General features: G+C 40.6%; 2 protein-coding genes across 6 annotated transcripts; one reads left to right on the top strand and one right to left on the bottom strand.

Annotated features, from left to right (window-relative positions):
• Positions 1-22,118: 22,118 nt before the first annotated feature.
• Positions 22,119-166,852, bottom strand: mid2 (midline 2). Of its 4 annotated transcripts, XM_069170433.1 has the most exons (12): positions 166,395-166,852; positions 130,279-130,361; positions 92,979-93,871; positions 70,100-70,165; positions 67,946-68,041; positions 56,361-56,468; positions 49,493-49,641; positions 48,089-48,216; positions 47,445-47,588; positions 40,554-40,715; positions 27,017-27,224; positions 22,119-26,660 (listed from the first exon to the last, which is right to left on the bottom strand). In XM_069170433.1, the coding sequence occupies exons 3-12, from the start codon at positions 93,813-93,815 to the stop codon at positions 26,237-26,239; spliced, it is 2,322 nt and encodes a 773-aa protein (XP_069026534.1). In that variant the 5' UTR covers positions 93,816-93,871; positions 130,279-130,361; positions 166,395-166,852; the 3' UTR covers positions 22,119-26,236. The 4 variants fall into 4 exon arrangements, with proteins under 4 accessions (XP_069026534.1, XP_069026537.1, XP_069026538.1 ...); XM_069170436.1 differs by lacking the exon at positions 130,279-130,361; XM_069170437.1 differs by lacking the exon at positions 70,100-70,165.
• A 21,517-nt stretch (positions 166,853-188,369) lies between these two features.
• On the top strand, positions 188,370-225,215 carry tsc22d3 (TSC22 domain family, member 3). Of its 2 annotated transcripts, none has more exons than XM_069170736.1 (3): positions 188,370-189,200; positions 221,896-221,947; positions 223,267-225,215. In XM_069170736.1, exons 1-3 carry the CDS (start codon positions 188,860-188,862, stop codon positions 223,525-223,527), a joined length of 654 nt encoding a protein of 217 aa, XP_069026837.1. In that variant the 5' UTR covers positions 188,370-188,859; the 3' UTR covers positions 223,528-225,215. The 2 variants fall into 2 exon arrangements, with proteins under 2 accessions (XP_069026837.1, XP_069026838.1); XM_069170737.1 differs by lacking the exon at positions 188,370-189,200 and adding an exon at positions 219,950-221,256.
• The last annotated feature ends 63,143 nt before the right edge of the window (positions 225,216-288,358 follow it).

A 288,358-nucleotide genomic window follows, 5' to 3' on the forward strand; every position in this document is an offset into this window, starting at 1 on the left:
ATGCTGATCTGGCAATGTGAGTTCAGTCCACTAAAAAATAGGCACACTGAGAATTTTCTTGTCTGAATATCAATATGCTCAGAACTGAGAGTATTCTTTCAAAGGTGGACTATCTTCATAGCCTCTGTGAGATTTCCACAACCCGACAGCTACATTAAGCAAAAGTAAAGTGAAACAAACAACATGACCTTTGAAAACCGCCATCTGAGCAAAGTTTCTGCCTATGACGCAGAGGAAACATAACTCAATTAGCTTAATGTGGAAGCGTGCGATTTAAAGACAGATAAGTCACAGATAAGGATGAAGACCTACAGTGTAAAATGAAATGTGGCATAAATTGCCACTAGAGAAAAAGATCTGGATTTTTTTTGCCTCCATAAGGCAGCGTTTGTAGTTTTTTTCTCTCGCCATACATGAACCTTGCAGGGTGTTTGCAGTTTGGTAATGACAGCAGTGCCAGCTGGAAGTAAGTTAGATGGAGGTCAGGTGTAGGTCAGTGATGAAATTATGATATACAGTACAGGATTGCGAACAAGAAAAACACCCACCCACTTATTGCTTTTGGTCAAATATACCTTGAAAGAAGAACATTTTGTGCTTTACATATATAATCTATAGGATATATTGTCCTCATTGCCTCGGTTAATGTTGGAATATAACCACACTTTTGGTGACCTACCTCTCCTCCCAGCTCTGTCATCTACAAGTTACACACACACACACACACACATATATATATATATGTATATATATATATATATATATATAACTAAACGGTTTTGCCAGGTATGTTTTGGAAGAAATTGGAAGTCTGTCTGATGCTACAACAAAACTAAATGGTCTTTTCATTCTCATAATCTTTGCTTCATGAAGCACAACATAATAATATCGACACAGTACGGATGATGACAGTGTTGTTTTGGTAGATCGAGGCGTACAAATCTTGTGTGACTCATTTTTCGGCACTCTCCACCTTTAAGCCTCGGAAATACTTTGCATCAGTGATTATTTTTTATTCATCTCAGCATTGCCCGGCTCTTCCCTCATATATTCCAGACTCCCACCAACGTTTGTAGCCATCATCTTATTTGTACCCTTTTTTCGTGAGACACTTTTCCATATGCCATAATATGTCCTGAACTGCATTAATCATCAGTGTTGGCTCATTGCTGATGCTGTGTGCATCTCCTGGCCTGTGGCAGATTCCACGGTCCGACAGCAGTAAACGGGCTCTTTTCCACTCACACATGCTGGTCACAAGCAAGAAAGAGCAAAGACAGACCTGAGGCATTGATACACATTGTGTCCACTCACAAACAAGTATCAACACAGGCTATTACACGGTTTGCGGAGAAATTATTTTAGAAATTATAAATTATACAAATAACACCAGCAAGCGTTTAGAAGAACGAGATATATTTGTAGCTTCTTAAAAGGCGTGATAACTGCTTGACTGCATGACAAAGAATCCTTATTAAAATGAAGGCAAATCATTTGTTGTGAGTCAAACAAAAGTCACACATATCTTGAATCTTTAGCCACACTGACCTCTATAGAGCATTTCAATGAATCATTATCTGAGGCTGTTGGAGCAAAGTAAACCGTTGCGCTCCAGGTTAATGTTGCGTGCTGTCTGGGTTTCCCAAATTCATTTATCAGATGTATCATTTTTTAATTTTGCTTATACCGGTGGATCAAGGCCAGAGATTTGGAAGATGTTGATGTAGTTGGTCTCAAACACTCCCATAAGTCAAAAGAGGGAGCCTTCCTTATTCTGCAGAATCACTATATTTTGGTAATTTTTCAAATTGTATGAATCAAATCCATGAATCAACATTTTGGAACTATATTCTTTTCAGAATAAATGCTGTTCATCATATCGTAATTCTTAAAACAGGTGATTCAAGGCCCCCTGTTTCCATATTAGTGTTCCACTCTGTGGGAATCAGGAAAAACTATATAAAAGCACCAGACAGGAAATGAATCAAACAATCTATAAAATAATAAATTCCACCTAGTAATGGTGAATACAGTACTACAAACTTGCTTCAAAATTTGTACTTCTGACCCTTTCTGCTGTCAGACAACAGTAACATTTACATGTATTTTGTAGATGCACCCAAATGGCTTTCTATTCTATAATGTTTGCATTTCTCTGTTTTTTTTCTATTCAAATAATTTGACACCAAGTTATTTTTAATTCACCGTTATACACTACGTGCCACTCAGATGATAAATAGTTTCTATCCCATACTTATTCTGAGGCAGGCAAGATTGTCTAAAGTCTGATCACAGAGTTACATCTTTCTGTGAGAGAAAGCAGGTCTCCATCTTGTGGTTTGTCAGCTCAGAGTTCCTGGCTAACTTCAGATTTTTTGTTGGACATACATTCAGCAATGTCTGTTTTTAAGTCCAAGTTAAATCTTCTGTTTTTCTTTAGTTCTTGATATTCTGCAAAAGTCAAAACAAAACAATCTGCCAATAGATGTAGAAATTTGTGCTTAAAATTTAAGTTCTATGGAAGAAAAAGCATTTTGTGAGACAAGAAATGGCACGATTTTTGATATATTGAGGAAAAGGAAGGTCGAGGCAATGGGAGTTGTTTTTTTCTTGAAGACATGATGGATTTTGACAGAATACAGTAAAGAGAGCTTTCCTGACTGGAGGTAAAAGTCATTCCACCTTGCACTGAGTCGCCCCAAGGAACAAGGAGCTAAACCCAAAGTAGCAGTTAGTTGAGTGCATTGCATGACCTACACATATAAGACCTCGACCATGAGGCGTTAGATTGGAAATCCTTTTACAACCCTAAATGTCTGCAGTTGCATTTTCAATGTGATTCGTGCAGGCCTGAACAGCCTTAGGAGCACGAGGAGGGAAGATATGTGTTGCTGCATCTAAATTAAATGTATAGATTTAGTTCTGCAGAGCACTTAAGTTACACATGTATTAGCTGATTAGTATCTGCTGTTCAGTAACATCCAATCACATTCATTAAGGTGTACTGATGGACATTACAACCTGTTAATCATCATTGTTAAGAGCCTGAATATACTCCCTCGTGGACACATGAATGGACATATAACAGTTCTGTTTTTCTACTACTTTGTGGAGTCTGTATTCCCAAACTGACGATTCACCTTCACAGATTTGTTGCTCATTTGATGGCCTCTGCATGCTTCCAGGCAATGTTGTGCTGCTATCAGTTCAATATTATGCTGCTGGGTCTCAGTATGTTCCTTTTAAGTATGTGTATTAATTTACAGTCTTAATATTAATTTGCAATCAGTGTGTATTCATTTGCATGGATATTATCAATTATAGCTCGTCTTGTCGCTGATGTCCAAAGTGGTAATTGGAATAATTCTTTTCACACCGAAATATCTTATCCAGTTTACAAAATACTTTACTCAAACTTCAGGTTCATGGTTGTTGACATTCTATTGGAATCCTGAACTTCTGTTTACCTTCTACTAATTTGGTTAACTTTATAGTAACCAAGATGTCCATTTTGTTCTCTTTAGCAACAGTGGTGATAAGCAGTAATTGCAGCTGTGTTTTTGGACTTCACTTCCCAGAGATCCAAACAGTGTTGCCTGTGTGACATTATTAATTTGGCAGCTGGCACCTACGGGCCTATTGCGTCAGCTCTGTCGACCCTCACTGGTTGGGAACCATGGTGTCGGGAAACCCTTTACTAACTTTGCACTACTTGTTATTTTTCTTGGGGAATGTCGCTGCACACACCCAGCTGGTTCAATTTATAATGCTGCTATTTGAATTAAAATCTTCTACATTATTTTGTTTATGTTTTGCATAAAAACTTAGATTCACAGACAGCTCCCTTAAACTGCAGAGCCTTTTTCTGTCAAATCTGTTTAACAATTTGCTATATGCTAATTTATTGACGCAAGTGTCTCTAATTAAACCTACAATAACTTAAAATAGGGTGTTTTCCTCAGGCATAAACATCTTGTTAGGTTAGATTTTGGGATCATTACGTGCACAGGTACACACATGTGCAAATGAGTACACATAAGAACAAACCTGACCTATCTTAGTATAGCCCTGGGAGTAAGTGCTCAGCAAAACTATTTTCTCTGCAGTGCTTACAGCACATATTACTCGCATGAATGGTATAGAGCTATTTCTTCCTGGCTGGTGAGGAATGACATCACGTTAATGTTGCATTAATATGAATTATTATCCTCAAAGAACATTTATTTAGACTAGTTAAAATGTTAAAATGTGTTGCAACACTGCTTTCTATTTCATTTTTGAAAAATTGAAAGACAACATAGTTTCAGTGCTTGTCTGATCTCAGGATTAGTAAGAATATTCAGACGTGAGTGTGATATCTGTTAAGTTACAGAAAAGAAGTCAAATTATTTTCATTTATTGTTTTCAAGGAAAAAACTGAACCGAACAGAAGCTGATTGAGCAGCTGTGACTCAGGTGGTAGAGTGGGTCATCCGCTAATCAGGTTTTGGCGTTTCAGTCCTTGCGTCCACACGTCTAAGTGTCCTGTGTGTAAATGAGTGGTAACTTGTAGAGCATTTTGCTTGTTAAAGTAGAGAAGTGTTCTGGATGCATAATTTTCTCCTGCAAAGTCAGTTGCAATTATTTCCTCTCCCTTCAGCTTTCATATATGCATGATGTTTGCATATCCCTTCATGAAATTTGCGTCCTTGGGGACTTGCCTCTAGCCTGACCTCCCTTGAAATAGCCTCTGCACCCTGTGGGAACTGATGGATGTGCATGCCATCCAGAAAGTCTTTTCCTCAGCTGCGTGGAAAAATTGACGGTTTGTATTATGTATTGTGTAAATGAGGATATCGAAGGCGGCTTTTCTGAGGAAACGGCCCCTGTGTGATATTACTGTCTCTTTTTCCTAAGGAATACGTATGTAAAAATCATGGCACAGAAAATTGTACTCATGCACACATGAATGAAGGAAAGGATGTGAACATGAGGACAGAGAGGCGTTCTGACAAGCTTAGTCATTCACTCACTCATTATCCACTGACTCACTTACAGACAATTTGCTATTGAGTAAAAGGAGCAAAACTGATGTTGTTTAAAGTTAAATTTACTTATGTTACAAGTAATATTCAAAAGGAGAGAAAACCTCCTCGAAATGAGAAGATTGAGATGACATTTTAGTCCATGTTCTTTGTAATCTCGTGATTACTTAAAATCATCGGTATGTCTAAACAAAATAGAAAAAAAAGGTTTACTAAATACAAAAGAGCGATGTTGTAGTTTCTGCACTGGACCTCTCAGTTGTAGTGATGCAATCTAGCCCCAATTTTCCTCATACAATGAATGCCTCAACATTATTTTGAGCCAGCTAAAGTCTGCAATTGACACACTACGAAAGTTGTTATATCCTATAATAATTGGATCCTATAAGATCTGGCAATGTCAGCGTCTGTGATGGATAAAGGAGTATTACCTAAACGTATGGCTGTTTACAGCTATACTAAGAAAGGCATTGTTTTATCAACCTTTGGTTAGTTGTTTCTTTTGCTGTTCTCTTGTCTCCCCAGATCTAACTGGATACATTTATCTGTAGGGCTATCATCAAAAAAATACAATACCAAATCCATTACATTTCTGTTTTTGCCCTTCTGATGACTTTTCTCCAGCTTTTTTTTTTTTATTTACTTTTCATTCATCATGCAGAAAGGGTGATAAGTGTGGTAGAGTTACAGACTTAATCGTGCTATACTTTGATTAAGTATTGGATGTACTGCAGTTTGTACTTTAGTTTTCACAGGGTATCTGCAGTGTGCATATTTAAAGTGGATACTTGCATGTGTCCAGTTTAAAAGGAAATGAGTCTTACAATTACAATTTGTGTAGCACCTCCCCTGCCAGCTGCTGTGAGCAATCAGACTAAACCATCCACAGAATTATCAATCAACCATCTGTAGTTGGAACAAAAGATTATATAGGACCTCCAGTGCTGAGCAAAGAAAAGGTCTGACAGGACACGCAAACAGTACAGCAAACCAATGGCGTGCAGCTGGGCTTCACCGCCCGGAGTTGGCAAGACAAATCCAAATGCTGTGCTCAGCCCTGGTGAGAGAGAATCAGATAGAGCTTTATGTAAACCATTCAGGAAGGAAGACCTCACTTTACAGAGTTTTGACTAAATAATGAGGTGGCACTGTGAGTTTTTGTTATGGAGCTTCGTGGTAGTTCAGACAGGCAAGCTAAGTTATCACGAGCCCTTTCTGTTCAGTCGTTCTCAACTTCAGTCTGTCCCACCAAATTAGCACACTTCATAACTGAGGCAGTGTTTATTTATGCTGCCTGCTCTCCACCTACTGAAGAGCTGCGACTCATCTCCTCCACCCTACCAGCCTCCTCCTGCATGAGCACAAATTGTTTCTAGTTTGTTAATATTGTGTTGCATTTGTTAAATGTAGTAAATCTCAGCCTCCGCTGCTGGGGGTTTGTGACCTGGACTGCCCATGATTAGCCTAAAAACGGAAGACATTTTTCCTGTTCCACATTTTGAGACCTTAAACTCTGTGTGTGCACTCAAGGACAAGAATGAAAAACACTCAATGGTTTTCAAGTTTAATTTGCTTCCAATTTAAGAAAAAAAAAAATACTGGTTCACTTGCTGAGTCAAGGCTTGCACTCTTTTTTTTTTTTATACTGTCTGATGTTGAACATGTAGAGTTGCAACAAACATTAGACCCTTAAAATATCATTCATACATCACAGTGGTTTAATCAAGTTAGCTACAATACCATTGACTGCCATTCCTCAATACAACTTAAAAAAAAAACTTCTTTATCTAACCTCTGTTTACACCCTGTGCTTACGTAAGTATCAATTCAACTCTATACCAAATGGGAACCCACCGTGACGACCGCCATTAGTTTGTGATCTGATGTTTAGAAGTCTTGTATCTGGCATTTTGGCGGTTGCTATCTTGTTTTTTTGGACCTAGAAGTGACTGCATTTGGATGAGCTGGGAAAGAGTGAAGGGTGGTGCTGACTGAGTACCTAAGGACACTACACCTGACCACCAACACCTGACTGTATCCTGACTGCACCTCAAACATGTCAATCAAACCAGACATGCCCCCAAACATACCTCTCTTTTAGGCTTAATAACTAATTAACTATGGAATTATTTTCAGATGGACCACCAGCACACTTATCAGAATGAGTGAATTTAGCGAATGGCACCATAATGACTTGTGGAAAAAAATTGCAGACTTAGCATTTCATAAGGTAAGTTGATGCTTTTTAAATGGGAGACTATTGGAGCCAGGTTTTGTTTTGTTTTGGAGGCAGCCCCTAGTGGCCTATATTGGTATTGCACTTTATGGCTTTTCAGTATTGGCTTAACCTTTCAGATGCAGAGACTATGTCCATTTTTATACACAGTGTGGTCTGTACTGATGTCTATTCATTAAATAACAGAGGGACTCTAGATTTACTCAGTGCCAGTCCAAATCTTTGTCCCTTTTGTGTTACAGAAGACATGTACTGTAGAGGACTAACAGCTGCCCGGTTCAGCCAGACCATGAGCGATATGTGTCTCACATGGCGACATTTACATTTTGGCTGGTGGTGAAATGTCAGCTTACCGAGGAAAGAGGCCAGCTCTCCACCCTGTGGACGTGTTTATAAGTGGAAAGGACAGCAGATTTAGAGCTGGTTCAAAGCCAACGTTAACCATATGTGACCTGCTGACCCTTTGTCCACATCTAGTGAGCATAACGCTGAGATATTATGTCATCGTAGTGGTACTGTGTGTGAAGCTGGTGGGTTGACTGTACAGTAGATCTCCACCAGCTACTATACACCGATGAGATTTCTGTTCAGCTATGTTTAACTCGGTCAACAGTCAGCAATGCAGCAGGCAGGAAACATCTCCAACACCAGGTTCATTATGATCAGAACGGGAGGTTTTGCTATTTATAGAACATCAAAGGTAGATGGGAGATATTGATGTGAAGTTGTGTGGGGTGCTGCAGCCTGAGGATAACAATATTCTCTCCCATGGATACTGCTGTTCATGTCTTGGAAGAGGTTGAGAGGATAAAAAAAAAAGAGCGAGGGCATCCTCTTCACGCTCGAAGAAGGATGGTTGTTTTATATAAATGTTAGTCAATTCACATGATCTCTGATTCACATCCTGCTATATGGGACCGACACCGGCAGGCTGGATGTTGCGTATGTACGAATGTTTCCGAGCCTCAGAGTAAATCCAAACACTGTATGGAGAGAAGCAGCTGGTCAGAGATTTTTGAAGCATGTATACATAGATGAGCAAATATTGAATTTTCTTGTTACATCGCATAAACAGAAAACTGTACAAGTTATTCCTCTCTGTGACAAATTTACCATATTATTTGTTATTAAATAAGCAAATACCTTATTTCATGATCAAACAAAGGTTTTTATTGAGTTGATTTTATCTTTATATCCGTTTCTCCTTTTGAATGTTCGCACAGAAATGTAGACCAGTCATGCAGAACATACATTTAGGATATTAGCAATTTTTTCAGAATACTCTTTCCAATATACAGTATACCATCGAACATTTAATCTTAATGCATCAAAGATAATGGTTGAATTTTAATTTGTGAGTTGAAATAGATATAGTCCATTATATTCAAATATTTTTATTACCAAGTATTTGAAATCTGAACTGTATGAGCTCATTTTCAACCGTGCATGAAGAATAGTACTGTGATAACAGAAAAAGCAGACTTTAATATAGAGTTTGTTGCCAGTGAGCTATTAAAAATAATTCTAAAACCTGCTTTAACTTATTTTTTCCACATCATGCAACATTAGCATCACTAGAAGTCAGTTTTTTGTCCAGGAAAATGTCTGGACTTCTAACTGCTGAAAGATCCACTGTTTAGTAGCTTGTCGCTAACTTTGTCTGTCTGCCATGAGGTGCTGGCTCTTTAAAGAGAGTTAATTCTCTGCTAACAGCTGCCTGCATCTGGAAACTACACAGATGAGAGCAGTGAGAGTAAAACAAAGCAGGAAAATTGTGTGTCATGAAATCAAAACAATGATTTGAAAGTGGATTTGCAGATTCAGATCAAACTTGTTTAATTGTTTTGTTACTACGAGCAACACCTTTGACGCTACACATCGTCACTAACTCCAATATTAATGCATAAATATTGATTAGTGGTTTTTATTATTATTATTACTATTACTATTTTTATTGTAAGAATTATACAGTTGGAGGCCATAACATCAGATTTATGTTAAGGACAAATTTTTCCCTTAGTTCATTTCTTGATTCAGTCACCTGCTGTTACCGTGACGACACGGCCCCCTGGCTGTGCCATGTGTGCCTTTCCCTGCAACTTCTGTCAGCTCCTCCTGGGGGGTGGTCAGCATCAATTGCTCCAAGCAGAGAGACTAAACTCTTGAGAGTCATCCTTCCTTACTCAGCTTCAGCTGTCAGATATTGATGTAATAGGCTACTTATAATAGATAAATGCTGTGTAAAAGATAATGGAAATATTATTTGTCGAGGTGATCAGAATTGAATGAAATACTGATGAAAATGTAATAATTATATAGTAGTAAAGTAACAAAACAATCATATTTAATTGGGTAAATGTGACTGTGGTTTTTCAAGGAATTACAAAGTATACACATCATTTTGAGAGTTGACTGTTGCAACAATATCCTAGAGGAGTCAAAATGCTTCAATAGCATACGATAATTAAATGAGTTTCGTTTGGCTAAAATATACTATTTTAAATGAAATGTAAAAGAGTCATTACAGAATGTATGACTGTGCAGCTGATTTCCCTTTTTTTTGTAAAGTCAGCTGTATTTGTCTCCAGGGGATCTATACAGTACCATCCAAAAGTATGTCAACAGTAGAATGAGATTTGATATGATTTCCCCTCCAGGCATTTACATTTAAAATCAAAACACAACAATGTTACCTAAGTCATGGCCTCAACCTTTGTCTCTTAGCTTTTATTGTACGCTAATTATATGCACAGACATTTTGTTTTCTTAGACAAAGAGCCATTGTAACATAAAATGTTTTCAGAGAAAAGATTGGAGGAATTTTTTTTTGTAAATTACCGGACCATATTTGTCTGCACACTTCTGAATTCACCCTGCTGCTGCTGTCATCTGTTACACCATCAACTCCAGGGGCACTCAGAGAGCGCGGACCTCCGCTAAGGTCAATAGTCCACTCTTTTATGATATGCAAATCTTCAACTGCAATCACTATATATGTCTAGATATTTTGGCAAAAACTATTTGAATGATGTCAAAATATGTTGTTGCATTTTGCCGTAGACACCAATGATACAGCTGACCTGTACCAGACACTTTTCTGTTTTTTATTTTAGCATTTGATGCGATGATGCAACACAAGTGACACACCTGATAATTTGAAACGAGGGGACAGAAGATCAGAATGACATGTGGCTGAAGTCTACAAGCTCAAACCTCTCAATTTGCAATTTGATCCAGTTCACATTTGGTGCGGAGTTTTTTTTCCGTCAATATCTCTGGTGGAGTTCATTGCAGATATTTCACATTTCCATGTGAGCAAGAGTGTAGTGAGTTACATAATAAGTGTGTATTCATGTTTCTATACCCACACATTAGTTTGAGAAAAGAAAAAGAGTTGTTTATTAGTACTATTATCGATTTGATACTACAATTGTGGTAATGTTACAATTGTAACGTGTCCGGTTCTCCCATATGAAACTACTGTCCCTGAGTGCTCTATAACGAGTACTTATTTTATTAGGTTTGAGCAAGTAATTCTGTATGCCAGAGGATTTTTGTGATGCTTTTGACTCAGAATTTTCTGAATTTTGTACCATTTCGTGTTTTGTCACTATTGAACTTTATTACCATCAACCGTATTGTAAAATGACATATGCCCGGTAAAAACGGGAACTAAGGAAGAACGATAGTCACATACTATATACTCGAGTTAAAATTTTTTTTTTTTTTAACAACCATTGAAATATTCCAAAATGATGTCCCATCCTTATTACAAACTGTTAAATCATAAGGAACTGTTGTTAAAAATATGGTGGTGTCACTCTGTGCTCATAGTGTTTTAATATTGCTCTGCCCTCACAGCAGACCCCCAATTAGTGCTCTCACCCAGACAGGGAAGACACGTGGCCCAAGGACAGTTATTTTTATCATAAGCTGTATCCAATTAAATCAACATGTCAACCCGAAAGCATCTGCAGATAATGGGCTTCCATTAGCATGAGAAATGGCTTGATAAATATCAAAGATGAGGAAAGACAAGAGAGGAGATGGTTTGATATTAATGATAAGACAGAGCATCATTTAGATGGGGATGTCTGTTTCGGTGCATGGATCAGAAATGCACGGATCAAAGAGTTATTATGGTTCACTTAATAAAATTATCAAGCTTCTTTTACTTTTGATTATGACCTCTCCCGTGAGGAAAGAGTTGTGTCAGGGGTTTAGATAATCAATCATAATGCAATCACCTTATGCTGTTTTTATGAGCTTATAGGCCTCACTGGTCCAAAAAGGGGGCCTTCTTTTTAGTGCCTATAGCTTTACTGCTATAAAAGATGCTTCAACAAAGCTCACTTCTCAGCACTAAACCTCTGACGTCAGTTCACATTTACTCTATATACCACGGTGGCTCAATGGGAATTTATTCTACAGAAAGAGCTTGTTCTCAACTGTCTGTGAAGTTCTGACATTTTCATTTGGTGCTCTGTGTACGCTGCTCCAACAGAGGTTATTCCAGTTTCTGTCACTATCCCTCTGCAATAACATACAGGAGTGTATGCACAGATAATACTGACTTCACCCGTGTCTTTATCTCCAACCATCAATTTTACAATGTACTGTGAACTTCAATCCCGGCCTCCTCAAAAAGAAAGTCCTGAGTGTATTTTCTTGATTCATTAACTTGTGAAAGTGGCTGTAGGGGATGATGAAGAGCTCCTCTGACACTCTCTCCCCTCCAGCTAAACCAAAACCTCTTCTGGGTTGTTTCATCCAAATAGAAGCACTCAATCTTCAGGACAGCTTGGTCAAAACACCGCAGTCTGACTGGGTCACCAATAGGTATTTCAGACAAGCTTTTATGGTAACAGGGCTGACAAAATGATGGGTAATTGATACTTGAATCATTTTATCCTATCCAGACCTTTCATATTAACCAGTAAAGCCCATTAAAATATCAATGAGGTGCATGACATCTCTAGAAATGTAATATTTTGATATCCAGAAGCAAATGCACCAGATAAAGAGGAGATGAAGAGAAATGTGGATGTGTAAATTTATCAAGTGTTTGTGAAGCCCCCTTAGTTACCTGTTCTCCTTCTCATTCTCATACAGCGTTTGGCATTTAAAACCTTAGAGATGGAGGATTTACCATTGTGATTTTTAAACAATGCGTCCTTGATTACAGATGGTTTTAGATGAAAGTAGGCCCTTAATTTATACTCTGATTATTACCAGTCCAAAACAAATAGAGTCTTGCCACAGGATAGTCTCTAATTGTATCCTTTGATTTAAGTTGTGCACTGAAACATACTGAGCTGTAAACAACAGAGACCCTTCCCAAATGTGAGCAGAGTGCAACGTCATGTCAGTAAATGACCAATTGCCGATGTTTATTTATTACATTTTTGACATATTCTTCGCTCTGGCTTCAATTCCTCAATATTTGCGAGTATTGCTTGCTGTTTGTATTGCTTTATCTAGCTGCCATTGTTGGAACTACATTTAGAAACACTTGACTTCAAGGTCATCGCACTGAGCCTCCCTCACTGCTCGCTGATTGATCCACCTTTCAGAGTGGCAAAGCGACCTTTCATATGAACACAGTTTCCAGACTTGACTGAAGCTGTGACAAATTGGCGAGACAAGCCAGGCGACCTCATTTATCCTGCAACCATTGACTTTGTCAATTTTTATTTAGGATTGTATTGGCTAATAGTGAATTTAGCTCATATTAGTTCCATGAGCTGGTTGAAAATTTTGTCTTGTTGACTTTTTAATGTTTTCAGTTGACTTGTTGAACCTTATAAAAAGGTCTCAAAAAGATTTACTTGATGATGTTACACACTATGATTAAGAGATTAAGGCTGAAGCTACAATTTTGTTCCAGGAAAAAAATTGACATTTAGAAACAAATGTGTATTAAGTAGGCCTAGTATGACAAGGAAAAACGTTGTTGGTCTGTAAACCAGTTTGACAGCTTAGCTTAAAACAGGGGTGTTGCCCAAATATTAAAAAACACAACAAAACAAAACATTAGATAATGGTCAAGAGAGAGAATGAAGTTGCACACTCCCATCCTGAACACAGAGATTTTCTCCTCTGACTGTGAATTCGTCAGCTTGTCAGCGATGGTAACGATATAAAGGAAACTAACAGCCTGTCATCCTCATAGGGAAAGATGGAAAGTTAAAGATTCCTGCTGAGATCTCTCTAAAGCATGTGGACATATCACTCTCTTTCAGCAGGACCATCAAGCCTCCATGGCTCTCTGAAATGCCACTGGGTCTGGTGATTGATTCTACCCTCCGAGATTAATCTAGATATTGACTGTGTGTGGTGGGAGAGTTAGAGTTTGTCTGGGTGTTTGAGTCTGAGAGAGAGAGAGAGGCTGTGTCGGATAGAGACAGAGCCAGTGGGCTCAGTGATCTACAGCCTGTTTAGATTCTCATTTCCCAGAGTTCATAGCTCTCTTCCATCAACCCCCAGGCGGGGAGCCAAGCTTTTGTTCTCTCCTCCACATAGGTCTAATTCCTCCTCACTTAGGAAAGGTAAAGGCAGCCTCCGTCTGTCTCAACAGGTCCAAAGGCTACTCATTTTTATCACTCCGCTCTGATCTACATTCGTATCTTGGATTTATTATGATGTTCCTTTTTTTTTTTCTTCTAGTTTTTATGCGTCATGTACTCAGTGGAAAAAGAAAAATGAGCCTCAGTCTCTGAAGAATGTCCTTAAGCAAAGGTTAAGTAGTTGGAAATGAAGCCAAGGAAACAAAACAACTTTATTACAAGACACGTGCAACCACCCACATACAAGCAGGCATAAATACACACAGAAAACACATCCGGCATTGGGCACATTTGCACTCCGACACACACTGTTAGAGTCTCCCATTCAAAAGTAGATCAACCTCTAATTAAGCCAGATTCAAATGGAGTGTCTGCCCTTCTCTGAAGCAGATGGTAATGAAATTAAGCTTTTTTTTTTATGCCACTCCACTCTGGGCAGGTACTGAAGGTGCAGCTGGAGCAGGTGTGCAGTGGTGAAACAGTGCCAGGGGCTTGATGCAGATTTGTAGTTCACCATATCCAGCTGTGCATTTGTAGCGCTGACAGACCTGAACTACAATGACACGTCGCTGACACACACACAGGTGGCCGTTCACATCTGATGACAAATCTAGCTGAGTTTTGGCAAGGGGGTAGTGAACAGTAATGGCATATTTTAATATTGGAAAGAAAATGCCTGCTTGATTGAAAGACAAACCCTACAAAAAGTAACCCCATGTGCTTTGAGTCTAACTTCTTTAACATCACACAGGGAGTTGTGTTTCAAAAAGCTGAGGAAATATGCTAATAGAAACCCAGTGACTGTGGGTGTGCATTGCCTTGTTAATTATTGTTTGCACAATTTATTAGGTTATAGATGAGTTTAGAGGGAATGCTATTAAGCTTAATATTGTGGAAATGGGAGAGTGATTCAGGTGCAGGGCAGTAGTGTGTGTGCATTTCCTGATTCATGCACATCTGTACTGTTTATAGAGCTGTCAAATTTACTGCCTTGAATGAGCACTCATGATTTTATACCAACTCTGCCCAAAAAACTGCAGCAGCAACAAAAACAACAGCAGCAACATTAATATTATACAGTTCAGTGAGATTTACAATGAAATCAAGTCAGAAAGCAGGCGGCATGAAGCCCTGTTCAGACTTCAGCACGTCTGAAGTATACATTTTTTGCATCCTCAAGACATACAGTGCATCCGGAAAGTATTCACAGCGCTTCCCTTTTTCCACATTTTGTTATGTTACAGCCTTATTCCAAAATGGATTAAATTCATTTTTTCCCCTCAAAATTCTGCACGCAATATCCCATAATGACAAAGTGAAAATAGTTTGTTTAAAATTTTTGCAAATCTATTAAAAATAAAGAACAATATAACACGTACACAAGTATTCACAGCCTTTGCTCAATACTTTGTTGAAGCACCTTTGGCAGAAATTACAGCCTCAAGTCCTTTTGAGTATGATGCTATAAGCTTGGCACACCTATTCTTGGGCAGTTTCTCCCATTCTTCTTTGCAGGACCTCTCAAGCTCCATCAGGTTGGATGGGGAGCGTCGGTGCACAGCCATTTTCAGATCTCTCCAGAGATGTTCAATCGGGTTCAAGTCTGGGCTCTGGCTGGGCCACTCAAAGACATTCACAGAGTTGTCCCGAAGCCACTCCTTTGTTATCTTGGCTGTGTGCTTCGGGTCATTGTCCTGTTGGAAGATGAACCTTCGCCCCAGTCTGAGGTCCAGGGCGCTCTGGAGCAGGTTTTCATCAAGGATGTCTCTGTACATTGCTGCATTCATCTTTCCCTCCAGCCTGACTAGTCTCCCAGTTCCTGCCGCTGAAAAAAATCCCCCAGCATGATGCTGCCACCACCATGCTTCACCGTAGAGATGGTATTGGCCAGGTGATGAGCGGTGCCTGGTTTCCTCCAGACATGACGCTTGGCATTCAGGCCAAAGAGTTCAATCTTTGTTTCATCAGACCAGAGAATTTAGTTTCTCATGGTCTGAGAGTCCTTCAGATGCCTTTTGGTAAACTCCAGGTGGGCTGTCATGTGCCTTTTACTGAGGAGTGGCCTCCGTCTGGCCACTCTACCATACAGGCCTGCTTGGTGGAGTGCTGCAGAGATGGTTGTCCTTCTGGAAGGTTCTCCTCTCTTCACAGAGCAACGTTGGAGCTCTGTCAGAGTGACCATCAGGTTCTTGGTCACCTCCCTGACTAAGGCCCTTCTCCCCCGATTGCTCAGTTTGGCCGGGCGGCCAACTCTAGGAAGAGTCCTGGTGGTTCCAAACTTCTTCCATTTACAGATGATGGAGGCCACTGTGCTCATTGGGACCTTTAATGCTGCAGAAATTTTTCTGTACCCTTCCCCAGATCTGTGCCTCGATACAATCCTGTCTCAGAGGTCTACAGACAATTCTTTGGACTTCATGGCTTGGTTTGTGCTCTGACATGCACTGTCAACTGTGGGACCTTATATAGATGGTGTGTCTTTCCAAATCATGTCCAATCAACTGAATTTACCAGGTGGACTCCAATCAAGTTGTAGAAACATCTCAAGGATGATCAGTGGAAACAGGATGCACCTGAGCTCAATTTTGAGTGTAATGGCAAAGGCTGTGAATATTTATGTACATGTGATTTTTTCGTTTTTGATTTTTAATAGATTTGCAAAAATTTCAAAAAAATGTATTTCACGTTGTCATTATGGGGTATTGTGTGTAGAATTTTGAGGGAAAAAAATGAATTTAATCCATTTTGGAATCGGGCTGTAACAACAAAATGTGGAAAAAGTGAAGCGCTGTGAATACTTTCCGGATGCACAGTTACTCTTTTGGCTTGTGTACTGTCGTACCAGCATCTTGATTAAGAGTTAATATCAATTTCATCTGAGACAAGACCTGGATAAAGCGATAGGTCTACCAAGAGCAGAGAAATGAGCCTCAAACACTAAAGTCATACGTTTGTATTGACAGCAGTTCACTCCATTGTATCGATTTGTAGATTAGTGTGGAGGAGCTTATGCTGTCAGAATAGTCACATAAAATTGGATGCTGTGACAGCAAATACAGTAGTTTCCTACATTTTTGACCTTTGTCTAACAAAATGCCATAATGGTTTGTATTGATTCAAAATTTTAAAAAGGTTTTGCTGAAAGTCACAACAGAATTGTGAGTTGTAGATTAACTACTGTCTTTTATGGAGAGTAGATGGGAGTATGTGCATTACAATAATCTATTGCCAGCTGGATATAAAGTATATATTAGACTTTAAATGTTCTCTGGAGAAATAAATAACATGATCTTGCTGTTTTTTTTTTTTTAAAGTTGCTAGAAAGCAGTTTGGCCACATCTCTAATGTGCTGAGCAAATTTTACAATACACACAGAGTTGTAGTGCTGGCAGCTCTAATCCTGTATGCACTGTGCATATGTTTATTAATTTATATAATTTTGTATGTTTGTTTTTTTAGCACCCATTCTTCATTTTTGAAACTATAGTTGTGACGACAGCAGATCCTGTCTTATGTTTTGGCTTCGTCCACTCACTTATGATGCAAATAGTGATCTTTACGGTGCTGTTGTGTCGGTAATATATGTGAAGAATAATGTGAATCAATCTCTCTCACTCACTGGCTTATTATTAGCCTTGTGAAGGCTCCTGCCCTTGCATTTCCCCCAGCATGCCCTCTTCCTTCACAACTTTTGTGAAAACAGCAATCAAATTAAATAGGTGTAATTTATTGGTAGAAATTATATTTACTTTTAATAAAAGGTGCAGCTTTGGAACATTACAATAAAGAAAAATTAAGATAGTCTACATAAAATAGGCTGTGACTGAAAACCATAAGTGCACAAGGTGGGAAAGTGGTATATATACACCTATCGCTCACATCTCAAGTGATATCAGCTGTAGCTTCAAGCTCCAGTTCATCTACTTTATCACAAGTAATGTCAAACATACATGTTAATGGATTGACTTGTGAATTAGAAGTGTTCTGAAAGCATGCTTGAGCATCTGACAGTTTTGGCTACAGTTTCATCAATGTTGTGAAGGCTATAGTTAATGATCTCCAGAGTGAACCAATATGGAGTACACCACCTGGAGGTTGGTTCTTGCTCATACTATGAAATGCACCACTGACCCAGTATTTAGTGATTTAAAATTTCCAACCACTTTTCAATGATGGACAAATTAAAGATCCTTTCATAGTAACTAATAATAATAATACTGAAATAAATATTTGAATTGATAAAATATGCATAAGGCAAAACTCAGGGCACAAGTAGTGAAATGATCCCCACCATGCACACTTTTCAGTCTTTGTAATTAGAGAGTTGTTGAACGCCACATTAGAGACTTCGGTGACAAATGACTTAATGAGCTACATAGGGAGTCCTAATTATTCCACAATTAGAAATGTAATTACGGGTTGCTCCAACGGCTTTGCATGCTTGTGTAAGAGAGCACAGGCAGAGAGAGCATCAAATTGAACTGCCAGCTAATCAGTCACATGGAAAAGTAGACTGTGGTCCAATCACAGGCCCACGACTTAAACCTGTGGACTGAACTGGATGGAGTTAAGTCACTGAGGCTTGTAATCCATCAATGCAAAAAAACTGATTTAACAAAGCACAAAACATTAACCCAATGTAATTAAGTCCCTAAACAGGTCCTAAGACTATGTGTGTGTGTATATATTGTATAATCATTTGTGAGTGGGGTTGGAGGGTCATAATTCATAGACTAGGTTGAAACTGGATTTTCTCACCCGTGTTTAGCTATCAGTTATTCAATTTCTAAGCAAACTTAAAGTTGGCACGACCCGATCAGCATTCCTCTGCTTAATATTAATGCTGTGTAGTTTTCATGCAGCTCAGGGATGTCTGGAGAAAGTCGAGAACAAGAGGTAATGATGCATATACCATAGGCTGTTATTATACTTCAAACCATTATTAATATGTCAGAACAATGATTTTAAAAACTTTGAGCCAATCAAATCACTGATAATGAAGTGTTTTATTTTCTTTGTTTACTTAGTTGTGTTGAGATTTAACTCTTAATATATTACTTATTAATTTATTTGCCTATTACTTTTCATATGTGATTTCTTTTCGACCCGTAGACAGTTTTGACAATTCCCCAGGATTATAGCCCATCTTCACAGCAGTGTAGGCTCAGGTGCACAGCAGTGACTTTTAAGCTGGTATGGTTTCAGTACCTTGTATTAGGATATTACAGGGCAGAGATCAAGCGTGAAATTGCCCCCTCCTCCTTCCCCTCCAGGTATTTGTAATGACTGGTCATCAAATGCTAACAAAAGCAAACTTCCTTCCCTCAATATTTAGAATCAAAGCATTTCTTAAACATGCTAGTTGCTCACCCAACTCTTCCTGATTCATGTTCATGTCCACCAGCGACAGAGAACAGAACAGCTGTGTGCAACAGTTTTTGACCATTTTGTTTTGTCTTTATGCCGTGCACACCTCATCACTCACAGATGTACACTGCTCAAAAAAATAAAGGGAACACTGAAACAACACATCCTAGATCTCAATGAATGAAATATTCCAGTTGAAAATCTTTATTCATTACATAGTGGAATGTGTTGAGAACAAAATAACATAAGAATGATCAATGGAAATAAAAATCATTATCCCATGGAGGTCTGGATTCAGAATCATACTCAAAATAAAAGTGGAAAAATCAGATCACAGGCTATTCCAACTTCTGTGGAAGTTCCTCAAGACAAGTCAAAATGAGGCTCAATAGTGTGTGTGGCCTCCACGTGCCTGTATGCACTCCCTACAACGCCTGGGCATGCTCCTGATGAGATGATAGATGTTCTCCTGAGGGATATCCTCCCAGACCTGGATCAAAGCATCAGTTAACTCCTGGACAGTCTGTGGTGCAACGTGGCGTCGATGGATGGAACGAGACATGATGTCCCAGATGTGCTGGATTGGATTCAGGTCTGGGGAACGGGCAGGCCGGTCCATAGCATCAATGCCTTCATCATGCAGGAACTGCTGATACACTCCAGCCACATGAGGCCTAGCATTGTCATGCATCAGAAGCGACCCAGGGCCCACTGCACCAGCATTTGGTCTTACAATGAGTCTGAGGATCTCATCCCGGTATCTAATGGCAGTCAGGGTACCTCTGGCTAGCACATGGAGGGCTGTGCGGCCCTCCAAAGAAATGCCTCCCTAGACCGTCGCTGACCCACCGCCAAACCGGTCACGCTGGAGGATGTTGCAGGAAGCAGAACGTTCTCCACGGCGTCTCCAGACTCCATCATGTCTGTCACATGTGCTCAGTGTGAATCTGCTCTCATCCGTGAAGAGCGCAGGGCGCCGATGGAGAAGCTGCCAATCTTGGTGTTCTCTAGCAAATGCCGATCGCCCTGCACGGTGTTGGGCTGTAAGCACAGGCCCCACTTGTGGACGTCGGGCCCTCATGCCACCCTCATGGAGTCTGTTTCTGACAGCTTGAGCAGAAACATGCACATTAGTGGCCTGCTGGAGGTCATTTTGTAGGGCTCTGGCAGCGCTCCTCCTGTTCCTCCTTAGATAGCGGTCCTGCTGCTGGGTTGTTGTCCTCCTACGGCCCCCTCCACGTCTCCTGGTGTTCTGGCCCGTCTCCTGGTATCTCCTCCGTGCTCTTGACACTGTGCTGACAGACACAGCAAACCTTCTTGCCACAGCGTGCATTGATGTGCCATCCTGGATGAGCTGCACTACCTGAGCAACTTCTGTGGGTTGTAGACACCGCCTCATGCTACCTCTAGTGGTGAGGACACTGGCAAAAATGCAAAAGTGACCAAAAATCAGCCAGAAAGGATGAGGACAGAGAAATGGTCTGTGGTCACCACCTGCAGAACCTTTCCTTTATAGGGGTTGTCTTGCTAATTGCCTCATTTCCACCTGTTGTCTGTTCCATTTGCACAACAGCAGGTGAAATTGATTCACAATCAGTGTTGCTTCCTAACTGGACAGGTTGATTTCCCAGAAGTGTGATTGACTTGGAGTTACATTGTGTTGTTTAAATGTTTCCTTTATTTTTTTGAGCAGTGTATTTAACAGGTAAAACACAGTCTGTTTAAATGGCAGGATCGCTAATTCACACTATAAAATATATATGTAAAATATAAACAGCAATGTTAATGCACCTGATGAACTTATCCGGTCAGGTGTTTGTCAATGTGAGAGGCGGGTTGATAATCCGAGCTGCACTCAGTCACTTGTCTTTTGAATACTAAGTCTGCAGTTGATTTGTGACTAAACTGTGTTGTTGTCAATTGACCAGGTTAGCATTGTGTTGGGGTGGTGATTCTGTTCAGCAGAGCGCACTCTTAGGAGCTTGGTCCTTATCAGTCTGTGTCCTGCTTGTTTTGTTTTTTCCAAAAATTCAGCAAGTAGCTGCTAGTTAAAGAGTTAATACTGGAAATACAGAGAAACAGGCGTCTTAGTGTGGTCACATTGTATTTTTGACAGTCGCACTTTACCTGTTTGGTCAACCCAATATCTGACCGAAGAGGGTCACAGGGCCAAAATCAATGCATTTTATGTATCGAAATCTATACTCACCATTTTTATGATCGGATATGGGGATCAGTTTAAACTTCCATCGGTTTAAATTACAGTTTTTCCCCTGACATTGTTGCCACAGTCCTGCTGCCGCAATAGAAAAGGAACTGCAAAATAAGTGAGCATATTGCTCATGGTTTCAGGGTCAGTGTGCGTGTGTGCCATGCTTGCAGGCAGTGTTGGTACCCATACATTACAGTACTATGTTGTAATAAGAAAGTTGTGCCAGTGATGACAGATGAGGGCTAAGAGGGTACAGCCCTCCTAACCCCACCCAGAGCTCCGAATGACCTGCCAGCCTAGCAACCTTACTCTGCCCTTGTATGTTCCCAGGCTCAGCCCATTGTAAGCTCTGGGTTGCAGTTTATATTGGCATCCAAAATACACAGTAAAGTGTGGAAGCCCCGTCCGAAGCACTGTTTCTCCATGACATGCCTCTTAAAAGGAGATTTAGTACAGATCTTTATACTTTCATGTGCCAGTTTACAAGTGAAAGCAATAGTTCAACACTTTGAGAAATAAATGTGTTGCTTTCTTGCTGATAATTAAATGAGAAAATTGGCATCACTCATGTCTGCATGATAAGTAAGAATCTGTAGGAGCTGTTTTGACCCCTCTGTTGGATTCATTTTTCTAAAACCATTGTGGGTGAAGTTAATACGTGTCATCTGCAAGTAGGAATCAACACAACTGAAGAAGCACCTTGACTCCAACACTTTTGGGATCAGACTTTTAATTGGACTTAAATTCACATAAATAACATTGGTTCATATATATTTTGTATATTATACAACTTTATATAATATATATTTCCCCCTATGATTTACATTCCTCTCTGGCTAAAATTATCTCCGTTATATCTATGGAAACAGAAACCATCGCATAAAGGCAAAACTGCTCTTTTTGTGCTGTTTACCAAGGTCCAAATGCCAAAAGGAGAGGAGAGCGCGTTTCTCTTGAGTTGTAAAAAAAACAAAACAATTTCTCAAGTTACACAAACAGAAAAGCAGAAAGGAGGATCTATTGCATTGTCTCTAGGGTATTACACTGCACTACAAGGAGTGGGTAGCTATTGAAAATCATTCACCGTATATATTTTACTGTATTGACTTGTGACACAAAAAAAAGAGCACTGCAAACGATCTGATATGCATGGCAATGAAAATTTCGTGAGAGTTCTTGACATGTTTTTTTTTTTTTTTACTGTTACAAAAAAAATAACAGACAGCAAGAGAATATGTTTGACTCGATAAGAAACCCCATCATGAAGATAAGGAAAGAGTTATGAACCTGCAGCAAGGTCACGTAATCATGCAGTGACCCAGCCAAGCACACTTGCACAGATGAGTTGAGCTTGTCGGTCCAGATCACAAATCAACACATGGCCACTCTGAGCCTGTGACTGACATTTTTCACCAGTGAATATCTGGAAGTTGGGTAACATTCAGTAAATCCGCAATGGACATATTAAAAACACCTTCCTCACAGAGTGAAGCTCCCACCTTTGATCAGTGGATCACCTCTGTCAAGCAATGCCTTAATCGAATAATAATGATTGATGCATCATACAGTTACCCTAAATAAACACAGCAGGTTAAAAGGTGCACTGACATTGTCTGCCATGTCAGATTCACCCTGCCTTCTCACAGCTGACAGCTTTACACTGCTGGATGTTTGCTTCGTCTCATCAATAAGTAACTATAAGGTTACTTAGAAGGTTACTGGCAAATGATTTGAATCCATGTGTGTTTGCAGGGTGTACCTGCTTTTTTTTTAAGTAACGGAAATTACAGCCTGTCAGAATAGAAATGTTACATGACAGTCAATGTTAAGTCCTGGTGATGAGTAAAGGGAGTGAAGATGGCCATGAGGTGTAAGATTTTTCATGTCAAATCTACCTTTTTTCCCCCCAAACTTAACCTCCAGTGTCACTATATCACAATCTCTCTCTTCTTTTTCTGCATCACAACTTCTGCATAAACTATAATACATTTGATTGTCTGGAACAGCGCCGCTACCTGAATATCAAATTGTCACCCACACACTAGGCCTTCAAATCCAAACAATGAGCAAACAATGGCATCAGCTGCAGCTGGTGTTTGAATAGTGATGGAGGACAAAAAGAGTTGGTGGTCAAGCAAATGTTTCGGTGAGTCCACACCGGATGGAAAAACAAGATTCGGTGAAGTTGAAGGAGTTACTTAAATTACCCAGTGAGCCGTGGGATCCTACGATGTATCATGCATTTATCACGACAAAGCCAACCTAAACGGAACATGACGCGTGTTGGCGTGTGGGTGTGTATGTGCGTGTGTGCGCGCGCGCTAACAAATCACAGAGGAAAGCACAATCATGCCATGACATTGCGACAGACAGCAAATTTAAAGTGTTAACCCCCTTCTTCCCTGAAAAGTCAACAACAGAGTGAACTCTTTTTTTTAAAAACAGCTATTAGTCTATCATCATAGCGTGATAAAAATCCCATAAACATCATCATAATCATATCCCTTTTCTAAACAAGATAATTTCAGTAGATGCTAATGAAAAGCATAATGGGAAGGAAAAGTTGCAGATTATGTTCAAAAAAATATTTTTAACTTTACAGCAGGGTCTTCTTTTTTTATTTTTTTTTTATTGCAAAGTGCTTTGAGTGATCAGATAAGATGTAACAGTGTTTTATTGCAATACATTTTATTATGAATAATAAGATAAGACTCATTAATTACCGACCATAAATTATTTTGGAAATATGAGTAAGAAAACAAGAGAGTTAACACAACCAGCAGGAGTGCTAGTTGTCATTTACCCTCCCCATTACAACCCTGCCACTCAGCTCCATATATTTTAATACTCAAAAGGGGAAATAGTGTTAATTAAAAAGTGCATCATGAACATGTTGCGATTAATAATAAAAGTAAAACATCTTTTTTTTTTTTTTTTGCCATAAATAACACTTTTTTCTTTTCTCGAGTATTCAATAAACCTCTTATTATACAAGTCGAGTAATCACATGATGCAAATGTACCCCCTGTGATCTTGTTAACACAGCATTACCTTGTTAAGGCAATGTTAACACTTCCTGAAATCTGGAAGCTGTGATCCACCAATGCAGACAGTACTGATGGGTCAGATCTAGGAGGAAGATCAGGAAAAGGATCAACCACTTACAGTTCAGGATGCAACACATGAACAGTGACAACACAGTATTTGTAATGTGCCCTGCTGTGTCCACACCCAGCATCTATCTGAATTTGAAAGATAGTCGAGTGAACACAATTAAGTCGGCATAAAGAATATAGATCTGAATTCAAATAATTATGCGCTTTTTAATTTTCTTGCGTGAGTCATGGGAGAAAATGGAGACCACTTTCATGTGTACTAGTGCTGAGATGTTTGAGTCTCATGTTGACTCAGTAAACTCAGATCTGGACCTCTGAATGTATTAAATATTTTGTGGTTTTATTTGTGCAGGCTACATCAGGATGGTATGCAGGTATTAAGTGGAGGTAAAGCAACATGCAAGACGTTATTATTTTTGCCTTAATAACATAAAATTAATAATTATTTGTACTTACACTTCCTGTGGTATTTGTGATGGTGTTGTTTGTGTATTGTTTACATTAAATTTACAAAAATTCACCAAGCTACTCTTCCTTGAGTGGAAAATATACATCAGTCAGTCAACATCACTCTGCTTAAAGCACTATTTGAGATTTACAACCTTTAAATGCCTCCATACCTGTCAGTTAGTTTTGTAAAAAAAAGAAAAAAAAGCAGACAATGTGAAAGCGTTTGCCATGTTGTACTTGCAAGTACAAACATATGGCTATTTCCTGGAGACTGTGTGTACTGGTGCAGACCTGTATCAAACTCTTGATGTACCAGGAGAAAAGATTTGTTTGCTCATTTTTGGCCAGCACGAGCTGACCCTGGCTCTTGCAGCATATCAAAGACTTACTTTTCACTTTCCTTTGATTAATCCATGACAAAAGTGAAATGTAAATGTGATACTTTCTGTTCTTACAGGAGGTGATGTTCCTGAACTACATGATCGGAGCCTTCAGTCCATTTGCTGCTAAGTTAACCCAACTGCTGGCTTTCACATTTCACATGAAGCGCAGAGACAGTTTTGATCTTCTAATTTAACTCTTACCAAATAAATCTATATTCTTATACGATCATTCTGATTAATTCGAAAATGTGTCAAATCGTATTTGGGTATTGTTATTTTTCATGAACTTGACATATCACTCAACCAGAAATGTGGACTTTAAAATGAAGTTTATATGTCTGTAGTCACTGGAATCCAGGCTTTTTTTTTTTTTTTTTTTTTTTTAATACCTTTGCATTTTGCTGTTTATTTTTTCTTTGTAATATCTCCCACAGATTAGACATTAACCAATAAACCACTGTTCATATGTTGTATCTTCAAACCTTAAATGGCTGATGTGTAGATTCTCACCTTGGTCTTCTGCCTCGTATCAAATCAAAAGCACAATAAATGAAAAAGGAAGACCTTAATTGGTCCTGAAAACCAGGAGTCCAACTCTGCCCAATGACAGACCAAAGCTCTCTGAGTGACTCTAGGGCATCAGATGAACTTTACGTATACTGATGTTTGCAGTCTAGAGACCGTGTCCCCATTCACCGATGGATTTGCAAAACATTGTATGACTACAAACTAACAGGACATTTTCCCAGACTGGTATGCATATTTTTAACACTTTCTAAATCCATAAGAAAATAACTAATTCACTTGTGAGGATTAGAGCAGGATTCAGTCATACTGTCAACGTCTTTGAGCTCCCAATCAAGCTTTCAGTCACTGGACCAGTCAGTGGCAGGTCTTCATCCCGGTCAAGTATGGCGATTCTTGTCGGCACAGGCCCATTTGCTGCTGCTGCTGCTCTTGAAGATCCGAGGCCACGCCATCGACAAAATCGGGGACGGGTAGCCCTGAGAGTATCATGACTGACTTGTTCCAGATCATGAAAGTGGGTACAACAGGCAAGAGGAAGGAGACTTCAAAGGTGTGGATGTGCTGGGAATTCATGGCGTCATAAAAGGACAGTGAATTGTTGTCGTAGTCCAGCAGGACACCCAGCCGCCTCAGCTGTAGGCTTGCCTCCACCAGCATCTCCTTACCATCATGGCGCACCATAAAGTTGTTGTTGCAACGCGAGAACACCCATGAGGATGAGTTCTTGCCGCTCCATTCGTTTTTTGGGGCTGATTTGTAAGCCACGCCAATGGCATACCTGCAGGGAAGGAACAGTTTGGAACACATTAGTGATCTGAAACTAGTGTCCTCCTTAATGACTTACACAGTCAAGCTACCTCATGTTGAGGACACACAAGATAGGCATAGGCCCCTTGGGTCTTTCCTGCGTGAAGAGGTCTACTTCACAGCTAATTAGTGAAAAGAATATAATTAGGAAAAGAGTATACACTGTGTGTGGTGTGTGTCTGTTATGTGTGTGTGTGTGTTCGGGTGGGGAGGAGAGGAGGGGTTGCATAACAGCCTAGATTTAAACTCCCAAAAGAAAGATATTTCAGTTTACCAAGCCTCCTTGCAAGCTTATATAATGCACTCGTGTGCATGTGTGTTTCTTACCATGTGGATGCTCCCAGTAGCACCTCCCAGTAGTGGCACCCGCTGTCGATAAAGACATTGCCGGCCGCTCCATAGGAGCCTGTGCCGCTGAAACGCTCCGGGGTGTGGCTCTTCTTCAGTGAGCTCTCGTCCTTCTCCATGGTCAGACAGTCGTTGGACAGACGCAACTTCTTGTGGGCTGTCTTTGGGTCCAACTTGAAGGGTTGACCTGGAAAAGAGGCATAATTGTGTGGTTTAAAGCAGTGATTCCCAAACTGTGGTTTGTTTTCCGCGGGTGGTCCTGGCATTGTAGGAGCTCCACCTTGTGGTAAACAAGAGCTTTGCTGAAAAACCTAATAACTGCACTCAGACTGGCACAAAACCCCAAAATTGTCATTTAAGTCCATTTTATTACCTAAAACTGCATATACATATCAAGTTACAATTATGTAAAATTGAGCTGTTAATAATAGCTGTGCTGAGCTACGTAGGGTGAAGTCACGTCATGTCCGACAAAGTAGATTGCTGACATTAGCTAGACGCACTCGCATTGGTTGATTCTAGCAAGTGGAATTAGTGGAAGTTAAAAATGGGTACAAGTTCCAGAAACACGCTATTCCAACGTGCCTCTTGAGCTAGTTTTTGCGAATTTTTTGTGAGTGCTCTTCAAAATAAATGTTTTGTTGGATTTTGCTCCCTGTTATTGTTATTTAGCCTTTCTGAGGCTGTGTGCAAGTTTTTTTTTTTCTGAAAAATACGGTTGGTATCTGCAGTGGGAAGTGGTACTCGGGAAATTTAGTTTGGTACATAATGTGGTGGTACATGGTCTGAAAAGTTTGGAAACCTCCCCTGTAAAGGATCTGTTAATGTATTTTCATAATGATAACATTGTTTTCATCCTAAAATGAACAACTCAGAGTTTACCAAGTGTCTACCTGAGGCACAAAAACAACAAAATGATACATGCAATTAAAACATAAAAGTAAAGCTAATAGAATATCTTGCTTGTCCTTTATATAATAAGTGTAGATTACATAGTTTCTGTTTTTCTTCTGTTTTTTTAATATCGATGTCTGAATGTAATGTACATTTTTGTTTTAAATTCTGTTTACAGCTGTTGAAATTATGTCCAGTTTGTGCGTTAACTGAACTTGCCTCGTGTAGATTATCTTCCTGAACAAAAAAAAAATTGTTGGGTACAGAGTTTCAGGGCTTATAGGACATGTATCCTTCATTTTAGGGCAGGTCTTTTGGGGCAAGAGCACAATTGGTTAACACAAGACTGACAATTTACATCCTTACAAAGTTTATCTCTCAAACATTTTTGTTGCAATTTCCTGCTAACACTTCAGGCAGTTACTGAGTTCAAGTTAAATTCTTTTGAGCTCATGTTGCTGGACGACTGATCTGAGCCCTGTTTTGGTCTCCACCAGCTCTTGGAAGATGTCTTGCTATTTCACCTGTTAAATGCTCCGCAGTGTTCATCAGCTCGCTGCTAACTGTGTCTGTCTGTCATTTTGGGTTCATGGTCTCTCAGGATTGTCAAGTGAGAAACGACAGGAAGACACCACAAGATCAAAAGGGGGAAGAGTTGAGGATAAGAATATAAATTAGAGGAAGATTTTAATGTGGAGCAGCAGCAAAAGAAGAAAATAAATAGAAAGTAGGGTGAGAAGTGCTCGCAGAGAACTCACGGAGAGAGACAGAAAAGGAGAATGTTTGAAATACAAGGGCGAAAGTCTAAACTTCAAAGCCTCTCACAGCCTTTGGTGAAAACATTTCTTAACAGTGGAGGAAGCCACCCGGCATTTTTCTCTGTGCCTCCAATCACACAGACTTGGAAATTAGCTGAAGGAAATAGCCTTCACTTCCACCGCAGTAGGTAGTGGTTGGGGCTATTCTATGGAAATGCGACTATCCGGCTGCAACAATTCAGTTTGCAATGACACCAGTAATTTGGGTGTAATGGGTGGAAAATTGAGAGGGTAGAACTAGGTGAGTGGCAGAGAGAGAGCAGCTAAGGAATGAGGAGGAGAGAAGTTGAGGGGGATAATATGAGACTGAAGATTCACCAGAGGATCCCCTCTACCTGTCAATGTCCGTGTGTGTGTGTGTGTGTGTGTCCGTGTGTGTGTGTGTGTGTGTGTGTGTGTGTGTGTGTGTGTGTGTGTGTGTGCGTGTGTGTATGTATATGTGTAGGCAGGCTTCACAGAAGTCAGCCACATTCCTTCCAGACCTGACATTTAACTCTGACACCTCTCTTCTCATCGCTCAGCCTCGCTGAGCCTCCCATGGCTTAATGAGCGACACAATGACGACCCTGACTCCTCCTCCCCTCGCTCTATCTGCCCTTCCCTTCATCTCTCTTCCCCCATTCTTTCATTCTCATCCTCTCTATCCTCTCTCCACTCTCACACACTCCTCTCCAATAATCTGCGTGGTGAGTGTGTGTTACCGCGTGTGGATATGAGACGCCGGGGCCAGTGTGCTGCTGGCAGCCAATTACATTAATGCGCTCTCTTCTTTGAACTGCTTATCGCTGCCAGCGCAGCCATTTCCAAACACTGGGGCTCTGTCATGCCTTTCCAGGGGATGACTCTTGAGAGCCCGGGCAGGGCCTGAGGTTGGGGAAGGGGAGACCCACGTGACGGTAGAGGACAAGCAGACACACAGTCGGAGCATCAACTACGGCCTACACAAAAGCAGGCATACAGTACAGTAAACTGCTGAGCGGAAATGTTTTGAACCAATGCCAACAGGATTCTTGTAAACGGAGAAAGTTTAAATTGTGAATTATGTGAGAATAGATATGTATGTACGTAAGTCAGGCAGGACGCTGCAAATGAAATTGGCAGGTGAACCACTTCAATGTGGATTGTCATCGTGTTGGCACACGTCAAATGGTTCAAAATTTTCACACAGCCACAGTTGGACCACAATGTGCAACCGCTCCAGATTGTTTTGTGATGTTGTAAACCTTATTTTTCAGTTTATTTTCTTTGTAAACTAGAATTTTTTTACTTCCTGTTTTAAGGAAATTTCAAACCAACCAGAAAAAGCCTGTCATGGTTGAAAAGTAGCTTTGTACATTGCCACTATATATATGGATATATATAGCCCTTAAATCCCGGTATCCTTGTACTCTACAGCCACGTTTTCATTTTATGAGATCATTCTGCAGTGCTTTTGATACATCTGTACTTTCACTTGATTCTGAATGTAGGACTCTTTTACTTGTAATGAAGTACAGTGTTCTACTTTGTTGTATTTCTACTTTTATTTCAGCAAATGATCCGAGTTCTTCGTCCACCACTAGAGCCCCTTCATGTTGTAGAGTTGGCATGAAATGAACAGACCTAAACTCACAGCGAGTGTACTGGTATTAGCTAGCAGCACTCCGACATCATGCCAAATTCGATTTCTCTTGGAGTACTACACTGCCGGCCCAAAGGCGTAAAGAGGGCATGCGTGGAGTTATATTTTAGAAAGAAGTCAGATTCAATAGAAGAAAGTGGATATTTACATCTAAGACTTCAGAACCCTTTTTATGGAAGCCGTCTCCAGAAACGACATCCACTTTTGATATATTCTTGACCAGAAAACTGTTGATGCTAATTGCTACTAAAGACCATCATCTTGTTAAACACACACATTCTGATTGCTGATTTTATAACACCAGCAATACAGACAGTATGGGATACTGCTACTATATATCCCACAGATGGGAGTTTTTGCAGTGTCTGTGATTAGTCTGCCTCCACTCTGCAGTAATACAGTAATAATGAGAGATATTTCTAACTGTCTGCAGAGATGATAACCGCTCTCTGCCTCAGAGCTGTGCATTGTTATGGACTTGGAAGGCTTTAATGGAAACTTGTAAAACACAGAAAAGAAATAGCATCCAGGGGGAAAAAACGAGAGAAATAAAAGGGGCGGCTGTTGGGGGGAGCATTTATAAAAAAAAAAGAAGTAATTTCAGTCCAACTTCATTCTGTTGGGACCTCGTTGGAATAATTGCAGTGCGACAGTGTGTGGGTAATTGACTTTATTTCAATTCAGTCAATTTCACTCGCACTTCTTTCTTTTTCCTGGCTCACATTTATGCTGAGGGATAGATTGAACGAGAAGGGGAAAAAAAAGATCCATTTTACTGCATAACTAAACAATTAGTGCAGTAGAAACAGCAGCATCAGGGACATGGGTGCTCTCTTGACACACCAGCAGTCCAACACAACTTCAAATCTTTTCACAGGTTCCTACCTCCCTGCTGAACTTGCAGATCAATTCATGTCATTAAAATGCAAGGCAGCGTGCCACTTGGCTTCTAATTGTATGTTTCATACAGTATATGTAATCCAACAGTGCTGACTACTTTCATCTATCTTAAATAAAGATGTACACTGGCAAGATTAAAAATGCATCAGTCGTGTTAACACGGCTTGGGACAGCGAACAGCACGGTGGTACTTAGCATGACTTGCTGGCAATGCGAGTTCACGTTTATCACATCTTGTCTTCTCACCTCTTACCGGGCAATTTTTGGCTTTTTCTACTGAGCTTCTATAAAAACTGAAAAAGTCGTTGTACAGTGAAAAGCAAAGACAAACAGTAGTCCTTGATCTCCCCCAGCTTCACCCCTTAATTAACTAAGCAGAGTCTTCAGAGACCAGTGCTAGAAAAATAATTTTCAGAGAGGCTGCTCAGAATTTCACTATGATTAAGAAGTCATTTTTGGAAAGGAAGTTTCTGTGATGGTTCGTTAGAGTAAAAGCTTGTGAAAGAATTCATTTTTTCAAGAGGAGTCAATGTGAGGGCTCTTGGACGTGTGTGTCAAATTTGATCATTCATTAAAACCCAGCTAGTGTCTCAGTGATACTGGTCTTCTCTTCTGTTGTGTCAAGGCACATAAATGAAAACAAATACAGAGTGTATCACGGGACTTCAAAGCATTGTTGACCGATATCGAGCCGCCCTTCGTAAGGTGCTGAGCTTTCAGGGCTCGCATTGAGTCTGTTGTCTGTCTTCGGAAAAAATATCCCACCAACTGTCACTTTAACACGCCCTAAATCTCACAAACTCCACCTGCTGGCATTGTCACCTGCTGAGTGAATGGAGGATGGTGCTTTGAGCAAGCAAATGTAAAACAAAACTCTTTGTTGTCGGTCTCAAAAAGGCAAATGAGAACACATGGAAGTATGCTGTAATTACTGCCTATTAACAAGGGCTGGTCAATATATCGGTGTTATATAGATATAGTGAGATGAAAGTAGATTTTCCTCTTAGATTTTGGATATTGCAATATTGTGATGTGGCACGAGTATTGTCTTTTCCTAGTTTTAAAGACTACATCCCAACAAAGTAATTTAATTCTCTGAAATTAACAGACTGTTCTAGCTGCTCCACTTTTTGGTTTTACCCACTTGCGCAATGTATCCACATTACAGATTTCTTTCTTTTTATCAAATTGTAATCATGTAAATATTTTATGGAAGCACCAATAGTAATTCCTATGTGACAATATTGATATTAAGGTATGAATTGAAGAGAAAAATCCCAAAATATTCAGATATTTTAAAGGTGTCTTTATTTGAATAACTACAAAAGGTGCCTCTACCCATTTCTCAGGTTGATATTTTTAAAAGCAGGGTCTTCCCTGATGCGGAAACATTTCAGACCTACTTTGCATCTCCTGCTTCTCTGTTTTAGACACAATGGAGAGCAAGTGCACTGACATGCAGGAAAGGTCACTGCTGGAATCGAACCAGGGACAAAGTATATACAGGGTGTGCCCCATAAAGCACTATTTTATGTGGACACCCCCTCCTCTTCATTACTGTCCCGTCGCTCACCTCTCTCTCTTCTTCTGCTCTTAACACTCTCTCAGCCATCTCCTCTCCTCTTGTCTCCTCTCCACCTTCAACTGTTTACTTTAGGGACTGTGTGGTAGCTTGAGGCCTGTCATCAGCGATGCATTCTGAGTAAATATTATTGCACGTCCTTTAACAGGAAGAGGGACTTGTACGCCTTTGGCACCTTGACGTGATATTTTCAGCCTGAATTTTAGCTGCTTACCTAACAGTGGCTAGGATCTGAGAAATACACACATACTGTACATACACACACACTATCTCTCTGGGGTGTTTTGTGACCCCCTGCTGTGTACACACAATATGGATGCCCAGAATAGTTCACAAACGGAATAAAGTCAACAGTCCGGTGTTAGACCGTCAGCAAAGTAGCTGCCGAAAGGAAGGCCAGCATGCATTCAGATTAGCTTTTGTTTGTCCTCAAACAATATGCTTACTCAAAATAGAGTCTAGTCTTTATTGAAAACAATAGAGCTGGTAAATGAAGTCATATTTAAGCCTGGATTTATGTTGTTGGTACTCCTCCTTCATACTATGCTGCAGCTTTGTACTACAAAATGACAAAAGAGGATGTTGATGGTTGGAGGTTTTACAGTGTGGAACAGTTGCAAATGTGGAACCAGGGTGTAGGAATGTGTAAGCTGCTGGTCACTGTGGAGGTACAACATCACATCTCAGTCGAGCAGCTTATCACCTGTCAACATGTAAAGGAAATATGGGAAACTACAAGCATTGAAGCAGAGTTTGCCCTTTTCAAACATAACCTCGGTGGATATGAGTGCACATGAAAATGGAATAAGTAAAAGAATATTTTACCTCAGCAGCCTTCAGAGAAACTTACAAAAAGTCTTAAAAAAAAGAAAAAGAAAAGGCTGTTCTTAACCTTGGTACATGTGCTGAATTTGTAGCTGAGGAAATCACATCTTGTAGTTGATGTCCGCTGGCACCGGCAATCAAATCAGACACTGAACACTAGAGCCTGCTTTTTCTGACTGGACCTGACGGTCAGTGGCCTGCAGTGTGGAATAATACCAAGCTTATCGAAGAGACTGCACAGATGAGAAAGACATTGTGATAATCCTGTAAGATCGAGCTACATAACCTGTAAATGCCACTCACTCTAAAATTGAATCTGTTTCTCTATCCTTAAAGTACGAAACTGCTTCCTACTTTAACTCCAACTTCGTCTCTTCCTGATATGAATTCATTATAGAGACAGACAGCCAATTAAAAAGCACAAACAGGGAACAGTCTAATAAAAGCTGTCTAGACTAATGCGGGTTCTTGTTCTTGCCAGCCACCACTCTAATAAGTTGTGACCAAACTCAGATGCAGGCTTAATTCAATTTCATGCTTATGAATGTCTAAAAATATGGTGCCTTAAAGAGAAATGTAATGATCATTATGTTGTCAGCCAGAAGATAGGCTTTTGCTTTTTTTTCCATGTCAAAATGACTGGATGCTTTTATCTGAATTAATAAAATAGGGCTCATTATTTGTTTTCATACAAAAAAAGTCTGAATATAGCTGTAATATATTAAAAGTAAATATTAAAAAAGAAAAAAGTCTGAGGTCTGTGAGAGAAAAATCTGTGTAAATGTGAGCCTTAGGAACTGAATATAAAAGCTTTTTTTCAATAATTGTTTGCTTGTTTAAGGCCACTTCTTGCCCACTGAAGAATCAGAAGCGGCAACTGGACTGGCACAATGTAATTTTACCCCTCTGTGTGCATTGCTGAGGCCCAGGCTGTGTTAATGGGTAAAAAGCTGTGGTCTGAGGGCACTCACGTCTGCACACACTCATCCCTGCAAAGAGCTATTCGGTGTCTTTTATTCGCTCAACACTCTCCCCGTCTCACTCTCAATCTGTCACTTTTCATCTACTTTCATACTACCTCTCTCTGTCCCTTTGTAGGTTACTCACTTCATGTAGAAACCTGGTCACAGTTCACTCCCAGGTAAATGCATAAGTGTGGTCATAGCAGTAAAAGGTCACACACATGCACACTCGCTTCTTCGCCGCCTCCTTCGTCATACCTAATTCATATGTTTTTCAGGAAGCTGTGAGTTACTTCACATGTTAACTGTGAGCATCTAGCAGCACAGTGATACTTCTATATACTACAGCATTAATGCCACCGGTCACTTTCAGTCACCACATGAGTGGTTTCATTGGAGTGACCTAAAAAGTCAGTGAAAGCTCTGAGACGTGATTTTAAATGTTGTCTCAATCAAGCCAACTGAACTGCACAAAACAGGATGTGAAGCCATTAATAGAGTACTACACAAATTCAGCACAGCCACTTACAATGCACTGTTTTTAACAAAAAGGATAACAATCTCTGCAGCAGAAGCAGAGAGGTTGTCTTTTTAAAAAAATTTTTATTCCAGGCTTTCCTCCTCTATGCCAAAACCCATAATGCAACTTGGATGTTTCAGTGTGTTCTGCTTATAGCAGCTAATGTAGCCTCGAGCCGCTAGCCTCAAGCAGAGATGAGGAGCAGGCAACAGAGGTCTGGTAAGATAACTGCAGAGCTCCAGAGTTTTATCTTACATCCGTCGCAAAGTAGTACCAAGTGCAAGTAAGTGTCTTTGGTACTTTCTGACTGACAACAGTTGTGCTGTTCAGCATCTACATTGTTCAATTGTATGCGGGCATTTAAGTGCTGATGGATGGGTTTGTTAGTTTGAAAATGAGGTGTAGTCAGGTGCATTGATGGTGTATTGCTATCTTGAGGCAGTGGAAAGTAACAGCACAATTCACCAACAGAATCCTGCTCTATACATTTAATGGTGTGGTATATTTCATTGAGAAGCTGAGTACCACCCATTTCAACCATGCGTCTTACTTTGTGCTTAGATTAAACTAACAAAAGTGGATTTGAGCACGCCCTAAATGCACTTCCACCATGTGTTTCAGATTGTGCACTTTCTTGAAATATATCCCTGTCTTCTGCTCTAAATGATGCCCACTCAACTGACACCACTTGAGGCAAATGGGGCCATAGAAGGCTTTATACAGTTTTTGGCACATATACAATAGTACTGCCCAAGACCTGTAAACAAACTCTGATGTGTAAAATTGGTGGAGTACTCTTTTAATGTTCCTGGGGACTATGTTATACCACACCTTCATCTGATACCGTGTTCTTTTATGATAGCTTAGATATTGCATATTGTTTGGACACTGTTTGACAAGGAGAACAGTAATATGGCCGTCTCTGCTGGGACCCAAAAAAAATGCAGCATCTTGAGAAGAAACACATTCACTCTGGGATGAATTGACAGATGGCATAAAGATTGAAAAAAAAAAAGAAAAGAGCACCAGACGAGGAGATCATATGTCATAGCCAGGGGTAACAGAAGACAGCGTGCCAAGAGAACGGTTAGAGGGGGACGCAGAGGAGGAACATGGACAGTTTGAGGCCACGGCAAAAACATTGCATAAGAAGAGAGACTTTAAAGATGCCTCTTGAAGTCCAGGAGAAAACAGCAAGCTTGTGTCAGTCAGTCCATTTGAACACGAGCAGTTCCCACAAGCCATCTTTCAGTCTCGATGATACTTCATGTAATGTAATACTTAAGGCACCTGAATGAACATTTCCTGAGCAGTGCATTTCATTCAATTGAATATTGTGTCCTCTCAGGTCAAACTATATCAGTTTATTTACTTGCTATTCTGTTAGTCAATTAGTTTTATCAGTAGATGGGACACTGTGTATGATATCTATAGAAGTTCTAGTACAGTAATTTACATTACACAGGTGGAAAATGATCAGCAATGCAACTGCCATGCTTCACTTTTATGGCGGCATACTAACGCAGTTTGCTGCAGTAGCATATATCTTCCACATGTATAGTGCAGCAGCATTCCAAGTATAGTTAGGAGTTACTCTATTGAAAAGACAGACTTGTGATGCATAGCTTTCCACCATCTAATAGTGCTCCATGTCACAATGTTCTTTGCTTTGCAACTCCCTCCCTAAAATATGATGAGCTTAGGCTGAAAGTCCCGAGAGCCTCTCATCCTAAAAAAAAATGAGGCGGCTAAACCTTCCAATCTAGCCACAGATGGGAAGCGAGACTTGAAGTGCAAGAGAAGAACTTGTAGTTCTTAACTCAAAAGCTTCCGACTAGAGCCGGCACAGCGGCGGAGTGTAAAGGAGAAACCTAATGAGCCTGTCAAAGTGAGATATTTGTGATCAGTTTTGTTGTTGTGACCCATTTTAATGCAAAAACATTACTCGCCTTCACTAGAACAGATGAGTGAGGCACTTTAATCTGAAAACCAATTCATCTGACAAAGAGATGGAGAAGAGAGTGGGAGAGAAGAGATAAGAGGAAGAATGAGGGACCAAGACTTGTAAAGAGACTGACACAAATTCACAAGGTGCATGTGCCATAATGAAAACCACAAAACCTCAGTCATGGAAAAATATATTGAATTTTTTTATTTTTTTTTTATTGTTGTTTTTGTTATTGTGATGGCTTGTCTAAACTATAAGAGTGAAGAAAAAAATGCTGGTTGCCAATCACAGGCTCAAAATCTCCCAGTGTTGGCTGTGGGTGGACAGGCTTTTCCCCCTGACAACACAACACTGGCTGCCAGAGAAGACATTTCTTTAATGTCCACTGTGCATTTTTTTTCTTTGTGTAACCAGTTTGTGTATCATCAACATTGCATTTTACTTCCGTCCTGTATTCACTACAGGTTTTTTCTATATGCTTAGGCAAGACAAATCTATTTAAGAAAACTAAAAATAAGAAAATAGAAGCATCTTTGAATAAACGGACATGTGGCAAGGCTTTCAAAAAGGAGTTTGACTACGTTTAACCGGCTGTGTAATTCCATGTGTATATATCACTACTTTTTTTGTATTCTTCATTGTATTTGAAGTGATAATGGGATTAATATTATCAACTGTCTATAAAGACTCTTTGGCAGCATGTTTTTTGATTATGTCATGCTAATAATGCTTTAAACTGTGCTTAACAGAGAGAAGAATGCAACAGATACAGCATGAGCAATAAACCCAACAGAAGTGGGGCCTGGTGATAGTTGAGGGATAACAGGTTCACTGAAGTTGATGGGTTGGTAATGCTTCCCAGAGGCCCCTTATGACTAATAACAATAAAATATACAAAATCGATGATATGAAGAGAAAATGGGGACAAAATGTAAACTATGCCTTTCTGTCCTTTTAGCATTAAAGTTATTTGAAGAGAGACCATCCCCTTCAATAAAAGTACTTTTTAACACAACATACTAGTGAATACTACATCTCGCCATTCACTCAATGCAAAAGTATAGTGTGTAAATCAAAATTAGAAATACCCTAGGAATTACATGGACTTAATCTCACACGAGAACAGGAGTTGTGTTTGCAGTAACATCACTTAAGAAGAGTTACACTAATTTCCAACTCTACCAGACTGATCATTTAAATTTTTTATCAACTTTGCAAAACAAGCATGACTTAATATGCAAGCAAATTTTGATCCATACGCTGCTAAGCATGTCAAGAGCTGTGCAGGCTTCTCCTTTGAATCTACAATAACTGACAATTAGTCTTTTTTTAAGGGGAAAATCAGAAGAAGGTTGTGAACACAATATTGTATCACATTTTAAGCTGATGTAGCAAACCTATTGCCAAACAGTTGGGTATTTACACATCTGTCAATTATAGAACAACATTCTGATTTATTTTGAGTTATGTTTCTGACTACCTGGTGAATGTACATGACGTATTAACTCAGTTGTAGCCCTGCTTCTGTTCTCTATCAACTCCTGTGAAAGTAATTTGATCTTTAGCTGCTAAATGCTCCACTATGTTCACAAGTTCTTATTTTGGAAAGGAGCTGTAGATCTGAGTGGTGATTGTCTCGAGGTTTGTCAGTGTCAGCAATTACTTTCACATCGTCACATTGTTTTCACATTGTTGTGTGATACGCTGCTGTTTTTCTTCTCTTATCTCGCACACTGAAAAAGGCACTGGTAACCCTAATTCTATTTTTCAGTCATCTAGTTCTGAATGTGTTCAGTGAAGGGTCGATTCCAATATAGGGTCAATTGTTATATTCGTTATACTGTTTAGTAGTCAATGTCCAGCAAACACGCTGTGTTTGAGAGTTTAGTTTCTTTTTATGCATGCTTGTTCTCAGTCTTGAAGCCGGAGCTGACAGATTTGTTTTTAATTTTATTTTTAAAGGAAACATATGTTAAACTATTGTCACACATTTGGGCACCCTGTTGGTCGAACGCTGAGTGTATCCAGATTACAGTTAATCCTAAATGCCACAGCCAGACTCCTGACTGAAGCAAGGAGGAGTTGGCATATCAACTCCAGTTTAGCTTCACTGCACCACTGCTGCAGTTTAAGACTTATTTAAAATTTTTATTAAGCACCCTTGGGGCACATCCTAAATTAGCTATATCGCTGAGGTTTTAACTCATTATGTATCACAGCAGAGCCAGAGGAATATTTCCACCAAGTAGACAGTGGGTGATATGAGTTTGTAGGTACGGCCATAATGTCTCTTCTTTACTCTTAAAACAGTACAAGCCTCTTCTCTTACTTGAACTGTTGCTGTTCATTTGTTGTAACTTTCAAGAGCATGTTTTCTTTTGAGTTCGTCCATTTTATGCTTTTTATTTGCTTACATTTTGTTGATCATTCCCTCATTTAGTGTCTTTATTTATTCTGATTTAGTTTGTGCTGTTACGCATATCAAAGGAAAAACAGAGTTCAAGGCTAAGACAAGATTCTGCAGCAGAGAACCAACTTGTGGGAGAAAAGAAAACAAAAGGAGACAGAGACCGGTAGAGAAGATGACAATTACACATAATCTTCTCAAAGTGAGAGGGAAAAAAACTGCATTCACCAAGTTAGAAAAACAACTATTGCGTACATGTCAGGAAGAAAAGAGCCAAGTTATAGGAGAAGGAAGATAGCAAATAGGCACCTCCAGTAGTGTGTACAGATTCACTGATAAAAAAAAACAACAAAAACAGTAAGGGAGAAAAGGGGTCCAACAGTCTGCACTAAAAGACAAGTGACAGAGGTGCTGTGCTGATGTGTGGAGTGGTTTAATCCCTGTAACATCTGCAGTCACACAAGACAGGTGTGTAGGAGAAGAGTCAAGCTCTCTTATCCACTGTTTACTGTACTCGATTAGCATATGTTAGATTAACCATGTGAGCCAAAGCACAGATAACCCGACAAAGGTCTCAAACTTTGCAGCTAGCAGCAGGATGATATGGGACAATGTCTGGAAACAGAACATAAATGCAAAAATAAGTCATTCTCTTAAAGTAAGGAAAGTAAATTTGATATGAGGCCTTATGCACACTCTATTATTGTTATAATTCAGTGTAGCTCTCATGAAACATGTAATGAAATGTTTTTGAGAGTTAATGACAGAAATATGTCAAGTACTGCAGGCGCTCTTGCAGGTTTCACATCTTCTGAACCGATAATGTTACAAACAGGCTACAAACCAAAAGGAATGTTTTTCTACTAATCAAAAATCTAAATGAGCTCTCGATCAGCAGCTTTTCTGCCACTCGGTTGGAAAATAAAAGACTACCAGACAAGAAAACTTTCAATTGTATTAAATATCAAAATCAAAATTAACAAAGCTTGTAAATATTCATAGAAAATCAGACACAAGGGAAACATGTGCCTTCACTTACTGTTGGTTTTGAGGCGGGCTGGCTCACTGTTGCGGCTTCCTGCCTGGTTGATAGCCTTGACAAAGAAGATGTAACGGGTGCCACTCTGCAAGCCGTGCACCGTGTAGTGGTTCTGCTTGATGTTAGGTACGATCATCCAGCTGTCTGCAGAGTTGTACAAACCTGCCAGAAGCACGGAGACACACGCACACACGCGCACACGCACGCACGCACGCACGCACGCACGCACGCACGCACGCACGCACACACACACACACACACACACACACACACACACACACACACACACAGCATCAGCAACAAGGTTCTGTTGATGTTTTGAGGGTAAGCAGAGCTACTGTGAGTCCTGCTGAGAATCTTTTTTTAGCAATTTTTCAAAAGGGCAAAAACTATTCTCCTCCAAATCCGACCAGAGTAGAGTGTTTCCTCCAAACCTTCAGTGAGTCATCACACAATAAGAAGCTCAGAGACCGTAGGGCTCTCGATGTTTTGCAACATTTATGTGTACATACTGATCCATCCCGTTACCTTTCCGTCTGTTTTATCATGACAAGCTCCCCTGAGGCAATATTGTGTGTTCACTAAGATGAAAACATAAGCCATTAAGAAGAAGGTTCTCACAATATGACATGAGGATCTCTGAAGTAAGCGCCTCAGGGCAAAGGAGTGCGATAGGCTTCAATGTTCAAATGTATAGAAACGTGGGCAAAACCAACATGACCGCAGTTGGTAGGTGCTTTGATTTAAAGCAGCTTGAAGTATTAGAGGGCTAGTAATACTGGGTTAGCTCTGCAGTCACCTGCTTCTAAACACAGTCTTTTCAGTCTCCGAGATGTAGCCAACTGTGAAGGATAAAAAGGAAAACTCAGCTCAGGGCTGAGGAGAGGGTCGCCTACACTGGGGTGCTCCTTTGGCCCCTACTCTTGTGTGAAGTAATGGTAATGAATGTAAACATTAACATCACTGCTATTTTCACCCTTCCTGACGCACCACTCAATAACCGCCAAAGTTTTAATGAAGCAATGTTTTCTAATTTTGAAGCTGACTCCTATTCATTTTAAAACGGATGTCGCAAGACTCGCGAAGTTTGGTGCTACTCATAGACTGTATATAAAAGTGGACGTAGCTTCCAGGTCTGGAAAATTAGTTCAATGTGGAAGTGCTGTAAACTGCAATACCACCGAGGGCCACTGGGGGGCAGTTTCAAAATGTCTCCGGCTCTATAGGCTCCCATTCAAATTCTCTCATGAAATACAAAGTCAATGATTTTTTTCCCGACAAGTTATTATGGTGTCATCCACTGAAGTCACTCCTTCTTATTAGTTTTTCTGGCAGTCTATCTAAAAATAATTCCATCGTTTAATAGATATTAGGCTTCAAAAAGGGGTATTTTGGGGGGCCTGTCTGTTTGATTGACAGGCCTGTGGTGCAGTCAGGTTTCTGCTATACGTAGGCAGGCGTAGTGTCCTCAGGTTCCTCACAAGATCAATTAAGATTCACCGCTATTTCCTCCTCAGCTCAACCAAATAAGGTCACTTGTGGCTCTAAAATAGCAAGATGCTATCCAAAACGACAGGTTTCAGAATGACAGTTCACAAACTAATAGGTGACACCACGGTTGGTTGCTGCTTGGTGCTGCTGTACTTATGCTTAATGTGTGAAGAAACAAACAGTGTGAAATTTTCCACTGCAAGCGCCGGGCTGTCCTTTACACAGACTTTATTGGCATTGTCACACAGAACAGCAGTCGATTTCAGAGCATCTCTAACCATGAAAATGTGGTAGATTGTTTAATAACACAGAAGAATATGAATGAGTTATTAATTACACCAAGAGTTAAACCTTCAACGACACGAACAGTATGAGTAACAGCACCATGTTGCGCCAACTGGCGACCAGACAGAAATTATGTTAAAGAGGCAAATTTGGAGCAAGTTTTCACAAGGAGCCAATGACTGCCACCCAAGGGAAAAAAAAATAATCTGTAAATCTGTGCACATTCAGACAAAACCTTGTCAAAACAAACAAAGCATCTTGTTTAGTTGTGAAGCTGAGGTTAAAAGTTTGTGGAGTTGAAAGTACAATAACAATCCTTTTCATTGTCTCCTCTTTCCTCCACTCAGCTGAATTACAGGGAAATGAAAACCCTCGAACAAGAGAGAGCTCTCAAGGCCAAGCCTACCTTGTCCCTTCTGGTGAGGATGCGTATTGAATTATTGAGCAAGATGGCAACAGCATGCATAAGTAATATCTGAGAGTCTGCTTGTAAATATAAATACTTCACAGGACGCAAATAAGGCCTTTAAAAGTGAGGCGGCTTTAAGAATGAATGAGGGGAGGGGACTCTTAAAGGTGGAGTGAAGGCTACATTTTTACTCAAGAAAACACATGGAGGTTTTGTCTTTCTTTAAGATGAGATAGTAACAATAAGTGAGGCAGTCTGAGACTTGTATTTCCATTTAGTGGACTTACAAATCAGTATGCATGATCAACAATGAAATCCTATTGTTGTTTTCTTCACAAAAAACAAGACTGTCGTTCTGCTCTGACAGCTATCCTTCATTGCTCTGAAAGGTATGCCACCCACCTGTCGTTTTAGCTGCCTCCTGTAGATATTAGGGAGGGTACAGCGAGGTGGGCTTTAAAAAAAAAAAAAAAGATCCAGTGGAAAGATGAGGGAGAAGAACTTCATGCTGCTTTCCATTTCTAAAGCTTTGATCTCCATAGCACCTCTCTATTTTCTCTAAATCAAATTAGGTCACTGCACAGCAATATGCTGGTGCTACTTTTGCCAATGGTAAGGGGCTTTCTGACACGAGCGCTGCTGCCTTGGAGAGCATTGTGACTTCAAAGTACGGTGGAGGAGTAACTGAGTGTGCCATTGCAAAAAGAGAACGGAAAGTGAAACGGGGAGGAAATAGATCAGCTTCTGTCTTGCATCCAGACATCAAGTCTGAGTGTGTGTGAATGTGCATGTACAGTATGTGTGAGTATCCGCTGTGTCTGTGTGTGTCTCAGAAGTGGACAGTTGAGAAGGGAACAGTTACACAAAGTATCCTGGGAATGGAAGAGGGTTTGTCTTTGATGACGCAATACACAGTTAATGGTGATAGTGTGTGTCTGTCAGTGTGCCTGCATGGGTCTGCATTGCATCTGAATATAAGAATACTCTGTTAATTTCTTAATATTTCTACTTTACCAAGTTTACTGTTGTCTGACCGGGCTTTTATAATAACTCAAATCTCATCATTTCATTCAACATCACCTCAGAGATCGATACCGCTGATGCTGTAACAGATTCCCTGTCAAGATGCACATGAAATTATATTTTACTAACCTCTGTGTTGCCCGAACACCCACTGAAATTCTGCTTTTCATCTTTGATAATCATGTTAATATTTCACCACAGGCCAGTGTTTGTGAGTACACATGAAAGACAGGTTGCAAGGGGAGACATCAGGCAGATATTGGTTGTGTGGTTGTGTGCGTAGGCCTCCTAAAAAAAAGTACAAATTGGCAATACAAATTGGGAAAAAAAAGTAGCTGATCTCATGTGGAGGTGGAAGCAGGGGCACATAGTTCTATTAGTACAGACAAATATATTAAAATTACTTGAGCTGGGCAATACAAAAAAAAACGAGCTATTCAGAAAAGGGCTATTTCTTGCTGTAAACCTATTTACTTCTGCTGTAAAATTGAGCATGTTAACACTGGGGTAAATGGAGATTTACTCGATTTTGGAGTTAGCCTCAAATAGCCACTTGAGTAGTTTTTTGGCATTGTTGCAATTTTTTAGCCCAGGAGGTGTCCGCTTGGGCTGTACTCACTGGATTTGGCTTTACAATACAAATATATTTTTTTCATATAGACCATCCACAGGATGCTCTTCTTTGTCTCAGAGTCTGTCGCTGCTTGAGCCTCTTAATGTGCCTCTCCATGCCCACAGACCTCCCCTGGTGGAGGCTGCAGCCGACAGACAGCTGCCCTTGCGGGACAGATGTCACAGTCAACAACATCCCCAAGTCTGGGCCTTGCTTCTGACCGGACGACCCTGTGTCCCCAAACACCTCCATCAAAGTGACACACTCCTGGTGGCCTCTTTGAGGGGTGACAGACTGCACATTGGGGTGCACGCAGAGGACAGTGCAGGCGACCTCTGATCCTGGCCCCCCACTCGGAACCTTAACCTCAGCATAGTGCAGCGGGTGGCCCTAATCGCCTTTCTTAGGACTCCGGTACCCAACTAAGAACAATTACCCTACGCTAAGCACACAATAAAGAAAATGACTCCTCGACTTAAAGAATCTCGGGCGACTTCTGACAAATGATTTGACTCATCGACTTTCAGGGGGCAGTCCTAATTAAATCTGTGTTAGCAAATAATGACAGATCACTTTTGGCACAACACTATCTCATAGTGTTACAGATGAAATTATTTGGATGTCGCATTTAGTTACCAAGTATATATAAAAAAGTATTTACATCAGTGTTAACAACTTCAAAAAAGTGTAAATCAACTCTGATGGCTCAAATCTAAATCAACAGATATTACAAGCACCAACATCATAAAATAGCAGTTAACACAAAATAGAAGGTTTAACTGTGACGTCTGGTCAGAAAGTAAAATAGAAAACAAGTATTAATGACGAAGTAAATGCATAAGTGGAAAATCTGGGATGTCAGTTGGCAGATAAAGAAGTGGGTCAACAACATTAGACATGCCACATTTGTAAATGTGTAGCTGCTGTCTGCCACAGAGAGCAGCAACACACTCACAATACAAGATGTCCTTACTTGCAGTAATTTTTGGCTTTGTGACTCTGCTTACATTTCTCCATGGTGTTAGGTTTCACTTGCTGATTCAATTTTCTGCTGCTTTGCTTGGATGATCCGGCAAAGGCGGGGTTCACAAGACCCCACAACCCTGCTCCCCATGGGAGGGTGTAGGTTGAGGATATGTGCAGGCGAGAAAAAATACTGAGACACACAGGATGGGACTCAAGTGGGAGCATTTAGCCACTGGGAAAGTTTGAGAAACATACTATGGTACAAACTCAAGTGCCATGGCAGGCTAAATGGGTTTCTCTCTTTCTCAGTTTCTCTTATGAATCTCTGAGGACTCTGTGGCAGCACACTGCTGAATATCTGAGTCATTCAGTCTATCTTAGCTGAAATGTATCCTGATGTTTCAAATGGCTGGGGCACTTGAGTTGCATGGTTAGATGGAGAAATGTCAGGCTACACAGAGGAGAGAAGAGGAGCTGATGAAAGGATCAGAGAGGGGATGAAAAGAATAGAGAGGCACAGGTGTGTGTGTGTGTGTGTGTGTGTGTGTGTGTGTGTGTGTGTGTGTGTGTGTGCGCGCGCGTGCGTGTGCGTGTGTGAGAGAGACAGAGCACATGCTTGAATGTGAACGATTATGTACATTAATCACATTCTCCTCATATCAGTAAGTGGTAATTCTCACCTCCCTTATCTACCCATTATCCACTCTGATTTTCACTTGTTCTCCTGTTTGTCTTCTCATCCACAGTGGACATTCTTTCCCTTCATTTGTATAGAAATAGCCAGATCGGCAATTTTGCTGATTAGCTAATGGAAGCCAGATTGTTGGAAAATGCATACAATCCTGTTCAGGAATATTTTGTGCATGTGTTATCTAAATGTGGTATCATTTGAGGCATTTAGGGGACATCAGTAAATTGTAGCTATAGAAAACAAATGTTACATTGGACATTGTTCTGGCAATACAATGCTTGCAAATATCTCAAATATAAATCATGCTGTTTTTATGGGCCTGAAACAAAAATTAAACAGCTATGAGGAAGGGGGAGTTTTAAAAAGGGCATTACGTTTACATTTTTTATGTCTGCCAAATTTTCACACTGCTTCAGCAAAAATCAGACACTAAACCATGAATCGGTCTGAAGCATCCCCTTCTGTCACAGTTTGAACTGTATGTCCTATATTTTATAATGAGTAGTCTTGATAACTCAGCTCTATCTGTGAATGTGAGCATGGAGGACAACAAAGACTTGAGCTGGACAGAAAATCTAGGTTATGCAACACAGTTTGTATAAAGTATTGATCTAATGAAAACCAGACTGAGGAATTCTGAAAGTATTGTGTCATTTTATTTCTGTCTGTAACAGCAGAGCGGTCAGTGGGAATGGGCTGTTTCTTTGTGCTTCTTTCGGGTTTGTGCGTGAATGTGTGTAGGTGCAGATATGTATCTTTTTTTTTAATGTTAAACACGGAGGGATTCTTATCGTACTGAAGACTAGTGATAAATGGGCAATCTCACATGTTTGCACGCTTGTTTATTACACTATATTTGTGTGTCTTTGTGAGTCAAAAGAAACCAGTTTTAAATGACTTAAACAATTGTTCACTTTACATCAGACAAGGATTGTTAAATGTTTGTTGATACCTTGCAGGTATTTGGTCTTATAATATAGCAGTAGCCTAAATGCTAGTGACAAGTCTGAGTCATGTGTAGATGGTTTTAATCGGTTGTTACCGTTAGTGACTGTAAGGCTACTCTGTGGCAGAGTTGCTATGATAGCATGAAACTATTTCCTCTGTAAACCACATAAAAAACAAACCAAATATTTCCTAATTCTCCATCAAATTAATTTTTTTTAAGATATTTAAACACAACCTCTTAGCTAAACATTAAATACAAATTTGTGAGGTTGCCTCTTGCTGCTGAAATTAAGCTCAAACTGAGTGAATGTGAAGTTCTTTCTGTTCTCTGATAATAATTGCTTGTGATCTACAGTGGGCTACAGATATTATTTTATAATTTACTATACATGTGTATTGTATATGTGTGTGTGTGTGTGTGTGTGTGTGTGTGTGTGTGTGTGTGTGTGGGTGCACTTGACTCACTGATGAAATTTGTCTGGCCTGTGTAGATGGTGTACTGCAGCTCATAGGAAGTGACACTGAACTCGTCCTCTGACGTCCAGTGAACAGTGATGGTGTCGTGGGAGGCGGTGCACAGCTCGTCTCTTATGGATGGCGGGTTGGGAGCTTCAAAACAACATGACAACATGAAATAAAAGTTATAAATGGTAATTCATTTTTACATTTTAAATATAGATGAAATTCTAAGACAGACAAAGTGTCACACTTAAAATTTGCATAAAATCCATCTATAAAAGGAGTGGAGACGAAACGTCTGTCAAATAGCTCGCTGAAGGCTGAATAATGTTTATACCATCTGGTGGCTGGAAATATACCAGTAATATTTCACATTTTGTAGTATTTAATACCACTTCATGGAAATGCTTGTGTATTATGTCCTTATCGACCGCTTAGAATAATGATGTTTAACTCGTTTGTAAGGATATCTAATGAGTTTACTATGTCACAGGGGCTGATAATTGAATTAACCCACAGAGAACTGTTTTTTTTTCTTTAAAACATTTAATCAACCAAGACATGACACTTAAGATTTTCTCACGACAACAGCAGGATCTACTGTCCATAATTAAAGTGTACATTGAAGACCAGACAGATGCAATGCTCACCTGTTAGGTAATCTAGTCCTTCCAGAATCTTCTTCTCTCGGGAGAAGTCAAGCGCAAAGTTGTCGAACGCCTCATTCAAGTTGACATCGGGGATGAGTACTTGGGAGGAGGCCGTCGCCATGGCAACCCTTTAGAGTGGTCGGGACATGGGGTTGAGCAAAGGAAATGTCAGCAGAAGGGTAAAAATGTGAGGCAGCGAAAGGAGGGACAAGAGGTCAGACGAGGGGATGAATGGGACAAAAAGGGGAGGAGCAAGGAAAGACGAAAGGTGATGAAAAAATGTATAGGGAGAAGTGAAGCAAGTGAGGTGACAAAAGGGAGAGATGGGAGACATCATCAGTGACAGGAAAAGGTGAGAGAGAAAATATAGATGAGTAAAATGAAAGTCGAATGTAAAAGAATACAAAAAGAAAATGTGTAGTCTTAAACAAACAGTATTTCGACCTCGGTGATGTCAAAACACAGACAAACCAGACACACATTGACACACTTACTCCACAGTCTCTACAGTTGTGTGGAAATTTGCACCTACTTCTGCTATGAGCATTAGTAAGATGTCTGTGGCAGGAGCCAGCCTGAACCACAGTGCTGGCAGGGTTACACAGCAGTGCAGAGTGGAGCACAGTCCTTAAGACTTTTGTTCCTCAGTGAGGAGAAATCAGTCAGTCAATAAACTGCTCGCCAGGTCCTACAAATAAACACTGGAGCTGGGGCCAAAAAAAGATGCTGCGCTAGCTGCAGATTTTGCAAAGGTCTTTGTCTGTAAAAGAGACAGCGAAAAGGCTAACGGCCTGCGGCAGGAGGAAGGGATGATGGCATTACAGAAGTACGAAGGTGGAGAGAAAAGCTGCAGTGCTGGCCCTTAAATGATAGATGATTTTCAACAGAGGCCTGACATTGATCGCAAGGGCCGGAGACGTTTGATATAATACTGATTTCACCAGCAGCCCTTCACCGGGTTTCACAGAAGCAAAAATCAAACAGAAGCAAATTCATTGCAGAGCAGAGAGTTTGATTGAAATAGTCAAAGTTGTATTGTCAGATACATTAAAAACCAGTTTAAATATGTAGCCCGCAACACAATGCAAGTATGCTAGAGAAATAAAAGCCAGGATGACTTGTTGAAACTCTCCTCTTGTTTATAATTCTAATGAATAAAATGAAAAGAAATCAGTCTCTTATGGCAACAAACTGGTTTACAGGACATGTGCTGCTGTTAAGATTGAGGGCTACTAGCAGAAAAAAGGAGATGGATTAATACAGAACAACAAATGTCAGAAGACTATTGTGTGTAGTTTCAAAAATATTGTTAAAATGTTTTACTGAATGTACAGGTATACTACATTTTCTACCTTATTGTCGGTATGTGCAGATGTGTAAAAGTCCAAGCACTATATCACGCACCTCTCTGCTACATTTCTGGCAGTCTGGAGGAAGCGGGCGTGGTCGTTCTCCTTCAAACTCTGTTCAGCCTGTGTGATGAGGGCACTCGAGCGCTCCAGACACTGGCGGCAGTTTGCAATCTGCTGAGCCAACTTGCGAAGTTTCATAACCTGAAATAAACACAAACACAGTAGGAATCGTGATTTTTGAATAGTTGTTAAAAAATAATATAGCTAATGCGAAAATCATCTTACTTCCCTTGTTTTTACCAGTAACTGGTAGCAATGCATTAGTGCTGTCAAAAGGTGGTGGTAATGCACCTAAAAGGTTTTTTTTCCAACCACCATTAAACACTAAAAGGAGCACAAGAAGGAACATTACTACCAGGCTCTGGTAAAACATCAGCGCTCAGAGATTAAATGCTACAGTACAAACAGGAGAACTACGAAAAACATTCTCTGTGGAACTTGTTCAAAAAAAAAGAAAAGAAAAGAAAATAACGTGCATTGGAAACTCTGCCAGGTAAAGGAAGCATGTCATTAATCTATGCACAGTCATTTGAAAGCGGAATACTGAGCAGACGGTTCATCCACAGATGGAAGATCCCATCCCTTGTTGCTATGTTGTGACACACGATTTATAGTTATTCACAGAACCTGAGCTTTGATGGAGTACATCGCTGTTCTGATAACCAGACTTTTCATTAACACAGACAACAATACCAGCTTTATATTACCTGGTCTAGTAAAAGTTTCACAAATGTAACATTCACATTCTTTTACTATGCAGGAATTTTTAGCTACACCCCATCTTTCATCCCCACTTTCAAAACTCATACAAAAGTAGTTCTCCGGTGTTATTGATCTTTTACGTTCATCTTCTGTGACTGAAAATAACTTTCTATTTGCTCAGGGCAACTCGTTCCTTCCACTGCACAAATTCATGAAAAAAGTGCCTCAGAACTGCCTCTACCTCCAGCTGCATCTCAACTGCAGTCCAATGAATTCAGTCGGAGGTATTCATCATTGTGACAGTCCCTTATCCACAAATATGTCCACACTTCCACAAAATACAATCAAGCTTTGCTGCCAAATTGCAACAACATATTAACATAAAGTCAGATTTGATGGCACCCTCTGAGGTGATTCCTGCTAGAGGAAACCAACAACTAGTGATTTACTGACTGTTGGTGGCTGCAGTTTTATTACTGTAGATGAATAAACAAACACAAACAAACACAAACTCTGCAGGAATCTTGGATAGATACTGAATATGCTGAAGACTGATCAAATATTATGTTGTCAGAGAAATCACATCTTGCAGAAACAGTGAGCAGAGGAAATTACCGTTTATGTAGAGTTGATGAAAAGAGGAAAAACGTTCTGCATAAATATGTTATTTTATAGTTAGCCAAGCCTAAAATGTTGCCCTTTCTCCCATAAAACTTCCCACACATGTAACTACTTCGTACTCCGTGTATCTGACGGCTGAAAACACTCAATAATAAACTTGTAGACTCCGAGCAGAAGCCCGATCACAGACACTGTGACATAGACACAGGCACAGACAGGAAGACACAAGGAATGCAGCAAATAGGACAGAGGCTCTTCACAGGGTCGGAGGTGAAGTTAGCCGATTGCCCCTTTATTCCCACACTGACCTTTTAACTATCTTGCAAAAGAGAAGGGCAAAGATGAATAGCATAATGGATTGTTGGATCTGATATAATAACCGTCAGAGCATGAGGTACAGCTTTCTGCGCTGTCATAAATGTCTGCGTTTGTCTATTAAAGGTCCCATATTGGAAAATTTCAGACATCCATTTCTTTTTTTTAATTGTAAAGCAGGTCTAAATAAATAACTAAACACTAGAAAAGTGTCAAAACACTCAGTCCACAGAGAAACGTACACATCTCGTATATACCAACTTGGAGAAGCTGCTTGGACTGCCACAAGTTTGTTTTGTCACAAACCCGTGCTCATGTTATACATCTGCCCTCGGCACAGGCCAACTTTTATGAGGAAGAAAACACTGAGCGGTCATTTCATCTCGAACCTAGCCAGAACAGACTGCTGGAGCCATACAGCGCCCTGAAATCCAAGCAGAAAATGATGTTGGGTCACATACTCATGTTAATTTGCTTCATCCTCGTCACAAATAACCTTGCTGTGTGCATCAAGAGGCAGGCCAATCAGTCAGGTCTGTTATGTGGGGGTGTTTACAAGGACCCAAATGCAAGCTCACAGACTCGAGGTATAAGTTCCAAAGTACAGTCTTTATTGTAATAAACAAAAAACAAACAAACCAAAAGGTGGCACCTATCGTGTCCACTTGCTTCCAGTCGGGAGGGCAACTCGACCGACTGCTCCAGGGGGACACGGATGACATGGCAGCCGGCAGACCAGCGGAAGGGACGGCGTCAACTATCCTCCGAGTCGGGAGGGCAACTCCACCGACTGGTGACTTTGACAGGGAATATCCGCAGGAGGCACGGAGGCCGGAGGAACGGGAACAGGACTGACGGAGAGCGGACGGACGGGTGACTAACAAAAAATTAACCGACAATCAGAGTAGTGCAGGGGCAGGTTACATATAGTCCGGGGAGGTGATCAGGGAGATGCAGCACACCTGCAGGTGGTGATCAGGGGTGAGTGGCTGCATCTGCTGGGACTGGTGAGGGGCGTGGCCACGGGAGGTGAGGGGCGTGGCCACAGACAAGCAGACAGGGGACACAGGAGGAGAGGTGATCGGGGCAAAACAGAGGAAAAAACCGGACTCCTGACAAGGTCAGGGTTCAGACACAAGCACACACACACTTTTGTGTGCAGCCCCTTTTGACTGTAATTTGTCAACATTTGTGCTGTAATGTAATTTCCGACTGTGCATAAGGAAGCCGTTCTATGCTAATTTGAAATTAAAGTAATCTATTTATCTTCAATGCGTCTCATGTCCTGATTCTGGAAATGAAGTTAGTTTGATGAAACTCCACAGTAAGTAACAAACAGTAAGCAGCTTGTGAGCCCTGAGATTGTCAACAACAGGTGAGCTGCAGAACAAAATAGCGTGGATGGCATTTTGAAATAATGATTAAATGAAGCCTCCATGAATTTTTGTCAAACAGTGAAGTAGGTAAGCTTTGTTGTTTGAAAACAAAATCATTTCTAATTTGAATTGATACACAAAACTGAACTGAAATGAGCAGAGACAACATTCAAAATTGTCAGTGTGCTTTAAATATTAGTCATGTGTATTTTTAGCGACACAGTTGTGCTTGCCAGGTTTGAATTATGCAAAAACATCCCCCCAAAAAACCCACGCTGGGTGACAGTTGGTTAAGAGCTTGCCGTCAAAAGCTCTCAAAGAATCAAAACAGTATCTAATGTCCACTCGCTTTCTCTACTGGTGGAAAAGCCGCTGCGAGTAGAAGCCTCTCTAAGCTGGAGACTTAATGGAGTTTTCAATTGACGTCTCAGCCGCTCTTCCAGTAAGTCCACCATAATCTGTTGTCACTATAAATGACATTTGAGCAGGTTGTTGACTGCAAAGAGAGGACAGACGAGATGGGTTTAATGGATGGGTTATTATTTGGCAACATATGCGGCAAACAACAATTTTAGTGATGATTACTCCTCTCCCTCAAAATAATGGACACAGTCTGGCATGGTCTGTGTGTGGGATTCTCACCTCGTGTGAAGACGGCCTCATTTAGAACTGAAATTAAACCGTCTTTAATCAAACCTTAAATTTGGTACTGCCCGCCAATCAGTATTTCAATTTGTTCTTCAGCCTTGTATTGGGTTATGAAAATAGGCTTAAATCTGTTCTGTCAGGTTGCATTACCTCAGTGCACAACAGTAGATTTGAGCACACGACAGTATTTTTTGCAAGTGCACAAAGTACATTTTGAAGGAACTATTATTTAATTATGAGCAAGCAAATCTGTTGAAAGCTCAATCTTACTTGTGTCTGCTGTTCCAAATAGGTGCACACAAATAACTGTCCTGGACCAAATTTTCTGTCTTTCTTCCAGTTCCAAGTAAACTTTTGCATGATTTGTTTGTAGTCTGAAAGCAAATGGAACAAAGACACTATTTTGTGAAAGACGATGTGTGGTTTTAACATGAATTCAAAAAGTTAAACAACAAATAAATCCAGCTCTTGTTGCATGAACTGTTATCTGTCAATTGTTTTGTATCTTTGGTAGCATTTTGGACTTGGTTCCTTTAAATCAAATGAGCATGAATATGAGCTGGACCAGAACAAAGCTCTGTGTGTGTGTGTAAATGGAATGCAAAAAAGGTAAAAAGGTGTTATATAAGTGCAGACTATTTAAAGTCCAACGCAGCAATTTGTCATATTTTCCCTCAGTATGGATGAAAATGTTTGCCCATCCATCTTCCCTGACCTGCACCATCAGCAGGTTAGCGTATCCAGTGTTATTTGCATGGCCTTTTGAGAGACATAAATTATACAACCACAAGAGACACTTTTCAAGTAAATGTAAAGAAAGGTTGTTTTTAGGCATTTAAACTAATGCTGTTGAAGAGTCTCTAACTTCCATAAGTTTGTAAAAGGAAGTTAAAAAGGACAAAACAGATCGTCAAAGACAAAGTTGTTTTTAAACATAAAGTGGAAATAGTTAAAAACCCAAAAAGGGATTTGAGTTGTTAATCCTCTAGGCTGGAAAGGAGTTGAAATAGTGTTCCGAATGATAATGGAGGACATGGAAGACATGCGGTCATATGATGAAAACACTCACACACATCAGGCCGTGGGAATAGTGTGTGTTTTGTTTGGGCAGGGAGAGATTAAGCATGACTGCTGAGTCTCCTTTGCGAGATACCGAACTCGTTAAGAGGAGAATGGGAGCACCTTTAACGGCTCTGCTCACCGTGATCAATCCTGCATAATCCTGTTATTCTGCTGCAGAGTCACCTCTGAACACTTTCCCGTCTGAGTCTGTCCTCAACAGGAGAGCGCATCAGGAGTTTGTTCAAATGCATAAAATGAGTTGGGCTTTCCGAACAATGGCTGTGTGAAATATAAATATTGTCTCTGTCCACCACTGTCTTTCCAGCTGACTTCCATTTTAACGCATCTGCATTTGCTTGAGTTACTCAGCGCATTTGATTCGTTTTCTTTGACCCTTCAAGGGAAGCTGTGCTATTTTACACGTGCTACCTTTTTACCTCCGTCTCCTGCATTTCACTGCTCTATCCTCTGCTAGACAGCCTTTTACAGACCCAGACTCTCAGGAGAACAAGCCTTGCTCTTTGTCTGCAATCACTGCGGACACACTCTGACCCACTTCCTCTCTCTCATTCACACACCTGAACACACACATACCTACTTCCGTGCTCGCGTTAAGTGTTTGGAAATCTTTCATCTCTCGACAACGCTCAGCGAATCCTCCACGAGCACTTAAAAACTTCACCTCTGGGAGGGTCTCTGTCTTGAAGCCCCAGGTGCTCATGGGGCTCCACCCATATACACATGGGCGCGTGTACACACATACACCCCCACAGACACAGCTGTTTGTGCAATGAGTCCTGGACTCCAGACGGTTCAGAACAGTCTTTCCTGCCACCTCAGGTTTTCTCCAGACACATTCAGGTTGGCTGCCTTCATGTGAGGGAGGCCTTTGGTGCTCTCTCTTTTTCCTCACTTGTTTTTTTTGTTTTTTTTTCAATTCATTTTCATTTCTCCTGAAGGCTGTATATGATGTGTGTCTGGGTGAACAAGCGGACAAATACAGAAGTAGTCTCAGAAGTATATTCTGGGGACTGCTGCTCTCATGTTCATTCTCCAGTACAAAACCACAGTGGACTGAGTAATTGCCATTTTGCCTGCTTCAAAGAACAATAAGTGAATTAGTGTAAAATGAATGAATCAAAAATAATATGAACTCAACATCTCTTTGTTCTAAACTGCATTAATCAATAGTTTTTACATAAACACTTAATACATTTATTATGTTCAATATCAAATTGATTGCTCCTGATGACAAATGCCACTTCCGTCTATGGAGCTATTTAGCCACTTTTAGCTCATTGTTTTGGTTTAAGTGTATACAGAGATCGATATACTACCTGGTTCTCCTTCACCACAAGGATCAACACCATATCCAGCTTCAGGTGGGATTTTTCAGGGAAAAACTGAAGACCTGAATGTATGCTACCCAGCAGACAAAGTTGACAACGAGATGGTAACTAGCAGATCATTTCTCGGGTGTTTAATGGTTCAGTGTATAAGATTTAAGAATACGAATTAGTATATAATAACTTTAAACTAAGAATTGTTGTGTTTTCAGAACCTTAGAGTGAACCCTTCACATATACATAGGGAGTGAGCCCTCTTCCATGCAGGCCGCCATGTTTCTACAGCAGTCCAGAGGGGACAAACCAAGCACTGAGTCTGTAGAGGAACTTGTGTGTTTTTCGCGAGTTTCAACGCCACTTTCTGTTGGAGGGTGAAGTGAAGGATATTCAATTGGTTGCAATCTGCAAACTCACCACGAAATGCCAGTAAATCCTACACACTGCTCACACACGACAATATTCAACTTAAACAATTCAGGTTATGAGAAACAAAACTCCAACGGGATGATAACGTTGCATTATGTCTGCTGGAGGTGTAAAGACAGGCAACTAGTTGTTAAGAATAACTAATCCCTCACTGACTGGGTAGCTATAAGTTTTCAGACAATTAAATTGCAAAATGATTAGTCTCTTATCATGTCTCCCTTAATAGACAAAAACAGTCACTGTAACTTTAAGTTGCTGAAGCCATCCAATTTAATAATTTCAGCTGAATTTAAATATTCTTGACTGCGCTTGAACAAAAATGAAAACAGTTTATAGTTGTCCTGGGAATACTTTAATACTTTACCTTGGACTCTTTGATCTTCACAGCGATGACCTGTTTTCTCTGACGGATGATCTCCACTAGCTCATCACACTCCTCCACCAGCTTAGCTTCATGCATGGCCGTGTTAACCTGGAGAGAAAAGTAGATAAATGTAAACAAATAAATAAAAAACTCCCTCACACACTCACTTTCAAACCGGCAGGCACAATGGCAAGCAAATGTATGTATTTATCAAGAGCACATTATATTACACTAACTAACACTGTATCTTGCATTTTGTTTAGTCTTAGTGAAAACAAAAAAATGTGTCTGCCACGCATGTTTTTTCTGCCTCTTTATTTGTGAGGAGCTTGGTGCGGTTTCTCGATTGGCAGCCAAGATGACTCATATCATCACATACAGAGAATGTCATTCATTTCTCAATTTTGTTGTGCATTCTGCACATCAGGACAATTTGCCTCCAGCACCTGGATTAGAAATAACTTGTGATGAACAAAACAGAGATAAGTGATTTCCAATTTAATAATTGTGTAAATATAAATCATAAATAATTTAATTGCAAAGCACACATTGATCCAGGAAAAAAATAAATACACATTTACATACAGTTGCTTAATTGACTGGTGTAGTGGGCATGGCAGGTTGTGATAAACGACAATTCAGTGTAGAGTGAAGATCGAACTTCATTACTCATTTTGTCAGAAATGTTCTGCTCCTTGCTGGTAGGAAAGTTTAATACAGCGCTTGAAAAGCGGTACAACGCTGTTGTATTTAAACCTCTACTTATTTTTTATATCTAACTTCAATATTGTATACAAGAAGGACCATTATATACTAAGAAAACGCTGCATTACATTCCTAGAGATGCATGTATTTACAAAATATGTTTACTTCACTGAGTGAGAAATAGGCTGAGGATGGTTTGAATACTGAGAGCTTCATTAAAAAAAAAAAAAACAGTAAGGGCCTGTGTAGACAATCATTAATTCAAAGGCAGAATATGCTTACGACATGCCAAGTTAATAGAGTCTGGGATTATTTCAGGACCAAAGTTGCCACGGCAACTCATCATCAGTTCACCATTTCAGGCCAACACTAAAAGGACAGCCAACTTCAAAATTGGGGGGTGGGTGGGTGTTACTATAACGCTAAGGCTGTTTGCTGAATTGCAGCAATAAACCCCTGACCAACAGGTCTGCCAACTGCAAAATACACTTATAATTACACCAAACGCTTCTGAAACACTTATGGCAGGGGTTCAAATGAAAAAAAAAATACTGCTCCAACATCACTGCTGAGGCAATAAAGAGAGCAGAAAACTAAACAGCAATGTGTGCAATTACTAACATTTTCTTCATTGCAGGAACATTTGACCTATCACAATTAGGGTTTATTAAGGGATGAATGGTTTGCCAATGAGTTAGCTTTAATCACTGTTTCACCAACAAATATAATGTAATGTTACACAAACTTATGTGTTAGGAAACACACCTGTCCTGTTAAATGAGGCAAAATATTCACTGGGAGTTAAGACTGGCCAGAAACGGGAGAGAAACCTTATCACTGCTTTGTCAGGTCCAAGAGTTGGACATAATGAATCAGTCCCTCCAGGATTTTATTTATTATTATTATTATTATTATTATTAATGCAGATTCAACCCATGTGTGAAATATTTGCACAGCTTGGATTTTTGCAAAATTGTGATTAATCTGCAATAAACATACTCAATAGAAGCTCTGCTGAGGGCATTAGAGCCCAAAGTATGCCTTAGCAAACAAAAGTTGCTTTATAAAAAAAAAACAAAAAAAAAACCTCATTTACAACTAGTAAGGCTCTTGGTCGATTGGAAAAAAAATGGAAAAACTCAAAATGGCAAAGTTACGAAGTAATGTAGTCTTATCAGGAGAATTAGGCTACCAATCGGTACCTCCCTGAAACAGTATAAACATACACTGTGTTAAATTGTATGAGTTTATACACTATTACACTTTTGTAAAGCAATGTACCTTTTATGACTTAAGAATTGTTTCTAACGCCCATGGTTCTTTTAGGTTCCGAAAAAAAGAAAAAAAAGAACTATAATATTTCCAGCTATTTCTATGTGTCTCATGCTCATTATCATAGGAAGTGAAAACATATGAATCTTTGTTCTTTTGATAAAAAGCCACAACAAAATCAAAAATCAAAAACATTTTATCATAAAAATTGAAAGAAAACCATGTACGGATTTATTTATCTATATTTTTACAAACTGCTCTTTGTGCACTGATGTAAGCATGTAAAAAAACAAAACATGTAGCTTCAAAGATAAAATACCTGTACAGTTGTACTGAGTGCAACTTCTACACCGTGATGACAGGAGTCACCACTATTTTGTCTGTGGGAGCCAACTCAAAACATCAGAGAAATTGCAGATTTACTCCAGCAAAATAAAACAACCCAGCGCAGTGACTATGGGGAGCTTTCACTCAAAAGAGGCAACTGCAGAGTTATCTAGAAAATGAACACCAGGGGCAAGAAATGTCACCAACACTTCAAACAGAGGCCTACAAAAGATGTTTCTAAAGGCCTAAAAAATTCACAAACAGCAGTGTTGCTTTAACTGCTTTATTGCGTTCTGCAGCGTTTGTTGTCACAAAAAGCAACGGGTGAGTGTTTTCTGCGGTCCATGGACTCTAGAGAGAGAGCGTCTGAGCTGGCAACCCTCATACAGTGCTACACCAGAGTGTACACTTAGAGGAGACACCATTCACTGTTCTGACTGGGTTTAACAATCTTAAACTAGTGAAAAGATGACATTTAAATCAGAGTTATGGCAATAAAATAATCAGTCCTTTAAGTCCAAAGACAAATAACTGTTATGGTAATTACAGACTGAATCACTCTAAAATGCTCAAAAATACAGTTCATTGTAAATTACTGTAAAACTGCAGCAAATGTTATGAGACACTCTGCTTATTTTGAAATTGGAAGGGCTTCTTTATAACTTTATAACTAAGTAACTTTTCTATTCATTGCCCTGATTGTCTACAATGAATTTTCTTTAAGTCATTTTAAATATATGATATGATTTCTCTTATTTAATCATCTGTTTTAATCATTTGTTAAATATTAAGTCATTAGTCTTTAGGAATTTTAAAATTAAGTTTTACCACGTAGGGATTTTTTGTACAGTGTTTACATATAAAATGTATACATATATAACTAAATATTACACTTTAATGTATTCTCATGCAGGCAATAGTTTTGCTCTAGTTTTGGCTGTTGCATATTGTGACTCATCTTTTTTTGATTAGTTTCTCATCCTTAATTTTACTGGGTTGTTACTTCCTGGCAACTTACTCTAACAACCAAGTTCCACTCATCACTTCACAAAGCTCATTACAACACTGCTATCCATTTAAGCCTCATTACACAGATTTGTACTGCTATCTTTGTGAGGATATGCATTGACATAATGCATTCCCAAGCTCCCTTACCCTAACTTTGACCATCACAACTAATGGCTAACCCCAATGTAGACCTACTTTTGTAACCTAATGTCAAGTCTTAACCCTCAAAATGCCCTTTGAAAGTGTGTCAGAACGTGAGATCCGGACAAAATGGTCTTCACTTCCCACAAACACCCTCTGTCTGAAGATCAAAACTCAGATTGGTCCTCACAAAGATACACGCATGCACGCAGACACACACTGCAAAGAGCAAACAGGATAAATGCAGCCTTTCGGGATCACTGTGAATTACAACTGGACTACTTGGCAGCTTTGAACGGAAACAACCCCACCTTTCCCCACCCCCTCTTTTGCTTGATTCAAAACATCTACCTGCTCCTGACATTATTATCCACTCCCTGCCACACAAACAGTGCCACCTACTGCGCAGAGCCCTATTTATGAGACTCCTCTGCAGGTGCACTGAAATCCCAGTGTCGACTTCAACTATAGGTCTATTATTGGGATGTGAAGAGTAACCACACAAACACTTTCAAACACTTTCCAGCTGCTGCTGCTATTAAAGTGGTCGTGAACATTTGTGAAAACATTGTTTCACAGTGACTCAATTTCAGGTGCCAGAGAGTACAATAAAAGGATGTTCCTTTCAAATTCCTTTGCATTTTTTTTTTTTTTATCAATAATAATAATTACGCATTATGCATTTAGCATTTAGCAAACTAACTGGGATTAGCATTTCTTATTTGGATTTAGCCAACAAGAAAATGATCTCATTCATCCATCCTGTTAATGCATATCTCTTCACATATGGCTATCTTATCTTGTCTTCCTATAATGCAGTTGACATTTAAATGCATCCTGTACAGTACAAATATCGCAAGCACATGTTGGTATCAGCAGTGATAGTTACATTCTATTAGGAACAAAGGTAAAGTGCAGACCTCATAGCAACTGAGTACAGTTTGTTACTATTGGAAGCACATATTTCCTCTGATGAGTTCAGTCTTTTAAAACTGTTAAAACAGTTTTCACAGCCTTTACACCTTATGTTCTCTGTTGTATTACACCTGGTGAGGAATCTATTTGCATGAGCGATCCATCGCTGGCTATCTTCTGCTGATATGTTGGGACTTGCAGTAATCAATCCATCCAAGAAGAAAATTATTACTGTATTGCGTTGAAAAATGGAGAGTAAGATGGAGGGAACACTATCCTGGGAAGGTGAAACACTGTAATGGCCAAATTTTCTGTAGTCCGCCTAACTTTTCCCCTTTCCTCACTTGGCACAAGTCTTTGGCCATACAGGAAGGAAAACAGGCAATCAGTGTTTTATGTCCTAATGAGTAATTAACACATTTTTATTTATTTAGTTGTAGGAAATGGCAGTAATTGTGAGTTATGTGTTAAGAGTTTTTGAAAAAGGGAACACAGTATCAAGAAAAGCAAATCTCTAATTGTAAAAGTCATTAATAAGCCAATCTAGACCATGAAAATCCAAATGTAGCCCGCTTATTTTAAACAGACAGCATAACATTAAATCAAAAGAGCTGTCCATCATAAAACTACATCAGCTAGTAAACCGTCACCACATTTTCCACCTCCGCCTCTCCTATGGGATGGTCTCACTGGGCACATATGCTCACATATGCTCCCATACATCATTAGGCTGAGTTCAGCTCAAGCATTATGTCAAGATTCAATTTATTCACCCATATTTTTATATTGTGAAATGAGTGCTGCATTACTTACGAGCTAAAATTAAACAGAATGAACAGTTACAGCATATAGATGATTTTTGCCAGTTAAAAATGACTGACAACTGTTTCAGCAAATAATTGTGACTTTCTATGTGTCAATCATGCAGACTCAAATTGAGTCTTTGCTTCTTAAATTCCCCTGATATTATGATTCAACATTGTAATTCCTCACTATGCTGTGATTTTGAGGAAATTGGTCGACTCCAGAGAAATGAGCTGAATTGTGTGAGATTTAATGATGCTGCAATGCTCATTCAGTCTCAAAAATGCTGTGAATTTGTCACAAAAAACTCTCAGCTGCATCACCATAATAACAATAAATTACCTTCCCACCCGGACATAACAAATACGAACATATTTTCTTAAACTTTAAATCTTTACAAACTCCAGCTGTGTTAACAGGCATTGTTCACACCCGCATGACTTTATTTTAAATTCTCGTCCAAATCCCAAAGTTTCACCACGTACAAACCGTGGCAGGTATATGAACTGATTTACATAGACACATTATAGACTTAAATTAAAAGTCTTAATTCAAATTATTTCTTGGTCTTTGCTTTATACTGGTCCAAGAAGTGCTGGAAGGAGTAGATACAGAAAGTAAATGCAATATTTTCATGTAATGGAAAAGGTTTTTCTGAAATTTAGGTGTATTTTAAATTAAAAAGAAAGAGTGAATAATGTGAAAGCCTGGTAACATCTTTCTACAGGGTCAGTCAGACAAAATTACAGAAGATGTGGCGTCCTTTCAGTTGTAGTTGAACTGGTTGCGTTTCAAAATGTAGGATTCGATTCATGAGTTTTAACAAATATCAGTCTTCTTGTCTGGTGTCAGATGACCAAAATCCCAATCCCATTTAATTTGTAGTTTATAAGCACAGTCCAGCCGAATCACATTACATGTGACTTACACACAAAGTACAGTAATGTGATATTTACATTCTGCTTTAATTGAACTGACACTATTTCATGTTTCGCCTTCAACTTTTGCAAATCATTTCCAACAGCATTAGTCAAACAAGTGTTGACTCTTCGGAAAAAAAAACAATTTTCCAAAAACAAACGTTGAAAAGCAGGAGACTGTTAATTAATTTGATTATTTTATAAATGATCAAGAAGGAAATCATTTAGATGCTGTTTGCTATAAAGTCACGTCAATTTTGGGGATATGTCAGGATTTTCGAACAGTCATTAAAATGTAAACTCATCGAATCAACATCCAAGGTCACAACTGCAGAACAAGCACAAACAGAACAATGTATGGCTCCCAGAATGACTTACTCGAGCCAAAAGGGCTCCCGGTCCAAACTCTGAGTTCTGGTCCCGGTTCAGAACAGCTGTTAACCTCTTGCTCACACTAAAACTCTTACATCTTGAATGCATTCTGTGCTCATTCCACTGCCTGCCTCATGACTCCCACTTCTCTTCACTTGTTTCGTCTTCTTTCTGTTTGACTGACCCCAATTCTGTACTTTTCACTGACCACTTTTTTCTCACTCTCACTGTTCCTCCCTTGCCTCCTTCCCTCAAACACAATATCCTCAAACAGATGCAGGGATTCAGTCTGACAGCTTTATCTCTGGTGCTGTCCAGATTCTGGGATAGTTCCCTGGGATTCATGACATCTGAATGACACCTGGCTCTAAAACAGGGAAGAATGGCCTTATGTATGCAACTGGGAGACATATATCACGGATGTTATGTCAAAAAGAGGTGATAATTGGAAACGCTTTGCTGGCAAAGATTTTGAAGTCTGGCTTTATAAGCCGACAAAGTCTTTGAGCCTCTTTATGCTAACCAGATATACTTTATTTCACTTGATTTCCTGCCTATTATCCATGTTTTTTTCCCCCTGCCCTTAGCCAAGTGTTTTTTGAGCCTAAATATAATCAGAGGTGCCATGAAACACCTGTGTGCTTGAGGGTCGGCAAAAAACAACCTATTTGATTGTATGGGTTGGAGAACTTATTGGATGGTGGACATGTCAAACATGACGTCTGATAAACATGAGCATGTCAGCAGTATGTCTAAGTATAGCCTCAAAGAGCTGCTACCGTGGCTGTTGTTTCTTTCTTCATTGTTGACACATTATTTGTCCTTTGGCTAAAATGTTGTAAATATAAAGGATGGCCTTGATGGAAGGATGGATGATAACTAACACGGATTTATAAAACACACTGAGGATATGTGTTTAAAGCTCAAACATAGACTAGTGACTGTATAACGGCAAGACTTTAATTATATTATATGCCATTAGCACACTGCTGCCATGTTCTCATCTATGGCTAGAAGTAGAACTACAAATGGCTTTAGAAATATACATAAGCAAAAACAAACAACTCCAGCAGACTGTTCGATCTCCCTGATGCTTCAGATGAAAGGTAAAGAGAGGCGAGATGAGACCTGATACAAAGGATTAGGCAGCATTACAGCCATCTCCACACAGCTGATTCATATTCTGCACACAGTGGGATCAGCTTCAATGTACACACACCTCGACAGGTCCTGGCTAATAACTTACAGCTCAATGTTTAATCAGAAGACTAGCATTTAAACCCACACAAGGCTTATGTCTGATGTGATTCTTTCATTTTTCCATCAGTCCTAAAACACACATCTTTAAACAGCGATCCTCGGGGTTGATAACACTGACTGCTGCTTTGACTGCTTCCTCAAACAATGCTTACTCCGCATTAGTTGCGTCTGGGCGTTGCTTCCCTACCGTGAGCCAGACTACCTTTGCCTTATTAGCAAGTTCGTTCTTCGTAAAGCTGCCGGTAAATGCACCTTGTGACAACACAAACTCTGTTTCATGAAGGGTAGCCGAACCGCGACCTGACTGAGGGAGGACAAAAATCGAGTAAGGGTAAAATGAAGTGGGACAGAAAGAGAGAAAAACTGATCAACTGTCAAGTTACAAGATTAATTCAGAGGAGAGGGATGTTAAATGCAAGAGCTTGCCTACACTGACAAAGTTTCATGTCTCAAGGGCATAGGCCTTTAAAGAGGTATTATATAAGTATGAAAAAGCGGGAGCTCTTTGGGAATTAAATGGAAATATGCTCAAACCTTGTATAACTTGTAACAACAGAATCAGTGCATCCTTTGAAATGTCCATTTGAACAGTGTAAAAAACTTTTAATACTGCAAAATGAACATGGTGGTTTACACAGAACTAACTGTAGTATTAAACTTTACAAAACAAATCAGAAAATGGGGCAAAAGTTTTGGTTTTACAAACAGTGACTTGCCAAATGTTATAAAATAATCTATTACTTTTATAAAAAAAAATAGCTTAATAGGTATTTTGTGAATGAGGCACACAATGTGCAGGTATCAGGTAATTAAATTACATTTATTTACAAAGCATTAAATGACAACACATGTCATTTCAGGGCACTTAACATAGTAAGGTCTTTTCTACAAAACCATCCAACACAAAGGAACCCAACAATTTAACAATTTTGAAAGGATGATAGCTGGAAGCAAAAACTCCCTTTTAACAGGAAGAAAACCTCTGGCTAAGGGAAGGAAAAATGTCCTTTTAACAGGAAGAAAAAAACCAACAACAGTAGAAGTAAAAAAAAAAAAACAGGAGGAGATTTAAGAGGAAGAAACCTCTGACAGAACCTGGCTCGGAGATGGGCGGCCATCTGCTTTGCCCGGTTGGGGGTGAGTGGAGAGCGGAGAGAGAAAAGAAGAGCTTTGGTAACACATGTACCAGCATGATTGTGATTATCATCTCAGCTTTCACTCTGGCTCTGCATTTAGTTTCATTCATTGCTTTGTCAATATCAAATATTAAAGTGTTTTTTTAGGGAAAATGCTTTTTACCAAACAGCCTCGCTGACTATTAATATCCAGTAGATGAATAACAGGGATGCGTGTTAGCTCAACAACAAGGATTTCAAATGCCCATGAATCATACCATTCACTCAGTGTTTTCAAGAACGTCATTAAGCACAAGAATTCTGCACCAAATTTTGTGATAAGGATAGAGGTTTCCCAAGAAAGAAGCATCCTCCACATCATCAAGTCAGTGCATCTTTTCTAAGACTGAAGAAAAGATAACTCCCCGGAGTGAACCCCCCGGAGAACATGGCTGCATCGCTGCTGTGTGTGCTGACACACTGGAAGCTGTTTCACACTGTGTTTGATCATATCGGCACCAATACAGTATGATGCAAACAAGGGGGAGAAGAATTCAGGTCACACTTAAAGCAACTTCAGAGATTTCTTATTTTGCACACACTTCCCTCACTCCACTAAAACTCGCTTTTTGTATTCCCTCTTTGTGTTGTATGCATTATTGCTGAGTATTTTCTTCGGCGCGGTGCCTTGGTCTGTTTCGGTCAAAAAGATCCTTGGTAGTCACGCTAACACTTGTCCTCTTTACTGCTTTCTCTTCCAACCCTTTCATTTACTACCCACTTTCCTTTGCAGCTCCTCCACCTCCTCTCCTGTCTCTACATTTCCACCAACATCTTCTCCTCATTTGTCCTCCTCTGTCCTCCTGCCACTAGTAAGGAGCCACTATGCATTAATGTGACCTCACCTGTAAACATTTCAGTCCCTCATCCCTCCTCTAAATAATGAAACTAGTCTTTTGACATTGACATCACATAGGAGAATAGCTTGTAGTGAGTACAAACACGGCGGTATTTTAATAATTTGCTTAAGAGTCAGTGGAGCATGTTCTCCCCCATGCTATCGTTCCTCATTACTTTTTGATGAATAACTGATGAGATTTCGCTGTTGTTGTTGGCGGTAGCACAACATTTGTATGCAGACAAAGTCAAAAGAAGACAGATTTTTTTTTTCTTCACATGCACTGTTGACGAACAGTTTGTCTGTACTTAATGAATCACGGAGCGATCATTTAATTTTGATTGGGTGCGCTGCTGCATGAGTTGCTGTTCATGGACCTCAGAGTGACTCCGAGAAAATGGAGTCATGCCCATCTAATAAGAAATGAAGTACGCACAGAGTGATGGCGGCACTAAAATGCATTTGTCCTCTGCAGCCATTAATGTCCGATCTCACAGAGAAATGATGGTGTTTATTAAGAGGGAGTGTGCAAAGACACAAAGTATGTTCTTGTGTGTGTGTGTGTGTGTGTGTGTGTGTGTGTGTGTGTGTGTGTGTGTGTGTGTGTGTGCGTGTGTGTTAGTGACGCTTAACCATTGAGACAACACTCGATGGCTACACATTAGTATTCTCTGGCTGAATTCACACAGCGCCTCCATTAAATTACAGCATAAGCCAAAATGGCAGAGGTCAGCAGTGACAAGACTGACCGAGGTATATTTTTCTGCAGACAGGTAGAGGTTCACACCAGGACACCAGAGTGCAAACACTCCTCTAAGGTTGTCACTAAGTCAAACCGGGTGGGCTGTGACACATTACTAGCTCGTGACAAGTCAAATAAAGCTTCCGCTTCAATAATATGTGCCATTTGATAGATAATCTTATCATAATCAACTGGGGAGCATACATTTCTTGTATGGGTGGTGCCTCTGGGAATTAAACTGTTTAGTGTTGCTACAGTAATTCATCCTTAAAATCATCCAACAAAGTGAGATGAACTGGAAACCAAAGTAAAAGGCAGATCCTCACAGTATTAAAGTATATATTTGAGTCAATAACCTTCAAAAGACACAAAATCAGACTTTACAACACAGTAAAAGCATTACATTAAGCGGTTACCACCTTGAAAATCGGGAGTACTACACAGGACCTTCTCGTTGTAGCTTTGCCCACAGTAAAGTCGTTTAAATGTCTGAATTACCTAAATACCCTTTTAAATGGTTTGAAAGTGGATGATGGATGAAAGCTACTCCAGCCCATCCTTTATTTTTGAGTCAGATTGTCAGGAGTGCTACCATCTGCAAAGAAGAGACCCTAACTGGTATCTCATTTATTAATAATTTTCAAGGCAATGCAACAGATCAGTTATTGGACTGATGAATAAATTAGATCATTAAAGTCATTAATAATGTCTTGCTTACATTTGTGGTATAATGTCATGATGTATTTGACCTACAATCTGTCTGAAAATGATGCCGACCTTTTATGAACACACGAGAAGAAACTGAAATTCACTTTTAAATGTTCAGAGTAATTCATATTTGATCAGTAGCATGTTGAAGGAGGCAACTGAAAGAATTAAGTCCTTATTTTACTACTAGTACAGTCATGGTCAAGATCCATCAGCAGGGTCTGAAATAGAAAAATGCTTCAACTTAAATTCAACTCATTAAGAATCTATAGCAGCTCCAAAGCTGAATCCTGGAGGTCACCCTGCCCTCTTTTATAACTTTTAAAGTCACAGTTAAGGGTGACCACTTGAATCTCACTTAACATCTAAACATAAGGACATAAAAATATGTTGCATACCTCAACCTGTTGACAGATCTGAATCAGCTTGGCCATTTGGTTCTCAAGTTCACTGTTCCTCTTCACCAGGTTGGTCAGGTTGTTCTCCAGAGTTTGCTGTTCAGAGGGAGCAGGAGGAATAAAGGGCAGAGGAGGAAAACCAAGAAAAGGAGACAAGGTTAGTATATATACAATTTCTCTGAGTGTGCATTGACAGGAGAGAGTTGGATAAATTAATACCAATTTTCGAACTGTGTCTTTAAATTTTAAACACTGAGCTTAAAAAAGTAGATTTGTTATTTTTGTTGAACAAACAAGATATGAATAGTTCTGAATTGCACACATCTGCAAGGAAAGTCAGAGAGTTTCTGGCATGCATTATGTTCTGTGACATCAGTGCCCTGTCATCAACCTAATAACTACTCAGTCCTGGTTCATCAATTAATATTCATGTGTTGTTCTAGTAATAATGAAACCTGGAAGGACTGCAGGTGCTAAAGACCAACACTGTAAAGTTATCCTCTTTGTGCTCTTCTAGGACTGAATTGATCATCAAATGAAAGAAATGACACATACAGGCTTTAGTTCTAACCGACAACATATGCACAATACTGAAAAAATGGTCACTATTAAGATATACTTGCTGTAACATCAACAAGAGGAAATTTTACAGCACTGTTTTACTGCCTTGCTCTCTGTCGTTTCATATTGATTCTCGACATCTGATAATGACCTGTTAGAGTTTCTTTATTACATAAAAAAATCCATTCAAACAATCTCTTCACACATTAATGAGTGCTGTTGTTTGGCAATCCGTCATTTAAACTAGTTCAGTTAATGGCTCCAAATGCTCTAAAGGCCAACAAGACAGAATAGGTTTCAATCTTACTGGTAAAAGTAAGGCAGAATGGGTGCAGAAGGGAGAGTGTCTACCACAGTAGTCATGACACAGTGCTGTAAAAACGAACCCATACTCTCTTCCTGACATGAAAACACGTTGAATAATGTCACATGAGGTATGAATTCAGTCACAATGAAAAAAAATGGAGTCTCCCTGAATACTTGTTCTAACCAAAGCACTGCACTCCCCCCGCAAAAGTTTCCTAAATTAAAAGACTTAACATTTTTAATTATATTTTTCCCATTATTTTTTAAAAGATTGTTATTTCTAATTCAAGGAAAAAGTAAATATCAGTCTTGCAATGGCACATTAACACCTTGAACTCAGCATTTAAAACAAAGAATGCTTGGTGCTGGTAAGATAACAAATGTAAAATTCAATCCCATTTTATAATTTATAGTTTTTTAACAGCTATAAATGTTTCTGTAGTAGTTTTATAAAAATAAAATGTCTGTTATAAAATGTTTAATCTTATCATCCTTCATTTACTTTATAAATATGAAATCAACGATATGATCAATGAAAAATTAAATCATTCAACTGGCAATTTTTATGATCAAACACATCCCGTAACTACAACAGTTTGTCAGATGCAAAACAAAAGACACACACGCGCGCACGCATAAATATACACCCTCAAACACATACTTTATACAGTACAAAAGATGAAAATGAAAACAAGCAAATGGCAAACCAGAAATAGAGCTGCCATTCAAATTAAGCAAAATCAACGATGGCGGCGACGGGTATTAAAACAACAACATTCGCAGCTGCAGAGAGAGCAGCAGAACAAAGCAGCAGAACAAAGCAGCAGACAAGCGGCGGGTGTTTGAAGTAGCTCTACTCATGCAAGTGAAGAGGGGGTGGGGGAGGCGGGGCGGGCTGAACAAGCACCTGGCCACAGGTCTGACTGTACCTCTGTCTGTCTGTCCAGTCTATCAGGCATCCTCTGTGCTTTCCAATATCTCCCCTACCTGTCACTCAGCCTGATTTAGTCTGTTGACCTGCTGTCTGTTTGACTTTGAACCCACTTAATTATTTATCTGCCTGCTTATCTCCCTTCCGGCTTCCCTTCCTTATGCATGCCGGTGTCTACCTGTGTGTCCCTCTGAGTCGCAGCAGCAGGGAGGGGAGGAAGGGAGAAGGAGGGCGGCTGGGGTGGGTGTGGAGGTGTGTGTGTGTGTGTGTGTGTGTGTGTGTGTGTGTGTGTGTGTGTGTGTGGAGGTGTGTGTGGGGGGGGGGGGGTGTTGGTAAAAGGCAGCCAGAGAACTCACCGCAGCGCTTGTCTTTGACGCCTCCATTACCGCATCTGACACTCTGCCCGGGCTCACCTGATAAGCCTACGAACACACACATACACCTACATAAGTGCACACATAGACACACACACACACAGGCAGGCCTGATCGTACAGCATCTGCCACTCTTCAGCAATTGAAGAGGAGGACTTAGTCGTGATTAAGTTGCCACAAACACTCTCCTTGTAGTTTATACATGGTCTTGAATGCAGATGAGACAACGGGGCTTACAGTGTCTGTTGATGTTTCCCTGAAAGCAGTGCTGGAGTTGCATCACTGGAACGAGCATTTGGTTGTTGTGTCGCAGCCCCTCTGTGTGTGTGTGTGTGTGTGTGTGTGTGTGTGTGTGTGTGTGTATGGGGAGTTTGAAGTGGAACATCAGTGAGTGGGGACAGATGGGTCATTAATTAGCAAGCTGGAGACGAAGATGATTAATACATCAGAACACAGCTGCTCCCCTGAGACTGCAGTGAAACAAACTCCTCTGTCCTCTTATACATATATGCATATGTCTGTCTGCCTGTATCTTATGCATGTCAGAAGGTGTCTGTGTATAAACATCTATGACAGATTAGAGCATGCATAATGTCATAAATTTGTGTCTGTCTCTGTGTATGCAGACGATATGAGTTCATACTTTGTAGGGTGGACAAAGGCAGTAAAGAGTCGTATATGCAAGTGTAAGCGACCATACACTTGATTTTCTGTGTGTTTGTGTAGAAAGGGCTCTGATTAACTTGTGTCGACACTCCTGTGGCCTCGGACTAGTTGGCAGGACGAGTGGCAGAGAGAGAGAGGGAGGCCAACCAAATGTCAACAACAAACTCATTAAAACACACAACAGACATCAAAGATAGCGAGAACCACTCAGAAGTGGCAAGCTGGAGCAGAGGAAAACATTAGATGGAAAAGGGGGAAAACATGGACAGGGAGGAATGGAGGCATGAAAGGGTGGGATGGGTGGAAGAAGTTGCCAGCCAGGTCCATATTTTTATATTATATGATGGCTTAGTCAATCAAAAATCATAAGCGTCAGGTTAGATATGTCAACTGTACAATTTTTTTTTCCACGTAAAAACACTACCTATTTCACTCTTCAGTATAAACAGGTCATATCTATAGTAGCTATGCAACAGCTTCACTGATCTGCCAGTAAATGGGTGCAAATATTTAATGACAACTAATCCCTGCAGTCTCTGTGGTGCAACCTGTTTTAATCAAGTGGCACCTTATAACAAATGCTATTACCAGGATAAGTTCAAACAGTTGTGGAAATAATGTATATGGACAACTATGGGCATTATCGCTGTATTTTCATGGGTTTGAACGTTGCCACCTGCTGTATGTATTTACTGGCATAGAAAGGAGGAATTCCAGGACATAAAAACTAAAAGGACAGTTAGAGAGACAGAGAGGTAGAGAAAAGACAGAGTAAGGAAGAGAATAGAGATAGACTGCATTTCAGCTGCTTTAAGCATGCGATTAGGCTTGCTGGGGTTGACAGTGTTATTAGCATGAGCTTATATCATTCGTTCAGTTATTCAGCTTTGAACATGACATGTTATGATAGGAAATACAGGGATGGAGTTCGATGGATGGAAATAGTCCCGAGTCCCGTGCTGAGAGGGGCAGCTGGGCAGAGTAGTTCCAGTCTGGTTGACCCTCTAACTTAGTCTTCATTCAGTCTCTTCGCTTCTCAATTTTCCCTTATCGTCTGTCTTTCTGTCATTCACTCGCGTTTTCTCTCTTCTACAGTACGTCTACTCTCCTTCTAACCTGACTTCCTGTCTCCTCCCTTGCTCTGTGTCTCGCTACTTCAGTCCTTATTCTGTCCGTCTCGGCAGAGTTACAACTGCAGCTGCTGACAGCCCATCATCCTGGGTTAGATCAACACCCCCTCATATGACATCATCGTGTTGAGGGCCTCCTGGGTCTCATTTCTTTACAGATGATCCATTTCTCTGAGGACAGATCCCTATTTATATTACAGACGCTAGAGCGACTGGAGAGAGGGATTGAGGGAGAAAAAAAAATGACACCTCTCTCTTACAGGAGACTTGCGTATGATGAAGGGTTGACTGAACACACATTTGACTCAAGTTTGAGACTGCTGTCATAGTTTAATCTCTAGTCATCACAAAGTCTGCAACTGTAGTTCCATTACTGCTAAACAATAAAATTACACAGAGTTACATCACAAACTACCAAAAAACAGATGAAAGGTGACAATCCAAACATTCTGCAAATGTGTCAGTGTTGTGCTTCAGTCATAACTGTCACAGTAACTATGACAGTTTAGCAATTGGCAGTTTCTGAAATTGTCATCCAACTACAGGGTAACGTGTTACTCCCCAACCTGAAGCACGGGCTGAGCTCATTGTTACTTTGATACAGGTACATTAAAGGACTTTTATCTCAGGCCAAATTAAAATTTCAATATTGTAATCACAAAAATAAGTTACTGACATTAAGCGAAGAGGACAAGCATTGGGAAATTTCACACATCAGACAGGATTCTGCCTTTGGGGGAACAATTTAAACAAGGTTTTATGCTGAACTGGATCTCCAACCTAATAACATGACATAGCTCAATCTCTGGGTCATTACAACAATGTAACAACAAAATTGCAACTGCCACCACAACAAATATGGAACAGAGTGGCCTGAGGCAAAGTATCCAACTTCAAAGTCTTTTCTTTTAATTAATTTATCGTCCCCAACGTACAAGAGAAACAATGAGACACTAACAGAGACAGAAATGAGAGCAAGAGAAAGAGGGTGAGATTAAACTTGAGAAAGAATTGAACAAGCTCACTTTACAGTTAACAAGAGGCTTTTCAGAGTCTGGACGTGTCAGTAACACAAGCCTTCTGGGAAACAGGGTTTTTGTCTGAGGATAATATTCCATAGGGCAAAACTCTTGAGACCAGCGAATTGTAGCGGGGTATAACAAATGGGGAGTCACGCTTGTCTCATAACGGGCAGGCTGGGGCCCAATTAATGAGACCAATAGGGATGCTTAAAACAAGCAAAAAAAAAATGTGTTTTTATCTCTGCTGAAAGCAGCATATTTGTGGATTTTGGCTGGGTCTTTCAAGCGTGTTCCCCCAGTAACAACTTCACATAAAGAAATAAATATGCAGCAAAAATGTTGTGTTAAAAGGTCCCATGTCTCACACTGGTCTGATTTTATTTGCAGTCTTGATATTCATAAAAAGTGTTAAGTACTAAAACCATCTCAATACAGTTTTACATTGCCTCTCTTAAGCTTCTCTCTGGGTCTCTACCAAGAACAGGCTGTTTTAGGTCTGTGTCTTTCGGGTGGATAAATGTCATTGACCCTCTTCTCTGATTGGCTGACTATTTTCAGAGTGACGTGCACCCAGGCCAACCACTGTTTTTTTTTTTTTTGGTCTTGGAGCTTGCTGGCACTGCGACAGAATAACCGTTGGTGTTTTCTTCCACATAAAGGGCTGAACTATGGGCCATGCTGAGGGTGAAGATATGACATTAGGATTAGTTTGTGACATCATAAACTTACAGAAATCCAAACAGCTCAGTTGCTGAATAAAGGTTGCGCGCATTTCTTCATGAACTGAGTGTTTTGACACTTTTAAAGTATTTATATTGTACCTGTGAACCTATTTAATAATAATAAATCTGAATTTATACAACATTGGAAATTTAACAGCGATTGTAAGGTATCAGTTTTCAAAGTGTTGCTGCTCTGAATACAGTGTCACAGATGTTGAACTCATTGACCTTTAAGGTACAAGCGACAACGTGAACAGTCAAGGGATCTCAAAACAGTGGGGGTGCAGCGAAAGATTGGAGCAGACAGCTAGAGGGTGCTTAGTTTCATACTGTCATAAGTCTTGTGATGGAATTTAAATATGGTCGCATAGAAAAAGCAAGGAAGGAAACCAGGGAAGGGTATGGGAAGGACAAGTCTACTTCCACAGTCAACCTCTCTCTGCTTTGTGAATCCCTACTGCTTTTTCCCCTTAAGGCTTATTATAAAAGAAAAACCATCTTAAATGGACACAAATCCAATAGTAATTCAAGTTTTTTGCCACATGAGGGGATTAGGATCAAGACATTTCTCCATAGGTTTGAAAGGGAATAATGAACCGTCATGACGACTGAACAGTAGCGAGGGAGCCAGACACAAGCTGGCATTTCATTTTGTTTATAAGACTCTTTGATGTCCCATAGGGCTGTGTGTGCTTTTCGATTCCCAATTCTTTGTTTGGGTCAGTGAGAGAATAACCCAGAAACAAGTACAAATGCAGAGAGAATAAGATTGAAATAGAAAAATTCAACACAGAAATATATATTATATAAAGACAAAGCCATATCCCCGACCATTTCCCAAGTTTCTGTCCCTTTGTTAGACAATTTCATATCAGATCACCGGTTGTTGATACTCTGATATTGAATGTAAAGAGATGGGACTTTGATGCTGTGGATTAGGGATGCCTGAACTGAGATAAAGTGGGGTTAGTAGAAAACAGTGATATGGTTGGATGGGCTTAAAGGATCACTGTTTCATTTCAATTGGCCTACACTGGATTTTAGATGGAGCTGTGCAATTCTGTTTCATGGATTAATATTGAGGAAGAAAAACAAAACACATAGACAACACACGAGAGGCTTGGCTGGTGTTCAATATGATCAATATCTCTGCTTAAGAGAGAGAACAGCTAGGTTTTGACCTATAACAGAGATGCGCTAATTGTGTTGCATACTCATTAAGCCTAACTTACAACTGGAGAAACAGCTGACCAATAAACAGCATGTCTGAAGAATTTAACGGATGAAAAAATGAATTAATTTGTAGTACTTTAAGAAAAATCAGTACTGCAAATGTCACTTCTGTTAACATTAATATGCAGCATCAAAATCATCAATACAGTATTTAGTATATTAACCATGAGCATCTAACAAATAGAGACAAGCTCAGGAAAAGAATGGCTTTTCTTACACACACACACACACACACACACACACACACACACACACACACACACACACACACACACACACACACACACACACACACACACACACACACACACACTTAAGCAATCACACTGGACTCTATAGGTGTTTTGCGGCTCCTACGAAGCCACATAATTAGCTGTCACTCAGTAGATAGCATCACAAGATTAAGTACAGTTGTGCAACACAAAACATCTTGGCAACTCAAAAGGAAATCTGACAACTCATGCATAACTTCACACTCTAAGATTACTGATGTTATGTCTTTGGTCATTTCTGTCTGACACACGCAGTGGATAAAACATAGCAGTCAGAGTGTATTGGGAGTTCACAAGAGGCTTCAAACTCTTTGGAATCTATGAGAAAAAAAATTCTAGAAATACATGATAGTAATGTCCTTCGTATTATAGTTTAATCACGCCTTTATATACTGGCTTGGGAACTGCAGGTTTAGCCAGTCAACTAATAATAATTTCAAAAAAACACAGGAAAAGTGTACGGATAATTTTTCTCCAATATTCAGGAGACGATAAGATTGGAGGCCCTATTCATACTGGTATCACTGGTTCTTAAGATAATTGACAGAATAGAAAAAACAAATAATTGACAAATTAATCTGATACTTATCTAATATCTCATATGTAAGATGCATTGCTTGAGAGTATCTGTAATAGTGGCGTCACATAGATTCTGTTAATTTATAGAACTATATATTTCAAATCATATTTGGACTCTATTGAGACATATTTAACTTTGTTGATGATAACTAATGTCTACAAATTATTGTAGTATTGGTTGCAAATTCCTGTACAGTATCGTGTAATTCCACAGAAGAGCTGAATTGTGACTCATCAGCTTGAGATAAGACAAAAATGAAATGATGAATTGGACCTCTACGTGTTAATGCCAAAAATAAGGAATATGTGGAATTTACTGAGAAGATTCCTTAAGTCTAAATTGAAATATGACTGAAGTTGTTTCATCTCTTATTGGAGCTCGGTATGTGTGTGTGTGTGTGTGCAATCCTCATCTGTTCACTGTTTCTCATTCATCTTTGAGCGACCACCATTCCACAGACGCCTGCAGTTTATTATAAATCAGCAGGTATGAGTGGGGCTTTAAAATTGTTTCATCAGCTGAGTTGTATACTGCGCAGCTCATAGCAAATCCTTGCTATCCACATCCAGGCTTATCCACAGTAGATGATAGCATTACATTGGTGCTACTAACTGTGGGCTAGATAAGGAATAGTCCTATCCTCAAGACTTGAGCTGTAGCCAACCACTGTGACTCCTAACTAAAGACCTTATCGTCATCAGCTCGACTGCTCTCTGGAGATAGAGTGTAGCAGAGTTTTGATAGATTAGGGTTCTGAACAAAACATCAATATTTAGGGCAGTTTATCGTTTATGTCCACTACTGACAGCAAGTCCCAAGTAACAGAGAGCACATCTCTGCACCGATCGTGATAGTTAGTACTAAAAACAGCTACGCCAAGCTTGTTCAAATAAATATATTTCTGGTAATCTGTGACAGACATCTGATGTGCATGTCCTGGTCTGTTTTGTATGCTTTACCCACAGATATCTGTTCAAACAATAACAATGTTGAATTAAATCAAGATATTTTCCAGTAGAGGTACACACTGTAGCTGGCTTGAGGCGAGCAGATAATACTCGTATCTGTATCCATATTCAAAAGCCACACGAGTACTCCTGATAATGTCTGGACTCGTAATAAATCAGTGGTTGTCTTGTGGTGACAGATGTGAACCAAACACAAGAAGAAGGAAGGAAGAAAAGAAAAGAAAAGAAAACATCAACAGCAGAAGCCCGTCACCCATCTGGTTCCATTCATTGTGATAAGCAAGGCTTAACAAGTCACAACACTATATCTATTGAAGACGCAGATATTAAATTGATATTGATCTACTCTCCTAACTCTATAGCAAATACGTGAATTACCACAATGTTTCTAGAAAGAAACAGGAATTCTTTTAAAGGCCAAAAAGGGTTGTGTTTCACATTTTTAATATTAGTTCTTGATTGACAGCAGAATTACCTCGGTAACGGAGAAGCTGCCCTTTGCCAAGATAATATGGTTTCTTTTTTTGTTTGTTTGTTTGTTTGTTTGTTTCTTCCTCCTTCTTTCTTTCTTTCTTTCTTTCTTTCTTTCTTTCTTTCTTTCTTTCTTTCTTTCTTTCTTTCTTTCTTTCTTTCGTTCTGTCTAGGAACCATATGACAACAATCCTTTTGAAAAACTTTGGCACATTAATGGACCAATAAGTATAATTTTTTTTCCGAGTACTATAATAATTGGACTTGAATAGATGGGATGGGATACATTCCCTGTGCAAGGACAAGGCCGGGTTATAAGGAAGGATTTCCATGGATTGTCACTGAGCACCTGTCCTCTGCATTCACACTCCCACAGCGTCGGCTCCAAGTAGCAGCATGATGGGCTTCACTGTCCTCATGATTGATTTCCACTGCAAATGGATTTTATATTCACATATTAATATGGCTAAAATGTCTGCTTAACTCCTGCATGCAAAACAAGATGAGTTATAGAAAAAGGCAATGAGATGGAGGGAAAAAGACAGAGTGCCTAACAGGGAGAGAGAGCCACACAGACAGACAACCATAGCCACATTTCACTGGCTCTAATACAATTATCTAGCTGCTGGCTCGTTGCTATATTCATATGACACGGTTATTCATTTTGTCTTATTTTCTAAAATGTAATAACAGAGAGAGCAGTGTGTTGGGTCTGAGTCATTCTGACTGATTGGAACCCAGAGGCCGTTGCTTGGTTCTGTGTTTTTAAAACCCTCTGACTCATTGCTACAATGTAAAAACAGCATCTTTTCAGCAAAGTACTGCAGAGTTTTCACCAGTTTGTCCCCCAAAGAATGGATATAAATGTATGACTTTCAGCGTTTAACTAGTTCAGTCCAAGGTTTTTACAGACCATTTTTTTTTGAAAACCTTTTTCTTTGTTAAGTGTTCCTTAGCTTATTCTGCAAACACAGTATGAACTAAAAGCAATGACAGAACAGAGCGTGTTCATTAAATAGTAATATTAGAAAACATAAAAATATGAGGAAATAAGTGAACGAAAGGAAAAAAAAAATATTTGTGTCAATAATCCAGATTAATGTGATTTGTCCGAAAAACTGAACTGCTGGGTGCAAAACCATGTACACAACACCCACAGGGGGCCATGGAGACGTGCTGTGTTCAGCTTCACAAATATAACAGCATAACAAGAACCACAGCTGACACAGAAACAAGTGGCTGCTGCAGACGATGTTTGCCAAAAAAGAAACAGGCAACCTGATTGATTAGCCGGGTGAGATATGACCGCTGCGTATATTTTGCATTTGCAAATAATGTCGATGCATGCACCGTCATAAAGCGACCTCATGCTGTTTCTCCCCTCCCTGCAGCCAATGATTTCAGAGGCAATTTTATATACATTTTGCAATTCTTCAGCAGATGCACAAATCTCATGGCAACATCTTTTTTGCAGTAATAAATACAATCAGAATGTGCTTCTGATTAAGTACTATAATCCTATTTGATCTCGAGAGCTGTGCAGAAAATTTACCACAGAAGTGACATAACCACAGCCGTCAGCGGTGCCTGGTAATCTGATCCAAAAGAATGCGGTGCTGAAACCAAGGTGTTGTTCTCACTAAAGCTCCCCTTAAGCCTTTAAGCACCAAAGCATCCACCCAAAGTGAGGAAAAAGTTGTGGAGATGTCAAAGAAGTCACATTTACATAGAAATGACAAATGTTGACCGGGGACTTGTCTCGTTGTGAAGCTGATGTGACGCTGTGGCAAAAACTGTGACCTCCTTTTGCTGATTTTTATAATCGCTCCTCGTTCATTTCTATTGGGTTTTACTATGAAAAACCAAATAAACTGTCACCCTCTCTCAGTCCACAATTTGACACTGGATAGAATTCAGAACCTCAATATATGTAAAGGCTGTAAATGCACAACATATGATGACATCTTGGGTTAACATCTGTCCTGGCTCTCTGGTTTGTCACCTGCACATTATGCTCGCTGTCTCTCATTAGATGTTATCTCAAAGGAAAATATAACGTCATTGAAAGCCACTGGGAAAGACTGAGAGAGAACAACTGCCTTTCTATTCCCTTGAGATACTGAGATTAAGAGCTTCGTACAGTGTGCCTGTGAAAACACACTGCATAACTGACATGACAGTTGTGAAGTTTTCCTCGTGGCCTTTGAGAGTCCTTGGCGGTGTTTTACCATATCACTCATGGCAAAGTGACAGACCAGATAATCTCACTTCCGACACACGGACCACAGCACATTTGCGCTTGTAGGAAATTCATGTGCACTTTACAAACACTGGATATGCAGGGCTTTCTGGTTGAGCAGGTACGTGCGATTATAACCCATTCTGCCCATCTGAGACGAGGCTGACTGGAAGAGGCAGCTGATTCAGGCTTGGGGCAAAAGGGATTTTCTCACAAAGGTCTCACTGCCATTATCATCATCATCATCATCACATTCTTTTCTTTCTCAATCATCGTCATCTTCACAATCTGTCTCTCATTGTATACTTCAACAGTGTGACTGTCAGCTGTTTTCGTTTCCTTCTCCTTACACATAATACAGTTTAATTAGACTGAACTTTTCTTTTGAGACTCATTTCACTTAGTTATATCCCATAATCCTCCAAAACATTTGGTGCTGATAATTAACTAAATCAGTATTGCTGAAAGCCGGTCTGAAATGAAATAAAATCAGACATAAAAATAAGCTAAAGTGTTAGACCTTTTGCTTGCGTGCCAAGAGTTAGATGAGTGTCATGTCTATACAATAAATATGTAACAGGAGCCAGTTATCTTAGCTTAGCATTAGGACTGGAAAGGTGGAAACAGCATTTAGTCCTAAATACATGTATCTAATATAATAGAGTTTATATATATTCTCATTCGTCTCTACGGAAGAGCGCAAATAAGCATATTTGATAAAGTCTTGTGCTATGTTGCTAAGGACAAAAAGAGCATATTAGTTTTCTATAAAATTTGAAAATCAAATTTTTGCACATGTCAACTGAAGCCTAACCTGTGGCTTTGCTGGGGACTTGTTGGGTAGAAGCAAAGGCTTGTCATTTAAATCTTGCGCAATGATGAGAGAATCACCCTGAGTGTCGACACTGTAGAATCGCTATAGCTCATCGTTCTGTTTCCTGTCTGCACTTTTTTCTTTTCTGCCACTTCTGAGCTCTCATTCTTGCTCTTTTACTATGTCAACTGTCACCCTCTCCTCATTCCTTCCATCACCCTGACCTTCATCATCTTATCCTCAACTTCTTCTTTCTGCCTTTCTTTTTAATTGCTAAGACTAAATAACAGTGACACTAAGAGTCCTGTCTGTAAGACTTAGGGCTGTCCTACCTCTCAGTTTAAATTTAACAGGTTTTATTGTGACAGCTGCTGAAAGATACAAAGCAGATATGACAGAGGAGCTCTGGTTACCATTGCGAATAGCAGCCCAATTTGAAATGACATTTTATCTGATCCTTCATAATTAAAGGTCTACAAATTAATCTAGAATCTCTTTGGTCTGTGTTTGTCATCTCTGAGCCTCATGTTGCTATGCACGTCATCTTTTTTAAACCTTTAGCCACACAACGGGAAGAATAATCTGGTATGATTGACGCTTTGTGAGCTAAAAGCTTTACATTTGTCAGCTTCTTGTAAACCTCCGGAGAAGTTCATCTGAGCTCATGGAGGACAGAAATGAGAGTGGGTTCTGTGCGAGTGTGATAAGGTTATGAGCTACTCAGTTAGTTGATTTATTTTTGGGTGAGAGGATTCAGAGGCAGTGAACGAGTAATTTCTATAAGCAAGTGGGCCTGGTGCTGTCAGCAGCAGGGCAAAATGCACAGAGAAGCACAGGTCAAGGTGTGTGTCAGAGTTTAACTTGAGGTGCTGCTTCCTGCTGGAGGTAATCTTAATACAAAATGTATATATAATTTGTGGCACAACGAGCCACAGATATAAGGCATCTGGGATTCAAAGTGACATTAACTGCAGTATAGTCTTGCTTATCCGAACAGGTCTTGGCATGGCTTTAACTCAGTCTGCCCCCAATACACTTCTCCATTTACTTAGCTTTTGGAATGAAAGCGTTGTTCTTGCAGAAACCTAATTTTTTCAGTAGTTATTGGGTGTTTTAATAGCTATGTAAATTATGGTTTTCCTGTGCTCTGGACTTCAGGGAACAAATGTTTGAAATTCACTTGCGATACATGAGCAGGTAGAAGAAAATAGCAGATTTGGAGTTATAAAGGAAAACAGCAGTTTTATGTTTGCTGCTGTTTCGGCAGCACTGAATGTGATTGTAGATAATACCAAGTGGAGACCTGTTTGATACAGTGAGATTTCTACCTTGAGCGTTTTATCTTGGCCACCACAGTGTGACCCCCCCCTCTACCGGACCCTGCAGGAATTTAGATGTAGAACAAAAAAAGACCCCGACTCCCCATCAGCCCGGGCTGCAGTCGGCATCATGCCCTCAGATAAATGTAGACAGACTTCCACACAATAACACGCTCCCCTCCTCTCTTTCTCAGCGGCAGTGGCCAAAGACAAGACAGAGTGTCTCTATTAGTATCAAAGCAGCTCTGTCCACACTGACAGATGAGTTTGCTTCCTTCAAGGTGGGCGAAGTGATTTACTCTATCTCCTTTGCCTTATCTAATTGGTCCGACCATGTCCTGGAAGCAGGCCAGTAAATCATGTCACTATCATGTATTTATAGATCAGGTCATGTAACTCTAGTGCTGATGGCAGCTACATAACATCTATATATGACACTTGTTACCATGCCAGCTGCTGGCAGGATGCCCAAAAAAATTAGGTGGACTCTGCAGCAAAGTGAGCATGAGGAAGATAAGAGGGAGGGAAGAAATGTGAGCGGTATATATGATAAAAACAGGAAAATAAAGTGTGATTATAACTGCACACATAGAGATTCTGACATCGTTACACATATTTGTTTTGACACTGTGACATGTTACAACACTACAGACAAACATGCAGGGAGTCAAAGTTTCCCCATCTCCAGCAGACATAAAGAAATGTAAATCTTAGGGGATGACAGCTCAAATGCAAAATCACATAACCTTAGCTGTGGCTGAGCTTCACTGCTGTGCATTCCTGATTTGGCCAGACACTAAAGTTATAGTGCGGGAAACCACTCTGGACAGTGTCTGCGATGGGCTCGCTGTAAATGGGAGAGACACATTCCCTGCGTTCCTGCAATTCTGCGTGGTTGGCTTTCTGCCGCTGATATCTGGAACAGACATTCCTCTCTTTATGACTCCATGGGGAGCTGAACTTCCTCTGCGTAACCTTAGCTAAACAGAAACTCTCAGGGATAGTCTTGCAGATCAGTGACGCCAGAATTGGTCAGATAAAGTTCAGTGTATGTGCAGTCAATTAGAGTTTGATGGCTTTTCATGTTAAAAACATCTACATTATGTCTGCACCTGTCATCTGAGTGAACCTAGTCTCTTCTGTGGTTTCCATAATTATAAAGCATTCCATGCAAACTAAAAGATCTAATGACTTAGTCGGACCTTTGGCTTAATACACACCACAATTAAACAGTGAAATCAAAGTTCTGACAGAAATCAGGATTTTGTCAGAATTATTTTGTGAAAGAAAGCAGTCACCTCCAGAGCTGAACAAATAAAAGCACACAATAGACATCTTATTTCTCTGATATCTTCTCACTTTGGGTTATAGAACAGCTAGTCCCAGTAATGGAAGAAAAAAGTAACTGCATTGGCTTAAAGGCTTTTATAAGCACTGACGACTGCAGTCCTCCACATGGAAATCTCTAAATAAGGTGCAGAGGTGCCTGGAAAACACCTAATACCGGCAAATACAGAGAAAACTTTGTGTGTGTGTGTGTGTGTGTGTGTGTGTGTGTGTGTGTGTGTGTGTGTGTGTGTGTGTGTGTGTGTGTTTGTTTGCATAGTCTATGTGGAGGGAGTTGTATAATTTTTAAGTGAATTAGAAAGTGCTATTTACTCTGACAGAGAAATGCTATTTTTGAGAAACGGGATCTCTGTCTTTAGTACAATGTGTGCATGTCATATCATGGAGTCTCTCTGAATATATGGACGTGTTTGTACTCTATGCATGACCTCAGACACATATGTGGCTGTTTCTCTGTGGAGCTTTAGTGGACAGGGTGCTGGCGGCTGCTGTCACCACCATACTGGCCAGAGAGGATAGGTGATGTGTCCCTTTTTAGAAGCCATAAAAGAAGCCCTGCATGCTATTAAGCATGCATCAGCGCCCTCCTTTCTCATCGGCTTTAAGAGCGGGACGTTGGAGCACAGCGCCGTTAACCTGTGTTCTCAATCTCGCTGTCACGTGAAATGAACAAGCTCAGAGATAACTTAAGTTTGCAAAGTCGGTTCACAGTCTTACTGTACTGCAACTCCTCTTCTTTTAGCTCCGGAGGCAGAATCATATCCAAAATCTTATTGTACTCAACCCTCAATACTGGTTGACTGCTAGAGGTCCAATTGCCCTCACCAGAGATCATGGTTCACCTGTAGTCCAGAGTTCAAACTGTGCAGAAATATATCCCTGAACTGCTGAATATGGGAGGCACAACCATTGTTTTTACATTTTGTGCCAAAAATAAGGGTTGCACTTTCTAAAGAGACTGACTCTTATTTTCTGTTTCACAACACACAGCTTGGACCTGTAGATAAGAATCTCCAGGGAAGATACTGTACTAAGTCTGAGTTGAATGAAGTCGAAGCTCAAAATCCCTCTCGGATTGATAGCATCATAATTTAATACTCTATTTTTAAAAAGATGTCTCTCTCTAAAAGTCTCCTCTAAAAATAAGCGACAGGTATTGATAGCATGAGAAATACAAACGGAGACAACCTGCTGTGTCAGATCTAGGTTAGCCTGGGCCTTTTCTGTGTTTTTTTACACCTATTTTCTTACAATAAATGGAGCGAGAGCAGAAAGAAAGAGTGTGAAGACTTGTTTTGAAGTTTTCAAATTTAATTTCTTAATTTAAATTAATATTAAGATACTGTATATTACAATACCTTGATAGGACAAAACAAGTTAACAAACATGTCTTTTAAAATTTCAATACATTTTAAAGCCATAAATATTTAAAATATTTTTGCGTCGTTAAGGCTTTTTGAAAAGAATTCAACAGAATACTTGTCGATATTCCTGTTTTATCAACACTTTACTCCCTTATTTCACTTGCTCGTCTCTCCTTGATTTCATAATTGTGTACTAAACCAACAGACTGACTGACCTTCAAAGAGAAGTAATTTTTCTCTGTCACTGTAATAGGATTGCTTCAATGTGCAGCCTTGTGGCGGAAGGATAAGAAACACTGCTTCAGTGACTTGAAAGAAAGAAAAAAAGATAACAAAATTTATGAGTTGATGTTAAACAGAGTGTGATTGTAAAGCAGATTGGCAAGATTGGTCTTTCAAGTAGCTCTGCATATTATGGCCTGCATCCAGTTTTGGTCATTTTCTGCAATAAACACCCAGTGCCATTGAACTCCTCAGCTCTCGGATGAAAGACAAATGATGTGTTTTACATTTCAAGCAGTTGCAGCAGTGAAGCTGCTAAAAGGGAGGGCAGGTGCCTTGGAGCCAAAACTGAAGTGGACAGAGCTACTGCCTTCCAAAAATGAAAAGTGGCCTTCTCCATAATGAGAATCTATGACCAGAAGTAACAGTCACCAAGATGCTAAATGTACGAATCCAAAATCATTCTAAGATCAGACGTAAAGGCGCAAAATAGTGGATTTTAAGTTTCAATCATTCAGGCTCAGACACACTTCCATCAATCGAGCTTTACTTTCATTAGCATTTTGCTAATGTGAGTCCAACAGTCAATCTCCTATTAGCTCTATTTTGGTCTCCACTAATTGCTGATGGATATATTTATCTCTTCAGCTGTTATATGTTACACTATGTACACCGGTTAGTTGCTACTCATGTGCATTTGCTGTTTGGTGCTGCATAGTCAGTTTATCAGGGCTTTTTTTCTGACCAACAGTGACCAAAAAGAAGCTGAAAAGCTCCAAAGAGCTGTGAGAAATAATTATAAAAAAAAATAAATAAAACTTATAGGCAAAGCTTTCTGTAAAATTGCATGAAATTCCGTCTTCAACATTCAGATTAGAAGAGTTGATTCAGTGATTGCACCTCAGAGAATACTAACCACTGGGCTATTTTAAGTCTGGGGATGAATTAGAAGTCCTTGTTGTCTTCGGGCCAGTGAAGACGTGCTGTTCAGCTCACACTGGTGTCATTAGTTCAAACTAAGTATCTACCCAATGGCGACACGTTGTTCCTGCCTGGCAGCCTCACAACAGCACGCGGAATTCATCACGCAGACAGCACACACAAAAAGGAAGTGTGCGCACAAAAGCCAAAACAGACAGTGACTCAGTGTGCCTCCGTGTGTGTACGTGTGTATACACAAACACCACACTTCTGTTTATGAGTATGGGGGGAAGAAATGTAGAAGATGGATGCTGACATTCCAGATTCAGTGAAAATATTCCTGTTATGCTTTGTTGTCCTGTCCATTGTCCCGAAGCCAAAATAGATTGTAGAAGAGCCAGGCACTTGCGATTCAATAATCTGAGTGAAAAAGCTCTTGAATGATTGAAATTAGTCAATGTCATCAAGCTTTTGCAATTTTACAAATCTCCGAGACAGTAAAATGTAATTTCTAAATCATGTCTCACAATAGTGTTCACAGACTGCATGTGTCATCAGTTTCCTCCAACAGAGCCCCTCCCTTTCCTTCACATGAACGCGATCTGTGCCATGGATTGTTGCAGATTACTACCAAGAAGTGCTTACTCATCAGATATCGCAGGCAAATAATGTGACACGATATGAAAGGTTGGAGTGGAAATGCTTGGAAGCTGGTGGAAAATAACATCAGCATAGCCAGATGACTTTCCACTGTTGATTAAAGTGTAAATCCTCTTATGAAGAGGTGTGTTGCTGCCAGCCATGTGACTATAATACATTAACACTAATGCGTTTATTATCTGACATGCAACACAACAAACAATGCTATATATATGCATGCAGGGTTACTGTAACAAAAGGTCAAACTTTTTAAGAAGACACACAGCATGCAAAAAACTAATTCTTGCATGGATGAATTCTGTCTCAGTAACCGCAGAGATCCAAAAAGTTGTATTTATCAGCTGCTTAGTTAAAATTATTTTCTTTGAGTGTCAAAAGTGTCAGAGGCTCAGCTAAGCTTTGCAATGCTGTCAGCTTCTTACAGCTTTACCCTAAAATACACACAAGCCTTAAAGTGCTTGAATTCCAGTTTTAAGCTTTGTAACAGGCAAAAAAAAAAAAAAAAAAAAGAGGTGGCAAAAAAGCAGATGAAAAAGAAGCAGAGTATGGCTCCAAATATTTTGTGCTGATATTCAGTGTTTTTGAAGTGGACCATTTTCATTTAAAGCAGGATTTGCTCTGAAATTTTATCCTTAAGAGTGTGAACAATACCCTAAAACAATATTTAGCCCACAGGACACTAAAACTCCCAAGATCAGGAAATTCTGTAAGGCTTGCAGACCAATACACGTATCACATACAGTATTTCATAGGAGAAAATTATTTACAATAAATGTTACTGAATAAGTAACGTATACTGTGTAAGTTACAGAGAAAACACAATTGAATTGCAGACTTAACAGGTAGTTTTTATGTAGCTATACTGAATTTTCAACATTACAAATTGAATTACACAACTTGAATAACAGACAAAAACAATCGCAGATTTAAACAAATAATGTCCTTTGAATGAGGTGTTGTTGATTCAGTTCAGTAAATCATATGAACCATTTATATAGAAGTGACAGTCGGTATCAATCTATAGCTGCCTGAACTGAAAAAAGTGAGCAAGTAAACCCTGCTCTCACTCTACGGTAGCGAAGTGAGAAGAGGCATCAATTCATAATGAATAAATTGAATGGATAAATTTGTACATGCTTTCAAGCATAAACATAAACCTCAGAGATGAGCAATGTCGGTTATTTCCCTCTGTGCGATGTATTTTATCACTGCTGACACCGAAGCTCTTAAAAGCATCCCACTTTCTCTCAGCATAAGTTGTGCATATGCATGATGCAGTGGCTGCAAGTCATTTGATAGCTTTTTTTTTTCTTCTTTTTTTTTCTTTCATAACCCACAAAATTTTATGATGCGCTGGCGTGACATACTTTCACAACACATGCATGATGCATTGACAGCACGTGCTTGTGTGCATAGTGAAGTATAAGACACACATTGATGCATACTTCCTGATAGGCACGGTAATGCACGTAGGCAGAGAAGAGGCGCGCAGAGACACTAAAAGCTTTCTACTACATCCTTCGTGATTTCATCAGCATGACCAAGTGAGCTCCAGCTCACACTGTTCTCCAGATAGAGCCATGATTTCTAATGGCATCCTACACTCAGCTCTCAATCAGGCCTCACACGTGTGTCCTTGCAGCATCTGCTTTGACACACATGCGAACCAGCTGAACCACATGTGCTTGCAGGTGCACACACACACACACACACACACACACACACACACACACACACAGACACCTGTAAATGCTGCAACATATTTGAAAGCAATCATATACCCTTACTCAAACAAACACACTGGAGGGCTGTGATTTTCCCTCTCAACATGCTGCTGCAGTGTATGTGGGTTTGTGGGCGACCGAGGGCGGACAGGAGTGGTGTTACCTAAAACAAGACAGCCTGGCCGGGGGCCAAATGAGGGAGAGGGAGGAGAGAGAAAACAGAGTGACAGAAAGCAGGTGGGAGGGATGATGTTTGTCTGCCTGTAGGCGTAGCAGAAAATGAGAGAAATATGTGTGAGAAGACAGTGATGGCGAAAGTGTGTGTATGAGGGAAAAATAAAGAGATATTTGTGAATGTGTGAGAAATAAAGATTTGGGGTGCATACATTCAGTTTGAGTACTTTACATTGCAGCCTTTTAATTTCCTCTTAAAACCGTTTGAGTCCATGTTTGGCATACAATCAGATTAGTGTGTATTTTGTGTATTTGCCTGCTTCTGTCTGTGTGATAAGAGAGTCCTAAAGTACTGATGTGGTTGCGAGTGCAGATATGATAAAATGCAGAAGAATTTGTACTGCGTGCTTCTACTCATGCACACACACACACAAGCTCGCCTTTGGATTTAGCAAAGCAAAGGGGGTGTAAATACAGCAGGAGTGGAGTCAGCAGCAGGAGCTGACATGATGCACCCATTGCACGGAAAAAAAAAAGTTACACAGTGGCTTAAGGAGCTTAGATGGGGGAAAGCAGAAGATATGATGGGCGAGGGGTTTGAAAGAAGAAAACAGTGGGGATAAAGGAAAAGAAGCAGGGCTGGAGGGACTAAAGGGAAAGAAGAGAGGGGAGAAAGGGCGGAGAGGAAAGTGTAAGGGGGGGGAGGAGGTTGGTGTCAGTATGATATGACGTGCGTCTTACTAAACAGGAATTAATGCAATAATCGCCTGGAAATGTTTTGCATATTTCTTCATTCTTCAGATGTACATAACTGACTATCATCTTGCACAACTATGTGTGAGACCTGAAGATCTGTCAAGACCTCAGTGACAGACACATACAAGTGGCACAAAAAAAGAAATCGCCCTGCAGTAGGGTTAGTGCACATGTGATTGTTGCCACGACAGTTGCAGATCCGGAGTCTTTAAGTTTATCTGCCGCTTATTGCGGGTGTCGCCCTCAGTGTCATAAATGTCAGCTCTGCCATAGGCTTTGCAGCCATGTCAGCTCATTAGTACTCGATGCTAAAGCACACACACTTCAAATCCTCAAGAGCCTGAGAGTCAGTAAATGAAGTGCCAGGAATGCAGTTGAGAAGACGAAGAAGACTCATTCTTGTGATGTGATTCATTTATCCTCATTTATCCACATTTCTCCATTTCCCTGCTGTCTTTGCCCCGTTTCTTCTCCGTCGGCTCCTTGCTGTTTTTCCTCTTTTCTCAGCCTCTTTTTTTTTTTTTTTACCATGGAGTGGTCGTGGGGGGTGGGGTGAGGTCCTACCCCCCTCGATATATGAAAAGTGGGCATTCAAAATGACAGGAGCCATATTATGATCTACAATATTACTGCTCTTGATGAACACATCTGGTTGCGTGAAAGAGGCTGGAGGATGAATTAAATTTCACTCAGTCCCTCGCCTTTTAAAAACTGGGTCTGTGCTGTCATTGATTTATGACTCCACTGTCACTGTGAGACATCCAGGTTGTGTCTGCGTTGTAGGTCTAAGTGCTTCTATAATCACCGGTGGCGACTCTTTTCACCGGAGTGCACATGACAGTCTGTGGAGCTCCATGTCCTGAGTGTGTTACACTGAACACCCAACATGTAGCTGCTGGATAAAAGTTTGATTCCGAAAAATGGAAAGAAACACGTCTACATACAATAATAAAAAGAAAATAAAAGCCTCGTTTTTACAAAAACAATACAGTGTGTCATTGTGCATGGTATAGTTTTATTTTAATGTTAATAAAATTTAATCTTAGCTCAGCATAACAACTGGAACACGTAGCAAAGTCTGCCTACGAGCATCTCTATCGCTCACTAATTCAAATCAGCAACGTGCCCTTTTTTTTTTAACGTTCGGTCCTGTGACTACTACTTGGTGGTTGCCTGGCAACTGCTCCGGGCCCACAAACAAGTCTCCACGCTAAACTGAGCTAACTGGCTCATGCCTCCAGCTACATATTTACTGTGGAGTGATGTTCTGCAGCGTCACATTGCGCTTAAGGCCCTCCAGGCCGCGGTGATTCGGCGTGATGGCCTACTGTACTGAGAGCAATCCTCCTCATCTAACTCTCAGCAAGAACAAGAGCATTTCCAAAACGTCCTGTAACACGTGCAGTAAATGGTGACATGAATCTGACGTGCTGTAGCTTTATGATCTTTGCATTTATACATGAACATTACCCTTAGGCCGTGACTGGTCATGACTGATGCGGTAAACGTTTCACTGCAGTGTAGCAATTTACACTTTTTCCACCTTCCAGTGTTACGTCACGCACGGAAGACTAAAAATCCTGTTCCTTTAGTTTCTTGATTTCATGTCTCAGCCATTGAGGCTGCCAAAAATGCCAATGAGCCTGCAATAGACACTTCCAAAGCAGCAGGTGATGAGATATTCACTTCTGCAACTGAGTGTATCTTAGTGAGGAGTGCTTTCAGTGTATCCGATTGTGTGAAAACAAAAATCTAAAGGGTACCTTTAAGCTGCAGTCTTTTAAGCATATCAAAGTGAAATACTATTGCTGAGGTCTGCCAATTATACAACACCAATTTCTATGCTTCTGAGCAAAGAGCTCTGCTTAACAGCTGCCTGGGGAATTAACTCACTTCCCTGCAGTTTCAGCTGTGCCACATTCTGTCTTTAACAGTGCTGGCACTTGTTGGCATTTTCGCTCCTGAAATATTCACCTTTCTTGCCTGAGGGGAGCTTACCTTTCTCCTTAATGTGAGAAAAATCATTTAGTGACAGTGTCGCTCCCAGGGTACACAGCAGACAGAGGAAATAATGTGAATGGTAATCCAGGAGTCAAAGATCAAACAGAGTGTGATGGGGGTCAAACAGGCAACTGAGTGCAATTATTTAGTGGTATTGACTAACCAGCTTTAAGAGCTGACTGGGGCATTTCAGTCATAAGAGCACGAGTTGCATACAATTAAAAACTCCAATAATGTTCCATGAATATTAGTCCTGGTCAGAAAAATAAAGAGGAAAAAGAGTGAAGGACACACACCACTTTTTGACCCACATCCTATGATTAGCGGAGCACATATAGGACTTCCTCTCCTCTGCTTGCCATGAGTGAGAAGGAGATTATAAGTTAGCTGCTACTGCCACTGGTGAGCTGAGCTGGGGCTTGGAATAGGGTTGGACTCCTCCTAGATTTGGAGTAGATTTGGGATTTCAAAGTCAAGAAAGTTCAAAGCCTTGGCTAGAGAACATTCAAAAGAACCACAGCCAGCCATGAAGTGGAGAGGGTGGGGGTGGGGGGTCAGCAAAGTACTTAGAGTAAACTCTCTTACAGCCTGAAGAGAACGAGGTGGCCAGCACTGGTGAAAATAAACCCCACGTCCATGTGGGTTAAGTCAGCGAGAGGTGCTGAGCAGGAATTTTTTTGCTGGCATGTTGGTGCACAACTGAAGGTGGCAGCCAAAGTTTTGGTAGCGCAAATATACAGGATGTGAGATTTCATTTCTACTGAAATAAAATGGATGTTTTAAGGTGTTGTTGTGCTCACCTCACCACACCACCTTGATGAGATGGATTTTTGTTGCACATGGGATGATAACAATGTCTCTTGAAACGTTGCTAACATATTCTTACACCCACTCTTTTGTACTGTAGGGTGACAAAGACCAAATGTGAGACCATTAGAATACATCCCTTTTTTTCTTTGTGTAATGGAACATCTGCCTACTAAAACTACACATACCTCTCTCCACTGCTGAGGTATTCATTTCTTTCTGTGTGATGCACAATGCCAGTCATTTGACAAAATCAAACCATGGAAACAGCCGTGCACCCTCTGGACTGAAAACATCGAAGGAATGTCCTTAATCTACGTGACTGCAGAGATTTACAATCAGAGTTCATTTGTACAAATGATAATGTCTTGAAGTATATTTACTGAAAAAAAAAAAAGTAGATAATCATAATGATATAGTATACAAAGTAGCCTCTGTCATTGAAAGAACAGTGTCTTTAATTTTCCACCATTTTCAACAATCTCAAGCAGACAACAGGTTGAATATGTTAATGTTTTAATCCCTCACTTATACTTAAAGGATGTATATTTCAGTCTGTGTAAAATTGTCCTTGCAATAAACATGAATGCAGCTCTGTATTGCATCTGTGCTGTATTGAAACTTTTTTTTATGTTGTTTTGGCCAGGTCTGTCTTGTAATAGAGGTTTTTCATCTAAAATACATTTTAGTTAAATAAGTACATAATAAAAAGAATTAAAGGATGCTGCTAGAAGTACAAACACACAAAAGACAGACAAAAATACAATATATGCGCAACTCATACTCATGCTAAAAGTTTTTAGGCCAGCTGATGCCGGCCGACTGCTTTAGGCCTTTAGTGTAGGAATTAGCTCCAGCTAGTGCCTTCCTCTGTTGTTTTTCACCCTGATTCAGCAATCCTGGTCTTTACGCAGAGCCCCTGAAAGCTCAGTGGCCACAGGGAATGCCAGCTCATCGACTATTATAATGACGGCCCTCCCTATTGGTCTCCATCTCTCTCTGCCCTTCTCACCAGCACACCATCCCAATTGTCTCTCTCCCTCTCCTCTCCCGCTCTCTGTTTGTGATCTGTCTTTCTTTCCTTCTTGCGGAACAATGCCTGGTGTGTATGATGCAATTTTGGTGGTACTGAAAGTTCAGAGTCAACAGAAATGCACACTCCCAAGGCAGGAATGGATGGATTAAAGATTTAGATTTTTTTTAGCAAACTGCAAACAAATTCATCATCATGAATGCAGCCTATGTATGACAATCTCTTTGTTAGGATGGGAATAGCTTCAAAACTTAGCAGTAAATCATTGTTTTTTTTCCCATCAAACTGGTAGCAAGTTGTGACTTACCGTTCTCCACTAACAGACGACCAGCAAAATAAAATAGGGGCAGCACACAGAAATTGTTGGTGACGACCTTATCGCATGCTTTGTAAACTACAGGATATGAAGGACCAACCTTGAGCTTGTCGAAGCGTTCGGTGAGCGAGGACACTTGGTGCTCTCTGTGACGCCCCACCAACTTGCAGAGGGCACAGATGAGCTGGTCGTCCACCAAGCAGTACATGTTGACCTTCTCGTTCTCGTGCTCCAGGCAGGTCAGGCCACGGATGTGGGTGTCCGGCACCGGCTCCACTAGGCGGTGGCTGGTGAAGGGCTTCTTGTTCGGGTGCGTTGCACGTAGGCAGCGGTCACAGTACGATACCTCACAGGTGACGCATGTCTTGACAGCCTCGCGAGGAGGATCCTGCTCGCAGAACTGACAGCTGATGCGTGGATCCATTTTAGCCACAACAGCTGGGCTGTGGTTAGCGTTGGTGTGGTTGACGTGATTGGCGTGATTGGTGTGGTTGCCGTGCGAGTGGGAGTGGCTTGAAGTGGCTGGGCTGCCACGGGCACTGCCTCCACTCGTGCCACCACCACCACCACCGCCAATCGTTCCAGCTATTGTTCCGCTAATGGTGGCGGTGTAGGGCCGCTGCGGCTGCAGACGCCGGCTCTCAGTGGGGGAATTGGGGCCGCTAAGGGAGGCCTTTTGAAAGCGGTCAATGATGTTCTGCAGCGTCACATTGCGCTTAAGGCCCTCCAGGCCGCGGTGATTCAGCGTGATGACGTAACGACAAGTGGGGCACTGAAAGGCAGAGATGGATTCGAGGGGTTTGCTGGTGGAACAGTGAGACACCAGGATGCGGTGGGCACAGTTAAAGCACAAGCTGTGGGCACAGGGCAAGAGCAGGGGATCTTCAAACAACTCCAGACAGATCGGGCAGGTCAGCTCGGACTCCAGTGTTTCCATCTTCAGTTGAACCAATCTAAAGGTGACATCAAATCCCACGTAAGCTGGCCAATTACCTGTGAGAAAAAAAGAGAAGATATGCATTTACTGTTAAGTAAGTCATCAGTTTGCACCCATTTCTGATTTTAACTGAATGAGCTGTGAGATACTGGTCTCAGGTAGGATGGACTGGCCTGTGCAGATTTAGCTGAAACATCCCTAACACACACATTTTCTTGTACTGTTATAAAAGAGCTGCTCAGCTTGCTCAACCTCTTTGTTGCAGCCTTTAATACAGGATTCCTTTTGCAGAGCCATATGAGAAGAGGAATGAGATAGAGGTTGGCCGAATGGTAGGGAAGAAGTAAAGATCAATAGAGTGAAGATAATAGCACGGAAAATTAGAGACAGACGTCCATCAGCAAAGAAGGACAGAGAAACTTGTAGAAAAGGACCTTTGCATTTCTGTAACACCCCTCACTGGAAAGATCAGCTTGACTTATCAAGCAATAAACACTTGACTCCAAGGAAATTTAAACTTTTAAAGCATGATCCCAACAGCAATTTCACGCAGGTCAGTGAAAACAGTGGCTGAGCTAAACGAGAAAATTGATTTCAGATCCTCCTCTCGGCTTCTCCAAGCCCTCCAAAACCAGGCACCTTGCAGCCTGCATATCAAGCTGTCTGAGAAGGCCCTGGGTGGCCTTAAAATCACTGACATGAGAAATCGCTAATAAACCTCACCCGCTACCTCCCACCCTGCTGATTCAGTGGCCTAGGTGCACAGTTTGCAGTGGCTCCCTATTCTTTAAAAGAAACAAAGCAGGCGCTGTGAAAGTGCAGTATTAAACCAGACGACCGCAGATCGCAGACAGTGACAGTTTCATTAAGCGAGGTTTTTCCTGAAAGACTGCCCTTGTCTCCCTCTGTGCCACTCACGCAGGATTTACTGATGACTCAGTTTAAGTAGTTATAACTAATTAAGACACAGAAACCACATGTAAGGAAAGGTCAGAAAATACAAGGGACACTAACATGATTCAGACATTTTCTAGATAGATCTTAAAGGTAACTTCCAAGATTTACAAGTAAAGATTGGCAAACGTGCTGAGCATGAAATAGGTAATCATCAGTAATTTTATCCAATAAAGAAGCATACATCCTCTTGTCTCTCCATGTGAATTCCAGACTTAACCCGTATCACTTGATAGCAAGCAACTCCAAACAGGCGTTTTTGTTGTTGTTGTTGTTTTTTTAATCACATTAATTTGTGGGCTTTTTGTCAGTACAGATATTTTAATGTCAAACATAGGGAACTATTTTTAAAAGCCTCAGAGATGGTTCCTTACATTGTGTGTGTTGTAATCTGCCAATTCCCTTCTCAGTTAATCATTTAGTCAATAAAATATGAAAAAAGAAATAGCATGCACAATTTCTCTTAGCTTGTTCTATCTGCCCAACAGTCTGAAAGCTAGAATTTATCATCATATATGACCAAAAAAAAAGCACATTTGAGATGTTAAAACAATAACATAAAATGAAAAATTACTGAAACATGAAATTGATTGTCTAAATAGTTGCCAATTAATTTTCTGTCAATCAACTACTTGTTTTGCTGACTTAATGTCGTAGTTCTACTGACAGCATGTGTTGTGCATTGTGCAACTAAAATGGGTTGGTGCTATGACCTTAAGTAGTTAGGCCTGACTCTGGATGGATACTAAAATTTGCAGCTTATTGTCAAAACATTATGCTGAAGTGCGGCATTGTCCTTCTTATCCGTTTTGTTTCTCCTATTAGGGAGTGATGGATTTCCTGTGGCCTCCATTGCCCATTTGTGATAACTTTATTGTGCTGTGACACTTTCCAAACTTGGTAGCATCCTTTCAGCAGAACTAAGAGATACAAACTACCCATAATCTGTGGAAGCAGCAAAGGACCAACAGAAAACAGGCCCAAATAAGGACAGAGACAGAGCTCAATGATTTAACCTCATTTGCATTATTAAAAGTCTCCTCTCTTCTGCTGCACCAGAAACAATTTCTTCACACTGAACTGTGTTCAAAGCGAGTTTTGAGCAGTTATAGCACTTGGGAAAAGGCACTTGAGTGAAGAAAGTAGTTATATGTATGCAGCGGCTTTGTTACAAAATTAATTATCTGGAAAAGAAATAAATAACTGCCCTCAGCCAATCATGCAGATATTACGCTGATAAAAGGCAAAGGGCATTGTGCTTGTGTGTAGATACGTGTGTCTGTGTGTGTGTGTGTGTGTGTGTGTGTGTGTGTGTGTGTTTGATGCTGTATTGTAATCTATGTTTTAGGTGTTAATCTGTGAGTAAAGTGCGTGTGCACATGCACATAATATCCCCCTCCAATATTCACCTTGGCTGCTAGTTATCAGATGCTTTATGTGGTTGTTATCAGACTGCCTGGCTGTGTTTGGTATTAAGAGAGAGAGAGAGAGCGAGAGAGAGAGGGAGAGAGAGAGAGAGAAAATCAGCAAGCTACCACTGACAGAGCCAACACAGGGTTCTGCTTCATCACACAAACAATAGGTATAATTTATCTCCACTGTATCAGATTGTTGATAACCAGCATCAGACTAATGAAAAATAACAAGAGAAATGGCATACCGGGAAAGGTGATGTGGTTAGTCAAAGGCAACTTTCAGGGCCTGTTGATGTCAAAAACGGTCACTGAGCTCTCTGTTTGTAGACTCAGTGTACTAAAGAGACATAATGTTCTATATAAACCTCTAGCCTTTACACCATACTTAACCGTTAGCCTGTAATTTTCATGTGATTTAATCTGTAGCCATTTTTCAGTGATATTTCACTTCTTACCTGGAAAAACAAACAAAGTAATTACTTTGGCAAGGCAGATGTGGGTAAGAAAAATGTTTCTTACATATCGTAAAACATTACCACTTTCTACTACTCAAACTTTATACAAAAAATGGTGTTAAAATTTTTACAAAGATACATTTTTTTTCAGAAGGAATGAAGTTATCTCTGACTGACAACAGATTTAGGGTGAGCAACCGATCAGCTACATACGACTGCTGTGTCAGTGGTACACATCAACAAACAGGAAACAAGGCACACATTCTTTAAGCTTTCTTCGAACACAAGTGGGTTCAGGCCAGTTTGGTAAACCTGAGAGCAACACACAATATCACCCAACAAAAAAATCCAGGTCAATCAATAATTTGTTATTGCACTTCATTCTGTAACAATCATCCCTCGCTGTTCATCCGTATTTTGACAAATAAGACTAAAGAAAAGTCCCACAAATCTTACAGTTCTTTTCTTACTCACAAAATTAAACCACCTGTCAAGAGACCTCTGTCATAACAAGAAAACAAACCCAAATCCTCAATTATTAAGCCCATCGGATCAAAAGAGAGCCTATTGCCATTGTGCTGCTTTTTTTAAAAAAAAAATTAATTTTTTATAATTGCCCAATTCAAATGCTGACCGATTCAGCAGTCTCACTTTATTCCCTAGGACAGAGCTCAACAGCGCTGCCGATGCTTATGTTAATGTGACTGTGTTTAACGAAGTGTGGTGTTAATAATTAACACCAAGCTTTAACACATTATCAACAGGCCCATTAATCTTGAGCTATGTCACTCTGGGGAAACAATGCCGGCTATGATGGAAGCCACTTAGGGACCGAATCGTTAGCTTCATGGTAAACACGTTAGTTCTGCAGACAGGCTGGCATGGACAGACACACACTCAACACACACAACGAGACATTCACAAAAGCATAAGTACACGCAGCCGGAGCAGCACATTTACAAGCACAAACTCTCTCTGTCTCGTCGTCTCTATTTATCTGCCATTCTTGTTAAGGTGAAGTGTCCCATCTGGAAGGAGAACAGCTTGAGCTGGTGTATGAAGTAAAAAATAAAAATAAAATAAAAAAGCACACACATCAAAGGCATTCACACACAGTCTCACACAGACCTAAACAGACACACACACACAGACATATATCTGTATGACACTTACTCCAATCTATTGTTTTGCTGATTACCATAGTAATTTTTTTGGTCTTTTAGTGAAGCAGATGAAAAAAAAACCAAGAGGGACATGATTGATGATTGATTAGTTTGTTTGAGGAAGCCAGATAGATAATCTTCTTTAGTACACAATTACATACACTCAGACTGTAAATTTGTATCTGCTTATTCTTTACACATTCACGAAGCAGTTGTGTTTGTCTATGACTGTATTTAAACTTCAATTAGTTCCAATAAATGTGGCATTGTAGCTGAACTCCACCAACAGTATGGAAGATATGACCTTGGGAAATGCCCCAAAATAGAAAACACTGATGTCACGCTTGGTGTCAGTTCATAATCAGGCAAACATTGAAACAATAAAAGAGGCTGTTTATTCAAAAGTGCAGTCACAGTCCCCTCGGTGTAAAGTTGCATGTGGATGAACTCACTGTGTTGACGCATGCATCACGTCTAGAGAAATGACATTTGTGGAACAAAGATAATTATCCTTGTACAAACAATCTACTAGTAAAAAACAAATTGTTCCCCCCTGAATTCTAGTCGCACAGCTGCAGAGATAAAACAGGAGCTTAATGGACACTTGATGATGCTGGGATGAAAGGAGTAAGAGTCTAAACAAATCCCGGCACCTAGGCCTCTAAAGCCAGCAAGTATGCTCCCACTGCATCAATTATATTCAAGTTTTAAAGGAGTATTGTGAAAAACTCACTGTGTTTATGGATAATTGTTAGTTATATCTTTTTTTAGGCACATTTTTCCCACTGTGATCATTAATATCCAATGTAATCTAATGTAATCTACTCCAATCTAATCTAATCTAATCTAATCTAATCTAATCTAATCTAATCTAATATAATATAATCCAGTCCAATCTGATCTAATTCAGTTCAATCTAATGTAACATAATGTAATCTAGTCTAATTGAATCGAATCCAGCCCAATCAATCTAAACTAATGTAATGTAATATAATCGAGCCCAATCAATCTAATGTAATATATTATTCCCTAATCTAATCTAATCTAATCTAATCTAATCTAATCTAATCTAATCTAATCTAATCTAATCTTGCCCAATCAATCCAATGTAATGTAATGTAATGTAAAATAATATAATGTAATCTAGACTAATCTAATCCAGCCCAATTAATCTAATCCAATGTAATCTAATGTAAAATAATATAATGTAATCTAGTCTAATCGAATCACACCCAATTAATCTAATCAAATGTAATCTAATCTAATGTAATCTAATCCAGTCCAATCTAATGTAATGTAATGTAATGTAATTTCATCCATTCCCATCCCATCCCATCCACACAAAAAAATTGTTTTTCTTTTGAACATTACCTGTTAAAAATACAGATTATATGCTTTTACTGACTGGATACAAGCAATGAAGCCTATTTTTTTTTTTTTTACTGAAAGCATTTCACTTAAAAAGATATGAAGCAAGGTGCAACCAGAGACAGATGTTTAGACATCTATCAAACAGACTTGTTCCGTCAGAGGAGAGCCAAATAAAAGATTACTTCCAGGATAGACTATGATTCAGTGTAAGGCAGAATGTATGGGTAATAACAACGAGTTGTTAACACATCCATATCCATATGTGTATCCCGAACAAACACATGCTGAGGATGCACCCAAATACATGCACATTTTCATACTGAGATGCATATTAAATTCTTGGTCAATATTCCAGTGTTAGCTGTCTTCATGTTTGGCAAATGGCTCAATCTCAACATTGCAACAATCTGCACTGAATCACCTTTTTTTTTTTTATTGTCAGACTGACAGTCTATACCACCCGTCATCCCATAGACCCCCACACAATCTCTTCATCTGCACTCCCACTACTCTTTCTTCTGTAAGTGCACCTTGAATCTATCAATCTCACAGGAGGCAGTCAGTCACAGGCTTATCAGTAAAAGAAGACAAGCAGAAAATCACATGGTTGAGGTTTAAAGGCTCCATAAAGCAAGGCCACAGTAAACAACACCACCAGGGGTTAGGCGGTCTTCCTTTTTGCAGGGGCTGTGGAAAACACACACTGAGACATTGCTATGTCAGTGCTACACTGCTATGTCTCAGTGGAACATTAATGCTGGGGAAGAAAAAAAAACACATTTGTACTACCATCATGGTTACAGATAAGTTTATCCATGTAACTTGTCATAGCTGAAATTCATTTTTTGGAGCAAAGCGCTTTTTGGTGTGCAGGGGAGGGTTAGAAATGTCACATTACTTTTGAAACAAACAGTTAATGGAAGCAATAGGCAGTCAGGCTATTTACCATTTATACTGTCTTCCAATACTGCCACTGATGTTAAAAATGAATTCATTCAAAAAATGTAAAACCTTCCAAAGATTAAAGGAATAGTCAGATCTAGAACTGGTCTTTTTTCAAACACTTTTTCTTCTGGAGAAAGCCGATGGGAAAAACGGTCAAGTTAAGGTTTCATAGCACACAAACATGGGCAATTTGATGTTTCATCTTACACAAATAGACAGATGGAGTACTTTATTTAAAGAATGATTGGAAAGTATATTTAGTCACTTTCTTGCTGAAAGTTGGATGAAATGAGCCACACCATTCTCATGTCACTCAATTATGAAGCTACCTTAGTTTAGCACAAAGAACAAAGGCTTTAAAAAAAAAAAAATCTGATACAGATTTTTTTTTTTTTTTGTATGGATTAAACAAATGAGCTGTAATGTGTTAAATAATGTGAGGACAGAGACGGGTTAGATTTTAATCTCATTCTCAGTCTTTATGCCAAGGTAAACCTACTGGCTGCTGGTTTATGTGTCCCAAAGAAACCCGAACACTGTATAAACAGCGCTATCTTAAAAGTTCATTTGGGGTTTCAAGTTTTTCACACGGAAATGCCGAAAAATGACTATACCCGTTACATAATTTTTGGGGTTGAGTACCTAACCCAAATCTTTTCAACAATCTTTAAACAAAAATAAATCTGTTATTTTAATCAAGGTAACGATCTGTTTCATTTATCCATTTCAGCCCCTCTACTTGCTATGATGGGATGCAGCCCCCAGCTAACGATAAGGTCCATGGTACGGAGCCACACTTAAAATTCACTGAGCCTCTCCCCTCCAACACAGGATATAAACTACATGTATTACACGTACCAATATCAGTAAAGGAGGCTAAAGAATAACTAAACATTAGACACGGGTGGGAGAGACAGCAAGAGGGGAGGGAGAAAAAGCAGTCATCGCTACCTGCTAAGCTGAAGATCGATTTTCATCAGCGATGGTGGTTGTTTAACGATGAAGACAAAAACTCCCATTATCCCACGCTGGTTTGAGGCAGACAAGACATTACAGCGTGTTCAATTTCACTGGTATTTAACTGACTTGAGATAACATAAAATGTTTTGGTTAAACAGTTGCTTTAATACTTTAACCTCAGTGTGCACGAGTATAATAGATGTTTGCTATCAGGCTGATTCTCCAATGAATGAAGACACATGCTACGGAGCTGACAAGCCCAGCCTGCAGTCTGTGACCTCAATCTGTTGTCAACCAATTGTTATGCAGAGCATATTTCACAAATATCTCCAACCAGGCGAAAGGTTAAAGATGCTAATAACAAATGAAAGGCTTTCTCTGCTTGCTTGTTGAACAGTAGCACATTACTAATTAAAAAAAAAAAAAAAAAAAAAAAAAAAAAACTGCCTGGAGGAAAACAGAAAATGGAAGCTTGAAATTTTTATGCAGCAGGGAAATTGTTGAAACATGACACAACAATATGGTGGTTTGATTTCTCTCTCTGGGTCTAATGGTGCATTTCTCACTAAAACAAGGAGCTTTCATTCATTGCTTTATTGGGTAAGCAAATGTCACGCCTGGGGCCCACATGTGCAGAGAATGACTGGCCTGTTTGTGCGACGCTAAATCACAAGCCTTCACACATTTTGGTGAGGTACAGGCATTAATCAAAGGTGCACACATTAAAGTGACTAATAAAAACACCCTGACCTGGCACTGCTGTATGAACGCTTCCATTAGTGGCAGTGTTAGCAAACATAACTGAAGCCCTTCCCATGGCATGTACCCTCATCACCAGCTGAGCATTTGAACCAAAAAGAAACAAGACATTGTTCGAGTGGAATCAGTGGAATTCAGTAGCATTAGTGGATTCAATTGCTGACATTTTGCAGGGCAATTAATTTTAGCAATTGGGGTTAGAAATACCCACAAGAAAAGACACATGTCAGGACCAGGCCCTGCTGAGTTTTGCCAGACACGAAGAGACTCCATTTTTTTCCACTGCTATGGTTTTGGAAAAAGGAAATTGGGCAGCTCCAAAAATAAGAGCCCAGTTGACCAGAACACACCAAAACTATACATATGATTATATAAGTGGGATCAAGCAGCACATTAACATTGCCATGTGTCTCAATGCAGCTGCTCCATGGGATAAAAATGAATGTTTAATACGTGAGAACCTTGCTAATGTTCCTTTGGTTGCCACTGTCACTCTTACAGTTTTCCCTTCATACTTTCCTCTCTTCTTCTTTTACTCTCACTACTCTCACTCTTCTTCCGAACCTCCACTCGCTCAATATTTCCTCTCTCTCTTCGTGCCTGTCTCTTTCTCTCTCTCTCTCTCTCCTTGCAGCAGACCTCAGAGCAGACTGGTTTCATCAAACATGCGATTCCTATTCATAGAATGTAAACAGTAATGCAGCCAAGTTGGTGTTTCCATTTCACATTCAGTGTAGCTGAGCAGACTGGCTTAAACTTAACCCTGTCACTGCTCCACTGGAGATGGCGACGATTACAAAACCAATTTCAGAATAAATCTAGGTCACATCTCAAGTTATTATGTCGCCTGCATCTTCGTCTTTTCTGTAGAATCGTTGATTTTTACTAACATTTTCTTCATTAAAGAGCCTACAAACCACACACTGCACTTTAAACTTATTCCACAGTTAAATTATGTTCGATATTTGTTTCAAATTATTTTCTCAGAAAGCCTGGCAGAGTCCATATAGTGGAAAAAAATGTATATAGACATTTTGTATATATATATATATAAAAAAAGAGAAGCTTTTTGAAAACATTTTTTTACAATTGCCTTGCAAGCATCTGACAGCCTTCAAGGTCAGCCTGCAATCTTCCACCACTTCAACAGAGTATTAAAAAGGCAGCAGGCAGAGCTGGCACTCACTATACCAGTTAGCTTCCCCATTCCCTGGTTACCAGTGTCAGCACTTGATGGAGAAAACATGGGTCAGGCCTCTGGGGACAAGTTATCTCAGTTTTCCTCACTACGCCTCAGTTGATCTCATGGAAGCCCCTGTTATTACATAACAGTGCAAGACATTCTGTATAAAGGATGTTGGTACAGTCACAGTTCAGTATTGAAGTCGGCGTTTCGGTCTAGCTATTGATGTACAGCATCCAAAGTAAGTTGTTGGCACTGACATAATTGATCATTTGTAAATGTAATTATATAGGAATGATATACTGATAATTTTAGGCTTTTGTTTCCTGTATAAAACACATGTATAGACAGGTCTGTGAAAACAATGTGAAGATGGAGGAATGAAAGATGAAAATGCAGAATAGTGGCAATGGATCTTGAAAGCAAGTTATAAAATTATTTACAGTGTCAGAAAAAAAAGAGGAATTTTTATACCATTAAACTCTTGTTTTTCAAGCATGTCTAAAATGATGAACACAGAGAGAGGTAAGTATGTGTACATTCCTATTGAGGCGTGTGTGTGTATATATAGCAGTACACATACATATACATAAATGGGATTATGAATGCTGCTGCTGTGCCCCAATTCTAAATATAATTAGCTGTGCTGGTACATTTGGGATAATGTGTTTGCTTGGTGTGTCGCTCTCGGTCACTTGTTCATACTTAGTGCGTATATGATAGCAAGTGTCAGCATGTGACACTTCTGAACATGAGTTGCTGTTTGCCTCTTCACACGACCAGTGTTTGCTTTATCTATATGTTCACATGCAGGTGTCAGTCAGTAATATTGACTTCCCTGGCTTGTCATTAATGGTGCATGTGTATATGAGTGCACAGAGCCACGCTCTTTTTCATAGCCCTGTGAAAAGAGTATAGTAAACCTATATTATTTCCGCTGCCTGTTATCAGTGCTGATGAGGGCTCTACTGTGTGAAGGACATTTGCTGATGCAAGACACTGCAAATAAAATAAACAATCAATTCTTGTCGAGCACAGGGCCAAGCCAGCCTCGCTAATTGGTTTAATACATTCATACATGAAAGCAGACTGAAATTAGATTTTCACAGAGTTGTGACAGTGAATAGAGCACACCTCCTCTCCTTTACCCTCTACTTAATACCTCTGCCTCTTATAGCTTGGCAGCCTGTGGGTAATAACGTTAATACTGTCAGACGTCGTCTCATCAGCTCTCTGAGGCTCTTTTGCTGTGGTGGGGAGCCTTATCAGGCCATAACACAACACTGTAGAAACCATGCCCCTGCCTCACTTCATGCTGCTTCCATTATTCATGTGCATTTGCCCAGGTGAGAACAAACCCTGGATCAGAAGTTGGCAGAACAGCTTATTAGATATTTAGACTCGGCTGTGCACACTGGAGGGAGCAGAGGATGAAGAGAGAGGTAGAACAGAGGTATCGCGAACAGTCAACAAAAGCAAAAATATAAATAATAAGCACGCTGTTTGTGTGTTTGGGTTGGAAACTGCTGACCCTGGTAAGCAGACTTCTCAGACAGACTGTGGTCAAGTGGACAGTACCATGTAATTCCCCTTATCAAGTATTTTCTTTTCTGTAGCATTCTTTCAGAACTAGGATACACTGTAGTTTAAAAGTGACCAGGGCATGAAAAAATAAAAGTATCAATTCTTTTATTTAAGCAATTCAGCCTCCATATCTTGTTCCAGCTTTCTGTCTCGTTTATTTTAAAAGGTTTAAAATTGTGAACTATATTCTCTTCCTGAGCCTCAGTTTGGCTACTGAAGCTTCTTAAGACTATCTGGTTTACTCTCATACACAAAGAACACTGACTAATATTTTCAAAGCCAGCTTAACTTGAACATTGTGCAAAAGCTGGAACATTAATTCAGTTTTTATTTTTTATTTTACTAACCTCCACAGAACTTCACTATAACTCATGTTTTGAAGCAAAACAATTTCCTACATGACATAAAATAAGATGACACAGAAAAAGCCCAAACCGCCACACTTGCAAAATCTATTGACTTGCCTTTCAGAAAACAAACTTGTTTCGACTGACACTTGACACCAATTCAGCTCCAATTTTTCAATATTTTCATCTGTCTCTCTCTGTGTATATATGTGCACAAGAGCATGGTGCCAAGTTAATGGCTTACCTTTTACTGGAATTTTCTATAAATATGCAAATGTACTCCACATCGTGTGAAAAAGCAATCTACGCACCACATAAACGGCACTCTCAGCTTCCGAAAAGAGGAGCTTTTCAGCGGGAAATTGCATTCTCGGCCCCTGTACACCCATATGAGGCTGGAAAGACAATAAAACAATAGCCCTCTGTATGAAGATTGACGATATGTTGCTGAAAAGTTTTCTCATTGCGAAAAACAGCTGACAACTTTAAATGCATCGTATTTGTGCTCGAAATGAGCAAGCTAACTGATCCGTAAGGTGTCAGCCACTTCATCAATAGCTTGCCAAACCGTATTAGTAAATGACGTCGTCCATGCTGGTGTTATTGATTCTCAAGAAGTGTGACGCCCAGGTCAATGCAGAGGTCTTAAAAGCATGAACAATCCCGACTGCTCGTTTGGCAGATGTCCTTAAATAGCCAACTCTGTGTTTGTAAACTACAAGGGACTTGTCAACTTGAAACGACAGGAGATGGGGCTGTTCACAGCAGTAATGTCGCGAGATAAAAGCCTAAAGTTAGCAAGAAGAGGAAAGCCTATATACACTTGTAGCCACAGATTCTGGTAGTGTGTGATGATAAGACTGGGATAAAGTAAGACAAAGAGCCAAACAGGGAATGCCTTGATGAAGAATGTGTGTGTGTGTGTGTGTGTGTGTGTGTGTGTGTGTGTGTGTGTGTGTGTGTGTCTGTGTGCACGGGCCACCTTATGTGCATGCTGATTCCTAAATCTGCCTACACTAGCAGCTAGAGTTCAATCTCCCGCACTGTCTGTGCAGCCTGCCAGACGAGGGAAATAAATTTATACGCCTGATACAAACGATAGTACAGATGAAAGACTTGTTGGAGTTGTCTCGGCTGAATCATCCATAACCCTATTACATAGAGACGGAGCGACTAACCTCATTTTGGGGATGACTCTGTCTTCCTCTCTCCCTTTCTCAGTGGAGGTAGAGGCAGAAAAAATGATGTGAAATGACAAAATTAAATCCATGATTTAATATTTTAAACTCTAGATGCGTTTTCCAATCCGATACGGGATGCCTCGGTGTAAAAGGCCTTATTGCCACGCCTCATGCTGCACGTTGTAGGACAACATGTGCCCAGATGTATAGGGGCTGCATTTATCCAGATTACAAAGGGAAATTTCTCACAACCATTACATTAAAACCAAACTGCACCGCGCTGTCAGCAATGACAAAATGCTGCTTGACCAAATGCTTTTGAATGCAAGCTTTCGTGCTCAATGTACAGCGTTCACCTTGGGTCAAAGTCCGCACACTCCCCCCAACATGATACATCCAGAAGGGCCATTTGCGACTTCAACTGTAGTAGATGCTACCATTAATAAAGCAGGAGGTGTTTGTGATGTGTTACTAGGCTGTTCAGTTATTCATGGCGACCGGGTTTCAGGAAGAAAGGGAGAGGCGGGGGGGGGGAATAAAGACGTGAATCAAAAGAGATGAAAACACACTACAAGGAGGTCGAGAGAAATAAGGGCAGAAATAGATCACACACTCGGAGAGCAAAACAAAAAGAGCAATAAAGACCGAGAGAGTGGAGAGATGAGGAGTAGTGGGAGACCTTGCCATCAGTGTGACCCCTGGGAGGGGGTTCCTGTCCTCTATCTCACTCTACAAAGTCAGAGCCTTCTATTTATACAGCACTATAATGTTTGGCATTTCCTTCGAGGGGAAGTGTACGAGCCATTGTTTTCCTTGGCTGCTGTTCGATGGGCTCAGCAGGCTCCGTGCATTGAAATGTCAGCGGCTTGTGGCTCTATTTGTTCGATTAGCTTATTTATCACTGATAAACAATCATTTGCTCCTTCTCTTATTATCTTATCTTCAAATCGTATTATCGTCATTGGTGAAAAGACAAGCTGATTCACAGCACAAAGATGAGTTCAGACAGCAATTCGGTAGATCATGTTTTTTTGTGGTGAAATATTAATGAGACATGTTGTGGGTCGTCGGTTCAACACAGCTGTTAAAAGGCAGATCTGAGATTGCTGATTGCAGCTGTAGCAACAATGATATAGCTGTGAGCTGCAAACTCCTTTGCAGTGTCAAGCAGTCACTCTAAACTTAAGTAGCAGACAACTGACAAAGAGGAAAACACAGGCAAGACCATGTAATAACAAGATTCTTTTTGTGAAATCACAGAAAGAAAATTACCATCCATTGATGAGTTATCTGAGAACAACACAAAGCAGGTCAGACAAGTGCCTGGCTTTAAAAAGTACATTTGCATGTTTTCCCTCCATTCGCCCTTTATTGCAGCTCATGCCTTTTCAGCATAGATTTGATACCACAGAAATACTACATGTGCCAGATTGCAAAAATTATAGATTGAGAGAAAAAAGAGTTAACCTGGGCAAAGATGGAGTTAGCTCTCACACACTCTCTAAAATATTGTGAATAATGTGTTTGTGAAAACAAAAACACACTGCCTCCTCGCTGTAGCTCTGCCACTAAAGCTGACACAAATCAATAGGTTGTTAGTTAAACAATAGCTGCCCAGAATTACTGGCATTTTAAAAATAGCTGGGTCCCCAGGGCCCTGCAAAGCCAAAGAGAATAATTGTGAAGGTTAACAATGCCTACTGCTATATCAATATTGAACTGATGGCCCGGAGACTGAAAAAAGGAAATCGGTCCAAGGGCTTTTTGCTGGAGGCATGATCACAAGAACTCCTACTCATAGTAATGATGGGTCCGGATAAAACGGTCAACTTCAGTGGAGCAGCTTCGTATTTTAAGTCAGTGTTAAAATACAACCTCCTGCAGGCGCTGACAGGTGATCTGTGCATAGCAGGGTCTTAGGAATATAGACTCTATAACTAACCTGTCAACCAGCAAGAGAGGAATAGAGCTGTTTTAAGAAGGAAGGTTCTTAAAAATGCCTGCTGGGTGGATGACTGTGAACACTGAAAGTATCTATGTGTCTGTATGTGAGTATGTGAGTCAGTCGAGGATTCCCCCCCCCCCCCCTCCTGTACCCCACTGAATTTTTGACTTTGCTCTCCGATCTGTGTCACCATTAACACTCCCCAGAATCCTCAGAATATCCTTGATGCTCAAAAATCTTTTTTCACGCCTCCTCCTGTTTACACCTACCTTCTCGATCTGTCTCTTTATAGTTAATTCTCCTTCTCTGCCGACATTTTCTGTGTCCAATCCCTCTATTTTTATCACAACTGCATCCTGGCTTCTGCCGGTGAGAGGAGTTGTTCACTAAGGTGAACAAACACACCTCTGTTAAATGGTTGAAATAAATAGTGAAACTTAACGTCACAGGTTTCCATTATAATTTTTATGACAATGATCTTCTAATGCAGTGATGTGTGAAACAAGGTGGACATTTCCTCTCTGATATCTTCAAATATTCTATTGAAAATAAGAAAAAAACAAAAAAAAACCTGCAAACACTGCACTGACATGCCATTTTTAACTACCTTCAGGTGACACCACTCCCTGGGCAGAACTCCACACATCCATCATCTCATTGGCTCCTGCTTCCTAGAAAGAAGAGGTGTGGTGCACTCCACCCAACAGAGAGGCTTCTGTGGACAGCATTACGTCAGAACTGGGCCTTACCCCTGGTTTCTGGTGCTAGCAGGTGAGATCATGGGAAACATACGCATTGCTATGGGAGTACACACAAGCAGCTGGCTGTCAGCTTGGTTGAAGGTTGGCTGCCTCCTCCGCTCAGCTGCTGTTGTTAGGCTGAGGTGGAACATCCCTCCCAACATCCCCCTTCCTGACTGGGACGCCAGTGTTCAGCACACTTTACGATCAACAGGAGAAACTAAGGCCGCGATCACACCTACAGTTAGTCTTGGTCAGTTTAAAATCACACAAATATGTTTGTACTCTGCTGTTTAACAGTCAATATCAAAACATAATTGGTGTTAACTGGAAATATTTTTTACTTAGATTGTAAAAACAAAAACCAGGATGGTCACTGCCACCCAAAGGAGGACTGTAAAGAACAGGACCTGGAACTCCAGATTGCAGAGGACGATTTATAGAGTTTGACATGTATGTGTAACCAACTTGAGGTCTAAGTTTTCCTATTGGTCAAAATCCATTTAACTTCTGTTTCCATGTTTCAAACCAAACCTTGCAAGCTCCATTTTTGCTCTGAAAAATTGGTCTGGAAATCATCCACTCAGGATCTATTGAAAGAAACAGTTGCAGCTCGGACCAATCAGCAGACTATGTGATGTGGATTAGATGATGATGCGAGTGAGCAATACATTTGAATTCCAGCTCCAACTGACCAAAGTAAATGTAAATTTAGGTAATTTGGGTCTATGATGCCTCCAGCCAAAACAAATGTGTTTTGATCCTTGCCAGACCACAGTAAGCAAAATGAGGACAACAGAGTGGAGCAGCCAACTTCAGCACTAACAAACAAGACCGGCAGACCGGTGCATATTTCAGCACTTTACGAAACTGTGACCAACTCTGGAAAGAAAATAACTTCCTCTACAGTCTTTTTGCTTTTTAAAAGCACTGTGCCCGTACAGCTCTTTAGAAAGAATGGCTTTCCCCCCATACTATCCTTGCAGAAAAGAGCCCGTTCTCCCCTGCTGGAGATGTAACGTTAACGACAACACATTTGAGCACTCACGATGGCACAGCCACAAGTTTAACGCCCAGACGGCATAAGCATAAAATCACATAAATGTTGTTTTTGGCCAGAAGGAGAAACCTGAGCAATGGGGTTCCATGCATGAGCACGCTTTACTGATCTACATGCAGTGCGAATGTATCTGGGAGACAGACAATGCCTCTCTTGGCAGGGACCTTCTCTGCACTCAGCGCAATGAAGAGATCAAAGGACTATTGAGACAAAAACAGGAGGCAATCTGTCACACCATACATCCATCCTTGCTAGGTCTGCCTAAACTCCCACGTCCGTTCCTTTGATTAATTCTATATCACATAGAAACCATTTCCCTTAAAGAATGATCCCCAGTCAGACTCTGCAATCTGTTAGTTTCATTCAGCCCCTACTTTTCATCAGTAATTACCATAGCTCTTCCATTCACATTTTATGCATTATTTCACCTCCATAATACTCACTGTAACTACAACTATACAGGTCATTGCTTCATAAGATGTATCTGGCCTTGGTTTGACTGTTGTGAATAATGTGAAGAGATGTACTCGCTGTAAGTAAGAACAAGTAATTGAAAATTATTTCCCATGCATATCAGTCTGTTGCAAGAAGTAAGTTAAATGTTGGGAGAGAAGAGGAGGAGTTTTTTTTAGTCTTTATATAACACTATAAACAGCATGTGTCTCTTCTTTAATAGTGGCTCGTTGCTGTTTCACCTGTTTTGACACTGTTCGATATTGAAACTGCTTGTTACAGATCCCTGGGGTTTTGTTTAGCTGTGTAGATATAGTTTGTCAATACGTGTTGTACAATTTGCAATTTCTCTACACAATTCATGACAGCCTGAAGAGCATTCAATACTGTCATTAAGCTTACTTCAATGCTCTCAACCCATCACTTCTGTACCGATCATAAAGCCATGACATCTCAGGAATTACTGCTAATATTAAAACAGACAAGTAAAAACAAATTGCATTTGATCCAACCACAAGAACACAAACACTGAAATCAAACAGCATATCTAAAGTAAAACCGTCTTCTTCTGACTTTGGCCCAACATGTGCCAATACAGAAGGGTTTTCTTAGCTGGTTTACTATCCGTATGTGCAAAAACAATATGGCCGAGGGTGGTAAAAACTCACGGTTTATTGAAAGAACCGTGTTTTCTGGCAGAGATTATTTATTTGAACCGTGAGGAAGAATTAGTGGAGTTTGCTGTGTTCTAGATTTGCTGTGGAAAGCTGGAGGATTGTGATGAATGGTGAGGCGTGGAGCAGAGGACAGGGATTTTAAAACATCAGGGGTTCAGATGAGTGGCTTCTCTTGGTATGTGCCTCGACTGCATGAAATTGACCACCTCAGTGCACACACACACACACACACACACACACACACACACACACACACACACACACACACACACACACACACACACACACACACATACACTATGGTATGTGGGTGCCAGTTGCTCCTGTCATGAGGCTCAGAGGATGTTATTTGCTTATATTACTGGCAGCTGTATCAACTTTGATTCTATTTTCAAGTTTCATTGAGGTAAATGGAAGACTTTCAAGACTTTTTAATGTCACTTGGAATTAAATACACGACTCAACTCTTAAATCAAAATGGAAAAAAAGTCCTCGCAGAGCACCGGTGGTCTAAGTGGACTTATTTTTAAGCTGCTGAAGTTAAGTCTAGTGTTCAAGGTCTTTTGGAGACTTAAATATACTGTAGATGAGAAATGCAATACAATTTATGATCTGATAAGTACTTGCGGACACAATGACAAATCAGCTAAATGTCAGAAATGATTTAATGGAAAAATGGCCAGAAGGCAGTGAGAGATATTTCAGACAATTAGCACTGAGGACAAACAGAAACATGTCTCCTGTCGTTTTCTTAAGTTAAGTGTCCCCTGTACTGTCATTAACACCGTCTTATAGTCAGATTGTTTGCATTTATGGCACAAAAGTCAAAAGTATTGTTTATTATCAGAGGTTTTTTTTCAGTTTCTTTCAGCATTATAGGAAAAAGTTCTAGTAACAGCTTTTTAACCATGTTTTGTGACACCAGCAATGTAAAACTCTGCAATCCAAACCATGACTGACACAAAACATCACACATTAAAATCTTGTGAAAATGAATAATCTTAAAACAATCTATATTGATCCATTAAATTCAGTCTTTCATAATGCATCACTACGCAACAATGTTTCTATAAATCTACTACTTTCTCTTAATCCTGTTGTTGTCATCAGTGAATAGACAGAAATCTATGCACAACAGGTCAAATGAAACAAACCAATAGCAGGTAAAGCAGACTTGACACTAAGCTTTGTGATGCACACTGACAGGGAACAACACCCAGCTTTTCTTGGAGGTAAAGAGTTGGGTGGAAGAGAAAAATGAGAGACACAGAGAGTGAAAAGGAAGGAGGTTAAGAGAGGGAGACCACAGGAAACAGCCCTAAAGATAAAAAAAAGACAGGAAAGCGATTGTATGGCATTGGAAGGTATAAGCAGCCTAGAGCATTGACTCTGTTCTTGTCTATTCGAGATGGAAGCATACATGAGTGTGCTGATGTGTAATCAGCCTGATGAGGCATGTTGTGTAATGGAATGAGACAGTCAGCTCCAAGGCTTTAAGAAAAAACAGAACTGGGTAAACTAAAACTACTTCTGCTGCAGAGCACTTATAGGACATGCACAGGGCTGATTGGCTTTGTGCTTTTAGTCCACCTTGACGTGATTTTGCTTTGCTCACAAAGCTGACATGGGGCACAGAGAGACACGAGAGGCAGTGTATTAATCTGAAAACAGGATTTGAAATTCAGCAAAGAGGAACTGATTTAAGTGAAGGTAACAGCCGAATAAAAAGCAGAACAGTACTACAGACATGCTACCTGGCAGACATTAATCTCATTACAACAGCACTGACCTTCCCTGTTAATGCTACCAAACACCGCTGCATACATAGGTATTCAAAGACACCTAACAACAAGCACTTTTGCCTCATACTGTCAGCTGAGCTCAGCAGGATTATTAGAACTCAGTTGAGCTCGATGTTTTGCATTCAGCACTGCAGGAGATGAATTATGTGTATTGACACTTCAACACTTTACTGATGACTTTGTGCATTTCATCACAATTTGACAAGGTATTAATTCTGAGGCAGCAGCTCCTTTCAACACGACCCAGCGGCAGATTTGTTTTTTGATTTAGAAGTCAGTGTTCACAGCTGAAATCAGAAAGGAAAAGGCTTCGATCATATAAAAATGACATGTGCATCTCTATCGGAGTCTAATTAATCAGCGAGACTGCCATCCCTCCAGTAAATTCTCAAATTTGCAACAGTGAAAAACAAATTAACATTTAATTAATGTCAAAAATATGTAGCACAACACATCAAAACTCCAAATAAGAGTAGCGCTGGAGTGATATTTCAGAACAAAATGAAGATGTTCGGTATCAAGTTCAGTGTTGATTATCAAAGCATCTATTTCAAGCTCTACAGAGAACGATTCAGGTTGCTGTTCTTTTCTGTTGGAAGGATGCCAATGGACAGTATAAGGATGCAACAAGGACCATTATGTAGCCTACTTAATAATCCAAACAAAACGAGATAAAAATGTAAAAAAAAAAATCAAAGTGTGTTTTTCATGTACAGCATACTGCTCCCCAAGTGAACCTATAAAAAAAAAACCTTGAACAAGCAGTGTGCTTTTAAAACTGTTCAACGCTTTGCTTGACAGCAGCACATGAATCTCTCAGCTGAATCAGTCTAATAACAACAATATGCGATCTTGTGCGCAGCAGAGTAGCCAACCCAAACTGAATGCCGGGCCACCTTATGGTCCTGTGGGAGTTACATGGGACTTCAAAGGCAACTGCTGAACATTATTCTGGCAGGAAAACAGTTTAAATGTTTCACCGCCAAAACGAATGTCTCCACAAAAAGCTGTTTGGTTCAACACCAACAGCACAGCTCTGTCCCGATATGGAGTCCGCGTGTCCTCATTGTTTTCACAGACATGAAAACACGCGACGAGAAAACCTGTCCAAGCACCAAGTGTCTAAGTTTAAACATTATACCAGCAGCCTACCTCAGACATGTTCATGCGCGTTTTGACTCAGGTCCGTTCAAGAGAAAGCTTAAGGCAAACACGGCAAGAAAATCCCAATGGATGGTTAAAAAAAAAAAAAAAAAAAAAAAAAAAAAAAAAAAAAATAGCCACCGGTTCCCGTTTCTATTCCCAGGCGCTTCTTTCACCCCCGGCGTGTGAGCGCTGCCACAAAACCTGAGCCCCGCACACAAGCTTAGACCGAGTCAGACACCCCTGAGCGCGGATGGGAGGGGTTTCAGACACCTACCAGCTTTACATGCCCAACACTCTTTTCTTCTGTCATCTTGAAAGTAGCCCAAAATTAATTCGGAAGAAACAGAAGAGGGTGGACAGAGAGGAGTGTTGGGGAGGGTTGAACCGAGCCGGGATATTGTAGAAGACTCCCTTCTCTCTCCGCTTCTGTTCCACAAGGCGCAGCGCGAAAACGCAAAACACCAGGCTGGCGCGTTCAGTCAGTGGGCTGCACCGCTCCGCTGGCGACAGCTCCCAGGCAAGAGAAATATTCAACTTTGGAAAAATGAGAGCGAGAGAGAGAGAGAGAGAGAGGAGGGAGGCAGACAATCACAGGAAAGCGGCTCCTCCTACCCGCACAATACAAAAAGCAAAAGCCAGCAGATAGAGGCTTCAGTGCGTTGAAGGGAACCGCTCTTGGTCACAAACTGTAGAGCGCTCTCACTGTAGCCTCGTGGCAAATTCAGTGTGTATGTCAGCAGCAATGTACTCGTCACGCTGTTTTGTACAGTTTATTGGATTGTCAAATTCCAATCTGAAGGTAAAATATGTTAAAAAAAAACAAAAAACAAACAACCCAAAAAACACCGACTTTATGGAGCGAAGTCACCGTAAACCAACAGCACCACTGCCCAGTAACAGAGGTCACGCAGTGAGGTCACAGACAGTTATATTCAGAAACAGATGACAGCAACTTTTCCAGCCTGAATGAATAAATGGCCTCAATCACTCCTCGGTTTTTTTTCTGGAAAATGATGCAACCCTGGGTAATAAAAGCAGCTTCAGACATTAAATACCCTGCATTGTTCATTGTTATCAATAACAGGGAGGTAGTACCACTGGAAAAAAGGCCCAAAGGCAGCAATTAGAATATTCATAGATTGAAACTTGAGCTAAAGTGGTTTATAATAATGGCGATATCACACTTGAATTTCCTGGATTAATTACAGGATTGTGTGTGTGCCAAGTAAAGCCTGTCTGTGTTTAAATGTGTGTGTAACAGCCGGCCTGTTGTTAGTCATTTATTTGTCCCACATTTATTATTTTAATATCATATTTTTACAGGATATCACAACAACATATGCCAGACAATCACTGTTACTCTGTTCGGAGGAGGTGGGTGGGCTGTCTGTGCCTGCAGGTGTGTGTTCTGCTGCTTTGGTGTGAGTGTCTTTGTGCTTGGAAACAATGCAGAGGTTAAGAGGTTTTGCAGCAGACTGCTCCAGCATGTTGCTGCTAATCCCTGCCAGCCATGTCCTGCACCTGTCGGGCCTAACACTGCTTATAAAACAGTGCAATGGGACCACATGGACTAAGGTCTCCCCATAATAATACAGACACATGTGAAAGTAGTCAGAATAATGTAATATTATTGTAATTGGTATTCAGGGCTTTGGAAAAAAACTTTAGCCCTCTACAGAGTTTAGAAAGGTGTATGTGCTTTTTTTTTTTTTTTTTTTTTTTTTTAAACAACAAAAAAACAGGCATATTGTTTTCAGATAAACGGTGTTTAAAAGTAAAGTTTAAATGATGATTTAGATTTAATTCTTATTTCGTATCTAAATTACTGATTATTTAAAATAACATTTTTCATCATTTATAAAAGTCAGTTCCAACAGACCAACCTTTATTGAGGTCACATTTGAGGCATTATTGATAGTTTTTAGAGATCCAATGTAGGCAGGATTATTGACACGTTAACACTGATGTAATAGATTCAGATATCTGATATATATATAAAACATGCATGTAAGACTTTAGCAACGTGTCAAATGAACCTACAACCCGTGTGAAGCACATTAGGGAGGCTGCTGTGGGTAAACAGTATACCAGACAAGGTGTGGCCTGACATGCAGGCGTGTTCTGCGACTGTCAACAAGCGCTACCACAAAGCGTCTGAGAGCCCTCTTCAAGCTTACTGTTCACTATATTTACCTGTCTGTCTCTATTGGATGTATCTGCAAACACAGATGGGAGACCTTTTCTTGTCTTGATAACTGTTTGTGGGCCCCCTCTTTGCCAAACCCCGTCTTACTGTCTGCAGCAGCGTTGGCCTCGTTCGTGTCCTCCCTCTACCTGCGTGGTTTATTTTTCTCTAAGATAGTTGAAAGCCACTGTGGTGTTAAGGTGGTGTTACCAGGCAGACAGGTTGAATGGTATTTCAGTTTGATTACAGAAATAATACGAATTATTTGCTACCTCAAAGTGGTGGATCTAAATAATCTAAATTTATAATTTTACAAAGACAAATTGGTAAATTGATAAAGTTTGATTTGTTTGCCAAATGTTAATTATATGCTTTATGCCGTACAGGCAGGAGATACCCAGTTCTTTCTACTATTTCAAAAAATATTGTGTGATGTAGATTATTACATATTCCTCTTTCCTTATCTAAACCCTCTTTGTGTGTGTATATATGTTTATTAAAAGTACACTCTTTCTTGAGCACATGGTTAGAGCAAGCTACAAGTGAATATTACTTTAATTCCCCGAGGGGGGTGGGGGGGGGGGGGGGTTGAATTAGGTCTTTTACCCTTTGAGCCTGCAAAATGGCTGGCTGACTGACTGCACAGACTGAGCCTGGATTCAGCCCCAGGCAACCATAAGTGATGTCTTCACTCACTGACCACATGGACGTCTGAATTTTGTGTGACTGGCAGTCATCTGCTCTGAAAGCAGCTTCGGTGTCGAGCACTCTAAATGAACTCAGCAATTTGTGGGTTGGACAGTACTAATGTGTGTTTACTCAGAATGTATGCATTGCAGATCTTTTCTTCTGAGCAGTGCAGTGGTCAGGGGATTGCTATTGACACTTTGACAGAAGCCCATTTCTCTTCTTTTCTTTTTTTTTCCCCCTCTCAGTCTGAGACACTGAGACTCACTTGCTGGTACACAGTACTCCCAGGTGATTACGACAACTATGCCAGCAAATATACAACTGATCAAATATATTACAGTTGTAGGATTTCACTTTTAAAGTGAAGCCTTTGAGCTACAGTCTCACATGATGCACTCTTCTTACTGCCTCACAATGCACCCTTTTGTCTATGACTTAAGCCATTGGTGCCTTGCTAACACTCTCGGACTGGCATGCCTGCTATCACACTTTCTCACCTGACAGCTACATGTATCCTGTCACATGCTGCTGCTGCTTCTCATATAGCAGCCCCACCTCCACCCTCCCTCCACCTGTAGGCTCTGAGTCTACATTTCCCTCGGATAGAAATTATCATCAATTCCCAATCCCGGCTGTGCTAACCTTGGTATTTTCATTGTGGGGAGTGATGAGGTCAGTAACTAGATACTGAATATCACTGCTATAGATGGTTTACATTTACATAATAATGAATTCCTCCCAAGTTGGCTAATATATGATTTTACTATTTGAATGAACTCAGTGTTGGGTTTATCAATTAATATAGCAATTCATCAGTGCACCTGATATGATTTTTAAATAAAAAGTTGCACATTCCTGGAACACCGTAAGTGAACAGAAATGTAATTGTGATAACTTTGAACCCTTAGAGTGAAACTTTATTAAAACAGCCTTTATTTGGCAGAATTTAAATAAAGGTTGTTTCTTCAGAAAACAGAGATGTAATGAAAAAAGTGTGATGAATTCCTACGAAAGACAAAGGCCAGTGACAGAATGAGGGCAGCTGCAGGACTGAGGCTGCTGTGGACAGTAAACACACCTGCCACTGGAGACTTGGCCTCAGCATTGTGCTGTTGTGGCCCAGGCGTGGGCCATGTTACATATCAAATTACCATCAGCCTAACAATGCTTGTGCGCGGGCATCTCTGCATGTGTGTGTGTGTGTGTGTGTGTGTGTGTGTGTGTGTGTGTGTGTGTGTGTGTGTGTTAACACACGTACACACAGGAGCGCACACCAGTGCACACTTGCATGACAAATCATCAACACCGAGCAGTGTGTGTCCAGAGGAAATGCATCAGCTCTTCTCTTCCTCTTTCCTCTCCCAGCCCACAGCTCATCAGGGACTTACTGTACAGCACCAGTCTGTCTGTGCACTGCAGCAACATGAAGTGATCACGAAAAACACTCACTCACAGAGACATAAAAAAAACTTTGTTCCCTTCAGAACATAGGAATCTGCAGCCCAGTGCAGAAATCTCATGAGAGTGATGCGGTGTTTAGTACGCTGTGCCTGGATGTGTTTTTACTTCTGTGGTGTGCTATACCACTCAGTAACCATGGCAATCACACAATCTTAACTTAAATTTTACATAAATTGTATGAATTATTTCTTTGATTACATTCACCCACTGTTTGTGACGTGTATTAGTGACTATAATGACAACAGTCTCAAAAAAGTTGGGAGGGGTATCACCTGGCCGTCTCGTTCCCATTTTAAAAATGATGTCCTGATAAACAGATCAATAAACGCTTGCTACGTGTGACGGTGTGAAATCGCACCTTCAGCTTTCCATTAGTCTCACCACCTCATATTAATATTTTCATTTCCACCTATGCAGACAAAAACACAATTCATATGTGATCCAACAACAAGAATGCTTTTTTTTTTGCACTTTAACATTTCAGACATTAAAACATCTTCACATGGAGACTTACAGCCACTGAGTTTTTGAATGTTGGTATCTTGACTTTTATAGAACTGATAAGGTATTGGTTTACGCATTAAAATCAGTTAAACACCGACTACAATTCACCTGGACACTTAGCTGGACATTAGTGTGTATTGCCTACTGTTGCTACAAGTTCCCCTGCTTGTCAACTAGTCAGTGTAGACATACTGCCTGAAGTAGAAAGGTTTGAATTCATAAATTTCTGCTCCCTCTTGGACTTTTTTGTTGTTGTTGTTGTTGCCATAGACATGGTAGAGACTCAGACAGTAAACAGGTTAGATACGTGTTTACTGACAGGGTCACAACTACAGTTGGTATGAAAAGAGTTGCTGTGAGCTGGCAGTGTAAAGCCAGCTGAAGACATGTTAGCCACTCTCTGGTAAAATAATGGTGTGACTTGACCAGCAGTGCCTGCATGTGTGTTTGTGTGTACTCAGCAGAGAGAACACAGAGACTTTCTTATCAGAGTCTCATTGCCTTCTTCACCCTTTGGCTCCACAACAAGACATGCTGGAGCCGAACACAGGGCGTTCACTGACAGACAGCAAACTCTGACTACTACTGTGTTTGCTGCTACTGGGAGAGAAAGAGAAAGAAAAAAAAAAAAAAAAAACATTCTTTACAAGGTCATTTAGATGGACATAACAGTGATCCACATCCTTGCAAGCTTATAATGCATGTTTGTCATCCAGAGCACAAAACTCAGTTGTAAAATGAAAATACTGCAAACTACTGTACAAAACTATGCACAACACAACAGAAAAAAAAATAATATTAAAACTATTAAAATACATCCAGAATAAAATGATCCTATTGACTATTTTTGACCTTTGTAATGTCACTGTAAGTCTAGAATTGATAGTGCTGTTTGTGTATTTTTTAACCGCAATGGCCATTAAAATGTGTTATTGAAATATTTTTCACACTAACAAATTTTGGGTGTAGTGTGAGACTATGAGGGCGGCACAGCGGTGCAGTGGTTAGCATTGTCGCCGCACAGCGAAAAGGTTCCGGATTTGAATCTGGACCTGGGCCTTCCATGTGGAGTTTGCATGTTGTCCCTGTGCCTGCGTGGGTTCTCTCCAGGTACTCTGGCTTCCTCCCGCCGTCCAAAAAATTTACCTCAGGTTAATTGGTGATTCTACAAATTGCCCTTAGGTGTGAATGGGCTTTGTTTCCGTCTGTCTATAAATGTTGGCCCTGCGATAGACTGGCAACCTGTCCAGGGTGTACCCTGCCTTCACCCAAAGTGAACTGGGATAGGCTCCAGCCCCCTGGTGTTCATCTCTACAATCAGCCACATCTTCGACAATGAGCTCAATAGGCCCGATACTATCCACCCTGACGAGCTGGCTAGTGCTCACCCTTCCACTAAACCACAGCAGAAGATGATGGTGCTAACACCTTTGTCAGTGCAACTATGGAGCCTTTCCATCCAGCCATTTTGGGACTGACTACTTTTCAATATTATTCAACCAACTAAGCTTGGTTTCAACGTTGGAATTGACTTCATTATGTGAAAGAGATGGATACAACTTTGTGATTCCTTGTTGCTCTGCGGTTTCAAGGAAGCTAATTAATGAGGACTGGGCAGGAGCTGATGCCACATCTGCAAAAGGAGGCTTTTAAGTTTGCGGCAAAATTTAGGATGAATAAACAATAATCGCAAACAAGAAGACTCTCAAGGAAATGTAAAAAGCCGCTGCAATTATGTTTGTGTTTGCATGTCCAAAACTTGCGTCCGTATCACTGTCACTCCGAAGAGATTACTTCATACTGCATTGCTGCATCTCCACCAAGATATATCTTGAATGGTATCGATAGTCAGGACCTCATGAGGGAGTTCATCAACGTCACTCCAGAGTGCAAGTCCACCTTTGGTTTGCTAAAGTCTTCATAAGGTAAGGTGCTGATTTCAAGGTAAGATGCTGTGAGTCCTTGTTCTTCACTCGTGCCGCCGTGCAGTATGTTTGACATTTAGTTTCTGGTTGCGATTTGTGACAGAACCAACAACAGAGAGGTTTGAATAGTAGGGCTGTATACACATAGCTTCAAGTCTTTAATGACTGTAACCTGGTTTTGCGGTCTAACCTGGTTTAAACTGTGTCAGCGGTTGCTGTTATTTGTCACTTGAGTCGAACCACGTTGTTGTAGTTTGGCACTCCACTGGCTGTCTCTCTTTCTCTGCTTATCTCACTCCTGTCCATGCATGATTTCTGTGGTTGTTCTGATATTGACCAAGAAGTTCAACTTGGCCGTTTTTATATATCTCCCTTTTGGATTATCGTTTAATTCAGCTGAAGGAAGAGTTTAAGTAATTGCATTGATGCATGTATTGTTAATGCAGAGTTTAAATCTAATGGTTTTAGCCAAAGAGCCTCAAACAAGGCACAAAACGATTATATAATTACACAATGCACACCAAAAGACATGAAAATTGCAAAACCCAATTTAACAAGCAACGTGCAAGACAAAACAAATTATCAAAAACTGCTGTCTGTTTAGTTCAGTGGGATACAAGTCCAATATACAACATGACATCGTAATATGTACTGTATGTGCACTGATCTTCAGCACCGTCCCTGTATATAGTCAAATTTGACAGCCTTTAAGAGCTTTTGATAGCTCCTTTACTCTAATTGTCACAGTTACAGTGCTTATTCAGCCAGTAACATTAAAATATTTTATATTAGATAATATGGGACCATCCAGAATTATGATGCATTTAAGAGCTCTGGAGCACCTCAATGGGATCAATATAGATAAGTAATTTATAGAAAAAAGAGCTAGATGTCTGATGGAGAGAAACTGAAGCTTAAAACATAAAATAAATCTGTACATTTTGGGACGAACAAAGGTGTTTCATGGTCAGCTATTGAAATATATTTGAATGTGTCACTGCTATAACGAAGAAATGTGATGCACTTCATGCCTCGAAATATCAATATGATCACAGTGCATATAAAAAAGAAAGAAATGATCAACAAAGCCATAAAGCATTAGTTCAAAATTGAAAATGGAAAAGAGCAGATAGACAGTCTCATTTGTAAAATGAATCAAACATACACAACAACACACAGCAGCACATAACAGTAACACTACCCAACAACAGCCATCCTCTTCACAAGCCAAAGCAACGTTTCATGACAACACGTTTCGCACTTATGTAACTTCATCTGACCAACATTGATATTAACATGGCCGTCTGAAACCTTTAAAAGCAATCTGGAGTCAAATCCAGCTTTAAAAATGTGTTTTCATGATGTCATGTTCGTTTTCTCTGCTTGAGTAGCTGCTCGGCTTGGGAACACGCAGCTCGTTGTCAGCTGTCAGACTCTGTAGGATCAAGGAAGATGCTTGTATTCATCTTATGATGCAACAAGTTGAGTTTTGGTTTACCACAATACTGGTGGCCCAGTAGCACCAGAGTGTATCACAGTTAGCAGAGGAGTTTGATTGCATGGGCCTGAGGGTGACTTGTTTGTGTGTGTGGCCGTTAATGTCAATTCAAGCTCAACTGGGACACAGAGGCATTCGTTCATTATATATGACTCTTACATTACTTGTGTGCTTGTGCTGTCAAAAAGCCATTAATTGTATGCATTTTACTCTAGTAACCTCACGATATACAGAGGCAGATTTAAAATGGCACCTTCAAACAATAGTGGGAAGCAAGAGATGTGCAAAAAACAAGCCATTTATGTCTCTGAAACTACTTCACAAATGAGGGAGAGCAACATGTTGGAATTCATTCATACTTTATTTCTAAAGATTTTAGATTCAGTTTCCATCATGGCAAACATATTTTGCTTCCTCTAGAAGGTCGGTTGCTACAACCACTAGTTGCAGTCTCAATGACATTATTCTTTTGTTTGGATTCCTCCACTGTGTAAAAACTGAGTGTCTCACTGTTCTCAGACTGGGAAGTGGTGTGAAGGGAAGATGCACTGAGGACAAAACTGAAGACGGATGACTGACAGCCAGACATGGTGATCAGGCTCTGTATATAGATCAGACGCTACAGCATGGAAAATGAAACCTCACAGGTATGGAGCGGATAACAGTCCGTATTATCGGCTAACAAAGCGTGCGTATCCTCACCACTACTGCAGCAAAAGGTGGGTTACTGAAATGGGAAAGACAAAGCGCCTGAGAGGAAGACTGGAGACATAAAAAGCAAAAACACGGAGGAGGGATGTGGAGAAATATGGGTCAGATTGAGAAAGACAGGGGAAGCTCAGTGTAAATCAGAATGTGTAAACATGTACCGGCCTAATCTCATTATCCCTCATCCTCCTGGGCCTCTGATCAGATGCTTGATTAAAACAAAAGATGAAAGAAGACAGGTAGAGGACAAAGATGGAGGTAGGAAGGTAGGAAAGGAAGTATAGGATGCCCAAGAGAGAGTGAGTGTCTTATAGGGAAGAAATAAATAGCAATTTAGTATGGAGCAGACAACAATAGATGCAATAAGGACTCTTTGTCTGGTGTATTGTATGCTATAAAAGCTGTGTAACATTCCTCAACATAAACAGGGATGTTGACATGAAAGTAACAGTACATTAACACTAACAAAGTGAGCCATGACAATCATATCATATCTGAATAACACTTATGTGTTCCTGTTGTAAACTGTATACGTGTGGAATAAATGGATGAGATATTTGTGGTATGACATGCAACACTGTGGGCATCGTTATAGTTTAATTTTTAAGAAATGGATCATGAAAATAATAGACTACATTTATTTCTGTTAAACATATAAGCAAACCATAATGAATGTACTGATTGAGTGTCTAATTTGCGGCAGAGAATATGCCAAGAATAATATTCACATCCACACCCACATATAATCCATCCCCTCTCACTACTGCCTTTGCATGACCTGTATCTTTAAAAGTTTAAGATAAAAAATTATTCTATGTGAAGAAAATCTTAACCGTAAAATGCATTAAATAATGTATGAGAAGACGCCAGTAGGACACTAACAACTGTAAAATACAGTTGTAGTAAACAAATGAATTAGAACACAGAAAACTGAAAACCTCCACAATCTTTCCCTCAATTTATTATTCATATCCTGCACAGATTGCATGTCCTACTCACTTTCTCTAAATTGCATAATTCTTGGTTCAGCAGCAAATGACCTCATGACTTTTTAAAGAGATGTCAGGCAACTCTGTGCATTTCTTTTCTTGATATGCATGTCATTCACATAATACTGTGTGTGGTGTTATAGTCCAGGCTGTGTGATAAGCCTGACAGTCTCCCTTTTGGCTACTCTAGGTTGGGAGTATCACCTCGTCACTAGCAGCCACATGTCCAATTACTTTTGAATCCTTGCAGTGTTGGCGTTATGTGTAAAGAAGGTTATTAACCTCACATAGTTCTTTCAATATTGATGTAAATCTGATAACATTAAAGATGAGACCGGCATATTAATCCTGGATCAATAATATATAGCCTGTGCCACTGTCCACATATTTACAGTCTCGACTGCTAATTTGTCAAAGAAGACTCAATTTAGATCACTATAAGAATCAATAATTCTGCAAATGAATTGCTAATCAGATCGCATTGGCAAGTATGCCGGCAACTTTCAGAAACTCAAAGGAAGAAGCTGTAGGGTCTGTTTGTTGGTGTGTCAGAACAGCAGCAGCATGACTATGCAGGAACAGAAAGGCTTACATCCTTAAATCCTACTTGCCCAAACACTGATCTAAGACGTACCGTCTGCTCACATGTTGTCTGTTGACCTTGCTGGAATCTGAAGAGTTTGAATACCGTGTAAACATATTTATTTCCCTCCATCTGCTGTGATTTCATTACTTTGTAAAAAAAAAAAGAAAAGAAAAAAAGGAGGCATGCCACACAGTTACAGGCTCAACAGTAGCCTGCGTTACAGTTTTATAGACATATAATCCTCAGTCTGCATCTGAAATAATTTGCAATTGAGGATATTAGCATCAGTGAGGACATGTTTTGTGTTGTGTTATACCTTCATCTGCAGACTTGGTGGTTACAACTAAAAGAAATGTGTACGTTGTTGTGTCACAAGCAGGCCATAAAGTAGTTATGTAGAGCAGAATAAGTGGGATGTATGATGTCTTGTGATTCCAGTTATTTTTCAGTAAATTCACTCAAAACTGTTAGAGCACCAGCGCTTCTTCTTAAATCAAGTCTCATGGGACTTCTTTGCAAATTATCCAGGAGTAGAAAATTTACCTTGATGAAAACAATTTTCTTCTTTTTTTTTTTTAATGAGTAGGAAATTGACAAAATGATTAAATCAAGTGCTCCGAGTTATTGAGTGTGGGCCAAAAATGCAGTGGCATTTCACACTTGAACTACTTCCTCATACTGTTAGAGCTGACACAATGGAATAGCCTACAAAGGTGTTATCAAAACACTGAGTGTGGCCTGCTATAAAAACTGCGTGCGGTGTGATAAGGTGCTGTTACGGTAACTGTGGCCACATAATGACAGCTTGACTTCAGGTTTTGGAGAAAATGTCTTGAGTATTGATCTCCCGGCTGGCCTCTTAGCTTTTCTTCCACTTTTCCCCCTGTTCTCTCTGAAATGCTGATATCTCCCTTTACTGTTCCCCAATATCTGTTCGTCAACATACACAGTACCTCCACCCTTCTGCTGCTTACATGCTGATTCTCTGATCCATTACTGTCTTCACACCTTATTGTCCGACTCACTCCGGGCCCCCCCGCTCATCTTTCCCCTTCCACCCCCCTTCTCCTCCACACTCGGAGGAACAGCAGAGCTCTTCATCAGGCAGACGTCAGGCATCTGTCACAGTCCAGGCCAGTCTCGACATGATTGATTTTTTGGCCCACCTGGGTCTTTCGTAATGACCAACTGTCAGTTGTTTTACTGCCTGCACAGTCTGACCTTAGTATCTCCTGTCACTGCAGCATCCAGAGGCTAAATCTCTCAGCTTCGACCTGCAGTGCATTATCTAGCTTGTCTTCCGATAAGATTTATGTCGGTATACCATAACCAACCTGTCTGTGCTACAATCACAGAGGCTATTGTCTTCAAGGATGGTTATTTTAAGGAGACAAGTCGTTTGCATTTGGACGGCAAACACAATATCTCTTCTGCACTTAAAAGTTTTGAATTATTTCCAGCCAATGAGTTTTCTGTCGAGAACAACTAAATGTCTGTTTGGACTTGCAAGTAGTGTTTCTATTTGGTTTACTAATGGGTTTTAAGACAGTGGATGCCTCTGATGAGCTTGAGTAGAATGATATACTAACATGACGGAGTACCGACAAGGCATATTTCCTGCGTGGCAAGCTAAGCTCAATTTTTTTTTTTAACTGGAGACTCGGTCCATTGTATTGATTAGTATAAAACAAAGTTATTCAAAATTTTTCCCTGGACAAGATGCTTCTGTAAAACAAGGGATTGAGGGCCGAGATGATAGAAAGCTAGACCTGCCGACACTAAGCTTCTTGGTGTAGAAAGGAGGCAGTTGAGGTAATTTTCTCACTTGTCTACAAACTATACTCAAGTAAACACCCCTAAATTGGCATAAGAAGACCAAAAATAATGTCAATAAGGTGATATGGCGTTAATCTTTGTATTAACAGATTTTCAATTATTTCATAGCTGGTTCCAAGGTTGTGTTTTGAACTGGATTATATTTAGATTATGTCTTCTTTCACTCTTTTTTAAAATGAAAACAATGTTTAGTCAATAACAGATTTTTCTCCTTTTCAGAGTTTGTAGCCTACATGTCTCACCTGATTCATGGGTTGGTTCTGAATCAGTTTCTGTACAAATTTTCTTTAAATCTAGAATCTTTTGCACCATCTTTCTACATTTTTCTGTCTTCACTGTTGCATTACTGTTTTTCCTCATCCTTTCATTTACAGTATAAAACTTTTTTTGAAAAAAGCCTGTTTTAAAGGTTTCAAACTGAAATCCTGTGAGTGTTACAGGTATTATGGATCAACAACTTAATTCCATTGAAATACAAGTTATGAGCTTTAACTATGAAGCAGAAACAAAGCTGATAAAGTGCATGATACTCTTTGACAGGGGGAAGTAATGTTCCAGGAGAAAACAAAATAAGCAATTTGGATTTTGTAGCAGAAACCGAGAGGGAGCCAAGCTTTTGTGCATTAACAGGTGTCGGGAGTAAATGCTGCAGGGGGGCTGAACAAACAATATTTCCGAATTGGAGAAGCGGATAAACAGTGTTTGTGTGCATTTAGACTTCATTACAGCTCTGATTTCAATGTATGAAAGCAGCTTATTTACATTGTAGCGAACTCATGAAACAAATCCAAATATATGAGGACATCAATCCTGACTTGATTGAACAAGACATTTAAATTTCACCTTGAGGTATAGAGTTCAGTTGATTTTGTGGAGAGCACAAGATGTTACTTCTTCAACTGAATTCAGACCTCAGTGTGACTCCCAGACATCAGATGATGAAAACATGTCAGGAACACGTTCAAAAACTCCATGTCCCCGGGCGGCATCCAGTCTGAATAAGGATATATATGAGGAGCTTCAAACTGGAGGCAGACTAAAAGAAGGGGGCCCATCCCTTCCCCTTGCTGCATTCACCTGGATGTCAAGCTACTTTGATGATACAGAGGCATGCTACAACTTCCACATCTGGAGTGAGGGCGAGTCTGGAGATCTTACTCTGCCGACTTTGTGTTGCTTTTTGTTTGGGTAACTTTATCTTCACTCTTTTCCTTTTCCATCCATCCTTCCTTCCTTCCTTCCTCCCTCTCCTTCCCTTGCCCTCTTTTTTTTTTTTTCCATCTGCCTGGCAGGGACAACTGAGTGCCCATGGACAGAAGGGACGGAGCAGAAGGCATCTTTGAAAGAGAGCTCTGGCTACAAACCTTTCATCTCGTGCTATACCTGGCCAAAGCAGGCTGCAGGGTACCTCGGCTGTCAGAAGGCATACACCAGAGGAAGGGGGTGGGATGAGACAAGAGGAGAGGAAGGGAAATGAAATGCAATGAATGGGAAATAGAAAAGGGCACTAAAAAAAACATAGCCTCTCTAATAAATGTATGCTTTTGCCAGGCCCCCAAAAAACAGGAAGTAAATGAAGATGAGTGAGAAACAGACATCAGAGGGAAAAAAAGGAAGAGGAGGGAGGCAAAAGTGGAGCAGAATGATGAGAGAGGACTCTTGTGGCTCGTAGAAGAGAGCCAATTTACAAAGATTCTGCTAATGCAGTTACTTGGGTGTCCTTCGTGCACCAAAACTATCGCTGTCCAAGACTAAAAAATAAGTCAAAATTACTGAAAGTGCTCACGCCTGCTGTTTGCCCTGTTGATTACTATGGACATAGAGAAACAACATGCTACACACACCCTACATTTGATTAGTTAGTGTCATATTTCCATTGTGACAGCCTCCTTCACCAACTGAGCGATTTTTATAAGGTTGAAAGGACAGTAAACACCCCGCCAAGAGTATGGGAGTGCACTGAAATGATTGCAGTTCATTCAAAGAAAAAGACTCATGGAACATCACAACGTTGGCAGCGTTACTGTCTACATTATCTCAGCACGTCACTGCTTGGCCTCTTGCATCTGCTGCAGAGTTTGCCTCTTTGACAGGCAAAGACTGAGTACTTGAAGAGTGTGTTTCCACGACAGGAGGCGAGCAAGAAGAAGGAGAAGCTAATGTGTGTGGGTAAAATCCTTCTGAAACCCCCCCCCTCTAAAAACAGGCTGCATGTGTCTTTTGGTGAGGCACACAATAACTCAAAAGCCTCCCATTGACAGCTCTTGTCTATAGCCGTGAAGGACTGTGAGTTTGACAAATGGATTCTCTCAGCTGTCTACCTGGTTCTGCATGGGGAAATCAGGCAGGAATGCTGCAAGGCAGGTCTGTCCTCGGTCCTAAATGCCATGTCTGGGAACACAGACGAGGATCATTACCGAGGCAGACCGTGTGGTTAAGGCTGACAAAATGTTGTTTACCTCAGACACAGCCGGCCCTCTCAATTGTCTGTATCACACAGGAGAAAACGGAAATTAGTTTTTTAAGTCGGCAGGTATTTAAAGCGTAATCTTTTCTTCAGAGGCCATCATTAGCAGCAAACAATGCTTGCCAATAGACAAAAGTCTGGTTTCAGTGACTTTTAAATAAGCCTCAATTTATCACACTCTTTTTCTTTCTCTGTCCCTCCTTCCTCTTGCATCAAAGACAGCCTTGACCGGGTTCATATTGAATGTAAATGACTCACATCAAAAGACAAACAGAGTAACCATGGGAACCAAAGCCCTAATTTGTAGCAAAAAAAAGAAAAACATTTGTTTGTAGTTCTCTATTAAGCCTCACAAGGGCAATGAATACTACATCACAGTTATTACAGGATCCCAACTGATGTGATAAGACTCATATCAAAACACCTGCGCCTCCTTGATATGTATAAAGATGTATCTGCAAGCTGCATAATCGTAATGAGACATTTTGTTTGCAGTGGGAATAAAGAGATCCTCGATAATAAAGATCTTTGGACCCATGTTTGCAAAAAGTAATTATCTTTTTCTTCAAATAATATATATACAAAAGCCTTTTCAGTAAGTCATTAAGAAAAAATCTTGCTCAGTCCAATCCATTTAATGCTATTGTTCACCACCAGCAACGGCTTGCATGCGAGAACTGCGCGCCCACTCGAACTGTGTACAATAAAGTCAACATGCTTCTTCCTCACACACACTAGGGTTTTGGAGAGTGTAGTACTCATCTGTAGTGCTGTTAGTGCTTGTGAAAATATGCAGTGGGAAAAGCCAGTCGACTGGTCTTAAAAGACTAGACGCTGAGGAGAGGAGCTGACAAGGCCCTGGACTTCTGCTTTATAGTCCAACATGTGCTTTATGTTCTCACCTCCTGGGGCGGTGGAGATGGCTGCCAGGCTGAATGGAAGGTGGCAGCTCAACAAAGCAAACCATGTAGGACATGAATAAACAAAAACATATGTCAGATTTAAACTAATTTAAGTCAGTGTGGTTCTCAGAAGGTTTTGGTGCATTTGTAGTGTTTGTAATACTGTGGGTTTGATTCCTTATCATGGTGTAACCTCTCCCCCCTTCATGCCCTCTACTGCAACTCACCCCGCTGATACACCTATCAATAGCTAAAAAGGGCATCTAATGTTATAGAAGAAAAAAAAGTGTATGCAACACCACTCACTTCTCATTGGTCAAAATGCAGTTGAGGCAGCACTTCTTCAACGGAAAAAAAAAAAAAAAAAAAAAAAGGAGAAAGGCCAGCATGAGCATAAATTAATAAACAGGTATTGGTCTGCAGGCTCCTACCACTTGGCCAGAGAGGTGCTGACAGAGATGTGAGTTGGGGTTGGAGAGTGAGAATCGAGGAGAAAGATCTTAGAGAGTGGAGTTAAAAATAGACCATGAAGACGGTGGGAGGGGGGCAGAGAGGAATGGGGGGGGGCGTACCTGTGGGCTCGGAGGCAGCCTAGTTAGTGATGAGCAGCAGCACCAGCAGCACCAGCAGCAGCAGCACTGTGGACGTCGATCGGCTGGAGAGGGAGACGGAGAGAGAGAGAGAGGAGACCAATGGAGGTTGGGAGAGACGGTGAAGGGATGAGAGAAAAATATGGGGGATAAAGTGAGGTGAATATCAAACGACAGACAATGAGCGGGAAGAGGAGTGGAGGAGTGGAGGGGAGGGGAGGGGAGGGGAGAGAGGAGGGAGGTAATGAGAAAACAAGTCTGATTAGCGTGAAAGCCCATGTTTGAGTGAAAAACAGACAATAATTTCACAGTAGGCTGCAGATGAAGGCAATGACTAGCAATAGTCCGCAACAGATGCACATGCTCAAAGAACACGCGTGCGCACGCACACACACACACACACACGCACACCCACCCACCCACACACACACACACACAAACACACACATAGTGTTATGTTATATTGTAGGTACTAGTGGTGAAGATACCATAAATAATCCTTTCAACAGCTACGCTTTTATAGAGACAATAAAGCCATATGGAGTAATGCATTATGCCGTGGCATGTTGCTCACTATCTTAGGACATATAGTTACTCATAAATAAGGTAGCCCCACCTCTCTGGTTTCGCTCTAATTTAGTTTACAATGAAATCCTGAAAAATCCATCGTCACAGCCTGTCCCTTCCTCCTCTTCACAGTCTTTGCACCCGTAGTTTTAAGCTGTGTCTGAAATCACACCAACCACTCCAAACACTATACAATGGACACTCAACAGCTGATTTAGCATTGAGCAAGACATTAGATTTCAAACACTTACAGTACTAATCATTGTCACTGAGTTGCACGTAGTGTTTTGGCATCTGTAAAATGCCTGCACATTGAATTGTGGGATTGTTAGCAGAACGTTTTTTGTTCCCGTGTGGAATTTTTGAGTGCACTACTGGGTAGTCTTCTCTGACCAGCACTAAACTTTGCATGCTGTATCTCTTGAGATATGATAACTATATTCTGGATTCAACATGAGTGGAAACAGTTAATAAAGGAAGAAATTTAAAGTTCATCTTGACATCTTAATAAATCAGACACGTGTTAAGTCAACAGTTGGAAACTCTTTCAAAACACTATTTCTAAAAAGCAAATAGAAATCATACACACAATAAACAAAACTTCTTTTGATTTGAAATGTATCAAGAGCCATGCTTCATAGAATGTTTCAGATGTTATAGGAATAACAGCGATTCAGGTGAGATAATGGCCTTAGAGAGGCAGCAGATAAACACTGACACCGGAAGGCAGCCAAAAAGAAGCAACAGGAGACAGTCAACAGAAGAAGCCCCATCACCGACTATCAGCGCATTGTTTTCTTCAGGGCAGGCCAGGTGCAGTGTTACCTTTTTGTCGGTTTGAAATAATCTGAGCAAACAGAACACATTGCCCATCATTTGGTTCCTAATAAGCTATTGTTGCCAACTGGTTCAGGAGGGATTGCAGTGAGTCATTCTCTGCCGGCAGAGACGAGGACTTGGCAAGAAAGACAGAGCTGGGCAGCTGCATTGAAAATACCTGCAGATTCCAAAGCCTCTCGATCCAAAGGATTTTGTAATATTTACTGAGAATTAAGTAACTCTTGCTTCTCCTAACCTCTTTGAGGCTCATGTGCATTACATGAGAATGCTTGCTTGAATACAATTAAAGCAAATGAAGAAAATTGTGATTAAAGCTTAGAATAGTATGTCAGGGTTAATAAAAAAAAAAGGTTGGCTGAAATTTTATGCAGAGATTTGAAATAATTTTAAGGTCTCTGTGGCACAAACATAAACATACAAGTTACGAACTATCCAAACAACAAACTGAATACATCTGTATGCACTTTCTTGTCAATTAGATTTATTCACTACAGACTGAATAATAAATTATGGTTATAAATCACTTTGAAAGCATTAATTCATTTCCAATACAGCTCATTATTTAGCATAACAAATCAACATGAGGTGCGCGAACAAAACCATGCTTAATTATAGACAAAGTGGCTGTTTGCTGCCAATCTCTCCTCCCTCTGTTGTCCACTATCACTTTTGCTTAATGTGCTTCAGTGGGCAATTATTCACCTTATTGTTTGCCTAATAAAAGACAATAAGAAGACAAAAGGCCTGTCAGTTGCCTACAAGAGGTTTATGACATGTTTTAATCTCCCCAGAATGCCAAGTAAGTACTTACCCTATTAAATAAATACAAATAGAAATAAATTTAAAAAAAAGCCTACTTCTTAAAATGTAATTGGTGCTATATTTAAATGACTTGTACAGAGACGTACTAACTGTAAAGCCAAGCAAATCTAAATATTGTGGGAATGAAGACCGTTTTAATCCCTGACAAATATCTGAATATACAGTATCCAGTAAATATATAGCACTGTTTTTCAATAGTTAAAGGCACATTTGATTTATTTTGGAAATATTCGAAGAGTTCTATGTTTCAGATGAACATCAGTCTATTAGAAGGTAATCATTAGCACTCACTTTTACTCACTCTGGATGTGTGTTGGAGTCAGTTACTGTCTCATATCTAATTGTAAATGTGAGATTAGTGTCTATACGAGCACATATTAACCATCTGCTACAGCCACATAATGACTATTGAGAATGGGCTGTTTGAGCTGTCAGCAGCTGTAAACAGAAAATGTGATCACTCAGTAATGCACAACAATTCTTACAGCTTAAACAGATGACATGGATTAGAAGAATATATTATTTATCTACCATGCCAACAGTTTGAGTACACAGTCATTGGTGCATAAAGTGGTAAGTTTGAGTTTTTTCTTTGACCAATATACTTTTTTAACAACCAAATTACATATTATTTATTCTGTTATGTCACTAATGAGAAACCAATGATGCCGAAATAAAGTCCTGAGGTCAGCTGACATTCAGAGCTTTAAAATATGAAGCACAAATTGAAACTTTTGACTCTCTTATAAACAGATTCAGGCAATGCACCTTGAATATCTAGTCACTTCTGTTTAGTAATGTATTTTTCATGCTCCCTTGCTAATTGCAGACAATGCAGCGTTTTGCTGTATCAGACTGTTAGTGGAGTGCTTTTCAACTGAACCTCAAACTCAAGTTTCATGGCCTTTGCAGAACTCACAATTTGTACCTTTTGTTGACGTAAAGGAAATCCTGTCAATGCTTGCCTCAACACCAGAATAAAATCCAATTGTAAGACATGTGTTAGTGAGGAGCAATGCCTGTGATCACTGACGGGCCAGAATGTTCACACTGCTCTGATATGTGTGGGGCTATATTTAGACCTATCGACGTGTCCACACACTCACCATCGATGAAAGTAACTGGTTCACTGTAATTCTCTGGAAGCTGTAATAATACATTGTAGGCAGTGTAGAAACTAAATGAAATAGACACGAGTAGACTGACAAGTAGGAGTCAGATGACAAAAGCATGTAAGCAAATTTAAAGCAACATGTTACACTTTTATCACCTTCACAGCCACCACAACAGAACTCCTCCCATGTAGGTTAAATGAGATGATTTTGTAACAGGATAAAAAAAAATATGTAAGAACAAACCCTCTGTCCTGTACAATCTATATGGTAATTTATATCATCAGAATAACCCCTGGCGTGCATTACTGATTGATGACTTCCATCCATCCATTTCCCTTCTCTTATCCAGAGTGATGGCAATAGGCTACACAAATTAGTCCAGCTGTTCATTTTCATTGCAACAGCCTCCATTTCTCCTGGGGTGATCCCAAAGCATTCCCAAACCAGATGAGCTATATAATTCCTGCAGTGTGTTCTGGGTTGACCCTATGGTCCCCTACCAGGATGTGCCAGGAAAACCTATGAAGGGCATCCAGGAGGCAGCCCTATCAGATATCCAAACAACCTGGACTGACCCCTTTCAAAGCAAAAGAGCAGCAACTTCCCCCCAAGCTCACTCCAGATGTCTCAAATCCTCAGCTTAACTCAAAAAGTGAGGTCAACCACCCACAACTGTCACATTTAGTAGGAGTAAGGTACACCCACTACACCTCCTACAAAATCCTCCAGAAGGACACAGTCATAAATCTTATCCAAAGTACATGGATCAATGACATCTTACTAACAATGTCTAAGGTGTATCTTTTAATCCTCACAATGTTTAAAAAAAAAAAAAAAGTAAACTGTTGAGTGCGATGATTTTGAGTGGAACATTTGGCCCCTCTGAGTAGAAACAGGTGTGGCAATGATAACAAGGGGAGAGCACACGCATACATTCACAGGGCTGCTGATGCCAAAGAGGTCCTTCTCACTTTATGGAAACAATGTTACTTGGAAACAGGTTTGTCATCAGCCTGTGAACAGAATAACAACATGGCTTCCTCACTCGCCCACCTCTACATTTTTCCTCTTCCCCTTTATCTTCCTGTGGGAGTCAGACAAGGAAGAAAATAAAGAGAAATGAGACTAAAACCAACCTATGAATAAAAATAACTCAGGAATTCTGTCCAGCCCTTGCAGGCCTCAAGTGGCAAACAGCAGTGACATCACCCATTGGTTTGAGAACGGCCCTTATGAAGCTTAGAGTTCGCTATTGTGCTAGTTCAGAGCGGTTTGGAGCCAGAATTGACCATATTTGGACGAGCTGGGGGGGAGTAAGTAGTGAATCTGAATCGATCTGATTGGAAACCCGGCGACACTACGTTCCGCCCACTGATTGCAGAAACCTGACAGCACCACAGTCTTGTCAATAAAAAACCAAAAACACAGTTTTTCGAGGCTTATTTTCTAATTAATTAAAGGATTATTTTCAGATAGACCGCCAAGAAAACGAATAAGAAGGAGTGACTTTAGCTAGCAACACCGAAATAACTAACGAAATGTACTGACTCCATATTTAATGATGGAAGTTGAATGGGAGTCGGATGCTTTTTTTGGAGTCAAAATCTAGTGGTACTCGGTGGTATTGCAGTTTAAGGCACTTCTGCATTAGCCTACTTTTTTAGACCAGGAAGCTACTTCCACTTTTATAAGCAGTCTATGTCAGGCTCTAAATGTGCTCTGGTAAAAGACAGACACCGATTTTGCTTTGATGAGAGCATCCTGCCCAAATTAAGACATCACAGCTCAGCTTGCTGATGTACCACTTTTGTTTGTTGAGAAAGGCCAAGGACAAAACTGGATGATTGAGGTAATTGGGGGGCATAGCATGAGACAAAAAGTGAAGGGATTCCTGTGGTTGAAAGCTCATATGTAATATGATTGCTACACAAGGCAATAATTGAGCCAATAGAAATAAGTTGCCTTTGTTTCATCTTTTTTTTCTGTCACTTGCACTTCAACTGCAGTCTGGCAGAGGCACTGCTTCAAAAGTAAAACTCTAAATTGGTGTCAGAAAATTATGTTTTTGTTTTTTTTTCACATTAGGGGAAACTATTGAGAAAATAAATCTAACCTCATGAAAGGAACATATGTTGAGCAGCAGCAATCCTTTGATGTGAATGAACTAACTTTCTGACCACAAACAAGTTTAAAAGATTGTTACAGAAAGTTTACGTAGATTTATTTTTATGTCTACATTTTCAAGTTAAAGGACCAGTGTGTCAGATTCAGAAATGGAATTTAATACTCATAACTATGTTTTCATTTGTGTGTAATAACCCAAAACTAAGAATTATTGTGTTTTTGTTAGCTTATATGAACCCTTCATACTTACTGTACATAGGGGGCGAGTCTTATTCCACAAAGCCCGCCATGTTGCACCACCATTTTTCTACTTTAGCCCAAAAGGGACAAACCAAACACTGGCCCCAGAGTTGGCCTTTAATATTTTTTGTATTACCTGAAGGCCAGATTATTCTACACGCTTGGAAAAGGAGGGATGATGGGAGGATGTTCAGTTGGTTGCAATGTGCAACCTCACTGGTAGGTGCCACTAAATCCTTTAAGTCAAATTTAATTTGAATATCCAATAGGAAAGTATTAATAGCCTAAGTGTGGATAAACTCATCAATAAACTACAAAAACAAAAAAGTTCCATTCCCAGTATCATCAATATTTTTTATTCCTGATTGTTTATCCTGTTTAAGAAAAGCCAGTCAGTCACTCTTTTCCCTCCCAGTACTTCCATTTTCCCTGCTGGTAGTCACTGGGAGCCACCCAGAACAACCACAGTCTTCTACTGCAGCAGCAAAGAAAATTGCACGAATGCACACCAACTTGTTCTTCACTTTGCTTAACCACATTCTTGTAGCTGCTCTGCAGCTTGAGGTGACCACTTTCTGGTCACACACCCACTTAACATTTGACAAATACCATTAAATATTCCACGGACATCCAATACATCTTGGTGAAATTAAAACGGCACCCTTCTCCAGGCCATCACAATTCAACTATTAATATGCCAAAAGGGACTATCATCCACAGATAAATGTCAGTGGTGCAATGTACACAGGCTAATGAGTTTTGAACGCTGCTGACACAGTTTGGCTCAAATAAAACAGAAAGGACAAGAGTGATGACAATTCAATTATTCTGCCTGAGTAGAGGTTATTGCTGGTGCTACGGTGGGGCATCTTCCATTTTTCAAATAAAGAGAGTAAATTAACTGCCAAGGTTTTGATGGAACAGAACATCCAAAAGGGTGGTGACAATATTTCTGAAGATAAGCATTTGAATTATTTTCTTACCTCCACATTGAGCTTAAAATATGGTTGACATAAATCTGTTGTTACACAAATCAAAAGAAACCAATTTTCTGCGCTTGTGTTTTGGGTAACACTACGTCAAAAGAGTATAGCTTGAAATGATTCGGGAAGATGTTTTTGGAAACAAAACTTTTCAAGTCTTGTAACAACTATTCTGATCAATAGCATTGGCTCCAGAATTAGCTTTGCACACACAAGCTGTGCATGTCAGCCACTTTTAATGGGCAGGGAAACTCTCAGACATACTTGCCACTTTTCGTAGTATGACCTCATTCACAGCAGGATACAAACATGGTACGTCAACGATCAGCATTTTTCTCAGCATGAGGCGAGCAGTAGCCGATCTTTTTTTAAACAACACTATAAACTCTGTTTGTGCTTCTTTACTGCTTGAGGTATTACGACTGACAGGGGGTAGGGCTCAGTTTAATCACAAAGAATGTTAAAAGAGAAACAATGCTGAAATCCAAGAAGAAGAAGAAAGCTATGACTATCCCTCTCTGGCTTTTCTAGACAATGAAGCCCAGTGCATACCAAAAACTTACACCAGATGATCTGGAGCTTTCTCCGGGTGCTCTGGCTTCCACCCACAGTCCAAAGACATGCTTGCTAGGTTAATAGGTGTTTCTAAATTTGCCCTAGGTGTGAATATGAGCCCTATAATCGACTTCACCCACTCAGCAGGGATAGTCTTCAACCTCTTGTGACCCTGTAGAGGGGTAAAGCGGCTATAGATAACTTATGGCTGGATGGGTGATTTCAAACTTGCAACTATTAACAATTCACCAGTCTGCCACATTTTGAAACCTGTCAGTTTAAATTAATGAAAGTAGACAAACGGTGCACTTTCGTTTTAACTGCTCGCTTTTCAGGCTTTTTGGCAGCGGGATATAATTGGTGGCGTCTTAAAACACGAATGACGATAGTCATAGTGAGTTGCTTGCAACAGTTGCATTTTTGGTAGGGATGAAACAGTAAAAACAAAAACAAATGGGTTGAGATTTTGGAGCCGCCCATGGGTCCATCAACAGAATACCCAGGGGCTTATGCAAATTTATGCCGTGACCCTGAGACAGAAGATCTTCCCTATTTTGTCATTTTCTCCTGTCTTTTTCTGGGATAGTTCCATCGTTATAGGAGTTGGTGTCTCCTCTAATAAGCAATGTAAAACTCCCCACTTGCAATTTAACAATTTGAGTCGGAGGCGACATCGTCAGCCAGCTGGAGTCGAGCCGGGACGGGCCAGGCAACTTTTCCCTGCATCCTTATACAGTTTTTGTGTTGTTGTGAATCTGTGGTCTGAACTGGGTTTAACAATGTCCTCCAGTAAACATTAACATGAGCAATGGTGACTGAATTTACATGATGCAATGTTGTGAAACTAGATTGTTGGTTCATTCACATTGATGAATGACCTTCAGAGACTAAATTACAAGCCTAAAGAAGCCTTATTTCCTTTGGAACATAGTAGATGTTTATGAGAGATTTGGAGGTAGCATGGCATGCAGGGTCAGCCTGCATGGCTGAGCAGTAATCACACATGGCACCTACAGTTTGACATTTGTACTAAATTATATTACAACTTCAGCATTGTGTAAGAGGGACTTTGATTTAATAAACTTGGACTGTGGGATGCACTTGTGGCTCATAACCAACCATCTCTGTAATGGGTTGCCATCTATAGCCGGGCCTCAGTCCCACTGTAGAATGCTCAATAAGGCTGAACCTCTCACATTAATGACTGTCGACTTTTTTCTTCAGTAGGATGCACTTTTAATTATCGGCTCCGAGGCTCTCCATAGCATCTGCACTCAAAGGACAGGTCTTGCCTTTTAACCAAGAACCTCCAACTTTGCAGAGTTGGCTGAAAGTCAATCAGATCTGTTAGCATTGCTGAATTCACCTAGACAGCAGGAGAACTGTGTTTGCCCTTTCATGGCAGCTTCATCTTTAGCCTGGCTGCTGCACTAATAGCCTGCGCTGCTGCTGAGCCGGCCTTCAGTTTATGAGCAGCACAGTGTCCTGACAAAAGCCCATAACTTTAACATATGATCCGTAACATGTAAGGACAGCCTTGATTTAATAAATTTTATGCATTTGTGGAGAACTATTCCCAGTTTGGCTTTCAGTACACACATTTTTAATACTAATGAGAAAATCCTCTGCTGTATTTGTTATTCATAGCCTTAGAGTAAAGTAGTTTGACCTTGAGAAGTCGTTTGGGAGAGCAGCTTTAATGCTAAATTGACTCTAAAAATCATGAATCATTCCAGCACCAGTCTGTGTACACAGATCACAGGGTCTGTTGGAATACTGTACGTTACTGCACTGTCACATTCAACAACACATCCTGAAACCATAAAGCGCCTCTGTCCTATTACATGTCTTTCGACAATGAGATAATATGTGCGACAGATCTTATCAGATTCTGTCAGTCATGCGCAGAGGACTTCCTTGGGGCAAACAGAAGCATAATCAGGCTGTTGTGTTTACTTGTGTATATTTTGCCTATTCCTTTGGTTAACCCAAACAGACAGCAACAATGGCTGTCTACCAAGCAGCTGTTCCTCCTTCCCTGCTGAAACTCACTGGGGCATCACTGTTGAGTACATTTTCATTCATCAGCCTCTGAATGAAGCATCAGTTTGTGGAAGAGCTTATCAAATCAGTCTAACTTTAACTGTGAGAAAAGTGTGAATTCATACTGTTAATCTTTAAGAATGAAATCAAGTTTTTTTTTTTTTTTAGAAATTCATTGTATGTTATGAAAATGCAAAAAGTTATTCTTCATTATCTGTGGTGCGTTTCCTCATTCCTGTGACACAATTCAAATAGGCAATTAAACAGAAATGCACAGAGACGGTCCCCCCAAAACAAACCACTCATCTGTTGATTTGTGTAAGCAGCTTAATATGGCCCGCAGTTTTCTTTTCATTGGAGGGCTCTCTATTGGTCATTGCAGTTACAACGGAAAAAAGGAACCGAGTGAGGAAAACAGTTATAGATACAAAAGGTCAGGTAGCTGGATGGGTAGGCAAAACATTGGCCTTCAACATCTCTCGTGTCTGTTAAGCAGTTTTGTATTTCTGTGTGCTGTATTTATTCAGTTTGAGAAACAATCTCTAGAAAGCAATAAAACGGACTAGATCCCTTCTCTGTTGCCAGGATCGTTGCTAAGGGCCGGGCTGCTTCCTGGAGTGGTAAACATTGCATACATTACATTCGCTTCTACTGACGTGACTGATTTCTTTCCAGTTGTTAGTCCCCATGTATTGCCATGGAAAGGGAGATCACTAACAAAAGCTTTTGTATTTTGAGAGCGAATTGCTGTGAGTACATTTTGATTACGTATTTTATTTAGATGGTAACTTGTTGTGTAATCGCAATATTACACTTGAGGGTGTGCTTTAACGTTATTCATGGCACGACAGTGATGCAGTCAGGTCCGTAAGCATCTGAAGTAGTATTGCTTAATTTGACACCAGTAGCCAGTGACGTTTTGTTCCATAACTATAACCATGTGTTTAATATTGTCTCCGTGATGACAAACTACTGCTGTTCATTTCCTGTTTTAAACCAAAAGTTTCTTTCATCCATGACTGTTGCGTAACTTTAATTGGGTGGTTATTGTTGTAACCATGACAACAAAGGTCTTCTGTTTTATCCAAAACCCTGTTCTTTCACTAACAATGTTGCTTTTGTGCCGAAGCCTTACCAAACAGAGGAGGGAAATATCTGTGCTGGATGGTATTCAGAAGGCAGCGACAGGCGACCTACATGTTTTGATCAGGTTAGAGGATTTGTTAAGAAATGTGCCAACAGCGAGCATGCTGTACTGTATCTGCTGACAGTGGTTAATAATGCATTTCTTTGTAATTGTGTTATGAAACTATTATTACTAACCCTGATTTGAAGATTTTAAAACTTTTCTGCATCTCATCTCAGCTCTCTCTTACTCTGTGGTATGATCTTTCAAGCCCGTAAATTATAATCTTAAATGACATTAAGTAGCACATGCCCACTGGTTATAACCCGGTACCTATAATTTTTTGGCAGTGCAACAAATGTTTAGTGGATAATCCTGCTGGGTCAGCCAATGTTTTATTTAGCAGGTAACCCAGCTGAATAGGCATCTTTGAGCCACTGGCTGTTCTTCCTCTACTGCTGTGTCAGATAACCATTAAGTCGGAGCTGAGCCTTGTTAGCTACTTTTTAAAAATAGGATCTTTTCAAAAGACATGCCACTGGCGCCTCATCAGCTGCTGGATTAACACGTTCTCTGCATACTCTTGTTCATGGTTTACCCATGGTATTATTTTGAGAGTCATGGCTAATGTTCTGTTTTTGGCGCAGATCCTGTAAAAATTACCATGTGTCACCATATTGAACAAAACAGAAAGTATTCACTTCAAATTTTAAAGGAGTATTAATTCCATGTAAATGTATTGTAGAGTTTGAAATGATTAATTGTTTATTTCCCAAGCATGAGGGCAATCAGCTGTAGTGAACAGTATCTTATCACAGATGAAAGCATAGCCTGAATGCAACATACGAACATTGGCTCAGTTCTACTACATTATTGATAACCTTTTTATTTGTAAAGACCATCTAAAAACCTTCTTTTTTGATGTGCAAACTAGACTTTGTGCAACTAAATAAATTCCTAGTTTCTAATCTTCTGAAAATCTCCAATACGAGTGTGCTATTTAAAAGAAATAGCACAGCACTAGTCCTAAAAAGGGAAAGAACACTTGGATTAGTGAGCAGTCACGCCAGATACTGAGCACGAGAGTCATATTTGGGCCAAGAAGACTTCTGGGATGGACAGATATATAACATTGGTGAGAGAGATGAAGAAGAGGAGGGAAATATGCTCAAAAGGGAAAAAAAAACCCAGACAATAAAAAAAAAAAAGCCTATTTAAACGGCAAACACAAGTCCACATCAAACACCACCCTGAGGAGGAGGTTGCTGAGTGGGAGTCATCTTGTTTCTCTCCCTCTATGTTCCTCCTGCAGTTCTTCCTGCAGCTCCCCTTTCATTTTCTCTGTTCTCACTCTACTGTCTTCCTCTGCGCCATTTAAATATTTCATATGTAGACTGATGTTGTTTTAGGCATGTGTCCCACTCTTTGATCAGGCAGACTGTCATTGATTTGTTGCTGGAGCCAAGTAAGGCATTGACTGTTTCATCACAGAGGAAGAGGCAATGAAGACAGGCTCACTGAAAGAAGACAAATCAGTAAATAATGCATCATCAGCTTGTCTTCACCAGTTCTATCAATCATTAAAGAGCCAATACAGTGAAGTTCCACCATTTTGTGCAGTTGCAAACAGTCAAATGAGTGTCACTCGAATTTACATGTAAATGCTACTGTATTTGTAAGTGTACAGTATATGTGTGAGTGTGTGTGTGTGTGTGTGTGTGTGTGTGTGTGTGTGTGTGTGTGTGTGTATGCGCGCAGGTGTAAGTGAATGTCTTACTGATAAATTGTTGTTGCATACTAAACCAAAACCCCCGTCACTCTGGCTTTGATGTTCACACTGTGATCCTGCACAACCAGGAAAAAACTGTTCTAAAAACGGGGCCTAAAATCTGGGAGTGAGAGAAAATGTTGCTGCTGCCATAATCCTTTGGGTAATCGTTTACATTTGATCACCATGCATGAATATGAATGCCGTTCTGTGTGTCCTTGAAAAATCCCCCAACTTACAAATCAGTTTCTGGGTTAGGAACTGATGCGAACATATTCTGCACTTCTTCCCAAACATGACGGCTATTCAGATGCCTTACTTTAACCTCCAGAAAAATGACTACGTGTGGAATGACAAATTTACATTATTCAGTGTAAAGAAAACAAACACAACTGTGGCAAAAAAAAAAGCAGAGATGAAGAAGAGTGGGTGCTATTCTGGCAAACAATGCAAAGTAGAAGATTACAAATGGCTGGCTTTGTTGAGGGGTGCTTTTTCAGGCTCATTTCAGAGTAATTTTCTCCATTCATCCATGGGCACACAGCTTGTGAAGGGTCAAAATGAGGCATGGAGCCTTGTTGTAGATGGGGACAGGCAGGCCAAGCAGTGTGAACATGGAGGCAGAAAGGAGATGTAATGGGGTTCTGGAAAGGGTACAGCTAATTCCAGGCACAAAGACAGTGAGAGAGAGAGAGGCAGCATGTTTGCTGAAGCATGCATGCATGTACAGACAATGATACATTTCTTTATGCTTTGGATAATTTGATCTAAATTATGAATTCTACCTGAATTTCATTACAAAAATTCATGAAAAGCTTCAATTTCAGTTTGACCATGGTGGAAACGAGGATTCTGGTGTGCCAAATACCAAAGACTGTGCTGAAATTCAAGTTTTAAAAGGACAAAAAAAGAGGGCATCCTGTCAATAGACTGAGAAATGGGAAAGGTTGTATAATGTTACCTTCAAAATGTATATAAATTGTTGGAACAATCCACTTCTTTTATTCCCTTTCCTTCCATGTATTAACAGAAGTTTGTGTTGAAACTGCAGAGTTAAGATCTGCAGGGTAGTATGAAGTTAGAAAGACTTTTTTGGATCAAATCCAACTCTTCAACCTTTCACTACAAATTAAAAATTCAGTCTTGATTACAGAACATGAATAAGACTCTCAAGAGGCCACAAGCAGCATTTAAGCTCTCGCTCAAGCTTGTTGTGCCAGTAATACAGGCCTGCTTTTAGGATAATGTGGTAGAACTGAGGCTGACTCTGCAAGGATATAAACTAGTCTAATGCTTCAGAATCAATGCATATAAATGTCAGACTGAAGATGCACCCAGAGCAATAATTGAGTTTTAGTTCAGTATAGGATTTCATAAGTTGATTGTCATATCACCAAAGTAAAGCTAAATATAGTAGATCAACATCATCAAAACAATATAATCTTGAAAGGATGGAAATCATAGAGTTTGGAATATCCTTAAAAACCTTTTCACATATGCCATTTAATAAAATTTGTATTCTTGTTGCTCCTGTACTGAGAAGTTAAGTTCTCAGAACTGCTATACCACTAAGAGATTTCAACAAAAGCCTAAAAGGAGCATGAGAGTATGCAAGAGTATCTACTGAGTAGGAAGAGACTGAATACAGTTTCAGCTGAAGTGTCAGGACGGAGGTGCAAAGGAAAACTACCCTTTGGGACGTGCCACAGTCAAAACTGATCGTAAAATGACCTGCAATGACTTCACACATATGTATCTGTTCATCATGTGGGAATTAACACGATGATATGACTGAAACCAGAAACATGAGACTCCGAAGTCACAACAGTGCCTCGTTCCCATGAGTCAAACCAAGGACAAAAGGCCCCAAGCTAATCTGTCACAATGCAAACCACCACCCACCCAATCGCAGTTTTGATGTATGAGCTTCTAAAGAGCCGAGCATGAAACGGGCCCTTTGTGCAGAGCAAAGTTTTACAGAGAACCGTGTGGCGTAATATCTGGTGGGTATTCCCACCAGTGTCACGGGGATGTCACATGTGCTCATGGCACGCAAACACATACACAAAAATGGACACAAAGGCCATTCAGCTGGATGCATGCACAAAGATTCCCTACACTTCCAAGTTTAATGTACCCTCAGCCACACACATGCACACACACTATTTCTCTCCCCTCTACTCTGGTGACAGAATATGCCCTTTGTTCCATGTTCTTTGAAGGAGTGTTGGAGAGCCAAGATGCTGGGGCTCTGGGAACGGACATGAATAAATGGACTGTCCTTCATAGCAGCATTGAGGAGATCAGCCATACACCCCAAGCAGGAGCTCTTACATGCTGTATCAAAGGGCCTTTCCACAAAAAAAAAGGCTATAGACACAACCACAGCTTGTTTGAAGTGGTAGTTGCACATACTCCTGTATTTGCACAAGCATGCTGTGAATGCATGCACAGAAATAGTGCTATACACAGACATGGAAATGTTCCTCTCTGTGTCACATCCAACAACCAGTATCTTCAGTCCATCTAAATTACAGTAAAGAAAAAAAGCAGACAGTACTAAAAACCCAGGCCATGAAGAAATATTGAAAAGGGATCTTTCAGAACAGGAAATTAATATTGGATTCAAACACTGCTGCTTTTTAGATTGAGCTGTGTTGTACTTCAATAAATGAATATATCACAAGAACCATCTGCCCTCTTTGAGTTGAACACTTAAAATCAAAGACTAGATTGGGTATAGGCTCCAAAATGGATGAAAGAATATGTTTTGACTTAGATTTCTTCAGGAGGCATTTTTTTTTTTACAGCGTTGGTTCTAAGTATGGTCTTAATCTTAACACACCAATGTCGCTGACTAGCATGTTTGAAATGTTGAATCCATTATTTCCCATTAATACTGATGCGACTCGACATGTGGACATGTCATCCACATCATTAAAGCGCTTATGCAGGTACAATGGTTTTGCCTTTCTTCGGGTTACAGCCTTCTTTGGAAGGATATATGAAATGATGTCTCTAAACTGCCATGTAACTAGAATTAAGTTACTGTAATCAAGAGTACTACACTGAATCCCACAGGCATTTGTACACTTTACAAATAAACTGCACTCAAACTAATAGTTTGAGTCAAAAAGACTAAAGCTGACAATCTTATACCTATATAAAACTTACAAATTTACACACTCCAAAGTATCATCAGCTCTTACGATTATGAATATAGAAAACAATACTGGCGTTAACCAAGAAAGAGATGAATCAATTTCCCTATCCTCTAGAATGGTGTAATTGCTATTTGTGACCATGAATAGCTCGATCTCAAAGACAGAATGATTGGATCACGGAGTCTAATCTTCTCTTCTCCGAAGATTTGGGGGAGATTTGTTCATGATCACAGCTATTGATCTGTCCAGGACCACCAGAGCAATGATGGGAATTCTAAAAGCAGTCAGGTCGCACAGTGAGTGATGCAGTAACTTTGAATTATTTTAAAGTTTGAAGGTCTTGGACATCAGTAAACCACACACACTCCTTGTACCTGCTTGCTTTCTGGAAAAGGTGACTGTAATGAAAATGATTTAGACATGTCAATTTTGAGCATATGATGCTTTTTAAATTTCAATTTTAATCAACCACATTTAGTCAATTTTCTTTTTTTTGTTTTGTTTTTAAATCGGGGGATTTAATTCTGTGATTTCATTAAAATCATGCCTACTGAAGCCTTCTCTTAGCTGCTACCCTCCTTCCTTGTTATAAATGGAGAAACTGCCATGTCCTACTTTTTTTCCAAGGCCTTTCCCAATTTTGTCATCTTTACAATATCGCTGGGCTGGCAACTTAACTCCAAGACACCTCGAAGAGAGCAGCTGCCTCAAGCAGTCCTCTAATTGCCATCTTTATAAATCACTTAACCACCACAAGCCTCTCCGTTACTACTCTCGGCATTAAGTTTCTTGTTGTGAGTTATCATTGACCGAATAAAATCGATAACTGATTTTTATTCTGTAGCAAGAGGATAAGTTGTCCTTGTGTTGTTGTGTCAGTTCTAGTGGTCTTGTTATGGGCTTGCTGAGCATCATCAGTCTACATACACACACTGCCAGACAACTCTCTTGACAAATGAAGTGTTATAATTAGTGTGGATAAACATTGGAGTTGAAGAGTGTGCTTGTTTAAAGCTAACAGAGCTTCTTCTGTCATTGATCTGTTAGTTCTGTTTGTGAAAAGGTCACTGAGAGGCAAAACCTAACGTCTGAAGGACGGACAGCAAGCAGAAAAGCTGCAGGTCAATTACAAATTATGGACAACAGACATGATACTGTAGTGTAGTAACTTATTTTTAGCTGTGGTCTCCAGTCATGTATGAGGGAGAAGGAAAACAATTTTGCATTCATTCTTCTTAAATGCTACAGCACTGTAGATAAGCGGCAACCAACAGTGGCATCACCAATTGGTTTGTGAATGGCTGTTGTGAAGCCTCGAGTCCGGATATTGGCCGGTGCAATTTTGCTAGTTTTGAGCCATAAGTGACCCTATTTGGAAGAGCTGGGGGAGCGAGTGGTGGATTTGACTCAATCTCATTGAAACCCCGAAGATACTACATCCCGCCCACCGATAGACATAACCTGACTGCACCACAGGCCTGTCAATCAAACAGACACGCCACCAAAAACACTGCTTTTTGAGTCTTACTTTTGAATTAACAACAGGATTATTTTTAGATGGACCACCAGAGAACTAAAAAAACAGCAGTGACTTTAGCTAACAAAACCGAAATAACTTTAAAAAAAAAAATGTTTTTACTGACTTAGAATTTAATGGGACAAGTTAAATGGGAGTGTAACCGGAAGCTTTTTGGAGTCAACCTCGAGCGGCACTCGGTGATATCGCAGCTTGAGGCACTTCCCCATTGACTTTATTTTTCAGACCCGGAAGCTATGTCCACTTTTATAAACAGGGGATGACAATTGATGGTCTTTCTTTCAGGTTGTGAAAAATGTTAAAAAACATCACTTAGGTTACATCCGAAAACATTCCCTCTTCACTATACAGACTATTCTGTGTAGTTCTCACCGATTACATAATGCATACACAGGTAAAAAAAACAAAACATATAATCTGAGCCGAACACATGTAATATTGTGTAATCATTGCTTAAAAGCATTGCAGTACACAACCCTGGTTTATTGTACAGCTGGAATAAAATACTTACATGGGAATCCATTCAATAGTTGTCAAGACATTTCACTGAACACAAAAATGTCAGCCTCCCGGGCATGCTAGAGGGAAGGTCAGGGGATCACCAAAGTCAGTGTGGCTCGTCCGTTGAGGATCACAAGTGACTACAGAAACCCTCCCTGCAGTCTATCCAGTGGATGTTTAGAAATATGAGTCTGGACTAAAGATGAGCACTGACTGACCAGCTCAGAGTAAAGTCTTTAGAGCTCTGCTGGCTGAAAATTACACATAATTTGCTCATGAGATGTTAAATGCAAAAAATGTTTATGCTCAGACTGTGCAGTTGCTTCATGTAAAACACAGGAAGTTTGCTGACAAGTAACACCATAGGGAACATGTTTGAGAGCTGTATGTCAACTGTTAAATCCACAGTTTTCCCAGAGTTTCGAACGGAATCCATAAACTGGTTCTATAGATGTGGACAGATCATTTCCTGTTGGTTTGGCTGTGAACAGAAAGGCTTTAGATGTGCGTGCAGTTAAGAGTTGAAACACAACTTTTTCAGCTACGGAAAAGGGTTGGTCACCCATAATAAATCTTGTGATTATCTCTGCTATCAGCTCTCTGGAGATAATTTCTCACTTCCTCGATAGTTCCAACAATATTTGTTTTCTCTGCACAAACGTATTGCTTGCTGCTTCAAGAAGTCAGTCTCCTTGTGAGTGTTTTATCAAGTTTGTGGTGTTTCTATTGAAATTTTGGTTTATTATTTATAAACGGGAAATACAGCCATACGGTGTACTTGTGGATATTGTTGTTATCATGTGTTACCATCTATCTTAATGGCAGGTCACATCTTATGTTCACATGACATTTCAATACACATTTGTCAAGACTTTTTCTCAAATTGTACATTTTGTCTGATATTTCATTCTACATTTGTTCCTAAACTGATGCACATACTGAGTATCAGACTGGAACATTTCCATAGGTTATAGACATTGTAAAGGTCTATTGGGATATAAAATAATAATAAAAAAGAGCCTGCCGAAATAAAATTAAAGATATGTTCCCATACTATGCATTACCCACCTCATTGACTCCTCTAACTATCTGCTCTGCCAGTGTAAAAGTTACACTATGAAATTTGACTGAAACATGCATGCTGCAGGCTGAATATAGATGATGGCAATCGGATCCTGCATACTGTCACAGTGCTGTGACCATGTTAACCGTTGACCATGTGTCAATGTTTAATATCTGGAAAATATTCCATGAGCGCAAAGATACACTCTTTTAAAATCATAATTCAGCACAATTGTTCATCAGATTTTCATTCATTTATTGCATTTGACAATTTGAGCATGAACTGTTTTTGACATATTGATGCTTATGATGCTTACGGCTGCATCAAAGCAGGGCCTGCTGGATTGCATTGATTACTGCTGAGTGGAACCATATGGGAGAGGAGAAAAAAAGCGTAAAGGAAACTGAGAAAATAGAAGAAGAGAGGGGGCAATGAATGAGGAGAGCATGAGGAATGAAAATTACATTTATATGCAAAAGAAGAGGAGGAAAAACAGGAGGCAGGGAGACAAAATAAACGGAGAGGATATAAGATGTGATGTGGAAGGAGGAGGAGGAGGAGAGGAGAGGATAGGATAGGAGAGAGGAGAGAGCATCCTCTGTGTGAAGGGGAAAGCTAATCCCAAACATGGAACAGATTAAATGTATGACACAACATGCACGTTCATGAGGCAGAGCCCTCAGCTGAGGAACACTCTGTTTAAAGGGATTGGGAGCGCACACACACAAACACCACACACACACACACACACACACACACACACACACACACACACACACACACACACACACACACACACACAGAAACACAAATTATGGTCCCTGCAATGTTGTGTACCCATAGCCCCCCCCCCCCAACACACACACACACACACACACACACACACACACACACACACACACACACGCACACACACGCACACACACACACACACAAACATCCATACCTTTCCCATGGTAATGCTGTGCACAACACAAAAACAGGCATAAACATATATATGTAAATGTTGCACAGCTCTTCTGTGCACATCTGAAGGCAAACACTATAAAGTGGTTTAAGAGTTCCATAGTAAATGCACTAGTATCTGTTGACTAAACAAGCATATAATGTAATTCTTTTACATGTTAAGGACGTCTGAGATTAAAGCAGGTGCCTGATTCAAAAGAAATAAGCACGAGCACGCCCTCACATGATTCGGCTCCACACACACGCTTAAAGAATCAGATTTCCCTCCGTCAAACATGTGAAAATGTTTTCTAATCGTTCTGCTTTCATGGCACAACAAAATCATGTTTATCATTTTTTGTGTGTGTATGAGAGCGAGGGAGCGGGTGAGGGAGGCATGAAGCTTTCTCAGGGATTATATATCCATAGTGCCATCTAGTGTCTCCTGGTAAAACACACATGAGATTCCAGCTGTGATTGTGGACATTACGGGAGCTAACATGAAATAATATCATATTTGAGGTAGCTATTCCTTTTAGAATTTGTTACGTTTTACCTTACATTTCCCTATTGATACATATGGGTATGTTGCATGTCAAAATACCACTGAAATGTGTAAACACAAAGAAGAGCTTCAAATTAGAGGAGCAGAGAACCAGTGGTGAACAGATTGGGAGACCAGCTCTAATGACATTAAAGAGAGCCATCAGCAGTTCTAATTAGATAATAACTAAGTAACATATTAAAATAAATAATTAACAACAACATATTACTAAAATGATGAAGTATGTCACACATTATGAACCAAATCATCCACCCATTACATCAGTATTTATGTAATGTGTGTGTAGTAGTGATTAATTACGATCATTAAGATCATTTATTAGCATTTGCTATGGGTACCTTTTGAAAGCTTTATCTGACTTAAATTTAATCCTAGTAAAGAAGATAAAAATGTTGAGATGCCTCAATAGGAGCTGCACGTGGAAACGCTTTAATTAACCTGCTGTAAATTCCACAATGTCACCAATCAAAGTAGCAACATAGGCGTTTAGTTGTGACCGGGTTTCTGAAGTGTATTAATCTCTGACCAACCACAAAGAGAAAATTGGATCTGTAATGTATGACTATTGTAGGTTAATGCTGTTTTCTTGTGGTGATAATGACTGAGCTCGTCATATATTTACAGAAATAAATTCAAATTGATCACTAAAGCGTCATTAGACTATGGAACGGTTTCTATCTTCACTAGAGACAATTAAAAATGTATTTTGATTTACATTATGACATGGTTTTGTCAGATATTCCTAATTCTTTTCTCAACATGACACATGTTTTCTGTTGACCCACATTTTGGAGCTATGCATCAAAGTAGAGGATTTTCTTACACACACACACACACACACACACACACACACACACACACACACACACACACACACACACACACAAGCAAGCATGCCTACATATAAAGCATATGGCTCACAGGTTTCAAAGCACAAACTACAGTATGTGCTAAACAAAAGAGCAAAATGAATGTGTCACCTATAGTAGTGAAAGAAAATCCACAGACCAGACGGAGCAGAGAAACCGATAAAATGGGTGACATTCTACACGATTCCGCTGCAGTATTTAATAGCGGTGCTATTGGAGCTGTTGCTGCTGCTGTCGTTGAAATTCAATCCCCTTCAGCTGGCAGGTCCTGAGAAATCTACCATGAAACAGGTCTCTTCTTTAGAGTACAAAGGCTACAGCTTTGCATGTCTATGTGTGAGCATACACTGTAATTGCCGCAAAGGACACTGGGATTATGGTGGCACCCACTGTGTACCAAACTGTCCTTTACTCTCCTGTCCCCCATCTGTCTTCATATCAGTGATCGTCCGAGTCTCCCTCCATCTGTCTCATTTCTCCTCTCTCCTCCAGGCTGTATCTCACCCCCGTGTCTGCCCCACTCATCTCACCCTCCAGGATTTAAATGACTTAAATGACTGAACTTTTCAGCTAAATCAAATGCTTGCTGCACATACAGTAGTATCTACAGCCTGCATACATTTCAGGTTATCTTTGATCTTTTCTGGTATAAAATGTCTAATTTAGACTAAGAGTCGATGTCATGAAAAGGTAATTGACAGGTATGACTTATGGGCATCTGTAGACAGTAAGTCAACCATGGCATGTACACATTACTCATGCTGGTATAAGCGATAACTCACCCACACATAATTGGGGTTCAGTGAGCAGGGTTTCTGCTCTTACCAGTAAACAAGTGAATTTGTCTGTTTTTGTTTTAAACAAAATATTTGATTTCTTTCAATTAGACTTTGTGTCACAGCCTCTTTTCTGAAATGATACCCTTCATAATTTTTTTTTTTTTAAAGTCAAAGCTTATTATAGTGATGTTTCTTTATGAATTGGAACCCTAAGTGGGTCACAGAGAGAAAGAGAAGGAAAGACAAACACTACAAATTTGATTCAATTTTGAATCTCTTGCTAAAAGACTCCCCATTTGATTCTCTGGCTGATTTTTTAGTTTTTTCTGCACGCTCCAAATCGTTTTATGTTCTTCCTTTTTCCCTTTGTGCGGTTTCCTAGAGCATCTTGAAAGAGATTTCAAAAATGTCATTAATTATTAGCATCTCCCTTGTCAGCAGAGTTCAGTGTGAGAGATAGAGAACAGGCCTACATCTCTGGAAACACAAAGACACTACCCTAATTCAAGAATAAAAGTAACTCATCACACTAGAGGATATTTCAATCTGTCACTGCGAGAAATGGAGGCAAAAACAGGCTTCAAAAATGTAATGGTGAGGAAATGCGTGGAAAAATTATCTGAATATTACATCAAACTTTCATATGCTGAGGGAGGCTGTGAACAACTTCAAGCTATTACAGGGGAAGCACGTACTGAAAGGGGTTATCTGTTTGGATCTATGCAGGTTGATTCACCTTGAAATGAAACTTCAAACTTTTAAGTCTTTTTTATTAACAGACTTATTTCACCATTTTGTTCCCAAGTAAGACTTTGTGATTTTATGATAAAAACCACTTACATGCACATATTCAGCACTATCACAGGCACACACACAGGCACACACAGAGACACACACACACACATACAGACAGACACAAAATGAGGCATAAGATTAATTGAGCAAATCTAATTTGGGCCACCGATTTTTGACAGGGAATGGGCTACTCATCATCTACGTCAAGAATACCTAAAGTCAGCTGCTAAATCTCTCCAGCTCATTTTCATTTTCATTTTAATCCCATTTCATACCTCAGGTTAGCTAGCTAAAGCCTTTGAATAGCTGCCTTCCAAAGGGAAGGAACACTTTGAGCCCCCTTTGAGGTCCTTTTCTCTTAAAATGTGTACAGGTTAAGTTCGTTATTTTTTCAAATTTAATTAATTTAGGGTAATTAATTTCTGGTGCCAGACATGGAGTCTGGCAACAAAAAAAAGATCCCCCTCAGTCACTGATTGATTTACTGTTAAGATCAAAATCACAAAAAAGATTCAACATATATGACCAATCCTCTTGAATAAATAGTTTGATATTTTGGAATATATACTTTTTCCACTTTATTAAGATAGATGATGAGCCTGATTGCACTCTCATCCATTAAATATGACACTAAAGCCAGGATGTGGTTAGTGTAGTTTAGCTCAAAAACTGAAAATGGGAAACAGCAAGCCTGTCACTGTCCAAAAGTGACAAAATACACTAAAATCATATCACAATATTTCTAATTTAATTTTCTGACACTCCAGTTGACATTTCTGGATACAAAAAAACAATGTTTCCTTGAGCAGCAAGCAACACAGTACAAAATCTAGCAAAGCTTTTTGACACAAAGAATGTCTTTTTAAATGTTCTGTGTGAATTTCAAGTAGCTGATTGATTAAACAACAGACTGATCAATCCTAATGCGAGTCACATTGTGTTGAGGCACCGATCTTGCTTTTCTCACTCGGGAATGGACAGCAGTATCAGCGTTAGAAATATTGGGCAAAAGATTTCTTAATAACTCCCACAGAGCAAGTGTAAGCAAACAGCACACACACTACGGCAGTGTGACCGGTGGGAAAAGAATGGGAACATGTCTTCGAAGACAGAGTCTCACAAGTGAAGCCTCGCGGAGCTGCGACAAATGTAGCACCATCAGTCAGTGAGGGGGCAGAGATCGCACCGCCTCTGGACTACAGTTTACATGCAAAGGAGCGAGGATCTAATTACAAGGCAGAGCGGGTCTCGATTCTGTATGCCTGGATCCGTTTGGAGGCACAGACAAGATCCCTTAGGAAAGATAAGAGAAACTCAGGCTTAATATGCCGCCCGCTTCCTTTTCATATGCTGTCAATGAAGAGATTCCCTGTCCAGAGGAACTGATGGCTTGATAGCATGTGAGAGGAATCACTTTTAAACTGATGCTCCTCTGATTGAATTCTGTGCAGGACTTAAATAATGATTGATAATGCTTCATTTTTGAGCATATTACAATGAATTGTTTGTTTGGGGGCTGTGAATCATGGCTTATAAGGACATGAGTCAACATGAAACCACTCAAAAGTGAAAACAGTCAAGCAGAGTTGACTCACCTGTGTGAAATTTTGGGAATACTATTAATATTATAGCAGTAGTATCAGTAGTTATAGTAGTAGTTATTGCAGTAGTTGTGGTAGTAATATTTATAGTAGTAGCAGCAGCAATAGTAGTAGTTACAGTAGTAGTTATTTCAGTAGTTGTAGTAGTTGTAATAGTATTCGTGGTAGTAGTTGTTGTTATAGTAGCACTATTAGTGATAGTACTTGTACTAGTAGCAGCAGTTATTAAAGTGGTTATTGTATTATTATTAGCAGTAGTTGTAGTAGTATTTATAGTAGTAATAGTAGCAGTCATAGTAGTGTAGTAGTTATTGTATAGTAATGTTGGTATTAGTAGTTATAGTAATAGGTTTAGTAGTTGTAGTAGGTATAGTAGTGGCAGTAGTTATCGTATAGTAGTAGTGGTAGTAGAAGTAGTATTTATAGTGCTAGTAGTAGGGGAATTGTACACTGCTTCTGCTACCATTTTACCTGATCCAAGCAATGTGTAATAAATATCTGGAGGGATTCAACATTACAGTCAACAATACCGAGATAAACATCAAGTACCAGAACAAAGTGGTAATCAAATAAGCACAAATGTGTCAGTTGTTGATGCGGTGTTCCTAATAATGTCTTTGTCGACAGTAAAAAGTGCCTTCGATCAAGTCAGAAAGAAAAAAATTAGTTCAAACTACATTAAGAAAGAAAGAACCTTTTTCTTCCCATTGCCTGCGGGAGATGAGATGAATGAGAATGCGTAAAATATATTGGGATATCAAAGCATATCACAGAAGAAAATAGCCTTGAACCAATCCACTCGGGGTCTCTTAATTCAAAAGTGAATGTGTAAAGGGTGAGATTATGTGCTCACACAGGCAGTGGTGCTGTGATAACATTTTAACAAAAAGGCTCTGCTTCATTATCTCGAGCTATTCAAACACAATCATCATCACCATAGTTTCATATCTCAGCACATATGAAAGACAGACAACACCCAAACACACTCAGAGAGGTTTGTGGCGTTTTTCTGATAACCAAACACACAAACACACTGGGAGAATGAAAGTTTTTTTTTTTTTTTTTTATCTTAGCTCACATCCTAAACATAGCTGCAGAATGCTGGTGGTGGAGGTGGGGGTGGTGGTGATGTGTTGGGGGACTGGGCTGCTGGCCTTTTCCCAGGATGCTTCGGCTGCACGGGTTTTGTGAGTTTGCTTTTGTTGGAGTTTTCTAAGGATAGATTTCTTCTCTCATCGGTTGAGGAGTTTAACTATGGGATCTGAAAAAGCCGTGACGCAACAGTACGTCTTTATTTTCTGTATGAAAAACCCATTGGTGGTGGAGGCAGGGAGCCAGAATGCTGAATGTTGTCCAGGCTCTGAGAGGCGGAGGGCTGTCAAGGCCTGCTTATGTGACCACAGCTGACCTTACCAGTCTTAAGGGATGGGCAGTGAGTCCACTAGATCCTCCAGAGTCTTTCTTTGTAAAGTACCTGTCAGGATCTCTGCCTGTCCCTGTTTGTAGCTCCCTCTGTTTCCCCCGATCACCCTTCTCCTCATGTTTCCTGTCTTCTCCCCAGTTTGTCTTTGTCTGTCATGTGTCCGATGTTTTGGTTTGTGTCTGGAGGGTGTGTATTCATTCCACCGCCCGCCTCCAGTCATCTCCCACTACCACACCTCGTTCAGCTGGTACAGCTGGTTCTCACACCAGTAATCACCACCTGGCAGTATATGAACCCCGGTCCTGCTCTCCGCCTGCGTCAGTCCGTCCGATCATCTCACCTGGTACCACGCTGCAGTTCAGTTAGTCCGTTTGCTTGTTTTGCAATTCCGGTTCTGACCCGCTGTCTGTCTACTGCCTGCTGCAGTCCTACAGCGTGCCTGTCTGCTGCCCTGTGGTACGTACCTGCCGTCCTGTGTCGTTCCTCGGAGATCACCAGTTGACGTGTCTTGGCAATCCTGTGTCGGTCCAAGGGAAACCACACAATCCAACCTGCGTGCTGTCCTGTGTCGTTCCATGGAAAACCACACAGTTGAACCTGCTTGCTGTCCTGTATCGTCCCACGGAGATCACTAGGTATCCAACCTCCCCTCGGCGACCACCTGCCTGCCGCCGCAGCGGTTCTGTCCGAACCCACGCTGCCCGGTGTGGAGTGCAGGGACGCGCCCACAAGCCAGCTTAGACTCGCCTGTCTCGGCCCTGGTGAGAATTACGGCAGCATCCGTCACCTGCATGCACGGGTCTCGCTGACTCTCTCCCATTCCGGACTAGCTCGAGTACCTGCCCCGACTCAGGGAGGCTCCCAAGTCGGGAGAGAGACGATTGTTGGCTTCCAGCCATCCTGGACTATTTCTGTGTTTGTGCACGTTCAGTTCACTTTACCCCTGCTCTATTTGAAAAGAAATATTCCCGTTTCCGAGTCATCTGCTGTGTGTTTGCATTTGAGTCCGTTCACCAACACCACCACATAACAGTACCTTCATCTTTGATTTATAACATTTAATCAGAGCTGGAGAAAGTTTTTAGGCATGCATCAAAATTTGATATCCAGTGCTGAGCAGGAAACATAACTTTTCTCTATCTTCACTTTTCACCTGCTGTACTATTTTTGATCAAGAGGTCAAGTCCGTAACTCCAGAGTCAGGGCATTCTAATAATAAAAGTGATAAGCTGACCAGTACTGGAGTTACTGTATCTGACTTGCTCATATGATCCTGCAGCTTAGCATGAAAGCACTCTCAGGTTTGACCTGGCAAGCATGGGGACAAAAATGTCACATCAGTTTAGGTAGGAAGATTGTCTTGCCCTGTATTTTAAGTGGAAACATTTGTTTGCTTCAGCATTTCCCGTAATGCCAAATCACTCTCTTCCGAAGTCTAAGTTTGGTAATGTCCCATTAAAACCCAATAATTAGGCACAAAATGACTGCCTGTGTTTGGTCCTGCAGATCAGCCTTGCCTTAAAATCCACGAACTCAGTGGAGTTGAAAAGAAATGTCACTGATTTATGATGTTGATGACCTTACTTCATGAACCACACATCTTTATCTCTCAAAATGAGGAGGTGAAATTACAAAGTGGTGAAAATGGAATGTGAAATTAGAGTCCCTCTGAATACATTTATACAACTATAATTATGCATGTATAATTCTTTGATTAGTTGGTATGCAGACAACACGCACAACTCAGATAGCAGATCGCAATTATGTGGTACGTTACAGCCAAGTTTATCACTATGCTTATGGCTCAGTGTTCTATAAAACCTACAACACAGGCCATTACTCACTAATGTAAGTTTACAAGACAGGTTGATTGGAGCCACTCAGAGGACTGTGAGTTAAATGGTCAGTTGGCTCTTCTGTCAGCTGCATTGCCTAAACAATGAGGTAAAGCAATTGGCAGGGGTCAGTGAAAAAAGCGTACGCGACCTTATAATTTAACGGCGTACACTTGTGACAAATTGTTTCTTCTCTCTATAAACCTAATAATTAACATTCCTATCAACACAGCCGAGGACACATAACAGATAATCTGGCTGGAAACTGCCAGCACTGAGTGGAAAACGAATAGGGCCTGCGAGAGGGATGATTACAAACTACAAAGGGGAGATTTAGATCATGTATGTCGACTGGGTGTGTGTATGTGTGTCGAAGAAATCTGAATGAGAAAGAGAGGTAGACAATAAGAGGAAGAGGCGAGGAAGGGGACTTCATGCTCATAGATGCATGTATGTGGAAATCCTTGTTTGGCAGCAGGGGTCAGCAAGACAGTGAGAGGTTAGGAGTAATTTATCATGGTGAATTAAGTAAAGAAGATGCCAACCCCCACCCCACATCCCCTGCTGTGTTTCTAAGTGGAACAAGTGGTGACAGAGGACAACCAGAGGTCACTGTCATCTTCGATTCAGTTCCCCCTCAAACCGCTGCAGCCTACGCACTCTCCACAGAAAGCCATTAATCAGCATGTGATCATCTGGTGGTAATATGCTGAATACAGATATTGAATAGAAAAGGAAAGAGAGGACTTTTCTGATCAAAGACAGTTTTGAATAGACAGACTTTCACATATCTTCAGATATATGATGACCTTTATAGGTGATGGTTTCTCAAACAGATTCAATTTGCACTGATGACAAGCAGGGTGTAAACATTGGATTAAGCTTTATACAACCTGTATATATTGTTTGTTCCAAATCTGTGCACTGAATCAGAATACAAATATCCTGTACTAAAAACATTTAAATTTAAAGCAATAAAAGGACATTTTCCCACAAATCCGTGGTGTTTCTCAAATCTGTGCACTGAATCAGAATAAAAATGTCCTTTACTAAAAACATTTCAATTTAAAGCAATAAAAGGACATTTTCCCACAAATCCGTGGTGTTTCTCAGAAAGGGATGAACTGTATTACTGAGGATTTAAGTGAAGGAAGTGGTTGAGACCAAAACCTATTCATGTTTTAATGTACAGCTAAATGCCTCAGAGTATTTATGGAACGAAAGGCCGGCAGCTGTTTTCCTCTGGTGGGTAAACATAATTCGGATAGTTTAGGATTATTTCCAGCAGTTTCCTGCTGAGAATCACAACATCAACATCTCCTGAGTTGGATTACTCAGTCATGCCCAGCTTCACCCTCACTGCTCTGAATGCAGGACATGTCACCTCGGCCATGCAATCTTTCTCCAATGAGCACACCCCAGGGGAGTTGGATGATAACATTGCGGGGATTGACTTTTTGTGATATTCAGATGGTTCCATGAATGCAATGTACAGACAATAGTAAAAACTATAAAGATCCCGTGATTAAATTTCACAGAAATATAAATTATAGTTTCTTACACTAAATATATATATATATAGCAGGATCTTTCTGCTTTTAGCATTTATCCACCGGATCCAAAAAATTTAGACTACATCTAGAATCTGTCATATTGAACTTGGAAATTATCTGAACGTTTCAAGATTTAGAAACATTTAAAAAGACAAGAAGATATTAAATGTGAAAAGACAAGATCATATTTTGGATTCTGCATTATTTATAGGTCAGCAATCAAATTTAAGTGAATGTGTAACACTGACCTCGTCTTTGTACAAAATGTCAGATTTCCTTCAGATTTCCACCCAGCCTGGGTGGATTTGATCGACTCATCAGAGGCTTGTTTCAGTAAATAAACGTGCAGCTACCATTAACCTTTTATAAATATGGTTGCCCCTCAAGTTTCCAGCAGAACATGGCTTACTAAGCAGCCTCGTGATGACCACTGACTATAGTAAGAAACAACGCATCAGAACTAAGTGAAAGTGTCAGAAAGTGTTCAATTGTTATTCTGGTCAAAGAGAAGCTTTCTCACTTTAAATCATGACTAAACTGAAGGTTTCTGAGGGGGCAGGGAATGGCACTCTGAAACACTTTGCAGAAACTGGATAAGCTGTGTCCAAAGCTGATCAGGCAAACCAAAAATGACCACACCATCAGAAAATCAATACATCGAGCTTTGTTCACTGAAGGAGAGAAAAGCAACATCACCACAGAGAGTTCTGTCAAAAGTAGGCTGTCTAATCGTGGTATCAGACAACGAGCAGCGGCCCCCAAAACCATTTCTCGGAGGGGATACAAAGCCCAATATTTGGGATGAGCCAGCATTTCACAGTGGATGACTGAAACAAAGTCCTATTTACTGATGAGTCAATGTTTCAGGCAGTAACAGATGGGTGATACACGACAAAATTGGAAAACCAATGTTGTCAACACATTGTGTTGTTCATGTTTCCAATAGCTACTAACAATACAATATCAGTACTCATAGCTTCCTGATCCTGACTGCACATAATTTTTGGTTGAGTGGGTGTCTCAAGGAGGGAGACATGGCCAAGGGAACCGCAGGATTTGGGAGTTAGGTGTCAAAAGCTCACAAGTCGTGCATCCTGGTACATGTTGGCACTACAAATACGGTTCAGCCAGCAGAAAACCTGATAGAAATTCTGCTCTCACCCTCAATAGCATCAAGTCCTCCAACCGATACGACCATATATATATATTTTTTTTTTTTTCCTTCCCTCAAATACGACTCACAGGAGTGTTTCCTAAATGAGAGCCCCTAGTTAGGTTTAGGGACAAAAACGTATTGGTTAGAGAAAGAAAATGGTTTGGGTTAAAATGATTACTTGAATTGTGTTGTGCATTAAAGTTACTATTCCCTTAAAGTTGTGCAACCTTTGTTACCATGGCAACATTAAATGCAGTTTTAAACTGTCCAGCTGAACTGTTGATTAGATGAATATGAAGGTCACCTTGGGCCTCTGGAAATTGTGACTGTGGTAAATAGAGAAAATATTTCCATAATTAAAAGTTGTTTGTTTTTAAGGAAGCTGGAAATCCATCCTTCAACCAACGTCAACTGTTTGTCAGACAAAACAAGAACGGTGCCAATATCACCTTGGTCTCCTGGAAATTTAGAATGTGATTTGTTGAGAAAATAGTTAATCAGTTTCAAAATAATTATTAGTTTCTGCTCATGTTCCAGTCCTGTCTTTTGTATATTCTGGTATTGGAAATAGTTATTTTAGATATGAAAAACTGCAAAATGTGTAACAGCTCACAGTAAACCTTAATGATTTTTTTTTTTTCTATAGAGGCTATAACATACTGACTACAACAGTACATACCAACTGCAGTTAGAATCAGCGACCCATAAACACAGGGCAACCAATCATGTGTCAGAGTTTTTGCTGTCCTCAATTTGAAGGGGGAGCAGGATGTGGATGAGTGTGTGGGCGTGTTCGAGGGTAAATACATGCACATGTGCATGAAGGGCATGGAGGACGCTGCATTCTCCCGAAGGAGAACATTATTTGAAAAGAGCCTCCCATGACCCAGCTTGATCTCGTCCCTTCATTCTTCGGGGGGGAGTTGTGCATGCCTGTGTGTGTGCATGCTCGGTGTTGGGGATTTGCAGATCTTTCAAAGGCCTGTCCCCTCGAGGATAGAACTGCACTCCCACCGATGGCTCACAGCACTAATCTGACTGACAGCTTGGTCCAGTTTTCAGCCAAGAAACAGCCCACGAGCAAGGTCCAAATACCTGACTGCTGGAGAATCTTATCTGTCATGAGATGACAAAGGAGAAACTTCTCTTCCCACACTATGGCCGAGCAAATGCTGAACCGCCTGTCTCACTCTCTGCCTGCTTGTTGTTTGTCAGCACAACACAGTGAGACCTCCACTTCTTCGGACTCAGCTGGATGTGACAGTTTGACAGACTGTCACAGCTAAACTAACAGGGCAGTGGGATGACACTGTCACAATACCCTTCTACGGGCAGTTCAAAAGAACACCTCTAAATCCCTAATGCTGCATTTTGCGTACACATTTAAATGGATTTTTGCATTTCCTCTATCGGGCTGCATCTCTGTTGGTTTAAAGAAAGAGGAATAAAAACTTGTGTATCACGGGAAGCAATTTCCTGATTTCACTTAAAAGTTCCATCTGAAGTACAGTGACTCGCTGTCGTGCTCCTGTTACTGCACATACCCACTAATAAGGCAAAACTATAAGAAACTCCTGCCACGTCAGTGAAAACACCCCCACAAGCCATCTGTCATGTTTCTTCCTCCTTCGGGGCCGTACTGTGAGCTTATATAGCAAAGACGCCTACTCATCAATCAGCGGGGCTTTTCCACAAGCCTTTCAACACAGTGTGAACTAGAGGACCCTCATAATTGAATATTAAACCCCCGATGAGTGGCAAGACAAACTACTGTGATGTTGACTGGAGGCTGAAATGTTTTCCTGCCATTGTGCTGGCAGAGATGCGTGTGGGGCTGTTCAGTGCAGTGACAGTCACATTCTGCCTACCGGAGGTAATTCTGTCACGTTGTCATAATTTCAATCTTTTGGACGAGAAAAGTATCCACAGACACGCATACACACTCATACAGGGGTCGACAGATGCAAGCAGGCATGAATGTTCTTGGCACGCAAATAGGTAAACACAGTTAGCTTTAAATAAATGGTGGCAATGTGAGAAGGCTGTACAAATTGCTTTTTGTTCAGTTAAGTCAAGAAATGAATTTGCCTTTCAGTGTTCTTATTTTGATCCGTGTTTATTGCAGCATGCTGGTGGAAAATATGGAGGGAAGAACCGGCACAGAACAACAGATCAGATGAAAGATTAAGAAGCAACCCATGACTCTGAAATACAAATTTAATTGTATTTCTTATAGACCTAAAACAAAGTGATAGTATGTTGACATATGGAGTTAAGTCACGAGGAAATTGTATTTTTTTGGTGTCTTGCCAACATAATCTGATGTATAAATGGATGATGAGGTGGAACACGATGAAAGGAGGTATTCCTGGAAAGATCAAGGGATGCTTTGTGTCCCGTTACAAATTCGGATTCTTCAAAAGTAAAAACACTCTGAGCAGCAAGAGAGATGCAACTGCAGGAAGAAGAAGCAAAATGGGTTTTCACATCAGTGTGTTATGACCAGAAGACTATGATTTCCAGTTTCTCTAATGATTTGACCCACTCTTTATGCAACTTCTCAAAGTTATCATTAAATGCTGGAGCATCATACATGCTCTTTCAATATACTCTGTTAAATCTATTATAAATAATAAGTGAGGAAAGCCAATCAGACCACCACATCCACGTTTCAAAATAAAGTTCTTTTCACCGGAAGTTTGAGTTACTTAAAGAGGTATTTCACTGCTGGAAAGATGGTACTTTCATAAAACTGGGCTGTCTGTGAGAAGCTACTAAATTTTAAACTGGTGCTTCATGAACACATAAAACAAAGAAAATGACTGTTATTATTCCCTTTTGCTGAAAAGGTAGAAATTCTACAACAACCAGAATGCACTGGGCTTCTGACTTTTGAGGCCACTGCTATAGGCTAGGGTTGCTGAAATGTCAACTTCCTCAAGTCCTACAAACAGCCAGTCAGAGTACTGGGTAACAAACTCAGGCAGTGCATGTGTTAAGGTTTTATGATAACCAGGTTGTAAACGTGTTAATTTCTGCTGTAAAGTAAAACGTTTTGACATGGTAGTGTATCTGGAATGAATAGCTTTTGGGGCCAACCTCAAGTTCCTATTTGAGGAACGGCAGTTTTTGACACGTCCACATTGACTTAATTACTTAGCCCTGGAGGTTACCACTTGTCTAGAATAGACCTTAACAAAATGTCCAGTTTCGGATTTCACTCTGTAATATTGATGTATTAGTAACAAAATATTTTCCATTTTGCATTTACTCTATGTTTAGATGTCTGTTTCTCCCTGCTGGCTTTGGTTGTTTTCTTTTTGGTATCCTAAAACATGTCTCCAGCACTGTTAAAAAAAAAAAAAAGCCATATAATCCATAAATGAAGACATAACATCTTAAATTCTGTGTTTTGTACATTTGGGATTTGGGGTTGGAGCTTCTTTTATATATATGAAATATTTAGAACCTTTAACATTTATTTATCATCACATTTCATGCACTTTTATGCAGAAACAATAAACGTGCTGGCTAAAACAGCACACACAAATTACAGTCAGAATCAGTGAGCCTTACAAAAACGTTCAACACCTCCACCACATCCAAGTCTCACAACAAAGTTGTCTTTTCACGGGAGGCTGGAGTTTTATCCTTCAACCAATTTCCACCAAAACAACATGCCAGCCCCCTTGCTGTTTTAAGAGGCTCCCTCTTGGCATGGCAAAGAAGGGGATTCATAGAGAAACGCGTTATTCAGACTCAAACAGCTGCTGATAGACAGCCTTGAATAAAAACATCCCTATGTCGGGTGTCCATTCTGCCTAAATGATCTGTGAGGCTAGAGCGATTCAGATGTACACAGAACCTCCCACAGCCAACAAAAACATTTAAGATGAACTGTTATGAAAGAACTGTTATGTTTTTAAAAAAAAAAATAATTAAGATATTTCCTGTTTTCATCTGGGAATAAATTATCTCTGCAGTGGTTATAAAATCTCTACTAATCCCAAGGATAAAGATATAGAGTAAATTTAAAAAGACAGAAATTGATGCTGTAATCTTATGACTGAGCTGACAATTTTTATCAACGGTTTATTAATTATGAAATATGTTGAGATTTAGCATATGTGGGCCAGTTACATCTCAAACATTTTAATATTGCATGGTGGCTTTGCTAGACCAGTAGTGGGATTCACAAAGCAGCCCCAATCCGAGCAGTATTATTGCAGTATTATTCAGGTAAAACACTTAAAGCTCTGAGGAGTTAAAGAAACAAGAGAGATTTGTTTTAATTTGATTTGATGGTTAAAAAATATGAAAAAAAATGTAACACAGTGGCTGTTCAAAAATAGTCTAAAGTCCTTCATTCTTTGTGAAAAACATTTGGCAGGTCGGTTTTTCGTTTGCAGGTAGTTGCACAGTTTTCTAGAGCTATACAATTGGCTTGAAGCTTCAGAGTCAAACAGGTACACTACTGTACAGTTGGTGTTTACATCTATTCTTGGAAATCATTGCAGCTGCAACATCAACACAGAATAGCAACCCTCTGTCATGGTTATAATCATCCCAGCACGTAGAAGCTGATGCCCTGTCTTTCCCACGGAAAGAGGCTCTGCCTTTGTTATCATTGTGATGTCTTAATAATGATCATCTAAGAGTGCAAATGGAGAGCGAGAGTAAGAGAGAGCGAGAGAGGCAGGCATGGATAGACTAAGAGAGAGCAGGCGGCACCCAATAGCTGTATGATGAATGAGGGTGTCAACTGTATTCACCCAACTAGCAGTGCTGTGTCTGAGAGTGTCAGGCCCCATGCGCTGAGACCTGTCTCATTAACCACTGTGATCATGCATTAACAAGAGAGCGAGTGAGCGAGCGGGAAAATAAATCATTTTTTATAAGATGGTGAACTGCCAGCTTTGGAAAGTACAACAGCTGGCATGTTTCACTTTTTTTTTTATCAACGTGGCTGTGACAGAATATCACACTTTGGAGCACATCGACATATGTGTTTGACTGTGTAGCTGTATTAGGGCTGGAAATTAATCATTTGAATTTTACTCATTACTTTAAGTGTTTTGGTTTTTTTTTAACAAATAATGTGTTATTTAAGAGTATCAAAAAGGGCCAGGCATTGGTTGACACTGGACCCCACTTTCTTTCTCCCCATTGCTTCAGTATCCTGCAATATTGATGAGGAGCTGACATTTTATACTCTGCTTTTCTGAAGCCAAAGCCACAGTGCCTTCCACTGTCACCTGCAGCACCGTCTCCACAACAACCTGCAGCACCTTCTTCACAACAACTGCACTGACAAACTGTCAGAGCCAAAATGATATAATAAGCCTGTGAAGACTGTACTCCTATTGTAATCATTTGTGAGTTTGTGGTGACTACAGTTTGTGGGCTCTGTCTTCTACTTTGGCATCCACATTGTTTTAAACTAATAGGCTATGAAACACAAAATAACAACACACATTCATCATTTTGACAACACTGATGTCTCTGTAATGACTATATTTCCAGTGGATACAGAAAACGTTTTTCTACTGTAGATCTGTTTGGCATCAGGGGCGAGGCTGGGAGTCAGCTCAGGTCAGTCCCTTTGGTATCTTTAGTACTACACACAATGACGGAACTGATGAGAGCAGGAAACGTAAAAATACTTTTCAGTCAGCCTACTGATGATGCAGTCTGATGGTAAGATCTCATTCAGCAAAACCAACATCATCGAGAGTAGTAGTTTTATCACTCTAAAATACTTCGAAACACTCGTTTGCAGACCATAAACATGCATCAATATTAAGTCCTTAACATCAAATTGACGCACCACAGTAAAGACATGCCAGAGCACACTTGCACTCACGCCGTGTTTTCCCGAATCAAAAGATTAGTCACGCTCTCATTGTTTTCATGTTGCAGGTTTCTGTGCACGGGGAGCAGCTTTTAATACACTACCAGCTCACACGGGTCATTATACTGCTGGAACCCCGTGCACAACACTGCACAGCGTTTGCCTTGCGGAAACTGATTATTTGGCCAGCGCGTGTCCTCATGCGCACGTTACTCTCTGTATTCCGCCAAAAAAAACAAACAAAAACAAAAAACACACAAGAAAGAAACACAGCCTACCTCGTTTCTCCGTGACAGCTCCGTGTGTCGACTTGTAGCAGGAGCTGGAAGCAGTGTGACACTCGCAGTGAAGATCACAGTTCGTAAGCGCAGAAGTTTTGACGAGTCAGTGACTTAGGGATCACGCACACACACACACACACACACACACACACACTTTCAGTGCCTGCCGGGTCTGTGTATCACGAGCCACTGTATTTAGCCACAGTGTTTATGACAAAGCCTCGAAACAAAACTGATCTGCTTGATCTGCCGCGGGATCATTAACGCTTGTTAAAAAAATGTTGCTCTCCAACTAGGCTGTGCGCAACGGTGCGCTCCCTCTCCCTCCCGACTTAGTCCCCAAACCCAAACGCTCCCGAAAGACACGTGACCAACCCACGGGGGACGGGAATAGCTCTGACTCCCCCACGGCAGCAGCTGGGATCGGTTACACCGCTGCTCTAGTGCCCGCGCAACAATCCCGAAATGTGTGCACCCATTCTCCTCCTCCTCCTCCTCCCTCCTCTCCCATCCCCCTGTGGCCTCAAGGTGTCGCTGTCTTAACCTTCACAATTTACAAGATCTTTACAGGAAAATGCACCTGTCTCATTGTCGAAATTAAATTGTCGAAATAGCTGCAGTGATAAAATTATATTCAAACTTAAAGAGACAATCATTTTAAAAACATAACAATGTAGAAAACACACAAAAATGTATTTAGATAGGCTACATGATATTTACACAATATTGATATCTCTCATTTCCATGCACCAATCGGAGTTTAGCAAAAACATCTATCATAATGTGATGACATTTGTAGGAGTGTCAGGCCAGCGTTCATTAAATTTGATCAAACCACACTAGACACAGTCACGATGAAGCAGATTAACTGAGATTGTCGAAAACTTGTCCGAATTTTGATATTTTAATATTACAGCAATGCATATTTAAATAATCTCTTGCTTTAAGGTGCAGCACTGATGTGAGTTTGCTTTACTTTCACCTGCAAGCAAAGCAGACTAAACAACAACAAAAAAAGATACTATCATACCTATGTTATTGTGTAGGTTATCTTGGTTGTCATCTTTGGATTTTGTCTGTTGTACTAGGTCATGCACCGAGTGTTCACACTGAGATATCAAACCAGAGGAAGTTAATGTGGATGCAGCAGAAGAGCAACAGCTGAAGAACTTTTCAGACTAAACTCACCCTTCAGCTCCATGTGGTTATATTTTGAGAGTGGGCAAAAGGGAACAAGATTACCATTAATTAGTTGTACACGTGCAGGCGGGCCATTGTCACATCAATACTGCTGTTTTTCTGTTCTGCATGCACAACTTGTTATTGCAATGGAAACTTTGGATCTATGGTGTAATAAGATTGTCAGATTCACTGTATTTTGATGGTTAAAGGCCTGGAAGAGATGTTTGAAATTTTAGCATTCAATCCAGATCAGCATGATGTTTGCATGGGGAGTTTAGAAAGCTAGAATATGTGTGCATCTTTTTCTGTCACTTGACTCAATTAATGTTGCAGTACATTTATGTCATGGGCCTAACAATGAAGATGAGAGGAGCTCTTATTTTCAAGGCCCGTAGGTGAGCTAATTTGGGTGTGCTGATGAGAACCAAGGATTTGTCTGTTGAATTACAACCTTCGAACAGCTCTTAAATGCAAATGGGAATGATGCTGAATCGTGGCAGAGCTGTACAGTCGTAGAAGTTGCCATCTTAATTAGTTCCTCTGTGATAAGCTGCCGATTCAGTGGAGACAAGAAGGACAACTTAATGCTGTAGGGGGAACTGATAGGTGGTCTTTCTCTCTCCCACTCCCCTCCCACACACACTGCCACTCAACATTTCCCTTACACAAATCATTATTGATTGGATTTCGTTATCCAGCAAATGTACCATGTTCAGTGGACATCAGTGTTTCCCAACCTGCATTTTCAATCAAGCCTTCTCAGAGATCAAATTCCATTTTGTGTGTAAATGCTCACCTTATCAAGAAAGATGCCGGATATCCTCATTGGAGAAATCCACAGTGGAGAATAGCAGTGAAAAGGGGCTAATGAGAAACCCAGCAATCTTCCTCTCAGCTTGCTAGAGGACATGTGACGTGGTGTGGTGAGGAAGGTGATGAGGGCATCGGGGTGCTGTGATTCTTTCCCACCGTACATTCATGTTTATGCAGGAAGTTGATAAAATGAAACCCCAGAGCTCAGCGTGTCCACAGGACTGAATATCAAAGGGGGAGCGGGATCTTGGTGTTGGCGTGCAAAGACTGCAAAACTGGTCGTCCCCTTGTGGACATGTCATTGCTGGCCTAGCAGATTTCATCTCAAGCTATGACTCATACCAGGACACATTGACAGATGCAGAAACCACATCACCTGAACATGGGCTATTTTTTATTTTTTTTTAACATAGTTACAAACGTCCTATTTTGTGATCATACTCCCATTAATTTCCAAGCAGTTCACGCATTTAAACATACAGACATAAAAAGCATGTGTGTTTTAGAAGCGTGAGTGGTTGCTGATGTCACACGGATTTTTAGTCACATCAATCATTAAGCTGCAAAGTAACATCTAAGCATCTCCCAGCAACAAAGAAAGATATTCATCCTTTCAAACAACTCAAATCAAATGTCCTTGTCCGTCTTTATACTGCTTATGTCAAGTCAGAAATGGTTTTGATGTTGCTTTTTTTTAGAATAAATGTCATCTGGCCCAAACAAATAGTCGAGCTATTTTCTCCTCCTAATCAACAACCAAGAACAATTAATAAAGCTGGATTATTACTTACATTACGATACGTTCTCCACTGGTTCACTTATCATTACAAAGCCTGAGTTTGAAACTGTATAAAGAAAATGTTAAACATAAAAGAGCCATCATCGTGTATTAACTGATTTGATTCCAGGAAATTTAACAGAAGTAAAGCAGTCTTTTCATCCATGTTCTGCATAATCGAGGAGCGTCTTAGCCATAACGATGGAAAATGCAGTGTAGCTAATTTTTCCGTGGTAGCAGAGCAACAGTATAGAACAGCACAGCTGCCTTCTTCCTTCCCTCTTCCTCTCATGTGAGATTAAACATCTACTGCTTTATACTCGATAAAAAACAAACGGACAACGTGCAAAATTCTCTGTAGATGTGCTCATTGCACTGTCTTTATATTAGTGCTGGGTGTGCCAAGGTCAGATATGTCATGAACCTTTTTTTTTTTTTTTTTTTAAACAAAACAGGGTTTAAAGCTACCTTATGGAGTTTCTGGCCATTAGTTGCGCTATGGACTGTTTTCATGAGTGGGCGCCTGTTTTGTTTGTATTACACACCTACATATTTTTTTGTTATAACGTGATAAGTTTGAAAGTAATAATGTGAAAATAAATATCTCATTATAAGGTAGAAAATATCTTGTTATAACAATAAACTTTTCAAGTTGTAATGCGATACTTTTCAGTATGATCTCACTAAACAAACCTTTCAGTTATTTTATTTAGAGACTTCTTGACCATATTCCTGAGGAGTTGTAAAACATGATACATTAAAATGCTGACAAAACAAAGTTAGAGATGTGTTTATACCAAACATCAGCCTCTAAAAAACATCCATCAGTCCTTGGAGGTCAATACAAATTATAAGTAATTTGTGCAGATAAGTGGCACATTGCATTATTTCCAACAAAGCTCTTTTACTTTACATAGAGATAAGCCAAAACATATCATTGCAGGGCTTATGAATAGTTAATTGAAGAGGGATAACTGAGGCTGGGGAAAAGTAATAATTAATGAGGCTGGGTACAGATGGGACAGTATGGGGCACTTAATTAAATTTCAGCACTGGGAAATGACCCAATTTGGAAGTTGTCTGCAATACATATAAGTTTGAATCGAAGAAAATAACATACACAAAAGTCACATCCTGTTCATTGCAAACAAACAAAATGACAAAAAAAAAATTATAAAATAAATGTATTTTAATTATGTTTTTATTTTGAAAGTTGATCATAGCTGCCAGTTTTACAAAAGTAACAACAACGAAACAAAGAGAGACAAAACTCTTGAAACTTCTAATCACTGCTGTGTGCAACAACAACAGTGAAAGCTTACAAAGACTGAGTGTATATTATAAATCATGTAACTATCTCAGTGACTAAATCTCTGCTTTCCAACTCTGCATGTATTAGCATCTGAAGTTTTAAAAACATGCCTTTGTCGAGCGACTCTGTCTGTTGTCTGGCTGTCTGTACGTCTGGGGTTTCTAAGGATCAGTGTTGATGTAAGAAGCTGCCAGCTGCCGTCTTTAGGCTTACAGTGTCCAGCCGCTTGTCCCAGACTGTGAGCCAGCCACAAATAAAATCCTGCAATCACACTGGCTCATAAATGCATGAACAGGAAGATATCAGCTTGCAGCTGGTTGTAACCTGAGCTATTGCAGTGCAGGGGCTGTTTTATCAGTTAAGATGCCTTCGCTGTGAAACTCTGCAGGTCAGCTAAAGCAGCGGGAAAAGTTGAACTACACCTCGGGTGATCAGAAGGCCTCTGAAACTCGCTGATGAAATCTTTGTGTAATCAAGTACACTATTTAAACCAGGACACAATTACAGTTCATCCTATGAAATTACACATTTAAAAAATGTTTCACTCTCCTCAAGGTTTGCCAAACTATAACCTCCCAGCATTATTTGAATAAGTCTTCACTCTTTTGTCAACGACAAAACTAATTCAATAGGAGGCTCAAGTCCCACACTTTAAAGCACACATGGCAATGTTCTATAGAATGTGCCTTAATAGTTCAATGTCATTGAGAAAGCGATTAATGACTGAAGTTTCAAAGAGTGTTTTATGATTACGAAAACATTATAGATTCAGCAGGAGCCACAGAGCTGCAGTTTCCAGTAATACTTTGTATTTGTACTGCTAAAAACTGGAGTAGACTTTACATTATGCAAGGTATATCAGTTTGAACTTTACCCTTTAAAATAAAACGCTAAATTAAATATATTAGTTACTTTCGTAGGTCAGTACACATAATGAATTGTGATTTTTAGAGAAAATCGAACTCAAGTTGACAAACATTTGACCTTTCTCTACTCTGAGGCTTGAGAGTTTTTCAAGATTTTACTGTAGCTCAGGTCTGAAATGATTTCCCCCAAAGTACCTACACTTATTATTTATAAACCATTTCTATACAATCAAAAGAGCTGCAGGGAACATCTATTTTTCAGAACTGATCAATAAACAGGGTCACAATCCCTGAATCCATTTTAAAACCATAAATTTTGTGATTGCTCCTTCAATCAACCAGCCAGTTGAATCCTCCCCAGAGGGATATAAAGAATTTATTGTGAACTTTTAAAACAAAACACTGGATGGAGAGAGCTTGATGCTGACTCCTGCTCACCTTCAACATTAAACCACTTTAACTGAAATCTTTCAGTCAACCATGGAACGCACTGTTGCATTTTCAAAATCATCCACCTGCACTTTACACTCCATTCCCACTTATTTTTTTAAAAGCTGTACTTTAGACAGTCAGTCCAGATATTATTAACTGCTCTTTGTCTCCTGGCAACTTCACCTTAAATTTTTAAACAAGTCACTGTATATGCTCTTTTAAAAAAAAGTCCTCTTTAGATCCCTATGTGAAGTAATTTCAGACCCATCTCTGAGATTTTTGAAAAAATGTCTCCATTTAACCAATTTATTTAATACAAAAAAAAAAAAAAAAAAAAAAATCAAATCTTTAAAAAAAATCTTCACCTGGTTTCTGACCCCACACAGCCCTAAGCTGCCAGTGGTTCCAAAATCTCAGTTTGTCCCTGAAGGTAACCGGGCCTTTGCTGTTCAGGCCCCAAAGTTGTGGAACTCCCTTTGTGGAGATTTCAGGCAAACAGTACCCTCCTTAAAATCCCACCTTCATCTTGTGTTTTTTTCATAACAGATGGTATTTGTTGTAATTACTTAAATCATCTTATTGTGTTTATACCTTAAGTTCTGGATCTTGTTGACTTTGATTGTCAGTTTTTATCGAAAAGCACTTTGTAACTTTGTTTTTTAATGTGCTATATATATACAAAAGTTTCTGTAATTGCCACAGAATTGGTCCAGATTGTGTGTCACTGTCTTATCATGTTCAATACCAAAGGGAATTCTCAATCTAAAAATATCCGAAAAAAACATTGACATTAGAAAAGTGGATTGATGGGTAACAGATTGCACCTATAGCCTGATGGCTCGTCAACTGGGAAAAATGTATCATGCTTTCTGTAGACACCAAGTCTACTGCATACTGATACAATATTGATAAGGCACAGACAGGAATTTGTATGTGTTTGACAATTTTGAAGGTGATCTGAAGTGAGGCAGATAAAGGTAGTGCTCAGCAGGTGGCATTGAGCTCTAAAACTGTGAGCCCCGTAGCATAGTTAGCACAGCACGGGAAAATAATCTATTAACTCTCCTCTGTTTAAAGATAGAAATGAAAAAAAGAGGGAGACTTAACTATGAATGTAGATTGGGAGGTGAGTATGAATTAACTGGTTAAACAGTTAACCAGCCCACTTGTGATTTAGGGAAGATTTGGCTTTTTTTTTTCTGGGAAGCTGTAAGCAAATATACAGCATAACAAGTGAAATAATGAACTTTACTTATCAGTTACAAGTTTGAAATATTTATCCCTGATTACCAAATTTGCAAGATCGTCTTGGTTTTGAGTGCCTTCTTCAAAAAACACATTTTAGTTGAGGTGCTTTTGCATATGTCATTGTCTCCCGTCGAACTCAATAGAATATAAGAATTCGCTATGAGGATTTACATTTTACCGGCAACAGTTGATTCTATCCTCGTGTAGGTTATGGTTTATTTCAGGATTTTAGTGAGCCAAATCTTTCTGCACCAACTCTGAAAAGTAAGCAGTGAGTGTTTACATCTGAAGAATGAGAGCCAGCTGGGTGCAGCAGTAGTTACAGCACAGCCCCATTTAATTCTCAAGCTGATTAAATATCCCAGCCCATCGCTCCATAAAGGCACCTGACTGCAGCTTTTTATATGCAGAATTATATTTTGTCCAGCTGCCGAGGCCTGAAGCGGTGGTTTCATGTCACAGCAGAGTTGAACAGAATATCCAAGCATCTGCTCCTGACAGCCCAGGAAGCATTGCTAGATTAGAAAACCTGGAGAGGTCCCTGATTATCTTGGGGCCCTGTCTACGGTTGAATCCTGGTTGGCAGCGACACACACGGCGGTGTCGCCATTCTGAAATTGAATTGGGAAGGATTTAATGGGTTTAAAGGCTTTTGGCTCTCAGTTTGATGGAATCAGATAGCAGTGAAAATGCCAGGAAGTTGTGACAGACAGAAGTTTCGACCGTAGAACAGAGAGTGAGAGACAGATGGATTGAGACACAGAGCTGGACACAGCTGAGGCAAGCCTTTGAGAAGAAAGTATTATTCCTAATTAAGTAAAGGACATTTTAGGTCTGTTTTAGGTCTGTGTCTCCGTGGCTTCAGTTCAGATAAATACGACATATCGCACATAAACACATTGTTGCCCTCAGGATTATGATGTAAACAATAATTGCAATCATAAACCGTAAAAAAAGATAATAAAACATCTGCTGGAGTGTTAATATAGCATGCTGTTATAGAGAGCCTGAAACCATTCACAGTGTTTTAATTATTACTGAAAATGAGGCTGTAAGAAACATTCACTATAAATAGAATATTTAAAAAAAAAAATCATGATTGGAATTCAATTTTTACATACATGCAACTATTTTTACTTTTGTTTTCCAGGACGTATAATCAACATGAACAATTGATTTATTTCAACCACTGAACAATCATTTTTGCTATTTTTCTTTCACTTTCAACTCAGAGAAAAACGAGAATTAAACCACATAAAAACCTGCACGTCACAGGGGAAAGAAGCAAATTTAAGTGATTGCTAATTTGTGAAATGATGACGGCACTTATGTAAAAGATACTTTAAGGAAAGTGTGACTGAAGCTTTGTTTTCACATTAAGGAAAAACAAGATTCTCAGCCTTCGGTATGCTGTATAATGCATCAGTTCTGATGGGACAGTGAGGCAGTGGCTCTGCAGCGAGAGAAAAGTCCATTTTCATGGGACTCTATAACATGGACTACAGAGTGTGCTTGCGTTTTAAACGGCACACTTTCCTTCAAAGAAAAAGAAAAACATTTGTAGTAGTTTGCCTTTAGTGTAAAAAAAAAAACCTTTTTATACCCACGTCAAGGTTCTGAGTGAACGGCAGCTCTACAGGCCATTTTGTCATATGTGTGTCCTGCCGGTCATCGAGTATATCAAGTGTAAAGTGTGGGGGGAGGAAATGTAATCGAGAGAGTGTGCTTTCCAGTGAAGCATAAAGCTTATAGGATATCAATACATTCAGTCGGGCTAGCGAAAAAATTGCTGCGCGGATGACTCAAACAGTCAATGCAACAGCAAGGTGTTTATCTCGGTGCATGACACCATCCAGAGTCCATCTCGCACTGCGCAAACCCGAGTCGTGACCAATCGTGACTGCAAGTCCTCCGGGAGAGACTGACCGCCTTTAACTGGCCAAAATCAGCTGGCCTGGGGCATGACTGGGACACATGGCTCGGAGGGAGAAATGGAAGGAAGAGGGAAGGGAAAAGTGGAAATGAGTCTTCTATTTGTGCCACCTTCATAAAAATAGATAAGCAGAGAAACATACTGCAGAATACACAAGCAAGTAACAGAGTTGTACATCCAGCAAGCAGACATGACAAACTTTTGAAGACATTTCTCTGTCGCATTTCATGGAAGAATGCCCTTACATTTTTCAAAGCTCAATGAGCTTAAAAGAACAAAGAAGAAAAGAAAGACACAGTTCTATATTTAGTGTTCAGCCTTTTGTATGCTTCTCATCCCTTTACAGTAAATAAAGGGTGACTTAAATGAGCATTCTTCCCAAGCGCCAGCCCGTTACAGAAACAAAAGGAGTGGAAAGATATTGTGATCCTTGTGTAAAATATGATGGAAAATGAGAGTGCTGCACAGAAATGTTGTTTGCCACCAAACCATCAGCAACCCAACGGCTCACAGAAGAAGATCCTGCTGTGTTGTTGGACAGACATCAAAGGCAAAGGCCTCAAATATTTTCTCTGTCACACTGGGTGACCCAGCAGCACTTCGCTTCCTCCATATGTACACAGACAAGTTCATATCCATAAAAACCCCACGCACACTCACACTCACACATTTCTCTTGTGTGCTTATGCAATAATCGGGCACACTCGTTCCCTACCTGAACAATCTGTCGTTGTCCTGCTTTCTAAGAAGTGGCATTTTTGTTGCTTCCACAGTCAATTAACTCAGCACCTAGATACAGAATCACAGTTGGGAATGGGAATCTGTCACAGTTGTCTTGACCTTTGATATCTGAGTATTTGAAACCTGGTCACGTCTCCCACCGACACGACCCCCTCCCCATACCGTCCGTGTATGACATCTGTGGAAATGAACACCGGTGTGTTTATTACTAAAGTTAGCATAACGTGGGAGTCAGGCCACACAGGGAGGAAGAGATTGAATGCTGTGTCTTTCAAAGGGTTTTTGGTTCTTGATATGATATATATATTTCAGTGGTATTTTTAAATCACAGCATACGGGAGTCACAAAAACATCCATAGTGTTAGTGGATTATAAAACAGACTGGACAGGGTTGTTTCAAAACTGATTAAGTATCTGAGATTTCTGGAAACTGTATAATGCATTCAGCTCATCAAAATTCAAACTCCATGTAGAATGAGTGTGTATGTTTTTTTTTCTGACAGCTATCAGGATGCATATCGTTTTTTGATATGATGCCTGGCATGAAGAATTAGAACTTAACAGGTAACACTTGATCACTCTGATCACAACCTTTGATAAATGAGCTTTTAGCCGCGATACAAACTAGATTACCCCTGAGAACATGTTGAGACAGGTCTTTTCTATCATAATATTTTTTTCTCTAAATTACAGCCTTACTCGGGACTCCTGCAGGATAGAAAAGAGACGGATGTTCAGTTAGTATTTCATAACAGGAGTCTTTCTAGTAACTAGCTATTTACTCATGAATTGTTTTATGACTTGTGTTTCCTAAAAATCAAAGCATCATGGCAGTATAGAATATAGGGCCATAAAGAAGCTAGATTGTGTTATCATTTATTCTTTATCCTTTTTTAGGCTGTTGGATTTAGCATATTAGATATTTTTAATCCAGATGAACTGCCTGATTTAAACTCTGACACCCAAAATGCATATATGCAACACACACACACACAGACACAGACACAGACAGACAGACACACACAGACACAGACAGACAGACAGACAGACAGACAGACAGACACACACACACACACACACACACACACACACACACACACACACACACACACACACACAATACAGAAGCACATTGCAATTGATGTTGTTCTCTCAATGTCATTTAAAATGTGGAGAAATCATAAAAAACATTGTTTCTGTTAAAAGCAGCTGCAGGCAGGCTGCTTTACCATGAGCTGACAAATCATTGGAGACAACAAGAGAGAAAAAAATGTGAAACAATTTCACTGTGAAGATTCCCTTTGAAAATGCAGTGGGATTGTGCAAGTGGATGGATTTTAGACCACCTGCTGTTGCCTGTGCGCTTTGTCTAATGGTGTTTGTCCAAAAAAGATAAGGACCTCTCCATGGAACAACCGATGGGATTTAATTAACAGTGAGTGACAGGACCCAGTGGCAGTGATGTTGTCTTCTCCAGCATTTTCAAATGTAAAAAAAAAAAAAAAAAAAAAAAAAAAAAATCCTGTCACGCAAGATACAACTCTGCTGCATGGTGCAGAAGGATTTGTGAGCTTGTGGGAATTACTCTAGGCAGTTAAGTGTTTTTTTTTCTTTGTAAGAATGGAAATGCAAAGCAGCCTATAGTATCAAGCATTTTTATGTCAGAGAGTGTGGCCAAGTAGACGTAGCTGCTAACCCTGGATTAGTGCTGCCATTGTGGGGAGCTTAGTCAGTGACACCAAATACTTTATGCTTTAATTACTCTTCAATGTTAATGTGTCACCATCTAAGTGAAGTAAAAAGTAAGAGTTAACTTGGTTTTGACTGTTCTTGCATAGCTGCTGTGTTTCCCTTCAACCTGCCTCTGAGGACACACATCCTCTCTGACAGGCCAAACAAATGCTGAGTGCCACAACAAGCTTCAGGAACAAACAAACATGCATTCATCAGCAGTGTCAATCCGTCACTAAGCCGTCACAAAATGGCACCTTTCGGATGCACGAATGGCCTTTTCACCCCAGTCCAGATTGTTTTTAAATCACTTTGTAACTCACATCTCCCTCATCGCGCTTGTAGAAAACAAATGAAACTGGAAAGTTGTAAATAAACACATCCATTGTCCTAATGCTCCAGTGAGGTCTGTGCTGTAATTAACCAAGAGGAGGTGTTCTTTAAAAGCTGGGCAAGACTGATCAATTCTGATCCACTGGACGGTGAGCATCAGAAGCCTCCTGTTAAACACAGGCCACTAAGGCTGGTCAATCAAGGAGAGTGCTTCTGCCATTTCCAGTTTAAATGCAGTCCAGCATAAGGGTGGGGGTAGATGACATTTGTCAACTCATAATGTATATTTTCCTCTGTGGCTGTTATTTGTGAGCATTGTTTCTTATTGAAACATTAGCAAAACTATTAGAATATTTTGGTTATAACCTGGTTACAATATCTTGCTACCTAAAACTAGTCATACCTCATAACCATGTCTTTGTTCCTTGCTTAAACATCACCATTTGACTGCTAACCTTCAATCTGCCAACATCTGCAAAGATAGTGTGTCTTATTCATGCAATAATCATAAAATCCATATCAGACAAAGATGACATAATACAGGTACAAAAATAATTGAAGTCCCTTTATTCTTATTCTTGTTCTTATTCTTATTCTTATTCTTATTCTTATTCTTATTCTTATTCTTATTCTTATTCTTATTCTTATTCTTTTTCTGTGTAAATTAAGATATTTGTTCATGCATGGGTAAGCAGAACATAATAAAAGAGATGAGATGTCAGGTGTATAATAATTTACCTGTGGTTTGGAACTAAACTCTCTGAACTGTGTGAGATTAAACAAATTGAAAAAGTGCCAGATCTTTTATTGCATGCTTTTATCTGCAGCCGTTTCATTTACTTTGTCCCCATTAAAGATAATCAATATTTTATTGATTGCTATTACCATTTTGTTCCATTTCGTCAGATGGTCTTGCACACAATCACACTGGCAGCAGCTTGGTGATTATGTGCATATGTCGATATGAATGTGGTTCAACCATTTTCACATTACTGAATGCCTCAGTTTTATTTTCAGAAACGTCCAGAGCCCTATGATCAATGTTTGCCTCTCTGTGTTTTCTTGCATATTGATAAATCGTTCATTGTTGGAATGACATGCAGTTTTAAGTAACAGGGAGGCTGTTAAGGTGCAAGCAGTGTTTGGAGTGCGTTCAGCATCTTTGGTAACTTCCCACGCGTGGTGAAATCTGTGAAATCATTCTGAGCTCGTTTCCATTTTTGAAACAAAATGTTTTGCCAGAGTCGAAACTGTAAATATTAGAAAAGCTAACATAAGCCTTTTTAATGTCAAGCACATTACCAATTACCACGACGCAGGTTGCAACCCAAATTCTTACTTAGCAGTAATATTTCCCAGAAGATAGCAAACCATAATGAAAAATAAATGTCATAACTGAGAAATTGTTAGAAGTGATATCTAAATGATGCTGTTGAAAGTACATCGCCTGTTAAGCACAAATCCATTTGAACTTCAAATAAGCTGGAGACAAACATAGTCAGGAGATCAAGTATATGAATCAAAGGAGCAGTACTTCAAACACTGACTGCAGGGAGAAATTAATCATAAATGAGAGCACTTCCAGTACATACATGTTTTGTTTTTTTGTTGTACCAATGTTGTTGACTTTATAGAATTCCCTGTTCATTTTGCTTCTCACTTATCATATTTCAATGTACTTTACTAATGCAGAGGTTCTTATATAAGATATATTTGATATCTATATTACAGGTTTAGTTCCCTCTCAGTTCCATCAGCAATTATCTTTGTGTCTTCAATAACCCTTTCCCGTATTTGGTCCGAACGCTATTCTTACCCTGAGCTGAAAGTTTCCCCAGGCATCTGTTACTGAGATGAGTATGGAAGCTTCCTTTAGATGTAGAGCTAGTCAGAAAGCATTATCAAAAGGATGTGCAGTTAGTTGTCTGACTTAAATCACCCCTGGTCTAATTAGGCAGCAGCAGACAGAGCGATTTAAGTTCTTCTCAGGAAATTCCTCTATATTTTTAAAACTAGAAATTCAAGTGGCTGAACAGGTTTTTTTTGAAGGTTTCACCCCTTAGATCAAGGACACGTGATAAGAAAAGCCTGATAGATCTGATAGATTGCAAGAGAAACAAGGCTAAGGGGAAACAGTGGTAGGTACTGACACTGAGTCAATACAGGTCTCTTTAGCCAGGAAGACAAACTGAGACAGAGTGGAAAATTTGTTAAAGGAAAAAGTGGAAACATGGAATTAAAGTTGAATAGTGAGAGGGATGGTAGAGAAGTGCACTGGAGTGCATGAGAGCGAGCTTTGACAGTCTGTGGGAAGAGAGTTCAGACCCCAGTTTCCTGACAACGGTAATTACTTCCCTGGCTTAACTCATGGCCTGAATCTCCTTCACAGCCAACTAATGCTCAGCACTTGGGTTCGGTGCTGTATGTTCCTGTGATGAGAGCTTGCCTGTAAAGAGTTTGTGCTTTACTTTTTGACAATCCAAGACTAACCAGTGGGGCACATTTCTTAAAAATGACTGGACAGCAAATTTAATCCTCAGAGGGTAAAAGAAGTTTAGGATTATGTGCCATATCGCACCAGCCAATGAGAGAATTTGAGCCTCTCTGGTCCTGGTGTCTTGGCCAATCGTAGCCAGAGGCAGAGGATCAAATGTACATTGGAAAAGCAGCCGTAAAGAAATGATGCACTGTGATAGCTGTGGTGTTAAGGAGTGGCTCTTTACTGAACACAGAATAAGAAAATGTATCTGAAGGAAAATTATGTAAATATACCAGCAGTGATTTTGATACGTGTTTATCAAACAGACTGTACTGTAGCTGGAACATGTCAATTTCCAAAAAGGTAATAAATTCATATGAATCACATATATTTGGATAAAGTAATTATAGTTCTTGTTTGGATTTACGTCCCCAGCATATCAATATCAGCCAGTTTAAAGATGGGCATGCATAATGGACTATTAGACTTGTTGTAACACTTGATAGACAGATGCAAATTAATTGATGAGATCACATATTTCAAAATGCAGCGAAGACCAGAAAAACATCTTTCCTTTCCTTTCCTTTCCTTTCCTTTCCTTTCCTTTCCTTTCCTTTCCCTCCCTTTTCTCTTTTTGCAGTACAGATTCATGATCTATGATCCCTGCACCTACATGACTCTTAATTTGCATTGCACCAAACAACATAAAGTGAAATGGTAGGGTTTAATGAACATGATTATGGGCACAAATTATAACTAGCAACTACAATGGGATGTGTCGGGAAAAACAAGACACTTTCAAATTCAGAGTAATTGTTAAATTTAGGCTGCAGAAACATATTTTACAAACAATATATAAGGCAACCTTCGGAGAACTTGAGCTGTCTTCTGTTTGCTTTCACTGCCCTCTAGTGTCAGTTTAATGGTGACATTGGTGTTTGTTAGCTGTTTGTAGGTCCTACTCGGTGCCAAATGGATACTTAGAAAAAAGGTTTACCTATGATTATTTTTCCTGATAATGTTTATACATGAACAGACACCATTTTGTACAAATTTATAGATATATTGGCTGTATGGACATTGTCCTTTGTCTACTGTATAATCTGTATGTTTGTAATGGATATGAAAATCCTGTTTCACTGCTAAATAATTAATATGACAGAACTATTGTACTTATATATATAAAAAGAAAATCTTTGCACATCCCTACTTTATTCCAAATTGGAGCAGTCTGTCCTACGTAACCTACATACTCCCATTTTCCCTCACAAGGGTCAGTCATGTTATTTGACTGGCTTACCAAAGAATGGCCGTATAAGAGAGAAAACTTTGGCTGGAGGATAATTACTGTATAGCTGACATGATAAAGTAAATCAAATGAGTTTGTTTGTAATGCCTGTGATAAGATAAGTAATGCAAACAAACCAAGGTTAAAGTTATTCATAGTTTAAGGATACTGTGTTCTGTACACCAGGACACATATGGACTTTGTCCTCAGCTATTAAATGGGTCAATTTTCTGATTTGCAACAGAGCAAACTAAGAACACTGTATATGTTGATGTTAGTAAATTTTTCATGTGTGCAGAACGTTCTTCTTTAAAAGCACATGTTTTCGAATAGAATCCTGTGTGTATATCTCTATTGTACACGGTCAACTAATGCATCTTAAATCAGGAAAAATTTGAATTTTCTTGAATGTCTGTTCTGAAAAAAATAATAATGCATATAATTTGTCTAAAACCTCCCCATTTCTACAACATATTCTGCGGTAGTGCCTTTCTTTGGCTGAGGGAAGAGAATGACCCAGTCAGGGATACACTGCTGTGTTTTGAGTTGAACTGTGTGGCAGCATTTAAGACAGATGACCCAGTTAACACTGGCCTCATGACATTCCCACCTGTTATTACTCTCATAACTTCTCCATCAACCTTTCTTTCAGTGACAGATAAATGTGATTAGTTCACACAGCCATGTTGAGGATGAGCCTCGCAACAATGTGAAAATCTCAACCCCGACATCTCATATGACCGTAAATCAGCTACAGGATTTGTTACTCTCCTATTAAAACCACCTTTGGCCACTCATACACAGAAAGGGGTTGGATTCTCTCAAATGTTTTCTACACTGAGTATTTAAAAATAGGCCTGAATTTGCCAGATGCTTTTCAAATCTCAGTATAGTGTGTTGCTCAATTGTATAATGAAGATCATCCTCATCATGTAAGTGATGTGTTACTATCATATTTTCCATATTTGCACTGATTATGTCATATAAATCCTAAAATATATCAAGATATTACAAATATCAAATAGCAAGAGCAGGTTTTAAACTGTTTGCCAGTCGTCCAAAATGTCCCAGGAGCAACATTTTGACTTCTGCTCTAAACTATTTGTGCTCAGGCAACTTTAATGATTATTCAGGATTTGTCATTAATTAGGGATCACCATCTGAATGTACCATGTAGTGCAGTTGTGATACTGAGCCTGTTCAGTCTGACCTTCATGTTGTATGAGGGACTTTGTACCATCTAAACTAGGACATGTCCTCTGTAGGAATGCTATTGCAGCTCAGAACGTACTTTGCTCTCGACTGGTTAGAAATGATGATGTAATCTTTGTCTTGAAAGACAACCCGTTTTAATGCCAGGAAATTCTTGCATAAATCACTGAAGTCTTGATTAATGGCCATATTACACAATTTCTTAAAGTGTTCCTACAGGACATTTAGGGACACAAGCAGAAATAATTCATTAAAGCAAAGCCTGCAGAGAAATGCTTCATATTATGGTTAAATCATGGGCAAAAATGAGACATGCTCTGACTTACCCTGATGCCAGACTTTGATAACTGGCAGCCTTTAAAAATTCCATCCAGTAAACAAGCCATAATTCCACTTCTCATAACTTATGGCACGCTGGGAAAAGAACCAAATACAACTTTGTCCCGGTGCAGTGTGAGTTCTCTCATACTACTTTAAGGCCAATCCATACACAACTGTGTAAAGGTTAGCACTTTTTAAACTAATTACAGGCAAATCTCCATGGGGTTCCTGTAATACGTCAAACAGAGGAAACAACATCTTGAAGTTTGGCATGGCAGAGTCTAAAGACCATTTGGTTTATGAAAAAAACCCAGCAAAATACCCTTGTTTTCCCTTTTTAATTGCAGCCTTGATATTTAATAGCATTTTAGCCTTTTTTTTTCAGTGTTCAGTTGCTCAAAGGATGTTACAATTTAAATGCCCATGATAAACATGTAGAGATTATTAAAGACCTTATTAAAATCATTACAACCTTTATTCCTGGTGTGTCTGCTAATTGCACTCGAGAACAAACTGTGGTCATGTGCCTTGCAGCCTGGATGCACTTATCAGTATTATTTGGACAGATTTTAGGAATGTGCCACTGATAGCAAAGAGCTTCCACTATCCTAGTTTCACTGACCTAGTTTAGACAGCTGTGGGAGTGTGTCTGTAAAAGGCAATTCTCCTTAAATTAATATTTCATACAAACTGTCCACATCATTTAGCTAAGCGCAGTCTTTATTTCTAGGGACAAAATTTTCTCCCAAAACATGCCAGCAGAGAACCGAGACCATATGTATTACACATTTGCAGCTGGCAGTGAGGTTCAATCTGAAAAGGTTTTCCTGAAATCGACCTCGATCTTTTTTACCTTTTAAAATTTAAACAACACTTTGTAGTGACACTTAGTAGTTAGAGTCAGTCTAGGTTATCTCATTTAAGCCCACAAGTGGCACCAGGAAGTAGCTCGGGGTTCGGTACTTCAATGACAGCCCTTCTGACTATGTAAAAATGGACATAGCTTCTGGGTCCGAAAAAAGAAGTCAATGTGGAAGTGTCCTAAATTGCAATGCCACTGATGGCCACTAGGGGCCAGCTCCAAAAAAGACGCTGGTAGATTCCCATTCAACTTCATTGTCATGAAATACAAAATCAGTACACTTTTTTCTGCAAGTCGTTTTGGTGTCATTCACTAAAGTCACATCTGATGAGTGTTCTTGCTGTCCATTTGGAAGTAATTCCATAATTAATTAGATATCAAGCCTTAAAAAGCAGCCTGTTTGGGGGCGTGGCTGCTTTGATTGACATGCCTGAGGTGCAATCAGTTTTTCAGTTTGGATGGGCAGGCCAGGTTGTCCAAGATGAGGATAGTCAAGTAGTCAAGTAGTCAAACTTCCCTGATTTCACATTAGGTTGCCACCCTCTTACTTTCCCAGGAAATTTCCTTGGTTTATTTATAATTTATACTACACAAATATAATAATTTATCATATTACAATTTAAATTTTTTTTTTTTTTTTAATAAATATACCTTAAACACAGACCAGCTATTTTTAGACAGAAAAACAGAAAGCCAACGCAGGTGATGTGATTCTACCAATGGGCTCATTGAACTTTTGATCTCACTTCCACTTCCTGTTTTTGTCAGGACGAATCTTCTGGTAACTTAGCATTAGAAACGCGAACATATACTAATTGTCCTTTTTTTTTTTTTTTTTTACACCTCATACACGTCCGAGTGCGGAGACTCAATTAAAAACCTCTAAACGGCTGTGACACCATCATGGCTCATTGAAGGTGATGTAAATAGGTCTGGGCTAAGTATGCTAGATTTGTATTACGCATTTGCCAAGATTCCCAAAGAGGGCGCAGGGCGGCTAGATGTCAAAAAAAAAAAAAAAAAAAAAAAAAATACAGCATTTGTTAAACAGTTTGTTTGTTTGGATCAATATCTCTGGCTGAAACACGGCGTTTTTTAGATCATACAACCTGCGAAGCAGTGGAGACTCGGGAACGAGTAACCTGCGCTGTTTGGCTATTACCACTGAGAGGACGCGGACACCTGCAAAAAACCCCCAAAAAACCAGTGATACCTTCGCACTCAACCACGACGGACACCTTGTTTTGTTATGAAGATGTCTAATGGTAAGTGCGTGATTTTTTTTTTTTTTAATTAATTAATTTTTTTAAATTATTTTTCCCCTTCGGTGGTGTTGGCACACGTGCGGCCTAACGTGCCCATTCATTGAAACATCACGTCTGTGGAGCCGAGTGCTGTTGATTCGAGGTGTTTGTACGTCGCAGCAGAAATGAAACGGTGGCGACCAGCACATTTAATGGAAAATCCCTAACTGTTTGAGCAGCCCCATAGCATAAGCAAAAGGACATCTCTGGTGTTGTCATTGCTCCATCCTCATGTAACCGTCAAGTATAAGCAGATTGTGCCGTTAGATGAAAATTGATTGTCTGCATTGTCTTTTGAAAGCAGCAAATTCTTTTTTTTTTTTTTTTTTTTTTTTTTGCAAAGTCGGCTTGTTCCAAAGCAGCTGCAGGTTAACTTATATTGTTGCTTTTATTTTTTTTTTATTTTTTGTAATTTTTTATATAAAGGTTGTTTTGTCTACTTCGTAGAAGCCTTGGTTCAAACGTTATCTAGATACTCTGTTGTGATTGATGATTTAGTAGAATCAGTTTTCTTGATAGGAGTTACTAATGCAACATTTGAAGTAACACCTGATATGTTTTCCTCTTTTGCTTTTCCTCTTTCTGTTTCTGCTTGTGTGTTCATTTGCTTTGTTAACTACATGTTGTGCTTCGTGTGTCTTATGGGGACTTAAAGGACGTTTTGGGAAACGTGATTTTGTGTTTTCTGGCCAAGCGTTGGATCTCGCATGTTTGTTTGGTAAATCGAAATAGCTTAGCTTTGGACAATGACTGTAAACGTTGGGAAGGAGCTGGCCAGGCTCTGTCAGCATATATAAAGCGTTATGTCTTGTTTGTTTTAATCTGTACAAAAACTGATGTGTAAACCCACTTCTTCACTGTTTCAGTCTGCCACAGCATATTTCTTGTCTGGGAGCAGTAAATCCCTCAGGCTCTGCTGGTGTACTGGTAAAAAGCTGCCACACCCTTAACGTTCCCCCCAAAAAAGTAATTGTTGATATAATATTTTAGTCCGTGAACTACGATGGTGCTAGTAGACAAAGTTTAAGTTTGCCAGTTCTCTGACTGCTGGCTCGTGCCTTATACATGCGTGGAATACATCTTCTAATGTAATGCTTAGCAAGAAACTGAATATGTAATGTTTCCTAAATGACAAATAATTGTCCGAATGTTGATCTTGGACGGGTAGTAATTTGTTTCGTCCTGGCATGAGAGACAATGGAACTGAACTGACGGTGAGTATACTGCTGTGAATTTAGTCCCCTTTTTTCCAACTGAAGTATTTGTTCAATGACATTGGTCTGTCTGTTGTCGTGTCTATTTTTTGTCATTTCTAATTTCTATCATTGTTTTTGGTTTCTTAAACTGTTGTCATAGTTTCACTGCTTTCAAACTTTGATGAAGCTTGTCACGTAGCTGTGAGCCTACGTGCACCGATAAGAAGGTTGACTTTGTGAGAACGTGCCACATTAACCAACGCAAATGATGATCTACAATAAGAATTATAAAACCACCTTAATCCACTGACATATTAGACCAGTGTCAATGAAGATAACTTTTTAGGAGGGGATTTTGTCATGTTTGAGGTGGAATAAAAATTAAAATAACACCTATAAATAAAACTAACACGATAACAATAAAATCAGAACAATATTTTGAATATTTATTTCTGATTATTAGGTGAAAATGTCATAATGCTGACAGACGTGTCCATCGCTGACTATACTACCAGTTGTCCAGTAGATGGCAGCTTCTATCCAAATTAGTCCACAAGCCCAGTCTTTCCATCAAACTGTAGCAGCCCGTCTGCCTGAGGACATTATTACACACTCAATAAAGCAATAGTCAGTCATTTTCTCTGCTTAATTGATCCCCCTGCTTCTCAACAATAGGCGGTGTGACATTTTTACTGCAGCAGGAACAGCAGCATGTAAGATGCGTTATTTGTAATTATCCTGGTGTGTTGTGTTCTTGCGCGAGTGGCCATCTGTAAACAGCATGCAGCGCACTTGTTGGTCAGTGGCCGGAGTCAGGGTCAGGCTCTCGGCAGTGCCTTCCCCCCGGAGCGCCGACGTGGCTGGAATGACATTGTCCTCGTATTTACCACCCGGGCTTGTGAAACACTCGTCTGGAGGTCACGGCTCACTCTTGCGCAATCCAAAACTATTTGGGGACAGATATGGAAATTGTCAAAATTGTTATTCAACACAGAGGAGGCCTGATAAGATAACGTTTCTGTTTACAAAGTGAGTGAAAGAACACGGGCTCTCACTGACACGCAAACAGAATCGCACACATGCACGTGAACAGTATTTCTATTGTCTTTCCTTAGCGGCCTACCTACGTGTGCTGCATGGGGGAAGGAGGCTATGCCAGTTCACCTGAGGCAAGAAGGAAGGTAGAAGGGAGGACAGGTGGCCCTGTTCAGCACAAACGCAGACAACCATTTGCATTCACACAGTGACCTCGGGTTTCTAATTCAGTTCAGCTGTATGCGTTTGGATTTGGGGATAAAACAAACACACCCAGAAGACATCCACACAGACAGAGAGGCAACATGAAAACAACTGTTTAAAGAAAAATCCTGTGTGATAGTCTTCATGGCTGTTCATTCTGTTCTAAAATAGGAAATCAGAGTTCAAAAGCATATGACGCTACTATAAAGGGATTTAAGAGAAGCAGGCAAAATGGATAAAAGTGCACAAACTCGGAAACATTTCCGTAAAGTATGTATGATGCAGTGTAGGAAACTCTCATCTACTGGAAACATGAATTCATTTTTTTCTTTTTTTTTTTCTTTCAGAAATTAGCACGAGACGTGTTATCATGGCTTTGCGTGTGTTCCTGCAGCCTCCCTCACTCAGACACTCCTCGGGCTGTCAGCATGGCAGGGTGGAGCTGGCCGGGCTGCACATGTTTCAAGCATGCTCTGAGGCTTCACTCCCCCCTCCATCTAGTTCCCTCTTCTACCCCGAATGCGCCCACGTCTAGGCTGCAAAAAGAAAAAGAGGAGGGCCCAGTGCGTGTAGCCAGCGATGCTTCTTACCAATCAGAGGGGTTTCCCCACCCTCTCCGTCTCCTTCCCTCCCTCTGCTTTCGCTCCCTCCCCCTGGCTCTAGGCACGCCAACCAAAGAAAAAAAAAAAAAAAAAAAAAAAAAAGTCCAGGGAAAAAAGTGATAAGCAGCAAACAGCTTCTGGGTTTTGCTTTCAAGCGGACTCCTGCTGAATCGGTGCGAGAGTGTGTGTGTATGTGTGTGTGCGCGCGCTGCGTTCACTCTTCATCCTGCCACAGTAGCAACACATTGCCGCAGCGTCGGCCCCGAACAAAAGGCTAAACGCAGCAGAGCCGCAGGAGGGGAAACTCAGGGACAGAAGCAGGCAGAGTGGCCCAGCGTGACTGCACTTCCCAGGGAGGAACTCAACCTGCCATTTAGCCCTCCTGGCCCCGCAGTGGAGGCAGGACGGCACACAAGGCTGGTCCAGGCTGCCTGTCCGTGTGTCTGTCAGAGCTGAGGAACACACCCTGTTACTGACAGTTGGCTCTTTCACTTTGTCGACCGTTTTTACACCTCGGTCTGTGTCATCCTCTACTGAAACTCCTGCACCTGCCCTGGGCACCTTTCCTTTTCAGCCACCTGCCCTCCAAAATGTCAGATGATGACTGCCGCTCGCCCATCGGCCTGGACTGCTGCAGCTGCTGCCTGGACCTGGCCAATGGCTGTGATGAGTCCATAGCCAGCAGTCCGGCTCGGGGCCTCGGTTCTTCGGGGGGCCTGCTGGGAAGCCCCACCAGCCCCAGTGTGAATCACTTCCGCCAGCTCCGCAACCAGCTGATGTACCAGAACCTAAACACCGACAAGCTGAACAACATCATGAGGCAGGACTCCCTGGAGTCGGTGGTGAGGGACCCATGCTTCCTGCTCAACGAGGGGATCTGCAACAGCAACATTGATCAGACAATGCTGTCTATATTGCTCTTCTTTCACAGGTAGGTCTGTTGTTTGCTAATTTGATAGGTCCATGCTTATCTGACAAGCTAACAACTGAACCTAAAGGGTCTTTAATTTGAATATGAAAATCGAACTTGAACTTAATGTTAGTCTTTATCCCTCTTAAGGCACATTCAGTACAAAGTCTACCTTTTCATTAGTGGATCTACTTGTCAAATCCAATCAGAATACAAGGAGCATGTTTTGTTTAGATGAACCAGATGGTGACTGGAAACTAATCGGGTTTCTTGGAACTCTGAAAATGCTGACATAAATGTTTAGTCAAGGATTAAGTGTAGGCTGGGATTGGATAGTCAGGTTTAATTTAGGTGCGTCTTTGTCCCTGAAAAATGTATGTGTGTGTATATATATTAAATATATATATAAATTAAATATATATATATATATATATACACACACACACACATAGTATGTATGCACCTCTTAGTGTCTTTCTACATCTACACGAACATGTCTTTCATGCAGCATATGTTACATAACATATTGACCATTACGAATGATATATGACGTTTTTCTTTTATGAGGTTACTCGGTTTAACCGCAATAATTTGTTAGATATACAATAACTGAGAAGGGAAAGTTTCCATAGGTTGAAAAGAGCTAAATAGCTAAGCACTGTGTGGTTAAAAAATAAATGGCAGAGAACAGAAGTAAACAAAACCTAACCCAAAAAGAATGCCCTCCAAAAACACAAGGTTATTCTAAAACAACAGTTTTTGGTCATATTGATTCAATTAAAATGATCTTTTATTGCTTGAGGTCAATTAAATCTGGCCTTACTCCTTCACTGTCTCTGCCAAACAGCGTTTAAAAAGCAACGTTTGGCAGCTCACCTCGCAGTGTTTGTGAGGAGGAGAATGTCCAGCTACAAACTTGCTGCCAGTTGGATAGTTTGTTTGGCAGCTTCTGTCAAATGACCTCAGCCTCAAATTAACAGTTACCATCTTCGCAGTCAGCTACGGTTTGGACCGTCGCTGCACTTCTGAACCCGAACCGGCCGCACGTAATTACGTACGATCTCTTATTGGAGTCGTAAAATGTGGAATTCTTTGGGGAAATATCTGTGAACACTGAAATAACAAAAACTTGTTATCACTGTAAAAGTCAATTTTGAGTGTCATGTAACGTCAAGTTGTTGTCATCCGTGTCAGTAAAACAGAGATGTGTGTTAAAGGATCATGACGTGTGTGTTAGACTTCCATAGGACATATGATAACAGTAAATGAGGGGTCTTTTGTGTTTACGGCGCTGTACAAACAGAGTCTTGATATCAAAATTGACATTTGGCTCCAATCTTACCACCTCTTTTGTCTTCTTAAAGTAATGCAATGGTTTTTATTTCCTATAAACTCTTGATAATTCTGTTTTGAGTTTATTTATCAACTCCAGTTGTAAAATACCTAAAAAAAAAGTTCTTCTTCCTTTAACAATTTATGGTAAAGACAAATAAGACGGGAGACGAAATAATACATGCATGTGAAAGTAGTGCCTGTGAAAAAAAAGTGGGCTTTAAAGTGCATATTAAACTTTTTTTTTTTTAACATAAGTCATCCTCTGGAACGTGAATTCTTATCAAAACAAATGTAAGCAACATTAATGCATATCGGGTAAACCCGGATTCTTTCGCTATCTCTTCAGATAAAATATCTGTGATCCCAATAAAGTTTGCCTGAAATGAACGAGGCAAAGGTGACCATTATCATTAATTCAGTTATTTGCAGGTGTTATCAGTAATGTTCTCTGGCCATGGTGCACTATCAGTATTTAATCAAACTTTTCCAGAAGCCCGGCTGCCACAGAACATCCCAATAAGTTAAGTTTTAACCTGCCTTTACTTTGCTGTGTGCCATAAGTCTGCTTTTATCTGGTGCTGGGGGAATCTTGCTGCATAAGTACAGACAGTAAAGTGGAATTAAAACTATGTACTGTGGTCTGCGGCTGATGACATCGATGATTAGACCTCAGCAAGGTTTAACTCGATATTTGTAGCTTTTGGCTGTAATAGCTTATCGGTGACAAACTCTCAGGCTGTGTGAGTTTTTATGTGAATTGTTTTTAATACCCGACAGACTATTTAACAGTGCTAATTTCTCTCTCAATAACACATCAAATATAAGCTGTTTGGAGAAACTTCCACTCTAAGTTGATTTTTCCATCTGTTAAGTTGCAGAACAGCTGTTTAAGTGCTCATTAATAGGACACTTTTTAAGGAGATATTGGGTTTGCTGTGGAGCTGCATAATTCGGTGAAGGAACAGCCTGTTCTTGATTGTTTTACGAGCGCGAGTGTGTCATTATCACACTGATGAACAATAGTTGAAGAAACTCTGGTTTTAGGACTGCAGCTCCAGCTGGTACTCCTTTTCTAACAAACTGTTTTAATTCTGGATAATATTTTCAACTTGCATTTACACTACTGGGAAAGGTTCCGATGAGTGAGTGTTTGCTTTACCTTGAATAATGCCTGCTGGCAGGGCTCTGCTACAACTGTTATACAAGAGGTGTTTTTCTGCTTTGGAGTTCAGACTTCATCATGCATATATGGCAGCTTAGTGCATTTCTTTCAGTAATCAGGGCATTAATACTTTCATGCTTTCACAGTTTATTATAATACTATTATTAGGAAATAACTCGGTGTTGAAATCTGAATCTTTTCTATTCAGTCATCTACACTTTAAATGAAACCTTTATATAAAATGTATATGACTTAAGGCTTGACTTGCATCTTCCTGGAGTGGAGAAAAAGGAGGCTACAATTGCCAATAATTTTGACGTTTCGGGCTGCGAGGCAGAGGCGGCTGTACCTGTGCCTTTGGCCAGTGTGACTAAGCGTCCGTCTGTTCCCGCTCAGCTGTTTGCCTGACAAACACACTCTTTAGCCAGAACACTTTGTACCCAAACCCTCCCATTTCAAGAGGGAATCACAGACATGGATCATGTGGCTCTCATGGATAGGCTTTCTCACAGGATTAAAACATTGATTTCAAATCTGAAGCCTCGCAGTTTTTTCATGCAGAAACACAAACGCCCTCATTCATTCACACGTGTACTCACAGTCTAATCCTGTCAGTTGAAGCAAGAAAGCTGCCTCACCGAGATCAGGTTTGCAGAAGTACGTGCATTTTTCGCTTTGGGAAGGCCTGGCTTCTGATGAAAGCCTTGCTGAGGTTTATTCTGTGACCTCACCCTGGGTGGTCAGTCTGCCTGGCAGCTATTATTCTCATTTGCCACTTGTTAACAGAATAAATTGTTCAGCATAGCCCAAGGAAGCATGCCAAGACATCTTTTGCACTTGTTGAATATCAGTATGAACCAGTGGCAGCGGCCAGAAAACTTGTTATGTAAATGATTCAAGGGTCACAGAAATGTGCTGAGAGGAGAATTTGAAGCCATAAGTCCTATTTGGTGTTTGAGGCCGAGCCAGAAAGGCCTAAGGGGGGGCAAGAGCTGTGATTTCCACAGGATAAAACCAGAGGAAATGTGTTGATTTACTTTGAGGCTTAGTGGGCTTCAGTTGGCTGGAATAAGAAAGGCACTTTTGCACACCTTCACCACAGGCAGTCAGTCAGTACTTAGCAGCCACTACACACCATCACATGCCAGGGTGAAGAGGCCTGAAGTGCCTGCAGGGATGACACGAACATTTATCACAGGACTTCGGGTCTGTGAGCAGTCAGTCAGTCAGTCTGTCGATAAGCAGTCAAAACACGAAGGGGGAACAACTTCAAAACCGGTGGCAGCACAAAAGATGTCACAGAGTGTGAAAGACCTCATAAAAGAGTTTGTTTCTCTACATAAGCCACTAGTCTGACCACAGGACAGAGCTGAAGAGGAGTTTGCTCCCTCCAGACAGGATTTTTAGGCAAGATAACAACAATCTGTCTATTAAAGGTATGCAGACTTTCATGTTCCCGTCTCGAACTCATAGCAGCTGCCAGCAAGAACTTCAAATACATATTGCTGGTAAAGTGTTTAAAATGACAATAAGCTGCTAAACCAGAGTAGGCAAGAAGCTCATCCATTAGGTCAGGTCTGTTGGCTGAAAAAGAGAAAGAATTTCCCTGCGTGGTTAAAAAAAACTGTCATTTCTTTGTCCGACTAGGAGAGTTGAGGGTGAAGTTCACACACACACACACACACACACACACACACACTCACTTTGTGGTTTTTATATTAAACTGTGCAAAGAAAGGCAGAAAAAGGATTCTGACAGAAGAAACTCTGACTGAGTTTGATTTTCTGTTCTGACATGACTACTTATCCTTCTGACATTTTGCAGCCCTAGACCTCATTACTTCAAAGTTTCTCACTCTGGCCTGAGATGACCACTGCCTGCTGGCTTTGGTCCAATTGACTACTGAACATAACCTCATCCTCTTACAATGGAGTGGAGACGGGATCCAGCTGTGTCAGACACCCTGATGGGCTTTAAAGCTCCACTCTGTGATCCAAATATAAACCGCAATGTTGCTTTGCTACGAGAAACCCAAGTTTATGAAGTGACTGCCTATATTTAGTGATCCACTGAGGTGGTTATGGAAAGTGTCTTGGCCATGTATAATCCATCCAGGAATCCATAGAAATTTACATTTTAACAAACCTTAACTTTACCAAAACCAAGGCGTGTCCCAGAAAATACTGGATAAGCTTCGGCAACCACGGAAAAGATTCCATCTCAGCCTGCATCAAGTCTGTTTTCTGTACATAACAGTGGAACACTTCTCTACAGTTCAATAGAATAAGAATTTAATACCATCTTAATCCTGGGTGTGCCCACAGAATGACCTGTTTTGTTAATTTCCATGCAGGTTATTACATTACACTTCATTTAGCTGACGCTTTTATCCAAAGCGACTTACAACATACCGATGGTACACCATCGGGAGCAATTTTAGGGTTGAGTGTCTTGCTCAGGGACGCTTGGGCATGTGGGCGGGAGGAGCTGGGGACCGAACCACCAACCTTCCGATTAGGTTAGGTAGTTACTTTATTAATCCCCAAGGGGAAATTTTTTTAAATTTTAGTGTGCAACCCACTCTACCGACTGAGCTACAGCCTCCCTCCCAGGGCCACAGAGAGACTGACGGAAACAAAGACCATTCACACCTGAGGGCAATTTCTAGAATTAACCTGAGGTGCATGTTTTTGGATGTTGGGAGGAAGCCGGAGCACCCGGAGAGAACCCACGCAAGCACAGGGAGAACATGCAAACTCCGCACAGAAAGTCCCAGGACCGGATTCGAACCCTGAACCTTTTTTGCTGTGAGGCGACAATGCTAACCATTGCACCACTGCGCCAGGTCACACCTGACAATTTCTCTTTATCTGTCCGTGCAGAACTGAATACAGCGCACTTCTGCCTGCTCCGTCTTTGAGGGCTAAAGATTTGCACGGAAGGCAACACACACTTTTGGAGAACTCGCGCAGGAATCTTAATGCACCTTGTTTCACCCCTGAGTCCGGATGTTAGATTGCCTCGCAGGCTTGATGATTTACTCATCATATCAGGCCAAGTCAAATTATATTTATATATCTCAGTATCACAAGTCACAAATTCTCCTCTCGGAGTTTTACAAAAGCATGCATCTTGTGACGTTGTGATTAAATGACATCTGCTTTCTGTCCCCGCAGTGTGTTCAGGCTTGTTCTGCAGATAACATTGTGGTGATATAGAAGCACACGGTCAGCAATGTAAAGATGCAGGATAATGAAAACAAATCACTGTTTATTCTTTATAGCTGTATATATTTGGCCCTACCTGCCACATCAATTATATATTTATATTATATAATATTTTTTTCTCCAGAGAGCAGGGTACGCTCATCACAAACAGCCCAATTGCAGCTCCTCTGTTGAATTATCATAGCCTGTTACAAGCCGTAACAGGCATAGAGATCAATGAGAAACAAACTGCTGCACAAGTGTTGAAATTCTAATTTCATATCTCTCCCATTCATAAACTCCTTCAAGAGAAAACACTGTAATCTAAAGTCTACATCACAATACAGGTGTGAGGTAGATGAAATGCTGTTTTCAATGTCATGACTAACTATTCCGTTGTTGGCCACATGAAAGGCTTCTAAATGTCAAATGCGGTATTTCTGACGACAGAACTTTCTTTGAGCCGTGTTCTCATTTGCAGCAATAAAAACAGAACAAATTGCCATCTCTTGTATAAGGGGGGGGGGGGGGGGGGGGACAACAAAAGTTTGAGGAGAGTTAAAACTTCATGAACTTCAGGTGGCAGGGGATACATACGGATGTACACAACAGTGAATTACTGGCAAGAGGGCAAAGGGAAGGATGTGAGGGTGGAAGAACAGATTCATGGCCAGGCAAGTCGTAGGAACCAACCTCTGACAAACAAAGGCCACGAGGGCGAGGTCGGAGCAATGTCAGGGGAGACAGGGAGGGAGAGATAGCTATAGAGAAACAGTCAGAGGTAAGCTGTCAGACAGGAGGCTGGAGTCAAGACAAAACATAGCCCGGACTTGCTATAAATAGTGTGCTGTTGACGTTTGGTGGAACTAAGATATAGGCAGGTCTGTGCATATCTCTGGTAAAAGTCACAACATTTCTCTGGTGCTCAAGGAAGTCATTCCTTCGCAATGGGAGGAAGTAAAAAGCAGTGAAAAGTGTTTGTTTTAAGGCCATTTTCATGAGGTTCCTCAATAACGTATGCTTCGACCGCTTCTATGTCGACAGGAGACGTTCTGGAAGCCAAGGCCTGACTCACGATATTATAAATCCACCGCCTTCTCTAACATGTCGGCATATGTTTAGTGTTTTTTGCACCGGAAATTAAACCCTGTGCTTTGATTTTATTGCTGTGGGACCACGTTAAAGAAGGACGAACAATAATGGCTTTTTAATGGACCTCTCTTGACTTACTGCCTAGTTGTGTTGTAACTGTGTTAATAGGCTGCCCTTGGTGCTTTTGCCAGAAGGTGTATGTGAATACTCTCCAATTTGTTGACTACTGTCTGCCGTCTGTAAAGTGATGATGAAGTTGGCGACTATAGTGGCGAATGCGCACAGTTTAGCACGCAGACATTTGCCTCTCAAACACACACACAGTGCGTGCAGACAGAGATCAGTGTGTGTCAACCCAGAAATCCACAGGCACACCCTGCGCCGCAGGTTAATGCAACCGCCAGCGTAAAGCCTTTTCTTTACCAACACTGCTGTGGTTGGCTGTTCAGTTGCCCCCAGCAACATTACAAACACAACATCAGATTGTCATTTCAGTTTCTCCACTTTCAGGGCGTTTTGTTTCGGCAAAAGTTCCTCTCCACGCACAGAACCTTCAGAAAATGACTGTGACTCAGAAAATGTTGAACTTCCCCTCCCCCAATTATAAGCATCATTTTACTATATGTGGTCATACCGCAACAGACCCCGCTACATTTATGACAAGTTACATATTGTTATGTAAATAAATACAAGTTCAGCGACTACTACCGTATGTCCTGAACATTTAAAAAAAAATCTGCTCTCTCAAGCCGTGTTCAGACCAAACGCATGACCCGTGCGAAACATTGAACTGCAATGTTCCTTCGTCATGACGGACATGAGCACTGTACTCCTCATACACCGTCCTGTGCCATAAATATTTTCCAGCATATACATTTCAAGGCTGAAAAGTCATCCCCAAAATAAACCATTTACTTATTATTTCAGAAAAGTTGTGCTAAAAACTACAGCGATCTGTTTTGAGAAACGATTTGGACTTTATATGAAGGAATCTGCGACTGTTTTTCGCAAGTTTACATTTCCAGCAGTGGCGTGTAGTTATTAACGTGGCAGAACTGATTCTTCCAAATTGCAGAGAAGAAAGGCAACTGAAACATGTTCAACAAAATATATAATGGCTACGAAATGAAAAGTTGTTAAGTCGTTCTGTGTACGGCGGCAGTCAGGATTTATTAAAAGTATTTTTCACGTTGTAGGTTAATTAGTCAATTTCTGTTCGTATACAGTATACTGGACTTCCTGTGTGAGTGGCTCCGGCCATACGAGCGTTCATGCAGGTCCTTTAACTTTTGCCAAACCCGGTGACTACCTTAGTCGTTTCAGATTTTCCACTGGACTGAAGACGTAAGACGCTCCAACAACGCAGACACACTCGCACATAAACACAGACCGGCAGAGTGTAGCGCACAAAGGTGACCCATAGCATTATGCTGTTGTTGACACATCGCCACAGCGGAACCCAGCTAAGCTCTTTTGTCCTGAGTGTCGGACACAGTACGTACCAGAGCTGGATTATGAATCTATAAGTAACACACATTCTCAACCAAGTCAAATCCTCAAGATCATTGTGCTGCTGGGAAACTCTTCCAAGAGCTATGGGAAGGAACTGACGACACGCGTCTTCTGAGCAAGATTAGATGCATGAAAAAGAGACACAAGATGTCCGTTACTCTGTTGTGGTCTGCAGAGTTTGGCATGGGTAGGATGCTAAATCGCCAGCCGCTGTCTGTTCGTTCAAGAGCCCGGTGTTTTGGTTGATCAGGCGATGAAGCGGCAGCGTCCCGCTCTTCTTCATCGTCATATCTGCTTCTTCACTTTCTACTCGGTTATTTCTTGGTTGACTGCTGTTCATTTACAAACTACTATACATGCCTTCCAATGAGAGCGCGCATCTGAAGTTTGACATACTTGAGTGGTGCATTTATGTGCTGGTATGTGTGTCTTAGTAAAATGCAATAGCTATGTTAAGCAAGTTTGAAGTCTCTGAGTTTATTTTGATGGCACTCTGATGGAACGCCCACGGAAGGAAGGGAGAGGTCATTTTGAAATGATGCCGCCACTTGCATTAATTATGAAATGGCTGTCATCGCATGGAATTTGTAAGCAAACATGATTTACAGGACGGATTATATAAAACGGTCCCTTAATGATGCTTAGGTCATTGATGTTTGAAAGTTTGTAGAAAAAATTCATGAAGAAAGTTGTGGTTTCTTTTGAACATTCTTTGTAGTGAAACTGATGAGGCTTCGCTCTGCGCAACAAACAAGACTTTTGGGGAAGGATTCCTTCGGGAGGTCCGTGAAAAGTAAATACGAAGTCAAAAAATGAGGAGGATCTCCACTCGCAACAGTGTGCAGGCACCTGTGCTTTTGACATTATAAACTCCACTCTGCTGATAGCCACATTTTTCCGTTGCTTGACTAACACAGCATACAGCAGGATGTCATTTGTGATGAAAAGAGTGCACCACCTCTGAATATCAGACACTAAACAACGCTTTTGAAAAGTGAAAAAAAAAAAAAAAAAAGACGCCCTCTTAAAAAAGAATGAGGGATACTTCAAAAAAAGGGAAGCAGCACCGTCCACCCATTTAAATCCTTTTCTCTATCACGCTTCATGTTTGCGCAACTGTCTTTGTCCTCCTCTGTCTTATTGGCCACATCCCTTCCCTCTCTCTCTCTGTTTTTTTCTCCCTGTCTTTTTCTTCGTTCTCTCCATCTTTGTCGTCCCAGTTGGCAACTGTTGAGATTATGTAAGCGTGCACGAAGGGGGGTGGGGCGGGGTGGGGTGGGGTGGCGTGACAATGGCTTGTGCTCCCTGCCTTATCTATTTGGACCATGACTATGGTGCCTAATTAGATAATAAGGAAGCCTGTCAACACTTGCCATCACACGCACACGCACGCACACACACGCACACACACACACGCACGCACACGCACACACACACACACACACACACACACACACACACACACACACACACACACAGCCCTGTCCTTGATAGTAAATATTTGTACCACAAACAGTCAATATGATAATAATTACACTATTGAAATACACATTAGGCAGTAATTCAGCTTGTTTAGTGTCTGATATTCAGAGGTGGTGCACTCTTTTCATCACAAATGACATCCTGCTGTATGCTGTGTTAGTCAAGCAATGGAAAAATGTGGCTATCAGCAGAGTGGAGTTTATAATGTCGATGGAGGGAAGCTGAAATGATGGAGCTTTTGGACGTGGACTCTCCATACCACCCAGGCTGAGCGGAACAAGCTGCTGGCTGGAGGGCAGTGAAAGTTTCATTCTGCACTGTTTTCATTAGCATGGGATTCCCAATCTTGTTGTAACTCTGCATGAGAAGTGAGAATGTGGTAACCCACCCTGCTACCGAGGGCCAAGTTCAAGTTTGGCTGAAAGGAAGATCAGATCAGGAGCGGAAAGAAATGCTTTTCATGAGCACATTGTGCCCTTTACCAGATCCAGGGGGAGCCAGTGTTTGTGCTGATTTGTGTAGAAGCATGGGAGACTCTTTAATGGCTCTGAATTGAGGTAATTTGTAAAACAAAAAACAAACAAAAAACCCAGACGTTATTTGAGATTAATTCCGATTGTATATTCCATCTGTTTCTCTGTGGACGCCTGTTTCATAATCCCAAGTGTTTTTAATCCCGCAGTATGTCAGTTTTTTTTTTTTTTTTTCTTTTCTTTCCACAATAGATGCCTACACAATGCTGCCAGACAGTGCTTTTGTGGAGCGGGTCTGAGCCAGGCCTATCATTAGCCTATATTATTCTCCCTGGGCACTATTCACACTCAGGTTGGGTACAGGATGTACCCTGTGTGCGCACACGCACAGGCACACGCACGCACACACACACACACACACACACACACACACACACACGCACACAGGCACAAATACACAGGGAAGAGAAAAATGCACATCGGAACTCGCCTTCCCTCAGCTCAGTACACACTCGAAAAAAATCCAATGCATACACACACACACACACACACACACACACACACACACACACACACAAAGCCACATACTCACGCACGCAAACTCGTACACATCAATATAGCCTGTAAGACGTGGACCGAGTATTCGATGAATTTAAGCAAAGGTGTTGCCGCATTCCATTACTGAGAAGTGCTCTTACTTACTCTGTACTCTGAGAGTCTCTGGGAAAGAAAACAATTACTTCTGTGAACTTCAGCAGGTTGTCAAGCCATCTCTTCCAGGACACAGAAGAGTTTGCAGCACCAGGGCCAATCACATATTCTATTTTTAAAGTTACTGGACATCTGCAGTTTGGCAACACACCGTGTTTTTCCTTTTCTGACTGAACTTCGGTGTTCTCCAGTAAACAATTTTGAGCTCTCGGGGCGGAGGTGTAATTTAAGAGCCCTGACTTTCCCAAACACGACTCTGCTGTCATGCGATGGGGAAAATAGTAATGAGTTTGGAATTAAGGAGCATAAAAGAACATCATTTTGGTCAGGAGTTATAAACTACTCAGTTAAGTACGCATTACGTTGCTCTGGCTCATTAAAGAATTATGTAATATGGGTGTTTAAAAGTAAATATAAACTGGATTTATAGTCTCTGACATGTGTCTCATCACACAATCATATCCTTAATTTGATCGAAAGTATTGAAGTGGTGAAGTAACATTTATTTAAATGAATGCTTTCTGAAGTGTGTAGCTAATTGTGTCACCCCCAACAACACCCACCTCACATCTCGGCGCTCCTGTGTCATCTGTAATTTCATCATTAACTTTAGCCTTTGCACAACATTGAGACGTTAGTCAAAAAAACTAAACAAAATACCTAGACACTTGGCTGGGAAACCGAGTGGGGAACATGTTGGGCAACATGCTCCCGCCTTGCCGTAATGCGTCGGTTTCATCAGATGTGCGATAGTGTGCAATAAGCTTCCCTACTAAATGAAGAAAGTTGTTCTTCTTTCCTGCGAACGCAAAGAAGAGCTTGGCAGAATTTTGTATTTTATATAAATGACACTCTGAATTAAGTTTACAGTATAGATGCTCCAAAAACACCCCACTTCAAATGGCTGGCAAAATCCCCATGAACCATCAAACTCTGACTTTGGTGTAATGAACATGGTTTCCTTTTTTATTACTGTTGCTTCCAAATGTCTCTGGCTTCGAGTATTGTTACATAACTGAAAAGCGGCTTTGTGAGAAGAAGAAAAATGGAAAATAAAACGGAAAAAACAGAATCAAACCGACCGACAAAGACAAACGAAGAAATGTGATGCACCAGAAACCTACTGTAATGTACCGTTTCTTTTTTCTGTGATGTGACAGTGCAGGCGGTGACAAACCAAAACTTTATTTCAGCATTTTATCGCGCACAGCTGTGGCTCTCGAAGTCAAGTCATTTCTCACCGTAACTCTGATTGAAGGAAAGGAGGAGGCACGCCGGACCGAGCACCGGTTTGGCCTCACTGGCAGCGAGCTGCGGTGGAATGAAAAGATGGAGCACTTTTTCTCTCTCTGGATGCCTTTCTGGCAGACAAGAAGGAGAAAAATGAACGCACATTGCGCCAAGTTTCAGTGAGTCTGTGATTGTTTCTGGCTGCTCCCCGGCAGAGAGAATAAAGAGAGAGAGAAAGAGAGCGAGAACTGAAGGAGTGAGGCACCAGCGTACTCCAACAAACGAAACTAACAAGATGCATCCTGTCCAAACCCTCACTTCTGTCTTTGTGTCACTGAGTTTAAAAGAGCCATTCGTACCGCAGCTCGAGCCGGTTTTATCTGATGGCGCACCAATGCGTCACTCGTCCCGCCATTTTACTGTGCCATCACAAGAGGGAATCAACACCAGTGACATTAAATGACCTCCTCCTGCATTCCTTCCAGTCGGTGTTATGGAGACGAGGGAGTCTCAGATTCATCATTATGGTTGCATGATATGTTGTTTACACAGTCTGGAATTAGGATAAACGGAGTCCTCTGAAAACATGTAGATGCTTCTGGAGAGAAGTAATAGAGCTCTGATGCAGGGCTTTAAAAAAAAACAAAAACAAAAACAAAAAAACACGGGGAGGCCAGAGCCAAGACAGCGCGGCTGATGAAAGTGTCTTTCCTTCCCTTTCTTCATCTGTTCCTCCCAATTATCTCTCTCCTGCACATACCAGTGCACTCCAGATTCCATCCAGGCTGCCATCCACATCCCTGACACAAGTCTTCCAGGGACGTGCAATGGACACAAAGACCTATTTATTAGCAGCCTGAATGCAAGGTGTCATATAAGGGAAAGTGGAGCCGGCACCGCTCTGGCAGAGAGCGGGAAGAGAGGTGGATTTATGTAACAGTCGAGTTCGCAGCCTTTCAGTGCTTGTGAAGCTGGCGGTGTGGAAGTTAGTCGGGGTCAGGAGGTCTCGCGCCAACGGGGGCGTCTTTCGCTGTGGAAGTGCTCGAGCCAAACGGGAAGACTCGGCAGTTGTTGGCCTCTTCACCTGGAAACATGTCAAGAAAGTTGAGTTTCCAGCATTGCAGATTAAATCAATTCCAAAGTTAAAAAAAAAAAAAATACTAGATACAGTATATATACGTAAGCTAGAAAGGTAAATGTTTGTGCACAGGAGGCACATTTTAATGAGCTGTGTGGCGAGATGCTGCTGAAGTCACTCGCATCTCCAGGAATACACGATGATATCATAGTCATGAGTGGTGCACCACTCCTTCTTTCTTCTCCTACACATTTCCATCGAATAGTTGCACACGCTTGTTTTGCCTGACCTCAATGTTTTCACTGATTTATCACTCTTAGGATTGTTTAGCATAATTTAAGCATTCCTGTACTGCCAGCATACTCGGGTCGCAGCGTGGGAGAAAAACAGGACAACAAGCAGTGCTTTTTGGGTTGAATGTTGATGAGATGGCAGAATGTAAGGTTAAAATGGCTTATTTAGCATATAATTACAGTGAGGTTCAGTGTGGGCACGACGAATAAATTGCTGAATTGCACATGAGACAGACAGCAAGGACATCTGTCCAAGTAAAGCAAATTTACAGCAACTTTAGGTCTGGTGTGCAGACTTGGTTTTTAATTTAAAGAACAGGCTTCCCTGCATACATACAGCAAGCAGCAGGTTACACAGTAAATGTCAGACGATACATGCAAGCAAAATGCTCACGATTTAGCGTTTTGAAAAATCCATGTTATGTAATTGGAAAAGACAAGAAATAATAAAATAAAGTACACTGTTTTCCACCACAGTACCTTTGATGTTACATGAAAGGAAAGCCAAAATAGGGGGGGGGAATGCGATCCAGTTGGCAATCACGGTATGAGGCGATGAGGGTTGTCTTGGATTAGAGGGGTCTGCAGGTGAATGTTCTGTCACTCCAACCATGAATAATGTGTAGGTGCTCCATAATGGCCGAGCGAGCGCTCCTCCTGGCTCCAGTACTTTTGCCCTGTTCTCACTGGAGGTTACATAACAAACATAGACACACAACAGTGTGAAAATGTTGGCAAAACACAGACACAGACAATCCCTCTGTGCCTTTTCCACGGTTTTCTCAGTAGAGTCATCAGTTTGAATGAATGCGTTGTTATCTGATCCCGTTGCTGGGTGAATGGATGCTTTTGGTGTATTTCTAGTGCTCTTTTATTTTTTCTTTCTTTTTTTTTTTTTTTTTTTTTTTTTTTCATGGGCCCACTTCCCAGTCCTCTGGAGGGAAAGGATGCTATTGTAGCTCATATCAGTGGGAAATTCAGAGAAACACCCTGATAAAAAAAACAAAACAAAGTCTCTCACTGTTATTCTATGACAGCCAGCAAGGGGAGGACATAAAAGAAAAGTAAAAAAAAACAACCCAAAACACAACTGAAAGACAAGCAAGATACTTCCTCCGATTCATATTCAAATACGCTCTCCAGAAGGAGATATCAGATTCAGACAAGGCAGCGCTTTTCCCGTGAGTGTTTTGTATTTCTTGCAATATTAAGTGGCAATGATATCTAGGCCTTCGTGCTGAAAACAGCATCACTAAGTACCTCTCCCAGGCCCCCTCCTGACCCCCCCCCCACACACACACCCCACCCCTCCTTCCCATTGGCATCTTTACTGGCATTTGCATGTCATTTCAACAAATGGAAACACATGTTCAAATTGGAAAGTCAATGGGGAGCAAGCATTTCGAATTACTCCGGGTGTGTCTTTTGTGAATCCTCATTTTAAGATCAAATAAAATAGCAAGGCCCACAATGTCACAAAATGGAAGACTGCATTTTTTTTTAATTCAGCCATTTTTTTATTTTTTTTAATCATATTTTTCCTTTAAATTGTTAGTTTCATTGTAAGGACTCCTTAGTATTTATGCCAAGGCCTTAGCATCTTGGTTACATCACCTCTTTGAGTCTTTTAACAGCTGCCGCCGTTAAACTCAGGTTTGTACTTTAAACAAGTCTCCACATTGTCTCGGGCCGTAACGATGTAAACAATATAGTAGAACGATTGTAAAAGCTGTCGGCCTGCACTGACGGTCCAGTCCACTCTGCAGCACCTGTTTCCCCAACACAGTGAGACGGGCAGCAGGACAGATTAAAGATGTATTCTCCTCTTGGTCCCTTGATAAGAGGCTGACACGTTTTTTTCTTTTGTAAGATTTTATTGCCTTTTTTTTCCTAAGATACTCTTTCGGAAGTTGCTGCCCTGTACCTTTTAAACTTGACATTAGTGTATCTCTGAGGTTTTCTATTGGAAATAACTGGATAGTGTGTGCCAGCATTTTCCTAACCACCACAAAAACAGACCGATTATAGTAGTGGGTAATTTTGTTGTTTATTATGGAAACTCCACCCTAAAATAGTATTTTTTAAAAATCATTTAAACTTTATGTCTTTGTCATTTTAAGACCCTATCTCCCTCTGTCTTACCACCAGTGTGCCCCCCCTCTCCCCCCCACCGCCCTTCTATTCTTATCTCAAGGTACCCATGTTTTTTGACAGTTTACCTAAAGAACTGGGAGTACAGCCAAAGCCTCCTATCAGAGGAAACACTGCTTAACAACAGCTGTGAAAGCCCTCTCCTCTCTCCCCCTTTCTCCTCCTCTTCCCTTTCTCTTCCTCATTTTTTTGCATTTTCCTGTTTTGGTGTTTCGGTAGCTCTCGGCTCAGTCTTTGATACAAAGCAAAGTGGGCCGTCCTCAGGCGGTGGGGAGCAGACAGATACTGGAGTATCTGGTGAACTGCGCACTGTTGAAAGGCGAAACCACAGATTCTTGTTATTCCGCCGGTTTGTGTGTCTGTCTGCTCCTTGATTATGCATTTTTCCTCTGAGCTGGGAAACCATAGAAACCTAAACCAGAAGCATTATGGGTAATATTCTGTAATCCTACAATTACCCTTTATGGAAACACAGGAAATGTTGCCTTAAAAGTGGTTCAAAGCATCTCCAGGGAAATATCTTCCCTGACATTATTGGCCGTGTCAAATGATGTTTAGTCTGCCTGTACATAGGTCACTTATGTAATGTAGATTACTTATGATATACTCTACAGCGTGCTCATTCACACACACACACACACACACACACATATATGTAGATGTACAAGTGTGTATACATGGGCTCATCATCTTCAGTTCAGAAAAGCTCTAGTCTTAGTGTCACGCTCCGGTAATGAAACGGACGTTCTGCTCTTCAATGATTTTGCTTGATGTTTTTAAAAACAGGATGGAGGGGCAGGACCGGGCAGCATGTCTGTGTGCTCATCTTTATTCAGGAACAAAGCCCAGACGCGGTACACTTGCAGAGTAAACACAAATATCTAAGTTCATTGTGCACAAGGCTGAAGCTGTTTCACCTTAACCCTCCCCACCTTGTGTTCATGTGTTGCTCGCAGTTACATTATACTGCACGCAGCAAAGTCTCCCTTGCCCTCTCTTGGCGCCATAGCAGCACCTCTGCCACAACTAGGTGAGCGCGTACCAGACAAACAGCTCGCAATATGACGAGACAGGTCAGAGACGGGATAATTATCTCGAGACGGCGTCAGGGTTAGGCTGTCCTGAAGCATGCCAGTCAGATAGGATTTACTGCTCCGAGGCAGAGCGAAAGGACAGGAATAACAATGACTGTTGGAGGAGGGAGGTGTGGAGCGCAGACAGGAGAGGAGGAGCGAGACAGACCTGTCAAAAGAGCCAGCAGAACAGGCACAAGGTGGCAGACAAGGCACAAAAGTTACACAGCTACATCAGCCAGTCAGCAAGATGCTTTCAAACATATGCCTTTTTTTTTTAATAAACAATATTAAAAAACACAAGGGGACCTTGCTGGTATTATTACTATTTTGACAAGCCGAGGGGTGTCTGCATTGTAAAGGTTGGCAGATACCTTGCAGGCACCAGCACACTGCGCTGCCTTCTTTGTGGTCCGACTGTAATTACAGTCTTTGCCAGGAGAGAACACCGCAGTCATTAAAACCAGTGTGAGGAAGACATTCAGTCACAGGCTGGAAAAACAAAGATAATGACTTCTGGCTATGTGTTTTTGTGTGTGTAGAGGTCAGGTGTTATGATGGGAGCCTGTGAAATACACAATTTTGTTTCGGTTCTGCAAATTCTGCAATACTTCCTCAAACTAGCTCGTGGAGCTTAGCTGACATTAGTTTCCTTTACGATTCATAGCTTAATTTGCCGTCATAAAAAAAAGTCGTTTAACTTCTTGAAAAGAAATTTTACATTCCACCAATTCGGTGAAAGCAAACGAGCACATCCAAGTTTGCAGCACATGAATCCCCGATGATCACAAAATTGTGGCATTTTGAATTTAATTGGCTTAATGCTTAGAATATTGTTACAACATATTTGGATTGGTGGTGATAGTAAGTTATAACTCTAGCTGTGTCTCATAAAGACGCTGGCACACACCTGCTTTTTGTTTTGCAGCAGCTCTGCAACAACAAAGCCAAGCCTGGCATATTTAACCTGTGGCGTGCTCTTGTGTTATTGCTGGGCTGAAGCCAAACACAACCATGAACCCTCTCTGGAGTGCAGTGAGTGCTCGACCTCGCTGACCTCTCCCAGTCTCTTATCTTTTCTTGATTGTTTTGATTTCCATCCACATCGGAATACTCAGTGCTGTACAGTTTAGAGGCCTCATTTATTAATGAAGCAATTTTATTTTATAGCTCACCCGGTTTCCGAGGTGCTTCTCCCTCACCTTGCCACGTCGCCATTAAGCTGGGGCACCGCCGTGCTGGCGGGAACCTCGTACATCACCGGCTCAACTCTACGGTTTTAGCACGAAGATAAGGTGACAGCTTGCTGGCTCCCAAACGCTGCTTACGTGGGCAGATTTCTTCATCTCCAAAACAATAAATGGCTCTTGCGCACTTCTCCTTTGCCAATAGGCCAGATCTGATTAGAGATTTTACATCAGCCTCAGCTTTCATTGCGACGGATTTCAAGCACAGCCATCATCACCATCTTGTTCTTTTATCACGGCCGTTTGAAATGGTTTTTAGTTTGATTGATGCCAGAGATGACATTTTCAGAACTGTGTTTGCCATTTTGGCCAGATCTCAACTTTTCTTAATCCCCGAGAGCATTTCCCTCTACAGGTCTATTTAATCCAGTGTGAAAAAGAGCTCGGTCTTAAGAAAGGTGCTTTGTTGTTATGGATCTCTCTATTTCACTTTCTTTAGAATGAGAGCGGTTGTCTTCCAAAGGCTGTAACTCTGCGTGTCCAGACAGAGACAGAAACAATGTGTTGTGTTGTGTGTGTGTGTGTGTGTGTGTGTGTGTGTGTGTGTGTGCGTGCGTGCGTGTGCGTGTGCGTGCGTGCACGCCTCTGCCTCCAGTGACCTCAAATTTGCATGCATGTCCATTACTGTGTTTGCATGTCTACGTGTCTTGATTATGATCACATCTTATTGTTGTTGTTCACGCTCCACTGCACACTTTTACTTGCATGGGAACACGGCCAACGTCTGTACCTGTGTGGTGTGTGTGCGTGCAGAAGAGATACAACAGTGTTCTGTGGTTTTATAAGTGAACTTTGGACCTCTCGGGTACACGCTGGAGGCGGGCCAATTTAGCCAACACTGTTTACCTGAGCCTTTATACAATGACTGGGATGGCAGGCGGTGTTTACTCTCTCTTCTGTGCAGCTTCGAGACCGGGAAAATTACATCTCAAGACAATTTGTCTTGTGTACTCTAACCGACTCCAAGTTCAAGAGTCACTTCAAGTGGAAGAATTTCCTGTTTGTTTCTTGGAAGAGATCTTGACCCTGTCAGCCAATAGCAGTGTAAAATCTTCAAATTTAAAGCGCTTGTATCATGAGTGAAAATAAAACTGAGATATATATATATATATATATATATATATATATATATATACACATGACAATATTCAAATCCAAAGCATTAGAAAGAGACATGTCCTCATTTGTTTTGTCTCGGTAACACTGAGTTCAAAGTAGAATGAAAACCACATTGATGGAGGTGACATATCCAAAACTCAGTGAAAGCAGTGTGTTGGCCTATATTTATCTTGCATTATTTAATTGTTTATGTAAGTTAAGGTGTCCCCTTGGAGTACATTTGTTTAAATTTGTCTGTCACCAAATACCCCGGTGTCAAGTTCTTATCTGTTCCCTTCTTGACGCCCCTACTGCAAGTCTTCAAAAGAACCGTGACTAAAAGAAAAAAAACCTCACATGATCTCTGTCTCGAGGGGGCAGGTCTTTTGGCTTTTTGTTCCTGTCAACTCCCAGACAACATTTGAGCCAGTGTATTTGGATCACGTAGCAGTGTTGATGCAGATCCTTCCTCCGGCTGAGTCACATCCTAAAATAGTGTGCTAAAATATATATCTGATATCAGACCTTAGGATAAGAGTTGGGTTGAGGTTGTATTTGAAATACCTTCTTAAAGCTTGCTCAGGTTTAGTTTTGCTGCCTGAGAGGTTCACCTGTAACCTTGTTTAAAAGGGGTTAAAGAGTAGCGGTGTGGTGGGGGTGCAGGACAGGCTCCAACTTCTCTTTTTTTTTTTTTTTTTTTTAAAGTGGTTGCGTTTTCAAGGAAACAGGCTGAGCTGATACTGGCTACCTGCTTTTCAAATGGCTTGTACAAGACTTCAGGTGCTACACTGATCAACAGCGCAGCTGAATGATTCTTAGTTAATCAATAGCCATGAAGGCGTCTCGAGGTTGAGTCAGCCTTACATAAACTGTCTGATACAAACCACTTGTATGGGTGCCTTATAGTCTGTTGTGTATCAGATTGTAATTAGTTAAGGGCGATTCAGGCGCACAAGTGCAGAGATCTGGGGCAGATGTGGGAATAGACCATGGTAAAGGACAAATTATGAATACATTTACTGATGTCCATGAAAATGGAGCGTCTCAGAATGACGAGATTAAATAATTTTACTGAATGCTGTAAAATAAAACGTTCATCCTGGCAGGTGGGAGAATGGAAAGAAAAAAATATATGACCATGCTGTTATCACTTCCTAAATTCGTAATTAATAAGTATACACTGTAAATGAAATGCCTTGAGACGCATACATCGTAAGTAAAATATCCACAAAGTACTGTAGTGTAATATTATTACATTATTCATCCGTTCAATAGTTTAGATATATAGATTAAAATCTTATCAGCGATTCAACAAAACATAAAGCGTCCTCAAGGCTGCAATTACTGCACTTTTATCTTTTTAAAGTGCATTGTACTTAACGTCCTCATTAACTTTTGTGTGAATGCTTACGTAATACGTGCTTTTTTTTTAGCCTGAGCGTATTTGTTTTAGAGTCTGTACATGGGTGGACAACATCTGGATGCACATTTTGGTTTTTCTCCTGAAGCAGACTTTGGCGTAGCTTTTCAGCTTTCTTCTTTTCAACTGCAGCATGTTTCCTTTCAAGACCCAGTGCGACGGGGGCCTGCACATCTGGCCCTGTCCTCGTCTGTCCCGGGCCGTCCTCTGCCGGTCGGGGATTCTGACCACGCACGCAGGCTGGGGAAATATTGTGTACACGGCGTTCCCTCCGACTCCAGCCCTCCTCTGTGTTTTTGCGTGTGAGCCACACTGTACCTCTGTGGGACCGCACAGACCTATTGCCCCTGCGGTTTTACAGAATCCAGAGTTGAATGGTTTTAATCCGTGATGCTATTTGGAAAGAGAGTTATATGAGGTGCTGAATATACATGAGTTCCCTGTGGCACAGCTGCACTTTGAGTTATATCAGGTTCCCCTTTGAGAGAAGGTTTCTCAGTGAATGGTTTTAATACAACTGCATGGCTTGACTGAATTTATGGACACATTTACATATGAACGCAGCATAGCTTGATGTCCTACTGAACAGATTCTGGGTCTGTAGCAATCAATCAGACTTCTCAATAGTGTCGCCTCAACACTTTTGAAAACACAAACAAGGGGTGAGATCCCCGGAGTGAACGTTAAAGATCGGCAGAGTACATTCGGAGTAAACATCTCGGCCTGCTTTTACAAATGAAATTCCCGCACATACGGTAGATCCTCGCTAGATCAGTTACATGTTATTCCATCATCTTTGTTTTGAATCAAAGCTCAGAGTCATTCCTGTGGTCGTGTTGAAAAAGAATAATGGACTTTGTTTGGCTTGTGGAGATCAGAGGCTGATGAAACTTCGTCAGGCTAGTACGAGTACTTGAACGCAGCCTTGGTTACTGCCATCAGTCACTTGGAGGGCCCAGGACGTACTTAAAGATAATAAAGAAAATTATTTCAAAAACATCTGTTTTCTGATGAAACGTCAACAAATAGATACTTTTTTTGGACATTTACACCATCATACAACTTATACAGCATTACGAAGCCATTGAGGTGCATAACATAAGTTTTAGGAAAAATGACAACATCATTTCAAAGTTGGTTATCAAAAAAAATAGCTATTTCATGCGTGATTTATAGTTCTACTTTATTGTGGACATATCTGCTCGTATGTGTTTTTTTTTTATTTTAATGCCTTGTTGCAGGAAGGTGTGTTTGACGCACATCCGTGTAGCTCTGAAGCTGTTATTGTACTTTCCTTCACGATGACCGCCAGTGACTCGTCTCAAATTATCCATGGGAATTTAGTCATTGCTCCACCATCATCTCGCAGGTGACAAAGGATTAGCCTCAACGCTCAGCGGAGAAGCCTGCTGGAGTCTGTGGGAACCTTTCGGTGTTTGGACGGCGCTGACAGTGAGAGCTGGCAGGGAACCTATCATCCAGTTAAATCCAGATCACGCAGACGAGGCCAGACGTGCCTGAGCATACACGTATGCAAGCGTGTGGCCAACCGCACGCATCAGCATACACACGGGAAAACACAAACACAAGCAAGCGCACATCGGGGGGCGGCCCGTCGAGGGCCCAGTTCCCTCCAGTGTTGTCCCAGTTGTTGGTGACTTGGGTCACACAGCTGCGAGCTCGGCCAGATACATGACTGGGAAAAGATGAGGAAAGTGGGGAGATGGAAAGATGGAGAGAAAACAGGGTACAACAAGTGCAATAAGAACGTGGGAACATTAGAGTGAGGGACGCCTTAGCGAAGAATAAAAGAAGTAGAAAAAGAAAGCGGGAGTAAGGGCACTATAGAGTAGGTGAGTGAAGGACAGCTTAAAAATAGGACGACAGGGGCTTAGTCTTTTGGATAAACAAGAAAGAAACATGACTGATTTCGTGATTTTTTTTTTTTTTTTTTCCCAGTAAAATAAATAATTTGTCCTGAAGCTACAGTCTCTCTTGTTTTCAACTGAAGTATATTTTCTAAGCCACTTTTATGGTTTCCTTTTATCGGCTGATATGGCCCATCACAGATACATCCGTATCAGTGTTCACATCGTCCGATATGAAAACGTATTTTTAAAAAAAATTATAACATAATGCAATATGTACATATAGTACATATAATTATTACATCCCCAGTAAAGTTCACCGTTTCAGTGCACTGTTGTTATTTTGGATAATAAAATGTATCTTTAAAAAGTAAAATATTCCGCTTATATTACGCGTCTTTGGCACAAGTGTATGATAACCACATTTCAGTCGATTTATTGATCAGCATCGGCCTAAAAATCCAGTATGTGTATCCAGTATTTGTGGAGCTCTACCATGGAGACAGTTCACTGTTTTGGTCTGTAAATCTTTGAATTCGTAAATATTCCATTATTTAGTACATCTTTTTACCTTCATCTCGGCTGCGGCCGACCTTCTCATTGACAGCCTTTTTGCTTATGATAAACATGCGGTGCAGAAAACATTTTTGGAACTACTCACTGACATTCCAGCAAACTTTACGATAAAATGAAAACCTGCCAACTTAGAGCTGATAATATGATATAGCCAATTGATTTTCCTCTGATTATATTCTAAGGGTCATCTTGTGCAGCTTCACAGCACATCCGCTGGTCTTGTCATGGATTCCGGTGCAGTATGTGCCCATTAGTCCAATGTCACCATTCCATAGTTGAAGTCTACTCAGATTAGACATGGATACTCACAACCACACCAACTCAGACAGCTGAGGTATACAGTACACTAAAGTAACCATAAGCAGATGAATATGGATAGCTGGCACTGAACTCTGTACCCTTTTGTTCTGGGACATGATTCAGCCATGCCATTGCAACTCGGTGTGTTTTGAATCCAGTCTTGGAGTATCACCGTGTATGCTTTCTATTGAGTAAACACAGAATGCTGTAAAAGCAAAAAAAAAGATCCTTTTGTTTTGTGACCAATTTTTTTTTCATGTCAGAAATATGCACTCATACATTTTTTTTGTTTTGTTTAACAGCTTAAATTGATGTTTTGTGATGTGCTCTTAAGTACAGCAGAATAATGACAAACCCAACAGCTCTCTTTTAAAAACTCTGTGGTAAACTAGGTGACCCGTAACAAGTAAAAAAAAAAAAAAAAAAGGCCCAGACACAGCTAATAACAAAGTTCACTGCTATCTAACCTTGCACGGCCAACTGAGTCCACGACCTTTGACCGTTTGTAGAGTACCCATGGAGCAATTAATGAGATCCCTTAACTGCATCCAAACTACTCTGAGAGTCCAATCCCTTATCTGTCAGAGAGGACAACATTGTGTGTGTGTGTGTGTGTGTGTGTGTGTGTGTGTGTGTGTGTGTGTGTGTGTGTGTGTGTGTGTACACACATCTACACATGTTTGCACTAAAACTCAGATGGGTACCCTATGGGCTATGGACGAGAACATACAGTTATTTGTCTTTGGGGGAGATGTGGGTTCGGGGTATGAATGTTGCCTGGCAAGGGTTCACCATACTGTGATACTCCCCACGCACATTCCTTTGGGTCTCGACTATACTTCAGTATTTTCACAGTAAATTTAACCAGAACATCCTGCCCGTTAGAACACAAGGTAAATCTTTACATTATGGCCTGAAGCTGTCTTGACTTCTGCTGAACCGCAGCCCGATGCCAGATGCTGCGAAGTCCCCGAGCTTGTTAACTGCGATATACTGCACACAGCACCGTTTGCTACGATACCGCTTGTCCTGCTATTAGTTCCAGTGGAGGCTACTGTAAATGTGCTGTATATCACTTTGTATGGGCTGAAATGAAATGTAGTAAATTTTGGTAAGTGAAGCATTAAAGTGTGTTGTCTTGAGGAACAGGCACTGGCAGCAGTTCCAGCCTTGTCCTCTTAGTGGTAATGAGCAAAGGTTGGCATGTCATCCAGGCAGCTGTTACATAGCAAAGGAGATTCTATATCAAGGGACTAATCAGGTAAATACAGCTCCTCACAGGCGGTGAGGAGTACACTTGTTCACAAACACACAGCCCTGCTTGTGATGTCCTCTGATTTCGTAACAGCTGTCTTCAGGAAAAAAAACAGGGGAGCAAATGATTCATGTTTCCGACCATGAAAACCTAATTAAAACCCATCTGCAGCTAAATACACCCTATTAAAAGTTGGTCTGTTGTTGCCTCTAATTTTAAATTTAGCAAAACTGAATAACACTGCAGCTAAAGCTGCTATTTATATATCGGCAGGGAAATATATTTGACTGAAGTTCAATACATACAGGATTTATGACATCACTTCTGTGATTAAATGCTTCTGTCCCATTTCTTCAGAGTCAGGGAAGTAAATGTCAGTTTCTTAACATCGCGTAATAGCCTGGTATGATGCCGAAGCGTGTCCACGAGAGGATACCACGTCAGCGTTACATTATGAGGCGTGAAAAATGTACAGATGTATGACCAGGATCGAAGAAGGAATTTATTAACTTTGTATTTCATGAAAGAAGTTGAATGAGAGTCTGTGGAACCAGAGGCTTTTCGGAGTTAACGCCTACTGGCCCTCGCTGGTATTGCAGTTGAAGGCACTTCCACATTGGCCTCACTTTTTAGTGGAAGCTGCGTCCACTTTTATATACAGTCATGAGACTGACACGGTATGCTCTAGTGGACAGATGGGTAAATTACAAGCTTTGGTGTTTTATTGGGTTGCTGTATAACGGGAAGATCTCTCTTGTCAGTCACTCTTGATGCGCTCCTAAAGGTGTGTACGTGCCTGCCATTATTTGTACAAACAGTATTGCTCGTATGTGTGAGAGCATAATTGTCACCATTTGTTTGGCAGAAAAACAACAACAAGTCACTACAGTTTGCAATAGGCTGGAAAGGAAGATATGTTGTCACCTACTGGTTTACCAGAGGAAAGGTTTCAGCACACAGTCATCTTGTTGCTTGCTGGGGGCCAAAACAAATACTGAAAATACACAGGTATACAAAGAAAAGTACTTAATTACATAGAAATGACAGTTACAGATATAAAGTCTGGATGTCTTTTCATGTGTGCACCAATGTGACACCTTATGAAACTGTAGATGATGAAACAAAGAAAGAAAAGAAAAGACAGCCTCCTACTTGAGGTTGAATGACTAAGCTGAATCCTTGAGGATTAAACGTTCTCGAGTTTGAATTACTTGCTCCTAAACATGTCCGATACAAGCCATCCATTTATTCTGCTGACGTTGTGCAATCCCAGTCAGTGGTGTGCTGTCCTGGAAAATAACCTTGAATAATAATCGTGATAAATTATTGTAAGAGTGTGAACTGAGTCAACCTGAAATTCCACTTCTTCAAGGATATATCGGTGACATATTGTTGACCTACGGGCTGTGTGGTAAAACTCACCTGGCTAAATTATCTCTACTATCTAACCGTATACTGCAGTTTTTTTTTTTTCTGATGGTATGTTATAGACTCGCGTTTCTAAAAGACGCAGTGAACCTTCCTGTTTAATGGCCCTGTATATCCACGAGAGAGTTGCTTGAAGCCCCGAACAGACAGCAGAAACCGTTTATACATGGCTGCCTATCATGTCAAACTATCTGCGCATCACAGTTTGTGTATAGTATCAAATGTCACAAACCTGCCTCTTGCCAACAGACGGGGTTAAACGGCGACAGAGCCGTGAGACATTTATGCAGAAATGCTGTCAAACTGCGAAAGGAGTGGGAAATTAGTCGTGGAAAGAGCGGCTCACTTTTTGCCGCACCTGCGGCAGCAGCGTTGGCTCTCCAAAACAATTACACCCCTGATGACACAAGGGACCTTACTACAATTGACGAACCCAGAATTGAAAAGTGTTTAGGGATTAATAAAATACAAGGGAGACAATTCATCTGCCTTGGCGTGGTATTACATGCAAATCTTAGAAGATATGTAACAATGTCTCCAAAGCCATTCCTTGTGAAGGACTATATACGTGAGTTTTAGTACACATGCTACTACAGATTAAATGAGGTGTGAAGATAGCTCCAGTATAATGATTATTCCCTTCAGGTACAGTTAGAGAAAGAGATTTTGCTTTGTCTGCCTGAAACGGACAACTGCAGCAGTGAAGGGATGAAACACGTGGCGCCATTTCAGCAGTCTGTCATTTTCAGCGTGACTCTCGGGCCATTGTGTTCCACTGGACCGGAGACGCATCATACAAGTGTCAGTCTGAGCATGGCACTCGCAGTTATGGCTGCATATCCAGAGGTATCGCCGGCGCTCAATCATTTCTTTGTTCGTTGAGAACACAGTTGTCGAGAACAAACAACAGCAGAACAGTGAGCAAACGGCAAAAGAGCTCCGGCCTCTTGAGCAGCTACTTCATTTGGAAGCGAAGATGGGACAGTCTCAGGCGCACCCGGCGGCCGTCGCCCCTCTCGGGCCTCGGCCGCCCTCGCCCAGGACGCTGTGCGCCCTCCGCCTGGCCGAACCCTCGCCGAGGTTCTGCTGCCACTACCAGCACTTCAGCTATCCTGAGAGAGCTACCATGAGCTACTCGCCCCCTTATTCACCGAGTCTGTTCAAGAGGCCAGATCGGCGGTAAGTGGGGGCAGCAGAGGATAGGAAGTAAATTTGTCTTGTGCGTGAGAGGAGGTTTGGCGTGACAGTAACATGTGTCAGTGACTGATGTGCACATTAGAGGCAGTTCAGCAGACTGTGGGTGGGGCAGACTGGCAGTGTGTCAGCGTCAAAGTGATGTAGAGCTGTGGATGCAGTATTTTTCATTGAATGACATGGATAACAGTTTCGCTTACAGTTTTCATGACGTTCAATCAGGCTAAATAGAGAAGAAAACGGTACAAGGAATAAAGCCTCCCGTGTATTCTCTGTATCAGATGTACTGAAAGAGTATACTCTATAGTAACATGTGCTCATTTCTCGAACATAATCCCCCATGATCCTACGGTTGAAAGTCATCTTTTGAATTTCCGCTAATAAACTGATATCTACGTTGTGTGTTATTGTGCTCGCAGCATTGAAAGCTGAGTGATATCTCTGCCAGTCTTTGGATAACAATGTCAATCCTGTCTTCCCCCTTCTGCACACACAAGTGCTCGATGCCGTCTATCACCTAAAGAAATACTACATGCAATCTGCGGGCAGGAATTGAGAGCCTGTTACATTTATTGAAACATCTCACGAGAAATACCGAGGCCGTGCACCTCGTTGTTATTCATGGCTCAGGGGACTGGAGGTGATGTGATAATAATGACCGCCTCTGGGCGTCCTAGTGTGCGTAGCTCGTTCGGTATTCATTGGTTGTAACCTTTCTTTGTTGCCCACACTGACAGATTCCTCTGACATCGCCTCTGGCTGCAACCTATGGCAGGCATGTGTATTCTCAGGTCACACTCCCATACAGGCCATGCATTCTTAATTGCAGGCGGGACACGGTAAAAAGCAACCTTTTGACCCAGAAACAATCTCTAAACGATATCCTTGTGTTTGAGGATCCTTTGGGGATTTGATCACCCGCGTTTCTTACTGCACTGCATTGTGCGGCTACATTTTGAATCTGGTGTGTCAAAACCCCAAAATGCTGTTCATAACAAAAGCTGGAAGGTTGGCGGTAGGTCTCGGCCTCATTCTTCTTCAGCCATTTGTGCAGATGAATCAGCGTATTATATAACGCGGTTGGCTCTTACGCAGGGGACATCTGATGGAAACTGTGGCCGATCCCCGAGCTGCAGAGTGTCTCATTGGATTTGGCCAAATCTGGTCGGGCACTAAGTGTTCCACACCAAATCCAAGATGTACACAAAAAGAAATGCAGGTGATTAAATCCACAGAGGATAAAGACAATTGTATTGTGCTGAGATCTTCCAAGGATCCGTGTTCCTGTTTCTTTTTACTGTGTGTTACTCGGTTAGTGTTCAGAAGCAGGATAAGTCAACACGGGCGGCGCTTAAACTGTTTAGAAAAAAAGGCCGATACGGTTTAAACTAAAGCTGTTTATGTGATGTGTAAACTTGTTTTACTTAAGATTTTTTTTTATTGAAGAAGTTCTGAAACTATGAATACAGCAGGCAAAGCCTAAAAGCCCGTTTACACAGTCATCCCACTGCATGTCGCTCATTAAGTATGTTTTACCTAAGCAGAACAGGAAGGCTCCAATAGTTTCTGCCTGTGCATCTCAGCTGAGCCAAAGGCAATTGGCGTGACTCCTGCCTCCCAAATGGGACTATCACAGCAGGCCAGCGTAATTCACCTGCCTCTCAGTGCTCGAGCGGGGCTTGATATTAAACCTGGCAGTTGCACTGTCACAGCACGAAATCTGAGCCGACAGGCACTATAGGCCCTAATACTCAGTCAATGTGCCGAGTTAGGCCTACCAAAAGTCACCCCCTCCACTCGAATTGTTTTGTTACATAACAGAAATCCTTTTTCTTCTTTCCACAAAATATGTGGCGGCATCAGGGAATTTGGTTTCCGATGGAGAGATCAGAGCGCCAAGGGTCCTGGGTCATTTATGGTTTTAAATGCAGCTCCACTTTTTCAATTCGGTGCCATCTTACATGGAATGTATCTGGAAAGTGATATTTGTCAGTATTTTTATCCACATATTATTCATATAAATATATATTTATTGTTTTTACCATATTAAAATAGACCAATATCTTTTTTTCAAGTATGCCTGAAAATATGGATTTTACGGAGTGGGCATGGACCAAATGTAATGGCTCCTAGAGTCAGACATAAGTCCCACTCAGCAGAGACGTTTCATGAACATTGTCGAGTAGCTGGTGTTGTTATGCGAGCTGATTTGTTGGAAGAAAGTTATTATGCAGAAGCTCCCTAATAAAAATGTAATTGTTTTATAATCAGTGTTGAGTCAGATAATTGCAACGGCGAAATGGAACATAATGTGACAGCCATTAAAGCTATCAAATCCTGCATGGACGCCAAAGCGAAAACAAGGTCTATTGCACAATAACAGCCACAGTTGTTGCTGAGTGGAAAAGGCTGTGTGTGTGTGTGTGTGTGTGTGTGTGTGTGTGTGTGTGTGTGTGTGTGTGTGTGTGTCGGAGAGAGAGAGAGAGAGAGAGAGAGATGACAGCAGGTGTGCTTTCTCTGCGTCCGCTCTAGTCGGCTTCCACCGCAAATTGTATTTTTGACGCTGGTTCGCAGGAGACTCGGTACAGTTTGCGTCGCTCGTGATAACGTGCAAGTTGAAAATGTTCACCCGAAGTGCGAGAGGTCACACACCTGAGAACTGGGCCTCGTTTCTGAAGCCCAACTAATGCAGTCCAGTGAGTAGGTAGTGGTACTTTGTGTAACTTTGGGGGGTAAAGTTGCACGTCTGTGTTAGACCTAAAGTATCCCTGACCGCATTGTTGTTCAGTCACCACATTGCACATAAGCTGCACAAAAAGAAAAAAGAATTCAAAAGGAAGTAGGCTCTGACTCATGATACAATGTTAAATAAATAAATCTGTGAAAAAAAACAAAAAAAAATTCCATGTGTTGTCCAAATAGGGAAAAACACCAAGGAATGGCAGGAAAAGCTGCATGGAAAATTCCTTAGTAAACACAATGTCCATGATCTTCTTCTGAGTGTCACCACTAGAGACCAGCAGAGTTCGTGGGACACATGATGGAAAAATACAATACCTTTTTCAGTGGACGCGTGCACATGGTGCAGGACGTTCCGTGACAAACAACAATAAGTCACGGTGACCGATGTTATTGTCTTAACAAGTAATTATGTGCAGGCGGAGTTGTAAAAGTTCAGGCTTCACTATGCACGTTGAGGACTGGCATAATACATTTGTTCCACGTTCTCTTAAAGGAAATCTTTCTCTAAAATTACTCACGTGATTAAAAATAACCAAAATCACATGAAAATCAGATGAGCTATTTCTCCTGACTAAATCGGATTTTTTTTATTTTTTTTTGCAACACGAGTGACTAATTTATGCAAACATTGTGTGATTGAAGATGTTCAGCTGGTTGTTATGGACTGTTTGTTGCAGCTCGTGTGAAGATTTCGGTCTGTGGGTTAACTGCAGAAAAGTTCAGAAGCGGGGCAGATGTGGTGCTGCGTTCAAATGCTCTTCTGAAACTCGTCCTTCAGAGTAGTGCGTTTGTTTGCAAATAATAAAACCCGAAAAGTCACTATTTTTGGTGGCATTTGTTTAGTTCTGCAAATCAACTGAATAAGAAATGGACTTTGCACTGTATTAAAGTACAAATATGAAAATGCATTTGTTTCAGTGGAGCGATAACAACAAATTTGGGTTATCTTTGATTGGTTGTTTATAAGATCCAACAATGAAAACTGTCATTTGTATTCTTGTAATCTGGTAAAAGTATTCAAGCAAGTATGGATTACTGTAAGAGACCCCACCTAATTCACTTTTATAGGCTATTTAAAATAGATGTGCGTTTGTGCAGAGCTGGATGTTTTCTACCATTTACTTAAAAAAAAAAGAAGAAAATGCTGTGATATTGTAATTTAGCTGTATATATGTTTCTACCTGTTCATGTGTCTATTTATGTCTGTTTCTGTGCATGCACATTGAGAGCAAGTTAAATCTGGAGTCAAATTGCTCAGTGTAAACATACCAGGCCAATAAAGCTGATTCTGAAAAAAAAGATCTCAATTAAGAATGAAATAAAGTGAAGAAGCATAAAGTGTAATTTATTACATAACTTTTATTAATTTGCAAAATACACACACGATTATGCGAAGTTAACGCACGTAGTGCGACTTTGTAGTTCTACTTCATAATGTACTTCATTGTATCATATTTTAAAGATTCATCTTTATTCTGCGTGATCGATACATAGGGGGGGAAAAAATACCCTGTGAGTAGTAAAATAAAAAAAATAAAAAGTCTATATAAACAGTAACAGCCTCATTAATAGGTTACGATTCCCACGTGACGAAGCGTACTTTGTTGCGGACCCCTCCGGATTCATTATATAAAAAGTCGGGGTGTCACAGAATCACGGTTCCAGGTCTAGTTTTTCCCACGGCGCGGGAAGACAACCGTAAAACCCGCCCCTGTCCGTCCCTCCGCCCCTTTGACATAACGCGTGCCCGCGTCACATGACGTCGGGAGGCAAGTCATTCAAATAGAAGCCGGTGGCAGAAATAGCATCAGACAGTCGCTCGTTAAAAACAGCGAAGCTTCCCCGGGACCCGACACAGCACTGCGTTCAGCCATAGGCGAGTTAGTGCATCGCTACTAAAACAACAACAACAACAACAACAACAACAAAAAACCCCGAACAAAAAACACACCCGGATACTCACGAAGGTGACCGACCAGTCGCAAACGTGGCGAGAAGTATAATCCAAACGAGTCTGGTACTCAACATGAGCACGGAGATGTTCGCCAAATCCCCAATGGAGGTGGCCGTCTACGAGTTGCATAACTTCTCCATCTCCTTCTTCTCCTCGCTGCTCGGAGGAGACGTCGTATCGGTCAAACTTGACAACAGGTAAATTTCGCGACGCGGCCGTCGACGCTCTCGAACGTCCGCATTTCGTGACGAATTCGCCCGCAGTTACAGATCCGGCTGGTGGGGGGGGGATCAAATGTGCGATTGTTGTTCCCGAACACCGTCCGGTCAGCCCGCGTTTCTCTGTGCTGCTTGTTTATTTGGACTTTGAACGGATATCTGAGATGCTGTAATTTTTTTTTTTGGGTTGTTGTTATTTATTTATTTTTTTAACCTACCTGTAGCCTATCTGTAGCCCGCATGCTCATCCACTCTGTGCTGGTTACGTGATAACCGGAATTAAAAAAAAACAACAACAACAACAACAACCCTAATCTAGTTTCCAAAGCAATCAACGTGTATTTTTCTCCTGAACAAAACAAAAACAAAAACCAGACAACGGCGGAGTAAACCGTTTTCCTTTCCGTTTTGTGAGCTTTCTGTTTCACTGGCATGGGACGAGTCGGTTCGGGACGCAGCAACTTGTTTTTTCCTTTTGTGTTATTATTATTATTTTTTTTTTTGGAGAATCTTATCTGGACTTTTTTGAGTTGTGGCTGCGGACTGTTGATTCATGGCCTGTGTTTTTTCTCCCCCCCCCCCCCTCCCTCCCTCCCTCCCTCTGTCTCTCTCCTGCAGTGCCTCCGGTGCTAGCGTTGTGGCCATTGACAACAAGATCGAACAGGCGATGGTAAGCTCCAGATAACGCGACATGAAGAAAGCCTTTGCGCCGCACGGAACCCGCTGCACCACGCACGCATCCCGCAACGCCGCGTTCAAGGGCCCAACCCCGCTCACTGACAGCGCACAGTCGGCGCAGCGACTGAGCACCGGTGGGGCTTATGGACAGTGATTGATTCACTTGTTATTTAAAATGGCTGCTGGTAAATCACACCGGACACACAGAGCAGCAACAAACCTGTGAGCTTTTCCTCCCGTTTGTTTGCCCTCAAGAACAATTTGTATAATAATAATAATAATAATACTAATAGGAGTTTATTCGTGTAGTGCTTTTCTAAAACTTCAGTTACAAAGTGCTTCACGTAAAATAAGCCGTTTACAACGGAGCGACAAGTGAATTCTGACGAGTCTTTTAACAACACGATGATCGTATAAAACAATCACCAGAACAAATTAAAACGGGGTGCGACGCGAGTAAGGATCGATCGCCTAAAATCTCCAAAGGCTCTCGTCTAAAAGCGTGTTTTAAGAAGAGACTTAAAAGATGCCACCGACTCTGCAATCCTTATTTCCTCTGGCAGCTCGTTCCATAGTCGGGGGGGGGGGGGGGGCCTCTGACTGAAAATGCTTTTGTCACCTTTAGTTTTAAAACGCGTCTCTGGAACGGATACACTCGTTTTATTTATTTTTTTTTAGTCTCGAGGATCTCAGACGACGGGGCGGGCTTGTATGAAACAATCAGGTCAGCTAAATAGGACGGAGACGGAGACAGAGAGAGACCACGAAGTGTCTTTAAAAGCCAACGGTGAAATCTTTGTAGCAGCGTTGCATGTCGGCATTTACAGAACCGTTATAATCTGTGAAGTCTGCGATGTGTTCTGCACATAACCAGCTCTCTGTGAATGCGCTGGGAAGCACCCTGTTGTGTGAAAGCTGCGCAGGCTAATGGGTGCTTTATTCACAAAGTAGACGACTAGTGCAGGAGGAGGTGGTATACAAGTGTTAAAAAAAACAACAACAATAACAACAACAACAAAAACTTACCGAGACTGATCGTATTTCTGCAGCGCATAATTATTGCAGACTTTCTGGAGGGAAGCTCGCCAACGCGTTAGACTCGGCCGTTTCCGGCGTCTAATAATAACGGGCTCCGTGCGAGCAAACAAGACAAAATGGAGGAGCCGATATCCGCCGGTTCGCAAACCCGGCGACCAGACCCGCCCGCCCGAGCCTCGCAAGTTCCAACGCGCGCCGTGTTTTATGTTTTCCCCCCCGAACTGACCCCCCCCCCCCCCCCCCCCCCCGTCTCTTTTCGTCCCGTCGCGACAGGATCTCGTCAAGAACCACCTGATGTACGCGGTGCGCGAGGAGGTGGAGATCCTCAAGGAGCAGATCAAAGAGCTGGCGGAGAAGAACGACCAGCTGGAGCGAGAGAACTACCTGCTGAAGAACCTGGCCAGCCCCGAGCAGCTGGAGAAGTTCCAGTCTCGCATCCCGACGGACGCGCCGCCGCCCCTGGACAATCAGGGCGCCCAGGCGACCCCGGACCACCAGCAGCCGTGCAACCGCGGCGCTGGCTCTGCTGTATAAGTGGCTCTGCCTTGGGGCGGGCAGAGCCACTATCTCTTTCCAGAAATGGACCTCCATTTGAACGCAAGCGTTGCTAAAAAAAAAAAATCGCCGCCGCCGAGAACCCCTTCGAAAACAACGAAGGCGAAGCACCGGGGCTGCAAACGAATCGATGGGACACCGCGAATGAACTGTTGACACCGATGAGCACAAAACAGAACTTGAGACGCTCTTGACCGGTGCCACGTCAGGTGCCCCGTCCTCTTGACGCCGTCCAACTCTCTCTTTTTTTGTTTTGTTTTGTTTTTGTTTTTGTTTTTGGTCGTAGCCTCTCTACGTAGACAAGAGTAGAGAGAGGGCTGACTGGACACGGTCGAGCGCTCGCTCTCAGACAGGAGGAGGGGGAGGAGGGGGGGGGGGGAGGCTTTCCACCGCCTGGCCCGAAGCCTCCCATCAAACACCCCGTGTGCTCTCGAGAGGAGGGCGCGGGGGGTGGGAGGGGAGGGGGGAGGCGTTGATTGGGCTGGCCCCGCAGGTGCCGACTTGGGGAAAGTGCGCGGAGTCGAATCCCTCGCGACCCGGAGGAGAGCCACCCGAGACGGTCCTCCCGAGTCTCGGCGAGAAGAGCCCCCACCCATCATGCGGATTTGTCCGATCTAAAAAAAAAAAAAAAAACAACTTTTTCTTTCCCCCCCCCCCCCCCCCCCACCCCCTCCAAGGACTTTCAGCCACACATTTCAGCCGCACAACCCCCAGGAACCCTTCCCGTACCCGCAATGTATTGTTCACATGTTCGTGCGCATCTTAAGCGTAAACACAAATAATCAACAGGACGAGCTAAGGCAACGGAGGCGGAGGTTCACGCAGCGCGGCCTATTAGAGCCGGTTGAAGCGCTGCAGTTGACTGATCAGCATACTGTAATAATTCATAAAATGTAATCTTGCATTGTCTGCAGTTGGGGCTTGCTGCTTATGGGGGAAATTAATCCTGCTATGTCTTCTGTTTTTGTTTGTGATTCTGAACAAAAATCAGTTGTTTGTATAAAAAAAAAAAGAAAAAATAGGATTTTTTTTTTTTTTTTTTTTTTTTTTTTTTTTACAGGAGATAAGATTTTTTTTTTTCTAAAAGGGGGCGTTTGTGCCCCGTGTCGTTTGCCTAACTCTTCACAGGATAACTACAGTGTACATAAGGTCCAAATGTCCTGAGGTAGTGGAGACTGGTCGGCAAGCAGACACCTGCATTTCTCGCTGCAGATGCACTCCTGATTATTTTTATTTTTTAAAAAAAGATTTTTTTTTTTTTTGAAACAGCGTCATCCAGCATCTGGTCTGTTTTCCTCGCTCAGATGCCAACTTGAAAACAACGGCATGACACCAGTGCCTGTAAGTAAGAGACAAAACGCCATTTCCACACTTGAGCTCAGCCGTCGCTGTGGTTTTTCTACCCTACCAAAGACATTTTTTTTGTTGTTGTTGTTTTTGTTTTTGTTTTTGTTTTTGTTTTGCACCGCAGCAAAGGCTGAGCAAACCAGGACCATGTGTATAAGCTCACAGGGGAGAAGTCTTGTTTGTAGCTAGCGCTGAAGTTTGTGTGTGTTTTGTAAAGATGACGGTATCGTTGCTGTAAAGTATCCGCGGAACGGCTGTTCGGCGGTGTTTTGGATACGACTGCACATTTTGCAATAAACCTTATGTTTACATAATGGGGACATCCGGACATGTTGTCGTTTTTTTTGGTCGGGTCCGACTGCGCTCGCGGAGCTCGACGCCGGACGCGCACGACTACTGATGGGGAAAAGCGCGCCGCGCCGCCGCGGACTCCAGGATGTTTCACGCGCGATACAGCGTCTTATTTATCGTCGCTGAACAACGCGCGGGTTAAGCGGGTGGTGTAATAGCATGTAATATATGTAAACAAAAATATGGTACCATCCCATCACAAAACGTCCTTTGTTGGCATTTTTTTATTTTTTTTTTTTATTCTTTTTTATGGTAGTGTTTAGGAATTTGCAAATTCTGTGCTATAGTAAGATTTATTTATTTATTTAAACTCTTGTCTGGGACGTCAGGTGTTTTTTGTTTTTTTTTACATCACCCAGCGGGATCAACCCCCCCCCCCCCCCCCCCTCCCTCCACCCACCCACCCTCTCCCCCTGCCCGTTGTCTGTTCTCAGAACCGAGATTGCATCCGTGGTAGCTGGAGCCGCTCCACATCTTTTGAGTCGACGTTGTTTTCTGGGGAGTTGTTTGTGTTTACAAGGTCAGTCCGAGTAGCAGCGCGTGACTTGTAAAAAAAAAAAAAATGCAGCGGTGGGCCACGAGGCTCCTCCTTGCGCGCACACAGATGCTTTTTTTAGTTATGTCGGACTGGGAAAATACAAATCTTTTGTAGTTTTTTTTTTGTTTGTTTTTTTCTTTTTCTCCATTGAGAATGTTCAGTATTAGTAAGTACGCTATTTTTCTTTTCCGAAGTCCAAAACGGCGCGACCACTAATGATAGCGGAGTAATAACAGCGGGTTGCGTGAGGACTGGAATCTGCCAAAGAGAAGAAAAAAAAAAACAGTTTGTCCTCGTAGCATTTTCCTTCAGACGGATTGGCAGCCAGTCGGTTCAGCCTGCGTGTAACGAGATATGTTGTGGCTTCCCAGACCGGGCTCGCGTCCATATATTGAGCACGAGGGAGACCGAGCTCTGGCCCGGGACCGTCATCGCGGATCAAATGGCACCAGAGTAAACGCGATATCATTCCGGTTCCTCCCCCCGATACGCATGAAGCCGCGCGCTCTCTCCAGGTGTTTTGTGTCAAAGCGAGCTGATTGGATGTGAAGCCGATCAACGTACCTCCTCTGAAATGTATTCTGTATTTAATTAGTGGCGGGAGGGTCGTGCAGTTTATTCACTGAGGAGGACATTTATTTCATTTTGTAAAGGAGGGTAGGGACAGGTGTTTATTGGCTTTTTTTGTTGTTGTTTTGTTTTTTTGCACAGTATAGTTGAGGTCAGTCCCTGCTTCCTATCCAGACACCCGAGCGCCTGGTGCATTTCAATGACGAGAGGCTGCAGGGCCAGCAACAGCGGAAAGTAGTGCTGCAGTTTCTTAATCACACTTTGCGCTAATGGTTAATGTAGCCTCAACCACAGAGGAAACATTAATCTAGCAGCGGGCTGACATGCTGAGGACCCTTGAGGCTCGAGAAAGTCGGGACTTTGGCTCCATTTGCTTTTCACACTTGTTCTGTCGTTTTGGGACGAGTTAATGTACTTGAATCACTTTAGTGGCTTTTATTTGAAACCGATAAGGAATGAGTTCCTTTACTTGCGAGGACATTTGAGCCTTAGTCGTCGATGCGGTGTGCATAATTTGGTTTGACTATTATTACCTCACTGTAACAAATCTGTGTGGATGATTATACGAAGGAAGCACTGAATATGTTCTCGATTGTAAAACTTTAAACCACGATGTCAGGTTTATCAGGTTATTTAAAAAAATTTTTTTTTTTTAAAAATCACACATCGACCATTGATCTCACCCCGATGAAAAATATCGGCAGCGGACGCGTCGGACACGTTCTCATTCATTCGTCTGTTAATGACTGGAGACTCATCCATATTCGGCTTCCACCGGAATGAATGAAAAAAAAAAACATTCAATGGGAGTTCATCATCATCATCATCATCAGCATCAGTGATTCCACGTCGCAGTTAAAAATTAAACGCCTGGGAAGAACCTCAGGTGGGGAATGCATTTTTAGACCTTTTTGAAACCAAGCAACCAAGAGAAGAGTTTGTGTTGGATTACTCGTGTTATGCGATGCAAAAAAAAACAAAAAACAGAAAAGAACATCTGGTTCAGATGGAAATTCAGGGGAGCTGTTGGGAAAGGCAAGCTGTGCCTCAGTGTGGTTGGGTTTTGCGTGCAGGGGAATAATTTGGTCTGAATGCTTTTCATGCAGACATATACAACTCGGTGAGCCCTCTGAAATGTCAGGGTATCCGGCATGTCGACATGAAAGCCGTAGTTGAATCAAAGAAAAATGGCCGTTTATGTTACGCAGTGTCATTAACGGCGCTTTTCTCGTAATGCCGACGTGGAATCGCCCTGCTTTTTTTTTTTTTTTTCCCCCCCAGAAGAAGCGATTCAAAAGAGCTGCAAATTGCTAATGACAGATGGTTGTTTAAGCCGAACACGTGGATGAAACACTTCGCGCAGACGACTTCTTTGGTGTCCTTCACCACACCTTGTATTTGATCTGTTGACAGGGGTACTGGGACCTCTTTACAGCGGGTATCTCTGCTGGCTTCTGAAGGCAAGAGGGGCAAGAACAACAAAAAAAAACAATACACAGGGACATGCAGGGGTTTACTGCTGACTTGTTGCCCTGTTAAAAAAAATGTCTAATACTTTTTTGTATTTTATGCAGTTTGCGTCTGCACAAGTGTTTACATTTATTTATTTTATTTATGAGTGTTTGTCGGTGACTTCTTCTTCCATACGTTGTTAAGTGGACAACAGTTTGAACTTCCTCAGATGTAGAAAGTCTGGCCATGCAGACAGAAGATGTTTCACCACTAACAGGCAGATGGACAGGTCCTCGTGCATTGAACGACGCACGATCAAATTAAGCGCTGATACGGCTTTTCTAGATGTGATGGAGCTTTATTTCTGTCCTCTTTGGCCGCATTGTTTGACATTAAGGGTCAAACAGTAATCCCTGACCTCATTTCTAATGGTGTCACATTTAAAATGAGGTCAGAAAGTTGGTCAGAAAATTGACATGAATGGGTTTTTGGCTCAAAGATAGAAACCTGCTAGCTGCCTTTTTTTTTATTTTTATTTTTTTATTTTTTTTATTAACAGTCATGACTCTCTGTCAATAAAAAAAGATAGATTTAGAGCACAATCCTTTAAAAGAACACCTAGAATAGTTTGTTGACCAAATCTTTGAACTTGCTTGCTGAATAAGTGTTATACACATTTGTTTTGGGTTTTGAAAGGTCGCAAGGGATGAATATTTTGAAGACACTGTCGTGATGAACCCATGTGAGATTTGAACCTTCACAAGGAAGATTGTGGGCCAACTGTCTCGAGTTTGTCGTGCTTAAAAAAAAAACAAGGTATCATTATCATACCTGAGGAGCCTAACAGTAATCCAAGCACAAAGTTTGATGTATTATGTATATATATATATTCACCAAATCTATTGAGTACCTGTCTGTCTAGTTATAACGTAAAAAGTGAGCAAAAAAAAAAAAAAAAAGGTCGTAGTTTTGTAATGAACAGTTTATGACGATGATGTGATAACATATATTTCTGAATATTAGATTTAAACCTTTCAACTCTCAATCTATTTTGCCGTGTGTATCAAAAAGCACACAAAACTGGATCTGACTGTTTTTCAGATCATTTAAATTAACATCAAATACAGCAATATTAGTACAATGCACTCCCATTTCAGTGGCCAGGATCTTGACCACGACGAACCCAAGAGCCTCTCGTTTTTGTCCGCTGTGGTGTCGACCGTATTTGTATCCCAGCTGATCAAAGCCATGTCAGGAATGCAGCCAGGTCAGAGCATCTTATTCAGAAAGACAAAAGGTCAGCAACCACCGGTTTTGGATTTACGATGATACCCCGGTTCGAGGCACCACCGACAAGCACAATATAGAAAACTTAGAGTTGGAGAAATTCCCAAGCTATACAGTGGCTACCAATCGCAAGACTCCTCCATTAGCGAACATGCTAAGACACTAAAGAAAAGGAAAATGTACGTGGAACATACATTTAGAAATCAGACCAGGATTTGCTACCTAAAACGGCTTTTTTTTATATAAATTGTTGGGTTTTTATTATGCCTTAATTTGAAAACCAATAGACTGTAGTCCCAAGTTTGTAATGTCTTATTGGGGTACTAGGTGTTGCTCTGTGTATGCAAATTTGTCAAAAGTTCTAGTAAACTGAAATCAAGTCTATAAAAGAGCAAACATCATTCCAACGACGATAGTTTACAACTCTGACATACAGCTATTATTTTGGAAATGCACGTCTTTGATCTATATTTAACTTCTTGCACAGAAGCTATACGAATTCATGACTAACAAATGAGTTCATCTGTGGAAATACTTAACAATGAGAGAAGTAGAAGAAGGCAGTTCGCTGCGTTGAGTTTATGGCGAAGTTGAGGATCATATTACTTACAAATATGGCTTCAACGGTTATTTGGTAGCGTTTGTGACGCGTTATGCAACTTGCCCTCCCCCATTGTGTTTGTGACTGTTCCCTTTGTGTGGTAAACATCCCTCGTCCTCTGTTCTAGTTTTGGCCCATGCAACGAGAGATGTGGGTTGGAGGAAGTTTAAGACATAAACAGAGCAGGAAATGAACTGCAGACAACCTTGGAAATCCATTTGTGTTATAAAGAGCTGGTGGTTCATAATTGACAAATGACGTGATTAGATTTTGAATGTTATCTGTTCCAGGTGAAAAGATGGTCGTAGATCACGATCCTCGGGACGGACTTTTAGATTATAAGATATGACGGCATCAGTTGAAAAATGTGATACATTTTAATGTGCCGGATTAAGTGGGATTGCCTCCTTCGCGTGCGAGCCGTTACACCTTCTTCATATCGACACAATGTTCCCAAATCCAGGTTTAGCCATTTCTCTTTATGTGCTGTAGGGTGGAGTTTGATGGTGGGGGGGAGGGAGGGGGGGCAAAGGGGCTAGTCATGTCAGCAACATGCATACAAAACTAGATAAACAATGATCAAACCATTATACAGCGAAGGCTCTACTTATGATGATATAAAAGAGGAAATACTTCTTCTGTTGTGACAAACCCGCATGGCAGAGAAAAACACAAATAAATGGAGGAGACAGTGTCACATGTAGTTCATTTTCTCAGACATATTTTGGGGATTAATCTGTTAAGATTTGGGCAATATATTTTGAGTTACAAATGTGCAGCATGTGTTAGGAATTATATGTTCTTTTTACAAGCATTTCCCCCAGTTTTTATATGTTAGGTCCCTAATGTTTGATTAGCATATGTAACATAAACAAAACATAAAACAGTTTTGTGAAGGTCCTTATGATAGCACACATTTTGACTGGCTATAGTAGGAAAAACCCTTTTGATAACATCAACAAAAGCTTTGTTCTATTCATGTGTCAGTAACTCATGATAGACAGTCAACCCAGTACCACGGATGTCTGGTTCTTGTAACCAAAGAAGCCAAAATCGCTGCATTTTTTGCATGAAAGGTGCTATAAAAAATAAAGTTTATTATTATTATGATTATTTCCATATTTACAGTTGTGCTTTTTCCTTTTGCGACAAGACAAAATGTCTTCCACGAAAAAGGTGGGGGGAAAAAAAGGCCTATTTTATTTATTTATTAAGTTCTATGCTACAGTTTGGGAAATATGTACTGTGCAGTCGCTTCAATTAAAAAGTGACTGTGGTGTTTTTTTTCTTGATTCTTCCGGGTTTAGCAATCCCCTACTTACAATTAACGTTAAAGCAAGATGGAGAATGACTGCACCATGCTTTTCTATAAACCTGTAGAGTGTAAATAAGCTTGTTCTGAGGTTGTTTTTTTTTTCCTGACATGGCACAGGGCCATCAGTAATGAACTTCTGACATTTGGATGTCCTGAAAAGCTCAGGTGTGACCGAGGCGATGAATGATGACTTCGTTCCATTAACTGTCAGAGAACCGAGCACAATACTGGCGCCCTGCAAGTTGCTCTCATAAACATAATTAAGTCATTAGCGATGCTATTACTTACATTCGTGTGCGTTTGCTGCCACGACATGTCAAAATGCCTCCAGTTGAAGAGGAGTTTTTCCTCAAACGAGGAGGTTTGAGAAGGCAGCCGGGTCTTTTAAATACACCAGAATGTGAAGGCTTCGTCGAACGCAAACTGCAGGACTCCTTACGTCCAACTGAACGTGTTGTGGCTGAAGAGAGAATTTCCAGGAATAGATAAGATTTCCATTCTGTCTTGTGAATGTTTACTAACTGCCTGGAAATGTTTTTGTGTCCAGTAAACACAATAAACCGTTGCGTAATATGAGACAGGTCAGAATAAGGAGAGAAATATTGTTACTACTCTTTGTCACAGTCGCGGATTTCCCTTGTTGGATATAAAAACAGAATTCAGTGAAACACTGTGTGAGGAAAGCGGAACATGATTTTATGTGAATTTCTTCTGTTTGATGATAAAAACAGCCTCAAGATATGTGCTCAGTGCGAGAAACTTACAGTAGTTGTCTTCTTTCTCTGTGTTTTACATGTCCTGCACTTAAGAGCTTGCACACTGATTTTTTTTTATTTTTTTTTTTTTTAATTTTTTTTTTTAAGAGATTGTCAGGAAAAGGTTTTTGAAGAAAAAACAGGCTGACTCTTGTTTCACAGCTATCCGCTGCTGTGAATAATTGTGACTCGTCATTTGTTGTTTGAGCGCAGATTTGTTGTCGAGCAGAAAGTGGCCCGACAGGCTGAGGATAGACGCTGCGGGTCGAAAACATCTCTTTCCCCTTTCTGGCGTAGTCTGAGGCGTGTCTGACAAGTTGATGCTTCAAAAGCGAACGGGAGGCAACTTGCACGGTGATGCGAGTACGTTACGCAACGCTGAGTCTGACATCCCTTCACAAACAATCCTGGAATTCTTTTTTTTTTTTTTTTGTACGTAATGATCCAATTATGTGTGACCCAGACACAGTTCACGCTGTTCTCAGCACACATCTTTCAAACACATTCAGATTGAATTGTTTTTGCTGTTGTTATTATTATTATTATTTTATGAGACAAAAACTGTGGAAAATCACTGCGGAAATATATCAGTTAAAATCTTTTTTTTGTTATATTTTTAGTTTTAACGTTTCTTTTCATGTTCTTTGGAACAAACATACAAACTTAATACGATGGTAAATAGTAAATCATCGAGTTGACACCGTGCTCCACAGCTAGCTGTAGATCAAAAAGGTTGAACACATATAATCAGATTCCATAACTGCACACATACAGTATAATTATGTTGCATAATTGCACCCCGGCAACAGACAAAACATCACGTGTATGAAACATAAGATCACACCTGTCCTGTTTTGCTGCCATGTTGGGAAGCCGCCTCCTTCAAACGTATTTTGGGTGGCAGAACGGCATGTTCTCTGATGGTTTATTGCCTTCCTGAGGTTTTCCGGGGTTGTGAACTTTATGAGGATTGCTTTACAGCCGTTTAACCTGTCCCCAGCTGTGTGAGGCTATTGTGGATCAGAGAGGACTCTTGGTTAGTGGACCAAATCTTTATGTTGCCATATTGGCAGCAGCAGTACGTGATTATTTTTTTTTTTTCTTAAATTACAAGTCAGCCCACCCCTTAGCTTTGCTTTATACTGCTGGTGCATTCCAGCAGCAATTCGCTACAGATGCTGCTTCTTCGAGGGCTAACAACAAATTCGGCTCGTCTTTTTACGCAACACCGGTACAAAGCGTCCGATCTTATCAAAGAAATGACATTAACTATTGAGATTTATTTCCTTTATAACATCTAATTTGATCTAAAATTAATTGATTAAAATTGAATTCTTGTAAAATGCAGATCGTTATGTTCGCTTGGAAATCAAAACACATCAAAATACACAAGACAAAACATTATAACCGAGAGTTTGCATCGGCTTAGTTTTAAACCCTATGAGTCACAATGAAGCCTAAATTAATTAATAATGTTAAAACACAGTGAAGCTTTCATAAAAAAAAAAAGGCACTTGCGTGAGATCTAAATTACGATTTCTTTTCAACATTCATATTTACATGTTTGCATTTAGCTGCCATGACGACACACAAATCGTCTACTCTGCCTCATAATCAGTCATAGAAGCAGAACATTATGACAGCTGTCTATATGTCCCCCGAGGATTATTGACAAACGGTGACTTTTATCTTTGGGCCTTTGAGCTACTTTTGTCACCCACGAGTGCGGCAAATCTTGTTCTTCACTTTCCACAGCTGAATGTAATTCTCCTCATTCAGTCCCATGAGTGCAGCTCCTTCCTACAGGGAGAAAAGACACAACAATTTGTTTGCGACATAAAGTTACATGACATGAATGAGCTGATTATGTGTGTGTTATTGAGTTGTCATATAAACTACAACACGTGCATATGGGAAGAAATCTGTCACTGCGTGTGTTATTTATGGCATTACCATAAAATAAGCCTTGAAAGCGATTCACAAGTCGAGATCACTGTCTTCTCTGAATTTCTTCACTTCATGGATTCCCAATTTTTTTTTTTCTTGATCGTATTGAAAAAAAATCTTGATAACATGACACATCTGTCATCTTTCTAGAATTTTTTCCAGTTTTATTTCTGGAATCTACATTTGATTTAAAAGATGTGATGAAGTATATAAAGTATGAGTACAGGGAACTTGTCATAACTTGAGGTCATACCGCTGGAATGATTTCAGCTTAGTAGTTCACGCCGCGTTTATTACGTGACACGTTTTACTGTCAGCCACACAAATTAACACTCACACGCATCCTGAACCTCGGACCCAAGTGTGCAGGAGCATGTAAACACATATTATACCTCTGATTCACATGATACTGCAGAGCTACTACACTGACGTTTTACTGCCAGACACAATACCTGCTGAGTGTTTACAGGCTCATTCAAAATGATGGCTTAATATCAATAGATCAGGTGACAGCCTTGTACTACAAAGGATCTTACAGCATAAACAATATGTCTACATATCATGACAGGTTTGATTGACAGTGTGGTGTAGATTGTACAATATTTAACGACCATGAATGTTCATATGAGACCATGTATGTATGTGAAGACAATGTGTATGCATGTGAGTATTTCTGCACATTCAGAGGATCTTGTTCATCCAAATGATTGCAGTCATTCAAAACACACTAAATGCACTAACAGGTAAAGACTGCGCTGATGCTACCAATGTAATTTATCAGTCCTACACATGTGCATGTCCACAGCCTCTTTGATCAGTACATCAGTTGTCCTACCATCTTTAGTAGTTTTCTTGGTGTCGATTTGCAGAGGAGGCACATCAGCAAACAACATTCCCAGCTGCTGGGGTTCAGGTGACTGACAGCCCGACAGGAGGAAGACCAGACCGGGAACAGACCATGATGGAAGTGGAGTGTGACCCACTCATAGCAGTATGACGAGTTTGACACGTCTCTATAGTGTACAGACATTCATCCTCACGCAAGAAGTACATATTGTACATACCCCAAATAAGCCCTATGCTGCAAATTGAAAAGCTGTCGCTGGTCAAAGACCCCATCAGACCTCCAGGGGGAAAAGATCCATTCACAATGAGCTATCATTAAAAGGTGGAGTGCATTGTGTTTTTTTTTTTAAAAGACCAAATTTACCTTCTAGAAAGGATTGCATGGGAGTGGGTTTTGAAGGAGGAAGGTACAGAATCAGAAATAAATATGTGACTATATGAAAATGTGTTTCGTCTAATGACATAACTTACTGTTCCGTAGCTTATTCAGGCAGTGTTGTGGTCATCCACCCCCCCCCCCCACCCCCACCCCACACACACACCTTTTTTTCTTTTTTTTTTTGAAGGTGTGTGTGATCTGATTCTTGGCATCAGTCGCAGAGGATAAGGTTGAAGGCATAGAATAACTTGGCTTGGATTCAAGGATGTTGCCCTGCGGATGAATAAGAAAAGAGGCAGCCGCGTTACTACGGGCACGGTAAAGGGGGAACACTCACACTCACACATACTCACATTAAAAAATAAACTGCAAGTGCCTTCCTACACACACATTTAACTTGAACACAAATATCCTACCACGCGCAAAACAAACACAAACATGCAAGCAAGCAAACACAGTCAAACACACACGTCCAGACACAACACAATATTTAGTGGACTCGTGATGCTTTATGCAATGTTTATTTATGCTGAAAGGTCACGAACATGCAGTTCCTTTTCTGTGGTATCACGAGTTGACCTTCACCTCTCGGTATTAGTTTTATCAGAGAGGAACTTGTCCAACTTCGTGCGCACTGCCCTCAAGTCAGGTGAGAAGGTGCACCAGTGTTCTGTGCGGAGAAGATAAAAAACTACAAAAAACAAATACGCATGACCTGTAGACGCAAACTCTCTGACACGCAGAAAGACGCCGCGGGCTTATCCAACTGTTACTGATCTCTCCCTCCCTCCCGCTGCAGCACATTCTTCACACCTTTAAATTACTTGGAAGACGATATTGTTGTGACAAGATAGATGGTTGGTCGATGCTGCATGCAATAATGTGTGTCATGGTGTCTGTCTGTCAAACCTTCACTCAGAAAAGTCTCCCTCGAGTGCTTTGACATATATGGCAACACCAGTAGCTGTTAGGGAAAAGGTATGTGAGTTAATAGTCACACAAAGGGACAGGCACTTGAAAACTGTAAAGTGTTGTCGGTGTGCTCTGACGTGCCGGGAATCGAGTGCTGAGAATCGATCACTTTTACTGTTTTTAATGTGAGTTTCTGTAAGACACTGAATGTGAAGTCAAGTTCATTTTCTAAAATGCACAGTTCAATGCCAAAAAAAAAAAAAAAAAAAAAAAAGAAGCTATACAAGGTACTGATTCAAATGATACATTGGCTTTTTTTTTATGATAATTTTTCATTAAGCAGATGCAACATCATTTGTAAAAGTGTAGTTGTTGCTGCTTTTACTTAACTCTAAACACTGAAAGTTGAATTTAAGTTCATATTCAGTGGGTGAAGTATTGTTGGTTTGAAACATGTGTAATTGACTTTATTTAAAATATAATAGTTCTGAAGATATAAGAAATTAAAAAATATATAGATACAAAATCAAATGTACAAGAAAAGCAGTGGCAGGTCAGACATAGCTTTCTATATTCAGGTTAAATGTTCTGGGGCAAAAGAAACATGCAGTTCAGAGCAAACAATACTTACACACACACACACACACACACACACACACACACACACACAGACAGTGACACACGTACACGAGCCTTTAAGCCGACATGCTCACTCACACTCCAGACACTTTGATTGGCTTGCTCCTTTACCAGGTCACAAATAACTCACTTTACACCTTGTGATTATACCCTCTTTGAAAACCCAGAGTGATTTATAAATCCATCATGTCATCTCAGAAATAAATCTATAGAGATAATCTCAGGCCCCACCAAAAAATTAAAGCAGCTGAGAGGTTGATATATGATTTGATATCTGATCTATACTGCCTGAGAGTGTGAGGGTATACGCACCACGCTGGATATAGATTACTCTTTGTGTGTGGTACAACTCAGACCATGTGTTTGCTTTTCTGCATAATCACCCAGTCATCTTAACACCAGCACTCCTATTTAACCTCTTTAGGTCTGCCAGAGTGCCACCTCAGCATGTTCAGCAGCTGAAGTGATTACAGTAATTCCAAATGTAACGCATGTAAACAACTTTAAAATGGAGAAAGTGCAGGCCTCATTTCTAGTAAAACTTCCAAACAGCTGATCACCTCAAATAGATAGTTTTTTGATTTTTTTTTTTTCTCCCCGCATCAGCACTTTTGAACAAATATCTTTTAATTTCTAAATGTACACCATCGACATCCATTAATATTGCCTGCTGAAAAACTCTGCGACTTTGTAATTTAAATGACATTTTTAGTGTGCATGGTATTACTGCTAAAATTGACCCACAAAAATGTGGCTAAAATAACGTCAAAGGAAAAAAAAAAATTGTTTACAACTGTATGATTTACAGTTTATGAAACATTGTTTATGTTAGCATGTCCCAGGACCGAAAAAAAAAAAAAAAGATCCATACTAACTTCCAGTTAGATAGCCTGAGTTGACGGGACACCCCTATAAGTCTTAAGCATTGAAAATCAATAGGTGATGCAACTTCTAAGAACTCAGCTTCACCAACGCAGACAGCCTGTACAAGGACTAATGCCAGGCAGGTCGCTGCCCTCACAGTTGATCGCGTCCAGCTGTATTTGGCATCAAGTAGATGCCCTGATGACTGGTGCTGTATTTATTTTAGATGGTGACTCACCTCCGGACCACAGAGCCAGGTAAACGGTCAGGTTTTTTTTTTTGATTGATTCTTTGTCTCTGCTGTGGATTAATGCTGACATGTTGACCCTCGACAGGACAGAAGGTCAGACAGGATGGAGAGAGACGTGCTGCTACAGTAGTTCACATCTGTTTCTGGTTCTTCTGTTTAGCAGAAGTGATGTGTGTATTTATGTAGCAATCGACATTATCCGAAAGGTACCTGCTGTACAGTTTTGGTTACTCAGAGAAACAAACGAGGACGCAATTCAGCGTGGTCGGCTTGTACTGCATGTCCAAGTGCAAGCTAGCACTTAAGACTTCTTCACACTTCTCTGCATACGTAACAAATGTGGTTTTAGTGCAACCTTTATCAGCACCTTGTGTAAGTCCAGGCATTTTGAATAGATTTGAAATGAAGCCATTCTTTTCCCATTAAGATAAGGATGTGGCTCCCGCCCCCTCCTCCGCCCCTTTAAATGGACAGCACTAGATTTGTTTGTGCTTTCTTTTCTTCCCTTTATAAGAAAGTGCACCTGAACCATGGGAGAAATGCAAGACTTTGCGAAAACAGGATTCCCTGCAAAGACTCCAAGAGACATCATGTCTGCATCACGAAATAACATTTTCCAAGGGTGTTAGTCTCGCTTGTCGCCTTGTCAAGGCCAATGCAGCTTGAGATAGTCAGAGGGGATCTTTTCATCTTTTCCTCTGGTGCATGGTCCATGTTGTTTATGAGCTGCAATCAGAATGAGATGATGTGTTTTTTTCATGGTAACATAGTTTAGGACTTGGCTGAGGCTCTGGGCTTAAAATTGGTCACTCTATATTTGGTTTTAGTTGAAGAGGTCAAATAGAAAAAGAAAATCTTTCCCATGCATCTCATAGCAGACGTAAGTGGAATTCAGATTCTTATGTAAGACAAATTTGACATTTTTGACTTGTCACGCTTTTAGAAGAGGAGTGCTCTCCCATATTTGATTACACTGCTGCAACTAGAACCAGGAGGAGGTTCGATTTGTTGACTTGGCTTCGAGTTTCTCCTCCTTTTTTTGTCTTCTTTTAGTTCACCCAGTTTCTGCCCTCCCAGAAAAGTTAATAAGTATTCATTTACTTCAGATCTCCTCCTCTTTTGTCCAACTGAGAAAAAAAAAGAAGAAAAACGATGCCTTCAGAAAGATTTCTTTCAGCACCGCGGATGTCATTCAACACGGCCCTCTCAGTCAGTAGAACTTCAGGCAGAAGGGGGAAGGGTATTCAAATCAGCGAGTTCCTCGGAGCCAATCAGAAGTTAGCTTGCGGTGCAGCCAGGCTTGTGTTGCATAACTGGGAGGCAGACAGAGCTCAGAGCAGAGACTGTCTAGCTCTGGAGACTCAACAATCTTCACACGCAACACTCCCCAACCAGCAGTCTACATACAATACGTTTGTTTGTGTGCTTCAGACCTGCTTACTTTGCTTTGTTTGCTTTGATTTCCAGACAGAACTATACCACACATACACATACATACATATAATTTCTTTAATAAGGTTATTATTTACTGTAGGTCAGTAAATATGAGTGCCACAAGCTTCACATTTCTTAAATAATCTTTTTTTTTTTTTTGTGATAGCTATCAAGTTCTGCGGAACATATTTTAAGAGGAAATGATACCGTGAAGCGAATACTCTAACGTCAAAAGATTACAGCATATTAAAGAATATTTAAAAAAAAAAACACTTTCTTAACATCCATGTTGGAAATTGGTGATATATTTTAGACAGACTGTCGACAATCATAAGACATTATGATGGATGATTATACTTGCTGCGCACAGTGATCAATTCTGATTAAATGAAATGTATGAAAATAATTAAGGGAAACATTTGAGAAGTAATAAAATAAAAATGTTTGTTTTATTTTGTAAAAAAAAAAAAAAAAAGAAAACCAAGTAAATATAACTAATTTAAAAGATGATTGGGTCATATATTATGATTCATATACAGTATAACTTTCTCTTTATTCTTTGAAAATGAACTTTTTAGACCTTAAATCATTTTCTAAAGTTCATAAAACCTACATAACATGTACTATGTGATGTTCATTTTTACTGTAAGAATGAACTTCTAGGAAAAGGCCCAGTGAACCACGTCTGTGGTCACGTCTGTCAAAGTGATTCTTTCTGCTGAACACAGCACATATAACATAGATCAGTGTGGCAACAAATGGAGCTGAGCTAATCAATGCCACATAAACAGGGCGTGCTCCACTTTTCTGCTGGTGAAGATAGAGAGCCATTGAATTCTGTCCATTCACGTAATCTATTATTTATACTAAAGCACTTAAATGTTACGCCCATGCATGCTGGGACAGGATGCAGCTCCGTGAGTACAAGGAATAAATGGATAAAGAAAGATAATTGATTTTTAGACAGGACAGAACGTCCCATTTTCACTACTGTAACACTGAAATGACAACAAATTGAGAACACTTATTTGAACTTATTTAAACACACTTTGCAGACATAAATCATCAAATCTTTTTCTGAAAGAAAATGAATGGAAACGAACGATCACATTAATTCAGTGATGACTGTCGGGCCATTTTTATTGGTGTCAGTGTGTGAGATTTTTACGTAAAACTTCATTAGGTGTCAGTAAAAATGGAAACACTGGACAACTGCCAACTGGAATCCAGACTACAACCTCAATTTGACCGTACTTCAGACTGATCTTGTCTCTGAGAGTTGAGTTGGAGCTGACTGTTTAGCACACAAAAAAGAACCAAGGAAAGTCCGGCTCATTATGTTTGTTGGGCATTAAAAACAGGGGAAGTGGTTCGCTGTGTAGCAAAAACAACATTTGTAAAAATACAATGGCCAATCCCCACGGTAGAGGGTTGGTGCGGCCAAGTTAAACAAGGTCAAGGAAATGTTACGGACCCCACTTCTTTGTGTCAATGGCTCATTTTGTTCTGGAAAAATGCTTTTATTTGGATTGTTCATAACACAGTGGAATAACTGTAGATGTAAATGATTTCGATAATTACTGTAGGTAACACCAGTTCCTTAAACCATTAGACTTGTTGCACTGTGAGAAAACTGCATGTGTCTCTATGTGGTACAAATAAAGGATTGATTTTAACCAGGACACTTAGCATACAATTAAAGCCATCACTGAGATCTCAGAGACGATCGAGTCTCAATTCCTCGATATATCTGTTATTTCTTGCTGTTTGAGCTCTCTATTAACAATAGGTTCTCAGAGTGGCACAGAGATGATTAAAATAAACTGAGGAAAGATTCGAAATCCTTCCTCTTCTTCGTGCTGCTGCTTCAGCTGCGGTGTGAGACTCACAAAGCACTATTCAGGTCTGACTTTGCGTTTTCAAGGAGTTTCCTGAGGGAAAGCTATTCTGGCTCACTTACAAGACAAACATGCTCTCTTTCTCTCTTCTGCGGCCACAGGGACTTGCGGGCCTGTAGCTTGGATAGGAAGGATCACCAGCCTACTTCACAGTCATTTCCTCTCAGCTGTCAAAGCACTGGTCAGCCACTGAAGAGTAGGTTAACTCCTTTATAATGTGGAGGTAGAGCTGTGCAGACTTAGGGCCCCAGCTGTTTCCTGTATCTGATGAAGATGGAGCCCCTGCCTCCAGCCATCGTTCCTCAGAAGATAAGGGGAGTCACAAACAAACAAACAAAAAAGTTTCACATTTCCTTTCACATATCTAGATTTGGACCCAATAAGAGCCAAAATTGAAGTCCGACAATGGAATACAACAAAAATCTTTTATCAAATAAGAGCACAACATTTTAAGTTAGTGTTAAATGATATTGTCAGGAGTCTCTCTTATTTTGGCCAACCTCTCTGCTGGCACAATAATATACAGAAATATTTACAGAAATGTTTGGTATTTTAGGAAATACAATGACATATAAATGTCTCATGTAGATGAGAAGAACACTGCATATATGTCTCTACATCTAATATGAGGAGATTTCAAGCAGCTGTCCAAGGGCAAAAGAGAGAGCGAGAGAGAGAGAGAAACTTATCCCAGTTAACTTTGATTGTTTACCTCGAGAACCCTTCACATAATAATTGGGCACTTTGAAAATTGTTTACTGTCTGAGAATTATGTAATATAATGCATTAGGTTATATCTCATTTGATAAATCTTTATCTCTCTCCGTCTAAGATTCTTTGTCCTATCGAGGTGGACATCCTGCTGTCCCTTAGCTGCAGTAATGTCACCTGATCTCACATCAGTGACATTGATACAGGCGTGCGTAGCTTAAAAATGTGCTAATTGTGGAAAGCATGAATCCAAACAGCAACGCAGGATAAAGTGTAACCCTTTCACTTAAGGTTACGGCATGTGGCGCTCCTTGGAGTTGGATCAACTGAACTACATTCATTCACATGTTGCATGTCGACCTCACGCTAATCTCGGCCTCAGTTGGTTTTGTTTTTTAGGTGGATCACAGATGACAGAATATTCCTGTTGACCATCGTTAGGGTTTAATGTGTTTGAAGGCTGCCCGTGAGGTGTGGACTAGGTGAGTGTATTTCTTCTCTAGAGCACAAATACAATTGACAGATTAAGATCGTGATTTCGTAACACGTCCTCCTCTGGTGTCCCTGCATTCATTCTTCACCCTGTTGCTGTGGTCGAACTTGATCAGTACTTGGATTTAGAGTTGGCATTTGCCCAACACTGGCCGCCAGACTATAATAATCCATTCAGAAGGCAGGTCAGCGTCCCTCTTGTTCCACCACGCTTTATGTGTGACGACCAGAACATGGCTGGGCATTTTCTTTCCGTTCCCAACTCATAACAGTGCTAACAAGCTGAACAATCATGTCGATGTGCCGTTTGCCATGTCCATGTTTCTGGGTATTCCATGGTGTACAGTCTTTTCTATCTACTCGTAACTACACACAAACACTACACACAGTTCTTCTTTTTTTTCTATTCTGTGTAGTAATAGATCCTGATAGTGGCCGCGCAGAAAATATTTCAAGAACAAATTTTTGGCATTTTATTCTGGCATTCAGAAGAAATAATCATTTCAGTCACAACAACACAAAACAAGGTGTTTTTTTTTCTTCGTAAAATTAGTGACATACCTTGTGATTCAAAAGTCATTTATTCATGATAATATTTCCACAATTTACACACACCGTGCCGCTAACTACAGGCATCAACTTCTAAAGATTTATTGGAACAACTACACAATTTTCAAACCTGCTAAATATGTTTAGTATGGCGTATAACAGTAAACCATGCTTATTTTCATTTTCACTAATTCCAAGGAACTGTTTTAAAAGGAAACTTTGTTTTATACAAATCTAAATTATAAAACATAAATCATAATCCAAACAACAGCTACTCTCTGGCTCTCCGTGTGCTGAAACCGCACTTCTAAACAAAACCCCAATCAGTCACTAAGTGTTTTTGTCTGCTAAAGAAAAATTGCGAATAATATTTCAATAGCTGAGGAATCACCCATAGATGGAGGATGGATATTGCATTGTGCAGCTATGAATCATAGTGTTGACTTTTAGTGATCCAGATCAGGCTTGTAGACAAGAATTACCCTGTAAAACTGTTTAAGTTAATATCATAAGTAAAGAAAACATTCTGACTACTTCATAAGATGTTAGGCAGCTGATATGGATTTGAGCTTCACTGCCTCTGGGGACCAGTATTTACATGCTGGCATATAAAGCTCTCTTTCTTACTATTCTGTGCTTCTGTGCATAATCTGATCCAAAACTTGAAAGCAGACCAGAGCAAAGTTTACTTCCTTTAAGCCCCCGCGTAAGGCGCTGAAATGCGCTTATTACCACAAATAGGTTCATTTGTAAATAACTGTGACACTTTCCCAGGGTGCTAAAAACCGATGCAACCCTTTGTATTTTTTTGTAGAGCAGACCACACAAACACCCACCAACACACACACATGCAGCATAAATGTGTTTTCAGATGAATATGGTTGGTTGCGTGGCGTTTCTTTTTTAATTGTTTTAATTGAAGAAGCATAAAAACAATTTCGTGCGTTCAGAAGACATCTGCAGTTAATCGACCCAGGTTATTTGCATTTCAAATGTCACTATGAAAAGGAGAAACATTATGGTTTAATTTAGCATAAAATGCATGCAGAGTTTTACACCTCTATTTAAATTATTTTACTAGTTGTTGAGAGTAAAGTAACAGATGCTCACAGATGACAGCATGCCTTTAGGATTCAGCTCAAATAACCTCAAAGTTTCAGAATCCCAAACACACTCACATGCATCCCATTTAAATACCTATAAAACTAGTCAATGAAAACAGCTGCTGAACTGGCAGAATGCATTTTTAAATGAGTCTTGGATCCAATATGTGCACAGTGAAGAGTTTGTGTGCAATCTAAATCAAAGCATACTTTACAGCCCTTTTGCTATCCACCATATAAGTAATTGTCAGATGGATCTATCAGACTCAGAATGGGGGGAAATAAAAAATTCTCATGAAGTCCACTGGTCTCTGTGGACTACTCCGTGGATGCTGAGATTTGATGCAAAGTTACCACGCTACAGAACAAATGTGTTCATAGTGTGCACAGACAGAGAATGTCATCCTTGTTAGAAATGACATTGCATGTTATTGGACTCTGCCCATCGAGGAGTACTTTCATAGTACAACAGTGGAGGCTCTTGTTCCTGCTGGGCACGGCTGCATCATCGGGAGGCACTGATAATGTCAAATGCTGGCTAAATAGTCCCACTGCGTAAAAGCCAGGATGAGTCACTGGCTAACTATGCCTGAAATGTAGCTTTGTTTCAGCATACAACTAAACAAACAAAAAGGCAACAAATCGAACAAGTAAAAGCGTATGCTTTTGACACAATAACGCCAAATACGATTTTGTGTAGTGGTGCTGTGGTTGTCTTCATCAGTCGGAGAAAGAGAGAAAAACAAACCGAATTCTGCAGCTTGGATGGCCTACTGCTGATGCTAGAATGAAGCATTTTAGTACACATTAACATACATTTTTACATTGATATTTCCTGACAATATAGGTGCAAAATATTGAATGTAAGCTGTTACCTACAGCTAAATTCATTGAAAAATTCATTCCTGCCTTTTAATATTTCTTTCTCACAGCCAGTAAAACTGGTACAAAATAGTGGCACGATGCAGAGAGTATAACCTTGTTCAGTTATATAATAGTTTCTATTGTGAAGCTGTGAGGATTAGTGATACAAACAAGTCTTTTGGACTGGTGTTGATACCAGTGGAGTGCTAGTCAGTGGCTGGTGGTGTTGGGGTTTTAGCTTTTGGTCTGCGGCCATTAAGGTAACAACTTCCATCCCTAGCAGCTGTTAAATAAGCTTCACCTCCTTGGCCTAAAGATGACTGCCAGATCTGGACAGAAAAACAAAAGTTAATCCATCCATCCATACATCCACCCATCCATCCATCCATCCATCTATACATACATTCATCCATCCATCCATCCATACATCCATACATCCATCCATCCATCCATCCATCCATACATACATACATACATACAAACATACATACATACATACATACATACATACATACATACATACACACATACATACATATATAACCTCTGTATGTAACGTTTTAAATGACCTGAGGTAACACTTCAGCTTGAAGCTCACATTGTGTGTAGGGTTGCAAACTTCAGAGATATTCTAAAACTAAAATGACTGAAACCCAAACAAACACCGAATAAAATTCGGAGCTCTTGCTGTGCTCACTATTATTTCCCTTCAGGGGGTTTTAAGTGTCAGAGTGGGGTGAGAAAGTCAACAACGATAAAGAAAGAAGACACTACTGATCTTTTCATACATCCACAGCAACAGGACTACATGTTATTTCTGGTTCATATTTTCCAAAACAACATCTTCTCAAAACAGCATATACTGCGCTTTGTGTTCAGTCGACACATGTCTACCATTCTTATGGGACATCTGGTCACCTGGCATTGAGAGAAATCCCATAATTCACTGCAGAGGAGGGTGCCCAACACTTCCTTCAGGGCTTGTCTCTGTTGAGCTAGCAGAGATTAATGTTCTCTTAAGAAAGGCAGTAGTCTATAATTATGAAGGCTCATTTTAAACCTCACCAGTGTTTTGCATGTTGGTGGCCCAAAACAAGGGTGACAGTTTGATTGTTTAAAATTGAAGGCTTTAAAACCCACTCAAATCATGTACTGTGACACCGGTGCAGTAAATTGCACACTTGCACAATCATGTTTACCAACCTGCCTGTCTGTGATCTTTATAATGAATGTAATTGTGATGTAACGCTGCACTATTCAGCCGTCTCTGGATGGATCGCTTTATATCTCACGATTGCATGTCCTAAACTTTGTGTCTTCTCTCTCATGTAGTTTCCGCTGTCCTTTCTGCAGGTATCTGCTGCATGGTTCTGATCTGCAGTTACCGGCCCCGCCAACCCCATTCCTCTCTCTGCCCTCCTCTCACCCCAACCGGTCGAGGCAGATGGCCGCCCACCTCTGAGCCAGGTCCTATTGGAGTTTTTTTCTTGTTAAAAGGGAGTTTTTCCCTCCCACTCTTGGAAAGTCTATCTATGATACCGCAGATTTTGACCGATATAAAATGCAGTGAGATGACGATGAGATGTTATGATTTGGCTCTATATAAAAACATTTATTAGTATTGAATCACTGCTTTTTGGCTGTCATCAGATGTTGTATTTGTTTTACTTAGCAGGGAAGAGAAGTATCCAAACCTTTTCTTTTTTTTTCTCTCTCTCTCTCTCTCTTGAAGACTATAATGAAAGGTCTTCAGAATATAACTCTATGTAAAACAAAAGTGAAGCTCAGTAATGCACAGGTTTTTATTGTTGTTGTTGTCGTTATAGTCATGTCTGAAGCCAGGTAATGTAACAGAAACCATGTAGATTAAGCCAATAGAGGCCTGCTATTTGTGGGTTTTGAGGTCACTGCACAGTCGATTCCCTGTAAGCTCCGTTTCTGCTGTGCGTCGTCACATCTCTGTTTCCCATGGAGACTGCAGCTTTGTAGATTGCCCTGGAGTGGCACACAGAGGGAGACTGTCATCTCTAACTGCTTCAAGGCCTCCCTGGCTATTTAGACAGCTGCATACATCAGCCTGATTCTAACGATACTCTGGGGTTATATCAGATTAAATCTAGTGCTTTTGCGGAGTTTATTGCATAATGAGTACATGATCACGGATACACTTTGAACCAGGTTTTATTTATTGTAGGTCCCTTGCCGTAATGGCGATAATCCGTCTGCTTGTTTCAATGAGCCTAAGTGGAATTACTGTTTCTGGCCGCCGGCACAGGCCTTACCAACACACTTTGGACAATAGCCACCAGGCACTGAGTGTGTATCAACTTTGTCCAGCTTTTGTATTGAAAGAAGCCGTGCCAGGACTCCTGGTGACACACATCTGTGCTGAGTTGGATTTCCACAGCTGACCAGGGTGTGACCCACTTCCCTCTCTTTAAAAAAAAAAAAAAAAAAAAAAAAAGTCCCTCTGTCAAATGCCTGGGAAAAAGTGTTTAATAGAAACAAGTCCAATTATCACTGTTACATACAACAGCTCACATCTCCAGTTACTCCCTTCCCACTTCAGTAGTACTGCGCTTCAGTAGATGTGAGAACAGACCCAGCCTTGGGGCTCGAGAACATCTATTCTGGGATACGGCTGGTTTGCTGTCATGAGCAGTGGAAGAATTTCTTAGTCAGATTCAGTCAGTTGATTATGGGTTTCCCTCTGCCGCCGTTACCATGGAGATCAAAGCAAGCTCAGACACAAACACACTTGCGCGAAGGGGAGATGTGAGAAATGAAAGGAAATGAGGTCCCATCCCTGTTTGAACCACTGGTCTTAAAATAGCTCACCCCAGGAATGTTTTAGTGTCACACACTGAAACTCGGTGTGGATGAAGGAAAGAAATAAAGGCATATGTGTTTGTCCCAGGATGATCCTGTTTTCCCTGGGTGTGTTAAAATGACAGCCGGGCTCTACTTTGTGTCACCTCTTTCGTTGTAAGTGCAGACAGACGTACAGTGGAGTAAACCCCAGATCTACTTCAAGTGCTTTCCTAGGATGATATACAGATAGCAAAATGTCTGAAAACTACCAAACAGGAAGAGCAATGAGCTCATTTGTAAAACAAAAACCTTGAGTCATATCTCGTATTGCGTTAGAGGAGGCTCATACAGTACGCCTACTCAAAGTGCCACAGATATCCTTAAGTTACACACTCACATACAAACCCTAAATGCTATTTCATAAATTGTCAGACTGGAAACTTAATTTGTCAATTTCAAGCACAGACTTATAACATTAAAGCATGAAACCATACTTTATATACTAGTCAGCAGTGAAGTATTATCCGCATACATAGACATGAACACAAATGCAGTTACACGCTACGATGTTGATGCAACTCACACTGGACGCTTTAAGTTTCAGATACGCTTTAGCCCCCAAGTCAGAGTCCAATGGAGCACATGTTGTTTCTGATGTGACTCACAAATATACAATGAACATAACATGACAGCAATCACAGGGGGTCTCTCGCCCCCTCTCTCGGTCTCTCTCTCTCTTTCTTTCACACATACACACACACACACACACACACACACACACACACACACACACACACACACACACACAGACACACACACACACACACACACACACATATGTATACAGACACCCAAAAAGACCTAAGTCCATGCATATTTGTTTGCACACGCCGTCACACTTTGGTTTGGAGCTATTACAGCTTATTGATGGTGTATTTATTGTAATGAGTCGCATCAATGTGCTATTTGAATTTATGAACCAAGCATCACGATTGAAGTTCACTCGTTTATTCATGCTTCAGTAACATAATCTACAATGTACATGCAAAATGTGCTGGCATGTACAGTATTTATCAGAGCAAATTAGTGATGTGATTAAACAAATGATTAATTATTCATACCTGTCGTTTGATCGCTTATTGACTTTTTATGAAGCAGGCAGCACTAACAAGGCGTTGGTATGACCCACATGCAAAAGCAATTGGTGACACAGATGTTCAGATATTTAAGCTTGCGCAGAATAAAGTGGCTCCAAAGTTACTCCTCTGGAAATCATGAATGTTTAGTTGTCTGTGGGAAGCCTACAAATTCACTTGCAGTTGTAGCAAAGTTTTATTTACACTGCAAAAAAACATGAACATCTCCCTCTGAAAGCAAAGGTTAATCATGTTCGGAATAATTTAGGTTATATCCCTCTTTTTATCAGTTGACCTTCATGTTGTCAGGCACCAATCTGTGTCCGGTCCTGAAAGGAATTAGTCAGTGATCACAAACCACTGCCTGCTGGTTTCCACCCTGTGATTAATCTTACATACGTTGTCACCTTACCTTACATTTGCAGTATGTGAACAGACAGCCAACATGCATCTTAAATGAGGCAGAATGGCACTTTTGTAAGGAAAAATAATACACCTGCTCCACCCAGATGAGTATGAATATGTGTGACGGCTGCTTGGCATACCATTAATTATGCAACGGACACGCTTGTCAAAGTGCATGGCCTCGAGCAGGTCTTTGCCTGTGTGTGGTGTGTCTGACTGCAAACAGATGGGAATGTAAACACACAGGGATGATGCCTTGTGCTAAACACACAACAGGAGAACTTGGCTTGAGAAAAATACAGGGCTTGGAAAAGAGGTTTCAATTTCTGTCCTTTTAGTTTTGGAGCAGTGGATGGGTAATTAGGTAATGACAACCACACAAACAGAGGAGGCAGTTAACTCCGTAGCCTGCAGTCACTACGGCAGATCGTTTTGCGTGTCTGCTTGTACTCTCAACTTACAGCAAACCTTGTCTTTCCTTTCTGTCCGTTTCCTGATCATTTCGGCCCACATAGCTGAACTGCTTCGCTTATTTCGTTTATCTTTTTCCTGGTGTTTTCCTCAGCCTAAGTAAACCTGTTGACAGTAATTGTTCCAAAGCCGAGGACCGATGCAAGCATTGACGTGTTTTAATCCACAAATGCAGACATGCAAGGTACCGATACAACCGTCCTGCCAAGTAAATAGTTGAAGATTTCTTTCCAGACATGGTTTACTATACAACGTGATTCCTGACTTCTATTTTTTTTTCACTGTACAACAGCTTATGTAAATTCGAACACTGCCCTACATTGCGGCTGACCACAGCCTACAAACACTCAAGTGAGCTTCCTTGAAGCAGACCAGCGTGTTCGTTACAGATAATGTGGACACACTGTAGTGCACCACGAGGCTGTGATTGTACTAGTGTTATAGGTGTGACGCCATGCAGCCTGCACCTCTACATGATGCATGCTGACACTCCCAACACGTGTTCTCAGTAAACACAGCACGCAGTTCTGGAGAAAATGTGTACACATCCTGGCACAGTTCAGCAGTATATGTTGAAGTCTTGTGGATGCAGCTTTGCAGCAGCAGTAACACAATGTGACAAGTTGACCTATGTATTTAAAAGCCTGTTTCCTGGTCATGTCTCGTTTTGTTTTAAGTGTTCTCAGTGCCGATGCCGGTAGTGTGTTGTCAGCACCATCTGGCACTGTTTACTCTGTTCACCACTGACGGCTATGTTCTGTTTTGTTGGTGTATTCTTGTTTGATGGAAGTGTCTAATCCTGTGTCATCTTTCAGGGTTACTTTCACAAATTATTAGAATACTAACGTGCAGTGTATTGTTCAAACCTCTTAGATTGTTCAGTATTTATTTATATATATGAAATCCGACAGTAAGTGAAACTTCATATTTGAGAATCCACAAAATGTACAGATGCAACAAAAAGATGTAATTGCAGCAGTTACTAGGTAACAATAGTTGGGCGTCATCAAAGAAACTGTGATGTGAATGTGAACACTAATATAAGGAAGGACGCATCATTGTATCATTTCTGTCTTCTGTTGATAGTCTGTGGGCAAGGAAGAGATGAGCCACTCTTTGTATGAGTCATAGCCTGTGTTGCAGTCTCCCGCCAAGCCTGGTTACCAACACCAGCAACAACAGCAACATGCTGCTCCATGACAACTATGTGTGCCCAGGGTGGCGTAACTTTACAATGCAACTGTAAGGAGGTGCCATTGTTTGCTGAGAAAGAATATAAAATACACAGTCTCCAGGAAATCAGCTCTTTTGCTGTGAAACACGACTTGAGCATCCTTTTATCGTGTCTCTGCTGCATCCTGACTTAATTCTCAGAGTACTTGTATTTATCTCACTCCCACAGCTCCACCCTCTTCATCTACCCCGCCCTCTCCTCTTTTCCCACTTGTCCTGTTTGTTTTTCTTGTGTGTTCTTGAGTGCCTCCCACCTCTTTGCTCTGAGCCTTTTCCAGTAATTTATGAGTCTATTTGAAATGCTTCTTCTAGGAAGTCAATGAGGGTAGTTTTTGTGTTTTTCTTATGCAAGTATACTACATTAAAAAAAAATCACGTTTGTTAGTACAAATATATGAACTCAGGATATAATTATTGTTCTCAGTTCCAACTAGCCTCTTTATTACGCCACAAAAAGTTTTGATTGTAAACCAAAACTATTTGGTTGCGAGTGAGACCAACAAACCTGTAAGGGAGTTAGTTTACAATCCAAATAATTTTATTCTCAGGTCATAGAATTTTTCTTTCAACATTTGATTTTTGATTGCATTGCAAGAAATTTGCTCTAAAAACGTTTTTATTTTTTCAATAAACAGATGTAGAAGTACAGTACCATCGTATGTCTTTATACAACGTAAATGTGATTTACTTAAATTTGTTTCTAATTGTTTTACCTACAGTATGTCCTGTCTGTCTGTATTGTTTGCTCATTATCATTATCTCTATCATTAAAGATAAATGATTAAAAAAAATATATATATATATTTATTTTTGAAATTATGAAAATGATTTTGATTCCATGATTTTGAGGGTTTATCAGATGCTTTCTACGCTTATCACTATTTCTCTGCTCTGGAAAGTTCTCATAATTTTGTCTTCCATCTGGACGATCGCTGGTAAACAGTAGAAATATTGTGCTCATATTACAGAGTAATCTAGCAGATATGTAAGGCATCCTGCAGGAGGATGCCTTAAAATGAAGGTTACCTCCATCAGCTGTTTGAGATGTTGCTCTCATCACAACTAGGTCATCCCCATCCATGTGAGAAGGTCAAATCCTCTGCGTGGCTTTTCTGTTTATTACTGTAGATTAGGAGCTCCTTTCATCCTCCTCTCTACTTAAAACTTAGCACACCACATTACCTTGAGGGAACAGACGAAACATAATCAAGGGGAATAAAGGGATTTCCTGGGGGCTCTTGTACACCTAGCGATCTGGGATGCCTGGCAATATTCATTACATGGGAGGCACGTGTGTTTGCTTCAACAGAGACCGGTTTGACCATGAGAACTTGACCATAAACTGTCCCAACAGACGCTCAACACGTAATGCCTGAAACCCTGTTATTGTTTAATTGTCTTTGGTTTTAGCTCATTGTAGCCTTCATTCTGTCATTTCTTTTTAAAATACTTGACAAAAGTTCACAGAAATGTGAAAATATGCACCTGTTTGGCCACATTTAATGTTGTCAGTATCGCTTTTATTTTCTAAAGGCCTCTCAGACAAAGTAAACGCAAACTGAGACTGCGTCCTCACTAATATATTTTTTTATTTTAAAACAAAAAGTATCTCTGTCCATATTAACACATTTCACATGGCCAATTATGTACACTGGGCATGCCACCCATCACTGGTGTTGCACCGTATTTAGAGATCCAACACATTCTGTGATCTGTCCTGATATAATCCTAACCCCGACCCCATCCCACTCCTCATCTAAACCCTACCAAACTAACCAACACTGCAGATCACAGAATCAGACGAGTCAGCAAATACAGTGGATCACCAGTGCTCCAGTTAGTGCTGATAACATCTCTGGACGCGGGAACTGTTGCAAATTGCTTGAATAACAGCTTACCTCGTGCACGTGTAAGCGGCAGCATCATAAAACGATCAATTTAACAGCCGCTAGCTAAAACAGCAAGGTCAACAATGCCCTTAATTCACTGCGTGAATTAACTATTGGAAGTCAAGGATGATTCCATTTGCTTTCTTCCTAAAAATTGTCGTGTGATGGGGCGTGACGACTCATTACTGATAAGACCCAATAGGAAAGCGAACATGAGTGTCATTGTTTTTAAAAGTCTCTGTTTTCTACCTATATAGACTAAAAGGTCATTCCCAAGTTTTCAAATTCAGATTATATCAGTAGTGTTTTCAAAAGTCTCCATTTTAAGAGGAGTGTAAACTCCAGATGTAAACTTCACTTGTGCTTTAAGAAATGAAAATGCATTAGTGTGAATGTTGACTGAAAGACAGAGAGAAGGGCAAACTCCTTTTATACAAAATGGATGAAGTAGGTTCCCCTTTAAAAAGTAAAGAACAGTAACATTGCAAAGCTAAACTGGATCCAGAGTGAGAAATCTGTCCACGTGAGCCTTGTTAGAGCCTCGTCAGAACGTTTTTAATTGTAATCTTGTGGGCCACAAACACAGAGTCAGACACAGACAGAAAGACGGAAAAGCAAGAATAAGGTCACTGTGTTAAAAACTCGTGGGGCCGTCCTGCTGAGAGAGGCAATTTTTTTGTTTAACAAGCGTCTTCCTGCCGTACCAGACCAAACATCACCAAACCTTTTAACCTTAGAAAAGAGTTGGAAAACAGATGATGATGTCAACCCATGGAGCTCAGCAGCTTCTTTTTCTTTTTTTTAATCTGCTTCCTGTTTACCCTGTTCTGTGCCTGCATCTGATAGTGGGAGCGTAGGAAACACCTACTGCTCAGCTCCGCTGTGGCGAATGTCAACAGCAGATATTGTCACCAGACCCCTTAGCAGACCTTATAAGGACAGACCTCTGTTGGCTTTCCACCTCTGAGAGAAAGCAGAGGGAAGTGTTAGAGGAGAAGATAGAATCAGAGAGGGGAATGATGAAATGGTTAAAGAATGACAGAAGAAAAGTAACATTAACCTAAAGGGGGGCACATACAAACAACAATCAGATGTTAGACTGAGGAAACCCCCTCAGTCTGAGTCACCATCAGGAAGCGAGCCAGACCCAGACAGCCTTTCCACCTAAAATCCTCCTCAACCCTTTCCCCCTTCACTCCTAAAACTGGGAGGGCTGTCTGGTCTATAAAAAGTCAAGTGCAAACTGTTCTTTGTTTCTTGAAGAGGTACAAACAACCGATCAACAAGTTACTTTGACTATCAAAATACATCTGTTCAGTTTCAGAGGAGTTGTTTCATTTTCTGAGGAGAGTTATTTCCCATTTATTGTACTTGTGTTTGTTTGTTTGTTGCTCTTGGCCTCACTGTTACATGGTTACTATGGAAACAGTCAATGGTTATAAACAATAATCTGAAAAGAGGAAGTGAGGGGAAACTTTAGGAACAAAGTGTGACTTTCTGAACTGTAAATACAAATCAACCACATGGTAGATGCCGAAAGAAAAATATGAATAGAGTCCAATCAGCGCTGCACGTCTCTTATTGACACATAATCATCCACTTATTAGAAAAAGAAAAAAAAATGTTTTGGAGGAAATGACTTGCTCTCACTGAGACAAAGTTCCTCTTTTAACCAACTGACTCTGTTGATGAGAACTGCTAAGTCCTGCTCTTCTCTCACTATTGGCCATATTGGGTAAGAAAAAAAACTGAATTTGTGCAAAACGATTGGCTGCTGAAGATGTCATACCACCCTGTCGTCACTGTGACAAGCTCACACTGCAGTTTCTAAAGCGGGTACATTACGTCGTGCTTCTATAATTCAGTGTAAAAATCAACACTACTGGTTGTCAATGATCCTGTTGATACAGAGGTGTTTGCACAAGAGTTTCATTCATCTGCTCCACCCCTCACAACCAAAATGACCCCATTTCATCGTCAGCGGAGTTGAGGGGGTTCAATGCAATTCATTCAGCCTAAATATGCTGAGTGGATGTTAACTGATAAACGTTTGTTTCAGCTCTGCTGCTTTGCCCCAGAGAGGAATTCTTTTCGATGTTTGGTTTTAGATAAATTAGTGTTCTCAGCTGTCGCACCAAATCCAGAAAATGTTCCTTTATGTTGTTGTTTATTTGTTATTACTAATTTGACCTGTTATATCATAAGGCACTTTTAGCAAAAACACTTTTATATAAATTAATTGTAATCCTATATTGTGTAAAATATGAGGTTGCTTTCCGTTGTTGTGAGAGAAAGCATCTGGACACGCAAGTCACATTTCTAATTCTCATTATGATTCTGATATACAGCACAGCTCATGTTTGTTTTCCTTCAGGGAGGGGAAGAAGCACCCATTATTAGTGTACCAATAGAGTTGGGGGCCCCATAATTTATTTTTCCAGCGATGACTTCACCTCCACAGTATGGTCTTTTCTTGGCCTCCAACTCAACTTTTCCCCCATTATCTGAGTCAGCCACATCCCAGATTCATGTGCTTCTATTTTTGGGCCCTAATTTCCATCACTTCACCGGTAGGCAGACGTATATAATTGTGCTTTTTTTTTTTTTATTTTTTTTTTTAATGGAAAAGGGGAAAATGGTGCCCTATTTCGACCAGAACACAGTCAGCTTAAAGAGGCCTGATGCTGTGGCACCGGGATTAACTGCACAAAGATGTTTGAAGCCACCCCAAGGTCAGCAGCTTGGACTCAAGTTGCCTACTGTAGCTGCCAGGGTGTTTAGGAGACAAGCCATGACTGAAAATGTGGGTCAAACCCAACACCCTGTAAATCCACATGTCTGAAATTGGAATGAAAGGATTCATTAACGCCACCATGAGCACATGCAGTATAAGAGCAAATACATACATATAACAAGTTTATGACCAGTTCAAAATATAGTTTTTAAGTATGTCACATATTATGTGCAATACTATATACTCTGCAATGATATAAATCACTCAATAAGCACTTTTATGACACTAACAAAAATAAAAACAGAAGTTCAATTTATTCTTGCCATGGCTGGCTGGTTTATTATTTCCTGTTAGTGAGACGGTGAAACATGAAACAAAAATGTTCCCAATTTCTAAATATTTTCCTCATTTTAGTGTCATTCATGAAGATGAGCAGTGTCTCTCTCTGTGAATCCAGTTCATGGTACCGGAGTTACTGTTTGAAGTGATAACCTGGCGAGTAAAATGTCCAGCCCTTAACAGATAGCTGCCAGCAGCCAAAACAAGGGCTGGACCAGTCCCAATCCCATTAACAAAGTCATGAATGGATGCCTCACCGTATAAATAGTGCTGTGTTTTTTTTCCAGCTCAGGTGGGGACGTTCCACATGTAGAACAAACACAGTAATTCACATTCTTTGCCAGAGGTGACTGACCTAAAGGAAGGGCAGGCACACACTCATGATGGGGCACACCCACTCCCTCAAAGCTTTAACTACGGCTATTTCTTCTGCTCCGAGAGGACGGTTCTGAAAAAGATATACATTATATCAGTGCCAGGAGCAAAAACAGAGAGTGCTAAAGTTAGCTTGTGCAGGAACAGCACTGTATGCAGGGACTGGAGGCCATATGGTTTATATTAATTCTCCTCTCTCCAACTGTGTGTTCAAAGCAGTTTAATAAATCTGTGTTGTTTTAATTGGTCTCACTTTTAAGTCAGAGCTCATTTCAAAGCTTTTCTTTTTTTTTCTAGGTTGAACTAAACTCATTCAAAGAAAATGTCACAATTCGGCAAAGCAAGAAAAAGGGAAACAAAAAACAATTCAATTAACCGATTGGTCACCATTTGTGTAGCTGATCAAGCGGCAAATTAAAAGTAATTCATTTTAAATAAATCCTAATACACACAAAGAAACTGTCACAGTGTGCTTCCTTTGAGCTTTGAATTAGCTGTCAAATTTAAATCCATGCCAGAGCCCACTAAGTGTTCTAAATGGATTGGCAAGGATCAATGTCACTCGTCGGTTTCTAACAACCAGACAGTGTAGTTTCATACTGACCTCCTCAAAGTGAGTTGCCGTTTGAATAAAAATGAACAGTAATATGACACAGAAATTTAAAACATCATAACTACCCTGACCTGATGTGCTGGTTGCCTTACATGCTGCCAAAACAGCTCCGACCTACAGAGGCATAGATTACAAGGCTTCTGAAGGTGTCATGTGATATCTGGCATCAAGACCTTAGAAGATCCTTAAATCCTGTAAATTGTGAATTGGAGCCGCCACAGAACTGTCCCTTCGTAGTTTGTCCCTTGTCAGACTAAAATGCTCTGACCAAGACATCTGACCCTAAAGATTTAGTCTCAAGGAAAAACTGATAAGATTTTTGTCGTCATATCTCAGAAATGCCTTGGGTGACTTTCTGTAAATTTGGCACAAAACGTTCACTTGGACTCAAGGATGCATTAATTATTACAATTTTGGTGGTGAAAGGTCAGTGTTACTCTATGTCTGTCCCATTGCTGCAAATGCACAATTAAAATTTCAAATCATATGGTCACATCAAATATTAATAAGTTTAGGTATGTTAACTTGTGCAAGTTTTCAAAAGAACAATGAACAATCGTTGGGCTCTCTGAAAGTGAAGCTCAAAGATTCATAACAGAGAGGTGAAAAAAAAAAGCCTGTGAATATCAAAGCAATCCACCACTTCCATCCTTAATCACATAGATCAAAAGGGCTTTGATCCACTGGAGGGACCTCTATTCTTTCTCCATGGCCTGTCTGTAATTAGTTTAGCAGAAAGCCTGTAATATCTCAAATTAACAATCATCAGTAAAGAATGTGTACAGCTCTTCTCTTAAATAGTGGCAAATGCAGCTGTATACAGCTGTAACAACCCCTCCCTTTGACTGACTTAGCGAGATTCAAAGCAAAAACAAGCAGTGAGCAAGTTGTATGGGAATGGGAAAAGAGGAAATCTGTCGTCTATTAGTGACCATTTTATTTAGGGGAAGAATAAAAAGCTATTATTAGAGCAAGATGCTGGGGGAGAAAACAACAGCAGCATGTTATGCAAAACAAAAACAGGAATACAAATGACATAACAACTTCTACAAATATAGTTTGAACGCCACCGCTCTATTGTTAGCAGTACGTTTCTGCTCTACATTGTTCTTGATTCTCAGATTTTTACCGGATTGGGAGAGCAGTAATGCATGTGAGCCCTGAAACTGACAAGTAGTGAGGAGAAAAAAAAGAGAAAACGTGGCGGGATAAAGATAATACAAACATTTCCAGGATCAACATGACATGCAGTGGTCACCCTGTTGGCTGAAAAAAAATGTCTCTTTGGAAATACAAGAGAGTGAAAAGCTGTGCCGAGTCACTCCTGCAAAGAAAAAACACAACATGGATGCTTTGGAGATGAGTTCAAAGAAAATCCTGAAACATAGGATTTGACAGGTTTTGATGGTTGTGACCTTTTACCGTCTTGAGTGTGGTTTCCAACAAAAAAAAAACAGGTCAAAAATAAAATGTGTTTGGCAGGGTGGCATCGCAGGTTCGTGCTTATGAGAGCCTAAACCTGCAGGAAGGAGGAAGCCATTTGCTTTTGCTTTTCTTTTGGAGAGTTTTGGGCAGAGTTATTAACATAACGTGGGAAGGCGATGAAAGGAAGGCACAGAGGGAAGGCTGAAGGGTGAGAGACAGACAGAAAAAAACAGAGAGAGAGAGAGAGAGAGAGAGGCTGGTCTTTGCTTCTTTGCTCCAGCAAGCCATCTATCTTTGGCTGTGCTCACGCCCCAGCTGCTGCTGGTTCAAAGTACGGTCACTGGCAGGGAACCAGCAAAAGGCTGTGAAAAACACCCACGCAGCCACTTCACACACAGAGGGAAGCAAAAAAGAAACAGAATGTATTTGGAACAAATGAATGTCTCCGACTCAAACCCGGTGTCACCTGCACCAGAACTACAGGGGAACTTAGATTAGCGAATCCAGTGACAGGATTGCTGAATTTAATGTTTAATCAGCCTGTAAAAAAAAAAAAAAAAAACCTTGTGAATGCCGGGGATGGTGGATAGATTAGTTTAACCTAAATGTTCATTCAGTAATAAGTATTAGTTTTAAGAAACTCGTAGTTTGGTGACACCATTCAATTTCCCATATCATGTTAAATTGGCAGTAAATGCAATGATCACAATGTAAAAAAGTTGAGCAGCATGTTGTTTACGAGTATATAAGATTAGAGTGCAGACACAGTACACATATACATGCAGGTAAATCAGAGGGGGGAGGCTGGAGTTATGCAGGTAAGCAGTCATGTTTAAGTAATTGTACTTACCTACTTTAGTTAATTTGGTTAGGCAATGGTGAGCTGCAGCATGGAGGTCACATAGCATATTTTCAATTTACCCGATACCCACCATGAATATATATATATATATATATATATATATATATATATATATATATATATTTTTTTTTTTTTTTTTTTTAACCGCAATAATCACCTGAGTACACAGAGACTCTATATCAGCTGTTGGTCTCCTTCACTTTTGGTCCTGTGCCAAACGATCTAGGGCAAGGTGTGGATGTAAATGTATGATTGTGCAGATATGTGGTTTGCATTTCTCTAGAATGCAGTATGAATGAACGCTTAAATCACCTTATTATGTGCATGTAAGGTGTTTGTGCCAGTGTCCTTGGCCTTGCCAGTGTGCGTGTGTTCCCCCGTTGCACGTGTCCCTTCGTAGGCATTGCAGGTGAGCAGAGACGTGTCCATGAACCATGCAAAACCTTATACTGCTGGATAAGACTGACTGCGAGTTCAACAATATAAGCACACACACACACACACACACACACACACACACACACACACACACACACACAAGTCGGAAGATTTCCTTGTAAGGACTGGCTTGTTCTTGGAGTGTGAACGTGACTGTGCCAGTGCTGCTGTAGCTATTGTTTGAACTCGTCTGACATGTCTAGGTCACCGCTGATACAATGCTCTGTTTTGTTTTTCTTTGGCAAAATAGGTGGTGAAGGTGTGGAAAAAGAGTCGGGGGGGAGGAGGAGGAGGGGGTGGAGGCCTGCTTCCTATGGCAACCACTTGTGGCATGATTAATGACTGACTTCCAGGGAAGCAAGGCAGCGCCTTAATTATATCCAAATAAGTCAGTGTAGTGGATGAGCTGTTCTGTCTTCTGTTGATTAGCCCTTACTCAAGAAGGGGCAGTATATTGATGAACTTGAAAAACTTGAAAGAACATGAACTACTACAGTTCAAAAAAAAAATATAGACTGAATGGGGAATTTCCACAGTATTTATTGGTGTTATATATTGGTGTTGTCTATAAATTGCCCTTAGGTGTGAATGAGAGCGTGAATGGTCTTTGTTTCCGTCTGTCTCTATGTGGCCCTGTGATGGACTGGCGATCTGTCCAGGGTGTAACCCTGCCTTCGTCCTAAGTGAGCTGGGATAAGTCCCAGCCCCCCCGTGACCCTGTTCAGGATAAGGCGGGTATAGATAATGGATGGATGGATGGATATTGGTGTTGGTGCCAATGAACGATTGGTTGCCACAAATGACGGGGATGTCATTCTTTGCTTCTTCTCAGGTCGCTTTTATGGAGATTCAAATATTGGTCCTTCCAAAGCAATACGCTTAGAACTTGTCCAATTCTCCACCTCTTTGCCATTTAATCTCTTTATGTTGTGACATGAGCTTTCTTAACTAATCGTGAATACACTTAAACGGTTCCTTCATGTCAGTGAATTTTTTTGATGTCCTCTCAAAACCCTACCACCTGCTCTGAACTTGAGATGAGTCATGAACATAATGCTGCAAACCAAATAAGTAGGTATGTACAGATACAGAGGAACAGTTTAAAGCAATTATGCAATGTGATGTGTGTAATGAGCGTATAAAACCTCAATTATCAATGGCAATGAGAATGTATCCACTTGCTTAACTTTCTGAAGAATTACCATCCCAGGGGCAACAACACCCTCTCATAAAAGTCCAAGTTTCTCTTTAATTAGGTGTGAGATCATTTATTATCTGTAAACTATGAAGCCTGAGAAGGCTGCGCTGATTTATGATCACGATTACAAAACCCAGGCGCTAAAAATCACCTTTTCTCTCTTAGTCTCTTGTAAAATGGAGATAATGAACATATAACAAATAGTACCATTATATCTTGTATATTTATACTATACTGGATAAATACACTACATGATGATACTATAGAAAATACCACTGAGCATGTCACAAAAGAAACAAAATGTTTTTACTAACAGGAAACAGAAAGTGAGCCCTGCCCTCTCACTTCCTATAGACCAGATTTATTGATAACACTTCAAGTATCAGGCAGCTACAGTACTGTAGATACACAGTTTCGTAGGGGCACAACTGGGGCAATAGATAAAACAGTCACAGTACACAATTTTGCCACATTTACATGACATGGCAATCTCTGTTATTCAACACTAGAATAATAGAAACTATACAACAGGCAAAAAAAAAAAAAAATCATGCATCACCAATACTCAAACTAAGCGATAAGGCATGAGAGACATGAAGCGACAACAGATTGTGGATTGAGCACATTGTCTATGTCACCATATTCTTCGGTCACTAGCAACATAATGCAGAAGACTCAAAATGTATTTTTTATATTTCATTTTCTAGAGCCAAAATACGTAACAGATCGATATGTAGCTTAAGAATGTAAAAGTGTGTCGAGCGAATATGAAACCTAAACAAAGGGAGGAGACATAAATCCTTCTCGAGGTAGCTCAAAATAAAAATGTATGCTGTAGCGTCAGGATTCAGGGCTTTCATTGAAGTTTGTGTGCGACGTACTGCATTTCCGAGCAATGCCCTGAGGAGCTGACCAGGTACAGTGAGCCATATTCCAGCTCATCAGATTAGCAGTGCCATGCTGCTGCATGCATGCGTGTGTGTGTGTGTGTGTGTGTGTGTGTGTGTGTGTGTGTGTGTGTGTGTGTGTGTGTGTGTGTGTGTGTGTGTGTGTGTGGGTGTGTGTGTGTGGGTGTGCTCAATTTGATTGTGTCCATGCCTACGACTCAGGAAGGAGTTGTTTCTATTGCCGTGCCCAGGCTGTTTCCTGCTGACGTTGGCATATTGGCAGGATGTCATCTAACTTCCTGTCATCTGGGACATGGGTGATTGGCTATTCGGGGCAGGTTGGTTACACCTGCCAGAGGTTTACTGGCAGATTCATGGGGGTAGAAATATGGAAATCTACACCCAGTTTTCTCACCTCTCTGTGAGGTGCTGACTCGGGAGGTGGGATGGGTTGAGGTTGGAATATAATGTAAATGTGATGATGCGTGATGAGATAACGTAATATGAAAATGTAATGGAAAAAGTAGACGTGAAGGAAATATGTATGTATGCTCGGAAACCTCACACCTGTCACAATTCATGGTTACTCACTCTATTTATTATCTGACAGCATAGTTTCATTGAAGAGTCAGCATAAAGCACAATTATTGTTGCTGTGGTCACTGTAACAACAATGACCGTGGCTATGAAGACTGTGTGAGCAGTTTGTCTACAGACATGATTTTAATAGACATCCTCAAGAGTGATTTCATTGGCTAAAGTATGAACACACGTGTGTACCCGTGGACATTCCCATTTCGCCACAGGTTGTTCTGTTGTGCTCAGTCCATGTGCATACCAACGCGTTTAACTGCAGAAGGACATTCTTGAATGTCACATCCACCGAAGTAGGACATTCAAGCCCTGCCTAAATAGACAGCCTCCCGCCTCTAAACCCTTATTAACTCCTACCGGCTCATGGATTAAGTCCTGGGATCCAGACAGCTAACAACCCTGTATGTGTCTGGTAAAAGCTGCTCACCCATTCACGATGCTTTATGACTGGCTACAACTCACAGGCTTCTTCCACGACCTCCTGCGGAGGGACATTTGCAAAACAAGTGCTTAGTTTGAGGGGACAGCAGTGGAGGGAGAGAGAAGGGAGTCAGGGGTATGTTTCAAAGATTAGTGGAAGATGGTTAAGGCGGAGGGAATAACAACATTGTTTTGATTGGGCTTCGCAAAGCTGATGTGGACTGTTTACTTAAAGGTGAAAAGTTAAAATTGCTTTTGGGGAAAGTTTTGCCCACTGCATCTATTCAAGAAAACTCTGGGATATGTTCATTCAGAAAACATACATACACATTTTTAAAGACTTTTTAGACAGCTTGCCGGGCTGATTTCTGATGCAAGAAATAATCAATAAATATATGAGGGAAATGATATATTGGTGTAGCTCGGATTGAAGTTTCTTACGAACAGCAAGAGAGGAGGGTAAGAGGCAGTGTAGCATGATGTCCTGAGTTTTTCACATGCCCCTGAGGCATGAGCCAGTCCACGTGGAGCTCCTCTGCAGTCAGTGGTCTACCTTGTCTCTGGTGTAAGAACAAGACATTTCACAAATGACTAAAACACTCTGGAGAAGCTGAATCAGAAATATTGCCTAAGACTGAAGTCTTATACTTGTAATGTGACTAGTTCATGCAATACTGATAAATAATACTGACAAAAAAAAGGAAAGAAAGAAACTTTGCAGGCACTAAGGTGATAGAATCTAAGTCATATTTTTCTTTGACTTTGTTTACAATTTTATCTGTACCAGTAGATCTGTTTTTGTCAATTTGAAAGATATGACGCAAGTTGCATTGTTACTTTCAGGTTGGCAACAATTTGGCAACATATTTCAGGGTGTGGGAAAATAGTTAACATGTTAATTGCGCAACTATGTGCTTGGATTTCAGTCCACAACTGCAGGATGCTTTTAGTAAGACTTTTTGCTACCAATGTGCTTCTAGAGGTTTTAGAAAATTATTTTAATTGAAGGACAATGATGCAGCTCTCTATAAGTAGGTGACCACTTGTTACTCCATCTCAAAAGCCAGCACGACCTTTTACGGAGATTTCACATGTAAATGTGAAACACAGCACAGCACAACACAGCACAGCACACAGAGAACAAAATGTTAGAAAGAAAATCACTGTCCCGCTTACTGTATGCCAACTGGAGCACAAACCCTGAATTACAGCTATATAACAATAAATACTGACCGGCCTACAGCTTTCTTTGATCAGGGAAGAGGCTACAGACCAGGAGTAAGCCAGTGTCTCTTCATCATGAAATCCTAGCCCTTCCTCAGTCTGAATGGAACTCCTCTTTCCCACGCATGTTTTGTCATGCCACACAACACACCATACTACTCACCCATCCACAACACCTTTCACTGCGGACTTTACTGACTGCCACGTCTCAAGTATTTTATGTTGTTTTTTGGGGTTAACTTTGTTTTAGTTAAATAAATGAGTTATTGTTTTACTTCCACCTGCGTCTCCTCAGTCGCCAAAGAGTTTTGTTTTTTGTTTTTCTTTCAAAAAGCTTTGGGACCACTGAGAAATACAGTATCTTGAAATGTATTTAATGTCACATTGTTTGCATTTACTATCGCCCTTTGTGTAATGTATGGCTCAGATTTGACCTTACACACAACACATGCACACACACTTATCTGGTTTCACAATGTTGGACATGTCAACACGTGATCTTTCATAAATGAAACAAAAACACAGCAAGGAAACGGTTTCATAACCACGTAAGCAGGCCTGTCTTGCTAACAGGTCGATTAGAGAGTCATGTTTGCCCCCGTGTGAGATTTTATGACCTCGCTGCCAGTTTGCTGAAGTTACATAATATCCCCAGACAGGTGAAAAAACAAATGACCAATTACTGGTGTCTCCCTGGAGAGGGACAATACAGCCGCTGCTATGACTGTTCCAGCCAGTCAGGACCAGCGCAGCTGCAGGTGAGAACAAGGTTTGTTTGTGTATGAGGTGTGCATTTAGGAGCTGCAGAATCCACGTGAGTGTAGGTGTGCACACTCCACTTGTGTGTGTCTGCGTGTGCGCATAATGTAGCATCCAAAATACTGTAAATTCAGCTTGTGTGGGTTTGCAAGACTTCACTAATTAAAAGAATCCAGATCCAGAATGCAGCACAAATATTTTTAAATGACACAACAAGAAAGAGATAATGAATACCAAATATTACGCCTTACATAATCTGAATTTCAGACTCTGCCCCGCTACAAAAATCGAATTAACAAACCATTAATACTTGTAATTGACAGAGAAGTCTAAGTTAAGTTAAAACATCGTCTGTCTTCACTTCTTGAATGTTTCTATTTGTTTGTCTACTATTTCTGTACTGCACATGACCCTCTAATGTGTGTGTTTCTGTGCAGTGTACCTCATCTACCATCCCAGCTGAGATCACAGCAGGTTTAAGGAGAGTGAGCTGACGCCCAACTCAGGCAATGGTAATCCTGAGGTGATGACATTTCAGTCTGGTTTCACAGGTACGGCAACAGAGCGCTGCTTCTGAACAGGTTTGAGCTGAGATGGGTTCATTTAAAATAACATTAACGCATGCAGATGGCTTCTTGTCTACTGATGTTTATGAGCAACATGGTCCATTTGAAAATGTTTTACTAAGTATGAGCGTGTGCAATGGGCTTGAGCAGATTTTTTTGAAGCGTTAAAGGTCTTTACACGCTGGGGGCGAAATGAATAAATGACATGAAAATCCTAAAAACTTGCCGGCAAATTTTTTTGCATCAAAACCATTAATGCTGGCAGCGATGGGAATTTCGACAGTTACGAGAGTTTTTCCCCCAAAAAGTTCAAATAGATCTGCATGAGCTCATTCCTCAGGAAAAAAAAAGAATTAAAAATGGCAGAAGTATCTTTCTTTTTTTAAGTGTGTTTGTGTGTGTGTGCAGCATCTGAATGAAAATTCTCCACAGCAAAAACTCGGGATGTCTCAGCATCTGAAAAGTATGATGTGCGTTGCAAAAACTAAAAAAAAATCAATCCCCTTCCAACAAAACGTGATATTGTTTTCTCGAATGAATCGCACAAAAAAACCCACTTTGTTAAGGCCTCAACTATACTGTAGTGTAATGGCCCTACTTACTTCCAAAACCTTTCAGCAAACACCTCTCTACCCTTTATGGAAAGTAGGCATGCATGTTTGGTTGGATTGTAGTCACCTTAACATGAACTAATTAAGACATTTAACACAGCTTTCAGTGTTACCTCATAAGTTAATTTCAGTCACTTCTGTGTTATGAAACGGTGTCATAATGACTTTTAATATATTTGTTCATCAAAGTAGTGCATGATATCAGCCAACTATGTTCAAATGTAGCCAGTCTTCATGAAGCGAAATGAAAGACACTCTAGAAACGATTATATAGAACATGAAGTGTGTTTTTTGAACTGCACGCCAACTGCCTTACTGCTGGACAAATTATACCCTTCAACTTCTCCAATGGCTGCTCTGGCACAAAGGCAGTGGTTAAACAAAGTTATACAACAGCAGACAACTAAAGTTTCTTTATGCAGGAGTCTAAATTGGCCTATTTAGCAGTGCAGTAAATGAGAGAGATCTGATACTCCCTGCAATCTGCAGGGAGATGAAAAATCAAAGGAGGAAAGTTCTGATTTAAGGACTTTGCTTAAAGAGCTCTGTTTTTTGGTCAAAAGGTCCATGCCTGTTTTTAGCCACAATTTTGAAGGCGTAATGCAGTGCTGTTATCACTAATGGGTGTAGAAACACACAGGTACTTGAACTAGCACGCAACTTCCCACAGGCTGCACGCATTAAGTATATACAAAGACAGAAACACACAAATACATTCATGTAATCACAGGTATAGTAGAAGTAGACATTCACACCCACGCTCACATACTGTCCATAGGTTTGATTTTCATCTCATGCAGCTGCCTCCCCTCAGGTAAAGACTCATTTCTTTCCAAGAGACAAGAACATATGCCTTGATAGTTGTAGTTTAACATAAAAACTAGATGATGAAAAAAACAGAACACGCCACTGCATGCCTCACATTATTGAGTCAGTATTGCAATTTCCAGAGGAAAAGTGTTCTTCATAAAACAGTTCTAATAGCTGTAATGAATGCACACATTTCCCTCTTTTTTTTTTTTTTTTTAAAAGCCTTTTTCACACCTCGTCTATTAAGATCAGGGAAAAAAACAAAACAAAAAGGTCCTAGCTGCAACACGGTAAATACTTATTTTGCAAAATCCAAATCAATACCACACAATTACACCCACTCGTCGTGTTGTTCCGCTGCAGCACAAGCGTGTTGTGAGAACGAGAATAACTCCTCTGGGTTTTATACCTCCACAAAATGCAGAAGTACACCACGTGACAGTGAGGTGACATCTTTAGTTGGTTTCCCATCACGCCCTGCAGATGTGATACACAGCACTGAGGCACTGAGGTAACAATTCTGCGACCACAAACTTCCTCTATCTGTAATAAGAATGAAGAACAGTGGCGAAATGACCCCAGCTTAAAGGCCCAACCTTAGGGTGGTACTGCTTCCTGTGATGAAAATACCTCCAGTGGCACCTCAACTGAGTGGTGAAACACATTGAAAAAGATCATACAGAAGCAAACTTGAGCAACAACTATCTACAGCGCAGGATAAACTAAATTATTGATAAATGTAACGTAGACTATTTTCGCCACTAAATAACTGTCGGTGCTTCAAAACAAAAGCCAATGCCCATTCCAGCATGCACTTGATAGAGGACATGGGCATAGGATGTTGGTCTTACACTTAATGCATTTTTCTGAGACTCAAGACCTGAACTGAATGTATTTGTTGTCTATAGTGTTTAACACACGATCCATTGAAGTGAAATTTGCCATTAATAAGACAGAAAAGTGTAATTTGTGTGAATATGTGTGTGTGTTTGAAACAAGTATAGACTACATTTGCCTTTTGACCTTTGTAAGTACTGCACATGAAAAACATCTCTGCAAACAGCTTCGTAGTCAATAATGTACAATCAAGTCAACAATCCTCCTCATCCCTCAAAATCTTAGAGGAGAAAACAACATCCACTGACAGTAACTGTGTGATGTTAGCTCATGTGCTATAAATCACATGACATCCCAACCAGCCTGCAAAAGTGAAACTGATTCTGTGGGGGTTTTCCAGCAGAAGTCTGACAGTACGCACCGCCAAGGTCTTCAGTGTGTGCACCTAATTCGGGGAAAAGGTTTAGCTTCATAGTAGCCTTCTCTTTTCAGCTTTAACAAAAATTATTTCCTTCAAGCTGTTTGGCACCATCAGGATCTAAGCATGGGCTTATTTGCCTGCCAAGGAGAGGAGTCTCCTCTGGGAACACTAAAATCCAAACATATTAAAAGAGATTGGGTGAGATTAACGTCCCAAAAAAAGCAGCTTTATATGGGAACCATAAAATCGTGGCCAGGCAGTTTTTGTTCGTGTGCAAGTTAAAGAGTTCCCGACAGCTGTTGGTGGCAAGTTGTTGTGAAGATACAGACCAAGTAGCTACATGGGCTGTAACATTATTTACTATGTGTAAAAACTGTAAGAAGCTATACTCGTGTCTGACAAAATGAGAGCACACCCTTTCATCTTCAAGCATGCATTTTGTTTCTGTTGTCTGTACATCTGTTCTTGTTTCCATTTCCCTAGAACTCCATGCTGCTGTTTTCCCGAGGATGGACAACAAATTTTTAGTGGTCAGCTTGACCCTGGCAGTTCTGTCAGACATAAAGCAGATGCAGGAAGCTGGCTCACACTGCACTGGTTAGGATATGTGAAGGAGGCTATGGTGACAGTATTCTGGCATAAGACAGTTTGGCTGCTCCAGTGAAGTTACCAAAATGTCACAGCTGTCTAACACCACATTCAGTTCAGTTCAACAGACCCATAGCTGTTTCCCCAACATTTGTACCTCCAGGAAACTTCATTCAGGATGCATATTTTTTTTGCCAGCAACACCTTACATCACATTCATTCTTTTTCACACATTCACACCTGGACTGGGACCAATCCTCGCCTGTTGGCCGCAGACTTATTTGTAACTGGCACTGGTGGAAGTTTTTGTTAGTCCCCAAGAAAGTCCGCTTTACCACATGCAAGCATACGTTGTGGGCAGAAAAATATTTCAGTGTTTAATAAGCTGTGCAAAAACATTCTATCTGTCAGGAATTTAGTGAAAAATGGAAGGCAAAAAGGCCATACAAGACACAGGGAGCACAGGTAGTATTAGTGGACCTTCTGGAGGCCTCAGGTTCCAGCAGTTACACCTTCAGCTATTCACAGGGCAGCTCCAGCAAAACATTTATGAGTTACAGTGTTTGTTCCACTTTTCTAACCTTCATCCTTTAGTCCTGAGCCCAAACTACTGCTGTTCTTACAGCTCGCTGCATTCATTTAGCATCACATCTGTAAAACTGAACCACATTAAGTGGTCAGAATGAAAACCAGTAGAACATTGAACCCTGAACAACATCAGGAGGGATCCACCGATTCCAGTTTAAGTATTCTTTTTCAAAGTAATTACACCAGCATGGCTTTTGCTACACGCTGTCTAAAGTACCAGTTATACCAGTTAAATAACCACTGAAGTCTCTTCATGGATGCTCAGTGGTTCTCTCCTGCAGAGCAATGAATCAGGAATCTTGTACCAGTGAGCCCCCTAGAGGTAGATATTTTAACTGCATTCTGGCTCATGCCCAGACTTTTTTTTTTATCTCTTAGAACCAACATACCTGAGCTGTCAAATGTGACACATAGAACAAAAACTCCAGACACATTAAGTGAATTCCTCTGAGAGTCAGGACTTTATTGTATGAGGTGTTTGCTGCATGTCAATTCTAAGTGTATCAATTACCTTATTATATTGTATTGTCTTGCAATATGTTCCGCTACACTTTGTCCTCTGTATTACATTTAAAACAGAGCAATTTTTTTTCTCTCTCTTGGATGTGACTCTTACTTTGCATTATTTGCTAGATCTGAGAAGTTCATGGTCTCTGTGGCGGTAAGATATTTTTTCGTTTAAAACTCAGTTGGATTTGCGATAACAGTTACACTTTTAAAGAGAAAAAAAACAAACAAATCCTGCAACTATCGAGCACTTTCTCAACAAAACAAGCTGCAGAGCATGACTCATTCTTTCTGCTGCTTGTGTTTTCTGTGCTGCAGTACAAGCCACACATGCACGAGACTTAAATTCCTGACTACACGCCATGAGATATTATTTCATGTCCACTTATTATTTCCAATTTTCTCAAATCACATGCACCTTCTTTTTCAACCCGCTGTTAAATCTGCTGAGTAGAAAAACAGCATGACCTCGCCTGTCCCCTGCACACTGTGTCTCCCTTGCACAGACTGGCACAGCGCCCAGACGGCTGCTGCTTTCGTGCCACCACTGTTTGGATAGATTTGCATCTGGGCTCTAGAGACAACTGGGATGATTCACCAGACATTGTGTGTGTGTGTGTGTGTGTGTGTGTGTGTGTGTGTGTGTGTGTGTGTGTGTGTGTGTGCGCGCGCGCGCGTGCGCGGTATTCCTAGATGAGTGTGCTGTTTCACTTCAGTTTTCTCTCTCTCTGCCTCACTTTCATTTTTTTGGTGGAACTATTTCTGTATGATTCTCCCAAGAGCAATAAACATTAAAATCAGGGAGGGAAAGAATTCCTTCAAACTACATTTTAACTTTTTTTTTTTTTTTTTTTAACTTAAACGCAGATGTGTGGCGCCCTGACTGTAAGACACAGTAACACAGGCACAGTGCGGGAATAAAAAGGAGTACACAGGAAGGCAGTATGATGTCAAGAGGGTGGACATCCGGAATACAAGAACAAAAAAAAAAAATAAAGACCTAAATCCTTTAACGAAAAAAAAAAATTAAATAATTAAGGGTAGAGACGAGCTGACAATTTTGCCACACACTTTGGAAGTGAAGTATTTGTGACAAATCCATATAATGCTCACCAGGGACTATGCCCTGAACACCTGCAAAAACACTCCCATTCATCATGAGGACAAATGCATGTCAGGGCCTTTTATGTAAAGTACAGTATATACAGTGCCAGCAGATGTTTGAAGAAGCTGGCAGCAGTAGGACATGTTATTGTCCCGAAAGGAGGTTTTAATCATTGTGACCTCGTTTAATTTTTTGTTTCATGTAACACATTGCTTCATGTAAGCATATAAAAAATGTCCCAAAGCATTTAAAAAAAAAAAAAAAAGCGACACAATGTAACTTCTATTCAATGCAATAAATCAGGCAAGTAATTTCGATACCATGTTATTGCATTTATTATAATTTAATCTCTGGTAAAACTTCAAAACTTTTCAAGGAAAACAGTTCTGAGACTGGACAGATAGATGGTCTGTAAATCAATTCAGGCCTTTTTATTATAGATGTTTTTGGTTCGTTTGACCTGATTTCTTAATTTTATTTCCTCATCACATGCAGGAGCAGCTTGTGCAGTCACAGAACAAATCTCGTCTTCATATTCAGATAGATTTTTTTGCAAACTTCCTGGAACAACATTCAATTAATTGATATTCTGACATCACACCACTGCCTCTCTTCTGTATTATCTGTCTCTCTTTCTCTGTGACTTTGTTTTTTTAGGTCAAGAATATTCGTTCGAAGGGCATCAAAACATTTCAACAGAGCTGGGCCTGACTCTAAAAAGTGTGTTGACTTTAAAACCTCCTGTAACTCTAGACTTGTTCAAATCTGTGTGTCAGTCTTTAGAAATTCAATCTAAAATGAAATTACAGCTGATGAATTGGAAATGTGAGCGTACAGTTTTACCCTGTAGTGTCTCTGTTACCGAGGCTGGGTGATTTGAGATCAAGTTGGCAACACTGTGACCTCAGTGTGAGAAATTTGTTTTTGTACTGATCATACACTGCTTCCCTTCAAAAGAAAATGTAAATGTATCATTAGTAATGCAGCCACAGTAACTACTTCATATTTGGAAATGTACATTACTGCAGTTAAGTTTCACATGTTAAAATATCTGAAATAGACTATATCTAATTACCAGGAAGTAAATGGATAAACCTGCTGGCATTTCATCATACCAGTCAATTCAAACCTTTTCAATTAAAACTTGTGAAATGTTTTCAGTACAATTTGTGGCTTCTCAGAGGACATCTTTTTCATCTAACTATAGTAATAATACCTGTATTAACTGAATTTTAGAAAATATGAAACATTTTTTATGAAAATCGTTCGCTGTCAAAAGACAAAAGATACTCGGCATCCTCTTATAAATGATGTCTTTCTGTACGTGAGACTGATGTGCATATGTGTGTGTATGTGGCTTTCAGCCACTTCCTTTTGTAAAAAAAAAGAAAAAAAGAACCAAGGACATCATGTTCTGAATATGACTGCTTTCACTTTACAGAGCAGCCACAGAAAGGTTGATGACGAAAGTACAAGCGATGCGTTTTCAGCGAGAGAGACAGCACCTTTAATAATGAGCCTCAAGGTGATCTAAGACAACTGCACAGTTACCTCCATGTATTCCTATATTCCATATGCCCTGTGTTTATTTAGTTGTATTGGTTTGTGCCACAAAAACATGAGCACAGAAACACATGTATACACACGCCATGGGGGTATTGACAATAAAACACAAGGACTTCCCTGTTGGAATGCTGTTTGTCAGTTGGCTTTGTTAACATAGACTAGTTAATTTCCCAACATTTCATCCTGAATCTCATTCCCCTGTGTGTCTCTAATCTGCCTTGCCACCACAAGGGTGGTAAGCACAATGTGCTTCAACCTGACGGTCTGCACAAGATTAGTGATATAGCGAACAAAGGCTGCTGTTTTGGCTGACTGGCAAGGCCTTTCATGGGTTTAGTGGTGGCTGCTCTGTACATTTTGTTCAGCTATGGGATATGTCTGCTGACAGCTTTGGCTGCCTTATTGGAAGGTATCATAGAACCTCCCTTGGTGCAGCACAGACATACTGCTGGAGGTTTGCTAAGCCTAAATATCTTCCCCGGAGAGGAGTTCTGCCAAATGGGCACCTGCTGAAAGCTTCATCTTCATGACCATTTAAATCTGTTGTGGAATTAAACATGACCCACAATTGCTTGATGCCGACTCAAAGCATTTCCTGGACAATGGCAACATGCATTACTCGATGTTATCAGCTGCATTCAAGATTTTTCCCTCAGTCTTTCTCCCTTTGGTGAAAAACTTGTTTGGTGTAGGAACTTTGTTTATAACAACAAAACTTATACATTTCAAAAAAGAAAACAAAGATTACAACATGAATAAAAATATATATTTAGCTTATTATGGAATGTGGTTCCCTGTATATACGTCAAGATCATTTATTTTCCTGAGAGCTTTTGTATCCTACCTCACTTGTGCAGATACCTTTGTGAGTAGACACACAAAAATAAAACTACTAAAAATAAAAACAAACACGGCAATGAACATTGTGATTTGTGCTATGGGATCATATGCCACTTCTGACTGAGCTTTGCAGCTCTTCACTTGCAAGCACAAGCCAACAGGGCACAACTAAATCTCTTATTGAGTGACAGTTTTTAAATCACATACACATCTTACACACCCGCCTGACCCGGCTCCTCCGTTGTTGCTGCTTGATCACTGATAAAGTTACACACACACACACACACACACACACAATGTCTGGTGAATCATCCCAGTTGTCTCTGGAGCACACACATCTTTAAAAGCTTTACATAACATAATCCTCTTAGTGCTGAACTTTTACAAACTTTCACTCCTTTTACTTTCACTGGACTGAGCTGCACAGCGACAATAAAATGAAAGTTTATCTCCAACAAATTTGTCCACAATAGTGCAGTGTACGATTGTATGTCTGCACACAAGTGTATTTTTCGCTTCACTTTCTGAGGTTATGAGACCACTAACTTAGGTTAGTGTTGTCATGACTCTCATACACACCACACACAAGTCAATACACATCCACACCCATAGACAATCATACATATACAGTGTAGCAGACGTAGACATAACTAACATGGACAACTGGAAAAATTAAAGGGTCCAAATCCTTTAAGTGGAGAAAATTATATGGAATCCTCATGGCTTTGCTTGATTTACTTGATGTAGACTTTTTTCTTTTTTGAAGTTCAATAAATGTCAAATCCTTCATTTCTCAGTAAAACTTGACACAGTTCCACTGTTTACATGAAAAAAAACAACATTCCTTTCATAACATGAATGTGAAATATGTTCTCTTGCTTTAGCCTCAGTCGCCTGAGTATTGGCCTTTAAACTACTTAAAACTGTTGACCTCATGTGAGAAAATGGGGAACGATGTATGAGACTAGAACAAAATGTCCTAGACACTGAGAGCTGAAACTAGGTCAGGAAGTTTGAGGCAAAGCATGTGCTTCCTCCTACTGGTAATTGTATGTAGTGTAAGTGGCCATTATGGGTTTTAAATATGATCAAAAAAGAGTTCAAATGGAACTAAAATGTTGTGCTGTTTTAGCTGTCTGTCTACCTTAAACTTTTGTATTACTACAAACAGTGAGATCAACTCTCCTGCTCATCAAATACACCTAAAATCTGTTGGAATTTTCTTTTACACATTTATTTTATCAAGCTGCAAAACGCAGTTTGGGATTTTGAGTAAATAGAATTTGTATTTTTTTGTATTTTTGTTTCATTGTGAGATGAAATCATTAAGTTTGTTCGCCTCAAAAAGACTGTGGTACAATGTTTTACTGAAATTTGTATAGATAAGTCCATGAAGTATGGCACATGTAACACTGTTACAATATTACGCCGCAAATGAATCTATATTTTATTTTGAACGAATGAATGACATGCAATTTTATGAGAATTTCGTGACTTCAACCTTTTGGCTCTCATTCATTTCTTCACTGTACTCTGCACAATTACGTTCTCCATGTAAATTATTACCTGGGCTATTTCATGACTGGTCGTGAAAGGTAGATGTGCGTAGGGTACTGGCAGGTGGTGCCGGACCTGCATGTCCACAACTAAATATAAAAAAAGAAGAAAAAAAAAAGGAAGAAGGAAACAAGTTTTTTTCAATTTTTGTTGGATATGTTGATATTCTAATGATATTCAGGAAGTGATTTTGAAAAAGCAAGTAATCTTAAATCACAGAGGACATTGCTAACACGGCACGATAAGTTTACTTGTCTAGCATATTGTATACTGTGCAATTCAAAGAGTGTTACATTAGTTTCAAAAGGACATGTACCCTCCGGGCCTACCTTCGGTTGACGTGGCTGCCTGTCAGAAGCTGTAGAATTTGTGTTTTTAAAGCTAGACTGAATATATTGGTAGACTATGTGGCATATTGTTGACCTGCTATCCCTACCAAGAAATATCCTATCCTGTTCACAGAAAGTCCAAAATTGGTCTGTGGTGGGTTTCTAAAGACAGAAAATTACAACAGGTAAAAGAAATAGATTTGTGAAAAGATCAAACTAAATATGCATAGGATGTCCCCACACAGTAGCTCTGAATGCACCAGTTTGATGCTTTTGCTTCGTCTGTGAATACTAACTACGTCAGTGGCCGATGCACTCATCGTCATGATATTTAGAAAATCTGACTGATTGATGCACTAAAGCATCGCACTTGTTGCCTACTTATAAGTTCTGACAGTAAACCTACCTCTCGCTTTGGATTATGATTTTGTATTTATTTCTCATTTGCTCCTCGGTCCGTTTGACACCTCCGGGGCTGCAGGTGAAATGATGAGACTAAAACGTTCATACACGTCATGAGAATACATCTAATGCTAAATTAATTTAATGACAATGTGATTTGGTGGATTATGTGTTTAACTTCATTATGTTCTTTTTAAATTATAGTTTGCTCCTCGTTTTTAAAATATGTGGCTCTCCCCGTCAGTACACCTGTTCATGTTTGTGATTGGTCAGATGCTGCAAACACCTGCTCTTTTATGTGAACGTGCTCGGAGCCGAAGGCTGAGAGCCTGAGGTAACAGCAAAAGCTGATTACCACCCCGTAGTACCGATTTATTTTTGACGGCGAGTTTCCGCTTTGTTGAGCCAGCTCAAACAAAGAAAGCCTGGGTATGTTGAACTTGCGTCGTAGTGCACCCCTCTGATCACCGCCCCGCTGTTGCGAGTAAATAGCGGTGTCGGTGGTTCATGTTATATTATCAACGTGTACTGTGTAAATCTGGCTTTCTTTTGAGCCGGTGCCTAGCCTCTGATGAATGTATGTGCAGCCTAAACGATATTTGCAGGATATTCAGCATACAGTCGTTTGGTACAGTTGTACTCTGTAAAGAGAGCAGAGGTGAATTTGCGGTTCGATGCGCGTAAAGCCGAGAAGGCCTCCTGCCTTCGATCTCGGCAGTCTGTCTCAGGAATGCCGGCAAGATGCGGATTTGAGTGTCTAAATGTCAGGACGTTTGGAGTGCTACTTCTGGGTTTGACAAGTTGTTAGATTCCCGAGTCGATGTGCATCGCCTTAAATGCTGAAAAGTGAACCGTGTCAAAATCTCTGTGCAGTGGCTCCATTTGAGATGCAGCTACTGACATGTCTGGTAGCAACCGTTATACCATATTTAAGCTCCCTTAGATCACTAAGTATGCCCATTTTAAGATCAAGTCGATCAGCCAATCGTTGCGTTTCTTCCCCCCAGTCCGGGTGTGGAAACATGGTCCGTGTAAAGCGGGGAGGCCGGTGCGCGTATGCGTGCGTTCCTTATTGTGTTATCTAACTGATAACAACATTTTTTTTTTTTTTTTTTATCGCCGATCACATCCTACGTCAAGAAAACCTCGGACACAGTGTGCTTTCGTTCCGGCTGAACATCGCCGGGAGAAAGCTTCCCACTTGAATTTCAACGGGGGGGGGGGGCTTATTTTGACTGCGTTTAAGGTCAGATGTAATCTTGACAACACAATACAGGCACCAAAAGAAAACGTTTAACCCCTTTTGTTGCACAGCAGCGCCGCTGCTTTACAAATCAGATGGTGAAATAGTCGTCGATCTGCAACTCAACACTGCCACTAAAAAAAACAAAAAACGTGTGATCCTCTGCTTCGGCGATGTTCGCAAGGCCGAAGCTGCACGGCGGAGAGGACGGCGACTGTTGTTGAAATAACCTGCAGTCTTTCTCTGATCGTTATCTTCTAAAACAAGGGGCCCCCCCCCGTAGGAAAGTTTCTTCCCCGGGAGAGACAGCGAGAGGAGAAAAACCGACAGCGGAAAGAACTCTATTGCAGAGGCATGGCTACACAGGGAAGCGGGATTAAACTGTCCCCGCTCCTCATCCAGACACTTTGTAGTCCTGACCTGGCGCGCAAACCAGACGGAGGGTTTTAGAGAGAGGTTAACAAGGGGAGTAATTAAGGAATAAAACTATCTGCCAGCACTTTCCTCTCTCCGTTTGTCCCTCTGACTTCTCCCTCTCCGTGGCTCCACGGCTGCTCCTCCATCAACTTTAGCTTCCTCTCCCCAAAGCTCTTTGTTGGCTCGGTGCTCTGTTCTAATCTGGCAACCTGCTCCGTCCTAATTTGGGGGACTCATTACGGGAGTGATTATCTCGCTACAAAACTGCGCGAGTTTAGACAAAAGACAATAAAGGTGTAGGTTGTGGAGGTGTCTGGGGGTGTGCAGCTGGAAATCTACTGCATATAATTCAGCGATTTCCCGCTTAGCACAGTGGCGAGGCGATCTGTAAACGAGACCGATATGATAATGCGCGAGTGACCAAGCCTCACGGTGCGCCGACCTTTTGTATGCGAGTCACGTTCTCTGGCCTGCTCGGCGATCATCCCTCACGTCGGTTCCATGCGAAAGGATTTGCTATATAAACAATACGAACAGGAACGCGACTTAACTCATGATTCCACGTGATTGGCTCATGAAGCTTATATAGATTATACTCCTGCAAGCGTGAGGGTCGGAGGGCACGATTCAAAACAGTCTAGATTTAAACAAAATTATATCCAATAATAAAATTACGGTGACAAAGCCGAAAGGATAAATTCAGGTGGAAAGAAATCGTTACCATTGCGTACCACGCAGATCAAGTAGATTAGATTAAAATGGATTCTTAACGGTTAGGATCGTATCAAGTTTAAAAATCAACCTTTATTTCCCTCGAATGAAAGACTAAATACCACGATCTTTGATTTGAACACGCATTAGTAACGACAGCGAGTTACAGTGGAGAAAAAAAAAAGACCGGTTACAAATGTTCACAGACAACATGACACGATTTGCAAAGACGGTAATTGAAGAGGACTCTATATCGGAGAGTTGTGGACAAACTCGCTCTCTCCTGAGAGGACGGAGCATGTTTCTCTGTGTTCGTACTGGTGTGACTCCCATTTTGAAAGGCAAACAAGTCCGGTGTGGGCTTTACAGCATCCAGGAATATGAACGTGAGTGATTGTTATAGGCCGGTACTCCCTCTGCCCAAACGGATGCAGGGCTTGGCTCCAGACCCCCGGATCGTCAAAGAGATTTAGTGGTGTTTTAAAATGAGTGAATTACCGTCCAGAGTGTTCTATTATGTTCACGGCGCAGTGATCAGAACCGAGAGGCTGTATTTCATGCTGCCACTTGGTGGCAGTAGAGAGCAGTGCATGTGCTTGTGCTTTTGATTTCACTCCTCCACTCATCAGAGCCTGTGTTCACCTCCGAGCCCTGCTCGGTTGTGCTGGTTGACGATCTGCTGGAGTTGTACAGTGTGAATAGGCCCTAATTTGATCAGCATGGGCAAAAAAAAAAAAAAAAACACAGATGAGAAGAATAGGACAATTAAAGCACTGCATTTAAAAAAAAAAAATTGGGGGGAATAACTGCTGCTGTCACACCTGGGATGTGTTGAATTATGACTTTGAGGTTTTATATGCAAGATTTGTGTTGGTACCAGTGTCAAGAAACTAGCTTATTTAAACTTCAAAGATAAAAAAAAATAATAGATAATTGGCATTATTTTTTAATATAAAAGCTCAAAATGACAAAAATTGATTGTAGGAAAATAAATGAGCAGACTTTGATAGCATTGTGTGCTCTTCATGACCACATTGTTGAAGTAGAAAGTGATAAGATGAACGCCGTCGTCAGCTTGTATGTCGTACAGGAAGAAGTCAATGTTAGCTGTGAGCATTGCGTGGGGCCGCCGGAGCTCTGGTAGAACCGAATAACAAGACTAAATGTTCAGCTCTGTTGTTAAGGTAGTTCATTATTGCACTCCTGATAACAAAACACTCACAAAAGGGATGAGTGTGGGAGGATATTGTGTCTTGTAAGAAGCAGTCCACTGAATACAATGAATTTAACTAATTAATTAAAATACCCCATTAAAAGGATGTTGTTGCTCTCAATGCGACCTGAATTAAGATGTGCACGACCGTTCACGGCCGCGGGCTATAAAGGGAAACGTAGGTTCTTTTAATAATCAAATATCTATTTGTGATAGCGGCCTTTTTTTGTTGTTTTTTTTAATTTTTTATTCCTGCACACTCAGGAATTCCATCCTTTGGCACCCGCCGTGTGCAAGCTCAACATAAGGCAGCAATCAATTGCTAATTCACACACAAGCGGACAGCAGTCTTCCTTCAGGCCAGCAACTCAGAGGCACTAATTCAACAACCGCTCGGCCTATTTGTATCCCGAGCGGCTGTTTGTAAAGATCCACGGCGACCACACAAATACTGGCCACTGTGATTAATGTCCCCCCCCCCCCCCACCCCCACCCCCCCCCACACACACAGGACTGCAGTTGCGGATAAAGAGACAAGGATCAATAGCAACTTTATTGATAGGGCTCGCCAAATAAAGATGACATTTGCTCTCTTCAAGAGATCTTTTAATTTGTCACGGTAAGTGAAAAAAAAGTAGTTTATTCCCAACAGCGGCACGGCTCCAAAAGTTCACGCAAGGGTCGCGTAAAAAAAAAAAAAAAAAAGGGCGGGGAAAGGTGCAGAAACACAGGAAGCAAAACGGAGCAAATTCAAATCAGCAGAAATGAACTGAGAAAAAGACAGACGGGTGATAGTCAAGAGGAAAAAATACTTTACCCGTTGCTTAACGTACAATATATTTTCAGTCAACACATTGTACCTGTTTCTCTCTCACACACGCACGCACACACACACACACACACACACACACACACACACACACACACGCACACGCGCACTCTTTATTCTGTATTTAGAGGTTAAGCCTCGGTGTTTGAACAGCTTTAGTATCAAGTTTTAGCTGAATAAAAGCGCAGACCTCCCTTTGAGGCAGTACATGTCATACAGGGAGCATTGAGCCATCAAGCCAGGCGGCCAGAAGCATTGTTGAGAAATTACACATGGGGGCTTGTGATTTGGCCTTGGTTTAAGAAGGGAGGAAAGGGAGAGGATGGGAGGACAGAGCATTCCGATTTTCAAAGCGCTTAAAAAAAAAAGAAAAAGATACAGACATCCGGGGGAGGCTTCTCTCTTCGTCTGCAAACAATTTGTAGTTTATACAGAAGATAATGCCCACTTACCAATTTTCTCTCTGTCATGTCATCCCATTTCATCCCTCTTTCTCTGCCATCCAGCTGTCCCATCTCTGGGCCCTTTCACCCTCCCTTCTGCTATCAAACGCTTTGTGATCTGGGCGCAGTGTGGGAGCCTCCCCACGCCGGCATGCTGTGATTTGAGCAGCTTGCCGCCGAGGACGTGCTTGTTGGAGGCCGGATCAATAGGCTGGGATTCCACACACAAAGCTGAGGTGACAGGCAGATACTGTGAGAAAGGGGAGCGTGACCTTTGGTGAATACAATTTAAAACATCTCTCCGACTCTGGCTAAGTTAACTCTGGCACCACGCTGTGCCTGCACTTGCAGATCGTTTATTTTCCTGGACAGTACCAATTGTGGGAGCGGAGGAGGGGGGTGAAAAAGGGGGCTTGGATTGGGATGGAGGTGAGGAAAGCGTAAAGGTGGGGTGATGGTTGGAGGGGATGCGGAGAGCAGCACCAATTTCAGCATGTTGTGCCAGTGAATCTACTTGTTTTTTCTTCCTTTTTTTTTACTCGGTCTGCCCCCCCCCCCCCCCCCCCCACCACAACCCCTCCCACCTCTCCCTCCCTCCTTACCTCGTCTGTTTAATCAGTCATCCTGTAAAGCTTGTTCGAGGAGGCAGCCCTGAATGCAGTCTTTCAGGGCTTGAGCAGAGCCTGAACACACACACACACACACACACACACACACACACACACACACTGCACACACACACACACACACACACACACATACTGCACACAGGGATCCCTGAAGCTCATTTACATCCTGGACACCACAGACATGGTCCAAGTCTGTACAATTACAATGAAACGCTGACAGAAAATCTATATTTATCTGCCTTAATGATTTAGTTGCTTCTCTCTGTGTTTTTCTCGCTGACATTTGGGCACCGTTCCCTCTGTTTTGCTCATTCTCTCGCCGCTGCACACCAATAAGACAACGTGACTCCCCCCCCCCCACCAGCTCGCCGAATAGCGGAGTGAATGCTGAAGTTTTTGAGTGCACGCAGAAAAGCCAGTCGAGGAGATACGAATGTAACTTTTTTTTTTTTTTTTTTACACTTATTAATCCGTAACGCGCCCATAACACTTTATTTCTTTGTCAGAGGCGTTGACGGATTTAACAGGTCGACACGGAAGCACACTTACAAAAGCCCGTGTTTTTCATGTGATACGGCTGGCATTTTAAAAGCACGTAACGTATGCATTCAATGGGGGCACGTCGTGGATAAGTTGGCGTTCGGGTGGTTGCGAGCGAGGTGTGCGGCGCGGCGATCTCTGTTGTTGTTCTCTCTGAGCCGAGCTGCGCTCCCCGTTGCCCAACAGCAGGGGGCAGTGTTAAATGAGGTTTCTCTCAGTGTTGACTTTTTTTTTTTTTTTTTTTGTCCTCTCAGACGGATGGGGTTGCTGCAGTCCTCGTCTGGAGGAAGAAAGGGGGTGCGGGGGTGGGGTGGGGGGGAGGTAGATAGAGAGAGAGATGGAGGGAGAGAAGATTGGGGGGGCTACTACTGCATTGCACAACACAACAGTGTATCAAGAGGGGGGGGGGGGGGGGGGTGGTGGGGGGGGGGGGGGGGGACCGAGAGGGAGCTGGTGAATTTACGTTTCGCAGCCCTTCTCCCCTTGTTTTACATCTCAATTGTGTTTGGACAAGCCCCACTCTACATGTGTAATTACCACTGACACTGTTACTTTTTCCAGACACAAGTTCAGGGCTCGCTGCTGTGATTAGTATGCCTTGTGTCTCCCGGGCCACTCGTAAATTCAAAAAAAACCAAAACGAGGGCCCTGAGTGCGTTTGCCATATATTTGTTTTGTTTCACTTTTAGTCTCCGTCCCCCATTAATGCGAACTTACTCTTATTAATAGGTCTCAAGGACAAAAGGGGATTCATGCGCAAGTTTTATTTCCCTTCTCGTGAAATTGCCAAGTGGTGAGCGTATCATTAGGTTTATGAATAATTCTGGGGGATTTGCCGTCTACATTTCCTGGTTCCGGCATTTTGGATTGAAAATAACACCCCATCGTTGTAATCACAAATCATTTGATCTCCCTTTCAGCTGGGACAAAAGGGAAATGATAACAGCCATATTCCCCTCCAACAGAAGGGTTTACGCTGATGTGTATAACAAACCATTCGTGGCAAAGATTACATCTTCGAGGAAAATTAACATTCATTGCCACGCAGTTGAAGATTAAATCAATTTCTCTGCTTCCGTCACATCACGTTATCAGCCTTGAGATGGTAAACAGACAGTAAGTGCCATCTTCCTCGTGGTCCAGGGGCATTCTAACACGCGCCGTAATAGGCCCAGTCAGCGCCATGATGTTGACAACGGAGACGTGCCGTCCATCAATACTCACATGGCCCCAATTTATTGAGGAATCGGTGTGTGGGGCACACATTATGTGGCACTTAGCAGCTTTCATGCGAGAATTAAAACATCACCCGATTGAAAAGCGAGCTGCGTTTTGCGTTTTCATTTCTATCGGACCACACACAGCGAAGGGAAAGGGAGCGTTTGCGGGCAAATCCAAGCGAATTAATTTGTAGTCATTAAGGATGGGTATTTTAAGCAAAAACACTTATTTTGATAATCGCAAGGCAATTTATTTGACTGTTAGAAGTGAAAACCCTCACCGTCAACAAATCTGATGGGAAGCGTGTCTTTAAAACCGTCGTCTCTGAGATGAGGGCTGTCGTTTGCTCTGGACGTCTCGCATCAAACTCCCGTCGTCTCATGACAAAGCTGGCCTTTTGATCGCCGATCCGCTGGGCGCTTTGCGCTGGAACGGCACCAATGATCTGCCAGCTTTACCAGGCAGAGTTTGCACCGCACCTCATTTTCATTCATTTTTTTTTGTTTTTTTTGAAGGAGCTCCAGACAGAACGTTTTGACGGCTGTCGTCGTCTTCGCGCGTTTCTCCCGTTTGTACTATAAAGTCGAATAACGCAACACCGCACGCACATTGTAACAGTTTGTAACTGGTAGTAACACCTTCTTCTTCTTCTTCTTCTTCTTCTTCTTCTTCTTCTTCTTCTTCTTCTTCTTCTTCTTTTGTTGCTCGGTGGCGGTCGGGAAACATCTTTTAGGTGCATTACTTCCGGTGGTGGTAAGGCTTTACTACCAGGTGCTGGTAAAAAAAAAAAAAAAAAAAAAAACGTTTTTATGACGAGACAATAATCGCAGAAATGTGTGGATTGTTGAGAAATATGCAAAAGGCCGCTACTGCCGTCATAAAGTTCTTTAGTGGAACTCCTTCAAAAACTAAATGGAGATGAGGTGCAGAGCCAGCTCTGCAGATAAAGTTAAGATTATGTGTCCACAAGAAGCAGTAATCGTCAAATTATAGTCTAATAGTTTCGATCGATTCTCAAATAGTATTTTTGCTTGAAATACCCATTCATAGTTTATGTCCACTCATGTTTCCTCTATTGAAGATTAACTCTTTTTTAACATTTTTTTTTTTTTTTTTTTTTTATCAAGCAGTGAGGAGTTTTAGTTTGTGAACATGCAGAACGTGACCCTCATTTAGTCTCAAAGCAAAGAGAGTGCTTCTTCTAAACAACACCCCCCCCCCACCTCTGAGATACAAAATCCCCCTTCCCCCCCCCTTCCATCTCCGGCCTTGGGTCTACTCCCCACAAAACCGGCGATACATATGGGAACAAAAACAAGCTGATTCAACAGACCCTAGGGAGGTCTTGCATTTCCTTCCCTCCCACGAGCCCTCCATTCGGCCCCCCCGCGCCACAAAAATCCATCCTGCTATTTGATGTTCCACGAAAAGCAATTAGCCGGTCGCATTTCCGCATATAAATGAAATGACTTGTTTCCATGGAACCTGCAGGACCTCAAAGACATATTCCCTCTGCTGGTGCATGTGACATGAGGTCTGCCAGCATTAACATTTGATAAGAAGGGTCGTTTACAACTTCCCAGCTGCTTGCCAGCACCAGACAGTGACCTTTCAAACAACAGTAAATTTTACAGACCTTTATAAAAAAAAAAAAAAAATGCACCCTGCCTTGCCCACGCTCAGTCTCATCATCTCTAATGATTTCTGTATTTTGACCATGACTAGCAGGTGTTTGTTTTTTTTTTTCTTTCTTTTCTTCTCTTTTTACACAGCGTAACCCACGCAAAGATATTCCTCTATTCCTCCCGCTTGATATTTCAATTCAAGCCCCCACTGTCTGCATGATTACTTATTTCTTTTTTTTCTTTTTTTTTTCTCGGCACAGAGACATTCTTCACCGAACTCTTATCGAGTTACACGGGGATGCCGGTATTTCCTCCGGCCCCTCTTTCTCGCCGACTCGCCCCAAAACGCAAACCTCTGTTGCACGACCTCTCGCAGAAAGCGTAGAATTAGCGGCATTCTGGGCCGCGACTGATTTTCATCGCCGGCCGGTCGTTTTATCATCCCCCTCGTGGTTAAATCCCTCTTAAACGCAATTCGGTCGTGCGCGTCGCCAAAAACGCGTTGCCGACGATGCTCGACGTTGAACAAAAACTAGATTAGCCTTGGAGGGGCGGACGGTGGCGTGCGCTCTTTCAAAGGACCGAGGTGAATAATACATAAATACCCGCGCAGCTGCGGAGACTGTTGAAAAGGAGTAGGACGGGCAGCGCAAATCTGCAATGATACAACAACCTTGAGAGGCAGGAGACATTGATTGAAAGAGTCAAAAATACTCATACGTGTGGGTTAAAAAAAAAAAAAAAAAAAAAAAGAAGAAAAAGCGAAGGAGCCATTGTATAGGTGCGGCTCATTCTATTATGTGCTCTGCTTGCCATGGCAACAGGATGTTCAACAGTATTTTTTTTTTTATTATTTATTTATTTATTTTTTTTATAAATCCTTCGGTCTGTCAACGCGTTTGAACTCCACTGACAATCAGTTAAAAGTTCCAAGCGGCTTTATATTAGTGTCATAAAACGTCAAGCGTAAATCTGTCTGCTGCCGCCATCTCTTACCAATCGTGATACACCGTTACCGCCAACAGCAGGAATGTGACATGAACGTTTGATCTCAGATACCTTTTCATATCCACCGTGGCTGTGTTTCACTGTACCGTCGTCTACTGAGGATTTAAAAAAAAAAAAAAAATAAAAAAAAAAAATTTTTTCCAACGTAGCAATTCTTTTTAAGTGTTAAGAAATTTGTAATAAAAAAAAAAGTATCCATCATGAATTCAGAAGGCCAAAAGTGATAAGCTTCTTTTGTCTGATAACAAACTGATAAATGACTTAAACAGTTTATCGTCTAAACGGTTTTGTCAAAACAACAAATCCATGAATAGACTGGTCATTTTGGCGATGACGTCTACCGTTTTCTCTTCACCCCTTAAACCCTAGGCAATTTATTCTTTTTTTTTTTTTTTTTTTCAAATATCCACCTGATAAAATCTCCTCAAATTGAGTTAGTAACATCTCCAAAACTCTAAAGCAAAAAAAAAAAAATGAACAAGCGTGGGTTCTACGAATAAGAGACGCAGGAGAATTTTGGAATCCAGTAAGTCTCCAAAACTTATAAAAAAAAAAATGGACATAAAAACGACAGCCTTATAACAATTAGTCAAGCGACGCTGGCGTCACCAGGCCTGTTCAAGATATTCTCAAATGGCAGTGCAACAGAAATGAAGCACAAATCTTGCTTATTAATCTTGTTTATTAACGCTGCATCTAATGTTGCTACGTAGATTAAAAATGCAAAAGGGTATTTTAGTCTCAACAGTCCGGGGGATTCGTGGCGGCATAAGGTGGCACGTGGGGGTCAAAGGTGAAGGTCTTTAAGTCCTTTTCGCGGTTTAGTACAAACGCATCTTTCGTTGTGAAGGAGCAAGCAGAGCTGGTGGTACCCGGCGGATGATGCTCCTTTGACAGGTCTCCCCGTTGTGCGTTCCATTATTTTGCATAACGTTGGCACCCATTCAAGTACATATGGGGTTTTTTAACGTTTGCCCGCCGGCCGTCAGAAAATGAGGTAGGGCGACGACGGTAGGCTCCCGGCAATCCTTTCAGCTCCCTCCGTCTGGGAGCACATTTTCCTTTAACTGGTCAATAAATTGCTTCGGTACCACGTACTGTCGCCTTGTCACGTGTCAGCACGTCTTGATACCGAGGCTACATCCAGACTTTTATCTTTAATTACGCTTTACGTTTGGACGCCAAATGTCACTCTTTCCAAAACAAACTTTTGCCCACGCGCCCGTCTGACTCGCATGCGCCGTAGAAGCTGTGAGGTGCAGCCGGCTACCTCGTGTCAACTGATGGAATGTGAGGCAACATCGTCGTATTGCAACCTCTGGTGATAATTTGCACGTGAGGCCTTCAGGCGCGTCTACAGAAAATAACCTGGATTATACACTCTCTTCATCCAAATTGCATGGAAACTAAAGATTTGTATTGCAACGTGCAATTGAAATCGAAAATTGGTGTCAAAAAATGTATTTGTCAGGAACTGTCGTCGAAGTCGCGATGTCTGCGCCAATATACATATATATATATATATATATATATATATATATATATATATATATATATATATATATATACATACATATATATATATTTTTTTTTTTACAATGCCCAGCTCTAATTATAAGTTCATTATAACCCTCGTGCATGCTCACAGCAGTGCGGCCGGTCGGCGGATGGCGAGGACGAACCGGACGCACCCTGGAAAATTCTCCGGACGAAGGATTCAAGACCTCTGTCGGATTTTGAAGAATCCCTAGACATCGGGAACACAGTTGCTCGCTTGGGATTTGATGACTTGGCATTCCAGAAACGCAACCTACGACGGGCACGTCCCGGAGATTGAGAAACACTCGGAGACGGAGCGCTCCGCGTTCTGAGCCGAGTTAAGTCGGTACTAAGAGACCACAAACGTAGCAGTAAATTTGAGTTTAATTAGAGTTTGAGCTGCACTTAATGGCAAAAAAACGTTCCAGCTATTAAAGTCAGAAGTTGAGTTCCTGCGTTTTGCGCTTCTGAACTGCTGGGTACGGTGAAGGCGGTTAACCCTGAAGTTGGCATCAATTTTGGTGAGGAGAGGAAAAACTTAAGTCCGCCTCGTGCCTCCCGACCCCAGTCTGAAGGCCGAAGCTTGAAAGGTTATCAATTGTGCGTATTATAGCGATTAGACACGTTGTACTTTTGCATTCAAGAGGTTTTCTGCCTGTCATGTTTTGAATTAGCGAACCTCATTGGCGAGTTAATGATGCTCTCAGAGAGGCTTTTATTGAGAAAATGTGTTGGAAGAAAAGTCAATGCAAGCTCTAATACAAGGAATTTTATTTCAATTTTCATGCCTAAGGGCAGAGTTACTCTCTGCCTGTTCTTGACAAGGTCCTTTTTCTATTCTAAATACATTCAATCAAAGCCAGACACAATATGTCTATAATTTCCATTTGAGAAAGGGCATTCATAAGTTTGTGGAATTTAAAGCAATGCATTTGTAAATACGTGCTCTATTGTTCTTGCGGCAGCTCTGCGTAGTCATTAAGCTTCAGAGTGAGAAGGACTAGGAAAGATAATGGCTCGCACAAACATTCGCAGTGCTTTAAAAACCATTCAATCAGCCAACCGAATAGTACGAAGGACACTATAGACAAAGTACAGATATGTTTTCCTTTTTGACAGCGCTGCACACCATGTGCAATAAAGTGGAGTGCAAAACGGAACTGAAGGCCTGCTTGAGATTCTGTGGCTGATTAAAAGCTGCATTTTGTTTTTTTTGATGGTAATTCTCAAGTCTTTTGGTTTAGTTTAATTTTCGGGGAGATTTACATAATCTACAGAAACCCTTCCAGACCTCTTCACAAAATCAAATAGATATTGTTGACGACAATTTTTTTTTTAATACAATGTATCTGATCATATTTCAGATGTTTGAGCTTTAGGTAGGGGAGAGGGGGCGGGGGGATATGGCCCCAAACTAATATTACAATATTTCAGGGTATTTCTGCCATAACGATATTCTTGAGAAGTGGGACAACATATTTTATTACTGATTTCAAGAAGACACAATTGCGTCAAAAAAAAAGTTCTAGTTTTATGTTTCCGCATAAATGTCACAGTTTACCTTCAAATATTCAATAAGAATGAACATATTTTGTGGTTTGTTGTACGTCTGAACTTTTCTAACATCACCTTCACGCTGCAGAAGGCGCTTCCCGTTTTGAAACGAACTCCTCCACTGTGGCACTCTCAGCCAAGCCATTCGCTGCTGTGCTTAAGTTTGCACACGTAAACATGCACACTACTGTTAT

Source organism: Embiotoca jacksoni, unplaced genomic scaffold, assembly GCF_022577435.1.
Source record: "Embiotoca jacksoni isolate LCO1_2020_lvr unplaced genomic scaffold, fEmbJac1.0.p SCAF_5, whole genome shotgun sequence".
NCBI classification, from domain to species: Eukaryota; Metazoa; Chordata; class Actinopteri; family Embiotocidae; genus Embiotoca; species Embiotoca jacksoni.

What these genes read in the sequence shown, in the direction of transcription:
- mid2 (XM_069170436.1), bottom strand. Translation starts at nt 93,815, where the DNA reads ATGGAAACACTGGAGTCCGAGCTGACCTGCCCGATCTGTCTGGAGTTG. An exon ending in CGTCAAAGACAAGCGCTGCG is followed by an intron (nt 68,042 to 70,099) that starts GTGAGTTCTCTG and finishes CCCTCTGAACAG; the next exon opens with CAAACTCTGGAGAACAACCT. An exon ending in AGGACTAGATTACCTAACAG is followed by an intron (nt 47,589 to 48,088) that starts GTGAGCATTGCA and finishes GTTGTTTTGAAG; the next exon opens with CTCCCAACCCGCCATCCATA.
- tsc22d3 (XM_069170736.1), top strand. Translation starts at nt 188,860, where the DNA reads ATGTCAGATGATGACTGCCGCTCGCCCATCGGCCTGGACTGCTGCAGC. An exon ending in ATATTGCTCTTCTTTCACAG is followed by an intron (nt 189,201 to 221,895) that starts GTAGGTCTGTTG and finishes TCTCTCCTGCAG; the next exon opens with TGCCTCCGGTGCTAGCGTTG. An exon ending in ACAAGATCGAACAGGCGATG is followed by an intron (nt 221,948 to 223,266) that starts GTAAGCTCCAGA and finishes CCGTCGCGACAG; the next exon opens with GATCTCGTCAAGAACCACCT.